At 37.8% G+C, this 288,358-nt stretch overlaps 2 protein-coding genes across 3 annotated transcripts in view; one reads left to right on the top strand and one right to left on the bottom strand.

The window, feature by feature from the left end:
- TUSC3 (tumor suppressor candidate 3) overlaps nucleotides 1-18,776 on the top strand; it is a 598,639-nt gene extending 579,863 nt beyond the window's left edge. The window contains exon 10 of the mRNA XM_053703931.1: nucleotides 18,456-18,776. Coding sequence (XP_053559906.1) covers nucleotides 18,456-18,471 — 16 coding nt within the window. The 3' untranslated portion in view covers nucleotides 18,472-18,776. The remainder of the gene's footprint in view (nucleotides 1-18,455) is intronic.
- A 105,970-nt stretch (nucleotides 18,777-124,746) lies between these two features.
- Nucleotides 124,747-251,542, bottom strand: MSR1 (macrophage scavenger receptor 1). 2 transcript variants are annotated; one of them, XM_053700855.1, is made up of 10 exons: nucleotides 251,361-251,542; nucleotides 250,040-250,138; nucleotides 239,398-239,505; nucleotides 226,569-226,915; nucleotides 222,323-222,509; nucleotides 216,250-216,330; nucleotides 194,476-194,547; nucleotides 186,554-186,616; nucleotides 128,760-128,942; nucleotides 124,747-125,795 (listed from the first exon to the last, which is right to left on the bottom strand). In XM_053700855.1, the coding sequence occupies exons 1-10, from the start codon at nucleotides 251,368-251,370 to the stop codon at nucleotides 125,662-125,664; spliced, it is 1,284 nt and encodes a 427-aa protein (XP_053556830.1). In that variant the 5' UTR covers nucleotides 251,371-251,542; the 3' UTR covers nucleotides 124,747-125,661. The 2 variants fall into 2 exon arrangements, with proteins under 2 accessions (XP_053556830.1, XP_053556831.1); XM_053700856.1 differs by lacking the exon at nucleotides 239,398-239,505.
- Nucleotides 251,543-288,358: the final 36,816 nt, after the last annotated feature.

Genomic DNA, 288,358 nt, shown 5'->3' with positions numbered 1-288,358 from the left:
CAACTATACCTATTGAAGACAGTTGTTCTTTCAAAGATCCTATGGATAAAAAATTAGAGGGTCTCCTAAAGAAAATTTTTGTTCATCAAGGTTTTCTTCTCCAACCTATTGCATGCATTGTTCCTGTAACTACTGCAGCTGCTTTCTGGTTTGAGGCTCTAGAAGAGGCTCTCCAGGTGGAGACTTCATTAGAGGATATTATGGATAGAATTAAGGCTCTTAAGTTGGCTAATTCTTTCATTACAGATGCCGCTTTCCAAATGGCTAAATTAGGGACAACGAATTCAGGTTTTGCCATTTTAGCACACAGGGCATTATGGCTTAAGTCCTGGTCTGCTGATATGTCATCAAAATCTAAATTGTTTAACATCCCTTTCAAAGGAAAGACCCTATTCGGGCCTACACTGAAATAAATTACTTCAGACATCACTGGAGGGAAAGGCCATGCCCTCCCTCAGGATAAAACAAATAAGATGAGGACCAAACAAAATAATTTTCGTTCCTTTCGGAACTTCAAGGGTGGTCCCACTTCAGCTTCCCCTGCAGCATAGCAAGAGGGGAATTCTGTCCAATCCAAGTCAGTCTGGAGACCTAACCAGGCTTGGAACAAAGGTAAACAGGCCAAGAAGCCTGCTGCTGCCTCTAAGACAGCATGAAGGGGTAGCCCCCGATCCAGGACCGGATCTAGTAGGGGGCAGACTCTCTCTCTTCACTCAGGCTTGGGCAAGAGTTGTTCACAATTCCTGGGCTTTAGAAATTGTGTCCCAAGGATATCTTCTGGACTTCAAAGACTCCCTCCCAAGGGGGAGATTTCACATTTCTCAATTGTCTGCAAAACAGACAAAGGGAGAAGCGTTCTTACGCCTACATACCATGGGAGTGATCCGCCCAGTTCCAAGAGTGGAACAAGGGCTAGGTTTTTACTCTAACCTGTTTGTGGTTCCCAAAAAAGAGGGAACTTTCAGACCGATCTTGGATCTCAAAATTCTAAACAAATTCCTCAGAGTACCATCTTTCAAGATGGAGACTATTCGGACTATTCTTCCTCTGATCCAGGAGGGTCAATATATGACTACCGTGGATTTAAAGGATGCATATCTACACATCCCTATTCACAGAGATCATCATCAATTCCTCAGATTCTCCTTTCTGGACAGGCATTACCAGTTTGTGGCCCTTCCTTTCGGGTTGGCCACGGCTCCCAGAATTTTCACAAAGGTGCTAGGGTCCCTTTTGGCGGTTTTAAGACCACGGGGTATAGCAGTGTTGCCTTATCTAGACGCCATCTTAATTCAGGCGTCGACTTTCCAGGTAGCCAAGTCTCACACAGACATCGTGTTGGCTTTCCTGAGATCTCACAGGTGGAAGGTGAACATAAAAAAGAGTTCTCTCGTCCCTCTCACAAGAGTTTCCTTCCTAGGGACTCTGATAGACTCTGTAGAAATGAAAATATTTCTGACGGAGGTCAGAAAATCAAAACTTTTAATCACTTGCCGAGCTCTTCATTCCATTCCTCGGCCATCAGTGGCTTAGTGTATGGAGGTAATCGGACTCATGGTAGCGGCAATGGACATAGTTCCTTATGCCCGCCTACACCTCAGACCACTGCAACTATGCATGCTCAGACAGTGGAATGGGGATTATGCAGATTTATCTCCTCAACTGCATCTGGACCAAGAGACCAGAGATTCTCTTCTCTGGTGGTTGTCTCAGGACCACCTGTCTCAGGGAATGTGTTTCCGCAGGCCAGAGTGGCTCATAGTAACGACAGATGCCAGCCTGCTAGGCTGGGGTGCAGTCTGGAAATCCCTGAAAGCACAGGGCTTATGGTCTCTCCTCCCACTAAACATTCTAGAACTGAGAGCGATATTCATTGCGCTTCAGGCGTGGCCTCAGCTAGCTGCGGCCAAATTCATCGGATTTCAGTCGGACAACATCACGACTGTAGCCTATATCAATCATCAAGGAGGAACACGGAGTTCTCTAGCGATGATGGAGGTAACCAAAATAATCCGATGGGTGGAGGATCACTCTTGCCATCTCTCAGCAATCCATATCCCAGGGGTAGAGAACTGGGAGGTGGATTTCCTAAATCGTCAGACTTTTCATCCGGGGGAGTGGAAGCTCCATCCGGAGGTATTTGCCCAGCTGACTCAGCTATGGGGCACACCAGAATTGGATCTGATGGCGTCCCGACAGAACGCCAAACTTCCTTGTTACGAGTCCAGGTCCCGGGATCCCCAGGCGGTACTGATAGATGCTCTAGCAGTGCCCTGGTCCTTCAATCTGGCTTATGCATTTCCACCGTTTCCTCTCCTCCCACGTCTGATGGCCAGAATCAAGCAGAAGAGAGCTTCAGTGATTCTGATAGCGCCTGCGTGGCCACGCAGGACTTGGTATGCAGACCTGGTGGACATGTCATCTGTTCCACCGTGGACTCTGCCAATGAGGCAGGACCTTCTAATCCAAGGTCCGTTCAAGCATCCAAATCTAATTTCTCTGCGCCTGACTGCTTGGAGATTGAGCGCCTGATTCTATCAAAGCGTGGTTTCTCTGAGTCGGTCATTGATACCCTGATTCAGGCTAGAAAGCCTGTCACCAGGAAAATCTATCATAAGATTTGGCGCAAATATCTTTGTTGGTGTGAATCCAAGGGTTGCTCATGGAGTAAGATTAGGATTCCTAGAATTTTGTCCTTTCTCCAAGAAGGATTGGAGAAGGGATTATCAGCTAGTTCCTTAAAGGGACAAATATCTGCTTTGTCTATTCTTTTACACAAACGTCTGGCAGATGTTCCAGACGTTCAAGCATTTAGTCAGGCCTTGGTCAGGATCAAGCCTGTATTTAAACCTGTTGCTCCGCCATGGAGCCTAAACTTGGTTCTTAAAGTTCTTCAAGGGGTTCCGTTTGAACCTATGCATTCCATAGATATTAAGCTTCTATCTTGGAAAGTTTTGTTTTTAGTAGCTATCTCTTCTTCTCGAAGAGTTTCTGAGTTATCTGCTTTACAGTGTGACTCCCCTTATCTTGTTTTCCATGCAGATAAGGTGGTTTTACATACCAAACCTGGATTCCTTCCTAAGGTTGTTTCTAATAGGAATATCAATCAGGAAATTGTTGTTCCTTTGCTGTGTCCTAATCCTTCTTCAAAGAAGGAACGTCTGTTGCTCAATCTTGATGTGGTTCGTGCTTTAAAGTTCTACTTACAAGCAACCAAAGATTTCCGTCAAACATCTTCATTGTTTGTTGTCTATTCTGATAAGCGGAGAGGTCAAAAGGCTACGGCTACCTCTCTTTCTTTTTGGCTGAAAAGCATCATCCATATGGCTTATGAGACTGCTGGCCAGCAGCCTCCTGAAAGAATTACTGCTCATTCTACTAGAGCAGTGGCTTCCACATGGGCTTTTAAAAATGAGGCTTCTGTGGAACAGATTTGTAAGGCGGCGACTTGGTCTTCGCTTCATACTTTTTCCAAATATTACAAATTCGATACTTTTGCTTCTTCGGAGGCTATTTTTGGGAGAAAGGTTCTACAAGCAGTGGTGCCTTCCGTTTAAGGTACCTGTCTTGTCCCTCCCTTCATCCGTGTCGTAAAGCTTTGGTATTGGTATCCCACAAGTATGGATGAATCCGTGGACTCGATACATCTTACAAGAGAAAACAGAATTTATGCTTACCTGATAAATTTCTTTCTCTTGTGATGTATCGAGTCCACGGCCCACCCTGTCTGTTTAAGACAGGTAGTATATTTTTATTTTAAAAACTTCAGTCACCACTGCACCCTATAGTTTCTCCTTTTTCTTCCTAGCCTTCGGTCGAATGACTGGGGGGTGGAGCTAAGGGAGGAGCTATATAGACAGCTCTGCTGTGGGTGCTCTCTCTGCCACTTCCTGTTGGGAAGGAGAATATCCCACAAGTATGGATGAATCCGTGGACTCAATACATCACAAGAGAAAGAAATTTATCAGGTAAGCATAAATTCTGTTTTTTATCTCTGTGATTACCATGTATCTAAGCCTCTGCAAACTGCCCCCTTATTTCAGTTCTTTTGACAGACTTGCATTGTAGCCAATCAGTGCTCACTCCAGGGTAACTTCACGTGCATGAGCTCAATGTTATCTATATAAAACACATTAACTAATGCCCTCTAGTGGTGAAAATGCATTCAGATTAGAGGCAGTCGTCAAGGTCTAAGAAATTAGCAAATGAACCTTGTAGGTTTAGCTTTCAACTAAGAATATAAAGAGAACAAAGCATAATTGGTGATAAAAGTAAATTGGAAAGTTGTTTAAAATTACATTCCCTGTTTAAATCATTAAAGGGTTTTTTACCTGACTGTCCCTTTAATTCAAATAGAGAGATAAGATGAGGGGGAGGGGTTAGGAAAATCCTATTTCACAGAAAAATAGATAATAGTATTAACCAAGCCTCCCTGGGAGAAAGTGGAACAAGCACAATTTTCAAATGCATTTTACAGCAAAATGCAGCAATATAAATAATACTTTCAATAATTAAACATTTTGTGCATTGGTACATTTTGAGTTTAATGGCCCTTTAATAACTATTGACAATGTAAGACTTCTACACCCTTGTTCATAGGGTTTAGCAATCTCCAATGAGGCATTTAGGCAGTTCCTCATTCTCACAGAGCACTGTCAGCATTTGAGAAGCAGAGTTCAGCCAGATTGGTCAATCATCTAAACTAGTTACAGTTCTATTTTACTTCTATTATCAAATGTGTTTAGTTTCCATAGTATTCTCTGTTAAAGCGATACATAGGTAGATGTCTGGAGCAGTACATGGCAGGAAATAGTGCTGCTATCTACTGCACTTGCAAATGGATATTATTCTTGCAAAACTGCTGCCATATAGTGCCCCGGACACATGCACGATCCTAAGCTTACATCCCTGCATTTCAACAAAGATACCAAGAGAATAAAACAATTGATAATAGAAGTAAATAAGAAAACTGTTTGCATGCTCAATTTGAAAAGACAGTTTGGGGTTTTATGTCCTTTTTATTGCACATGGAAATCCTTGTGCAACCCCTTCCCCTCCAGTAGACCCTCATGCAACCAATTGCACAAGAGCATGGCTTTTTAATCATACCAGACAAATCAGGTTGAGGTTAGAAAGCAGCTGTCCTAATGCATGATTGAGGCTTACTGCAAGCAACCACAGCTTCATATGCAGCTTACTAGGTGTAGCCCATAACATCAGCTCATCAGTGCTACATATACTAAATCATCTAATGCAGACATCCTCAAACTTGTCCCTCCAGAGGTTTTGGAACTACATTTCCCATGATGCTGAGCCAGCTGATTTGCTGGCTGAGCATCATGGGAAATGTAGTTCCAAAACCTCTGGAGGGCCAAGTTTTAGAATGTATGATCTAATAATTGCAAAGAACAGGTTATCAATACTATTCCTCGTCTCTACTGCATTTGACACTATTGACCATATGATTTTAACTGATCTTCAGAAGGAATGTTGTGGATTTTATGGTACTTTCCCTACCTGATTTATATAACTCCTATTTGACAGATATTGGAAAGTAAACCTATTAAATCACTTGTTTGTACCTGATCCACAGGTTTCTTTCTTCTCTCCTATACTATTTGCAGTTTACATGCTTTCGGTATGAGATTCTATAAAGCAACAACGTCTAAGCTATTGGGGTATACTTATGACAATCAAACTTGTTAGGCTTATCATTCACACCACAAGCCTTAAAGGGATACTAAACCCAAATATTTTTTTTCTTGATTCAGACAGAGTGTGCAATTTTAAGCAACATTCTTATTTACTCCTATTATTTTTTCTTCATTATCTTGCTATCTTTATTTAAAAAGCAGGAATGTAAAGCTCAGCAGCCAGCCCACTTTAGGTTCAGCACCCTGGATAGCACTTGCTTATTGGTGGTTATATTTAGCAAACCAATAAGCAAGAATAACCCTGGTTCTGAACCAAAAATGGTCCAGCTCCTAAACTTTATATTCCTGCTTTTTTAAATAAAGATAGCATAAGAGGGGCGGAGTCTAGCCACGCTGGAAGATGGCTGATACTTAGAAGGGCTCCCATCTCCTATGCCAGTTTTTTACTAATTTCAGGGACGTGAATTTCTCCCCTTACCCCCTTTCCTTCCCACAACATTTCAACAAGCACTCCGGATACCACTTAGCCCTGCTGAGGGTGAAGACCGCTCTCTTTGACTAGATCCTCTGTTGAGGCCTGCGGTTACAATAGAGACTGCGCCTGGCTCCCTTGTTACGGAGACAACTAAAGAACACCCTAACAAAAGCTCTACTGCATCGCCGATTACTCCTAAAAGTATTTTCTTACCCACCGGCTGGACACAGAAGAACTTTTATCACCGCCGCGGCAAAGGGGAGAAAGACCGCGAGAGGCGGGAAGACGGACGGACCGCTCATCACAGAGTGCGACACTGCCTTTCCTGCACGCAGCGCTCCGGGTACACTATCTGCTGCTTACAACTCCCTCGTTCCCGACTTAGCTTGCAGCTATACTGAAAGTAACGAAGGGAGGTAAATGTGCACTTGAACATTATACTATCACATATCTGTGGATTCAGATACATGGCATCTCATTAAATTATTTGCCTTTCCGTTAGCCTTTTACAGAGTCAATATATTCTTCTTACGCCACCTTGCAGTTTAGTTGCTTGCAGCGAAAAATAATATTAAAATAAGGAAATACAAAACATAACAATCATCTCACGAAATAAAAAATAAAAAAAAAAGAAGTCATTACAGGAATATATAGCTGTATTTATATCCCTTGGTTCCCAACACTTTGATCCCCTATACCAATATATATGTATTGTTGCCTTGTCTTACCACAGCCATTAGGGGATGCCTTGTAAGAAATCACATAAGGGAGATAAAGCCACATCCTCATCCTCTAAGGCCTTAACGCACTATCTAAAACCCAGGGAACAACTTTCCCCCATAAGTGCACCGAACCCTCCAGAAGAACAACTTATAATGGCTGCCCCAGGGGGAACAGGGAATTCTGAACCTGCATCCTATGTCACTAAGGGGGATATCACACACTTGTCATCTAAAGATGATATCAAAGTAGTTCTGCACGAAATGCGAACCCTCTTTGGAGACCTCAGGAAAGATCTCAGTGCAATTGACAGAAGAGTAGTTTCCCTGGAAGAAACTCAAAATGATCTACAGAAAGAGATTCAGACTAATTCCTCAAACATTACAGCTCAGGACGGTAAGATTCAGGACCTCTCTGATAAGCTGGAGGACCTGGAGAATCGCTGTCGGAGGAACAACCTCCGTATAAGGGGAGTTTCTGAGTCTGTTCTACCTCCAGCAATAGAGGGCTATCTCCAAGCCCTTTTCAGAATTATAAAAGACAGCCCAGAGGCAGGGGATCTACAAATTGAGAGGGCTCATAGGGCTATCCGACCAAAGCCCCCCCCGAAAGCTCCCCCGAGAGATATAATCGTTAAATTCCTCCGATACAAAGATAAGGAAGAACTTATCCGCTGCGCCAGGGAAAAAAGCCCCATTTTACACGTGGGGGAAGAGATTCAACTTTTTTCGGACCTATCCCCCATAACGCTACAAAAGAGGAGAGATTTGTCACACATCACCTCCATTTAAAAAAATAACAAGATACACTATAGGTGGGGCTTTCCGGTATCCATAATAGCTACGTTCAAAAATAAAACGGCAATCTTTAGGCCGGGGTCGAATCCTAGTGCCTTTTACAAAGAACTCTCCCTCCCTTGGACACCTGGGGACAGTTCCCGCCGTCGGGACCCTGCACCTGCCTCAAGCAGTAGAGAAACATCTGGAGACATGCACCCTTCTGGTTCTAACCAAACTGATTGAAGAAAAATCAATCCTCCACATTAAGGTTGGACTGACTCCAGACGTTTATTCCCTACCGGGAAGGAGGATCAAGGGATGACTGATCGGTATTTTTCCACACCTAAACATCCGCATCAAGGCCCCTTGTGACTGTTCCTGGGGCCTGTGCTTTGCTGGGACTTACTATGGGGCCTCCACCTCCTGGGGGCTCCAGCGAACTCAGAACTTGACGGTCCTGTATCCTTTACGATTTGTTTTCAATACTGTTAGGATTTGTTTGCTTCTTTTTTTTTTTACAGGGTAATTGACTCTAATATATATTATACTCTAACCCTCTCCTGGGAATTTTCACAAGTGAAGAAATTGAGAGTTGTCATTTGTTCCAAAATAATTTAGTTCTCATTAATGGAGCCCAGCAAGCTCTTATCCAATTAATGTATGTTACAACTACTGTTTTGATGTTGATATTATGGTTTTAAACTACTGTTTGACTGTTGATTACTGTTGATTACGAAAAATAGTTCTATCCGATAGACCCATATAGCCCGTTAGCAAGTTTTCCCCCATGAGTTAGGACTGTTACTATATCCCCCATCCACCTTCCCTGTGGGGTCACCTCCTCCCCTTTGGGGGGTGAACCCTACCCTTCCTTCCCGAGCCCCCCCTTCCCCCCTCCCTCCTTCTCCCCCATTTCCTCATTCGCGTCCTTGAAAAACTAAATTTACTATAAATCTTTCTCACTAAACTGGTTTTAGAGATACTTCCCCCCACTTTTGTTTTGTGATAAGTTTATACTTTGCAATATCTATACTTGTATAAACTTTTTACTTAAGTTTGTTGTTCTCAAGCAATAAACTTTTTTCTCTTTTCTCTCTCTTCCTTTTCATACTCTTCTAAAACGTCTCTCTTTGTTATCTTCCTCTCTTTGGATTAATCCCCTTGGCTTCTTCTCCCTTTCTCTCTTCCTTTGCTCTTCCCCCCCCCCCCCCTTTTTTTTTTTTTTTTCGCTCCACAGATATCTGATACAATGTCTAGCAAACCCAGTAGGTTCCAAGACCACTCTTTCCAAGTGACTTCAATAAATGTGAAGGGATTGAATAGCCCTGGTAAAAGATCTATTGTCCTAAGGGAGCTAAATAAACTTGACAGTCAGGTCCTGATGTTACAAGAAACACACTTTCAAAGAGGTAAAGAGCCTAAGTGGTCCCCTATGCTGTATCCCGTAACTTGTTTTGCCTCAGGACCTGGCAAAAGAGGAGGAGTGGGGATCCTAATTCACAAATCCCTACCTCTCCAGATATCACAGAGTATAAAAGACCCAGAGGGTCGCTATGTCCTTTTGGTTGGCTCTCTCTTCGGCCAACAAATCACGTTGCTAAATATATATGCCCCCAATCAAAATCAGAGTTGCTTTTTCAAAAAAATTGCTAACTTACTTTTAGATTATGCCAAAGGAGTGATCCTTTTAGCTGGGGATTTTAATGTTTCATTTGACCCCACCATAGACGCCTCTAGAGGCTCCTCTAGCATTCCCAGATCTGTACTCAGGTCTGTGAAGAACTCCCTTCAGAGCCTCTCACTCCATGATGTTTGGAGGACACTGCATCCTTCAGCAAAAGACTACACCTTCTTCTCCTCTCCCCACAATTGCTACACGCGTATAGATCACATTTTTACAGACACTAACGGCCTCACCCTTATCACTCAGTGTAAAATTGGGAACATAACATGGTCAGATCACGCCCCAATTACTTGCTCAGTTGTTTGGCCAGATCTTCCAATCACGAACCGAACTTGGAAACTGGATGACACTCTGTTGTCGAATCCTTTGATCCTCGAGGATGTGGGAAAACACTTATCGGAATACTTTCTGATGAATGTAAATACTGCTTCGTCTGCATCAGTGGAGTGGGAGGCTCACAAGTCTGTAGTTAGAGGCTTATTTATCAAACACAAATCTAGGGCCTCCAAGCAGTCAAGAGAAAAACATTCTCATCTCTTGGCTAGAATTGACTCCCTAGAAAAAGAACATAAAAAGAACCCTGGTAATGACACACTGAAACAGGCACTCCTACACTCTAGAGAGGAACTCAAACACTTTTTAACAGAGGTACACCAACGTAATGCGCTTCATCTCAAACAATTCTACTATGAAGGGGGTAATAAACCAGGGAAAGTACTGGCCCGAACCCTTCGCCGGAAACAACTGTCAGCATATACTCACTCTTTAACCACAAGAGAGGGATTAGTCATTCATGATAGCAAAACTATAGCCTCTACTTTTAGAGCCTATTATGGCTCCTTATATGGCATTGACAGACCTGATGAACCTACACACTCACACAATGGTCTAATAGACCGCTTGACTAACATAGAGCTGTATTTCCAAAACCTAAAACTTCCATCCCTAACTGATGACGCAAGGGCACACCTAAAATCCCCTATTTCAATAGAAGAGTTACATCAGGCCATCAAAGACACTCCCTCTGGTAAGAGCCCTGGACCAGATGGTTTCTCTGCTAAATACTTTAAATCATTTAAAGATGTTCTGTCCCCTCACCTCCTTCAACTATTTAATAATCTAAGGGACAACCCCAGTCTATCTAGATCACTCCTAGAAGCACATATCACGGTAATCCCCAAACCCGGCAAAGCCGCCTCATGCCCTGAGAACTTCAGACCAATTTCACTCATTAACACCGACATGAAGTTGCTGGCCAAGATTCTTGCCAACCGCCTGAATAAATATTTACCCACATTAATTCATAACGATCAGGTGGGCTTTATCCCTGGACGTGAGGCCCGAGATAACACTCTCAAAGTAATTCAACTAATTAATCATGCTAAAATCACAAACACCCCCTTTGCCTTATTCGCTACTGACGCGGAAAAGGCGTTTGATAGGGGGGGTTGGCCTTTTTTGCGAAGAGCTATGGAAGAAATGGGAATCCCGGTTCCCTTCTTGAACATGGCCATGGCCCTATATTCTTCCCCAAATGCTCGAATCAGAATTAACGGCACTTTGTCGGAGCCATTTAACATCTATAATGGCACCAGACAAGGATGCCCGTTGTCTCCTTTGGTTTTTGCTATAGCGATGGAGATACTAGCACAAAAAATTAGAAACAATCCGGAAATCAAGGGACTGGTGGTGGGGGAGTCCGAACACAAACAGGCCCTTTACGCCGACGATGCTCTTTACACACTTACGCAGACTGAGACCTCAGTTCCCGAACTACTAGCTGAGCTTGACCGTTATGGTAGAGTCTCTAATTTCCAACTGAATATCGCCAAATCTGAGATAATGAATGTTAACACCAACTCAAATATTATAAAAGGTATAAAAGACAAATTTGGGATCCCTATTGCCCAGAAAAAACTTAAATACCTTGGTACCTTTCTAACCCCCTCTATACAGGATTTATTTAAATTCAATTACGTTAACTTAAAGAATGAAATTATAAGAGACCTTTCCTCTTGGAAAAATAAACACATATCATGGTTGGGGAGAATTGGAGTCTTAAAAATGAACATCCTCCCGAGACTCCTATATCTCCTTCAAACACTCCCGATTAGATTACCTGAAAATTATATATTGCAACTACAGAAAGCTTTCGAGCAATTCATATGGCTCGGATCCAAGCCCAGAATCCCCAAAAGAACCATGTTCCTTCCTAGGGACAATGGGGGCCTGGGGGTCCCGAATCTTCAAGCCTATAAACAGGCGATCACATTACAACATATAGTGGAATGGGCCCATAATACAGACACCAAAGCCTGGGTACAAATTGATAGGCACATTTTTAAACTTAATAATGTAGCAACATTAGCATGGACCATACCTACACGAAGACCCAAAATTCTAAACTCTTATTCCCTCATAGTAGATATCCTCTCAGAATGGGATAAGATTTTGGCCTCAACATTGCATATTTCCTCTAGATTAGCCCCAACCACCTCACTAATAGAACATGTGGACCTGCCATACCACCAGCTAGGCTATTCTATAAAGCAACCCTACAACCTTAATGTAGGCTCTATACACTTCGTTACTGAGAACGGAAAATTTAAATCCCAAGCGGCACTGATAGAAACACATGAAGGAATCTTTTCCTCATGGCTTCGATACCACCAACTAATACACTTTATTACTCACAATAAGTGCAAGGCCGAATTAGGTAGAGAACCCACAACTTTTGAAAAACTTTGTTTAATGTCATCAGCCCCGGCCCACCTCATCTCCAAACTCTACAAACTGTTAAATAACCCTAATATCACAAACCTCCCTACATATGCACACTCTTGGGGTAGAGATCTCGGATGCGATCTCGATGAAGAGATGTGGCTGACAGCATTCAAGCACACTAAGAGATCTTCTGTTTCAGCACAGATACAGGAGGTACATCTGAAACTTTCATGTAGATGGTACTTAACTCCATCTAGGTTACACAGAATATTTCCTTCTCTAAGTGATTCATGCTGGAGAGGATGCGGGGCTGAGGGCACCCTATTACACCTTTGGTGGTCCTGCCCACTTCTAGATAACTATTGGCCAGACATTTTCAAAACTATGTCAGAGGTAATCTCAGTACAGATCAATCCTGATCCCATGGTCATTCTGTTCCTCTCCCTTCCTAAATTGATTGGCCTTGGTAAAAAACCTCTATTGTTGTTGATGATCACAGCTGCAAAAAAACTAATACCTAAGTTTTGGAAAACTAGAACTATCCCTTCTTTGGAGAATTGGAAACTGATGGTGTCGGATCTCCTTTCGTTGGAGAGATACCATTATCTTAAAACAAACAAACTGGAAACATATGAAATGATGAAGTCACTTTGGTCTCACACAATTTGAATACCACTACAGAGTTGCGTCCTACAGTCCACCCTTTTTATTAAATGAGCGGTTGTTCCCTCCTTTTTTTTTTTTTTTTCCCCCCGCCCCTCTTCTCTCTTTCATCTTCCCTCAGCTTTCGACCTTCTCACCCACCTGATTACCCTCTCCCCCTTTTCCCTATATATACTTCTGATATTTCCTTTTCTTCTTCTTTAACCTAAATATGTGTCTTTTATAACCATTATGCATATTTATCTTGAAAAATTTAAAATGTTTTACTCTCTAGGGGCTTATCTTGATTGACTCTAAAATCTAGAACCATCACCCCATTACCCCTATTTTCACGCTTAGTATGGTGGCAACTTTGATTTAACTATGTCCTATATTCTTCTCACATTACGTGTAAACCTTGGTTTGAATGTAAAGAATGCTCTTACTCGATTCCTTTTGTAATGTATAACGTTGCTGTCAAATTCAATGTTCTTAATAAAAATTTATAAAAAAAAAAAAAAAAGATAGCATAAGAAAAACAAAAATGATAACAGGAGTAAATTAGAAACTTGCTTAAAATTGCATGGTCTATGTGAATTATCAAAGACAAAATGTGGGTTTAGTATCCCTTTAAAGGTACATGAATGCTAGCTGGCAGGAAGTTGGATACTAACTGATGAAAACAAGATGGCAGCATGGTAAGCACATTGAACTGGCATATGGATGGATGTGGAAAATCTCAATGTGATGCTTCATTGTTAACGTATCCTCAGATGTCAGACGTCTTACATAGCTCAAACCTCATTCTGTCATCTGGGAAATATAAATAGAATTAAGTACTTCATTATATCGGAGGATTTTCCCATGTCCATACTTTTGTGACAGCTTGACTACATTATTGCATAGCACTCTATTAGTATACTTTATAAAAATAAGCATTTCAATTTCAAGTGGTGATATATTTTTTTATCTGCAGTGGCTTTCCTTAAAGAGACACTAAACACTAAATATATTGTATGCACCTTCCTCTAATTCTGGGTGCCACCATAATGGAACCTAGGTTAGACTGCAGGTATCTGAAGGAGTTGCTGCACATGTGCAAACAGGTCAGTGCTGGAATGTAGTGAAAGATAGATTTCAACATAGCGGCACCCATGATTAGAGGGAGGCAGGGAATTACCTCAATACTATGTTTATAAAATGTATTTAGTGTTTAATGTACCTTTAAAGTAGCCTAGTCTTTTGTTAAAGGGACATGAAACCCACAATTTTCTTTCATGATTCAGATAACCCATACCATTTAAACAACTTTCTAATTTACTTCTATTATCACATTTTCTTTGTTCTCTTGGTAACTTTTATTGGAAAGCAGCGACATAAACCCTGGAAAAAGGACTTTATTTTACTTTTTGCACTTGCAACTTTAAGTGTGTTAAAGTAAAAGGCTTGCTTGGTGGTTTTAAAGGTACAGCACTTTAGATGGTTTTTGTTTGCTGATGACAAGCTGTGTTTCTGTTCCAGTTCTGCCATGCAATAAAGCCTGTGACTCTTTAAAAATAAAACCTCTGTTTATGCCCTGCTATAGTTACCCATGGGATAACAAACAATACCATAGGAACGAAGCAAATTTGATAATAGAAGTAAATTTGGAAACTTATTTTTTTTTCAAATTGTATGCTCTTTCTAAATCACAAAAGAACATTGTTGGGTTTCAGACCCCTTTAAGCAGTATATATTCTGCCAGCTACCTAAACAAACGTTTCAAGCTTTTTTCTGACTAAACTAGCTGTACAAGTTGCTATAGAATCTTTTTGTGTACAAATTAAAAAACATTAAAATGAGCATTGCTCAAGCTTTCAGTCATGTTACTCTGTCACTCTCTTCCTGAGCCTTTTGTTTCCTCTAAATAAATTTAAAAATACTCATGACCGGGGCGGTTAAAAAATCTAAATTGGTTTTAATGACAATTAATCTCCATTTAAAATTGTAAAGCACAATTAATAGGAAGGAATAATAACAATATATGGGAGGGGACTATCTATTTTTTTATTATAAATTACATAATATACAAATGAGTTGCTGTTTTTTTTTAGGGGGGGTTTCTTACAAAATGTCATAAATCTATCAGTGACACACAGGAGACATTGCTCAATTAAAAAAAATATCTGAGTTTCCCTAGCAAGCTGAATTACAAAAGGTATTGAATATGTTGTTTGCTTACATTGGATGCAGTTACACCAGATTAGTGAAAACGACTTTAATATGAGTGATCCATAGCTCCATAAAACCTCTGACAGAATAAAACCCTTTTATCCTTAAGAAAACATTTCAGATGCTGGGTGCAGCGTACAGAACTTTGTATTGTCAGTTTTGTAAGCATCTAAGTTCAGAAAAAAATAAAAAAAAATAACACACAGACCAACTGCACTAAACACAAAGGTAGTTATCTATATTTTTACATTCCAATGTTCTTCACATAGAAGACAATTTTCTTTTTAAATTTAAATAAATATATATATATGTGTGTGTGTGTACAAAAAGAGAACATGTAACTAAGGAGCTTTAATTACCAATGTCACCTCCAGAATGCTGCCCAAATACACGTGCTGAGATATTGATACTCCCTAATGTATCATAACACAGTATAAAACAAATGGAAAGGAAAGTAGGTAGTGTATAGGTGCAAACTGAAAAAAGGATGAATCAAATAGTAATGAGCATCCTGTCTTATTGCTGAACAAATACTAACCCTTCTACTGACCCAGGTACTGGTCTCTGGTCAAGAGTAATGAAATATCACATCAAATAAAATAGACAGTAATAGACCAGGGAATACAATAATACAAAATCCCTATTTTAGAAATTAAATATGAGAGAATTATTTCATACATAAATACAAGTTATAAAAAAAAAGATAAAAATCTTATACTAAAAAATCCTGTAAATCCACTTCCCTATTCATTCCTGGAGGTTCTAGGGTTTTGAGAGTGTGGATCCAATATGTTTCTCTCTTTCTGAGGGCCAACATACGGTTCCCCCGCTTTCATCTAGAGTTATTTAAACAATTGCGTTTACACTTAAACCACTATAGTCTTTATTAAGGCATTTTTTTTAAATGGTCTGACACACCATGATCTGATAATCCTAACTCAATATTTTTTATGTTTTCCATCACCCGTCATTTTAGGGTTCTTTTTGTTCTGCCTATATACTTTTTATAAAGAATATACAACAAATTTTGATTGACATGTCAGATGAGAATTAAAGGGACATAAAACAAGTTGGGATAGAGACAAAATAATATAATATGTACTTAAATTACTTTATCTGCAAATTTATACTGCCTTGACATTAACCCTTTCTTTTTAGTTTCTGAATTGTAAAGCTCTAACTCCCCCCACACAATTCCTTTTATGGTTGTATCTATTTTTGTTGTTTTTCTGTCAGAATGCAAAAGTGAATAGGGATTATCTGCTGGAGCATGTCTAGAAGCTGTGAACTCAGTTGAAATACAATGCCTGTGTCTAAACACTGATAAGAGGGGTGGAGTTAGCTGCTCCAGACAGCTGCGCTATGTAATTTATTTTGCTAATTTTTTTTAATCATTTTAAAATACTTGCCAGCAATTTTTAAACAATTATTTTTTATGCAAACTATTTAAAAATAATTAGCCCTTTTAGGATATGCATAGATCTCAACCTGTTTTATGGCACTTTAGTAAAAAACATGTCTTTAGTATATCTTGAAGATATTACCCTGTTGTCTTTATCATAGATACCATACAATTCTTTCTATTGCATTTAAAGAATCCATTTAGTCTTTTTTTGGAACTACAAATTATAATTTTTAGTTCCCACCTTTCTTAATCTACTTGTTGCTAAGTGGTTATTTATTGTAGTACTTCACCTAAACACTACTTTGAGTCTCTCATCTAATATTCTGCTAAGAACTTGATCCTGTGATAGAACATACCAATGTTTTTAATTATATTTTCTATTTTACGTGCTCTATATATTGTGTTACAAATAGGGCTTATTTTTTTTGCTCTGATTTTTTTTTCAAAAGGTCAGTTCTATTTAAGGCCTGTGCCCTTTCAAAACCCCTTTTCACTATTCTTTTAGGATATTTCTTAGCTTTAACACTTTTCTTTAATATCAATGATTCATTATTATAATCCTTAAGTTCTGTGGAAATATTTGGAACTGTCCATAGGGTATATTATGAATCCAGCTATTAGTAAGTAAATAACTATTAGAATATGTCTCCTTTCTATATAAAGTGCTGGTTATTCTATTATGATTCATTCTGTGGAAATATTTGGAACTGTCCATAGGGTATATTATGAATCCAGCTATTAGTAAGTAAATAACTATTAGAATATGTCTCCTTTCTATATAAAGTGCTGGTTATTCTATTATCTTTATGTGATAAAATAACATCTAAAAACTCTTATCAGAATGAGTTTTGCTTGTAAATTTAAGATTAAAATTGTTATTATTTACATACTTTACAAATAAATACATTGAAATGATGTCACCATCCTAAATGATTACAATATAATTTATGAACCTGCACCAAAGTATGATAATGTCCCTAAATGAATTATTATTCTAAGCAAACTATTCTCCCAAAAGCCCATTTACAGATTGGCATAATTAGAGGCAAATTGTGTCCCCATTGCTGTCCCAGAACGGTTAATTTCACATATTTAAATTGCTACTTCCATTTACATAGTACAGCGGTATCGATGTAAACACCTGTATTGCAAAAGATAGACCTGCTGAATGGCTATTCTATTATGTATTATGAATAGAATTGTGATATTCTTCTGCATTCTATAGCAAAATCAAATGACAGCACCATGTCAATATGCTCACTTAAAGGGATACTGAACCCAATGTTTTTTCTTTTGTGATTCAGATAGAGCATGCAATTTTAAGCAACTTTCTAATTTACTCCTATTATCAATTTTTATTCGTTCTCTTGCTATCTTTATTTGAAAAAGAAGGCATCTAAGCTAAGGAGCCAAACAATTTTTGGTTCAGAACCATGGACAGTACTTTTTTATTGGTGCTGTCCAATCAGCAAGGACAACCCAGTTTGTTCACCAAAAATGGGCCGGCATCTAAACTTACATTCTTGCTTTTCAAATAAACATACTAAGAGAATGAAGAAAATTTGATAATAGGAGTAAATTAGAAAGTTGCTTAAAATTGCATGCTCTATCTAAATCACAAAAGAAAAAAATTGGGTTCATTGTCCCTTTAAAGGGACATGAACCCCAATTTTTTTTCTCTCTTGATTCAAAGAGAACATGCAATTTTAAACTACTTTCCAATTTACTTCTATTGTCTAATTAGTTTTGTTCTCTCGGTATCCTTTGTTGAAAAGAATACATAGGAAGGCTCAGGAGCTGTTGATTGGTGGCTGCACATAAAGGCCTCATGTTTTTGGCTTACCCATGTGCATTGCTGTTTCTTCAACAAAGGATACCAAGAAAATTAAGCAAATTAGATAATAGAAGTTAATTGGAAAGTTGCCTAAATTTGTATTCTCTATCTGAATCATGAAATAAAAAATGTAGGTTTTAGGTCCCTGTTAAGTGTGAAATTTGATTATAGAAAGGTTGTAAAATCTTGCACCATTATTTGTATACTGTATGTTATATTAATATAACCAAAACCATTGTTAATTTATAAAAATCCATCAAATAAGTTTTACATGTATAACAAAAAATCATTTTAATACATTTAATGGTTTTTGTTTTTTTCTTTCAGTTTTCTAATTAAATAAAATATACAATGGCACCAATGATGTAAACAGTTGCTACTGAAGATGAAGTATTACAACCACAAAACACAATGGACTCCTTATTAAACTTATTATCGTTATTGTTTTGTGAATTGAGTTAGATTTTAAAATTAGAAACTGTTAGCTTGGTGTAAGTTGTGTTATGTAAAACATTTAAATGACGTATCAGTGTTATTTATTAAATGTACATTGCTGAAATAGTGCATCTTGTGATTAAACATTTTCATAAAACCATAATATGTGTTTGAATTATGTTCTTGTGATTAAACATTTTCATAAAACCATAATATGTGTTTGAATTATGTTCTTGTGATTAAACATTTGCATAAAATACAATTATTTGTTTGAATTATTTAAGTAAATGTACTGTTAAAAATTTGTGGAGCTATAGACTTTCAAGCAAAATAATGTGTATAGTACATATAAGTATAAATATATGTAGAAACCATCAATTTCATCAAGATATTAAAAACCCGAAAAGACTACAGCACATTTTCTGCAAAATACAAATAAGTAGTCTTGTTTTGAATTGCAGTAACATCATAAGCTTTACTACTTGTGCAGAATAATTGCTTTTATGTTAATACTAGTGGTTTAGAATATTGGTTTAGTTTAGTATTATAGTGCATTATAATCTTTAGGCTGTGAAAATCAACTGAATCTGCAACATTGTCTAGGAATTTCACCCCAATTTAACATCAAGCAAATGCAATTATGCTAATTTGTCTGAAATATACCAAACCACTTACTTTCTTCCTTGTCATTCTTTCCTTTCACAAAATGACAATTATTCCATGGCTTAGCCTAAATGAACATGAATAAAAGCTTTACTGTTATAATGAATTTCTGTATATTTAAAGTTTATTTTCCATTGAATATAAATAACATATTTTTTTTCCTGTGAGCATGTCATGATTCTTAAAGCCTACTTACTAGCTGCTAATTTCAAGAAATAAAGCCAGCAGGTTTCTGACAGTAAGGGAAAAAGTAATGTCTAATGCAAGTGTGTGTGTGTGAGAAGCCACTGTTGACCCCTGTCCATGTCTAAATGTTAGTAAAGACTTTGCATATGGTTTGGTACAACAATTTGTCTCCTCAGAATGGCGTCTTCAATACAATACACAACTATTGAAGACTTATAAATGAAGATATTTGAATCCCCATGGATTGCTGTGTTTGTGACTTGGGCCACTTATGTTTGTGTTTTATTTATATTAATTTATTAGAAAATTGTATTCACTAATCAATATTATCTTAATCTTTGTTGACACTTAGGGCCCGGTGATCTAAAGCTCTTCGTTCCCGCAAGATGATTTAAGAAGTCTCCTCAGTACGGCGAGGTCCCTCAAATTTTTAAATGTAAATTTTTAGCTTGAGAACTGTTTAGCTCACTAGAAAGAGTTCTGGATGTTAAGTAGTGGTCCTTACATTACAATATAAGGTCTAAAGAAATCCTGTGATTTCTCTCCATGCCGGCCCTTAGTGTTACACCATTAGTTTTTTATGCTTTGTTTGTTGAGATGGAGCGCATTCTAATGCCCAACAGGGTAACTGGGCATTATCTTAAAGAATAGAAACAACAAAGTTTTTTTCTTAAAGTGTAATTAAGTGTCAAGAGACAGTCCTAGTCTCAAAAAAATTTGAGTTCCTCATGTCTTTCCAAACTCTGAAGAAGTCTGTTGATGTTGGAATGTATGTAGGTGCTAATTGGTGGGATGCTTACCTTAAACCTCAATTAAGTATATAGGTTACTGTAAGTGTAGCTTGTAACAAGTTGTAATTGTGGCTTGGCTTGTTAGCACATTAGAGGTGTAAATATGCTCACTGTATGGTGATAGTTAGTGGCCATGCATAACTAAAATTATGTGCCTGGTTGATTTTTTTCCAGCGTTTCTTACAGTATCATCTTCAAGCTGCAACAGCTTTTCAGTCAGAAAAGATTATGAGATATGGTGTTCCTTCAGCAGTGAAATGTACTCGGTGTACATTTCCATTATCTCCATAACATTTTGTTATCTGTTCATAGTTTATGGTCAATAGGTCAATGCAGAGCAGAGGAAACGCCGCCCCCTGCAGACTTACGGCTGCTAGCAGGGGGTGTCAATCAACTCTATCGTATGCGATTAGGCGGATTGTAGTCCACCGTCTCAGAGGCGGCAGTCGAGTTAAGGAGCAGTCGAGTTAAGTATATGGCCCCATTCAGGCCGTGATAAATCGTCCCCCAAATCTTTTCTGTGAAAGAAAAGAAAAAGACCAATTCAGGATTTTTATATTGATTTAAGTGTGCACTTTTAGAAAACATAATTTTATGATGTTAAGTAATGTCTATAAAGTATTGTTGCCTCTAAGTTATGGAGATTTTTTTGTTTAACAGAAAATGAAAATATTTGTGCTATTTATAATTTTGTATCAGTATTAGCCCTAGACTTATGTATATCCCTATATAATTGATGCAGGATTATTCAGCAGATCTAGGGCTTTTTGATAAAAATGTACACTGTGAGTGGATTCAGTTTCTTTGAACATATATTGAATATTATTATGATATGTTAATCCAAAAAACAAACTTGCAGTTAATAAAGTATCCTCTAAAGCAGGGTTCTTCAAACTTTAATTCCCAAGACCCATTGCTGTGATATTACATACCTTTGTGACCCTATTTTTATGCTTGGTCTGAACATTTCTGAAGTAATATACAACAGGATAGCTGCAATTTTTGGCTAAGTGACTAAAATGTGTGTGTACTTTATTCCTTATTGAAGTCCAACTTGAAACTGCTATAAAAGGTAATAAATAACGCACACACTCATACAACACACGCTCATACAACACACTTCCCTACAACACACACTCGTTTACAACACACACACCACACACAATCATCTACAACACACACACACTCGTCTACTACACACACTCGTCTACAACACACACACACCACACACACTCGCCTACAACACACCCTCGTCTACAACACACACACACTCATCTACAACACACAAATACACTCATCATACAACACACACACACACCACACACACTACTCTACAACACACACCACACACACCTGTCTACAACACAAACACAAGTTGTGACCCAGTAAAAATGGTTTTACGACCCAGTAATGGGTCCCGACCCGTGGCTTGGAGAATCCTCCTCTAAAGGAAGGGTGTAGCTGACCACACAAGGGTTAAAGCATCTCTTCCACAGCCATTGATCTCCTGTAAAGCAAATAATTTAATTAGGCTTGAAAAGGCATCTACATGAAGTAGAATACACACACATATATACAGTAAAGATATATATAGCCGTACCGCAAGCCTTTTAGGCTGTAACACAACGTCAGTACCGCACTGGCCTAGATTACGAGTTGTGCGTTAGCCTTAAAAAGCAGCGTTAAGAGGTCCTAACGCTGCTTTTTAACGCCCGCTGGTATTACGAGTCTTGCAGGTACAGGTGTACCACTCACTTTTTTGGCCAGACTCGGAAATACCGCAAATCCACTTACGTCAATTGCGTATCCTATATTTTCAATGGGACTTGCATAGCGCCGGTATTACGAATCTGACCAAAAGTGAGCGGTAAACCCTCTCCTGTCAAGCCTGGTACCGCATTTAAAAGTCAGTAGTTAAGAGTTTTACACTACAACGCAGTAGCATAAAACTCTTAACTAAAGTGCTAAAAAGTACACTAACACCCATAAACTACCTATTAACCCCTAAACCGAGGCCCCCCCACATCGCAAACACTAAAATAAATATTTTAACCCCTAATCTGCCGAACCGGACATCGCCGCCACTATAATAAATATATTAACCCCCTAAACCACCGCACTCCCGCATCCCAAACACTATTTAAATATTATTAACCCCTAATCTGCCGGCCCTAACATCGCCGCCACCTACCTACATTTATTAACCCCTAATCTGCCACCCCCAACATTGCCGTCACTATAATAAAGTTATTAACCCCTAAACCTAAGTCTAATCCTAACACCCCCTAACTTAAATATAATTTAAATAAATCTAAATAAAATTACTAAAATTAACTAAATTATTCCTATTTAAAACTAAATACTTACCGATATAATAAACCCTAAGCTAGCTACAATATAACTAATAGTTACATTGTAGCTAGCTTAGGGTTTATTTTTATTTTACAGGCAACTTTGTATTTATTTTAACTAGGTACAATAGTTATTAAATAGTTATTAACTATTTAATAACTACCTAGTTAAAATAAAGACAAATTTACCTGTAAAATAAAACCTAACCTAAGTTACAATTACACCTAACACTTGACTACAATTTAATTAATGACCTAAATGAAATACAATTAAATAAAAGTACAAAAAAAACACTAAATTACAGAAAATAATAAAGAAATTACAAGATTTTTAAACTAATTACACCTAATCTAATACCCCTAACAAAATAAAAAAGCCCCCCCCCCAAAAAAAGCCCTACCCTACACTAAATTACAAATAGCCCTTAAAAGGGCCTTTTGCAGGGCATTGCCCCAAAGTAATCAGTTCTTTTACCTGAAAAAAAATTACAATTCCCCCCCCCCCCCAACATTAAAATCCACCACCCACACAACGAACCCTACTCTGAAACTCACCCAATCCCCCCTTAAAAAAAAACCTAACACTAACCCCCTGAAGATCACCTTACCGGGAGACGTCATCACCCAACCGGGCCGAAGTCCTCAACGAAGCCGCGAGAAGTCTTCATCCAAGCCGGGCGAAGTGGTCCTCCACTGGGGGGGGAATTGTAATTTTTTTTTCAGGTAAAAGAGCTGATTACTTTGAGGCAATGTCCCGCAAAAGGCCCTTTTAAGGGCTATTTGTAATTTAGTGTAGGGTAGGGCTTTTTTTTATTTGGGGGGCTTTTTTAATTTTGTTAGGGGGATTAAATTAGGTGTAATTAGTTTAAAAATCTTGTACTTTCTTTATTTTTTTCTGTAATTTAGTGTTTGTTTGTTTTTGTACTTTAAATAATTTTATTTAATTGTATTTAATTTAGGTAATTAATTTAATTGTAGTGTAGTGTTAGGTGTAATTGTAACTTAGGTTAGGTTCTATTTTACAGGTAAATTTGTCTTTATTTTAACTAGGTAGTTATTAAATAGTTAATAACTATTTAACAACTATTGTACCTAGTTAAAATAAATACAAAGTTGCCTTAAAATAAAAATAAACCCTAAGCTAGCTACAATGTAACTATTAGTTATATTGTAGCTAGCTTAGGGTTCATTTTATAGGTAAGTATTTAGCTTTAAATAGGAATTATTTAGTTAATTGTTGTAATTTTATTTAGATTTATTTAAATTATATCTAAGTTGGGGGGGTTAGGGTTAGACTTAGGTTTAGGCGTTAATAACTTTATTATAGTGGTGGCGACGTGGGCGGCAGATTAGGGGTTAATACATGTAGTTAGGTTGCGGCGACATTGGGAGCAAAAGATTAGGGGTTAATAAATATAATGTAGGTGTCGGCGCTGTTGGGGGCAGCAGATTAGGGGTTCATAAGTATAATGTAGGTGGTGTCTGGAGTGGCAGATTAGGGGTTAATAATTATAATGTAGGTGTCAGCGATGCCGGGGGCGGCAGATTAGGGGTTAATAAGTGTAAGATTAGGGGTGTTTAGACTCGTGGGTTCATGTTAGGTGTAGACATAACTTTTATTTCCCCATAGGAATCAATGGGGCTGCATTAGGAGCTTTACACTGCTTTTTTGCAGGTGTTAGGTTTTTTTTCATCCGGCTCTCCCCCATTGATTCCTATGGGGAAATTGTGCACGAGCACGTTCAGCCAGCTCACCGCTAACGTAAGCAGCACTGGTATTGAGGTGAGATGTGAAGCAAAATTTTGCTCTTCACTCACTTATTTGTGGTTAACGAAGGGTTTGTAAAAACCCATAATACCAGCGCTGTCTGTAAGTGAGCGGTGAGCATAAACTGCTCATTAGCACCGCACAACTTCTAACGCAAAACTCGTAATCTAGGCGTATGTTTTTATGCAGGCGTTACACTCTAAAACGACAAGATCCGTAAAGCCATCTGAAGTCAGAAGTTATGAGTTTTATGATACAAAGCTGTAACATAAAACTCATAACTAATGTTTTAAAAAGTACACTAACACCCATAAACTACCTATTAACCCCTAAACCGAGGCCCTCCCGCATCGCAAATACTATAATACATTTATTAACCCCTAATCTGTTGCTCCCCAACATCGTCACCACTATAATAAAGTTTTTAACCTCTAAACCGCCGCCCTCCTGCATAACAAACACTATTTAAATATTATTAACCCCTAATCTGCCGTCCCGCCCACATTGCCCCCATTATACTAAAGTTATTAAGCCCTACACCGCCGCCACTATAATAAACCTATTAACCCCTAAACTGCAAGCCCCCACAACAAAATATAATAAATTAAACTATTAACCCCTAAACCGAAAGCCCCCCACATCACAATAAACTAAGTTAAACTAGTAACTACTAAACCTAACGCCCCCCTAATGTTATATTAAAATTACAATTTCCCTAGCTTAAATTAAATTTATACTTACCTGTCAAATTAAAAAAACTAAGTTTAAACTAACAATTAAACTAATATAATTATTAAACTAAAATTAAACAAACTGCCAATTAAATAAACTAAACTACACATTAAAAAAATCCTAACACTACTCTAAAAATTACAAAGTATCTAATTTCAATAAAAAAGACTAAATTACAAAAAATAACAAACACTAAATTACGGAAAATAACAAAAAAAAATTATCAAAAATAAAAAAAGAATTACACCTAATCTAATAACACTATCAAAATAAAAAGCCCACCCAAAATTAAAAAAAAAACCAGCCTACAATAAACTACCAATGGCCCTTAAAAGGGCATTTTGTGGGGCATTGCCCCAAAGATATTAGCTTTTTTAGCCGTAAAAACAAAGACCCCCCAACAGAAAAACCCACCACCCAACCATCCCCCCAAAATAAAGAACCTAAATCTAAAAAAACCTAAGCTACCCATTGTATAGGCATTTAGCTCTTTTTCTGCCCAAACCCTAATCTAAAAATAAAACCCACCAAAAAAAACTTAAAAAAACCTAACACCAACCCCCCGACGATCCACTTACAGTTTTTGAAGTCCCGCTTGAACGATCTTCATCCCGGCGGAGAAGTCCTCATCCAGGCAGCGAGAAGTCTTCATCCAGGTGTCCTCTTCAATCTTCATCCAGACGGCATCTTCTATCTTGATCCCGACGGCGCGGAGTGGGTCCATCCTGAAGACATCCAGCGCGGAGCATCCTCTTCATACAGTCGCCGCCGTGCACTGAATCTTCAATGCAAGGTACACGATTCAAGAAGGTGTCCCTTGCATTCCTATTGGCTGAAAAATTTGAATCAGCCAACAGAATGAGAGCTTCTAAAATCCTATTGGCTGTTCAAATCAGCCAATAGGATTTACTGTACCCACACATATTATATACCGTTTTTCTCGCCATTAAATGGACTTTCTAAAGATACCATTATTTTCATCATATCTTATAATTTACTATAAAAAATTATAAAATATGATGAAAAAATGGAGAAAAAAAACATACTTTTTCTAACTTTGACCCCCAAAATCTGTTACACATCTACAACCACCAAAAAACACCCATGCTAAATAGTTTAGTGTCCTGAGTTTAGAAATACCCAATGTTTACATGTTCTTTGATTTTTTGCAAGTTATAGGGCAATAAATACAAGTAGCACTTTGCTATTTCCATTTTTTTTTTTTTTTCAAAATTAGCAATAGTTACTTTGGAACACTGGTTTCTGTCAGGAATCCCTGAATAACCCTTCACATGTATATATTTTGTTTTAGTAGACAACCCAAAGTATTGATCTAGGCCCTGCAGGGGGCGGCAATGCACCAGCAGTTCACAATAACTGCTGGTGCAATGATAAATGCCAACAGTGGCATTTATCGATGTGCGGTGGACATGATACGCTACATCGTATCATGTCCACTCGCACATTAATAAATATACCCCTTTGAGCACAGTTTTGAGAAAAAAAATTATTATTGCGACACTTGTTATCTGGACCAGATAACTGGACCAAAGTATATAAATCAGAAATACTATAAAATGAAGATATGCAAGGTAAAATATAATCAAGGACATTTAAAAAGGTAAAACCTTGGTAATTAATTCCATTTATCAGATTTTAGACATATATTAACTAGATGTAAATAAATAGCTAATATTTTTTTTAAAAAAAACTATTGTGAATTATATAATAAGGGTAGAATGCTAGACGATGTACCAGAATTCAAACAGTTTGTAAATCAACTGAAAAAAAAAATGTAAGTATGGAAATAATTCAAATAGCTAGAAACCAACTTCCAATTGGAGAAGTACTGGGTCCAATGGATTTTTTAATAGCTGCTATAGTAAATTTCATGACATTCTAGTCCATCTATATAAAGAATTATTTACAGAAAATGTGGTAGATTTAGACATAGATGGAAATCCTAAAGAAGACAACAAATTAGACAAACCAGATAATTATAAAATAATTTATTTTTTACCCACATAAAAGACACAACAGGGTACACATTAACTAATGACCCCAAATCCCTACTTTATATTTCCTTACCCAAAATGAGGAACAAAACCTCCAAGGCTCTGCTGATGATCATGCTGAATAGCGCCAAGATGTTAGTTCCCAGGTACTGGAAATCCCAAAAAGTCCCGACTTTAGAAGAGTGGAAGCAACAGGTTTCTACGCTTCTCCACCTGGAAAGATACCACCACTTCACTCAGGGCACACTAGATACACACAAGCACATGCTGGCCATGTGGTCTGGCAGCGAGATTGCCCGGACCGGATAGACGGGAACAATGATCCCGACTTTCCACTGACTCACCTAGGACCTGAACTGACAGAACAGAGTAGACAACACAGGGAACCTGGGGCGGGGATTTCCCTACCCTCCGGGGGACCCCCACTACCCTCTCCCCCTTTATCCCTTCCTGCCCCCTCGGGGCTCAACATCATCTATATAATCTATACTGTTTGCACTATTTGTGTTGTCACCAAGTGACCTACTGTTATAACCTAATGGGGTATACCCCATGTGTGTGAATATATCTCTGTCACATCTTAATCTGCTGGGCTGCCGAGGTGGCAAAACCAAAGACATTCCATATCACTCTCCCCCACTCACCCGACATGGGTCGATCCAGCTACAGCCACCCCCAGGACAACGGGGTGTATTGCCACTATGAGACTGTGTAACATAAATACTCCGGGACTGGTGGACCAGCCACCCGTTGGGGACTTTTTCCATCTCTCTTCTCCCTTTTGATGCGGCCACTGGGAGCCGAGAAAGTGTACCTTTGCCATTTATTGTTCATCCTGTGATGCTTTAAGATGTTGTATTTTCTTTATTTCTTAATAAAGTTTTTGAAAACCAAAAAAAAAAAAAAAAATTTCTTTTTTAAATAATGTTAACATTTTGCTAGATTTAATACACAGATATCAAGTAGGCTTTTTTCGAGGAAGAGAAGGTAAAGACAACATGGTCAAGGCTCTTTAACTTATTAAATAATGCAATCGCTTTGTTGTTAATATCAGTTGACATAACAAAGGGCTTTGTAATGATTGGTCATTTTGATTTCTGGTTAAATATGATTACATAGATTGAAGCACTTTATTCCAAACCAACCGCATAAGTGAACATAAACTGAGTATCATCAGATAATTAAAAGATAACAAATGGAACTAGAGAGATTGGTCCTCCTTATTTTTTGTTCTTACAATAGAGATTCTAGCAACAATAAAATAATAGTTAACATATCCAGTTGCAAATTGAAAGGCTAAAAACAGTTATTCTTATTTAAATAGCAGAAATCCTCTATAAAGTTTTTAGGAATAAATAGCATCAAATATAGAAATACATTTTGGTCTTGGTTATGATGGATGTATTGGGGGAAAAAGATGTCATGGTTGGGTGAAATGAGTATACTAAAAAAAGAAAACATCTCTTAATATGCTTCAAGCATTATTATATACATATATAGGGGCAGATTTAACAATCAGCTGATGCTGAAATCTACCCCCGAAGTTTCCGGCTCGCCAGGAACCTTAAGTTAAGATCCAGCGGTCATAACTAAATGCTTCTGCAATGTTAAATGCTGACAGTGAATCATGTCCGCCCGCCATTTTATAATTCGGCCCCATAGAATCGTTACAATATACATACTTATAATTGGGATAATTTAACACTCACAAGTCAATAGGAAAACTTTATACATTGTCAGATTAACAGGTGAAAAGGAATGCCAATACTATTATACTGTAAATATGCAGTAGTATTACAAAGGATCTATGACTGGAATATTAGTTTTGAAAAAACATTGTGGCTTTAGATCGATACATCTTTGACTGGAGTTAACTCATAGAACAGTCAATGTTGTTTACAAACAAACAACAAGGGTTTCTTTGATCTCAATATATCGATTTATTAACAGTTATTTTACTGTATGGTATAAAATATTAAGGATATATCCAGATGGGCATCCGCTGCCCGAGTGTATAATGCCTCCCCCTTGTCTCTCATGATCAGTCATGTGCTAGAAGGGCCTGTCAATCACCCCGAGCAAGCGTGTTCAGGGTTATTTCCACCAACTCAGAGGTGGCAGAGAGTGTAAGAAGCTGCAGTCTGATGCCATGTGTGAGCCTATGCTGCTTAATATATTGAACCCTTAGGGGCCAAATTATCAAGAAGTTATGAATTAGCGGTCTAAAGACCGCTGCTCCATAACTTGTCCGCCTGTTCTGAGTTGGCGAACAGAAATCAACCTGATTGAATACGATCGGGTTGATTGACACCCCCTGCTAGCGTCTGATTGGCCGCAAATCTGCAGGGGCGGTATTGCACAAGCAGTTCTGGTGAACTGCTGGTGCAATGATAAATATCGACATTGTATTATGTCCGCTCGCACTTTGATAAATATGCCCCTTAGTGTTAAATTTGTTTACATATGCTCAATTATTATATTAGCACTCATAATTACTAGAAATGGTTATTGAGACTCACCCCTATATAGATTGCTTGCAGAATGTTGCTACAAACACTTAAGCATACCCTAACGAGAAGGGGACATGTTTCAAACAAGGAGGAGACCAAGAGAAAGAGGTCAGTTTAACAAGATGTAGATACAATTTTTGAATCATGGAAATGTATTTTTGACCTGCATGTTCTTTTAAACAATTAATTTCACTTATGTCTTTTGTTTGTCAAGTTGACCTGTATTCAGAGTCCTATGAATTGTTGAAAGCTGTGGAATACAAAGCCTTGATTTTTTTATTATATTAGTCCATTAATATACTAAAAAGAGCATTCTCTTTGGCACCTATACAGCAAAATAACATTTTCCTGGCAATCTAAACAAACAACGATTTGTGCTTTTGAATACATTCATTATAAAATATGTTTCGTCTGTGTAAATAGTTGTCTCATTTAATCTGATCTAAAACCATTTACATTTGTCTTTGCCAATGTTTTAATTTCTACATTTAATTTAATTCTAAATACCAGTCATTCTGTTCTTTGATAGAATCAGCTGAATATATATCACACCACTGTTATTACTACATGCTATTTTCACTCTGTAGTTTGGCTGGTGAATTTGACAGTTGATGAAATTGACTTGAAAATAAAGATCTTCACATATTATGTTCTGTGTGATTGACATGACAGGTGAGAAATAGATTGTGATGATTGTAGATGAATCAATATATTTTCACTTCCAAGACACCAGAAATACAAACATCAGGTATATTGTTTCAGCATAAAATATATTGTGTGTGTGTATATATATGTATATATATATATATATATATATACATACATACGTTTATATAATTATCATATCATTATCTATCGGAAATATAAAACTGTGTCAGCTACTGCATAAAAAAAACAAATACATGGGTATAATATGCTTATTTTTTAAATCCTTTGATTTTATTGTTTCGGTTGCTTAAGATTTTTCAAATATATATTATTTTCTTAGGTAAGGAGAGTCGATATTTATTCCTGTGATTTCTAGAGTCTAAAATATTATAGAGTTACAATAAGACAGGCTAAAGATGAGTGTAAGGCCTAGATACTAGATAGTGGTTTAAGGAACAATTAATACAATTCCTCAAGAAGAACCAAGATTTCTTTAAGAAATTATATAGATTTTCACTTCTATTGTAGCTGTCATTGCCAAATTAACTTTATAAATACTGTGCAAAATGTACTAATGGCTCAGACCCACCTCTCAGCCTCACTAATCTCACCAGACTTTGCATCTGAACCAGTTTCCACTATATCAAATATGTGGACTGTCCAGCTTTCTAAAAGGGTTAACTAAAATGGGTCAGATTACAAGTGGAGAGCTAAATATCGCTTGCATGCAATCGATATTACTGCTCCACTCTGTAATACCAGCGAATGATAATGTGCACTGGTATAACAAGTTAACCGCAATGCTAACGCAAGCTCGCATTTCGCATTGCTAGGATGCATTGCGCTCCTGAGAGCGCACTTTCATTTGCTCCTATGAGAGCCTCACTCTAATGCCGTCACAGACCGTGTTAACTTATTCTCCCCATCTATCTATCTATCCATCTGCGCTCCACTCGTAACACCAGTGCACACAATTGTACGCTGGTATTTTAAGTGACATGCAATGCAAACACAACTTTGTGTTTGCATTGCATGGAAGCTTTGAGCTCAATAGAGAGCGATTCCATAGGCTCCAATGGGAGCCTCGATCTCATGCTGTGAGAGACAGCATGAGAACTAGCACAATGAAGGGGGTAAGTCATGCAGCAATGGGCAGCACATATATATGTATATGTATTTACACATATTAAGAGAAAGTTTAAAGAGTGGAGCTACACCCAATAGACCTTGTAAAATTTATTTCCAGTGTCCCAGGTCTACGATATCTTTAATATCAAAAAATTATTATATAGTGAACAAACTAATGAATAGTAATGAGTATAGGGCAGGCCTTGAAAACAAGTAGAAAACACACTGTACAAAATGGCTTTGTCAAACTTGAGTATAACAATCCTCCCAGAGATATGGTTGCGTCTGAACCAGGCAGACGATACACTCAGCTCAATCAAACAAGCATGCTTCAGTAACCCAAGATACGGCCAATAGAATAGTCCATATGAGGAAATAAGGTCTTGTGCAAACCATCCGAATCCAAACAAACAGTTGATGTATGGAAGCAATACAAGAAGATACAGAAAAATTCTCACCCTTCTTTAGCAGCTCCACCCGTGTATTGGCGCGGTATCTTCAAGGGGGACCAGCCGGTATAAGGAATCCTCACCGCTGCATCAGCGCTGCCTTCCAGCTGGTACACTCACCTTCCGTTACACGCCAATTCACCACGCCACGAGGAGCAAGAGGGTGGTGATGTCATCCAATCAAGACGAGCCGTTCTGGGATCCAACATGCAGTTTAGGCCAATAGTATAGGAGGTGTGTCCATAGCCAATAGTTCCGTGTTCAGCACTAGCCCTGTAACTCGCTGTTCACTGTATTGGTGCAATAAATGAGCTGTCCTTCCGGCAAAGTCAGAATAGTGAATCAAGAGTATACGGACAGTTCATTAAAACAAAAATAGTATTTATTAGAATAGATTTAAAAAACATGGAAGAAACGTATCATAGGCAGAGTAGGCTGACACCTAAACTGGCTTACGCGTTTCGGCTGTAGTCATAGCCATCATTTTTTAAATCTATTCTAATAAATACTATTTTTGTTTTAATGAACTGTCCGTATACTCTTGATTCACTATTTACACATATTAACACATAAATATATATTTACAGTGTATATATTCAGATACATATATATTTACAGGGAACACAAAGCTCCCATAGACCGCTATGTAAAGGCACTTTTCAGTGCCATTTTTTTTCCTAACACCCCTCACCTGCCACTTTTAACCCAATATAACTGCTTTTAAAGGGACACTGAACCCACATGTTTTCTTTCATGATTCAGATAGAGAATGCAATTTTAAGCAACTTTCTCATTGACTGCTATTATCAATTTTTATTTGTTCTCTTGCTATGTTTATTTGAAAAAGAAGGCATCTAAGCTATTTGTTTGGTTTAGAACCCTGGAAAGCACTTGTTCATTGGTGGATGAATTTATCCACCAATCGGCAAGAACAACCTAGGTTGTTCACCAAAAATGGGCCGGCATCTAAACTTGCATTCTTGCATTTCAAATAAAGATACCAAGAGAATGAAGAAAATTTAATAATTGGAGTAAATTAGAAAGTTGCTTAAAATTGCATGCTCTATCTGAATCACGAAAGAAAAAATTTGGGATCAGTGTCCCTTTAAGAGTTATTTTTTTTTAAAAAAAATAAAGATGCTTATTTTGTTACCAAACCAAAAACACCACTTTATTTTGGGGGCAATGGGGGACATTTAGAAAATTAACCAGAGATCTGATCTCTGGTTAATTTTCTGAGCGGTAATTGCTACTGCGAGCTTGCGGTAGCAATAACCAGCCACTTGTAATGGCTGGTTATTTATCATGCTCCCGCAAACGTGCAAATTTGTCTATTTGAGGGCGTGCGATAAATTGGCGCTCCACTTGTACTCTAGCCCTTATTGTTTTCTATTAAGGAGGTGAAACAGGCATATACACTATGCGGCCACTTTATTAGGTATAGCCCTGCTGTGCACACAAATGGTTCATTCCACTTTGTTGCACGTCAGATGGCCACAGTTTTGGTATAAATACAGCAGCACAACCTTTCTACTATCATTTAAGCATACAAACAGCAACGAGAATGGGAAAAGTAGTGATCTTATGGATTTTGAACGTGGAATGATAGTAGATGCTAGACGTGCTGGACGAAGTATATCTGAAATGGTGAAAAACATCCATTCAGCGGAAATCCTGTGGAAGAAATATACTTGGCTAGAGTTGTGCAAGCAAACAGACAGGCCACAATTTCATGAATCACATCAGAATTCAACTTTGGTATGGAGAAAAACATATTGCAACGCACCACTAGGTGCACCTTTTGGCGGATGGGCTACAACAGCTGACGTCCATGTCGGTATCTGTTGTTATCAGAGAAGAACAAGAGAGCACACCTTCTGTGGGCATAAAAACACCAGCACTGGACCATCAAAGACTGGAAAAAGGTTGCTTGGTCTGACGAGTTGAAGTTCCTAGTGTGTGATGTTGATGGCAGGCTCAGAATTTGGCAAAAACATCATGAATCCATGGACCCATCATGTCTGATGAAAACTTTGCCAGGTGGTGGGGTCAGTGTTATGGTGTGGGGAATGTTTTCCTTGCACATGTTGGGTACATTGAAACCCCTAGATTCACATCTGAATGCCACAGCATATGTAAACATTGTTGCTGACCAATTGCATCTGTTCATTTTGACAGTTTATCCTCAGGCAGATGGATACTTCTAGCGGGATAATGCCCTGGTGCACAAAGTTTATATAAGTGTATCTGTTTATTTTAATGTATATACTGTATGTTGTTTTACTCTTTACGCGAGATCTTCAGTCATGCTATCCTGACATGCATTAAATTTGATTGAGCTTGAGATAATTCGTTTACGTTCAACATGTCATACACGCCTAAGTCAACGCTGTTGCAATATTGTGCCTGCACTAACTATAGTGCGCAACTTGTTATCTAGCCCACAGTGAAGCAGACATCCCACTAAGCTGTTTAAGTGAGCAGCCCAACAAAATATCCTCCCAAAATAGTAAACATAGAGACAAAAAGCAAAGCTAACGCATAGTATACCTATGGCATATGAGACTGAGAGCGGTGTGTAACGTTAATATAAAGCATAGCCAAGTATATTCATAAATTCCACCTCAAGACAGTATAGTCCTAAGTTCCTTCACATGTATGACATTGGCAAATGGAATAGTTGCATTCTTTTGAGCAAACAATCAGAAAAACAGTCTTAAACACCGCTAAAAGCTGAGCCGTCACTCAGCGTCTCACCTGACCGGTTCACAGTTAGCTGCTCCTCCAGGCAGTCCCACTGGAAATCCTGTGCTGTTTATTCACCTACTCGACGTTGTATGCCCTGTGGGTTTCCTTGTGAACTGAGTATTGAAGAAAACAAACTTCACCCAGACCGGCTTTACCTGAAACGCGTCAGTGACGTCAGCAGGGCCGAGGTTGTAGCATTTTTGAATTTTAAATGGTGGGTTTTCCTTGCCAGTGGTCTGTGGGTTGTTTTATGGATATCTGAAATAAAGTTCTGTTTTTTACCTACCATTTTTGGAGCCGGTCTGGGTGAAGTTTGTTTTCTTCAATCCTCCCAAAATACCATACCTGTCTATAGTCCATAGCATGTTGCACTATTGGTTGCCCTGTCTTATAACAATCCACTACCCCTCCTTTATGGCCCTGAACCAGGAGTACCACCAGTCTTTCTGGCAAGGCAAGATTCAGACTTAGACAAATGCAAATATTAAAATATATCCTTATTGCATTGTCCTTTAAATATGTATTACTTAGAGAGTATCATTATTTTTTTTTTATTTTTTTTATTAAATTTGCTTTAAGTTTGCATTACTCAAAAAATACTACATAAATCTGTCTTAAAGCTGAATTTTAATTTGTAGCAGCAAATATGCATTTATTCAATTAAAGTTGACACTCATGCTGATACCTAAGTACTAACAATCACTAGTGGAGACATTAATAATTACCTTTAATAATTGTATTACTGAAATATTTTCAGTCACCCATAATGACCTTAATAATTGCACTACTGAATTAGATATAACTTTTTTACACAAAAATTATTAATACCAGTAGAAAATGTAAAAAAATGTAAATATTGAGGGAGGAGCTAACTGCCGTAAGAGACAGACGTGATCTAGAAGAGCTCTGCACTTTGAGACTAATAAAGTGCATTTTTCTGTTAATACTTAGCCCTTTTATTCTGCAAAAGTGTTATTAGGGCTCACAGAAGCAGGGGTAACACTCTGGAGACCGGGTAACATTAAAACCCTCTTGTTCAAAACCTGAGGCCTAAGAATCAAGCAGCAGTGACCGGAGGGTCGGGGCTCCGCTCCGGTGGCTGTCAGGATTATTGCCGCATATCTTTCTAACACTGCGGTTACCCAAGAACTGCTAGCAATAACCGGGTTCAGAATAGGACTTTGGCTGCAATCCCAAACAGTACCGGAGAGAGAGGCGAGCTGAACCACATGGTAAGAGCTTGCGGAAGGTCGGAGGCAAGCAGCACGTAAGAATATTTTATCATTCTTGGCCAGAATATAGTGAGAGAAATTGGGGGACATTCAAATAAATTTATTTTAAATCGGATGGGTTTTGGCGGCACCCCTACGAGTAACACAGTGACAGCATAGTAGTGAACCGCTATAAGCAGCTTCCCAGACGGCGGGAAAAGACGCCATCTTACACTCACTCTCTCTATTCACAACAAAGGGACCCTCAAAGATCTAGAACCCTGTAGCTGGGTATGCTCCTAAACTTAAGAATTTAACAAGCAATACAGTACACAAGCCCTCTCTTTAGACTCATCAGAACTGAACTCTCTACCTGGGTTGTTACGCCTATCAGTGACGGCCTAGGAAAATTAGGAGAGACTCAATTGGGGTCTACTAGTCAATTGACGAGAGGGACATCATACCACATTCTTCAGCTTCAGACCCCTGTCATTTGTTGCTTTGATGTAAGAGCAGAGGAGTGGAGCAGGGCAATAAACCTTTTATATATGTAACTCCAAATATATTTTGGACAAAAGCAGGCATGTGCATAATAAGTTAATTCCCAATCCAGATCCTGAGAAATAAAAGGGAACCACCATCTACCCAATACACTAACGTGTTACCTACTCTCTCTCAAACAGCTTTATTTAGCCCTATGAAACAGGCCAGTATGAAAAATAAGTCCCAAAAGGTTAAGGAGTGCCTATCGAGGTCGCAATTTAAACAGAAAAGTGCAGATAAAAATAGCCCAACTACAGCCAATAGCCCGTCAGCGGGCAACTTAGGGGGCCCTGAAGCCATTAACCCAGAAGACCCCAACAGAGAACTACTATCTCAGATCAAATCCTTGTTCCAGGAAGAACTTAAAACAGCTATACAAGAGATTAGACAAGACATCAAAGAAATAGGTGGGAGGACGGCAGAAATCGAGGAAAGGCTAGACAATATGGCTGAATAAATCCCCATTATTAAAAGCTCCATTCAAGACAACGCTTCCTATATAACTAAACTGGAGGACTAGCTTGAAGATCTTGAAAATAGAACATGTAGATCTAACTTGCGAATTCGAGATCTCCCAGAATCCTATAAAGATCTAGAAACAACGATTACAGATCTGTTTCAGCAGCTGGTGCCTGACCTTGACCTGAACTTATTACTGATGGATAGGGTACATAGAGCCCTTACAAGACCTCAGCAAAATGCAAATAGGGATGTAGTTCTTAAGATGCATTATTATCATGTGAAAGAGCTCATCATGAAAGCTGCTAGAGAAAAAAAATGCATTGAATTTGAAGGCAACAACATACAGATTTTCGCAGACCTTGCCCCTATTACATTAAGGAAGAGAAGAAATTTGAAACCTATAACCACTGCCCTCACTAAAGAGCACATCAAATACAGGTGGAATTTCCCCTTTAAGCTAACCTTTTCTTATCAAAACAGCAACTACATATGCTCCACTCTGGAAGATGGAAAAGCCTTACTGGACCGACTAAAAATCCAGACAGACCTCCTCGTCTCACCTACCATTCCAGAACCCCAGAAGAAATCTATCCAGAGAGAATGGACCCCAGTGGGGAAAAATGGTAAAGCAAAGAGACAGAGAACGAAGCTAAGCAACACTACACAGGCAGCCCGCCTAACTGAAGATGAGGACTCCTCAACTTGATTAAGAGGTTTGGTATATAGACTTTAAAGTTTCAGGATTGGTCCATGGACTGATTGGACTAAATTGAGCCTGGAAAATCTGCTCATACTCACCATCTCCCAGTTGCCAGTTTGAACTTTGTTCTTCTTATTTAAAGTTATAGAGTCTTAAAGTTTCCTAGTTATAACAGGGAGAGATTATCTCTTCCGATTTCGGATTGATAGCACCATTTTAGAACTTAGTTCTAGTTGCATTTTATATTATTGTAACCACTTTTAATGCAGGACTAAATGTAGCATATTAAAACCATGCTTAAATTCTCAGGATCTAACCCCATCCCTAGTCCCCTTGTCCTCCCTCCCTACCTTTCCCCAACCCTCACCCTCCTTAATCTTCCCTACCCTCGTCTGGTTACAAGGAACTGCACATATTCATACTAATAAATACAGGTTTATATGTCAAATAATGTTTCCTCCTGTTCACCAGTTTGATATAATTTCCAACATTGCTCTGCTTTGTGGTTTATATATTGTACTCTCTATTGAAATTTATGAAATCTGCTCTCTCATTACTAGGTATATCTCATTGTCGTATATTGAACTTTGCTATCTTTCTGCTCGTAGTACAGATTTGGTATGTTCTCCAAATGAGGAGACAACGAATGGGACAGTCCGCACTTCTCTCCCCCAGGCTGTCAGGACTTGGGTTCCTCCTATGTATGACCACAGGTACCGGGTGAGCTACATCCCCTACACAGACACATCATGTCGATAAACATAATTTCACATAATGTAAGAGGCTTAAACTCTGATATCAAGAGGAAGAAAGCAATCCTAGAATATAAAGCTCTAAATGCACACATAGTAATGTTGCAGGAAACACATTTCACACCCCAATATACTCCCAAATACAGGGATAAATCATTTCCTACACAATACCACGCCATAGGACCAAAAAAAAAATGTGGGGTCTCTGTGCTAATCCACTCCACATTCGGTCGGTTGTGAGGGATAGGGAGGGAAGATTTTTAATAATAAAGGCAACATTACAAAACACCCCTGTCTTAATAGTCAACATATACGCCCCAAATGATCAACAGGCAAAATTCATTTCCAAGTTGAGCAAACATCTCACACTGTGGAAAAGATATAAAACAATTGTGGGAGGTTACTTTAATAGCACTATGAATGATAAAGTAGACAGGACGTATCAAGCTTTTTCACTAACTGACATGCCTAAAAAGAGGAGTAGAGTCCTTTTGGACTTTACCACAGATCACAATCTGATAGATAGCTGGCGATCATTGAACCAAAATGTCCGGGATTACACATACTACTCTCCAGCACATACAACACATTCTAGAATAGACTACATCATCATAAGTCAAATTCTAATGCCCCTGCTAACCAGAGCCTCGATTAAAAATTGCTTGTGGTCTTACCACTCCATTGTGGCAGTTACCTTAGCAGGAATGATTAACCCACTTAGAACTAAAACATGGACCCTAGAGCCCATTTTGCTCCAGGATAGTGTGATTTTGGACAGATTACAACAGCAAGTTAAAGAATTTATTGAACTTAACAATGGCTCTACTGATAACCCAATCCTTGAGTGGGGTGCTTTGAAGGCATACATTAGAGGGCTTCTGATTGCAGAATCCGCCAAGCAACGCACACTTACGGAAGCTACAAAAACAAAGCTAAAATTAGAAGCAAATAAATTGAGATTACAATTCAGTACATGCCATACACGTGCTATAACTAAATTAAAATCAATAAATGAGGAATTAGATAAACTCCTAAACAAAGAGGCGCTTAGATCAATAAGAGTAACTGACACCCAATACTACATCTACGGAAACAAACCAGATAAAATGCTTGCTAATAAACTGAAGGAAATTACTAGAACCACTACAATCCCCAGTTGCAAACTTCAGACAACAGAATCACTAATGAACCCCAAGATATAGCGAACATATTTGCAGACTATTACAGTAGATTATATAATTTAAAGACTAGCAATAAAGGCCAAGACCGCAGAATTACTAAATTTCCTAGGAGTTAGTCCCTTCCCAGCCATCACAGCAGATGAATGTGACTCCCTAAACAGACCCATAACCCATGAGGAAATAAAATTAAGTATTAAGAACCTTAAAGGCTCAAAAGCCCCGGGCCCTGACGGTTACTCTGGTCTTTTCTATAAAACACTGCAACCCTTATTAGTACCACAACTAGCCCAGGTATTTAATTCAATGCTACAGGGTAAGGAAATACCCAAGGAAATGCAAATGGCGAGAATCACAGTAATACCAAAACCAGGGAAAAATAAACACCATTGTCAAAATTATAGGCCCATCTCACTAATTAATCAAGACGTCAAACTATTCACCAAAATCCTAGCAAATCGTCTCAACCCCCTCCTTATAAAACTAATCCACCCCGACCAAGTTGGGTTTATTATGCAAAGGGAAGCACCAGACAACACGAGGAAAATAATAGACTTAATCAATGTAGCCACAGTAAGAGGAACGCCTTCTCTGTTCCTTTCTCTGGACGCAGAGAAGGCGTTCGATAGGATTGATTGGGACTTTATGTTTGCGGTGCTTGGTAGGGTGGGTATTAAAGGTTCTTTTGCTGATGCAATTAAATCATTGTATTCTAATCCTACTGCTCATGTTAAACTTTCTGGGTACCAATCTCATACCATACACATTAACAATGGGACACGTCAGGGATGCCCGCTCTCCCCACTTCTATTTGCGTTAAGTATAGAACCCCTAGCAATTAAAATTCGAGACAATCAAGATATTTCAGGAATTAAAGTAGGACAGACTGACCATAAAATTTCATTATTTGCCGACTACGTAATACTAACACTAACTAGACCACTGCTCTCTCTCCCCCCAGTTTATGACCTAATACAACACTTTGGACGTATATCGGGCTACAAAATAAACGAGAGTAAATGCGAAGCATTCGGTATTAAATTGCCACATCACACCAAAAAATTAATGGAATTAAACTTTTCATTCAGCTGGCCAAAAAAATCCATCAAATACCTGGGAATTAATCTATCCAACAACATACATTCCCTTTATCATTTAAACTATTTACCCATGTTCAAACATGCCAAAGAGCTGTTGGCGAAGTGGATGAAACTGAAACTATCCCTATATGGGAGAATTGTATCCACAAAGATGTCATTACTCCCTAAACTGCTATACTTGTTCCGATCTTTGCCAATAACGCTACCAATTACGGAACTGCATAAACTCCAAAAAGACATTCTTAACTTTGTATGGCAGGGCAAAAGAGCGTGGATTAATAAAAAAATCATGTGCACTGATAGGAAGGGGGGTGGGGTGGGTGTACCAAACCTGATCCCATACTACTACTCGGCCCGTATAGCACAAACCTTAAAGTGGTTCCAAACAAGTAACATATCACAATGGGTTCAAATAGAATCTAAGGTTTTAAACATTTTTTCAGTATCTAATTTATTATGGACCCCAGATAACACTACGCTACACAAAAAATATGACTATATCACTGTACAACATACTTTACACATTTGGAAAAAGCTAAATTTAAGATTTCCCCTACTTAATAAGAAATCGAAAATAACCCTTTTGATAACTCAAAATTCTCTCATTGACACAACTATACAACAGAAATGGATCAATAAGGGGCTTTATAGGATAGCAGATGTATATAAAGAAGGTTCACTGATGACTTACAGCCAATACCAAGCCCTAGACTTTGAAGATAAACACATTTGGTATCATTACCTACAATTAAAATCTAAGGTTCAACAGATAATGGGTAATGAAAGAGCTCCACCCTGCACCACACTAGAAACACTTGGTTTGTCGACTCATCATATAGGGGAGGAATCTCAGTCCTATACAAAATCTTCAACTGACCACTGAGAGCTGACAAATCTCATCTCATGCTAAAGTGGGAACAAGACACGGGGAAAACGGGGTCTGTCGAAATGTGGACAGAAAACCTTGTGGGTGGGTTATCTTTCTCACAAAACGCAACACTCAAGGAAAATTTTATAAAGGTGGCCTTTAGGTGGTACCTTTACCCGGCTAGACCGGAGGGGGAAATGATCCACTTACCATATTATGTTATAGAGGGTGTGGAGAAACGGGGACATACACACACGTGGTGGGGTTGTAGATACATTAAGGAAATTTGGGACCATACCTCTAACCTAATTAGCGAGATATTTCAGAAGAGGGTGACTTTAACTATGGAACAGGCTTTACTCCACTTCCCGATTGGGGAATTCACCAAACATAATAACAAACTAGTTATGTGGATCTGTACTATAGTTAGACTGAGTATTGCCCAATTTTGAAAGAGTACCCCCCCAGTTTTGAAAGGGTAAAACAAAAAATGACTTATCACTTTGAGAAAGCGAGTGCAGTAGCCGAAGCCCTAAACAATAAGGAAGCATTCTTGTTGCAATGGGAACCTTACATTCACTACTACGAGGAATCTAGGAGGGGGGGGGGGAGAGCAAGAAATGCGGAAATGCGGATCATATCATAGATAGATAGTAATAGCAGGTATAAATACGACTTTAATTTAATTATTTCATAAAAGAGAATTATGTACGAGTAATGTTGGATTCATTGGATTATTGTTTTTTTCTTTTTGTGTATGTACAAAAACCTAAATAAAAATATTTCAAAATAAAAAATGTAAATATTATTTTTCATTCATATCATAAAATAAAAACACATTTCTCATAAGTAATGTTTTTTGCCATTCCTGTGTAGTATTCAGAATTTTAGCCATGTTGTCTTTTTGTAAAAAATGCAAATAATTTTCCATTTTAAGAGATCAATTACAGTTTTTACTGTTTATTTATTGTGCAGTTCTAGTTGAAAAATGCTGCCCTTTTCTTTCACTTTATTGTTGTTCTTCTGATATTTTTACATGCTCAGTAAACATTTCAATAGAAAGCAAACCTGTCTAAAATTATAAAGCACACATACAAATACACTTAAACATACCAAACATGCTTGTACATTATCTGTCTAAGAAAATACATTAGATGAAATATGAAAAATGATGTATAAATGTTAAAAAAAGAAATCAACTACTTCATCAAAATGATACTGAACGAGATAATTGCTCATTAGTTATTAAAAAAGTTAGTTATGGGGGAACTTCCGGGTGGCAGCCATGATAGGCTGCATAATTCCATACTGCTCCTGCATTTTATCCATTTCTCACTGAAATAACTTTCTAAACAGCTCAATCATTAGGTATACTAATAGATATTTATCTCACTTAACAACCTGCATTTGATGAGCCCAATATCGACGAGATATCTGCAGTTTTGAGCTCCCGGAGCACAGTGGAAGGTTGAGGCCTTTTTTTTCTACACCCCTCGGCGAGGCACATTTGGGCCTTGTCGTTAGGAGGCACGAAGTGCTGATTACAAGATATTGCTGGATTTATTGTGTATCAATCGTCTGCCAAAGGAGCACCACCACATATACATTATGGAGATACCCTATTATTTATTAGGGGAGTTACGCAATCTGATTGATGGTCACTACGCTGCTCTAGCAGACAAGCTAAACAGCCTAACATTTGTTTGTGGCAGTGGCCCGGCCCCACAATTATTGCATCCTAAGCCTGCCGATATGGAAGGGGGGGGGAGGTGGCGCTTCGGGGCCCCGGCGCCTACCTCTTGCCCCCGGTACCACTAAGGAAGAAGTGATCGCAGGGTCTACAGAGCTGGCAAAGCGCTTTGGGAACTACACGGAGACCCCCCCTGCTCTATCCCCGACAAAGGAGGCTACAACCGTAAAGCATGATTCAACTCTATCACAGCCTTGGAACACTTTTAAAGGGGATTTACATGCAATCCCCACTGATAGAACGGGACAAACAATTTCACCCTGGCAGATTCATGGCATACTCCCTGCGGTAAGAATGGAGGACGGTATAATAGACTTAAACCTTGCTGCACAGCAGTTATCTGTAAGATATGATACCAGGGGGCCATTAGCAGGGAACTGTACTCAGACCAACAACCCCGCACAATTAAAAGCAGCGCACACCTTACAAACCTCCTGCCTCTCTGGTGCCTGCTTTTACACAGCTCTGCTGAGCCTAAATTGGGATCCCGGAGGGCAACACTTAATTGATCCCCAAGATGTTTGTGGCACAGGACTGCTCCTGGAGACTATTGCAGTGTGAGTAGGGGAGACCCGATATCACTATCAGTACAGATTTACTAAATCCATGCTGAGACTTTGGTATTCTCTTTCCCCTTGCATACCGGACTGGTTATTGCAGCATAAGCTCAGATGATCTAGCGTTAGTATCAGCATGTGTCTGCTGGAGCCCAGCTGGAACAATTTGTCTGTCTCTCTATTTCCACACGATCCGCTCACAGATTGCTGATCCCCCACAATGTTTATGATCCATCTGATGTTTATCAATGTACTGTGTATTATCGCATTAACCTTTACTGTGTACATATAGATGCTAATTCTAACAACATAGTCATAGTCGCAGCCCCATTTTAGCAATGCACATTTGTAACATACATATAGCCAATTAACGATCATTTGCTGAGGGTTTGCAGGTCCACTGTAATGGCTATTTGGGTATCATTTACTGCTCCACAATATGCACTTGGGTTCACCCTTATCTTAAGAGTGTTTACACTAACCCTTTTCCCTAGATGTCCATAGATAGCATACTCAGCCATCTCTGAACCTATTCCCTCAAATGTCCCATAGCCTTTATGCCTACCTTTACCTCCAATGGTGTAATATATTATTCTAAAGGGGGATCTTGTTGCCAGCGGCCGTGGCGGCGGGTATCCCACCTTCTTATTTGTTTACTTACTTTTCATTTTTTTTAACTTCTATCAGCTTTTTGTAAGGGTTTTGGTTGGCATGTTGTTGTAAAATATATATTTGGTAATTGGGGACAGATCATCTTTTTCTCAATATGCTTTAATGGGATCTTCATTTATTATATGTGCATGCTATTTATTTGTGGATTGGTTCTAGGGAATTATCATATGGAGCAGCTCTTTCTGTTTTATATATAGCCTCCTTTTACCTACCTATCCTTGCAATATATCATTACATAGTTGTAATCCCCAAGTTCCAGAGTTGTTTTATATTCCCATTAGTATCTAAACAGCATATTTTGAGTTCGGGTAAGGTAGAGTCCTATCTACGAATTTTCTCACTGCTATACCGTCCTATTAACCTGTTAAATGTTAACAAGTATTTACCTACTATCTCCCAACCCTTATAATATGTTAACGCATAGTGGTAATCTCCAAGTTTCAGTGTAGCCTAACATTTTACTCAATATTTAGATGGTCTGTCTTGGCTACATGTAAGGCAGAGTCCTATTTGTAATTCTTTTGAAGTTATACCACCTTGTTAAACTGTTATATGACAAAAAGCAAGACAAAACTAAAAAATGAGGTTTAGATTATGAGATCCATAAGTGGTCTCTTCCAGCTAAAGTAACCTTCTGTAAGCACCATTTACTGCATCTGAGGTAGGGTCCAAGAGTGGCCTTTCCATAAAAATAAGAAGGTTTAGAAACTACATTGGCGTGCTGTTGAATAGTTTTTAGTAAATGTAAATATTTTTGACTCCTCACTATGGAAATAATAGATACTGCTTATTGCATATGCAGTTATATTATGCAATTTTCATGATAAACCTTGGTAACTTTAGATTTGTCTATATGGTATAATACCCAACTATTTGATGGACATACTCATGAGCCTAGCTTCAACACATATGTTCCTTTTCAAAGCAATTGTAACGATTATTAGTTGCATGTCATGATATCAGTGGATAATGTTTATTGTATATGCAACTTTTATGTTAAATCCTGTTTCATTGGAATGTACTTTCATAATTTTGTAATGCTATGTTTGGCCGCCAGAACTATACCTCAATAAAAAATAAATATTAAAAAAAAAAAAAAAAAAAAAGTCCACATATTGTTAAAAACTCTAAAAAAAAAAAAAAGTTAGTTATTAGAAATTAGGACAAACATCAATAACATGGACACCAGAGTCAATTTCAAGATGGACGACTATACTTAAACCTTTTGTAATGTTGTAAAGAATAAAGTAAATACTTTCCACAAAGGCACTTTAACTAATAGGCACTTCCTAGTAATTCTCAATGGTTGATAGGTATTTACTGTTAATTGATAGAGAATAGTGCCAATATGGCTGCTATATACATACAATATGGAGTACTTAGTTCACTTCACTTTCTAGTAATTTCTAGAATCACAACTTCGCTTACGTTGTCTGGGAAGTTCCTGTAACATTAATAATCTTTGGTCGATAGTTACTACTAACTATTGGTCACTGAACATTAGTAGAAAATTCACAGCTGATACATAAGGAAATTCCTCTCTGAATAAGGAAAACGGTAACACCAGCCGATTGTTTCGGCCTTCATTGAGCCTCGCCAGTGAGGTATATTCATATATTCAGGCAAAAATGTATACATTTTAAATATAGCTTTTCATATAAGTAAAAAAATCATCAATACCACATTAGTAAGCTGCCATGATGTATTTTTCATAGGCTGTTTCAATGTTGCTTTTGAGTAGCTTTGTGAAAACCCTTACGAAATCTATGTACTCAGTTTTTTTTTGTTATTTATTGTGTTTACCCAATCTAAATGTAAGAAAACAAGATCAGATATATTTTTTAAAATGTTTATCTTGAGTTTATTAACTAATTCAACCAGCAATGCTTCTAAGAGATTTAAATGCCATAGCAATGGACTCCAATAAACACTTGAGCTAGGTTTAAAGTTTCTGTACAACAATATCTAATAGTTTTTTAATGAAAGGAGGGAGTGGGGAGTTATAAGTGTTAAATTATTTTGGTTGTTTTTTTGCAGTTTTCCTGCCTGTAGACAGATAAAATGGCAAAGCATAATGCAGATGATTTCCTAGTTCACAAAACTGTTTTAACTTTAGCAACATAATTTCTCCCCAGATCATTAGTTCCAAAATAAACAATCACATTTAACTCAACTTTCTTTCCTGCTGTTTTAATGATTTTTAAAATGTGATTTTTATTCCAACGAGCAATAGCTCTTCAAAGACACCTCCATCTGATCTCCATTACTTTTCACCTAAATGCACATTTCTTACATTGGAGTAACCTATTACCAGCTTCTTTCTAAACCTGTATGTTTGCAGTGGAATGTAATTGTTTTCTTTTTTTGCCAATTAAACAGATCATTTGACTGTAAAGATCTGACAAATGAAAGTATCCTTCAATTTATCTGTTACATTAAATATTTATGCAAATAGTATAAATCTTCTTTCAAGTTTTTGATGTATCATAGGATACAATAATTAATTTTAGCAGCATATTCTGTTTGTTGCTATCCATATGAGTACAATTAAAAGGACATTAAATTAATTCTTATGTATAAAAGCAATATTGGAAGCGGTCTTGCAAAACATAGGTCTAGATTCTATTATAGCAACAATGTCACTATTATTTTTGGTAGCCTGCTGCTGTCCCTTCTCAATGTTAGCACTGAAAAACTACAATTGTGTAAAAGCAAAAAAAATATATGTTACTCTAGACACAAACACATACACAAATACAAGAAAAAATAAATTGTGTGCTGTGGTACTAGATCTTCTATAGTACTTCTATACACTTAATGGAAATGATATCCTTGATCCATTTGGATATAGCTGAGTATAATTACATTTAAGGAAACCTCTTTTTAATGTTCTTACTTGATAGGATCCTCTTCCAAAAATAAATCTATAAATAAATATCACAGCATACTGATGTATCATGTGTGAGAACTGTTTCATCTTTAGGTACTCACAGATAACTGAGTTGTTATACATCTGTTTTTTGGTTCATGAAACTAAATGCAGAGTACCAAAATATTGATCCTCTAGATTGCGTTAACCCCTGTCTAGTATCTGTCAACAAAAATAAACGTAACCCTGACCTCGTACAACAAAACATACCTGAATCCCTCTATCATAAATTAACACCACAAAAAGCTAACTTTGACCTTTTTCATGGCTATACCCTAACAACTCTTTCCAGAACCCACTCTGCTAAATAATCTATCCATGACAATATCATAACCATAGTCTTCAAAGCCCTCAACACGAAAACAACATAGCTATGCAGTGCTAATCCACCCACCACAATTTAACCCTTACCACACTGACCTGATCCCTCTGTTTTAAATACCCCAAACCACAATACTCCCCAGCTATAGATATAATGAGTGACCTAAACCCACTAACACAATGATAATTAACCCTAATAGTGACTTCCACAGACTTCTCATAATCCCTACCCCCACAAAAATGTCTCCATATAACCCCATCATCACAAAACCCCTGTAAACAAATTTAACCACCTTTTGCAACTCTTGAGTTAACTACTATCCGACATGAACTCCCACATACATATATGCCCCAAGTAAGTCTACTTAATTTACTTAACATTAAAAGTCATTGCTTTAAAAAAAAATGCCCATCAAGGTCACCAAAAGGATTTTTCTTTATCTAATTCCTCTATGAAGTTCACTTGTGCTAAGAGTTCCTCTTCAACTTTTCACATTTTAAGCAACTCTAACTGTTTAATCCTAATAACCAATCATGAATGTGCAGGCTGTCAAAACTAAGCCCTTTGGTTGTGTTAATGTTTCTGAAATATAAAAACTGTTGCCACTATGCCATAGTGGTTGGATCTATATAATGGGAACATAGGTTTACAATTAGAGAACATGTGATTCTGATTATTTATTCAATAAAAGAGAAATCTTATAGATATTTACTCTGGGGTCTATAGGGCAGTTGAATCTAAATGAATGTAGAGGCCCACATCAAAAGCTAGGGAACCTGACCTCCTGGTATTACAGAGAGTGTCATTGTCATTTCACAAGTAAACGCTTGTCAAACATCTCGGTCAGATCTGACAGGGATGATTCAACCAATCCACTTTTGAGGTTACAGAGTGGTTAAGAGGCAGCAGTTTTAAGATTTTGTTGCAGTCATACCCATGAGAGCCTGTATCAATAGGGCCCCAAAACTGCAGCTTGGTAAATGGACCCCATAGAGTAAAAAAAAATTCTGAATAAGTAACCAGAGGTGAAATTATATTAGCAATGTGTGCTATTTGTTGCTATCCATGTAAGCACTTTCTAATTTTTATTTGAATGCATATAGATTCTGTATACAGCAGTGGATTGTGATTTAACAAATTCTGATTATGTTTTCACAGTTTCTGCGTTACTTTAACATATTAGGATAATACTTTGTATATGTATGTGTATATTTTACAAATTACAAAATTACATTGCACTTTGTATTTCTTCTATTTAAAATAAAACTGAAAAACTGACAGCTTTAGTTTCCCAGAGAGCCTCATTACTTTCTTTGGGCACGATAAGCAAAGATTCTCTTATAAGGCAGACTTCACAGAGGGTGAATTTACTGAATTCTATAAGAAAAATGGTGGAAACTGGAAGTCCCAGAGAGAATGGAGATGCCTTACACAGAAAGAATGAAACACTCTGGGATACAGAATTTCACAGGGATTTAGAAAATAATTGGAAAACACCTGGGGCTGATATAAAGGCTCAGTTTGCATACATTAAGTGTATTGTGAATTTTGAGCAAACTTCACCTCCATACATCTGGTGAGAAAAATCAGTGAGACCAGCTTGTTTAAAATGGTTACAACATTTCACAACACAACAGTGTTAATTTTGTCAACTAAAACTAGACTAAAATGAGCATAAATCTAAAGGAATTCTGATGACTGAAATACAACTAAAACTAAAATGGGATTTTAGTCAAAAGACTATGACTAAAACGAAATCAAAATTTGCTGTCAAAATTAACAGTTTATGCAATTTGTTATAATCAATTCATCTAATTACTGCTCTTTTGTAAAAAAAAAAAAACGCAAACCTTTACTCCAGGAGTATATAATGAGTTTGGAAGTTCTAGAGCAGTGTTAATTTCATAGCCAAAATATTTTCAAATCTGTGAACAATCAATTGATTCTTCCTATAGAAATAAGAATAACCCACAAGTATAGGTTTAAGTTATGCTGTGCCTGTGCTAGCTGGAGAAACAGTTTGCTGTGTTGAGTTACTTGATACTTGTTTTAATTAACAGAGAACTGTTAAAGTTTTTATATTGGGTAATATGTGCAATGGCATTACAGCCAATAAAGTTTACAGTTTGTTTTTTTATATTTTAAAGATGCACTTCTGTTTGTTTATGAAACTTTTTATAAGGGATTAAATGCTTACCGGATCCTTCTTCACAGAGGAGAGAATTTACCATAACTTAATTTAAATAACTATGTACATGTGCATGTAGTGCGAAATAACGACAGACAAGCTTTTTATGGGAAAATTTATGACCGTCACAGGTCATAAAATTTTATTAACCTAACAAAATAGATAGAACTGGTAGAACTGAAAAATATGGCGGCATAGAGACCAGCTAAACCAGAACAGCAAGGAGATCACTAGCCCAACGGGAACAGCAGTAGAGGGGTCTCTGCCCTAAGGGGATGACGCTGAGGGGTTGCAGAGATCACGTGACCATCCCTCAAAAGGGAGGAAGGAGGGTTACCGTCACGGGCACGTGAGGGCCTACCGCTCCTCCCCGGAAGTCTGGTCATCACTCACCCCTAGCAACCTTCTCCTACGCAACAGGACCGAGGATCTCCCGACGCCAGGGTGAAAGAAGATCTTCCACCTAGCTAAGGATTCCCTGTTACCAAGCCGTGTAAACCGCATAACAGGGAGAGGAGATCGATATCCTACAGCAATGGCTTATTGGGCCTAGGGTGAGTAGCCATAGCCCTACCATTGAGGTGCCGTCAATTTGCAACAACATTAACAAAGGGAAGGGAGGGAGGGCAAAACTGCTTCAGCCAGGATCCGGAGAAGAAGAGGAAGTTGCAAGGGGGGGGACTCAGCTTTTCTACAGGTAAGGAGGGGCCTACCCTGAATTGCAACAATGTTGCACCCCAGCACCATCCCTCTCTCTTCTAACCCACTCTCCTACAGCCTTAACCCTTAGACTGCTCCAGGCTTATGCTAAGCCCTACACTGCATTAAGGGATTAAATGCTTACCGGATCCTTCTTCACAGAGGAGAGAATTTACCATAACTTAATTTAAATAACTATGTACATGTGCATGTAGTTAGAAATAACGACAGACAAGCTTTTTATGGGAAAATTTTGTGACCGTCACAGGTCATAAAATTTTATTAACCTAACAAACTAGATAGAACTGGTAGAACTGAAAAATATGGCGGCATAGAGACCAGCTAACCCAGAACAGCAAGGAGATCACCGGCCCAACGGGAACAGCAGCAGAGGGGTCTCTGCCCTAAGGGGATGACGCTGAGGGGTTGCAGAGATCACGTGACCATCCCTCAAAAGGGAGGAAGGAGGGTTACCGTCACGTGCACGCGAGGGCCTACCGCTCCTCCCCGGAAGTCTGGTCATCACTCACCCCTAGCGACCTTCTCCTACGCAACAGGACCGAGGATCTCCCGCCACAAGGAAGAATTTTAATGGTACCCTTGCCGCCAACCCACAGCCCGATTTACAGGAGGGGTGACAGTGCTCTCTGAATGTCCCCTATGAATAAATCCAGCCCCACATCAGAAAGGTGAACTTTATCCCTTCTATAAAGTTCAGTTCTATCAGCCGAAATGGCTTTGCGCCGTACCAGGAAGCCACCTGACCCTGTGACGGTTTTTGCCAATGACGCATTGATCTTCTTCCTAACCTGGTATTCCGCCGTATGGGCAGACATATGCCTCCAATGGAGACGGGGAATTATATGGGACCACCCTATCATGACTCCCGGGATGCGTACTCTTGGCCACCCAATGTCTGCCTGCATAACTTTGATCAAATGTAGAACTGGTATGGCCCCCACATCATTACCCCCTAGGTGAAGGATAAGAATATGAGGCTTACCCCAGCGTACCAGGGCCTCAGATATGGTTCCCGCTAATTGAGGCCAGCACATCCCCCTATCACCCAACCACCTAATGGATGCTTTTTTGGAAGGGAAGCCTAGGGATTGGCCAATTGGGAGGGACGCACAGCGGAGGGAGGCCCAGTGGACAAACGAGTGGCCCACAATCCAGATTCTCTTCACTCCGGGGGTAGTGCCTGTGGAGACAAACATTTTACTATTCGGAATTAACATCTAAAACATTAAACAATTGGACGGACATAGGTTCTGAAACAATTGGAGCGCCAACGCCCAATACGTTTGATGTCCTCGCTCGAGGAGCCCGCTTGCGCCGCGTTTGTCGCTGCCCCATGTGAAAGGAGTGCAGGGCCAGTCTGCTAGCATCCAGCCCCACCTGGACTGCCGCCAACTTCAGAACCCTAACAAACTGAAATTTGGAAAGGGCCCTGACGCCTGCTTGAAGGGTGCTACTATCTCGCTAACTCTAAGAGCGGCGGCAAAGGCCAGATTAAATGCAGTTTTGAAGAGTAGAGCTTCAAAATCTGATATACAGACCTCGTCGAGCGCCCAAAGCAATCGCTCCAGGCGATCGCGGGTGATGGGTTCGCGTGTGTCTATTTTCCGCTGCTGCAATCTGCCCCAACCCTTGACCACCTGTCTGATAAAAAAAGGAATTGGTTGGGTCTGGAATGGATAAAGCCCTATAAAAAAATGATAGGGCGGCCAATTTGGACTGTATCACCCCCTGACGAACCCCAGAAGCATGCAAACTCACCAGCCAATCATGTAATGTGTCCGGAGGCCCCCAAGCAGCATCGGCTCCCCTGGACACACAGAAATTGTCCCATTCGGACCACATGCGGGCATAGGCGTGCCAAGTGGATGGTGCTAAGGAGGAGCGAACCAACGGAAGCAAGGCTATCCAGGAAGGACGAGCTGCCAAAGGAAATCAGGACAGCGTAAACCTACGGCTGCAGCTCCGGGGACTAACTGGCGAAATGTCACCCATTCAAATCGTGACAGGGCGTCGGCTACTATATTGTTAACGCCCGGGACATGACGGGCCTGGAACTGGATGTTAAGGTCCAGACAGCGCAACACCAGGTGGCACAGTAAAGTAATAACCTTTGCGGAGGTGGCTGACAAGTTATTGATCACAAAAACCACACTGATGTTGTCCGTCCAGAACACAACAGTCCCGTTCGCTAATTTTTCACCCCACAGCTCAACCGCCAAGACCACGGGGAATAGCTCCAGGAGAGTTAGGTTGCGAGTAAGGCCCGCTGGGGCCCAGGACTTTGGCCAAGGCTCTGCGCTCCACTCTCCCTGGAAGTAGGCCCCGTAGCCGTGCGATCCAGCTGCGTCAGTGAAAAGGTGCAGTAACTGGCTCGACATGGGAAGGGTACGCCAGACCCGTATCCCGTTAAACAGCGTGAGAAATTGTTCCCAGACTACTAGGTCAGCTAGCAAATCACTCCCTAGTGTTATTTTTGACTTCGGGTTTGACCTACCACTGAGCTGTCTTTCCAGTCTACGGTTAAAAACCCGACCCATGGGGATAACTCTGCATGCGAAATTAAGCAAACCTAACAGAGATTGTAACTGTTTCAGGGAAATAACTGAGTTAGAGACTGCCGCTCTGACCGCCTCAAGCATGCCCTGAACTTTATCAGGTGGCAACCTACAGAGCCTAGCCTGGGTATCGATTTCAATTCCCAGGAAAACTAAACAAGACGTGGGGCCTTGCGTTTTGTCCTCTGCCAGGGGCACCCGAAATGTCTCATGACGCTGCGCATTCTGTTCATTGTGGATATACATTCATCTGAGCTTGCTCTCCCCACAATGAGAAAATCATCCAGGTAGTGTGCTATGGAATCGCTGCCCACTTCTGAAGCTACAACCCAATGAAGGAAACTGCTAAATGCTTCAAACAAAGCGCATGACAAAGAGCAGCCCATGGGCAGGCAGCGATCGACATAGTACACACCTGCAAACTTGCAACCCATGAGATGGAAAACTGAAGGGTGAAGTGGGAGAAGCCTAAATGCTGACTCAATGTCTAGTTTCGCCAATAAAGCACCTGGACCCGCCCTCCTGACCAGGTCTAGCGCGCTATCAAAAGATTGATAACGCACTGAGCTGAGTTGTGTGTCAATGGCATCGTTGACTGAGATACCTTTTGGGTATGACAGGTGCTGAATGAGGCGAAACTTCCCTGGATCTTTCTTAGGAACCACCCCCAGCAGGGAAATGACCAAATCGGTTAAAGGTGGGGCAGGAAGGGGCCAGCCATGCTGCCTAAAGCCACTTCTTTATTAATTTTATCCCTCACTACGTCAGGGTGTTGGTATGCCGAAATAAGGTTCCTATTAAATTTCTTAACCCTAATTTGCCTGACTGTGGGGATATGAAAACCAAATGAAAAACCCTCCCATAACATGCGAGCCGCAGCCTGGTCTGGGTAGGCCCACAACCAGGGTGCCATCGCATGGACCTTAACTGGCGTTTCCGCCTTTCTGGCCCATGCTTGGCGAAGGGGGCTTATTGTTAGTGGCATTGTCCCTACGTTTGATACAGTCACTGCCAGGGTGTGGACCGGAGCAGTACCTGCAGACATGTCTGAAGGCGCATGTGCTACCCTTGACACATTTTTTATCCTGGAAAGGCCAGCAAGTTCCCCCCCTTTTCCTGCTTCTATTGTTGTGAAAGGACTGCTGGGCTGACTGCTGAGTTGAGGTTACAGCTGCGGGTGCGCCCCCCTTGGGGTCCATCCGCTGCCATAACTGGTTGTCAGTTGAGTCAAAAGTTAAGGCGGGATTTCCTGCCATTTTCCTTCTGAACTCAGCATCATATTCCCTCCAGACAGCTTCACTGTGATTACGCTGAATCCAGTGAATAGTGTCGGTGTATTTTAGGATAGCCAAACTCTGGGAGGGGTACTTCTCTATATAACAGGAGGAGAAATCTCTGAAGCACTGGAGCCACTCGTCAAAAGTGTCGGGTCATTTAAATTTTTTAGGCCCTGTTCCCTCAGCGCTCCTCTCCCTCTGCCTATATGCCTCCACCGAAAGGTCAAATATATTAACATATTTTCCACGGTGAATCCTACTGACCACTTTTTTGCGTAGGTGTCTGTGCAATGAGTAGATTTTGCCTGGGCTTGCATCCCCATAAAGGGCTGCTCGCCTTTCTGAGATGGCCCTGGTGGGAAGGGGTTCAGCTGACACCCCTGTAGAGGTAGCTGGGAGTTGCGGGGCGGTATTACTTGCGCTATCCTGTTTATTATCTGGCACGACCCCCCTCTTTAAAATTTTCTTAATCATTCTGAACATTTTCTTCTGACCTAACCCTTGTAAACCCAAGGAAGAGTCAGTCTCAGACCCTGAGTCAGAGGAGGATGAGTCAGAAGAAGAATGGTCATCGTGTGTAAATAAAGCATTCTCACCGTGACTATTGGCAGGAGGTCCCTGATCCATGGTGGTAACGGGCTGGCCTGCTTGCTGGTTTTGGAGAGCGATGCCGGATGACCCTTGCTGTGCAGTGGAAGTGGTGGCTGCTGCTCCAGCTGGAATGCTGCCTGCTACTCCTGCATCAGCCCCGTTCATGACTGCGGCAGTGGTGCTTCGTGCTTTTGCTGCACTTTGCGATCCAATTGCTCCCTGCAAAAGAGATAACATTTGGCGAGCACTTTGCCCAATGGATGTGTCTGGATTATCAGTAGCAAGAGGCGGATGAGCTGTGTGAAGCGTGTTTGCAACCTGAGTATTATTCGCAGCAATCACCATAGGGGTATGAAATCCCTGACTCGCTGACTGAACATTCGCAGATGCCTGTACATTCACACCCTGCTGGCCTACAATAGAGGTATGAATTCCCTGACTTATTGATTGTGCATGGCTTAATGATTGTGCATGAGCGCCCTGCGTGACTGCAATGGGGGAGTGGAGTCCCTGACCTAGTGCTTGTACACCATGCATGCCTGTCATAATGGGATGCTGTCCCTGGCCTAAAGCTTGAACATTCGCACTATGCATGCCAACAAGGGGTGTATTGTGTCCCTGAGCTGCTGCTTGTACGTTCACACCATGCAAAACTGCATTCACACCAATGGAGGATGGTAAATGATATTCAATGCCCTGATTCACATGCAGACTGTGATCGGTGCCCTGATTCACATGCAGACTGTGATCGGTGCCCTGATTCACATGCAGACTATGATCAGACATTTGTGTATTAATGACAATATCCTGCGGCTGTGCGGCCGCTTGAATTAAACCACTATCAGCCCTGTGTGGGTTAACGTTATCGGGAGTAGCCTGCTGAATGGCCGATTGACCCGTTATAGCATTTGTGTTATCTCCCCCTTGCGCAAACTGTAATGGCCTCATTACCCTGGAATGGTTAACACTGCGTGCCCCCCTACCCCTATTACTGACTATCTGCCTGGTACTACCTCTTATGATGGAGCGACCCCTTTGAGGCCCCTGAGGATTAACGTTCAGATGTGCTGGCCGCTTGCGCTGAGTGCTTGCGCCGCTAACGCCCCTCCGACCCCCCACTGGTAATCCGCCAACGGCCAAGGACGACTCTCGGTGCTCACCTGCATGTAGCGTAGCACCGGGAGCCGATGTCCTTGCGACCGCGCGGGAGTCTGCCAAGCCGGAAGTGCTGCTGGCCGCTTCCGGTGATGTCACTGACATGGCGTTTTCACCGGAAGTCGGCCCCGGACCACGCGGCTGGCGTAGGAGACCGCTAGGCCCTGGAGACTCAAGCGTAGGCCCTGGAGTAGTACGGGCCTCAGGAATAGTTTGCAGCCTTGGAGCAGGTTGATCGGGTGTGGCAGGTTGAGCGGCGGCTACATAGGCCCTGTCCCGGCCGGGCAAGGGACTGCGTGTTACCACGTGTGGGCCCGCATTTAGAGGTGTCAAAGGGCGAGGCCTGCTGGGGGTAGCTAAAGGCTGTTCTTGGTCCTGATCAGAAGGATTAGGAGGGGGAACAACCGGTGGCATGATGGGCCCTGGGGAGGATGCAGCCATAGCAGAGATAATGTTTTTTAACAGGTCTGAAACTGCTGACATAGCAGCAGGGGGGACAGAACTAATGAATGAGGCCTGAACACTATCAAGGGGTAAATTAACTTGCTGGGACTGCAATGCTTGAGATCTGGGGGTTTCCTGAGCTAGCTCAATATTAATGGGCCCCTGCTCTTCCACATTATGAACCTGAGCTGAAACAACAGTAGTATATTGAGTTGGGGGAATGATATCTAAATCATCCTCAGTTACAGATGGGACATTAGTAACAGATGGAACACTTATCTTTATTTTTTCATTTGCAGGTCCAGGAGTTTCCTGCTCCGACTGGTAACGTCTAGAAGGCAAAGTAGAGCGTCTGGAATGATGCATAGCTGCACTGATGGTAACAGAACTGCTAACAAAACTGCTTCAGACAGGATCCGGAGAAGAAGAGGAAGTTGCAAGGGGGGGACTCAGCTTTTCTACAGGTAAGGAGGGGCCTACCCTGAATTGCAACAATGTTGCATCCCAGCACCATCCCTCTCTCTTCTAACCCACTCTCCTACAGCCTTAACCCTTAGACTGCTCCAGGCTTATGCTAAGCCCTACACTGCATTTCAATTTTAAGTTTAATATAGACGTTATATATCACAAGGGCTAAATCTGTGTCTGTACTTCATGTTTAAACCTTAATACCATAAATGATAGCAGGTGTTATGTTTACTCCTGGAGTATATAATGAGTTTGGAAATGATAGAGAAATGCTTAAATAATACATTACACTTTAACTAAACCCCTTAGATTTTAGTCAACTAAAATCTACTGAAGATTTAGTCAACTAAAATCTACTGGAGATTTATTTGACTAAAACTACACTAAAACTAAAACAATTCAGATGACTAAAATACGACTAAAACTAAAATGGCATTTTAGTCAAAAGATTAAAACTAAGACTAAATTAAAATTTGCAGTCAAAATTAACACTGCAACACAAGACTGTTAAGCCCAGGGAACACCCCTGTCCCTCCCACTTTCTGAAGCTGCATTTTATTTTAAAAAGAGAAAATACCAAGTGCAATGTAAATTGCAAAAGCTACACAGAAATATACAAAGTATAATACTTATTTGTTAAAGTAACACAAAAACTTTCAAAACATGATTAGAATTTGTAAATTCACTGCTGTATGTTGATCTAAATCTAAATATATAAAGAAATAAAATAGTAAGCTTGTAATAATACTGAAAGGATCAAATCTAAATTTTAAAGTAATTTAAAATACAATGCACAAATTGTAAGTGTAACAAAACTCTCATATCATGCAGTGCTTTATTGCATTGGGCTTCTCTCACCTTCAGATCCAGAAATGAGAGCAATCTCACAGTGCTCGAGAGTTCCACACTTTTTCTTTGATCATTCATTGAGTTCAGCCCTTGTTTAGTCCTCACAATATTTTCTCTCCAACCAGGAGAATCTTTGATCATGAGGTCCCTATTAACAAAGATTTAAATGGACCCAAAATGTTCTGTCATTGTTTAGACAGAGCGTGCAATTCTAAACAACTTTCCAATTTACTTATTTTATCTAATTTGCTTTGTTATCCTGATATGATTTGTTGAAAAGCATAACTGGGTAGGCTTAAGAGCAGCTATGCATCACTGGGGGCTAGCTGCTCAATGGGGACTTTCTATATATGTCTGTTGTCATTGGCCAAAGTTTTTTTTTAAATAGTATACTCAGAATCATAAAAAAAATGATGTGTGTCATTTCCCTTTAATGTGTTGTTATTTGGTAAAATAAATTCAAAGTAAAATCCCTCATTACATTTCTAAGTAAGGAGAATATAAAATATACACTCATAAATAATATATATTTGCAGACTTTTTTTTACTATAATTTACTCCTGAAACATAAGTACATATCCCATACTGAAGTATGCTAAAATTAACTGACCCTGTTACATGCTACACAGTAATTAAAACAAATTTTCATCTAAAATTAAATTTGCCAAAGCAGGAAAGATGAGATAAATGTACTGCAAAACACCTTCAAATTCTGCTATCACAATAATAGTTTCAAATGCTTCTAAAACATAGTTTTTGTGTATTTATGTGCAACTCTTATATATGTCTTTAATTATATATGTAATGTAGTAATTTATTATTCATTATTTTTTGTATTTATTATTTAAACTATCTGTACTTTCACTGCTTTTTACTGAATAACCTGCTGGTACTTTATAAATAAAATATAATAACTGATGGGATTTCTTTGATAATATGATGTAATAATATATAATGTGACCAGTCTTCATTTCCACTGTATACATATGTTATCAGCACTTATAATAATAATAATAATAGTAATAATATCTTCAGAATTTAAATATATAACACTGATCTTTTACATTTGGTAAGTGTAATGGTAATACATTCTGCACATATTGTAAAGCATCTGGAAACAGAACAAAATTAATTTCTAGACAGGTGTAAATGGATATAAAAAATCATTTAAATAAATTTGTACATTATGTTTTAAGCACCAACAGATGAAAGTTGTCACTGGCTACCAGCATACTTATACATCAATACAAAATTTGCTATGTAAGCAATTTAGAAATATTTCAGAGATATTCTGGTAGATCCATACGGCCAGTAGAGCTTAGGGTATTTTTATACAAGTTGTTTCCCATTAAAAGTGTTGTTTGATATCATTCATCTTCAATTTTCACTATTTCCTTTGGGCTTCTATTACTGAACCTACTTTGCCACTCTCATTGTCATACTGACAGTGATTTATCAAATACATTAAATCTTCTATATCTCTTGCTGGCGTAGCTTATTTTTCAAACATTAAATCTTTTTAGTGTCCCCTTTAGCCTAGCCTGACCTTCATAGTGGACGTACATACTTCTTTAAAAATGAAATGTGACTTTATTTTAAAGCTCCTTTCCTTGAACAAAGTAATAACTCTAGTGTCAGTTATGAAAATAAACAAGGTAATTATAGTTCTATGAAAGCATTAAAAAGCACTGTGCCTTGCCCAGTATGTAATATACAATACATTGCTTTCATTACAGATGACTTGTTTTTTTGCACTGTATGTTCAAAAGATGCATTAAGGATATCAGGCAAACTACTATGAGTTCCCAGGTGCAGGTTTTAGTCTGTTGGCCTTGGCCAGAGAGATACAGTTGGATCCCTCTAAGCTAACTGAGGAAGCAGCTATAACTCTTAGGAAGACAGATACGTTGTTGTCATGAAGAAAAATGAAAATGCCAGTTGCACACATGAAAAATAGCATCAATAAACTTGTTGCTCAATAGACTGGTGCAAATACATGGTGCAATTTCATTAAATTACTCTAAATTTAGGCCTCTTCTCAAATTTTTTAGATTAGGGGCAACCAAACTTTTCAATTAAGGGTTCATATTGTCGTTATTTTCTGAAGGGTCATGGGTCCATTGTTTTAAATGCTATTACATGAATTACATATATATATATATATATATATATATATATATATATATATATAAAACTGTTAATTTTGATGGCAAATTTTAATTTTTAATCTTTTGAATAAAACACCATTTTAGTTTTAGTAGTATTTTAGTCATCTGAATTGTTTTAGTTTTAGTCGAATAAATCTCCAGTAGATTTTAGTTGACTAAATCTTCAGTAGATTTTAGTTGACTAAATATTCAGTAGATTTTAGTTGACTAAATCTTCAGTAGATTTTAGTTGACTAAAATCTAAGGGGTTTAGTTAAAGTGTAATTTATTATTTAAGCATTTCTCTATCATTTCCAAACTCATTATATACTCCAGGAGTAAACATAACACCTGTTATCATTTATGGTATTAAGGTTTAAACATGACGTACAGACACAGATTTAGTCCTTGTGATATATAACATCTATATTAAACTTAAAATTAAATAAAAAGTTTCATAAACAAACAGAAGCGCATCTTTAAAATATAAAAAAAACCTGTAAACTGTATTGGCTGTAATGCCATTGCACATATTACCCAATATAAAAACTTTAACAGTTCTCTGTTAATTAAAACAAGTCTCAAGTAACTCAACACAGCAAACTGTTTCTCCAGCTAGCACAGGCACAGCATAACTTAAACCTATACTTGTGGGTTATTCTTATTTCTTTAGGAAGAATCAATTGATTGTTCACAGATTTGAAAATATTTTGGCTATGAATTTAACACTGCTCTAGAATTTCCAAACTCATTATATACTCCTGGAGTAAAGGTTTGCGTTTTTTGTTTTTTTTTTGTTTTTACAAAAGAGCAGTAATTAGATGAATTGATTATAACATATTGCATAAACTGTTAATTTTGACAGCAAATTTTGATTTCGTTTTAGTCATAGTCTTTTGACTAAAATGCCATTTTGATTTAGTTTTAGTCATAGTCTTTTGACTAAAATCCGATTTTAATTTTAGTCGTATTTTAGTCATCAGAATTCCTTTAGTTTTATGCTCATTTTAGTCTAGTTTTAGTCGACGAAATTAACACTGATATATATATACATATATATATATATATATATATATATATATATATATATATATATACACATGTGTTATTACTGGTCCAGCTTTAGAATATAATTACGTGTCTAGAAAATATTAAAAACCAAAAAATGAAATTTTACATCCAGTTTCTATTCAAGATGCAAACAGAAAACACTGTTGGGTGCTATAGTTAAAGTTAACAAGGATAGATATCTTACAGCGCTAAACCTGTAGTCCTATAGCTCCTAAAGGAAAATGGGTCCCTAGCCACCCAAAAATGTGTGGAAATGTAAGTAAGGTCTGAAGAAGCGCCTATGGTAGGCAAGGACTTATATTAAGATTATAAAGTTATGATCTAATAATAAACATTAGGAGATTCTTACTAGAGATAAGTTAGAAACGGATATTACAGCATATATGTGCACAGAAAAATATATAATAAATGATAATTTAATATATAATCTTAAGGAATCTCAGTTGAAAATTTTTTAACATTTAATATCACAAACAGATGCATGGATCGATGACTAAAAATCTAAAAGGCACTTTAAGATCAGTTAAGAACAAAGGTTAAGCTAATAAACACTAAAAACAGTTAAGAACAATGGTAATGTTAATAGCAATCATATATATCCAATGTATATCAGCATGTGGTTTAAGTCGCACAATATTAGAATGAGGTGAATAATGGATAATAATCCGTTAAGTGCAATAGTTCATCAAATGAAATGTGTGATAGTTCTCCAAATCAAGTGAACTGTATAATAATTTTCCAAATGGTGATGTATCCAAAACAATAATCTAAAAAATGGCCCAAAAAAATGTGTGTGTGATGATCAAAATATAAAAAAGTGAGAAAAATGTGAAAAAAGAATATGGAAAATATGAAAAATATAATAAAATAAAAGGTTCCAAAATATATACAGTATAAAATGAGGCTGAAAATCAAACCAAAAATAAAAATAAAAATGCCAGTGTCAAAAAATGTAAAAGGTGTAGCAGTGTAAAAGAAAAAGTGACCATATAAATTCAAATGGTACAGCAATAAGTTCATTAGTGGAGATAATGATCCAAAAGTTCTTTGTGAATATCTTCAAATCCTATAAATAAAAAACAAATAGCGACATAGCACTATATTGTTTAAAACAAGTTTAGAATAATTGAAAAAGAGCTCACCATATAGTGTCAACGCGTTTCGGCCCCGTATTGGGCCTTTTTCAAGACTAAAGTATGTTCTGGTGAGTCTGCTCTATATATACCTGTAAGTGGCCAATCACACTATTTGTGTTTTGGCGCAAAAAATGCCAGTTTTTTCAAACCGGAAATGGTGTACCGGATGTTATGGTATATCGTGTAAGCGTATCTGTTATACTTCCATTGTGCCGTTTTTTATCCTATCATATTCTATTCCTTACATTTATGTATATTAATCAATGTGTATAAGATCTCTTTTGTAAAATTCGCGATGAGAATATCTCTCAAAGATTTCCTTTCGGCCCCCCGGAAGTCATTGTGGAGTTACTTCCGTTTAACAGAAAAAAAACGGAAGTAACTCCACAATGACTTCCGGGGGGCCGAAAGGAAATCTTTGATGTCTATGGGGAAATCGTGCACAAGCACATAAAACCAGCTCACCGCAGCTTTCAGCAGCACTGGTATTGGAGTGCGGTATGGAGCTCAATTTTGCTCTATGCTCACTTTTTGCCTGATAACGCCGGGTTTTTTATAAACCTGTAATACCAGCGCTGTAGGGAAGTGAGCAGTGACAATAACGTGCAAGTTAGCACTGCACCCCTCATAATCAAAACTCGTAATCTAGCTGATTGTTTTTTTATAATCTAAGGTTGAGTTACCATAACAATGAACGCATTATGGCGCATTTTTGATAAATCAGAAGCAAGTGTTAACACAACGTTAACTTATACATGAAAAGACCAACTGCATGCACTGCGCAAAATATTTCAATGGAAAACTTCTACTAAAATGGAGTCATAAACTACTTTTAGCTGTCGGCAACTTGGGTGGCATATGGCTCCATTTTTTTACCACTCAATGGAAACAAACCCCAAGTGTGCTAAAACAGGCCTAGTTTCCATTGAGGTGGTAAATTGTAGAAACTGGTGATCAAAACATTTATATCCATTATAGCCTATGTAGAATTTTTATGTTACCATGTGTTTTTAAACTTTACCATCTCAATGGAAACTAGGCCACTGATGGTGTCTTAAGAAATAGTTGAAATAGCATTGCTCTTCATTTAGAAGAAAATGTTATTTTTATTTTTAAATATATCTATATACTTATGTATATTTCAGCTATAGTTTGAATTTGAAATAAGTCTCTGTTTACATTTTCAGTTATATAACTTTGAAACAAAAAAAATAATTTTGTTGAAATTTTGAAGTTTTGTAACTTTTTCTAGTGGCTACAAAACTACCACATTTCAATTAAATTAGTCAAGCCATTAAAAAAAAAAATAATGTAGAAAAAAACAGCTAACATGGCTGAATGCAATTTCATGAAACTTTTTTTGTTTGGGTGTTAAACACTAATTATAGTAAAAAGGATGTTAATTTGTTTTAAAAGCTTTAATAGACTTGGGTGAAATAATATTCTACAGCAACACAAAAGCAATGTCTTGTGATTACACTGTGTTTACTGTTTCTTTAAATCAGTGACACCTGTAAATATAAAATGCTTACAGAATATAATGAGTTGTGAGAGAGCTTCAGACACACCAAGAAATCTACACTGTGTCTCCCACTTTTGTTGGTTCCTATCTGCATTGTTGCACAGTAATGAAGCAGTTTAGGTCTGCCTTTTGCTTAAAATGGCAGTTGTATTACATTTGTTTGGTTCTTTTTTCTTAGGCAGTATTATAAAACTTATATCCAGATATTATAGTTGTTTTAATTTCTTGGGGAAAATGAAAATTAAATGGCAAAAAGACAATTTAAAACCAGAGTTTAAAGGGACAGTATAACATACTGCATATAACTGCATGTAAACGACTCTACAATAAAGAAGAATATGCACAAATACTGATCTAAAAATCCAGTATAAAACCTTTTTAAAAACTTAATAATAAGCTCCCAGTTTAGCACTGTTGATGAGTTTAGGCTGGGACACCCATTGAAAGAGGTTGAGAAAACAGAAAGAGCAGATACTCCCCCCTCCCCTGCATACGAAAAAAAAGTTACACAAACAGTAGAAAGCAGAAATCTGAAGACTTCAATCTACATCTAATACTTTAGGGCTTGGTTGGGAGTCTGAAAATCAGCACAATGTTATAAAAAAAATAAGCAAAACTAAACATTGAAACAAAAACACTTCCAGATGCGCTATATAAATGGATAATCTACAAAACATTTATGCAAAGAAAAATCTAGTGTACAATGTCCCTTTAAGAATTCTATTAAACGTTTAAAAGCAAGGAAATTCCTAACTTAAACTTCCCCTGAGGACATCTCACATGACATTGTTAATGACATCATCATTAACATTACTAGTGAAAATTATATATATATATACACACACACTGTATATATATATATATATATATATATATATATATATATATATATAAAAAATATATATATATATATATATATAGTCTCTATGTAAAGACAGCACTCACTGGGTTTCATATAAAACTTAGCTTTTATTGTGAAAAGTCCATAAAAAGACCTATGATGTTTCAGTGCCTAACTGGCACCTTTTTCAAATGGATTCAGTCTGTATGCAGAAAGATGTTGCAACCTGGAATCCGGGAGTCTGTTTTAAAAGCATATGTAGCAATCTTATAAACCATTACCACTGTGTTGGTTTTAGTTGTGCAGACACCGATTTTGACACCCAGCATGCATGTGCAAAGGCCACGCCCCTTCCAGTCAACTCGCTCAATCTCACTGGTATGCATCATAGCGTCATCCGCCAACAGTAAAGGCTGTGACACACTGCAAGCGATGCGGCGCAAGGCGAAGCAGCTGCTTTGCTCCGCATCGCATCGCTTCTGAAGATCAAATATTTCATCTCTGAGCGCTCAGCTACGCGACCTGATGCAGCAGAGTGCTCAGAGATGAAAAGGCAGGACACACTGAGCGCGCATAGCTGCACCTACATGCTGCACGTCGCTCCGCTTGCAGTGTGTCACAAGAGGCCAGTATCAGCACATGGCTAATTAGCATAGGACTGCACACGTCACTGCGCTTGTCATTCACATGCTGGAGCGGCCAAATTTCAGTGAGGGAATAGACTGCAGGTTAAAAAATATATGTTGTTGAAATTAAAAACAGTACATATGTTGATCTATACGCTATATTCCTATAGCAGCACAGTAGGTAGTAGAAAAAGACTGTGTGGAGTGTATTAGGTACATTATGAGTAGGTGTAAACTATTTTTATGCTGTAAGCAACGGATCGATCATTGAATTGTTCAAAGGGGGATTAAAAAGTGTTAGGCCACACAGATATCTTGCTTGTTGGTCTTCCATTCAGACTGCAACTTCTGCCAAAACGCTTACGGCTAGATTTAGAGTTTTGCCGGTAACGACCCGCGTAGCTAACGCTGGCTTTTTTTTCCCCACACCTTTTAAATACCGCTGGTATTTAGAGTTCACAGAAGGGCTGTGTTAGGCTCCAAAAAGGGAGCGTAGAGCATAATTTACCGCCACTGCAACTCTCAATACTAGCGGTGCTTACGGACGTGGCCAGCTGCAAAAAAGCAGCGTTCAGCTCCTAACGCAGCCCCATTGTTTCCTATGGGGAAACACTTCCTATGTCTGCACCTAACACCCTAACATGTACCCCGAGTCTAAACACCCCTAACCTTACACTTTTTAACCGCTAATCTGCAGCCCCCACTATCGCTGACACCTGCATTATACAATTAACCCCTAATCTGCCGCTCCGTACACCGCCACAACCTACGTTATCCCTAGGAACCCCTAATCTGCTGCCCCTAACACCGCCGACCCTATATTATATTTATTAACCCCTAATCTGCCGCCCCCAACGTCGCCTCCACCTACCTACAATTATTAACCCCTAATCTGCCGTCCGGACCTCGCCGCTACTCTAATAAATGTATTAACCCCTAAAGCTAAGTCTAACCCTAACCCTAACACCCCCTAAGTTAAATATAATTTAAATCTAACAAAATAAATTAACTCTTATTAAATAAATTATTCCTATTTAAAGCTAAATACTTACCTGTAAAATAAATCCTAATATAGATACAATATAAATTATAAATATATTGTAGCTATTTTAGGATTAATATTTAATTTACAGGCAACTTTGTATTTATTTTAACCAGGTACAATAGCTATTAAATAGTTAATAACTATTTAATAGTTACCTAGTTAAAATAATTACAAAATGACCTGTAAAATAAATCCTAACCTAAGTTACAATTAAACCTAACACTACACTATCAATAAATTAATTAAATAAAATACCTACAATTATCTACAATTAAACCTAACACTACACTATCAATAAATTAATTAAATACAATACCTACAAATAAATACAATTAAATAAACTAACTAAAGTACAAAAAATAAAAAAGAACTAAGTTACAAAAAATAAAAAAATATTTACAAACATTAGAAAAATATTACAACAATTTTAAGCTAATTACACCTAATCTAAGCCCCCTAATAAAATAACAAAGCCCCCCAAAATAAAAAATGCCCTACCCTATTCTAAAATAAAAATAGAAAAGCTCTTTTAACTTACCAGCCCTTAAAAGGGCGTTTTGCGGGGCATGCCCCAAAGAATTTAGCTCTTTTGCCTGGAAAAAAACATACAATACCCCCCCAACATTACAACCCACCACCCACATACCCCTAATCTAACCCAAACCCCCCTTAAATAAACCTAACACTAAGCCCCTGAAGATCTTCCTACCTTATCTTCACCACGCCGGGTATCACCGATCGGTCCAGGCTCCGATGTCTTGATCCAAGCCCAAGCGGGGGCTGAAGACGTCCATCCTCCGGCTGAAGTCTTGATCCAAGCCCAAGCGGGGGCTGAAGACGTCCATCCTCCGGCTGAAGTCTTGATCCAAGCGGCGGCTGAAGAAGTCCATCATCGGGCAGAAGTCTTCATCCTATCCGGGCAGAAGAGGAGATCCGGACCGGTAGACATCTTCATCCAAGCGGCATCTTCTATCTTCTTCCATCTGATGACGAGCGGCTCCATCTTCAAGACCTCCGGTGCGGATCCATCCTCTTCTTCCGACGACTAGACGATGAATGAAGGTTCCTTTAAGGGACGTCATCCAAGATGCTGTCCCTCGAATTCCGATTGGCTGATAGGATTCTATTTTACAGGTAATTTTGTAATTATTTTAACTAGGTAACTATTAAATAGTTATTAACTATTTAATAGCTATTGTACCTGGTTAAAATAAATACAAAGTTGCCTGTAAAATAAATATTAATCCTAAAATAGCTACAATATAATTATAATTTATATTGTAGCTATATTAGGATTTATTTTACAGGTAAGTATTTAGCTTTAAATAGGAATAATTTATTTAATAAGAGTTAATTTATTTCGTTAGATTTAAATTATATTTAACTTAGGGGGGTGATAGGGTTAGGGTTAGACTTAGCTTTAGGGGTTAATACATTTATTAGAGTAGCGGTGAGGTCCGGTCGGCAGGTTAGGGGTTAATAATTGTAGGTAGGTGGAGGCGACGTTGGGAGCGGCAGATTAGGGGTTAATAAATATAATATAGGGGTCAGCGGTGTTAGGGGCAGCAGATTAGGGGTACATAGGGATAACATAGGTGGCGGCGGTGTGCGGTCGGCAGATTAGGGGTTAAAAAAAATTAATAGAGTGGCGGTGATGTGGGGGGACCTCAGTTTAGGGGTACATAGGTAGTTTATGGGTGTTAGTGTACTTTAGAGCACAGTAGTTAAGAGCTTTATGAACCGGCATTAGCCCAGAAAGCTCTTAAATCCTGGCTTTTTGCTGCGGCTGGAGTTTTGTCGTTAGATTTCTAACGCTCACTTCAGCCACGACTCTAAATACCGGCGTTAGAAAGATCCCATTGAAAAGATAGGATACGCAAATGGCGTAGGGGGATCTGCGGTATGGAAAAGTCGCGGCTGCAAAGTGAGCGTTTGACCCTTTCCTGACTGACTCTAAATACCAGCGGTATCCCAAAACCAGCGTTAGGAGCCTCTAACGCTGGTTTTGACGGCTAACGCCAAACTCTAAATCTAGGCGTTAGATTGCTGATTCAGCCTATTAAGGGGCCAAAATCCAACTGACCATTTAAACCCCTAGGTTCCACTGTATCCAAAGTGTAGATCCACTTGGTTTCACGTTGAAGTAGAAGCCTTCCTCGATCACCACCCCATCTCAAGGGGGGAATATGATCAATGATCATTGTCCTTAGACTGGAGACACTGTGTCTGTTCATCACAAAGTCACATGCCACCGGTTGATCAGAGGAACCATTTTTAATGGCCTCCCTGATGGCATATCTATGATTAGCTATCCTCTTCTTGAAGGTAGTGGTCCTAAGGCCATTCTGTCTTAATAGGATGGATATAGTGCATGCTGCATGTGAAGCACACACACAGTTTAAAAAGGACAGATCACAGCACTCACACAATGTGCATAAACTTAAAGGACAGCTCTTAACATGCACATAAATCACTATAATAGATGACTCATGGCATACACAGACTTAAAGAAAAAGCTCATCATTGTGTGTGTGAATGCCATGTCATCTCTTTACGGCTGTGCAGGAATGCCTTGAGAAAATGTCTTTAAGGGTGTGTGTATAATGAGCTAACCCTTTAAAAAAAATGTAAAGCTGTGTGTGAATGCCATGAGCAAGTCCTTTAAGGCTGTGTGAATACCGTGAACCAGGCCTTTAAGGTTGTGCATGAAGGTTGTGACCTGTCCCTTTAAGACTGTGTGTGTGGCATGAGTCCCCTTAAGGTTGTTCTGTGCATGTAACATTAGTTGCCCTTGTCTTTGTAAGGCTGTGGGCATTGTGTGTGTTTATGTTGTGATTTGTCCCTTTAAGCCGGTGTTTGGCTATATATGTGGAGGTATCTTTCTGTTTACATGCTGTTTGTGTTTTCTGAGTATATCTACATTAAAAGGGACATTGTACACTAGATTTTTCTTTGCATAAATGTTTTGCAGATGATCAATTTATATAACCCATCTGTGAGTGTTTTTATTTTTTTTTAACAATGTATAGTTTGTGCTTATTTTCAGACTCCTAACTAAGCCCCAAAGTATCAGATGTAGACACAGTTCTACAGATTCCTGCTGCTATTGTTTATGTAACATGTGCATTGGCTGTATGCTTATCCCTTTAAGGCTGTGTGTGTTATGTGTCTTCTGTGCATGTGGTGTAAGCTGTTCTTGTCCCTTTAAGGCTGTGTACATTGTCTGTGTTTGTTTGTACTGTGATCTGGGTGGGTGTGTGGAGTTAAATTTCACTAAAACTTGCTGCAGCATTGTAGCTTGAAAATTGAGAAGAAAAAAAGATGTGTACCTGCCTCTTGTTACATCTGCAAGCTGCAAGTCACTCTCCATTTTAATTAATGGAGCAGCAGCTATCTCACGATTGTTCACCTCTCAGCGAGCAGAACAAATTCTACTGGAGAGGATTGATACCAGCATCTCAAAAATGACTTTAAAACATAACAGAACAAAGAAATTAAATTGAAAAAAAAAAAGACAGTCTACACACTAACATATACACAAAATAAAAACTTGCAAACAGTTGAAGAAAAATAAATGATAAACAAGACGTTAGTCAGCGTTAAAATAAAGAGACACAACCTCAAGACAAGATGCTTCACAAGGACAATAGAGTTTTTATGTACTCTGCATGCTCGGACTAATACCTCTAGAACATTCTAGAACATAGAAATTCTAGAACGTACAACTTGTTCTCATCTGCGATATTGCAGAGATGCATTTCAGTCTACACAGTGAAACTACTTTACTGTGTAACAAAAATTGGATATTCGTTTCATTTTAGCAAAACCAATAAACAAATGAATGCACCAACTATATGTTATCATCTTAATGACCAAGCTGGCGTTTATATGGGGTTTGTTTTCTGCAGCTAGCACAGGCACAGCATAACTTAAACCCATATTCGTGGGTTATGCTTATTTCTATAGGAAGAATCAATTGATTGTTCACAGATTTGAAAAATTTTCGGCAACGATATTAGCACTGCTCTAGAACTTCCAAACTCATTATATACTCCTAGAGTAAAGGTTTATTAACCTTTTTTTTATTTATGGTATTAAGGTTTGAATATGCAATACAAATTTAACAGATTTAACTGTTGTGGTATATAACATGTCTTTATATATCTTAAAATGTAATAAAATTAAGTTTCGTAAATTTTACAAAAGAGCAGTAATTGGATATGGATTGATTATAACACCTTGCATAAAATGTTTTTGTCAGCAAATTTTGATTTAGTTTTAGTCAAAGTCTTTTGACTAAAATGTCATTGTGATTTAGTTTTAGTCATAGTCTTTTTTAGTCATCAGAATTTCTTTACTTTTATAGTCATTTTAGTCTAGTTTTAGTCGACAAACACTACATAACAAGAGGTCCCCATTACTCGAAGCCTAAAAGCATACATAGGACCCGACACATGAGGGAATTGTCTGCTGGCAGCTCTTCTCGCCATGTAAAGTAAGCTACAAGATCCTGGAGCACCGCCATCTTGGAAAGCGATGCGATATCACTTGCATCTGCTCTGCATTGCATGCTGGCCTTTAGATAGGGGTACCGGAACGCTTGGACATACGTTCCCTGAAGGGAAACACTTAAACTACCCTTGAATTGAGCCTTACACCACCTATCGCTAACGGCATAGTGGGCACCCACGTGGAGCTACAGGAGCTGTATCCAGAGGTGTTAACGTGAGTACCTTAAAATGATAAGAACATCTCAATCTCACTGAAAACATCTAATCATGCAGTATAACTTAACTTTACCATCCTAAAGCCACATTAAAAGTAAAGTTAAAAAGTAAGCTCGGCCATCTTCTATAGGTCCAGGCCTGGAAGGCTAGACAAAATTTGTCACAAATAAAGGAAGGGGTTGCAACTTCTACTCATAGCCACTAAAAAAAAAAAAAAGTAAAAGCAGACACAAACGGTTAATGACAGAAAGCATTCAAAATGACTCCTAAAAAAGGCCAGAAGACAGATAAACATACAAAACCACCAACTTTAGCACCATTTGTCTCCTCCTTTTTCCAAGCAATGGACCAAGCTGCTAATGCAAGTCCTTTTCCTAATGACCCTTACACAGCATCTCAAGCTTCAGGGGACACATCAAGCCAACAAGACCCTTTACAAGCCACCCAAGTAAAGCTTGCGAACATGCCCTCCAAGTCAAATTTGGAGTCATTAAAGAAATTTATTAAGGAAGAGCTGAGAGACCTCAAAAAAGACCTAAATGAAATGGGTTCGAAGATTGACTATCTAGAAGAGGGGCAAGACGTTCTGAATAACACAGTCAGTTCAAATATGCAACAGATCTCCATACAGGACTCAATGATACAGTCATTACAAGATAAAGTTGAGGACCTGGATAACCACGGGCGCAGGAATAAACAGCACATACACGGAATCACAGAGGAAGTCACGCAAGACCAACTTAAAGCTTACCTAAAAGGCCTCTTCATACACCTTATACTCCAATCTCAGCTTATCCCTAATGAAGATATTGAAAGGGCGCATAGGGTGCTACATCCCCCTCCTAAGCCACCACTTCCTCCAAGAGATGTCATTCATTATTTGCTTCCTGAGGTTCACCGCAAAGAAGGAAATCTGGCAAGCGGCTTGAACTAGTTAAACCATTTCTTACCAAGGACACTCTCCCAAATCTACCAAGACCTCAGCCCATACAATATTCAGAGGCGTAAAGAGATCAAATTCATAATGGCAATGCTGCAGGAACACCCCATAAAGTATAGCTGGGGCTCCCCTTTGAGCCTTATTGTTTCAGATAATTTCTCACAAATAGTGGTGTCGCGAATAGTTCGCTGGCGAATATAGCTTGTTCGCGTTCGCCGCGGCGGACGAACATATGCAATGTTTGATCCACCCCCTATTCGTCATCATTGAGTAAACTTTGACCATGTACCTCACAGTCAGCAGACACATTCCAGCCAATCAGCAGCAGACCCTCCCTCCCAGACCCTCCCACCTCTTGGACAGCATCCATTTTAGATTCATTCGGAAGCTGCATTCTTAGTGAGAGGAGGGACAGTGTAGCTGCTGCTGATTTAATAGGGAAATCGATAGCTAGGCTAGTGTATTCAGTGTCCACTACAGTCCTGAAGGACTCATCTGATCTCTGCTGTACGGACAGCCCCCCAAAAAGCCCTTTTTAGGGCTAGAACATCAGTCTGCTTTCTTTTTTTCCCCTGTGTAATCTAATTGCAGTTGCCTGCCTGCCAGTGTGTGTGTCAGGCTCACAGCGTATACTGTGCCCACTTGCCCAGTGCCACCACTCATATCTGTTGTAACAGCAGTGTACATTTAAAAAAAAAAAACACTTTTTTGACTGTGAAATAATAGCAGTCAGTTTCCTTCACACGTGTGCGTTTCAGTGCCTGCCTGCCAGGGCACAGTGTCACACCAGTGCCACCACTCATATCTGTTGTAACAGTAATGTACATTTAAAAAAAACAACACTTTTTTGACTGTGAAATAATAGCAGTCAGTTTCCTTCACACGTGTGCATTTCAGTGCCTGCCTGCCAGGGCACAGTGTCACACCAGTGCCATCACTCATATCTGTTGTAACAGTAGTGTACATTTAAAGAAAAACAACACTTTTTTGACTGTGAAATAATAGCAGTCAGTTTCCTTCAAACGTGTGCGTTTCAGTGCCTGCCTGCCAGGGCACAGTGTCACACCAGTGCCACCACTCATATCTGTTGTAACAGTAGTGTACATTTAAAAAAAACAACACTTTTTTGACTGTGAAATAATAGCAGTCAGTTTCCTTCACACGTGTGCATTTCATATCTGGTGTAACAGTAGTGTACATTTATAAAAAAACAACACTGATAGGTGACGTAAGAGGGATTAAACTGATAAGAATAGTACTACTTAACACACCACTCCTATCTGGTGGCACATTAGATTGCACGAGCAGTGCCCCAAATTTGAAGTAGGAGGACCGACCAAGCATCTTTTTCCATCTTCCGGTTCCTAAAATCGATGCCATATACACGTCCCTGATAGGGGACATAACAGGGATTAAACTGATAAGAACAGAACTACTTAACACACCACTCCTATCTGGTGGCACATTAGATTGCACGCCCAGTGCCCCAAATTTGAAGTAGGAGGACCGACCAAGCATCTTTTTCCATCTCCCGGTTCCTAAAATCGATGCCATATACACGTCCCCTGATAGGGACGTAACAGGGATTAAACTGCTAAGAATAGTACTACTTAACACACCACTCCTATCTGGTGGCACATTAGATTGCACGCGCAGTGCCCTAAATTTGAAGTAGGAGGACCGACCAAGCATCTTTTTCCATCTCCCGGTTCCTAAAATCAATGCCATATACACATTTTCTGATAGGGGACGTAACAGGGATTAAACTGATAAGAATAGTACTACTTAACACACCACTCCTATCTGGTGGCACATTAGATTGCACCCGCAGTGCCCCAAATTTGAAGTAGGAGGACCGACCAAGCATCTTTTTCCATCTCCCGGTTCCTAAAATCGATGCCATATACACGTCCCCTGATAGGGGACGTAACAGGGATTAAACTGATAGGAATAGTACTACTTAACACACCTTATAATAGCGCAGAGAGAGGCAACGCAGAGAGAGGAGTCTGAAGAAGAGGAGTCAGAAGAGGAAGGTAGCTTTGAGGAGGTGGAAGACCAAACACAGCAGGCGTCCCAGGGGGCTTGTTGTCACCTTTCAGGGACCCTTGTTGTTGTACGTGGCTGGGTGGAGGAAGAGACCTTCAATGACATCAGTGAGGACAAGGAACGGGACATGGCTAGCTTGGCATCCAACCTTGTGCAAATGGACTGTTTGCGGTTATTTGCGGTGCGTTAAACGGGGAGTTTGGTCTGTCACTGTGAAGCGGGCGTAACCCTTACACTACCTGATCGATACAACATCATACCTGATGTTTTAAAGCACGTTATTCCAAACAATTTAGGAATGTTAGGTGATGTATGCCCTTTATGGATTAAAACCAGACTCTGCATCAACTATGTAATTTTCCATGGGAGTTTTGCCATGGATCCCCCTCCGGCATGCCACAGTCCAGGTGTTAGTCCCCTTGAAACAACTTTTCCATCACTATTGTGGCCAGAAAGAGTCCCTGTGGGTTTTAAAATTCGCCTTTTGTGGAAGTTCGCATTTGCCGTTCGCGATATCACTGCTTACAAACCATCTACAGAGACTACAATGACCTAGATCAGCTATCAAGAGCACTCAACATTAAGTTCTCCCCAGCAATGGACTCTACACTGAATTTACCACCTTTACCTGCCTATGCAGGCTCATATAATCCAAGAGAAAAAAGGCCACAATGGAGTAGAGTGCAATCGAAAAGAAGAAAAACAGGCCCCCCCTCCATCTGAAGAAGAAAGGCCAACCTAATGGCTACCAGGATCTATTAAATACAAACCACCAGCTTTTCTTATTCCCACTCAAACTTTGGTCAAAAAGGACACCCAGACTTTGAAGTACTGAGGTCTTGAATGTTCCAGTGGGCAATATGCCACCAATTAGGGTGCTGTCTACTTTTTGAAAAATGTTGTACCCTGTTTACTTTGCTATACCCCTAGTTAGTTGGCCTCTTAATAACTCTGTATGGAGGAATTCCGTCAAATTTTTAGTTTAAGACTAGCAACAACCCATATCTACCTATTACTTTGACACCCTCAAATACGTGTTAATAAATGCCCTTATCAGCGAAGACCCCTCTTACAACCCCCCCCCCCAGTTATTGCTTATATAGCCCTAATTGAGAGTTAGTTAGGGAAACTTCTACCCCCATTATGCTGTATGTCATAAGAAATACACTTACTACAAATGTTATTCACAGTTTAAGTTTGTGACATTATTCACTGGTTCTTTTGATTGTTGTATTACATGCGTATTGTTTGTCTCAAATTTCACATTCGGGTTTACTTATTGACGTACTCCATACATGTTTATTTTGTCCTAATCTGCTGATTGCTTCTCTGCCAATCCCCAAACACACTTATGGATAACACACTATCAAATGTTAAAATAATATCCCACAGCATCAAATGTCTCAATATCCCCCAGAAGAGGTCAATGGCATTGAGGGACTACAAAAAGAATTAAAGGGATATCATGTTGCTCCAAGAGACCCACTTCAAGAGGGGACATGAACCTAAAATAGTAGAAAAGAGAAAGTACTGTGTTTAACCCTTGTGAGCCGAATGTGTTTTATGGCAGTCCACAGTCCCGTATTGACTATAAAAGGCGATATGGCGCAGTGGCACTCATCAAACATATACACTATATACAAAAAGAATCCCACTCTATGTATAGTATGTATGTATAAGCGAGACTCACCCACAGCGACCATATGAATTTTCGTCTGGCGAGTATAGAGCTGTCCAGGTGCTCTAACTGCTCCTCGACCACTCTCAAAAGACGGCTTAATGCTTTTCGCCGCCGCTCATCGGGTACTGCTCCTGCAGTTACCACAGCTGTGCGGTTCCTCGTTTAGCCGGTTCCGGTTTGCCTCTAGGTGCAATCGGCCAATGAGAGTCCAAATGCTTGGTCACGTGGTGGGTGGTCAGCCAATCCAGTGTATTGTATGTGCCAAAGAATTCCAATCTATATCGCCAGTAAAACTGTGTTGCTCCTTAGTTTAGAAGCACTTGATCCACCCTCAGATCTGGTTAAAATAAATACAAAGTTACCTGTAAAATAAATATTAATCCTAAAATAGCTATAATATAAATATAATTTATATTGTAGCTATATTAGGATTTATTTTACAGGTAAGGATTTAGCTTTAAATAGGAATAATTTATTTAATAAGAGTTAATTAATTTAGTTAGAGTAAAATTATATTTAACTTAGGGGGGTGTTAGTGTTAGGGTTAGACTTAGCTTTAGGGGTTAATACATTTATTAGAATAGCGGTGAGCTCCAGTCGGCAGATTAGGGGTTAATAATTGAAGTTAGGTGTCGGTGATTTTAGGGAGGGCAGATTAGGGGTTAATACTATTTATTATAGGGTTAGTGAGGCGGATTAGAGGTTAATAACTTTATTATAGTAGCGGTGCGGTCCGCTCGGCAGATTAGGGGTTAATAAGTGTAGGCAGGTGGAGGCGACGTTGAGGGGGGCAGATTAGGGGTTAATAAATATAATATAGGGGTCGGCGGTGTTAGGGGCAGCAGATTAGGGGTACATAGCTATAATGTAGGTGGCGGCTCTTTGCGGTCGGCAGATTAGGGGTTAATTATTGTAGGTAGCTGGCTGCGACGTTGTGGGGGACAGGTTAATAATTGAAGTTAGGTGTCGGTGATTTTAGGGAGGGCAGATTAGGGGTTAATACTATTTATTATAGGGTTAGTGAGGCGGATTAGAGGTTAATAACTTTATTATAGTAGCGGTGCGGTCCGCTCGGCAGATTAGGGGTTAATAAGTGTAGGCAGGTGGAGGCGACGTTGAGGGGGGCAGATTAGGGGTTAATAAATATAATATAGGGGTCGGCGGTGTTAGGGGCAGCAGATTAGGGGTACATAAGTATAACGTAGGTGGCGGTCGGCAGATTAGGGGTTAAAAAAATGTCATTGAGTGTCGGCGCTGTGGGGGGGCCTCTTTTTAGGGGTACATAGGTAGTTTATGGGTGTTAGTGTACTTTAGAGCACAGTAGTTAAGAGCTTTATAAACCGGCTCTTAACTACTGACTTTTTTCTGCGGCTGGAGTTTTGTTGTTAGATTTCTAACGCTCACTTCAGACACGACTCTAAATACCGGAGTTAGAAAGATCCCATTGAAAAGATAGGATACGCAATTGACGTAAGGGGATCTGCGCTATGGAAAAGTCGCGGCTGAAAAGTGAGCGTTACACCCTTTTTTGAATGACTCCAAATACCGGCGGTAGCCTAAAACCAGCGTTAGGAGCCTCTAACGCTGGTTTTCACGGCTACCGCCAAACTCCAAATCTAGGCCTAATTGTTATATGGATAGACCATATATTACTTATGGCACAGATGACCAGTCGTTAAGTGACATGAGTTTAGACAAGTTGAAATAATTAGACTACATGAATCTTCAGTTTTGCATGCTGCAAAACCCTATCTTCGCTGTTTATATGTAGCAATTTTTCTCTACCCTCCAATTATACCACAACCAGCTCCTCTACCCCTTTATTTTTAATCTATATGGTAACTCTTAGCACTACCTTCTTTTACTCTATTATTAGGTCTATGCCCAATGGTTTACTTTGTTTAAGAAACTGGGAGATGCTTACCCTTTATCTGAGCAGACCTAGATTACTAATTATATATATTAAGCAATTTGCGGTTTGTGATCATAGTATAGTCTCCTTTATAGTGCATCCCCATAACGCTATATACAATCTTAGGCCAGTGATTACTATGAGAGTCTCTTAGACATCATTTTCAATATAGCTTCATTAGGAAATAGTGGGTATTATGCCACAGTGTCCTTGGCCACTCCAATTCATTTAAGTTCCCCTCCTCCCGTCATGTACAATGTGACCCTCCCTTTCTACATACCTACTTAGGCTTTGAGATGCCCATAGGTCCCAACTGACATCTCGGATCTGGTGGGTCTCACCCCTGTTCCCAATTACTGAGGAATTATACCCAATACGTAGCAATTTATAACAAGATACCCCCTCTCCCCCCTCTTACCCCATCATGCATAGTTTGGTATTCCACATAGCTTCCACCATACGCCTTGTATCATAAGGGTCTCGCTCCTGTCCCCCTCAAAAACTTATTTCTATCCCCTTATGGGCTCCCTTACCTCCACATAGCAAACTCTACTTACGTATAAGTCTCCGTTAATACCCCACAGATGCTCCTCTACCCTTAATAACATACTCTAAGAAGGTCGGTTTACATTATTAGAACACCCCCCTTCCCTTCTCGAGCGGCTCTCGCCCGCTGCACCCCCCTTTTTTTTTTTTTTTTATTATTACTCAGCTCGCTAACTAGGCTCTCCATATATAAGCTTTAAACTTCATATAGAACCTTATACCACTATCTTAACCCTAAAGGGACATTTTAAGCTACCACTAATCTTCGCATGTGTAGCTTTCTAGCTATCAACCTGTAATATACTTGGGCCTAGTTACCATAATATTATCATAATATAACCTATATTAAAAACTGAGGTCACCCTTCTCTGAACTCAACATTGCGCAGCTCTTATTACATAGCCTCTTTATTAAAATGTACTCATGGAACTCTGTGTTCATAAGCTAGGTTTACCATATTTTACTGTATGTCAACAGAGTTACAGTTCTTTGTATAGTTGTCAAAAGCCACTGATTCCTGTAATGTTGAGTTTTATTGATTCTGTATGTTTTTGGAACCTCAATAAAAAATATAATACAATTAAAATAAAAAAAATAAAAAAAAATACTACATTGTTGGAACATGACCCCTAGAAAATTACACTGACTGTTTCCCACTACTACCAATAGATGCTGGAGGTGTGGACATGCAGGAAGTGGAATGGGGCATATGTTGTGGTGGTGCTCACAAATTAACCATTACTAGTATAATATAATTAATGAAATTAAGCAGATTCTACAGATTCTTCTCCCTCCTGACCCTCAGATATGACTTTTAAACAAATCAGTGCATGTTCCCAGCAAATATATTATCCCACTCTTTCGAATTTTTACAAATAGTGCAAAAATCCAAATTGCTAAGAATTGGAAGTCACATGAAGTTCCTAACCTAGAAAAGTTTCAGAATTGATTGAATTATAGGAGTATAGCTCATTCAAAAATGGTAATAGGGACGGTTTCATCGAAATACTGGTGCTGTGGCATGAGTACATTAAAAATTTCACCAAACTTCAGCCCCTTTTAGAGGGGGATGCAGAGACCAATTAAATAAAATATTTTTTATTATCATTAATTGACCTAGAATTAGTGTAATAACAGTAGGCAAAAAACAACGGTTTTATAAATGGAGAATTTATAACTTTTTTTTTATATAAATATTTTTTATTGAGAATCAATTTGAAGCACAAATACAATGTATAACAGTGAAACCAACTCAAATACATATTTTACCAATATACAATCTCAAATAAAGAACAAATGAAGAGTTGTACAAAGTAACTGAAACATATTTGAGTAGTAATGCATATGAATACAATTGAACAGTTATTGTGCCATGCTAACTGTCTACCCTCCGAATGATCTATGAGGCCACTCTTGGGTCTCTCAGTACAAGATTATGGCGTTACAGAGGGTATTCACGGACAGAAGGAGGCCACTCTTGGACCTCAACTAATGAATCTCGGTTTTTCATTTTTCAACGAAGAACGGTATATATGTCACATGAAATTTGAATAGAAACTATAGCCACTTTTGGGCTTGGTAAGGTATAGAACATTAACTATATATATCAAAAACAGATTGTGAAATATGTTTCAACCGGCACGAGTAACATTTTATACTTCTATGAACATGCAAATTACACTCATCAATAAACCATTACCATCCAAAGATGACTTAGATTTGACGTGGTCATTGAAATTAAGTATCTCTGGTAGATAAATTATGTGGTTGTCATGCAAAAAGAAAATTAGTTTTTTCTACTGGATTCATTTTCCTTTGCTTAAGAAATAAGCTCAATGGTGTCAGGAAGGGGGGGGGGGACTAAGGCGTAATGGAGGGGAACAAAGGAGGGGATGGGGGGATAGGGCAATGAGGGAAATGGGGGAGGAAGGGGGGAATTAAGGGATAATGGGGGGATAGGGAAATGGGGGATAGGGGTTGTAAGGAGGGAGAATGTGAGAACATATAGGGGAAGGGAGGGATGCTCAGTAAAAATGTTGATGATGTCAGGTAAAGGGGAAATGGGGGGTAGGGGGATGAGGGATGGGGGGGCAGAGCCAAGATAAACAATTTTTAGGGTGGGATTAGCATAAAATAAATATAGTGTGGTACCAAGGACCATGTATGAAATTATAAAGCTACATCCCTATAAGTTGCGCAGTTAGACATATCGCCCCTCTAGGAGTTTGGCACCACTAACCCAATATGGGTACAGGATATATGTTGTATCTCCACTCGGGGTTACTGTCACCACTGGACGAAGACGAAGAAGGGATATTGGATATGACCCACTCTAGTTCACAGAGTGGGAAAGGGTGAGGGGAGATACTTTACCCATCTGTCCTGTGTTATTGAGGTTTCTAGTTATACTTAGTATAGAAAAAGGACAATGTATGCACAAGCTCCAAATTAAATGGCATAAATTTGGTCAGGTTTATGAAAATGCACAATTTAAAACAGTCTGAGTCTTGACATGGAAATTTGCATGGAATCTCAGATTTTTCCCTCTTTTTTTTTTTGTCATGTAAAAGATGGGCATGTGTGCAAATATAATTACCTAACCAATTCACAAGACTTTTTGTTGGATTTTTAATAATTTGGGTATCGCAAAGCCCTCATCCCTATTATGTCTATAGTAGATACACATTAAAAGCCACTTATAATAGAAATGGTGTTTGTAGTTAGTAAAATAGAGTAGGATGACTAATCTTCTGCTAATGCTAAGCTTGAATATCCACTTCAACTGTGGCATTTAACATCAGTTCAATATTTTAATAGCCTATACTCCCTACATAGGTACCATGTCGCAAGACAAGTAACATATACAGTCTATAGAGGATTACTGCAGTATAGCCTGTGTCAAGTACATGTATATGGGGATATGCATATCCCAGTATGATCTTGTATGACCACCTTGGCCGCAGGTAGTCTAATATGAGTTTCTATACGCTCCCATGACCCTTTGCAAAGGCTATTCTAGTATGCACTTGTATTTCGCTGATATAATGAACCAGTTCGATATTATAATTAAACTGAGCAGTATAGGTGAGCCAAAATGTATTATTAGGGATATAGCTCAAAACTAGGTATTAACCTTGGTCAATAAAACATTCAGATTATCTAGAGAATTAAAAACTGTTAGGAAAAATATAGACTCTTTTGTAAAGCAAAACACTGCACAACATGTAATATCAAGTACACCACCTGACCATCTCATAGAGAAAACAATAAAGATAGTACTTATCTGTATTAGGGTGTAGGTCACCACATTGGGTTAACAGACTTGGGCATGTCAGAGGGCTCAGAAGAAACCTACATAATCAAAACTATGCTAAAACCTGTATTATAGCAGATAAGGTGGACATATAAATTGCAATGCCTACATTCCCACCTGAATGCAAACAAAAGGGCTAGTTTAACATATAAAGAAACTATTACAAATCTTTCAGCACCCATATTAGCCTTATCATAAACAATGTGAACCTATGTAACATTCATAACAACTGATCAGCTACTCTAAACTGCACAATAAGTAGGCATAGATATGTATATACTTGAACAATAAGTCCATAGGGGTATATTGTGGATCCAGTGTGTGACCAATATATTGTTAAAATTGGATTCAATATCTTGTAATTAGGTTGGAATATACAGGGAGTGCAGAATTATTAGGCAAGTTGTATTTTTGAGGATTAATTTTATTATTGAACAACAACCATGTTCTCAATGAACCCAAAAAACTCATTAATATCAAAGCTGAATATTTTTGGAAGTAGTTTTTAGTTTGTTTTTAGTTTTAGCTATTTTAGGGGGATATCTGTGTGTGCAGGTGACTATTACTGTGCATAATTATTAGGCAACTTAACAAAAAACAAATATATACCCATTTCAATTATTTATTTTTACCAGTGAAACCAATATAACATCTCAACATTCACAAATATACATTTCTGACATTCAAAAACAAAACAAAAACAAATCAGTTACCAATATAGCCACCTTTCTTTGCAAGGACACTCAAAAGCCTGCCATCCATGGATTCTGTCAGTGTTTTGATCTGTTCACCATCAACATTGCGTGCAGCAGCAACCACAGCCTCCCAGACACTCTTCAGAGAGGTGTACTGTTTTCCCTCCTTGTAAATCTCACATTTGATGATGGACCACAGGTTCTCAATGGGGTTCAGATCAGGTGAACAAGGAGGCCATGTCATTAGATTTTCTTCTTTTATACCCTTTCTTGCTAGCCACGCTGTGGAGTACTTGGACGCATGTGATGGAGCATTGTCCAGCATGAAAATCATGTTTTTCTTGAAGGATGCAGACTTCTTCCTGTACCACTGCTTGAAGAAGGTGTCTTCCAGAAACTGGCAGTAGGACTGGCAGTTGAGCTTGACTCCATCCTCAACCCGAAAAGGCCCCACAAGCTCATCTTTGATGATACCAGCCCAAACCAGTACTCCACCTCCACCTTGCTGGCGTCTGAGTCGGACTGGAGCTCTCTGCCCTTTACCAATCCAGCCACGGGCCCATCCATCTGGCCCATCAAGACTCACTCTCATTTCATCAGTCCATAAAACCTTAGAAAAATCAGTCTTGAGATATTTCTTGGCCCAGTCTTGACGTTTCAGCTTGTGTGTCTTGTTCAGTGGTGGTCGTCTTTCAGCCTTTCTTACCTTGGCCATGTCTCTGAGTATTGCACACCTTGTGCTTTTGGGCACTCCAGTGATGTTGCAGCTCTGAAATATAGCCAAACTGGTGGCAAGTGGCATCTTGGCAGCTGCATGCTTGACTTTTCTCAGTTCATGGGCAGTTATTTTGCGCCTTGGTTTTTCCACACGCTTCTTGCGACCCTGTTGACTATTTTGAATGAAACGCTTGATTGTTCGATGATCACGCTTCAGAAGCTTTGCAATTTTAAGAGTGCTGCATCCCTCTGCAAGATATCTCACTATTTTTGACTTTTCTGAGCCTGTCAAGTCCTTCTTTTGACCCATTTTGCCAAAGGATAGGAAGTTGCCTAATAATTATGCACACCTGATATAGGGTGTTGATGTCATTAGACCACACCCCTTCTCATTACAGAGATGCACATCACCTAATATGCTTAATTGGTAGTAGGCTTTCGAGCCTATACAGCTTGGAGTAAGACAACATGCATAAAGAGGATGATGTGGTCAAAATACTCATTTGCCAAATAATTCTGCACTCCCTGTAGTTCTCATAACAGATATACAGGAATAATCTGTAACTAAATAGCTGGCAATTTACATATTGTCCCAAGGAAAAAAAAAAGCATGCGTTAAGAATATCTAAAGCAGGTCATATCAGAAGCACAATTGGGGCTTGCCGAAAGATCGTCTGGTTGAGCCCTTGGGTCCGTCCTGTAGCGTTAGAGACCTCAGCTGATGCCTTCTCTCGTACAAGGCTTATTAATAGGAGGGCAGTCAAACGAGTCTGAATTCCTTCTTAGCTGGGATATAAAGCGCTGGGCAGCCAAATAAATCAAGTCCCACCTGTGAGAAGTTAGTTTCCCTTTAGTGGTCTGCCAGACTGAGGCTTTTGCTGGGTTGATCTTCTGTGTCTGTGAATAGAGCCGGACTTGCTCCCGGAACGCATCTGCTTTCCTTTTAGCTTGGGCATTGTTTGAAGGAGGTAAATGCATGCCTGGGACACATCTTGGGTCCAAGATGATAATCAAGTCTTTTTTTAAGTCCCTGAAATGGTCATCAAAGAGTTGTGTCATTTCACGTCCCCATCTATTTAGACTCTCCATTATGCTGTGCGGGTGATTAGGATCACGCATTACATAAACTTTAAGTCTAGTAGGTATGAGCAGTAACAGTCTGAAAGCAGCTCTAGCGCTACAGCCGCATTATATGTGCCTCCAGGTGGGCAGTCGACAACATGGTCACAAGAAAGTAAGCCATATACATAGCCTAGTCAGTAGGAAAGAGCCTCCGTGAGCCAAGATGGCGACTCACGCCTCTGCCTCAAGCTATGCAATGTAGACTTCAGGGTCTCTTTCTTCCGTGTCAACGCTCCATATGTGTACAGTTACTGAATAGGTATCAGTATTATCTGGGCTATCTGCTAGGTTTGTAAAACAACGTGATTTTCAGGCTTGTAATGCCCTTTTCATGATAACTAATCAGGAGCTCTTGTTATGTGCGAACTGATCCCTTCAACAGTTGGCTCCACCCCCAGAATTTATAACTTTTAAATTCCATTGTTTAATTGAGACTAAAAGGTTTATGTGATATATCACAACAATTAGTTTTTCTTTTGAAATGTTTATAATAGTACTCTGTTAAAAGGAAAATTTAGAATCTGTACCTCAGACTAACATACAGTACCTATGTTTACATATGTCAATGTTTTTTATTGTTTGATCAAAATATTGTATCCAGAAAACAGATTCTTAGTAAAAAGAATTTAATATATATATCTATATCTATCTTTCTATCTATCTATCTATCTATCTATCTATCTATCTATCTATCTATATATATATATATATATCTATCTATATATATATATATATATATATATATACAGGGAGTGCAGAATTATTAGGCAAGTTGTATTTTTGAGGATTAATTTTATTATTGAACAACAACCATGTTCTCAATGAACCCAAAAAATTCATTAATATCAAAGCTGAATAGTTTTGGAAGTAGTTTTTAGTTTGTTTTTAGTTATAGCTATTTTAGGGGGATATCTGTGGGTGCAGGTGACTATTACTGTGCATAATTATTAGGCAACTTAACAAAAAACAAATATATACCCATTTCAATTATTTATTTTTACCAGTGAAACCAATATAGCATCTCAAAATTCACAAATATACATTTCTGACCAATATAGCCACCTTTCTTTGCAAGGAAACTCAAAAGCCTGCCATCCATGGATTCTGTCAGTGTTTTGATCTGTTCACCATCAACATTGCATGCAGCAGCAACCACAGCCTCCCAGACACTGTTCAGAGAGGTGTACTGTTTTCCCTCCTTGTAAATCTCACATTTTATGATGGACCACAGGTTCTCAATGGGGTTCAGATCAGGTGAACAAGGAGGCCATGTCATTAGATTTTCTTCTTTTATACCCTTTCTTGCCAGCCACGCTGTGGAGTACTTGGACGCGTGTGATGGAGCATTGTCCTGCATGAAAATCATGTTTTTCTTGAAGGATGCAGACTTCTTCCTGTACTACTGCTTGAAGAAGGTGTCTTCCAGAAACTGGCAGTAGGACTGGGAGTTGAGCTTGACTCCATCCTCAACCCGAAAAGGCCCCACAAGCTCATCTTTGATGATACCAGCCCAAACCAGTACTCCACCTCCACCTTGCTGGCGTCTGAGTCAGATTGGAGCTCTCTGCCCTTTACCAATCCAGCCACGGGCCCATCCATCTGGCCCATCAAGACTCACTCTCATTTCATCAGTCCATAAAACCTTAGAAAAATCAGTCTTGAGATATTTCTTGGGCCAGTCTTGACGTTTCAGCTTGTGTGTCTTGTTCAGTGGTGGTCGTCTTTCTGCCTTTCTTACCTTGGCCATGTCTCTGAGTATTGCACACCTTGTGCTTTTGGGCACTCCAGTGATGTTGCAGCTCTGAAATATGGCCAAACTGGTGGCAAGTGGCATCTTGGCAGCTGCACGCTTGACTTTTCTCAGTTCATGGGCAGTTATTTTGCTCCTTGGTTTTTCCACACGCTTCTTGCGACCCTGTTGACTATTTTGAATGAAACGCTTGATTGTTCGATGATTACGCTTCAGAAGCTTTGCAATTTTAAGAGTGCTGCATCCCTCTGCAAGATATCTCACTATTTTTGACTTTTCTGAGCCTGTCAAGTCCTTCATTTGACCCATTTTGCCAAAGGAAAGGAAGTTGCCTAATAATTATGCACACCTGATATAGGGTGTTGATGTCATTAGACCACACCCCTTCTCATTACAGAGATGCACATCACCTAATATGCTTAATTGGTAGTAGGCTTTCGAGCCTATACAGCTTGGAGAAAGACAACATGCATAAAGAGGATGATGTGGTCAAAATACTCATTTGCCTAATAATTCTGCACTCCCTGTATATATATATACATTTTCATCATATGGTTCTCTGAATTGGTAACACTCATATACATTCACACAGATGCATGCATGCACCCACATACATTCCCATGTGCACAGACACATGGATGCACCCATATACATTCCCATGCACGCAGACACCCATATACATTCCCATGCACACAGAAGCATGCAGGCACCCATATACATTCCCATGCACACAGACTCATGCATGCACTTGTATACATCACCATGTGCACAGACACATGCAAGCACCCATATACATTCCCATGCACACAGACACATGCAGGCACCCATATAATTTCCCATGCACACAGATTCATGCATGCACTCATATATATTACCATGTGCACAGACACATGCAGGCACCTATATATATTCTCATGCACACAGACGCATGCAGGCACGCATATAATTTAAAAAGAATTTAAAATCTTTCAAATAAACTTGTTGCAATGTATTTTTTAGTAACTGTATTGAAACACTTTTTACGATAAATATTCACTTATTGGCAGCTGAAGGCAAATACAATAATATAGATAAAAAGGGTAAATCCAAATTATCTGCACTAGCAAAGAATTAAAAACTGTTCCTTCCTCGCCTAGGACCCAAAAGCAAAGGAAATCTACTACAAATGCAGAGCTGCTGCTACAGAGGACTAAACACAATAAGTTGCTTCAGAGCCCTCACTTCCTGACCAGCAGCAAAGGCCCAGGGTTTAGGATGAGAAGACTTTATTTACTGTAGAAGGCAGAGGTGGAAATATACACTGTGCTTCTCCCTCCCTCTTCATTGTTTAGCAAAATTACTTTTAGTTTAAGAAAAAGTAAAACAGTTCTACTTGACCTTTGTTTCATAAGCTGCTTCAGAAGGTAGACGGTCAGAATAAAACTGTGCAAGGGGTGGGAGCGATATTTAGTGCGCCAAGAAACTATATTTAGTGCTCCACTTGTAATCTGGCCATTAATGTCATAAATGTTTTAAAACATTCTGGAGAAAAAGTGTCTGTTTTCTTTTATATCATGAATATTTGAGAATAAGATAAGGTTCTGTAAGCTTGATCAGTTATGATAGATATGATCCACATGAGAGAAAAGAATGACTAATGTTGATCTTCAAACTGAACAATCAGATAAAACCAATTCCATTACAGAGAAACTGATGAATAACATAAGAAAGCCGATTTTTCTTTAGAGAAATTATAAACAAACGTGAAAAAGAGATAACTTAGACTAACACTTGATAATGATTTGATTGATGGCAAAATACACAATGATCGTTTGGGCTGAAGTCAAAACCACAAAGAATTTTACTCTAAACAAACATTATTATTATTTTTTTTCAAAATATCCCTCTTTTACCTACCTTTAGTTTCAATTTTGGTACAGTAAATATAATATAGTCAGCATCTGTTTCCTAAATCATTGATCTATGTTTTGTCATATACACTTGTACTTGCAGAATTAGTTAAAAGGACAGTACACTGTAAAATTGTTTTTCCATTAATGTATTTTAAATGACTTGTTATACCAACTGCAGGGTATAAAATATTTGAGAAATTGCATTTTCAGGTTTATTTGTGTACATGAAGTAGCTGGTTTTGTGCTTTTAAACCACAGCCTATTACAATGGGTTGAGCTTCAGGTAATATCAGATCTCATTATGTTATCACTTTCATGTACACAGACTTGCTTCCTTATCTTATATTTGTCTGCAACACCAAAGCTCAATACATAGAGAGAACAATGGAAAATTATCATTTTATTACTTAACTATCCTGCACCCCACTGAGGGTGTAATCTCTTCTGCTGGCTGTGTTTACTTAGGATTGTCAATAGCATATACGCCAGTATCAAAACTTTCAGTATAGGTTGGGAAACCACAAGCTAAATCAGCTATTTCAAATGCTGAAATATGAGTAAAGGAGCTACTTGCAACCAATTTAATACACTCTAGCAGGTAAAAAGGATCATTGGGAATAATTTAAAGGGGAGAAAGTTTTTGGGTGAACTGTCCCTTTAAAGCTGAAAATTGCTTTTTCCAAAAGCAAATCTAAATAGACTGAAACAGTATATAGCTACAATATTGTAGCTGTGAGATTACAGAACACAATGTTATGGTGGGAAAGCCATGGGTGGAGATCTTACTGCCTGTAACAATGTGAACAATGATATTGATCTAAAATTTGTTTGGGGATTGCATTCAATTTAAATTAATTGGATTAAGGTTGAATTTGACTACTTAGATGACAGAAAAAAAGTTCATATAGCAGCACAAACTAGATGGCACTTAAAAACACAATGGGCCAGATTAAAGAAGTAGTTAAAAAAATGCTACATTTTTTAAAATAAAATACTACAATGCTAATTGCTACCGCGAGCTCGCAATAGCAATAACCAGCCACAATGCAATAATTTAGTGCTCTACTTGTAATCTAGCCCAAATGCGAAAATACAAAAAAAATTTGCGCATTTGGGGATGCGCAAGTATTACAGCATAGCCCAAAAAGCCATATCTCGTGCGTATTCCCCCATAGAAGTCAATGGAGAAGACAAATAGAAAATAAAAACAAATAAAACCCATGTTCTATGTATTTGTAAATATATATTTCTCTATATATGTGATGATTTGTGGCCAAAAATATCTAATTATAGCGAGATATGTGTATGATCATATATATGTCTAGCTATCTCTAGATCTATATGTGAATATCTATTTCAATGTGCATGAGATTGTAATGTGAAATATTTTCCTTATCTCCAGGGATAGGCACAGACAAAGGCTGTGGTGGACATTTTCCAAAGTACAGACCTTAATGAAGGACACCAAGGTACATTTGAAATTAAAAACATTATTGTTATTATACTGATGCAGATACCACTGATTCTATAACCAGCCCTCCTCTGGCTATACCCATGTGCCAGTATCACTACTGTGTCATTATAGAGTGCTGGGTGTTATTATACTGATGCAGATACCACTGATTCTATAACCAGCCCTCCTCTGGCTATACCCATGTGCCAGTATCACTACTGTGTCATTATAGAGTGCTGGGTGTTATTATACTGATGCAGATACCACTGATTCTATAACCAGCCCTCCTCTGGCTATACCCATGTGCCAGTATCACTACTGTGTCATTATATAGTGCTGGGTGTTATTATACTGATGCAGATACCATTGATCCTTTAACCAGCCCTCCTCTGGCTATACCCATGTGCCAGTGTCACTACTGTGTCATTATATAGCACTGGGTGTTATTATACTGATGCAGATACCACTGACCCTATAACCAACCCTTGTCTGGCTATACCCATGTGCCAGTGTCACTACTGTATCATTATATAGCGCTGGGTGTTATTATACTGATGCAGATACCACTGATCCTATAACCAGCCCTCCTCTGGCTATACCCATGTGCCAGTGTCACTACTGTGTCACTATATAGTGCTGGGTGTTATTATACTGATGCAGATAGCACTAAATCTATAACCAGCCCTCCTCTGGCTATACCCATGTGCCAGTGTCACTACTGTGTCATTATATAGTGCTGTGTGTTATTATACTGATGCAGATACCACTGATCCTATAACCAGTCCTCCTCTGGCTATACCCATGTGCCAGTGTCACTACTGTGTCATTATATAGTGCTGGGTGTTATTATACTGATGCAGATACCACTGACCCTATAACCAGCCCTCTTCTGGCTATACCCATGTGCCAGTGTCACTACTGTGTCATTATAGAGTGCTGGGTGTTATTATACTGATGCAGATACCACTGATCCTATAACCAGTCCTCCTCTGGCTATACCCATGTGCCAGTGTCACTACTGTGTCATTATATAGCGCTGATTGTTATTATACTGATGCAGATACCACTGATCCTATAACCAGCCCTCTTCTGGCTATACCCATGTGCCAGTGTCACTACTGTGTCATTATAGAGTGCTGGGTGTTATTATACTGATGCAGATACCACTGACCCTATAACCAACCCTTGTCTGGCTATACGCATGTGCCAGTGTCACTACTGTATCATTATATAGTGCTGGGTGTTATTATACTGATGCAGATAGCACTGAATCTATAACCAGCCCTCCTCTGGCTATACCCATGTGCCAGTGTCACTACTGTGTCATTATATAGTGCTGTGTGTTATTATACTGATGCAGATACCACTGATCCTATAACCAGTCCTCCTCTGGCTATACCCATGTGCCAGTGTCACTACTTTGTCATTATATAGTGCTGATTGTTATTATACTGATGCAGATACCACTGATCCTATAACCAGCCCTCTTCTGGCTATACCCATGTGCCAGTGTCACTACTGTGTCATTATAGAGTGCTGGGTGTTATTATACTGATGCAGATACCACTGACCCTATAACCAACCCTTGTCTGGCTATACGCATGTGCCAGTGTCACTACTGTATCATTGTATAGTGCTGGGTGTTATTATACTGATGCAGATACCACTGGCCCTATAACCAGCCCTCCTCTGGCTATACCCATGTGCCAGTGTCACTACTGTATCATTATATAGCGCTGGGTGTTATTATACAGATGCAGATACCACTGACCCTATAACCAACCCTTGTCTGGCTATACACATGTGCCAGTGTCACTACTGTGTCATTATATAGTGCTGGGTGTTATTATACAGATGCAGATACCACTGACCCTATAACCAACCCTTGTCTGGCTATACGCATGTGCCAGTGTCACTACTGTGTCATTATATAGTGCTGGGTGTTATTATACAGATGCAGATACCACTGAATCTATAACCAGCCCTCCTCTGGCTATACCCATGAGCCAGTGTCACTACTGTGTTATTATATAGTGCTGGGTGTTATTATACTGATGCAGATAGCACTGAATCTATAACCAGCCCTCCTCTGGCTATACCCATGTGCCAGTGTCACTACTGTGTCATTATATAGTGTTGGGTGTTATTATACTGATGCAGATAGCACTGAATCTATAATCAGCCCTCCTCTGGCTATACCTATGTGCCAGTGTCACTACTGTGTCATTATATAGCGCTGGGTGTTATTATACTGATGCAGATACCACTGACCCTATAACCAACCCTTGTCTGGCTATACCCATGTGCCAGTGTCACTACTGTGTCTTTATATAGTGCTGGGTGTTATGATACTGATGCAGATACCACTGACCCTATAACCAGCCCTCTTCTGGCTATACCCATGTGCCAGCGTCACTACTGTGTCTTTATATAGTAATGGGTGTGATTATACTGATGCAGATACCACTGACCCTATAACCAGTCCTCCTCTGGCTATACCCATGTGCCAGTGTCACTACTGTGTATTTATATAGTGCTGGGTGTTATGATACTGATGCAGATACCACTGACCCTATAACCAGCCCTCTTCTGGCTATACCCATGTGCCAGTGTCACTACTGTGTCTTTATATAGTGCTGGGTGTTATTATACTGATGCAGATACCACTGATCCTATAACCAGCCCTCCTCTGGCTATACCCATGTGCCAGTGTCACTACTGTGTCATTATATAGTGCTGGGTGTTATACTGATGCAGATACCACTGATCCTATAACCAGCCCTCCTCTAGCTATACCCATGTGCCAGTGTCACTACTGTGTCATTATATAGTGCTGGGTGTTATTATACTGATGCAGATAGCACTGAATCTATAACCAGCCCTCTTCTGGCTATACCCATGTGCCAGTGTCACTACTGTGTATTTATATAGTGCTGGGTGTTATGATACTGATGCAGATACCACTGACCCTATAACCAGCCCTCTTCTGGCTATACCCATGTGCCAGTGTCACTACTGTGTCTTTATATAGTGCTGGGTGTTATTATACTGATGCAGATACCACTGACCCTATAACCAACCCTTGTCAGGCTATATGCATGAGCCAGTGTCACTACTGTGTCATTATATAGCGCTGGGTGTTATTATACAGATGCAGATACACATCCAGTATTTCACTCAGGCTCTAGTTATTCCATAACTTATAACCCAATATTGCTAGCAGCCTCTTGACAAACCTCCTAACTTTATTCACACTACATTTTTTTTTTATTCCTATTATTCAATCAAAACATATACTAAGGTTGTGTACGGACACCTTGCCTATCCCTGCTTATTTCCCTAGTTAAAGGTATGTCTATACATATAAATCCATGTTTCTCTATGTATGTGTATGTATGTCAATGTAAAATCCCTGCGTCTGCTTTTTTTTCTATCACCCGAGATCTCGTATCTTTGATCCCTTATAACTTTTGTGTGCAATATTTATTATAAAATAATTTTTATTAGACAGTGTAAATATGAGTGTAAGTGTACTTAGTAATGTATTTCTGAAGTGTTTCTTGAAACTTTTATGTGGCAGAAAACTGATAACTACAGCTCTTTGAGCGCGTAAAGGATTGTTTTGTGTAAAAAGGCTATTGTGCGTGAAATCGCGATTTTTCAAGACTTGTAATATCTGTGCAAAGTAAATTGATTGCGATAAGACAATATCGCACACGGAAAACCCATACTGCACGACTTGTAATCTTGCCCTGTGTTTTTTAGTGCCTTTCAGTTTGTGATGCTACATGAGCGTTTTTTTTGTTATGTAGTAGCGTGCACCATCTGTTATCCTGCTGAACTGTATTATTTGGATTTATTGTTTAACTACTTACACAACAGAAAGAGGCGCACGACTTGGCAAAGCAGTGAATTGCAGCCCCCTTAGACATCCAATGGGTTAATCCAATAGCTGCATTACAAGATGTATGTTTAAGATGCTTATGGAATTTAAAAATAAGTTTTGAAGAAAATGGAATACTTGATTAATATAAGGGGATCTTTCTTTCTTTCTTTCTTTCTTTCTTTATTTGTCAGAAAAATTATGGTTACACAACAATAATGGTAAGATTAGAATCAACCCCATATTGTTTTTAATGTTCTGATCAGACATTGGGTTAAAATAGAACATACACCATTTTGCAGAACTGTTTTAATATTTAAATGCTATCACTGCAGAGAAGATTTCATAAAGAGATATATCAGAAACATGCTGTGCAATGACTTCTTGCAGTAAACGGTTTGATTGTTCTTTTTATTTTATATATAGTTTTTAGTACTTGATACATATTTATTAAATACAAACTGAACGTTCTGTATTATAATTCTTAACATACAAACAAGCACAATTGAAGTTAATGCACATCAGGTTAGCGTGACCTCAGAGCTCTGGTTAACTAATTCACAAAATAAAAAAGTCTCACAAAACATCAAAAATACATTACAAAGAACAGTTACACTCATAATCACAGCATCTAATAAAAATTATTTAAAAAAATATTACACAAAAATTTATAAGCTCAAAGATATGAGTTCTCAGAAAAAGAGAAGGCAGGCACAGTGATTTAACATAGGGAGACATACCTTCACATTTCTAAAGATGGATATGTATACAGTATATATATATATATATATATATATATATATATATATAATATATATATATATATATATATATATATATATTTACAGACATACATACACATAAAAACATAACTTCATATGTATACATATATATATATATATATATATATATATATATATATATATATATACTGTATATGTGTGTGTGTGCTTTGGAGCTCTTTGCAGTTAAGTTAATGAAAACATGTAAAAACATATTTATGCAATATTCATATTTAATAAAGGTTTTAACTATGTATTTATTGTAAATATTTTACATTTCAGAATATGTTCTAAGCTTACGTGCAATTAATTGAGTACTCACCTCCCATATGTCGTGATTTGATTGGGACGACATATGGGAAGTGTGAATTTCACATAAGCCTTTACCAAGGGAGATTAGTCATCTCCAGGACTCTTGAGAAAGTTCGCTAAGGGGGTGGACGAAACGCGTAGAGGAAGAGGAGAAGATTGAGGTCAGGAGTTGCACCCATTAGATTAGAAGCCCTGACAGGACCCTGACATCAGTATTACAAAGTCGTAGGGAGGGACTGTGAAACGGAGGAATTCTGATACTTTGTTTTATGCTCATATGCTTTGACTTCTAGTAAGTGCAAGCCCAATTTTTTATATTTGAATAAATTGTATCCAGTTTTAACTTGAATCGAGGTACGCTGTCTTGTTTTTGCCTATTTCCTCTGTAGTAATTTTTTAATGTGACGATGCCAGCAACACGTCTGGGCTATCACAGCAGCACCTTGATTAAAGCTATTGTGGTTTGTACTGCATATTCCAGCTTTTTACACAGGAACATACTCCACTTTATTCACCATAGCTGCCATTGCAGCATTGAGACAAGTAAAATACTTTATATAAACAGTAACTGGTTTTCACTTTGGTGATATATTTATGTTACCGCATTGCGGAATGTGTCTATCCACTTATTTGTGATTTTTGTGGTTTTATTTTCTCAGTACATTTTGTGCTGTTTCTTTTTGTGTTCTATATATATCTGTATATCCTAGGCTTGGCTTTTTAAACGCATCAGGTAAGCGTGTGAGGGAAAACGTTTACTTTCAATTCATAATACGTGACACGTGAAAAATCTTTATTCTAGAGCAGTTAAAGCTCGAGCGGGAGAGTTAAATAGCGCTCCACTTGTAATCTGGCCCAATGTCCACACAATATCATGATATGCTAAAAATGAGTGTGATATACTTTCTACAGACATTGTCAAGTACTCGTGCTTCTGCAGGTCACTTTCTGCATAGCAGTTTTTATTAAACATTGTAATGCTCTTTACACCATACTTTTAGAAGAATGGGTGATTATCAATAAATGACAGTAAATCATCCTCCACAATTAATTATCATCCATTATTAATATATGTGTCTCTCTGTTCTTCCTAACACTAAAAAGGCATAAAATGAAAAATATTTATATATAAATATATTTTCTTGAAGTGTCTTGTCTGCTGGAAAAAACGTGTTATCTACAGTATGTGGGTTGATCAAAGAAAAAAAAAATCTAAATATATGTGTAAATGCAATTAGGGAAAATGAGAAAGAAACAGCTTTAGCAATATCTGAACATATCTGAATAAATAGCAACATCTAAACATATTTTTTTCACTAATAAATATGAAACAGAAATGTTTTTTCTTTTATGATTCAGTTATAACTTTTAATTTTACTTCTACTATCAAATTAGCTTCATTTTCTTGATATCTTTTATTGAAGGATCAAGAATGCACATCAGGTAGCTAAGCTCAACACATTGGCTGTACCAATGACAAGAGGCATATATGTGCAGCAATCAATCAAAAGCTAGCTCACACAAGTGCCTTGTAACTTTAGAGCCTACCTAGATATGACTTTCAACAAAGATACCAAAAGACCAAAGGAAATTAGATGATGGAAGTAAATTGGAACTTTGTTTAAAATGTTGTGCTTTGTCTAAATCATGTTTAATTTTGATTTTACTGTCCCTTTAAATTGAAACATACAGCTATAGTAGTTGTGTATTTTTTATTAATGTGCATTTGCTAATGATTATTGGTTGATCGGTACCTACTGCAAATGTTGGCTAATAAGTACTTCCTGTCAGTGCTTATAAGTCAATAATCATTAATAGGAAACGATACTGCCATGGCCAATTCAATTTAAAACATTTTTACGTATTTAATAATTATTTAAGTAATAAAAATGTTGATATGTTTAAAGGACCAGTAAACAGTAGATTTGAATAATCAACAAATGCAATATAACAAGACAATGCAATAACACTAAGAGGCCAAATTATTAAGCACCTCTGTTTCTGTGCCAGCACAGCAATCAACCAGATCAGATATGATCAGGTTGATTGACACCCCCTGCTAGCGGCCGATTGGGGGCAGCATTGCACAAGCAGTTCACTAGAACTGCTTGTGCAATGTTAAATGCCGACAGTGGCATTCAGCGATGTCTGTCGGACATGATTCGCTGAGCAGGTCATGTCGGACAGACATATGACAAATCTGCCCCTTAGTCTGAACTTCAAATGAGTAGTAGATTTTTTTCTGACAATTTTTAAAGTTATGTCTATTTCCATTCCCCCTATACCATGTGAAAGCCATCAGCCAATAACAAATGCATACATGTACCATGTGACAGCCATCAGTCATTCACAAATGCATATACGTTTATTCTGTGAATTCTTGCACATGCTCAGTAGGAGCTGGTGACTCAAAAAGTTTAAATATAAAAAGACTGTGCACATTTTGTTAATGAAAGTAAATTGGAAAGTTGTTTCAAATTGCATGCTCTATTTGAATAATGAAAGTTTAATTTTGACTTGAGTGTTCCTTTAAATGCTTATCTTTCATATGAATGACAAAACTTTCTTAAGTCCAATATCCATTTCCCACACAGGACTAGTACGCATGCCTGAGGTGCTCAGAGCTGTAATTACAGAAAATTCCACAGCTACCAGGACCTTCCTTATATGAACGAAACCGGTGCTCTTCTGCTCAAGCAGAATCAGATAATGATTTCATAGCAGCTTGTTTACCAGCCTGCAGTTTTTCTAATCACCACTAGAGGCCGCAAAACTTGGGGTGACTGAAAAACACCTAGGAAAAAGAAAGAAAGCTAGGAAAGCAAGCAGTTTGCTGTGATGTTTTTATTGGTGCTGTAGCGTTTTGTAGGGTTGTTTGCTAGGCTGCGCATTGACTCCCTCTTGTGTATGTGTGTCTGAATGAGTTTGTGAATGTATGTGTGTGTTTGTGCATGTCTTTGTGTGTATGCATCTGTTTGTGTGTATATGTGTGTGTGCATGTGTATTTGTGTGTACATATGTTTTTGTGTGTATGTGTAAATGCATATGTGTGTGTGTGTGTGTGTGTGTGTGTTTGTGTGTGTATGTATGTGTGCATCTGTATATGTATATATGTATGTGTGTGTATGTATGTGTGTATGTACTGTATGTGTGCATGTGTTTGTGTGTGTGTATTTATGTGTGTATTTATTTGTGTATATGCATATATGTGTGTATGTGTTTGTGTGTGTGTATTTATGTGTATATATGCATATATGTGTGTATGTGTATATGTTTATGTACTGTATGTGTGCATGTGTTTGTGTGTGTGTATATTTATGTATATATATGCATATGTGTGTATGTGTATATATGTATGTATGTGTGCATGTGTTTGTGTGTGTGTATTTATGTGTATATATGCATATATGTGTGTATGTGTATATGTTTATGTACTGTATGTGTGCATGTGTTTGTGTGTGTGTATATTTATGTGTATATATGCATATATGTGTGTATGTGTATATGTGTATGTACTGCATGTGTTTGTGTGTGTGTATATGCGTGTGTATGTATTTGAGTATGTGTATAAATGTATTTGCTATGCTTTGGAAGGGGTGCTGTTCAAATGGAGGGGCCCTGCCACAGACTTTGCCCTGGGGCCCAGTAAGCTCTAGTTACGCTTCTACACATGCTTAATACTTCAATTTCTTGGTACTGTACAAACCTAGGCAACTCCTTTGAACAAAAAAAAAATATTATGTAATAGAAAATGTCCTGCAGTGTGATATTATACATCTGATAATAGGCGTAACAGCATTTTTTTTTAACAAAACCACTGCTTTCAAATTACTTTAGTTTCATTTAGTGCCGGGTTTTCTAATCCCTGGATGAAATGAAACATCATTTTGCTTCCCTAATGATTTGAAATAGCTTAATGATTTTAAATTGCTATTAAACTATTAGTTTATTACACAATGTGAACAATTGGAACAATTGGAAATTACAACATATTGGTGAAGCTTGAATAACTAACAATCTCTACAACAAGTTATTGACAAAGAAAATGTGTTCTGTTATCCATGCAAGGAATTTACCACAAGATGCCACGTTGACTGTTTGTGTAACATTCAACTGCTTCTACCAACTGTTTAGAAAAATATTTAATAAATTGTGCTGCGTTCACCAGTTTATTATAAACAGCACGAATTTATGATTTTAGAAATTAAACTCTACGCATCAGAACCTGGAATAAATGATGAACCAGAAGGCAATGAAACATGTAATTCCTCATAATATAAGAAATAGAGAAGACAACACCTACTCAGTTTGTATTATGCATATTTAATTAATACTAATAACCCTGTATGTATGATTCAGATTAAAAAACATACTTTTTCTTTGCCAAATTTCTTGATTTGCTTTAGTTTTTTTCTATTACCTCCTCTACTAATTTGCATCTAATTCTTAGGAAGCTGCGTAATATTATGTGTGTGGCAAATATAATATATTTATCATGTTCAATGTGTACGGGTATAAAATTAGGTTTGGTTGAATCTTTCAGCAGAATATTCCAAAAATGTTAAACTAAACTAATACTGAATATTCATGGCAAAGTTCACCTGTGGTATTATATAATTACCTATAGCGTACTGGAGAGCTGTGCTAATCCCGACACTTAGCATGTGCCAAATCTCCTATTAGCGCGGCCGAGAGCTCTGTAAAGAATAGGGGATAAGTGCTGCTCCTCAGCGTGTTACACTTACCTATAGCAGGCTGTGGAGTTGAGCTAATCCCTACCCTTCTTTACAGAGCCCAGGGCTACACCATTAGGTGGTTTAGCATGCCCCAAGCCTCCTATTAACTCAGCCCAGGGCTCTGTAAAGAAGTGTGAGATTTAATGCGGCTCTCCAGCATGTTACACTTATCTATAGCAGGCTGTGGAGCTGAGCTAATCCCTACCCTTCTTTACAGAGCCCAGGGCTGCACCGCACCATTAGGTGGTTTAGCATGCCCCAAGCCTCCTATTAACTCAGCCCAGGGCTCTGTGAAGATGTGTGGGGATTAGAGTGGCTCTTCAGCGTGTTGCACTTATCTATAGCAGGCTGTGGAGCTGAGTTAATCCCTACCCTTCTTTACAGAGCCCAGGGCTACACCATTAGGTGGTTTAGCATGCCCCAAGCCTCTTATTAGCTCAGCCCAAGGCTCTGTGAAGAAGTGTGGGGATTAGAGTGGCTCTCCAGCGTGTTACACTTATCTATAGCAGGCTGTAGAGCTGAGCTAATCCATACCCTTCTCCACAGAGCCCAGGGCTGCACCATTAGGTGGTTTAGCATGCCCCAAGCCTCCTATTAGCTCAGCCCAGGGCTGTGTGAAGAATAAGGGATAAGTGCGGATCCTCAGCGTGTTACACTTATCTATAACAGGCTGTGGAGCTGAGCTAATCCCTACCCTGGCCTTCTCCACATAGCCCAGGGCTGCACTATTAGGTGGTTTAGCATGCCCCAAGCCTCCTATTAGCTCAGCCCAGGGCTCTGTAAAGAAGTGTGGGATTTGATGCGGCTCTCTAGCATGCTGTAGGTAATTATTTTTAACCCTTAAGATAATTTAAAGGAAAGAACACTGATGAATTTCATCAGTATTTATTAGTTTTCTTTAAATTTTGTGAGACATTTGTTCAAATATTGGTTTTGGAAAAATGAACAATATCCATTTTTCTTTAACGAATTTACAATTGTAATAAAACTAATGCACATACCTATGTAGTAACCAGTTTCAAATATTTTTTTTTTTTTTATTTATTTATTTTACTCTTTTTCATTAAAAGGGGTACACCAAAGTCAGATATTAGAAATATGAAATAACCGTTTAATATTCTGGGAAAGGTCACATTACCGATGCTAAAAGAATTGGTATTTAGAATGCAGTATTTCCAGTTTTATTATAGGGATTCTGTTACACGGAGAAGTAGCTAACCAGGAAGGATCCAGTCGCCAAGGTAAGAGTGTAGTAACTGACCAAAAGCAGCCGAGGCAGTCCTGGATAGACAATCTTAAGAAGAACAAGTGTACTAAAATAAATTGAACAGAAAACAGAACCTTAGAGAACAGGAGGAAGATGAGGTTCTGGATTACTTACGTACTGATATTACTGTAAGGAGTAGAAAGTCTCTTTAACAAGAACAACCCAAAGGTCATTGCCACGAAAACAGATGTCAGGTAATGAAGCCAGGGATAGACAAACTCTTAAACAGGCGCAAGCCAAAGATTAAGCTAGGTAAGACAGGTGCCAGGTAACAAAGTCAGGGATAAGACAGTCACTAAGGCCTAGATTTAGAGTTGGGCGGTAGCCGTGAAAACCAGCGTTAGAGGCTCCTAACGCTGGTTTTGGGCTACCGCCGGTATTTGGAGTCAGTCAGGAAAGAGTCTAATGCTCACTTTCCAGCCGCAACTTTTTCATACCGCAGATCCCCTTACGTCAATTGCGTATCCTATCTTTTCAATGGGATCTTTCTAACGCCGGTATTTAGAGTCGTGGCTGAAGTGAGCGTTAGAAATCTAACGACAAAACTCCAGCCGCAGAAAAAAGTCAGTAGTTAAGAGCTTTCTGGGCTAACGCCGGTTTATAAAGCTCTTAACTACTGTGCTCTAAAGTACACTAACACCCATAAACTACCTATGTACCCCTAAACCGAGGTCCCCCCACATCGCCGCCACTATATTTAAATTTTTTAACCCCTAATCTGCTGCTCCGTACACTGCCGCCAACTACGTTATCCCTATGTACCCCTAATCTGCCGCTCCGTACACCACCGCCACCTACATTATAGCTATGTACCCCTAATCTGCTGCCCCTAACACCGCTGACCCCTATATTATATTTATTAACCCCTAATCTGCCCCCCTCAACGTCTCCTCCACCTGCCTACACTTATTAACCCCTAATCTGCGGAGCGGACCGCACCGCTACTATAATAAAGTTATTAACCCCTAATCCGCCTCACTCCCGCCTCAATAACCCTATAATAAATAGTATTAACCCCTAATCTGCCCTCCCTAACATCGCCGACACCACTAACTTCAATTATTAACCCCTAATCTGCCGACCTAATCTCGCCGCTACTGTAATAAATGTATTAACCCCTAAAGCTAAGTCTAACCCTAACACTAACACCCCCCTAAATTAAATATAATTTAAATCTAACGAAATAAATTAACTCTTATTAAATAAATTATTCCTATTTAAAGCTAAATTCTTACCTGTAAAATAAACCCTAATATAGCTACAATATAAATTATAATTATATTATAGCTATTTTAGGATTAATATTTATTTTACAGTTATTCTACAGTTGTGCTGGATTTACCTAGACTTTTGGGAATTTCTTATTGTGGAAGTCCCACTTTCTTTTCTATGTTGTTTCATATGTACTCTTCTAGGAAGCACCTGTTCTTAAGTGATTCAATTTATTAACCCAGTAGTGTGCAACTCGTTTTCTGTTTCTTTTTGAATACTATTTATTATAGGGTTATTGAGGCGGGAGTGAGGCGGATTAGGGGTTAATACATTTATTATAGTAGCGCTCAGGTCCGGTCGGCAGATTAGGTGTTAATAAGTGTAGTTAGGTGGAGGCGACGTTGGGGGCGGCAGATTAGGGGTTAATAAATATAATATAGGGGTCGGCGGTGTTAGGGGCAGCAGATTAGGGGTACATAGGGATAATGTTGGTGGCGGGGGTGTACGAAGCAGCAGATTAGGGGTTAAAAATAATATGCAGGGGTCAGCGATAGCGGGGGCGGCAGATTAGGGGTTAATAAGTGTAAGGTTAGGGGTGTTTAGACTCGGGGTACATGTTAGAGTGTTAGGTGCAGACGTAGGAAGTGTTTCCCCATAGAAAACAATGGGGCTGCGTTAGGAGCTGAACGCGGCTTTTTTGCAGGGTTTTTTTTCAGCTCAAACAGCCCCATTGTTTTCTATGGGGGAATCATGCACAAGCACGTTTTTTAAGCTGGCCGCGTCCGTAAGCACCGCTGGTATCGAGAGTTGAAGTTGCGGTAAATATGCTCTACGCTCCTTTTTTGGAGCCTAACGCAGCCATTCTGTGAACTCTAAATACCAGCGGTATTTAAAAGGTGCGGCCAGAAAAAAGCACGCGTAGCTAACGCACCCCTTTGGCCGCAAAACTCTAAATCTAGGCGTAAGTCTGTAGTACAAGCCAAGGTCAGTTCCAGGAAATCTAAGTAAAGATATTCAAAGGTAGTAAGCAAAAGCAAGTCAATGTACCAAGCCAGGAAGACTGAGAATAATAGGACTCCCAAATCGTAGTAAAGACAAACGATACACGGGAGAGGAAGCTGAGCCCCCTTAAAAATATATAGGAGAAAGAGCGCTAAACTAAGCATAGCACGCTAATGCTGAGGGCTGACATCAGTAAAGCGTGGCTTTACTGCACCTTAAACACAAAATGTGATTTAGATCAGCGTTAATGCCCTGATATCTCGGTCACAGCACACTAAAAAGAAAAATGGCTCGACAGCATGGTACAAAGCTGTCAGATTCCCTTTAATGTAACATTTTGTACTTAAACTAACTAGTTGTCCTCATGATAAAGATACTGAAGGGTAACTGCATACATAATAAAATAACCAATATGTCATATACTTTTTTAACCTTTTTCTCCCCATTTCTAAGGTACCATCTGGTCTTAAATACTTTTCAAATGCCTTAAAGGGACACACTGAATTTATGATAACATTTTAATTACATATAGTAGAAATACTTGGAAATGTACTTTCATTATTTCTTTTAAACTCTTTTCCACATTGTTTTTTTCTTCTACATCTTGTGAAAGGGTTGCCGTGCATACTTCAGACTTTAGAAGCATAACCCTGTTACATTCCACACAGTGATTGCATAACCCTGTGACATTCCACACTTACGCCTAGATTTAGAGTTCTGCGGCCAAAGGGGTGTGTTAGCTACGCATGATTTTTTTCCCCCGCACCTTTTAAATACCGCTGGTATTTAGAGTTCACAGAATGGCTGGGTTTTCAGTGCGTTAGGCTCCAAAAAGGGAGCGTAGAGTATAATTTTACGCCACTGCAACTCTAGATACCAGCGGTGCTTACGGACGCGGCCAGCTTCAAAAACGTGCTCGTGCACGATTCCCCCATAGAAAACAATGGGGCCATTTGAGCTGAAAAAAACCTAACACCTGCAAAAAAGCCGCGTTCAGCTCCTAACGCAGCCCCATTGTTTTCTATGGGGAAACACTTCCTACGTCTGCACCTAACACTCTAACATGTACCCCGAGTCTAAACACCCCTAACCTTACACTTATTAACCCCTATTCTGCCACCCCCGCTATGGCTGACCCCTGCATATTATTATTAACCCCTAATCTGCCGCTCCGTACACCACCACCACCTACATTATAGCTATGTACCCCTAATCTGCTGCCCCTAACACCGCCGACCCCTATATTATATTTATTAACCCCTAATCTGCCCCCCCTCAACGTCGCCTCCACCTGCCTACACTTATTAACCCCTAATCTGCCGAGCGGACCACACCACTACTATAATAAAGTTATTAACCCCTAATCCGCCTCACTCCCGCCTCAATAACCCTATAATAAATAGTATTATCCCCTAATCTGCCCTCCCTAACATCGCCGACACCTAACTTCAATTATTAACCCCTAATCTGCCGACCGAATCTCGCCGCTACTGTAATAAATGGATTAACCCCTAAAGCTAAGTCTAACCCTAACACTAACACCCCCCTAAGTTAAATATAATTTAAATCTAACGAAATAAATTAACTCTTATTAAATAAATTATTATCGGTGTGATACCCGGCGAGGTGAAGATAAGGTAGGAAGATCTTCAGGGGCTTAGTGTTAGGTTTATTTAAGGGGGGTTTGGGTTAGATTAGGGGTATGTGGGTGGTGGGTTGTAATGTAAAAATGCCCTACCCTATTCTAAATTACTAAAGTTCAAAGCTCTTTTACCTTACCAGCCCTGAACAGGGCCCTTTGCGGGGCATGCCCCAAAGAATTCAGCTCTTTTGCCTATAAAAAAAACACATACAATACCCCCCCCCAACATTACAACCCACCACCCACATACCCCTAATCTAACCCAAACCCCCCTTAAATAAACCTAACACTAAGCCCCTGAAGATCTTCCTACCTTATCTTCACCATACCAGGTTCACCGATCCGTCCTCGGAAGTCTTGAACCAAGCCTCGGAAGTGTTGATCCAAGCCCAAGCGGGGGGCTGAAGAGTGACGTCCATCCTCGGGCTGAAGTCTGGATCCAAGCGGCGGCTGAAGAAATCCATCATCGGGCTGAAGTCGGAAGTCCATCATCGGGATGAAGTCTTCTATCAAGCAGCATCTTCAATCTTCTTTCTTCCGGAGCGGAGCCATCTTGTTCCCAGCCGACGCGGATCCATCCTCTTCTAACGACGCCTACTTGCCGAATGACGGTTCCTTTAAATGACGTCATCCAAGATGGCGTCTGTCGAATTCCGATTGGCTGATAGAACAGCCAATAGAATGCGAGCTCAATCTGATTGGCTGATCGGATCAGCCAATCGGATTGAACTTAAATCTGATTGGCTGATTCATCAGCCAATCAGAATTTTCCTACCTTAATTCCGATTGGCTGATAGAATCCTATCAGCCAATCGGAATTCGACGGACGCCATCTTGGATGACGTCATTTAAAGGAACCGTCATTCGGCTAGTAGGCGTCGTTAGAAGAGGATGGATCCGCGTCGGCTGGGAACAAGATGGCTCCGCTCCGGAAGAAAGAAGATTGAAGATGCAGCAGATTCGGGGTACATAGCTATAATGTAGGTGGCGGTGGTGTACGGAGTGGCAGATTAGGGGTTAATAATAATATGCAGGGGTCAGCGATAGCGGGGGCAGCAGATTAGGGGTTAATAAATATAATATAGGGGTCGGCGGTGTTAGGGGCAGCAGATTAGGGGTTCATAGGGATAATGTAGGTGGCAGCGGTGTGCGGTCGGCAGATTAGGGGTTAAAAATTTTTAATAGAGTGGGGGCGATGTGGGGGGACCTCGGTTTAGGGGTACATAGGTAGTTTATGGGTGTTAGTGTACTTTAGAGCACAGTAGTTAAGAGCTTTATAAACCGGCGTTAGCCCAGAAAGCTCTTAACTACTAACTTTTTTCTGCGGCTGGAGTTTTGTCGTTAGATTTCTAACGCTCACTTCAGCCACGACTCTAAATACCAGCATTAGAAAGATCCCATTGAAAAGATAGGATACGCAATTGACGTAAGGGGATCTGCGGTATGGAAAAGTCGCGGCTGGAAAGTGAGCGTTAGACCCTTTAATGACTGGCTCCAAATACCAGAGGGCGGTAAAAACCAGCGTTAGGAGCCTCTAACGCTGGTTTTCACGGCTACCGCCCAACTCTAAATCTAGGCCAGAGATTGCCTGAAAAGTGTAGTAGCTCATGTATGTCTGTAGATTCTGATTAAACTTAATATATGTTTTCTGTAAGTCCCAGAGACAATAATTACAGTCACTAATAATTGCCTGCTTCTAATAAAGAGTTTGTATGATTGGGTAGTTGTAGATAAATTTGGTAGTTTGTGAGTTGGTAATTATTACTGATCTTGATTTCTGAGTTTCAGTAATTCATTCTGTTCCAATTTTAATTAAATTTACTCTGAGTTTAATTATTTTTTTGCTGTAAAAGTTTTCACTCAAACACACAAAAAGTAATCTTTCTGCCCCATTCACACTTGAACCAATTTTTCCAGCTTCTGTAGATTAAGGAATAGATTATGAATAAAGAGGTATAACAGAAGTAATACTGTATATTGTTGTTAGTTTATTTGTAAAGCAGTGGTGTATTCCATTGTACCGATTATAGGCCAAATTACGAGTGGCGTGCTAACAGTTACGCGCAAGAGAAAAGGTGTTTATTGCAGTTGTTTTTACTCGTCGGGTTTATCGCTCTTATTACAAAACGCAATTGAAGTTAACGTGCGTCTGGATAGCGCATCTTCAAAGCTTTAGTTAACTGTTTCACTAAACAAAAAAATGTCTCAAAACACATCAAAAAATCATTTAAAAGTACAGTTATACTCATAATAACACCATCTGATAAAAATTATTTAATAAAAAATTGCACTAAAAAGTTATAAGGGTTTAAAGATATGAGGTCTCAGGTGTTAGAACAAAAGGCAGAAAAAGTGATTTAACATAGAGATACATACATATATACATGGCTAAATATATATATGTATCTATCTATCTATCTATCTATCTATCTATCTATCTCTCTCTATATATATATATCCTATAATATAAAAGGCCAAGTGTGTTTGTCCAAAGCTGTCATGCGCAGTAGAGACTGCGCGAGGATAAACACACCTGGCCTTCAACAGACTGACCTGGCATCTGGGGGCCGGGGCCGACTGGGCGTGACGCGGACGGGGCGGTACAGGGATGTGCGTGACGTGGGCGGTTCAGGTGTAGCGTGGGCGAGGCTGGACGGGGCCATGCGGACGGGAGAGAGAGTTGAGAGCTCAAAAGTGGGGGGATAGAGAGAGAAAGCAAAAGAGGGGGGTAGAGAGAGAGAAAAAGAGGGGGGATAGAGAGAGCAAAAGAGGGGGGTAGAGAGAGCAAAAGAGAGGGGGGGAGGGAGAGCAAAAGAAAGGGAAGAGAGAGAGAGAGCAAAAGAGGGGAGATAGAGAGAGCAAAAGAGAGGGAGAGAGACAGCAAAAGAGAGGGGGAGAAAGAGGAGAGAGAGCGCAAAAGAGAGAGGGAGAGAGAGACAGAGCAAAAGAGAGTGGAGAGAGAGCAAAAGAGAGGGGGAGAGAGAGCATAAGAGAGAGAGCAAAAGAGATGGGGAGAGAAAGAGCAAAAGAGAGGGGGGGGGAGAGAGCAAAAGAGAGGGGGAGAGAAAGAGCAAAAGAGAGGGGGGAAAGAGAGCAAAAGAAAGGGGAGAGAGAGAGAGCAAAAGAGGGGGATAGAGAGAGCAAAAGAGGGACAATATAGAGAGCAAAAGAGAGGGGGGAGAGAGCAAAAGAGAGGGGGGAGAGAAAGCAAAAGAGAGGGGAGATAGAGAGAGAAAAAGAGGGGGCTAGAGAGAGCAAAAGAGAGTGGGGAGAGAGAGAGCAAAATAGAGAGAGGGGGAGAGAGAGAGCAGAAGAGAGGGGGAAAGAGAGAGCAAAAGAGAGGGGGCAGAGAGAGCTAAAAGAGAGGGGGGTAGAGAGAGAGCAAGTAGTGGAACCGCTGTACTGCAAAAAATGGCCAGTGTACACGGGCTTTAGGACTAGTATATATATATATATATATATATATATATATATATATATATATAAGTGCATTGGAGCTCTTTGCAGTCACGTAAATGAAAACATGCAATATTAATTTTTAATAAAGTGTTATACTGTGTATTTACTGTAAATATTTCACATTCCAATGTTCTGCACATAGCAGAATTTGTTCTATTTATTTTAAATAGATAATCCTATATATATATATATATATATATATATATATATATATATATATATATATATATATATACACACACATATACTGTATATATATATATGTATATATCTATACCTAATCACGTATATATATGTATATACAGGCAGTCCTCGGGTTACAGACATCCGACTTAAGTACAACTCGTACTTACATACAGAGAAAATAGAGCTTTATCGACAATCCTTCTTTCCAGGATAATCCAAAATACTGAAAATCCAATTGTCACAAGGACAGAAAGTGATGTGACATTTTCTGAACAGGGGCACAGATAGCAAAACAAACTTTATCCTATGCTATCCAAAACAAAAAAAAAATGTTTGGCTAGAGTTTCACCTAAAAAAAGTGCCTGTTCCAACTTACATACAAATTCAACTTAAGAACAAACTTAAAGTCCCTATCTTGTATGTAACCCGGGGACTGCCTGTATATATATATGCAGGTATAGATATATATTGTACCAAAATACCATCATATATATGTAGAAATATGTATTTATGAATAAATAAAACATATTCTGCTAAGTGAAGAACATTGGTATGTGAATAATTCATATTTTATGTTGGGTTAGTGCACTTGAGAATATGCGATCGGGTTTGCGCGCGAGTAGGGTGTTAGGTTTTTTCCACTTTTCTTGCTTCATTGACTTCTATGAGGGAATACGTTAATGTGTTTGCGATATTTTAACTTCGGCTATTTGCTAGCATTGGGTTAGCATGCAAGCAAAAACTTTTACTCACAACTTGGGCTACCAACGCGTGCAAAAAGCTTACTGCTAGCAGAGTTAGCACACAAACGGGAGAGATAAATAACGCTCCACTTGAGGGATAAATAACGCTCCACTTGTAATCTGGCCCTATATGAGGATAAATATGTTAATGTGAGACAGCCCTCATTTAGTTGGACTGATCTTGTGATCTCATCTTGTGTTTCAGCATTTTTTGGAGGAGGAGGCGTACGAGTTAAAGCGCAGTGGTCTTAAGACCGCTGCTTCTTAATTCCTGTTTCTGGCTAGCCTGAAGGCTCGTGGGGAAACAGGTACATTCAGGGCCATTCGGCCCTTAATAAATCGTCCCCCATGTGTGTTTTTCTAATGTTTGTACACTTAATGTTAGCCTTATAAACAGTCTCCTGCCACACTACTTTATTCTGCCTCTAAAATGGACCCTAGCACCAAAATATAATCACTAAAATTGGACAAGCGGCAACTATTTGTTTACTAGATAAACACCATGACATCAGTGATCGCTTGTCAGTTGTATTGCACAGTCCCTTTTTTCTAAGGTGTCGACATTTCCTGGTGACTCTCAAAGGGACATAAAACCCAATTTTTTTTCTTTCATGACACAGATAGAATATACAATCTTAAACCACTTTACAATTTACTTCTATTATCAAATAGATAGGAAGGTAAGTTCAGGAGTGTGCACGTGTCTGCTGCACTATATGGCTGCAGTTTTATAACAATGTTATACATTAGCAAGAGCACTAGATGGCAGCACTGCTTCCTGTCTTGTAGTGCTGCAGCTATGTGCACATCCTATCTAGATATCTCTTCAACAAAGAATAACATAAGAGCAAAGCAAATTAGATTTTTTTTTTAAAATTGAATTTTCTTTCTGAAAAATTAAAGAAAAATAAATTGTATTTCATGTCCCTTTAAAGTGATGGTAAACTTCAGACTATAAGAATGTTGCAATAAAAAATATATTGGTTTGCAAGTATTTTTTTAAAAGGGTATTTATATTTTATAATAAAAGATTTATAATCCTTATTAGTATTGTCTGTTCCTCCGCCCCTTCATTTCCTCTTTTCACTGGGCTGTGATGTATAGAGCAGTCCCACCCACTCTCTACATAGGCTTTCTAAGGTATTAATGGGGCTTCAAGATTGTCAAATAACATACGTGTTAATTGGCTGTTCACTGGAGTTCATCCATGTGGGCCGGCATAACATTGCAATAGAAGCATTATTATATGAACTAATTTAACCCTTTCACAGATGGATTAAAAACAAAAAAAGGTACACATATACTGTTTAATGGCAAAGATTACTTTTATGGCATTGGATTATTTAAAGTTTAGCATCACTTTAAGGCATGCTGACAGAGAATCATTTTTTTTACTCAACCTGAGGGTAGTGTGAAGAGTGGCTATCATGCACTTAGTGGAATGCCTAATGTTCTAGGTTTCATAGATTATTGATACCACTATACCATTATAACACTCAGGGCACCACACAAGCTGTCTTTTAGTAATTACAAACTGTTCCATTTACGAAATGTGCATATAGTTTATGGTCACTCAATGTCCATTTGTACTCTGGAAGTGCTGAAGACTCATATAACCTTCATTATTATTTTCTCTTTAACAGGTCTAAGCAAAGTACATTTGCTAAATTTTATGATTTAAAAATATTTTTAGTTTGTATATTTGCTCATGTATTACATTTATATTTTGAATCTGAATTCACCTTTATGATATCTATCTATCTATCTATCTATCTATCTATCTATCTATCTATCTGTCTGTCTGTCTGTCTGTCTGTCTATCTATACCTATCATCTATCTATCATCTATCAATCAATCAATCAATCAATCAATCAATCTATCTATCTATCTATCTATCTATCTATCTATCCATCTATCTATAAACATCCACCTGAAAAGCTACCTCAAACCTTATGTCTCTGTGTCCTCAACCTGTAGACTGTAAGCAAAGCTCTCCTCCTTTACTTGTTTTGTTTAGTGTTATTGTATCCTACCAAAAACCTTTGTCATTGTATACTACTAGTTTTGTAACCAGCCCTACAGAATTTAGCAGTACTATACAAATAAATGATAATAATAATAATAATAATAATAATAATAATAATAATAATAATGATAGTAACTGCAGGGATTTAGATATTAACATTTTATTTTCAATATTCAATTTGATTAGCTGTCAGGAATCATGTGATAAAATATTTCTGTACCTATTGGGTATGCTGATCTATTATTGGCCAAGGAGAATCGTGGTCAGTGATAATGATCTATTACTGGCCAAAAGGAATCATGTGATCATGTGTTTTTCCTTTCCATTGGTCAATGCCAGCCATACTGTTTTTTGTTTTTAGAAGATGCTTCTGTATTTCAGATTGGGAAAAAATGTGCAATATGAAACTGTTTATGCTGTTATTTGCCAGCAATAGTGATTTTCTATTGGACAAGGAGGAGCCTGAGCTTCTCTAATTCATTTTGATTGGTCCATGACATCCATTTTGTTTTTAGACTTTAAATGATGTAATGGATTATAAATTGAAAACACCTGAGCAATGTAATTTTTTTAGATGTTTTTAAAAGATATTTTTTCAGCAGGTTTTTCTATTTATGTCTAAAAGCCTGATAAAACAGGTTGCAATAGCCAAGAAACGTTTTGCTGAATCTGTCATAAATATTTACCATCCATGGTGGAGTGGTGTTATATATTGCTTTTAGTTCAAGTTTCAAAATGGAGCGGCAAGTATGTGGAAATTAACCCCTTAAGGACCAGCGACGTACCCTGTATGTCGCTGGCCTTTTTTTGGGACTGGATTATTTTATAGCGCGGTCTTGCCACCAGCGTTGAGACTGCTCTATTCCACAAAGCCTGCTGGAGGGAGGGAATTAATAGCGTGTTCTTGCTAGACTTGTGCTATTATGTCCTGAAAAAACCCTTAACAACCAGTGACATACAGGGTACATTGTGGTCATTAAGGGGTTAAAGAAGCCAGTCTCAGCTAACTGCACAGATTGACTTGTTAGCCCATTCTTGTTGTGCTATAATTGTCAGTGTGCTGTTTTCATAATATAATTTGCAATTTGAGCGTTTGGCATTAGACCATTGGAGCACAGTCTTCTTCCTTATATCTTCTAGTGATTCTATACTGAGAAGAGACAGTATTGAAAAGGAGAAGCAATATGATGTTTATGGCTTTTGCCTTGTTCCAAACGTTAAAAACAGCTGTATATAGCACAAAATATATAATTTAAAAAAAAACAGTCAATATCCCTATTAAAAGTTTTTAAAACAAATGTTGTGTAGACTAACCATGTGTTTCACTGATAAATTTCATAGAGGAATACCTTGATCAGATAATAAGAGCTGCACTCTAACCAATACAATTAAAATCTACCAATAGGCATTTTATGCATATTTTGAGTTAAGAACATAAAGGATCAGTTAGGGTATGGAGATGGGAAATGTAAAAAAAGATAGTAAGATGAAGCAGATATGTTATGATAGAAGACTCAAAGGTGGTTATTACAAATAAATATTAATGTTTTCATCCACAGTTTAATATTTATCATTTAGGGGGCGTGGCTAGCAGCCAGAGAAGCTAGACGTGTTTTCAGGGAGCTCCAGAGAAAACATAAATTAAACTGCAAAATAAAGTTCTAATTCCAGCCTGACTCTACAAATCTATAATCGAGGAGTACCCTACAGCTGTCAGGAGGACTGGAGCTGAGTTACCGATATCGAGAGAACACCGGTTCCTGCAAGCAGCGTGACAAATTGGCCTGAGACAGCTGACTACAATCAAGGCCGCCGGAGGGTCGGGGCTCCGCTCCGGCGTCTGATCAGGCCGGCAACTCTTAAACGGCAGATTCAGAGAGCGGACTTTAGGTGAGAAGCGACTCATCTGATGTCACTACAGACCGGCCTAATCACATCAGGAGGGACATGCGATCGCAACAAGGCCACTAGCTGCGCGACAAGCTGAAGAGACTTCAAGCAGCAAGGAGGTAAATAGGAGCTTCGTGGGGGCACACATTTATAAGATTTCTCAGCTAGCTAGCTAGTAAACGAGCAACTAATAACTTACAGCCTTGTGAAGCCTAACAAGATAGCTATCTTCAACTACAGCTTGGCGGGAAAAGACGCCATCTTTTATTATATAAGGCACTTACTAATAAAGCTGATCTGACTGCACTTTGACCACCCGTGCTGATAGCTTTTATATGCGCAGATTGCGGCGAATCACACAAACATTAAGCAAATTATAAATGCCTACTTGAGAATATAAACACACACAGTTCCTTTTCAACTAGGCCCCTACAAGTAACATCACTTATTCTTCCTGGGCCTAAAGCGGCAGCACGAGTGGTTGCAATTTGGGAGACACCTTAGGAGTGTCATTAGAGGGCCCAAGGTCTTAAGACAAAGGAACTGCACAACCTCCCTAAAAAGAAATCAGAATTTCTCCCAACTTCCACATCCCCCTCACAGCTATTATAATGGATGAACACTAAATGCAGTGTGGTAGGAAATGGTGGGCTAAAAATCTTTCTCCTAATCACATATAAGATTCAATGCTATAAAACCAGATAATGACAGATACATAGAAGCTCTACATTTGCATCCCAGCCCCTGAGCTCATTATTTAACTAAAGCTATTTGTTGCACTAAGATACCAATACTCTCCAGAATCTCCAGAAATAGGGATACATGATGAAGAATAAAACTCAAACAGTCAAGGAGTGTTTTTCTATATCCCAACTCAAACAAAAACAGCTGAACAAAGGATCACTCACACAGGCTGGAAGTTTAGATGCCAGTATGACAGACGTAAGTGCATCTATCCCCACAGACACCCAAAACAAAGAACTACTTTCCCAAATAAAATCTATTCCAAGAAGAGTTAAAATCTGCGTTGTCAGACCTCCGACAAGACATCAAAGAAATTGGCACCCACACAGCAGAACTAGAGGAAAGAACTGACGCAATAGCGGAAGAAATCTTTCGTATGCAGAAAGCCATGTCAAAACATGAAGAATATATATATAAACTTGAAGAACAAATTGAAGATCTCGAGAACAGATCCCGCAGATCCAATCTTCACATCAGAAACCTGCCTGAATCCTACAAAAACCTGAAGGAGGCCATGTTATCACTTTTTCACCAGCTGGTTCCGGATATAGAACCAGAGAAGCTTCTGATGGACAGAGTGCACAGAGCCCTAACTAAACCTCAGCAATCCTCTACAAGGGATAATGTTCTTAAACTCCATTATTTCCATATATAGGAGCTCATTCTTAAAGTGTCTAGACACCAGCAAACAATTGACTTTGAGGCCCACACGATTCAAATTTATGCAGATATTGCCCCAATCACACTGAGGAAGAGGAGAGGTCTCAGACCCATCACGATGGCCCTCACAAAAGCCCAGATAAAATATAGATGGAATTTCCCTTTCAAATTGGCTTTCACACACACCAATGTGACATACACCTGCTCCACCGTGAGTGAAGGATCATCCATCTTGCGATGGCTGGAGATCCCTTTTGAGCCTCTACATACCCCTTCTACCACAATTTCTCAGAGAAAGCCCATCCAAAAAGAGTGGACGCCGGTGGGCCGCGCTAAAAAAAAAATAAAAAAAAATCAAAGAACATCCCAAACAATCCATCGGACTCTGAATCCCCACCGGAGGAAGAGATCCCACCAACTTGACAAACAAAGAGGACTAGATGAGTATTCTGGTTAAAATGCTTTAGCTTAAAACATAAGAAGACTTGTTGAAATCAAGCTCTACTTTTTCATAAATGCCTACCTGAGATATCAGACATTTGTTTAAAGGACCAGTCAACACATTAGATTTGCATAATCAACAAATGCAAGATAACACGACAATGCAATAGCACTTAGTCTGAACTTCAAATGAGTAGTAGATTTTTTTATAACAAATTTTAAAGTTATGTATATTTCCACTCCCCTTGTACCATGTGATAGCAATCAGCCAATCACAAAAGCATATACGTATAGTCTGTGAATTCTTGCACATGCTCAGTAGGATCTGGTGACTCAAAAATTGTAACTATAAAAGACTTGCACATTTTTTTTTAATGGAAGTAAATTGGAAAGTTGTTTAAAATTACATGCTATATCTGAATCATGAACATTTAATTTAACCTGAGTGTCCCTTTAAGGTTACAGATTGCTGTTGGTCATGTTCTAACCTTTATATGTTTATAAGATAGGCTACAATTTTGCCTCACTCAGGGGCTGTTGTTGTTGTGGTTGCTGTTGTTATTACTGTCACCATAGTTATTATTGCTACCACTCCCCTTCCCCCCCTCTTCCCATCCCCTCCTCCCCCTCCCCTTCCCCGTATACATCCTTCTCTGCTCATTTTGTGACTGCATGTTCGAGAGCCTCCCAGCTCATGCCATTAAGCAAACATCAAAATGTTTTCCCAATGCTCACCCAACCCCCTTCCCCCCTTTTTTTACTCCCTATTAGCTTCTGATTAGGAGAAGCTGCTATTAATGATCTCACAAAGCCAACCATCCTCCATACCGTGGTATATTTCCCTGGCTAGGGACATTAATAAAAAATTGAAAGTTATTTTGTTCATTATCGTTCATGTACACTTAATCCAGGCATGCCATCAGTCAACTATGGTCTACCCAATGAATGTCTATAATGTAATACTGTCTATTTCTCATTGTATAGATGTATCTGATAGCCTCGCAATACTAAGGTTCAGGCCCTCTGTTCCCTGCAGACTAATTTTGGTTTCCCCCCTGTTCAAGGTAAGTCCCGGCTCTCTTATACAAAATCACAACTTGAATATTGGCACACACACGGTCCCTAATGGTACACACCACCACTGGTACCTCAGGCTCATTACCTACAGCATAACACCTAGAAGCTCAGTAGATAAAGACCTCATCAAACCCCTTAAATGTCTATAAAAATTCTCTCCCATAATGTCAGGGGGCTTAACTCAGACATAAAAAGGAAAAAGGCAATCAACACTTATAAATCGTTACAGGCCCATATAGTCATGCTACAAGAGACCAATTTCACTAGAAATTTTACACCGAAATACTGGGATAAACTGTATCCAACACAATACCATGCTGTTAGTGGTAAAAAGAAATGCGGGGTCACGGTTCTGTTACACTCATCTTTAAACTTCAAAGAAGAGGAAATAATTACAGATAGAAAAGGAAGATTCTTACTAATAAGGGGTTTAATTCAAAATACACCAATACTAATAGTTAACGTTTATGCCCCCAATGAACATCAAACACCATTCTTGACAAAACGAAGTAAATTATTAACAAAATGGAAAAGATACAAAATCATTATGGGGGGCGACTTTAACTTATCGCTGGACCAGATTCTAGACAGGACAACAAATAAAACCCCACAATTGAGATCTCCCGGCTCTCCCATAGGTATTTTAAAAGGCTTCTCCTTAGATCACAACCTGATTGATAGCTGGAGATCCTTGAACGAGAGGGTAAGGGATTATACTTATTTCTCTCCAATGCATCACACTCAATCTAGACTGGATTATATTTTCCTAAATCAGATTTTTCTCCCCCTTCTAACTTCAGCTAAAATCTTGAATTGCCCCTGGTCAGATCACTCTATGGTGGAAGTAACCATCGCTGGAGTCTTAAATCCAAACAGAACTAAATCAGGGTCCCTTAATGCTAAAATGCTACAAGACACTTTAATATCACAAAAGATCAGGGAACAGATAGAAGAATTTATAAGATTTAACTCGGGTAGTACATCCAACCCAATTTTTGTTTGGGGAGCACTAAAAGCATACATAAGAGGTTGTCTGATAGCAGAATCTAGTAAACGAAACAAACAATATAAAGCTAAACTATCACAATTACAGTTCGAAGCTAATGTATTACGCTCCAAAGCCACTGCTAACACCAGTAGAAAACAGAGAATAAAACTGAGGGCCATAAATGATGAGATAGATAAACTTTTAAATAAAGAGGGAGCTAGATCTATAAAACAGATAGACTCTTATTACTACATATACAGGAATACGCCCGACAAAATGTTAGCCAACAGACTCAAGGAAATCACAAGAAACACTATGATCCCACAACTTCAATTACCGGATAACAAGAGTACTAACGACCCCCTTCACATTGCCAACACCTTTGCCGACTTTTACCACGACCTCTACAACATTTCCTCACACAAGAAAGATAGCAACAGCTCAGAGGAGTTAAACAAATTTTTGGATTCAAGCACACTTCCTACCATCACTGAGGAGGAACGCTGCAGTTTAAACGCACCCATATCTGAGATAAAGATTAAACAAGCAATAAAAACCATAAACAGTTCCAAAACATCGGGGCCGGATGGATACTCTGGCACTTTCTATAAAGTATTCCAAGATTCAACAGTACCCCTGCTCTCCCAGATATTTAATTCTATAATGCAAGATAAGGAAATCCCCAAAGAAATGCTCATGGCTAGAATAGCAGTCATTCCAAAACCGGGAAAGAATAAGCAGCACTGCCAATATTACAGACCCATATCACTGATAAATCAAGATGTAAAAATTTTCACAAAAATTCTGGCCAATAGACTTAACCCCATTCTCAAAAACCTAATCCACCCAGACCAGGTAGGGTTTATAAGAAATAGAGAAGCCCCAGACAATACACGTAAAATTATTGATTTGATAAATGTGGCCACGACTGAAAAAACGCCTTCTCTGTTCCTCTCTTTGGATGCAGAGAAGGCGTTCGACAGAATTAATTGGAACTATATGTTTGCCGTACTGAAAAAAACAGGTATTACGGGGGCTTTTCATGATGCCCTCACCAAGCTCTACTCTCACCCTTCAGCCTTTGTCAGACTTTCTGGGTACCAATCTAAGCCCATACAAATTAGGAATGGGACAAGGCAGGGATGCCCCTTGTCCCCACTGCTATTTGCACTAAGTATTGAACCATTAGCTATCCAAATTAGAAACAACCCTAACATTTCTGGCCTACGAATAGGGGCTAATGAATACAAAGTCTCGCTATTCGCAGACGATATAATATTATCATTAACGAAAGCACTCCTCTCCCTCCAACCACTATATGCAATGCTTCACAACTATGGAACTTTATCTGGATATAAAATAAATGAGGATAAATGTGAAGCGCTCAGTATTAACTTACCCCAACACACCAAAAATCTATTAGAAATTATTTTTTCTTTTACCTGGGCACACAAAAAGCTTAAATATCTTGGAATATTCCTTCCAGCCAACATTTATTCTCTATACCAAGCAAATTACCTTCCAATGTTTGCACATATTAGAAACTTAATTACGAAATGGCTAAAGCTTAAGATTTCCTTCTATGGTAGGATTGTTTCTACAAAAATGACCTTGCTACCGAAGCTGCTATACTTATTTCGGTCCTTACCGATCTCTATCCCTATAGCAGAGCTTAATGCTCTACAGAGAGATGTCTTACACTTTATTTGGCAGGAAAAGCGAACCAGAATAAATAAAAAGATTATGAGCATGCACAGGAGAGATGGGGGGGGGGGTGGGCATTCCACACTTGACATCTTACTATTATTCGGCCCGTATGGCCCAAACGATATATTGGTTTAATAATACACAACAACCTCTATGGGCACAGATTGAATCAAAGATAGCTAACACAGACCAGATTTCCAGACTACTGTGGACTCCAAAAAAATACAGTCAACCCCTACTATGTAAATATGTAGCGATTTCTCATACGGTTTTCCTATGAAAAAAACTGATTGCCAAATACCCTTTGATTCAAGACAAATCTAAATTAACACCCTTAGTGTTACCACAGATCACGATAGACTCAAATATAAAAAAAAATGGGCCAACAAAGGGCTTTATAGAATAGCGGACGTCTACGTAAATTTCCTCTCATATGAGCAATACAGAGACAGGGACCCCAACGATAAAAATATCTGGTACCACTACCTACAATTAAAAACCTACAATTAAAAACCAGGACTAGGGAGGTAACGGATCTTTCCAAGTTGCCATTGAACACTGCCTTCGAGTCATTGTGTTTGAACAAAGAGTTGATACACGGTACAATCTCATTATTATACCCTACATTTAACACTAATTTTAAGGAGACTAAATCACCAATTATATTGAAATGGGAACATTTGGTCTCTGGAGACATGGAATTCTAATTTAGAGAAGGGCCTCTCCTTTTCACATAATGCTATATTGAAAGAGAATTATCTCAAGGTAGCGTTCAAATGGTATATTCATCCAACCAGATTTGGAGGATCAGAAGGCTCTTCTATAAACCTTTGCTACAGAGGTTGTAGTGACAGGGGAACATATATACACATGTGGTGGGAATGTGGTAGAGCTAGAGAGATCTGGGAAAAAAACTCAGAACTTCTCAGTTTAATATTCCAGAAACACATCATATTATCCCCTGAACAAGCACTGCTACACTTCCCGATCCCCAATATTCTAAAACAACACCAAAAACTAGTAATGACTATATGTACAGTTGTTAGGATCAGCATTGCACAATATTGGAAATCCACACCCCCTAGTTTCGCGCTTATCGAGAAAAAGATAATTCACCACTATGAAATGGCTAGCCTAGCAGCAGAAACTTTAAACACAAAAGACGAATTCACTACACAGTGGGAACCATTCATTATGTATCATGAAGCCAATAGACAGAGAGGTACAGAAACATCATAGCAAAAACCCAACATGTTTTTGGGAACTTAACAGAGAGCCGGGACCGATTGCATACCACCTTTTATATGTTAACTGTTCCTCTTTAACTATCACTTATAATTATTGTTTTGTTTTTTTTCCCATGTCATAATTGAGGAATGCTTCTATAAGCCTCGACTAGCATCAAGATGATAATGTGAGAACTGTGGACTTAAGAGTAAGAATAATTAGACCACAGAACTGTCAAGGTTCATATAAAGTGGACATTACTGGAAATATCCTAATGATGTTACTATGTTGATTGTACATGCATATGTATGATGTTTAAACTATGAAAATTTAATAAAAATCTTTTCAAAATAATATTTACCATTTAAATAATTTTATAATGGAATTCCCGCTTAATCTTACTTTCAGCCGCGGTGTACAAATATATGATGACACAAGGGGCCAGAATACATATACGGCACAGGCTTCAGCGTAACTGCTGAAACCGCGTCGCCCGTAATTTCCCCTCGCACATCGGGGAATCACATATACGGCGCCAGCAGTTCATAAAGTGCAGTAAGTCGGATAAACTAGTGATTTAAACAGCCAATAGGAATTCAGTAGCTCTCATCCTATTGGCTGATAAGAATTTGAAGAATCAAATCAGCCAATAGCAAAGCAAGGGGCGCCATATTTAAACGCGTACCTTGAATTCACTATTCAGTGTACGGCAGCGATTGTACGAAGAGGATCTTCCACGCTCCATGGCTCCGTGGTTGCCGGTCCTGCTCCGCGTTTATCTTCGCTCCGTGCTGGCTTGGTCTTGGATGAAGAAGGAAGAGGACCCCGCTTGGAAGAAGATGTTGGAAGCTTGGAAGTAGACTTCGCCGCCTGGAACAGGACCTTCTCCACCGGACTTCAGGAACGGTGAGTACCTATTTGGGGGGTTAGACGTAGGCTTTTTTTTTATTTATTTTTTTAGATTAGGGATTTATTGGGCACTCTTAAAATAGCTGAATGCCATTTTAAGGGCAGTAAAAGAGCTGAATTCCCTTTTAAGGGCAATGCCCATACAAATGCCCCTTTAGGGGCAATGGGTAGGTTAGGATTTGTTAGTGTTAGGTTTTTTATTTTGGGGGGGTTTGTGGGTGGGGTTTTTACTGTTAGAGGGGGGACTTAGTATTTTTTAAGGTAAAAGAGCTGTTTAACTTAGGGTAATTCCCTACAAAAGGCCCTCTTAAGGGCTATTGGTAGTTTAGTATTAGATTAGGGGGTGTTTTCATTTTGGGGGGCCTTTTTATTTTCATAGGGATTAGGTTTAAATTTTGATAATTTTGTTTATTATTTTATGTAATGTTAGACCTTTATTTTTTGTAATATTAGAATATTTTAATCTTAGTTTTTTTCTTTTTAAAGGGACACTGAACACATTTTTTTCTTTCATGATTCAGATAGAGCATGTAATTGTAAGAAACTTTCTAATTTACTTCTATTATCAATTTTTCTTAATTCTCTTGCAATCTTTATTTGAAAAGAAGGCATATCAGCTAAGGAGCCAGCAAATTGTGGGTTCAGAACCATGGACAGCACTTGTTTAAAGGTGCTGTCCAATCAGCAAGGACAACCCAGGTTGTTCACCTAAAATGGGCCGGCATCTAAACTTACATTCTTGCTTTTCAAATAAACATACCAAGAAAATAAAGATACTAAGATAATAAAGAACATTTGATAATAGGAGTAAATTATAAAGTTGCTTAAAATTGCATGCTCTATCTGAATCACAAAAGAAATGTTTTGGCTACAGTGTCCCTTTAAGTAATGTTAGCTTTTTTATTTTAATTGTAACTTAGTATTTTTTAATTCAGGTAATTGGGGTAAATTTAGGGGGTGTTAGGTTAGGGGGTTTAGTAATTTAATTGGTTATTTGCATTGTGGGGGGTTGGCAGATAAGGGGTTAATAGATTTATTAGGATTATTGTGTTGTGTGGGTTTGGTGGATTAGGGGTTAATAGCTTTATTAGGTTTATAGCGTTGTGGGTTAATGGCAGATTAGGGGTTAATAGTTCTATTAGGTTTATTGCGATGTGGGTTGATGGCGGATTAGGGGTTAATACATTTATTAGGTTTATTGCAATGTGGGATAATTGCGGATTAGGGGTTAATACATTTATTACGTTTATTGCGATGTGGGTTAATGGCAGATTAGGGGTTAAAGGGACAGTCAAGTCCAAAAAATAGGGCATGTAATTTTAAACAACTTTCCAATTTACTTTTATCACCAATTTTGCTTTGTTCTCTTGGTATTCTTAGTTGAAAGCTAAACCTAGGAGGTTCATATGCTAATTTCTTAGACCTTGAAGGCCGCCTCTAATCTAAATGCATTTTGATAGTTTTTCACCACTAGAGGACATTAGTTCACGTGTTTCATATAGATAACATTGAGCTCATGCACGTGAATTTACCATGGAGACAACTCTGATTGGCTAAACTGCAAGTCTGTCAAAAGAACTGAAATAAGGGGGCAGTCTGCTGAGGCTTAGATACAAGGTAATTACAGAGGTAAAACGTGTATAATTATAACTGTGTTGGTTATGCAAAACTGGGGAATTGATAATTAAGGGATTATCTATCTTTTAAACAACAACAATTCTGGTGTTGACTGTCCCTTTAATATATTTTATTAGTTATTGCAGTGGGGGTTGACAGGTAGATAGAGATTGCGCATGCATTAGGTGTTAATTAATATTTTCAGGCAGTTACGGGAGTTACGGTTCTCACATTTTCAGCGTAAAGCCTGTCTATGTGTGGCGAGGTGAAAATGGAGTAAAATGTCTAAATTTTCACCGCTTAAGTCCTTGCGCTGAATATGTGATACCGATTTGCGACACGGTTCTATGTTAGTTTATAAGAGTAAAAATTGCGGACGACGGGTGAAATATACACGCCGCATTTATATGTAGCGCCATATATGTTATATGAAAACTGCGAAAAAAAACGTCTTTTGCGGGCGATGCTGCATATGTAATCTTGCCCAAGATGTTTGATTTTTCCATAGGTGATTTTTATAGACCATGCTTTCCACATCCAATTTGATTCATCCAAAAGAGAAAATAGCAATAACAGAGAGAATGCCAAATAAGCTGACTATGCCCAGAGGATATTGCATTGTGTTGTATGCTACTTGGGCAGCCACAGGATAACATTTTGAAATCCAACACTGTGAATGTTTTGAAGGCATTTATTTAATTTTTCTTATCCATCTGATTTGCTTTAGAGGAAATATATTCATTTTCTTGTTTAACATTATGTTGTAAAGTGTATAAAATGATCTATTACAACAGTATAGGTGTTATTTAGTGGTTTGAACCTCAAGCAATGATGCTAACCCTTTGGCTGCTATCTTTTCTAATCTGTTGAGTTTATTTACTGTTCTATAGCTGAATTGTCACAAGATTAGTCATACAACATGAGTTAATGTTATATATATTCACAAATGATTAACTGCAACACTAAATGAAACTCTCCATTTAAAAAAATAGTATAACTGTTGGTTCTGGTGAAAAAGCACCTTTAATTTGAAAGTTTGATACCTATATTCAGTGTAATGTAATAGTAATAATGCAGCAGAAAACATGCATTTAATTCAACTTTCCAATCTCCCATATGTTTAACCATTTTAACTAATGTTTTGCACCTTCAACAATTTCAAAAGTTTTCTTTTATGGTATTTTTGTTTTATTTTTCTCAAAAGCAATACAATCAAAACTGATACAATGGCAAATGTAAAACTGTAGTCAGTTATAATTAAACATAATTATTTTAAAATAATGGAATTATTTAAAACAAATATGAATGCAGTACATTAGCCGTAATAATCTAAATTTACTGAGCCATGTTTAATTTATTCAGTTACACAGAATAAGATAAAGTCAAAGGAAAACTGAAAGCTTTGGACTCATTTGGTTTCACCATTGCATCCCACAGCACTTAAATCAAATTTGTTAAGCATGCTTTTTTGTCTTTTTTTTTAGGCAACTAATTAATATGTTCCTCTCCTCTTGACATCTGTTTTACCTCAAATTCACCTTTAAATCCCTCTAAAATCATCTATCAGCACACATCAATTTCATTATTAATATATGTGCTGCCTAGTTGGCACCATTTATGACTAATAAAGTTTATCAGCAACCTCCTCACTTTCTGGCACAACTCTGTACTCGTTGCTTCTTCTCTTTACTCCTATGTACTCATTAAGTTTAGTATTCCATCTGGAAGAAAGGCTTTCTCCATATTATAGCAAAGTGAATCTTCTCTTCTGCAATTTATCTCAGCTCACTCATTAATTTTATTCCCAGAGAGCTCTCCTCTTGGACATGTTTGTGAAATGTGTGTATATTTATCTGATTTTTACTTTAGCAGGTAAATGATGTGAGTTCAGAGATTAGAAAAGGAATTATGTTTACATCTGTGATATGATCCCTGTATTGTAAAGTATGCTACACTCTCCTTCCAGTTTTCTTCTATCTTAAAGGGACATTAAACCCACATTTTTTCTTTCATGATTTAGAAAGAGCAAGCAATTTTAAACAACTTTCTAATCTATTTCTATTATCTAATTTGCTTCATTCTCTTGATATTCTTTGCTTAAAAGCATATCTAGATAGGCTAGGAAGCTGCTGATTGGTTGCTGCACACAGGTGCCTTGTGTTATTGGCTCACCCATGTGCATTGCTATTTCTTAAACAAAGGATATCTAAAGAATAAAGCAATTTAGATAATAGAAGTAAATTGGAATGTTGTTTAAAATCATAATCTAATTAGATTCTATGAGGAAGTGAGTAAAAATATAGCTAAAGGGGAATCAGTTGATGTGATATAATTTGATTTAGCAAAGGCGTTTGATACAGTGCCACATGAGAGATTAATGCACAAAATTAGGAGATTGGGAATAGCTGAAAATGTTAGTTTGTGGATAAATAACTGGATAAAAGATAGGGAGCAACGACTAATAGTAAATGGATCATACTCAGGTTGGACAAAGGTATTCAGTGGAGTACCCCAGGGATCAGTGCTAGGCCCTATTCTTTTTAATATTTTTATAAATGACTTGGAGCTAGGATTAAATAGCAAAACCTCTATTTTTGCAGATGATACTAAGTTAAGTAAGGTTATTAGGTCAGAGCAGGATGAACTTTTGTTACAAAGGGACCTGCAAAAATTAGAAGTATGGGCAGGTAAATGGAAAATGAGATTTAATGTGGGAAAATGCAAGGTTCTAAATTTTGGAAGTAAAAATAAGCAGGCAACGTATTATTTAAATGGGACAAGACTTAGCCAAACACAGGAGGAAAGGGATTTGGGGGTAGTAATAGATAACAAGCTAAAGATGGGTGCAGCTTCAAAGGCTAATAAGATACTAGCATGTATTAAAAGAGGCATTGACTCAAGGGAGGAAAGCATAATTCTGTCACTATATAAAGCCCTGGTAAGACCTCACCTTGAGTATGGAGTGCAGTTCTGGGGACCAATCACAAAAAAAGATATTGCACAACTAGAAAAAGTACAGAGAAGGGCCACAAAGCTAATAAGGGGATTGGAGAATTTAACTTATGAGGAGAGGCTAGCCAAACTGGGTCTGTTTTCTTTAGAAAAAAGGCGCTTAAAGGGACACTGTACCCAATTTTTTTCTTTTCGGGATTCAGATTGAGCATGAAATTTTAAGCAACTTTCTAATTTACTCCTATTATCAAATTTTCTTAATTCTCTTGGCATCTTTATTTGAAATGCAAGAATGTAAGTTTAGATGCCGGCCCATTTTTGGTGAACAACCTGGGTTGTCCTTGCTGATTGGTGGATAAATTCATCCACCAATAAAAAAGGGCTGTCCAGAGTACTGAAACCAAAAAAAAAGCTTAGATGCCTTCTTTTTCAAATAATGATAGCAAGAGAACGAAGAAAAATTGATAATAGGAGTAAATTAGAAAGTTGCTTAAAATTGCATGCTCTTTCTGAATTACAAAAGAAAAAAAAATTGGGTTCAGTGTCCCTTTAAGAGGTGACATGATTACTTTATATAAATATATTCAAGGCCCATATACAGAGATGGCAGAAGCTCTGTTTATTCCAAGAAAATTGTTTGTGACCAGAGGTCACAATTTAAGGTTGGAGGAAAGGAGATTTAATCTCCTGCAACTGAAACGTTTTTTCACTGTAAGAGCAATAAAAGTGTGGAACTCATTACCAAAGGAGGTAATGAATGCCAATACCCTAGATACATTTAAAAAATATTTGGATACATTTCTGTCTATAAACAAAATTCATGGATATGATTGCTAGTTTTAAATGGGTCACCTTTTAGTGGGATTATTTAAGCTTATCTGGAGCTTTTTGTATATATTTTAGATTTGTATAGGTTGAACTCGATGGACTTCGGTCTTTATTCAACCTCATCTACTATGTTACTATGAATAATGAAAAACATTTTTTGGGTTTAATGCCCCTTTAATTTCTTTCCATACATTCCTCTAGTGCATCAAGTCAAGACATCAGCCCTGTTTTTGAAAAGTTGAGAATAAACATCTTTAATGTAGCATCTGAATATTGTGCTGTAGTGAAAAAAGCATTTTTTTGCTGTATCAGATTATTCAATTGATGTAATTATTATTATATTTATGAACCACATTTAACCCCAGCATCTTCAGCATGTGTGCAGTCTGTGATTCCCCAGCCTTTAAATGTGCACTGAGTGATTGACCTTTCTAGACCAGTGCATGAAACCTCATCCATCCATATTCGATTTGAACCTGTAAGAAAACAATTTAGATGTCACAGCTTCAAAAGAATTACTACTTTATTTGGCAATTTTAGGGTGAAGGAAGAGAGAGATGACAAAGAAAAGTAGGAGAGAGAAGACAGGAAAAGATTAAAAAGAGTTACATTTTCTCAAACACAAGTTAAAAAGTTAATTGGACTTAAAGGGACATAAAACCCAAATTTGATTCACATAAATCATTCAGTCTTAAACAACTTTGAATTTACTTCTATTATCACATTTTCTTCTTTCTCTTGGTATCTTTTGTTGAAAAGCAGGGAGGTTCGTTCAGGAGTGTGTATGCGTCTGGATCAGTATATGGCAGCAGTTTTTAAAGAATGTTATACATTTGCAAGAGCACTAGATGGCAGCAGCAATTACTTTCATGTTTTGTTCCAAACGTGCACGCTACCTACCTAGGTATCTCCTCAACAAAGAATACCATGAGAAAAAAAAGAAAATTTGCTAATAGAAGTAAATTAGATTTTTTTTAAAAAAATTGTATGCACTGTCTAAATCAGAGCTTTCCAAACTTTTAATTTTGGCGACACACTTTTTAGACCTACATCATTTCGCAACACAGTAATTCATATGTACTACCAAACAGGAGGTTAAACTAACTGTTTAAAGAGATACGGACACATATATAAATTATATAATAATGAAATGTATTTACAAGTAACAGTATGTAAGTATGTGCAAGAATTAAAAAAAAAAAAGTTTAATAACACCAAAAGCTACTTACTATTTTAATAGGATGTATGAGGTTGATGGGATGAACACAGTTTCTGAATATTTGGTGGAATATTAGATAAAGACACTCGCATTTCATCATCAAGCATTTTTAAGCTTCCACTTCCTATTCATATATCAAGAGCAGGAGCAGTAATGCACTACTGGGAGCTAGCTGCAAAAAAACAAACACTTTGACTTCTGAGTTAAGCTCAGCATATAAGCTGGCGCACTCAAAGCTCTGGAGTCCGACTGACTACTGCCCGCGCCGCAAACACACTGCTGTCCCACTCACTGACTACACATGCAGTCAGGAGCCAATATGCCACCAATGGGAATAGTTTCAGTTCCCACTCAGCAGAACCAATAGGTTACGATGATCTGTGACCCACTAGGTATTAGTTATGTGTCAACCACGTTATATGCATAGCAGACAGACGGAAAGTCAGAAGCCAAAAAAAAAATTTAAATAAAAAATTTGTGCTGTAGCAGGGACACACCTACACACTGCTGCCGACACACTAATGTGTCACGACACACAGTTTGGAAAGCACTGGTCTAAATCATTAAAGAAAATTTGGGGGTTTCACTCTCCTTTAAGTTTAAATTCCTTTAAGCTCTACAGTACTATTGTTGGTTATTCTATAGAATGTTCATTGACTTACAGGAAAGAGAAATTGACCATTTTTTGCTTTGCACAAATATAGACTATATGGCCAGAAGTATAAGGACACTGCTACTATTTATTGAATTCAGGTTGCTAACAGGTGCATAAAATCCCGCAAATAGCCATGAAATCTCTAAAGACAATCATTTGCAGTAAAATGGTTTGCACTGAAGAGCTCAATGACTTTAACTCTTGCACTGTCATAGGATTCCACTTTTACCATAAGCTAGTTTGTAAAATTTCTGTTCTACTAGATCTGCCCTGGGCAACTGTAAGTGCTATTATTTTGAATTGGAAGCATCTAGGAGAGACAACAGCCCAGCCACAAGGTGGTAAATTACGCAGTCACAGAGCAGGGCTGCTGAGTGCTAAAGCGCATAGTATTTAAAAATCGGCTGTTATCAGTTGAAATAATCACAATCAGCACAATAAGTGTGCATTGGGAGCTTTATAAAATGGGTCTCCATGGCTGAACAGCTGAACAGAAGCCTCGCGTCAACATGCGCAATGCCAAGCATTGGCTGCAGTGGTATAAAGCACGCTGCCACTGGACTCTGGAGCAGCGGAAAAAATTGTTCTCCGAATGAATCACATTTCACTATCTGGCAGTCTGATAAAAGACTTTGGGGCCCATTTATCAAGCTCTGTATGGAGCTTGAAGGGCTGTGTTTCTGGCGAGCCTTCAGACATGCCAGAAACACCAGTTATGAAACAGCGGTCTAAAGACCGCTGCTCCATAACCTGTCCGCCTGCTCTGAAGAGGCGGACAGAGACCACGTGAAATCAACCCGATCGAATACGTTCGAGTTGATCGACACCCCCTGCTATCGGCTGTTTGGCCGCAAATCTGAAGGGGGCGGCGTTGCACCAGCAGTTCAGAAGAGCTGGTGGTGCAATGCTGAATGTGGAGAGTGTGTTGCTCTCCGCATTCAGCGATGTCTATCGGACATGATCCGCTGATCGAATCATGTCGAACAGACATTTGTAAAATAGGCCTCTTTGTGTGTGGAAGATGCCAGGAGAATGCTGCCTACCAGAATGGATAGTGACTACTGTAAAGTTTTATGGAGGTGGTCTGGGTCTGTTATTCAGGGTTTGGGCTAGGCCCCTTAATTCCAGTGAATGGTCATTTTAATGTTACAGGATGCAAAGGCATTTTAGAAAATGAGGCGCTCCCAACTTTGGGGTAGCCTTTGGGGAAGACCCTTTCCTGTTCCAGCATGACTGTGTCCCTGTGCAAAGAGCAAAGTCTATGAATACAGGGTTTGATGAGTCTGGTATGTAAAAACTCAAGTGGCATGCATAGACCTCATACATGTGCTTTTGGCTGAATGGGCACAAATTCCCACAGACATACTCCAAAATCTTGTGAAAAGTCTTTCCATTAAAGTTACAGCTTTTATACCTGCAAAGGAGGGACCAACTTCATATTAATGCCCATTGTTTTGGAAGGGTCTGCCCAACAAGCTCATACAGTAGTTTAGCCAATACATACAAAGACATAATACCCAGAGCTGATATGCTATCAAATTATTTTACTGCATACAAAATATTTACCTTGGCCATAGAACGCATCACTAAATACTTGAACTGCATTGGCATAACCAAGCATCTTGCAAACAACTTTCCCATCTCGAAGATCCCAGCGATCATCACAAATTGTTCCCCATTCTCCATTGTAGAAAATCTCAACTCTTCCTTGAAAAGTAGATTGTCCCCCAACCAAACGTACTACTGGGGCTATGAAATGAAAAATAACAGATGCAGCAAAAAATAACATAAGCAGAGACTATACTTTTAATTTTGATTAAAAAAAAACACATTTTAGGATATATAAAGTACATCCTGTCAAATTGATGAAATAAAACATGCTGAAAGGACAACTGTTTGACAGAGTAGCAGGGTGTGTTGGGTTAGAAAAATTTGGAAATGGAACTGCATGGCCATGTGTACTGTATGTCCTTGCCAATAATTAGGATTCATAGAGTGCGTGGTTTGGTGAGAAAATGCCCTGCAAATGGTTGTGGGAAGGTAGAAACTGTGACACATGAATTGAAGGATTGTGATTTATAAAGTAGATATGTAGGGTCCTAATGAAGAATTTGTTTATAGATAGTATTCATTTAACAGGGCATGGAGGCCAAACATAAGTTTTCATGATTCAGAGAGTGTGCAGTAAAAAAAAAAAAAAATCTTATAAAGTTATTATCAAATATATCTCTTTCTCTTGGAATCCTTAGTTGAAACTTAGGTAATTTCTATGAAAGCATGCTATGGAGGGCTCAAGAGTGTACATATATTTTGAACACTATATGACAGCAGTAACAGTGTTATACTGTAGTGTTCAAGACACTTGCATCCTCCTTAACAGTAGGGTATTTAGTTTCTTTGCTGCCAAGACACTGAGAAATCTGTTGCCACAAAAAAAAACGACCACTAATAAATGTAGGTCATATTTGCTTCTTATATTTCTCAACTTGGTGCAAGGATATATATATATATATATATATATATATATATTTATATTTATATATATTTTTATTTTGTTAAACAACATCTTCTTAGAGGTATCAATGCATTTTGTACATACGACTTTAAAGATGTAGAAAGGGTTAAATTTGCATTTGCGTTCGAGCATTAAAACCACTAGAATAATTTTTTTGTGCTCGGAGATTTGCGCTCATATTACGACGTGAAAGTAAAATGTTTGTGCTCTCACGTTCGCAAAGTCGCGGTAACAAATAGACTTTTAGAAGTCACAAATGCAAAATCGCATTCGCCCATAGACTTCATGGAGCCGAAAAAACAACCAAAAGTCACTTAAACACGATAACGGTTATTTGAGAGGGCAACATAAATAGATAATATTGCATTTTTCATAATCCAATGTTCTGCACATGGCAGAATATGTATTCTTTATTCTTAAAAAGATATTTAAATAAATGTCTGATGGAGTTTTGCACAAATATATATTTTTAACTATATACAGATGATGATATATAGGTACAGATTTATATATATATATATATATATATATATATATATATAAAACATATAGGATTATCTATTTAAAAATACTTAAAACATATTCCCCTATGTGAAGAACATTGGAATGTGAAATATTTACTGTAAATACATAATATAACACTTTATTAAATATGAATATTGCATAAATATGATCTGCTTGACTGCAAAGGGCTCCAATACACACACACACACACACACACACACACACACACACACACACACACACACACACACACACATATATATATATATATATATAATAAATATAGAACAAAGCATTCAGGGTATTTGGACACTTGACAAGACCAGTGAGTGCGTTGTTCTATATTTATTATCAGTATTTTCTTAGCACCCTGGCATCTGACTACCTGTTCGTGAGAGTGCGCTTACCTGACTATATATAGTGAATACGGCTGCTCATGCTGTTATAAGGACTCTAACTTTTAACAAATTCCGTTTGAAAGTTTTATTCATATTTTTAAAGAATTGTTCCAGTGATAGATACTCAGCTGATGTTTGGAACCTGTGTCTGATTATTTTTAGCGTTGACGATACCTCATAGAGATTGAGGTTATGTTTGTAAATACCTCTGTTTTTTACAATAAATTGAGCTTTACGTAAAACAATATTACTCTATGTGCGCTATGTTTCTTTCCTCTGTATAATACTACATGATCGATCAGAGAGGAATCAGACACAGTGATCTAAGAAAAGTAACCGGCGTGGAACTACCAATAAGTTGTGGAAACAAGTCGCTTCCTGGAGAGTGATACAACTATATCCGTGACAAATCGCCTAATCCTTACCTCATCCGATTGAGGGTGATTGATGTAAGTAGAACTTGAGCCCAGTAATAGGATATCTGGATGTAAAGGAATTTGTCTATAAGAAATGCACTCCCTGCTATAAAGGGCTTGTCTTCTATATTAATGGACATTTATTTACTTATTGTCTGTGTTCATATATATTCTACTGCACGTTTTAGTGTACTTTAAATCTGTATAAGAGTTTGATATTTGCAAACTTTTATGACATTCCTTAAAGTGTATGCTGGGTAAGAATAATTGAAAACAACCACACATTTATATATTTGTTTATTTTAAGAAAGGGGGTGTTATGTTTATACATATCACATTTAAACAGGTGTTTCGTTTCTGTATTTACTTGATATTTTATGACAGTAGATCATAGTATACTATTGTAACAATTTATTCATTTGATGTGTATGAGCAAACCTTTTCTAGTTCTACAGGAGGTGTAGCGCTGTGTAGTGTACTACATCTTCTTGGTTTATATATATATATATATATACATATATATATATATATATATATATATACATTCTGTATATATTTTGTTTATATGTATATGTGTGTATATATATATATATATATATATATATATATGTATGTCTTTAAATACATATATACACATATAAATACATAAATACATACAGTAAATACATATGTACACACTGTGACAGAAAGTCTGGTTTGGTGATAGAGGGACAGTTTCTTCATTATATTTTACCTACCAAGTTGTTTTTATTGTATGTGTTTGTATATTTAGTGGTAATTCCTTTTGTTTCATTTTTATTTTAAATGTATATATTACCATGACTTTGTAATTACAGGCTGTGCTAGTCATAATTTGCATACCTCTAGCTCATTGCATATTTTATCAACTTTATGTCTGCCATTATGTTAAGTTAGTTTAAGCAGCTCTGGCCCATATATCTGTCTATTTGTTTAATAGTTTTATTTCACCCCTTGTATACCTCAGTCTCAGTCTTATCTCTGTAATATTTTGATGTTTTGTTTCTGCATGAATGACCCTTAGCTCAAATGTCCATAAATGCACCCTCCCACTCCTTTAAACACTTTTGCTGGCCCATCATTAACCTAATATATCTCTCTCCTTCAGCTTGATTTGAAATATATCCTCTCCCAGAACTCACAGAAAATACAAAGATTTTTACACTCAGCTGCCCTCTGCTTACTTACTTACAACAGGTAGCCTTGAACAATCTATCTTCCACTATAATTCCACCCTTATATCCGTCCTTGACAATCTCGCCCCTCTTACCATTGCTCGGAAATCACACACTCATCCTCAGCCCTGGCATACTCCTCTGACACGGTACCTACGCAGATGTTCCCGTACTGCCGAACGGCACTGGAGAAAATCACAGAGTTCAGCTGATTTTCTTCATTACAAATTCATCTTGAACTCCTACTATTCTGCCCTTAATCTCCACAAGCAACACTACTTCTCTACTCTTATCTCTAATCTCTCTTCAAACCCAAAACGTCTGTTCTCCACTTTCAATACTCTCCTCCGCCCTCCCCCACTTCCTAATACAACTTCTCTATCAGCTCAAGACTTTGCCAGTCACTTCATTAACAAAATTGACTCCATCAGAAATGAAATCAGCTCTCAACATAATTCCAATGCTCTCACTTAACCACAACTCTCATAACCTGAAACTTAGTTCATTCTCCCCTGTTACTGAGGAAGAAGTTTCGGCACTTATACTGCGCTCTCACCTCACTACCTGTCCCCTTGACCCTATCCCCTCACAGCTACTCCCCTCCCTCTCTGCTACCCTTACCCCTATACTAACACACATTTTCAACCTCTCCCTCAGCACTGGTACATTTCCCTCATCTATGAAACATGCACTGGTCACACCTATCCTCAAAAAACCTTCCATTGATCCTACCTCCCCATCCAACTATCTCCCTATTTCCCTACTCCCTCTTGCCTCAAAGCTTCTCAAAAAACTAGTATATGCACGCCTATCCCATTTCCTTACGTTAAACTCCCTTCTTGACCCGCTGCAATCTGGATTTCGTCCCTATCACTCCACAGAGACAGCTATTGTTAAGGTCACCAACGACCTACTTACAGCAAAATCAAAAGGCCACTTCTCTCTGCTTATCCTCCTTGATCTGTCCACAGCCTTTGACACTGTCGACCACCCTCTTTTGCTCCAAACCCTTCAATTTGGCATCTGTGACACAGCCCTTTCGTGGCTCTCTTCCTACCTGTCAAACCATACCTTTAGTTTAGCCTTCTCTGGGGCCTCCTCTGCCCCGTCACCACTTTCTGTTGGAGTACCACAAGGCTCTGTCCTCGGTCCCCTTCTCTTCTCAATCTATACGTCATCACTAGGTTCCCTAATTAAGTCCCACGGTTTACAATATCATTTTTATGCCGATGACACCCAAATCTACTTCTCTGCACCAGACCTATCTCCTTCCTTGCTAACCTGTGTCACTGTCTGTCTTTCTCACATCTCTTCCTGGATGTCCTCTCACTACCTCAAGCTAAATCTCTCCAAAACTGAGCTCCTCATTTTCCCCCCTTCTTCCAAAATCTCCACCCCCAATATCTATAACTGTCGACAACTCCATCATTACCCCTACCCCGCATGCCCAATGTCTCGGGGTCACATTTGACTCAGATCTTTCCTTCACTCCTCACATTCAGTCCTTGGCTAATCTCCAAAATTAGACACTTCCTTACACAAGACACAGCTAAGATTTTAATTTACTAGCTCATTCTTTCCCGCCTTGATAACTGCAAATCTGTCCTCTCTGGTCTTCCCACCTGCTGCCTAGCTCCTTTACAATCCTTAATGAATGCCTCTGCCAGACTCATCTTCCTTACACGTCGCTCTTCATCTGCTGCTCCTCTCTGCCAATCCCTTCACTGGCTTCCTCTTGCCTCTAGGATCAAACACAAAATTCTCACTCTGACATACAAAGCCCTCAACTGCACTGCTCCCCCCTATATCTCAGACCTTGTTTCCAGATACTCTGCCTCCCGTCCCCTTCGCTCTACTCATGACCTCCTACTTTCCTCCTCTCTGGTTACCTCATCGCACTCCCATTTACAGGACTTCTCCAGACTGGCTGCCATCTTGTGGAACTCTCTGCCTCGCCCCACAAGACTCTCCCCTAGCTTTGAAAGCTTCAAGCGCTCCCTAAAGACTCTACTGTTCAGGGATGCATACAACCTATGCTAACCTTACTTTATACCAGTTCCACTCCTCCATTGCTATCCCCTGAACCCCCTTAAGTCCAGCTGTTTGTAGATCACCTTCTTAAGAGCTTATTACAACAGTGCAACTCTTGGCAGGGCCCTCTACCCATTTGATCCCTTTAATTGTTTTGTTGTACTACCCTCTGTTTACAGCGCTGCAGAATCTGTTGGCACTCTACAAATAACTGATAATAATAATAATAATAATAGAGGGAGTATATATTAGACCAAGTTTAATACATTTCACTTTACCATTTTGCTAAGAAACCCCAGGGAAGTGATTAGTGTTTTTTAGTTGTGAATACCTTACAGCTGTTAAAGACAATTAAACTCAGGTGTGGCTCATGATTACTGATCCTAGGATTTAAAAGGGAAGCATTTCTCTAGCTAAGTAGATTACAGCCAGGCAGGAGGCCTGATATGATGTGTTGTGAAAAATATGATGTACTAAACGTTTTGCTGGATTTCTGTTTGCTGTTACATTCTGTAAAGGACATTTGTATTGATGCAGACAATGCAGACAGAGATTTGCTGTTTTGGAAGCTTGTGCAAAGACTGAATCTGTTCCTTTTGCCTTACCTGTAAACAAACTGTATGCTGCTGTTAAAGTCACCTTACTATTTTTGGAAGAAAATAAAGTTTTGAAAACTTTAAACTTTAAACTAGATTGTCCTAGATTGCGTTTAAACCCTAGACAGTGGTTGCCAAAGTTTCTTGTTACATATGGTGGAGAATGCGGGCAACCACATTTTATGTCTGTGGGTTTTATAATTTGCAAACAACCTGGAGGAAGCTATTAAAGCACTGATTCAGTCTACCACTGTGCAACAGGAGGCCAATAGAAAATCTGCTGAAAACAGTGCAGCTCTGCAGCAGTTGGTGTTGGCACAGACGGAGAACGCTATGTTTATGGCAAAAACACAGAAAGAGAGTACTGAAGTGCTGGTGCAACAGATGGTCACATTTCAAGCAGAAACATTCAGGAAGGTTTGTGAGGAACAGCAGAACGCCACATGCACGTTGCGGCAAGAGATTCAAGCTATATCTGAGAGACTGAGCTCTGATCCTGCTGGTGGCTGTCAAGGCTCTAAAGTTATACGAGCTAGTCACTATATTCAAAAGATGTCTGCAGCGGACGATGTTGAGGCATACCTTCTTGCCTTTGAGAAAACAGCGGAAAGAGAAGGATGGCCAACAGATGAGTGGGCAAGCATACTTGCACCTTTTTTGAGTGGAGAACCTCAAAAAGTCTAGAGCCGGAGCAAGCCAGTGACTATGACAAGCTGAAGGCTGAGATCCTGGCACGCCTAGGAATGACTTCTGCAGTACGTGCTCAAAGATCCCACTCTTGGAGATATGCATCTGATAAAGCTGCAAGATCACAGATGTTTGACCTCATTCACCTTGCCAGAAAATGGCTGCAACCAGAGGTTAACTCCACTAATAAGATTGTGGAGTTATTGGTGATGGATCAACGAGGATTACCTGCTTCCCTGCGTCGATGGGTCAGTCAGGGTGACCCTCATACTGCAGACCAACTGATTGCTCTAGTGGAAAGGTATATTGCGGCAGGATAAGTTTTGCATCTACCGCCAGCAGATTTACCCTCCTCTCCTATTTGCCAGAACTCTACAAGAACTGGTAAGACTGTTCAAGTGGGAAGGGGGGTGAGAGACCAGCAGTTATATTTACAAGATACAAGGGACACTCCTCTGGGAGATAGAGGAACATTTAAATATAACCAACCTGGAAGGAAATCTAATTATAGTATTACATTTTTTAAGTGTAATGAGGTTGGTCATGTTGTCAGAGACTGTGCCCTTAAAGATGAACTGATGGACTATAGTACAAGTGATAATACAGGGCCGCACTCATTTTTGTCTAACTGTATTTATCCTGATAATAATGATGTCTCTCACATGTGTTTGGTGACTGTAAATGATAGAATGTGTAAAGCATTACTTGTTTCAGGTAGTATGGTTACATTAGTGGCAAAATGTATAGTACATGATGTGAATATAGATCATATGCATAAAATGGGTATTCTTTGTGTTCATGGTGATAAACGTGAATATGCTACAGCTGATGTAAATTTCGAAACACAATGTGGTTCTTTAAAACATCGGGTAGGTGTAGTACCCAAATTAGCTCATGAGGTGGTGATAGGAAGAGATTTTCCTAAGTTTTTTGAATTATGGGCTTTAATAGTAAATTCAGCTAAGGAGTCCAAAGGGAATTAAACAATTGAGGATTTTGTGTTTGATTTTTCTGAAATTGATTTGGACGAAAACAGTAAAGGTAAAACTTATTGTCCTAAGCCTGTATTGATAGGAGATCAGCCTCTCCAGAATAATGAGCCAGGTGTTAGTACAGAAAGCAATGATGATTTATTAGATTTGGAGGTTAATTGTGGTAATTTTAAAAGTGCCCAATGGGAGGATCCCACTTTGGCTGAAGCAAGAAATTATATCCGGGTTGTAAATGGTGTTATTTCACAGCCAGAAATTCCATTACCTTATCCTCACTTTGAAGTAAATAATAACCTGCTATACAGAATAGACAAAAAGGGCACAGATATTGTTAAAACAGTTGTTGGTAGCTCAAGTTTTTCGTAATACAGTGTTAAATCTTGCACATAGTCACATACTAGTGGGGCACCTGGGAATGGATAAGACTAAAGAAAGGGTCCTTAGAAGGTTTTACTGGCCAGGTGTGTTTAAGACCGTTAATAATTATTGCTCTTCATGTCCCAAGTGCCAGCTAACTGCTCCCACTAAGGATTTTCATAGTCCATTAGTGCATTTACCAATCATTGATGTGCCATTCGAAAGAATTGCCATGGAATTGATAGGTCCACTGGTGAAGTCAGCCAGAGGACACCAGTATATACTGGCTGTCCTGGATTATGCAACCCGCTATCCTGAGGCAGTACCACTACGTAATCGTTCTGCAAAATTTATAGCAAAGGAACTTATGCTTATGTTTAGTAGAGTTGGTATACCCAAGGAAATGTTGACAGATCAAGGGACTCCTTTTATGTCTAAGGTTACAAAAGAAATGTGTAAACTGCTCCATATTAAGCGTCTGAAAATTTCAGTATATCACCCTCAAACGGATGGGCTGGTAGAGAGGTTCAATAAGACCCTAAAGAGTATGTTACGGAAGGCAATTGATGTGGATGGAAAAATTGGGACCTTTTATTGCCTTATTTAATGTTTTCTATCAGAGAAGTTCCTCAGGCATCAACAGGGTTTTCACCTTTTGAACTTTTGTATGGTCGACATCCACGTGGGTTACTTGATATTGTTAAAGAGACATAGGAACAGGAAACTACACCCTATAGAAGGGTTATTGAGCATATATCTCAAATGCAGGATCGAATGGAGGCTGTCATGCCCACAGTTAGGGAACATATGGGAAAAGCCCAAGAAGCACAAAAACACAGTTGTAATCGAAATTCTAGGGTTAGAGTGTTTCAACCTGGCGACAGGGTACTAGTTTTAGTCCCTACAGTAGAAAATACATTTTTGGCTACTTGGCATGGCCAATATGAGGCCATTGAAAAGGTGGGTGATGTAAACTATAAGGTGAGTCAGTCAGGGAGAAGAAAACCTGAGCAGATATATCACATTAATTTACTAAAGCCCTGGAAGGATAGGGAGGTTTTGTGTGCGGTAAATACAACAGAGATACCTGTTACTGAGCCAGAGGTAAATGTTTCTGAAACCCTATCTGTGCATCAAAAGCTAGAGGTCAAGGACTTTATTAGAAGGAACAGAGAGGTTTTTTCCATGATGCCAGGGAGAACTAACATAATTAAACATGACATAGTTACAGAACCAGGGAAAAAAGTTTCCCTTAAACCCTATAGAGTTCCTGAAGCCAGTAGGGAGGCTATTAAATTGGAGGTGGAAAAAATGTTAAAACTTGGGGTGATTGAAGAATCATACAGTGATTGGAGCAGTCTAATTGCGTTAGTTCCTAAATCGGATGGTACTTTACGATTTTGTAACAATTATCGTAAATTAAATTGTATTTCAAAATTTGATACCTACCCAGTGCCTAGGGTTGATGAGTTAATAGAAAAACTAGGAAAAGCACGTTATTTAACAACAATTGATTTAATGAAAGGCTATTGGCAGGTACCCCTCACTGATCAGGCAAAGGAGAAAACTGCTTTTTCAACTCCAGATGGGTTGTTTCAGTATACAGTTTTCCCATTTGGGTTACATGGTGCTCCTGCACAGAGAATGATGGATAGAATTCTAAAGCCCCATGTTCGTTATGCTGCAGCATATCTTGATTATGTAGTCATTTATAGTACAGATTGGGAATCACATCTCTCAAAAGTTCAGGCAGTTCTGGACTCCATTTTCTCTGCTGGCTTAACTGTGAATCCTTCAAAATGTACCATAGGTTTAGAGGAAGCGAAGTACTTGGGATATACAATTGGGAGAGGATTAGTTAAGCCACAGGCAACTAAATTATAAGCCATACAAAACTAGCCCCACCCCATAACTAAGAAACAAGTTAGAGCTTTTTTGGGTTTGACTGGATATTATAGAAGGTTTAATCCAGATTTTGCTACAATAGCTGCTCCTTTAACTGATCTTACAAAGGCAAAATCACCAGTGATGGTTAAATGGTCTACAGAAGCAGACAAGGCTTTTAAGCATTTGAAAGATGCCCTGTGTGCCTATCCAGTTTTGGTAACTCCAGATTTTTGTAAAGATTTTATGGTGCAGACTGATGCTTCTGATGTTGGTGTGGGGGCTGTTCTTTCCAAAGTGTACCAAGGGGAGGAGCATCCTGTATTATTTCTTAGTAGAAAATTAAACCAACAAGAGAAAAATTACTCTATTGTTGAAAAAGAATGTTTAGCTATTAAGTGGGCTTTGGAGTCTCTTCGGTACTATTTGTTGGGGAGGAAATTCATGCTCCTCTCAAATTGATGAGTCAGAATAAAGAGAGGAATGCAAGAGTGACTAGATGGTTTCTTAGTCTGCAGCCTTTTCATTTCTTTGTTGAGCACAGAGCAGGTCTTTTGCAGGGCAATGCTGATGGTCTTTCAAGGGTACACTCTTTAATGTTTATGGTCGCTCACTCCACCAAGTGTGAGCTGGGGGGGACGGAAGTGTGACAGAAAGTCTGGTTTGGTGATAGAGGGAATATATATTAGACCAAGTTTAATACATTTCACTTTACCATTTTGCTAAGAAACCCCAGGGAAGTGATTAGTGTTTTTTAGTTATGAATACCTTACAGCTGTTAAAGACAATTAAACTCAGGTGTGGCTCATGATTACTGCTCCTAGGGTTTAAAAGGGAAGCATTTATCTAGCTAAGTAGATTACAGCCAGGCAAGATTCCTGATATGATGTGTTGTGAAAAATATGATGTACTAAACGTTTTGCTGGATTTCTGTTTGCTGTTACATTCTGTAAAGGACATTTGTATTGCTGCAGACAATGCAGACAGAGATTTGCTGTTTTGGAAGCTTGTGCAAAGACTGAATCTGTTCCTTTTGCCTTACCTGTGAACAAACTGTGTGCTGCTGTTAAAGTCACCTTGCTAATTTTGGAAGAAAATAAAGTTTTGAAAATTTTAAACTGGATTGTCCTCTATTGCATTTAAACCCTAGAAGACAGTGGTTGCCAAAGGTTCTTGTTACAACACATATAAGCATATATACATACATGTACATATTTAGACGTGTGTGTATATATATATATATATATATATATATATATATATATATATATGTCTCTATGTTAAAGTGCTTTACAGTTCTTTTTTTTTCTAACACCTCACATTAACAGTTAACCAGAACTCTGAAGCCACAGTTATTATTTAAGCATAAATCACACTTGTGCGTGTGCGTTCACATTTACTTTCAGCTTGTAATACGGGCAGAATTTAACTTGTGGGCAAACAGGCTCGAAAATCCTATATTGCTTGTGTGCAAACTCTACTCATAATCTAACGCTGTATGTACTGTTTGGTTGAATAGTATTATATATAGTTTAAATCTTGAACCTTCTAGTTATCAGTGACCAAGTGCCCTAGAGGCATGAAATGCATTTTATGTGAAGTGTTTAATGTCCCCTTTGACCATACTTTGTGTGTTTTTACAGTAAATTTGTGTGCCTTATTTGTTTTTAATTATCAACAATAAAGCTTTGGATTCCAAACTTATGCCGCTTTACGTCTCCTGTGGATATTGAGTGCTTAGATTTGTGTACATTTGGTCTAGTTTGCCTATACAGGGGCGTTCTTTCCAGCAGCTGACCCAGGCCGAGACCTCAGGCCTCACTATAGGTGTGTTAGCACAGAAGTACTCCACGGAAAGGATATCGGCTGGAGCATCCTACCCATTCTCTGCTTTCTTCATAAAAAAGGGATTTAGTGAAAGTCAACTTGATGAAGAACTCAAATAGTTTCGGCTGGATTATGAGTTGTGCGTTAGGGTAAAAAAGCAGTGTTAAGAGGCCCTAACGCTGCTTTTTTACGCCCGCTGGTATTACGAGTCTTGCAGGTTTAGGGTGACCACACACTTCTTTGGCCTTACCCCAAAACGACTTATGTAAACTTTGTAAAGTCTTTTTTCTATGGGACTTCCATAGCCCCGGTTTTACGAGTCTGTCCTAGGAGGCCACAAAGTGAGCGCTACACCCTACCCTGTCAAGATCCATAATGCATTTAAAAGTCAGTAGTTATGAGTTTTACACTACAACACTGTAGCATAAAACTCATAACTAAAGTGCTAAAAACTACACTAACACCCATAAACTACCTATTAACCCCTAAACCGAGGCCCTCCCGCATAGCAAGTACTAAAATAAAAATTTTAACCCCTGATCTGCCGCTCCGGACACCGCCGCAACCTACATTATATTTATGAACCCCTTAGCTGCTGCCCCCAACATCGCCGCCACCTACATTATATTTATTAAACCCCTAATATGCCGCCCCCATTGTAACTGCCACCTTCCTACACTTATTAACCCCTAATCTGCTGCCCCAACATTGCCGCCACCACTATAATAAACATATTAACCCCTAAACCGCCGCACTCCCGCCTCGCTAACATTAACATGTAATAGACACTACTATATAGAATAAGATGCAGATACTGATATAAAAATCCAGTATAAAACTATTTAAAAACTTACTTAGAAGCTCTGAGTTTAGCTCTGTTGAAAAGGTAGCTGGAAAGCCTACTGCAAGTGGGAAATAAGACACCCCCCCTTCTTTTGCATATGAAAATGCCATTTACACAAACAGGAGCAAGCTGGAGAAGGTAGCTGACGGTATTCTCATAAAACTTTGGGGCTTGGTTAGGAGTCTGAAAATCAGAGCAATGTTATTTAAAAATAAGCAAAACTGTCATCTACAAAACATTTATGCAAAGAAAAAAAATGAGTGTATGTCCCTTTAAACAGTACAATTAAGTAAAAATGAGTCACCTAAGAGGTTTAAAAAATCAACACTAGTGATTCCCAGAAATGGAGCAGTAGAGGACATGACCACCATGTATTTGTCATGGTACCTATATAACCACATCCCTTCCAGCATCTAGAAGAGGATCTGTGGGGAATACAAATCTTAGATGAGCAGGTGTTAGGTACCAGTCTGAAAGAACTTTATGATTAATTTCTAAAACATGCAGTGATTTTAAAGGTTTGTTGGTATTTTGAAATAGCCTCATACACTTTTGAGGGGATATTTCTAATTCCAGGTATTTCTGCCATTTCTGGGAATAATTTGGAAGCAACTTATACAGGCAAGCATCTAGGACCTGTCCGGACAGAGATAACATGCATCTGGGGATGGCATTTTGCCAACAATGGTGCTTAAAAAGTGTTAAAACTCTCAGAAAATCTAGCATGTATGGGGAAGTTTGCAATAGATGAAACAACTGGGTGTATTTAAACCAGGAAGTAAAATATCCAACTGCTAAACTTTGCAGGTACAGTCTAGATTTGAGTTTACCTTGATTTAATATAATTAGTGATGAGGGTAGGGAACCCTTATTCTATGAAGTTCTTTTGACCTACAGTTGGATCAAGCCCTTTAAAAATTCAGTCTTGTGGGACATTGGGGACACAGAAAATCAGGGAGAGGCTCTGTGGCCCATTTATCAAGCTCCTGCAGGCTCGCCAGAAACACCAGTTATGAAGCAGCGGTCTTTATAACCTGTCCACCTGCTCTTAGGAGGTGGACTGAGATCGCCGCAATTCAACACGATCGAGTAGGGGCAACTGCTGGTGCAATGCTGAATACTGTGATGATCTTTATAATGTATTAGCAAACAGCAAGGAGAGAGAACAGGAATACAGACTTTATTCAGCAGCATCCATCTTAACAATAACTGCCCGCCCCCTCCAATCACATGACTAAAATGTTAACTGTTTGTAGTGCACAGAGTGAACTAAGCATAACTATTGAACTTAAACTATAACATAAAGCATACACATCATTACATCTTCCCCTTCAAATATGAAACACTTAATATGAGACAAAGTCTTCCCATATTTTTGGTTTGCTAGCTCGACCATAACGAGAGAAAGTAACTGCTGGCTCACTAGCAGTACAATCAGTGTCAGGTTGAGAGTCATTCCCAGCATTATCGCAAGCTGATACACTTATGTTGTCCTCAAAGTCCTCAGTAGACTTTACATCCATGTTAGGGAATTCTGTGCATTCATTGCTTTGCTCTTTATTGTCATTGCTGCTTGGTTCCTCGAGTAGGGTATCAGCTGCAGTATCTGGTCGAAGATGACGCCTGTTGCGTCTCAGTTTCTGTCCACACTTGGTTTTGATTATATATGACCTTGGTGAATTAGCTTCACTGACAATTCGAGCAGGTTCCCATGTATCCCCAGTGACTCTGTGTCTCACAGCTTGCCCAACCCTGAGTGGACCAAGTAACTTGGTAGATTTGTCAAAATACAGCTTTTGCTTTTTCATGTTTATGTTCCTCTGACCTGTTACCTGATCCTGTGGGATAGTCTGAGGCTGCAATTTCTGTGGTGCAATAGGCACTGTGGTCCTCAGTGCTCTACCCATGAGCAGCTGTGCAGGTGAACATAAACCCTCCATGGGTGTTGCACGATAGTTTAACAGGCCTAGGTACACATCCTGCCCTGATGATTGTGCTTTTCGGATAATGGATTTGGCTATGCCAACATACTTCTCAGCTAAACCATTGGCCTGTGAGTGATACGGACTTACTGGTTTGTGCCTGACTCCCCATTCACGCAGAAAGCACTGGAATTCAGCACTTGAGAATTGCGGGCCATTATCAGACACAAGTTCTTCACACACTCCATGTCTCGAGAGTATTGTTTTGAAAGCCCATATGATTGCTGATGCTTTTAGATTTCTCAGCTGTACTAACTCAAAGAATTTGCTGTAGTAATCTACTACTATCAGGTAGTGGTTGTCCTCAAAATGAAAAATATCTGTGGCCAGTCTCTGCCATGCCCGTGAAGGAGTGTTCCATGGTGTGAGAGGTTCTTTTGCATTGTTTTTTTGAAATGTCTGGCAGGTTTCACATGTCTTCACAAGTGTCTCAATATCAAGGTCCAAATTAGGCCAGTAAACCACATCCCGTGCTCTGCGCTTACAAAGAGTAATGCCCAAATGTCCCTGGTGAATTTGCTCCAATATTTCTGCCTGCTGTGATTTAGGAATAACAATACGGTCACCCATGAATATGATATCCGTATGAAAGGATAGTTAATTTCTCACAGGCCAGAATCCCTGCAACTCAGGAGAAAGCTTCTTTCGTTTTTCTGGCCAGCCATTGCACATGACACGAATTAGTTTTTCTAGTACTTTATCTTGTTTGGTATCTTGTCTAATTTTTTCCAGCCGTACATCAGCTATTGGAATATTTACTAGTACTGTATGTACCTGTTCTTCCAATTCAGGTTCATCCCGTGCTTCATGTCCTTCTGGAAACACCCTAGACAGCGTATCTGCCATCGGAATTTCCTTTCCTGGTTTATATTTCACTGTGAGATCATACTGTTGTAGTTTCATAACCATCCTCTGCAGGCGTGGAGGTATAGCAGATAGTGGTTTTTGCATGATGTACTCCAATGGTTTGTGATCAGTTTCCACAACCACTGGGCGACCATAGATATACTGGTGAAATTTCTCACATCCATTTACAATGGCCAACATCTCCTTCTCAATTTGAGCATAATTGGCTTGTGTTGTTGTCAGAGCTCGTGAAGCATATGCAACAGGATGTCCTTGTTGCATTAGCACAGCACCTAACCCAAACTGGGATGCATCCACTTGAAGCACAGTGTTGCAGTTTACGTCAAAATATTTCAGTATTGGCCCCGGATGTTTAGTGATCAGTTTTTTTACTTTCTCAAATGTCTTTTCCATGTTTGCGTCCCAAGACCAAATAGCATCCCTTTGTAGCAATGCACGTAGTGGGGCTGTCAGCTGAGCGAGGCCCTGAGAAAACTTGGATAGATAATTAAAAATGCCTAATGATGTCTCTAGTTCCTTCCTGGAGGATGGGGCCTTCATGCTAATAACTGCTGTTATCTTCTTTGGATCAGGCTTTAAACCCTCTTTGGTTAGAAGGTGTCCAAAATATGTAACCTCTTCTACCCCAATTTGCATTTTGTTTGGATTGAGTTTAAGATTTTTCTCCCGACACCGCTTGAGTAAGGCAATAAGGTTTTCGTCATGTTCTGTACGATCCTTTCCATAAACCAGCAAATCATCAATTATTACTTCAACACCATGTAGACCAGCAATCAACTCATGTGATTTCTTTTGAAATATCTCCTGAGCAGAAGCAATGCCGAAAGGTACCCTTGTGAAACGCCATCGTCCAAAGGGGGAGTTGAAAGTGGTCAGGTGACTGCTGGGTTCATCAAGACGCAATTGCCAGTAACCAGATTGTGCATCTAGTACACTAAACACTGTTGCTCCTACTAGCTTGTGAGCTATATCATCTATGGTGGGGAGTTTGTAGTGTTCTCTCATTATTACTTTGTTCAAATCACGTGGGTCAATGCAAATACGAATTGCGCCTGTGTTTTTCTTCTCTACCACAACCATAGAACTGACCCATTCTGATGGTTCTGTGACCTTTTTTACTACCCCCAACTTCTCCATCCTTGTTAGTTCTTGTTTGACTTTAGCCTCAAGGGATAGAGGTATTTTCCTTGGGGCATGAATGACAGGCTGTGCACCCTCTTTTATACGTATGCGGCTAATCCCCGGGAGGCACCCTAGGCCTTTGAATAGATCACTGTACTCATGCTTAATGTTGTCCTTTGACAGTTCGCTGCACCCACCATCCACAGCCATAATGATCTTTACAAGTCCAATATCTTTACTTGTTTTAAGACCTAATACTGCTGGGGCTTTTGTTTCTATCACAAACAATTGTAAGACCTTTTCAGATCCCTTGTAAAAACATTTTGCATGGCAGCGACCCATCACTTTCAGCTTTTCACCACCATATCCCAACAGTTTTGGTAGGTCTTGAGTCTCTAAGGGGAATTCATTTCTAAGGAGTTCCAGGTATGTGTGGCTTGGCACACAGTTTACTTGTGCCCCTGTATCTATTTTGAATGTGACTGGAGTTTTGTGAGCCCCTATCTGTAGGGTTACATTTGCTTCATCTGCAGACTTGTGTGATTTCTGTACTGCTGCAAGATATATTGGGGTGCAATCTGAGTCTAACCCTGCATTGTCATCATTGTCCTCTATGGCGTGTACAGCCTGTGTTTGTGTCCTTGCAATATGTGAAAACAGTTTACACACCCTGGCAAAATGTCCTCTTTTCTTGCATTTATTACATATCTGCCACCTTGCAGGACAGGCAGCATTTTTGTTGTGCATGTTTCCACAGTAGCCACAGGTTGCTTGTGTGTTACTTGTCCCAGTGTCCCACTTGCCTTTCATCCCCTTGTGTCCTCTTTCTTGCCAGTATCTGCTGCTTTGATTTTCTATAGCACTGATCTGGTATTGTGTTCCTTCCAGTACCTGCATGTCCTTTCTTGACATTTCATATGCTCTAGCAATCCTGATGGCTTTCTCAAGATTTAAATCTTCTTCCTGCAGCAGCTTTTCCTGAACTTCTTTAAACTTACTGCCCATCAGAATACGGTCTTTTATCATATCACCTGCATCATAAAAAGCACAGTCTTTGGCAAGCAAGCGCAGCTGTGTCACCCATTCATCCACAGATTCACCTCCACACTGATTCCTCTCATAAAACATTTTCCTCTGCACTGTGGTGTTTTTCCTTGGATTGCAGTATGCTTCAAACTTTGCAAACAATACCTCTGGTTTTTTTTTGTCATCTGCAGTGATATCCCCACTTGCCTGCCAGGCTCTGCATACATCACGTCCCTTTTGTCCCACACATATCAAAAAGTGTGCTGCCTTCTGTTGATCAGTCCATCTGTCTGCATCTGGGCCTGCAAACACAAGTTCAATCAGCTCCCTCCATTTTGACCAATTGTCAGAAATGTTCCCTGACTCTAAATCCAGAGAAGGAATGTTCTTTGTGTTGCTGTTTGCTGCCATGTCACTTTTCACCCCACTTCTGGTACCATGTGATGATCTTTATAATGTATTAGCAAACAGCAAGGAGAGAGAACAGGAATACAGACTTTATTCAGCAGCATCCATCTTAACAATAACTGCCCGCCCCCTCCAATCACATGACTAAAATGTTAACTGTTTGTAGTGCACAGAGTGAACTAAGCATAACTATTGAACTTAAACTATAACATAAAGCATACACATCATTACAAATACGGAGAGTGTATTGCTCTCCGCATTCAGCGAGGTCTGTCGGACATGATCCGCACTGTCAGATCAGGTCCGACAGACCTTTGTTAAAAAGGCCCCTATGTCTTCAACTTTTTTGACAAGATTATCACATGTGAAAAAGCTATGATGGTATAACATAGAGGACTTTACCGCTCTTGGGTGCTGTGATGCTGATAGCCATCAAAAAGGTCCTACTACTAAGGGGTCCCCTACAAGGTTTTTTTTAGAGTATGTTAGTCTATAGAGGCCCAGGCCTTATCTTTTATTTTGAAAAGGAGGAATCACTCTTGCGCTTGTCTAAACTCACCTACAGCTCCCTAGAGATAAAAAGGTCACCCCATGACTAAAAACATTAGAACTGTGTAGGTTAATCTCAGAGGAGCGCAATGCTGCAGAGGGAAATTACTAGTATCACTCTATGTGGATATAGTATAATGTGTCTGGCCTGATATTAAACCATAGGGGTTAATATACTAAAAATATATATCCCAATCCTTCACTATATAGTAAATAGACAATAATCAGTTTATGCTAACTATATAAATTATATAAATTAAATCTTTACAATATGCTGTGTACCTCATATATAAAGGGACAACAGAGAAAGGAAAATTCTCAATATATCAATCAAATGTATTTATATAAAAAAAGATACAATTAGTAAAAATAAATAAATGGGTTACAGAATAAACAGTAAGTGACCGGTAACTAGCATAAAAAATTTACATGTTAAAACATAAATACATCATATAGGAATGACGCCATTTCAGGCCAAAAAAAAGTTTAAAAAAATTGGCAACTCTAGAGTCTGATTGTAAAATCACAAATAAACCTTTTATAAGGTAATCCACCATATACACTAGATATACTAGTTCAATAAAGTCAGGGTATAGTGATGTAGTGATTCACCTCTTAGGATTGCTGATCGGTTTCAAAGACTCTCCTCAACTTGATGCGTATAGTAATATGAACTTCATAGAATTAGGCTTCCCTACCCTCGTATAGTAATTTATTATGCTAGTGACCGGTCACTTACTGTTTATTCTGTAACCCATTTATTTATTTATTTTTACTAATTGTATTTTTTTGTATAAATACATTTGATTAATATATCAAGAATGTTCCTTTCTCTGTTGTCCTTTTATATATGAGGTACACATCATATTGTAAAGATTTAATTTATATAATTTATATACAGCTAGATTATGAGTTTGTAGGTATAGCTGTACCGCACACCTTTTTGGCCGTCACTCAACGTCAGTACCGCACTTTCTCAATAGGACTACATAGCGCCGGTATTACGAGTTTGCCTGGGAGGCCAAAGAGTGAGCGGTACACCCTATAACCACTAAATCCGTACCGCCATCTAAAGTCAGTAGTTATGAGTTTTACGTTACAAAGCTGCACCATAAAACTCATAACTAAAGTGTCACAAAGTACACTAACACCCATAAACTACCTATTAATCCCTAAACCTAGGCCCTCCCGCATCGCAAACACTAAAATAAAATTATAAACCCCTAATCTGCCGCTCCGGACATCACCACCACTAAAAAAATTATTAACCCCTATTCTGCCGCTCCCCGACTTCGTCGCCACTATAATAAACCTATTAACCCCTTAACCACTGCCCTCCCACATCGCAAAGACTATTTAAAGATTATTAACCCCTAATCTGCTGTCCGCCCACAACGCCACTATAATAAACCTATTAACCACTAAACCGCAAGCCCCCACAATGAAATATACTTAAATAAATGATTAATCCCTGGATCTCTGACCTCCCACATCACTAACTCTACATAAATATATTAACCCCTACACCTAACCCTAACATAACCCTAAGCCTAAATCTAACCCTAACTTAAATATAATTAAAATAAATCTAAATAAACCTTACAATTATTACCTAAATAATTCCTAATTAAAACTAAATACATACTTACCTGTAAAATAAAACCTAACGGCTATATTACGAGTTTTTCGTTATGAGCTGAGCGGTGCTAAAGAGCAGTTTTCTCTCACCACTCACTTACCTGCAACGCTTGTATTACAGCTGGTCGTATGTGCTTGTGCACGATTTGCCCATAGGAATCAACGGGGAGAGCCTGCTGAAAAAAAGTCTAACACCTGCAAAAAAGCAGCGTAAAACTCCTTAACGCAGCCCCATTGATTCCTATGGGGAAACAGATTTTATGTTTACAACTAACACACTAACATGAACCCCGAGTCTAAACACCCCTATTCTTACACTTATTAACCCCTAATCTGCCGCCCCGACACCTACATTATTCTTATTAACCCCTAATCTGCCGCTACGGACACCGCCGCCACCTACATTATACTTATGAACCCCTAATATGCTGCCCCCAACATCGCCGACACCTACATTATATTTATTAACCCCTAATCTCCCTCCCCCAATGTTGCCGCAACCTAGCTACACTTATTAACCCCTAATCTGCCGCCCCCAACGTCGCCGCCACTATAATAAACATATTAACTCCTAAACCTCTGCACTCCCGCCTCGCAAACATTAGTTAAATATTATTAACCCCTAATCTGCCACCCCTAACATCGCTGCCACCTATCTACATTTATTAACCCCTAATCTGCTGCCCCCAATGTCGCCGCCACTATATTATATTTAATAACCCCTACATCTAAGTCTAACCCTAACCCTAACCCTAACACCCCCTAACTTAAATATAATTTAAACAAATCTAAAGAAAAATTAATATTATTACCTAAATAATTCCTATTTAAAACTAAATACTTACCTAATAAAATACTATCTAAAAAAACCTAAGATCCCCATTGCCCTGAAAAGGGCATTTGTATGGGCATTGCCGTTAAAAGGGCAGTTAGCTCTATTGCAGGCCCAAACCCTAACCTAAAAATAAAACCCACCCAATACACCCTTAAAAAAAACCTAACAGTGGCAGAAGTCTTCATCCAAGCCGGGCCGAAGTCCTCAACGAAGCCAGGAGAATTTTTCATCCAAGCCGGGCGAAGTGGTTATCCAGACGGGCAGAAGTCTTCATCCAGACGGCATCTTCTATCTTCATCCATCCGATGCGGAGCGGGTCCATCTTCAAGACATCCGAAGCGGAGCATCCTCTTCATCCGGAGTCTTCTTACTGAATGAAGGTACCTTATAAGGGACGTCATCCAAGATGGTGTCCCTTAGATTCCTATTGGCTGATTTCTATTGGCTGATTGGAACAGCCAAAAGAATGCGAGCTCAATCCTATTGGCTGATTGGATCAGTCAATAGGATTGATTGCATCAGCCAATAGGATTTTTTCTACCTTAATTCCGATTGACTGATAGAATTCTATCAGCCAATTGGAATCTAAGGGACGCCATCTTGGATGACGTCACTTAAAGGTTCCTTCATTCAGTAAGAAAACTCCAGATGAAGAGGATGCTCTGCGTCGGATGTCTTGAAGATGGACCCGCTCCGCATCGGATGGATGAAGATAGAAGATGCCGTCTGGATGAAGACTTCTGCCCGTCTGGAGGACCACTTCGCCCGGCTTGGATGAAGACTTCTCCCGGCTTCGTTGAGGACTTCGGCCTGGCTTGGATGAAGAATTCTGCCGATTCCTTGAGGATGGATGTCCTGTCTTCAGAACTGTAAGTCGATCTTCAGGGGGTTAGTGTTAGGTTTTTTTAAGGGTGTATTGGGTGGGTTTTATTTTTAGGTTAGGGTTTGGGCCTGCAATAGAGCTAACTGCCCTTTTAAGGGCAATGCCCATCCAAATGCCCTTTTCAGGGCAATGGGGAGCATAGGTTTTTTTTTAGATAGTATTTTATTTGGGGGTTGGTTGTGTGGATGGTGGGTTTTACTGTTGGGGGGGTTGTTTGTATTATTTTTTACAGGTAAAAGAGCTGATTTCTTTGGGGTAATGCCCTGCAAAAGGCCCTTTTAAGGGCTATTGATAGTTTAGTTTAGGCTAGGGTTTATTTTTATTTTGGAGGGGGTTATTTTGATAGGGCTATTAGATTAGGTGTAATTAGTTTAAATATCTTATAATTTGTTTATTATTTTCTGTAATTTAGTGTTTTGTTTTTTTATATATTAGCTAATTTAATTTAATTTATTTAATTGTTTTTAATTTAGTTAATTTATTTAATTGTAGGGTTAGGTTAGGTGTTATTGTAACTTAGGTTAGGTTTTATTTTACAGGTACTTTTGAATTTATTTTAGCTAGGTAGTTATTAAATAGTTAATAACTATTTAATAACTATTGTACCTAGTTACAATAAATACAAACTTACCTGTAAAATAAAAATAAACCCTAAGATAGCTACAATGTAACTATTAGTTATATTGTAGCTAGCTTAGGGTTTATTTTATAGGTAAGTATTTAGTTTTAAATAGGAATTATTTAGGTAATAATATTAATTTTTCTTTAGATTTATTTAAATTATATTTAAGTTAGGGGATGTTAGGGTTAGGGTTAGATTTAGAGGTTAATAAATATAATATAGTGGGGGCGACGTTGGGGGCAGCAGATTAGGGGTTATTAAATATAGATAGCAGCGGCAGATTAGGGGTTAATAAGTGTAGTTAGGTTGCGGTGACATTGGGGGAGGGAGATTAGTGGTTAATAAATATAATGTAGAGGTTGTCGATGTTGTGGGCAGCAGATTAGGGGTTCATAAGTATAATGTATGTGGCGGCGGTGTCCGGAGCGGCAGATTAGGGGTTAATAGGAATAATGTAGGTGTCAGCGATGTTGGGGGCGGCAGATTAGAGGTTAATAAATGTAGATAGGTGGCGGCGATGTTAGGGACGGCAGATTAGGGGTTAATAATATTTAACTAATGTTTGCGAGGCGGGAGTGCGGCGGTTTAGGGGTTAATATGTTTATTATAGTTGCGGCGATGTCCAGAGCGGCAGATTAGGGGTTAATAAATTTTTTATAGTGTTTGCAATGCGGGAGGGCCTCGGTTTAGGGGTTAATAGGTAGTTTATGGGTGTTAGTGTACTTTTTAGCACTTTAGTTATGAGTTTTATGTTATGGCGTTGTACCATAAAACTCTTAACTACTGACTTTTAAATGCTTTAGGACTCTTGACGGGGTAGGGTGTACCACTCATTTTTTGGCCTCCAAGGACATACTCCAATCAGCCAATCAGATTGAGCTCGCATTCTATTGGCTATTCCGATCAGCCAATAGAATGCGAGCTCAATCTGATTGGCTGATCGGATCAGCCAATCGGATTGAACTTGATTCTGATTGGCTGATTCCATCAGCCAATCAGAATTTTCCTACCTTAATTCCGATTGGCTGATAGAATCCTATCAGCCAATCGGAATTCGAGGGACGCCATCTTGGATGACGTCCCTTAAAGGAACCGTCATTCTTCAGTTGGACGTCGGAGGATGAAGATGGGTCCGCGGTGGAGGTCTTCAAGATGGAGCCGGTCCTCATCGGATGAAGATAGAAGATGCCGCTTGGAAGATGATGGTTGCCGGTCCGGATCTACTCTTCTTCCCGGATAGGATGAAGACTTTGGAGCCTCTTCTGGACTTCTTCAGCCGTCGGATGATGGATGTCTAGCCCCCGCTTGGGCTTAGATGAAGATATCGGAGCCTGGAACGGACGGTCATACCTGGCATGGTGAAGACAAGGTAGGAAGATCTTCAGGGGCTTAGTGTTAGGTTTATTTAAGGGGGGTTTGGGTTAGATTAGGGGTATGTGGGTGGTGGGTTGTAATGTTGGAGGGGGTATTGTATGTTTTTTTTTACAGGCAAAAGAGCTGAATTCTTTGGGGCATGCCCCACAAAGGGCCCTGTTCAGGGCTGGTAAGGTAAAAGAGCTTTGAACTTTAGTAATTTAGAATAGGGTAGGGCATTTTTTATTTTGGGGGGCTTTGCTATTTTATTAGGGGGCTTAGAGTAGGTGTAATTAGTTTAAAATTGTTGTAATATTTTTCTTATGTTTGTAAATATTTTTTTATTTTTTGTAACTTAGTTCTTTTTTTATTTTTTGTACTTTAGTTAGTTTATTTAATTGTATTTATTTGTAGATATTGTATTTAATTAATGTATTGATAGTGTAGTGTTAGGTTTAATTGTAGGTAATTGTAGGTATTTTATTTAATTAATTTATTGATAGTGTAGTGTTAGGTTTAATTGTAACTTAGGTTAGGATTTATTTTACAGGTAATTTTGTAATTATTTTAACTATTTTAGCTATTAAATAGTTCTTAACTATTTAATAGCTATTGTACCTGGTTAAAATAAATACAAAGTTACCTGTAAAATAAATATTAATCCTAAAATAGCTACAATATAATTATAATTTATATTGTAGCTATATTAGGATTTATTTTACAGGTAAGTATTTAGCTTTAAATAGGAATAATTTATTTAATAAGAGTTAATTAATTTCGTTAGATTTAAATTATATTTAACTTAGGGGGTGTTAGTGTTAGGGTTAGACTTAGCTTTAGGGGTTAATACATTTATTAGAATAGCGGCGAGATTCGGTCGGCAGATTAGGGGTTAATAATTGAAGTTAGGTGTCGGCGATGTTAGGGAGGGCAGATTAGGGGTTAATAAATATAATATAGGGGTCGGCGGTGTTAGGGGCAGCAGATTAGGGGTACATAGCTATAATGTAGGTGGCGGCTCTTTGCGGTCGGCAGATTAGGGGTTAATAATTGAAGTTAGGTGTCGGCGATGTTAGGGAGGGCAGATTAGGGGTTAATAAATATAATATAGGGGTCGGCGGTGTTAGGGGCAGCAGATTAGGGGTACATAGCTATAATGTAGCTGGCGGCGGCTTGCGGACGGCAGATTAGGGGTTAATAAGTGTAGGTAGCTGGCGGCGACGTTGTGGGGGGCAGATTAGGGGTTAATAAATATAATATAGGGGTCGGCGATATTAGGGCAGCAGATTAGGGGTACATAAGGATAACGTAGGTGGCGGTCGGCAGATTAGGGGTTAAAAAAAATTAATCGAGTGTCGGCGATGTGGGGGGACCTCGGTTTAGGGGTACATAGGTAGTTTATGGGTGTTAGTGTACTTTAGAGCACAGTAGTTAAGAGCTTTATGAACCGGCGTTAGCCCAGAAAGCTCTTAACTACTGACTTTTGTCTGCGGCTGGAGTTTGGTCGTTAGATTTCTAACGCTCACTTCAGACACGACTCTAAATACCGGAGTTAGAAAGATCCCATTGAAAAGATAGGATACGCAATTGACGTAAGGGGATCTGCAGTATGGAAAAGTCGCGGCTGAAAAGTGAGCGTTAGACCCTTTTTTGACTGACTCCAAATACCGGCGGTAGCCTAAAACCAGTGTTAGGAGCCTCTAACGCTGGTTTTCACGGCTACCGCCAAACTCCAAATCTAGGCCTGAGGGTTTATTTTTATTTTACAGGCAAGTTTGTATTTACTGTAACTAGGTACAATAGTTATTAAATAGTTATTAACTATTTACTAACCACCTAGTTAAAATAAATACAAAGTTACCTGTAAAATAAAACCTAACCTGCCTTACATTCCAATGAGAGCTTAAAGGGGCACTGAACCCAATTTTTTTCTTTCGTGATTCAGATAGAACATGCAATTTTAAGCAACTTTCTAATTTACTCCTATTATCAATTTTTCTTCGTTCACTTGCTACCTTTATTTGAAAAAGAAGGCATCTAAGCTTTTTTTGGTTCAGTACTCTGGAAAGCACTTTTTTATTGGTGGATTAATTTATCCATCAATCAGCAAGAATAACCCAGGTTATTCACCAAAAATGGGCCGGCATCTAAACTTACATTCTTGCATTTCAAATAAAGATACCAAGAGAATGAAGAAAAATTGATAATAGGAGTAAATTAGAACGTTGCTTAAAATTGCATGCTCTGTCTGAATCACAAAAGAAAAAATGTGGGTTTAGTGTCCCTTTAATCCTATTGGCTGATTGGATCAGCCAATAAGATGAAAGCTCAATCCTATTGGCTGATTGCAACAGCCAAAAGGATTTTTTCCCCTTTAATTCCTATTGGCTGATAGACAACTTTCAGCCAATAGAAATATGAAGTCACTTAAAGGGAACCTTCAGTTGACACCGACGACTGTAAGAAAAGGATGGACCCGCTCTGTGCCGGATGGATGAAGATAGAAGATGCCGTCTGGATGAAGACTTCTTCTCGCTTGGATGAGGACTTCGCCGGATGGATGAAGATCGAAGAGGCCTCCTGGATGAAGACTTCTTGCTGCTTGGATGAGGACTTCGCCGGCTGGATGAGGATTGATGTCAGGACTTCAATAACTGTAAATGGATCATCGGGGGTTAGTGTTAGGTTTTTTTTAAGGTTTTTTTGGGTGTTTTTTTTTTAACCTTAGGGTTTGAGCAATGTAGAAGAGCTAAATGCCCTTTTAAGGGCAATGCCCACCCAAATGCCTTTTTCAGGGCAATGGTTAGCTTAGGTTTATTTAGACAGGTTTTTATTTGGGGGGGTTGGTTGGTTGGGTGGTGGGTTTTACTGTTTGGGGGTGTTTGTATTTTTTTTACAGGTAAAAGAGCTGATTTCTTAAGGGCAATGCCCCACAAAAGGCCCTTTTAAGGGACATTGGCAGTTTAGTGTAGGCTAGGGTTTTTTTTTATTTTGGGGGGGGGCTTTTTTATTTTGATAGGGCTATTAGATTAGTAGTAATTCATTTTTATTTTTTATCATTTCATTTTTTATTTTTTGTAATTTAGTGTTTATTTTTTTGTAATTTAGAAAATTGTATTTTAATAATTTAATTTATTTTATTTTATTGTAATGTTAGTTTTTAGTGTAAGGCAGGTTAGGTTTTATTTTACAGGTAACTTTGTATTTATTTTAACTAGGTAGTTAGTAAATAGTTAATAACTATATACTAACTAGTCTACCTATTTAAAATAAATACAAATTTACCTGTGAAATAAAAATAAAACCTAATATAGCTACAATATAACTATTAGTTATACTGTAGCAAGCTTAGGTTTTATTTTACAGGTAAGTATGTATTTAGTTTTAAATAGGAATTATTTAGGTAATAATTGTAAGGTTTATTTAGATTTATTTTAATTATATTTAAGTTAGGGGGTGTTAGGGTTAGACTTAGGCTTAGGGTTACGTTAGGGTTATGCTTAGGGTTGTGTTAGGTTTAGGTTTAGGGGTTAATATATTTATTTAGTGTTAGTAATGTTGAAGGCCAGAGGTTTAGGGGTTAATAACTTTAGTATAGTGGCGGTGACATTGGGGGCGGCAGATTAGGGGTTAATAACTGTATGTAGGTGGTGGCGATATTGGGAGCGGCAGATTAGGGGTTAATAACATTATGTAGGTGGCGGCGATGTAGGGGGCGGCAGATTAGGGGTGTTTAGACGTGGTTTTTATGTTAGGGTGTTAGGTTTAAACATAACTTTTTCTTTCCCCATAGACATCAATGGGGCTGCGTTATGGAGCTTTTGTTTCTGCGATCGCAGGTGTTAGGCTTTTTTTTTGCCGGATCTCCCCATTGATGTCTATGGAGAAATTGTGCACGAGCACGTCAAAGCAGTGCTTGTATTTGGGTGCGGTATGGAGCTCAACGCAACCATATTGGCCACACAAGCCTGCTTTTTGTAAACTTGTAATAGCAGCGCTATAGGGAGGTGAAATAACACCGCTTTAAACTCGTAATCTTTAGGGAGGGTTATGGAGAGTGTTTGTAAGATGTAAAGGATTCTCGGCAAAACTGTCAATTTGACGGCTTATGCCTGTCCCAATCATGAGAGTGGTTTGTGTAGCCAATTAAGACAGTCAGATATATTCAACAGAATCGGTTTGTAGTTTAGGTGGAACAATTTGGTGAGGATAAGTGTATTCACTGTCCCTAAATACCTAACAAGGTCTGACTGTAGTTTATAAGGATATACCACAGCTTTGAATGGGGCAGGTTTCATGTTGATGTTTAAAATAACTGATTTCTGATTGTGAATAAGGAAATGGAAGAGCTTACCAAATTGATGGAATTTCTGTACTAGAGATTTTAAAGATGTGGGGGGTGATGTGAGGAAAAGTATAACATTGTCTGCATGAAGGCTTATATTGTTCTCATTAGTACCAATGGGTGCACCCTTAACACTGGCATTCTGTCTAATGTGTGCATCAAGTGGTTCCATAGCCAAAATGAAAAGGATCTGAGAAATGGGGCACCCCTGTCTTGTTCCATTTCTATTATGGAATGTATCTGATAAAATGTAATTTACCCTTTTCAGGGCTGAAGGAGCGCTATAGAGACGGAATATCCTATGAACCATTCAAGGGCCTATGCCATACCATCACAGAGCTGACTGCAAGAAATGCCAATTAAGTCTATTGAAACCTTTTTCTGCATCAGTGGAGACCAGGACTGTTTCCAGATTTGCTGATATAACATATTCCATCAGGTGAAACACCCTAATGGGCGATAGTTGCCCAGTTCTAGAGGGGATTTACCCAGTTTAGGCAACACTGTGATGTGAGCATGTCAGTGGAAAAGCTCCCAATGATTATCTGTTAATTGAAATAGCTTAGACAGATGAGAAGCCAAACACTATTTATACTGTTTGTAATAAGCATTGGAGAACCTTCTGGTCCAAGACTTATTATGAGAAGACTTCTCTTGTACAGTGATTGGATTTTCTTGCATTTATATATCATCATTTGATAGCACTGACCAATTTTACTAAGACTCTATGTTTCTCAATGCTTCAAGAGTACTTATAGAGGTCAAATTATATAGATCCTCATAATATGATTGAAAGATCTCAGCAATGCCTACACTATCATTGAAATTGGAATCATTTGGGGTTGACAACTTATGAACAAATAGATTGTATGTGTTCTGCTTCACAGCTTTGGCTAATAATGACCCTGCTTTATTTCCTTTAGAAAAAATATTCAGCTAAGTTACGAGTTATGCGCGCTATAGGGAAATTAACGAACGCAACAAAAGTTGCTTTATTTAACCCCCTATAGCGCAGCCATTACAAGTTTTCAAACAGCCAGCTTGTGCGTGCGATATGGCTGCGTTGAGCTCCATACAAGCGGTATTTTGACGTGCTCGAGCGGGTTAGAAAAAAGTCTAACACCTGCGATCGCGGAATGAAAAGCTCCGTTACGCAGCCCCAATGATGTCTATGGGGAAAAAAAACTAACATTTAAACCTAACACCCTAACATAAACCCAGAATCTAAACAATCTGCCACCCCTGACATTGCCGGCACCTAAATAATGTTATTAACCCCTAATCTGCCACCTAAATAAAACTATTACCCCCTAATCTGCCACTCCTGATATCATTGCCGCTATACTAAAATTATTAACCCCTAGTCCGACGCATCCCAACATCGCCCACACTATAAAGTTATTAACTCCTATTCTGCCGCTCCCCGACATTGCCGCCACTAAATAAAAGGTATTAACCCCTAAACCTCTGGCTTCCCACATCACTACCACTAAATAAACCTCTTAACCCCTAAACCGAAATTAAACTATATAAACCCCTAAACCTAACCCTAATGTAATCATAAACCTAACACCGCCTATCTTTAACATAATTAAAATAGAGCTAAATTAAAGTTACAATTATTAACTAAATAATACCTATTTAAAACTAAATACATACTTACCTATGAAATAAAATCTAAGCTAGCTACAATGTAACTAATAGTTATATTGTAGCTAGCTTAGACTTTATTTTTATTTCACAGGTAAGTTTGCATTTATTTAAACTAGGTAGACTAGTTAGTAAATATTATTAACTATTTACTAACTACCTAGTTAAAATAAATACAAACTTACCTGTGAATAATAAAAACCTAAGCTGCCTTACACTAAAAACATTCTAAAAAATAAAAAACACTAAAATTACAAAATATAAAAAAACCTACCATTACAAATAATAACAACCGAAATGATCCAAAACAATAAAAAATATTCCTATTCTAATACACTTTAAAAAAAAACACCCCAAAATAAAAAACCCTAATCTATAATAAACTACCAATGGCCCTTAAAAGGGCTTTTTGGGGGCCCTTAAAAGGGCCTTTTGTAGGGCATTGCCCTAAAGTTAACAGCTCTTATGCTACAAAACAAAACAAACACCACATTATACAAACCTCTACCCCCCAAACCTACAAAATAAAAATAACGTAAAACTAATCTACCCATTGCCCTGAAAAGGGCATTTGTATGGGCATTGCCCTAATCTAAAAATAAAAATCCACCCCAAAACAAAAACATACATTACAAAAAATAAACAAATTATCAAAAATAATAAAAATGATTCCTATTCTAATACCCATTTAATAAAAAAACACCCCAAAATAAAAAACCTAATCTAGAATAAACTACCAATAGCCCTTAAAGGGGCCTTTTGTAGGGCATTGCTCTAAGTTAAACAGCTCTTTTACCTGAATTTTTTTTTACAAAGACCCACTAACATTACAAACCCCCACCCCCCAAACCCACAAAATAAAAAAAACGATCTAAAAAACCTAATCTACCATTACCATGAAAAGGGCATTTGTATAGGCATTGCCCTTAAAAGGGCATTTAGCTCTTTTGCTGCCCAAACCCTAATCTGAAAAAAAAAGCACACCCAAAAAACCTTAAAAAAACCCTAACTCTAACCCCCGACGATCCACTTACAGTTTTTGAAGTCCTGCTTGAATGATCTTCATCCAGGCAGCAAGAAGTCTTTATCCAGGCGGTGAGAAGTCTTCATCCAGGCGGCCTCTTCTATCTTCATCCAGGCGGCATCTTCTATCTTGATCCCTGCGACACAGAGCAGGTCCATCCTGAAGACATCCGGCACAGAACATACTCTTCTTACGGTCGCTGCCGTACACTGAATGAATCATCCAATAGAATGAGAGCTGCTTAAATCCTATTGGCTGATTTGAAAAGCTAATAGGATTTTAGCAGCTCTAATTCCTATTGGCTGATTCAAAATTTTCAGCCAATAGGAATGCAAGGGACACCATCTTGAATCACGTACCTTGCATTAAAGATTCAGTGTATGGCGGCGACCGTATGAAGAGGATGCTCCATGCCTGTTGTCTTCAGGATGGATCCACTCCACGCCGCCAGGATCAAGATAGAAGATGCTGCCTGGATGAAGACTTTTCGCCGCCTGGATGAGGACTTCAAGCCGCCTGGGTAAAGATCGTTCAAGCAGGACTTCAAAAACTGTAAGTGGATCGTTGGGGGTTAGTGTTAGTTTTTTTTAAGGGTTTTTGGAGTGTTTTTTTTTTTTTAGATTAGGGTTTGGGCAGCAAAAGAGATTAATGCCCCTTTAAGGGCAATGCACATACAAATGCCCTTTTCAGGGCAATGGGTAGATTAGGTTTTTTTAGAATTAGGTTTTTTATTTTGGGGGGTTGGTTGGGTGGTGGGTTTTACTGTTGGGGAGGTCTTTGTATTTTTTTTTCAGGGAAAAGAGCTAATATCTTTGGGGCAATGCCCCACAAAAGGCCCTTTTTAAGGCTATTGGTAGTTTATTGTAGGCTAGGGTTTTTTTTTTTTGGGTGGGCATTTTTATTTTGATAGGGCTATTAGATTAGGTGTAATTCTTTTTTATTTTGGATAATTTTGTTTGTTATTTTTCGTAATTTACTGTTTGTTATTTTTTGTAATTAGATACTTTGTAATTTTTAGAGTAGTATTAGGATTTTTTTAAGGTGTAGTTTAGTTTTATTTAATTGGAAGTTAGTTTAATTGTTAGTTTAAACTTAGTATTTTTAATTTGACTGGTAAGTTTTAATTTAATTTAAGATAGGGAAATTGTAATTTTAATATAAAGTTAGGAGGGCGTTAGGTTTAGGGGTTAGTAGTTTAATTTAGTTTATTACTATGTTGGGGGCTTGTGGGTTTAGGGGTTAATAGTTTTATTATAGTGGCAGCGGTTTAATAACTTAAATATAGTGTGGGCGGACGGCAGATTGGGGTCAATAATATTTAAATAGTGTTTGCGATGCGGGAGGGCAGCGGTTTAGGGGTTAATAACTTTATTATAGTGGTGACGATGTCGCGGAGCGGCGGAATAGGGGTTAATAATTTTTTTAGTGGCGACGATATCGGGAGCGGCAGATTAGGGGTTAATAGCTTCAATATAGTATTTGTGATGCGGGAGGGCCTCGGTTTAGGGGTTAATAGGTAGTTTATGGGTGTTTAGTGTACTTTGTAGCAGTTTAGTTATGAGTTTTATGTAACAGATTTGTAGCGTAAAACTCATAACTACTGCTTTTAGATTGCAGAACGGATCTTGTCAGTATAGGCTGGAACGCAGGTTTTTTAAGCCTCACCACAAAACTCATAAAGGCAGCGCTATGGAAGTCCCATGAAAAAATGTAATTTTTACGTGTGCCGGACTGACGTTGCGGTACAGGCTAAAAGTCTTGCGGTACAGCTATACCGTCAAGACTTGTAATGACTGCGGTGCTGTTTTAACGCTGAAATGGCCATTTTTTCAGTGTTAAAACACAAATGCCCGTAATCTAGGTGATAGTTTCTTAAGGGAAAGTGTTCTTTTTACAAAAAGGTGTTAAGATTTTGCCTAGCTTTTAGTGAAGGTCGGAAACGTGCATCATCCTTTGTGTTTAGTTTCAGCATCTTTATAATCCGTGGAGCAGAGTTTTGTACACCACTTGAGTGGATGTTTTCATTATGGGTTTTTCCCACATGGCTTACTCCTTTATGCACATTCCAAATCAAAGTTGGGTGAGTCAGAGGAGCCGATTTATCAAAATCCGTATGGCTCACCGGAAACAGGAGTTAAGAAGCAGCGGTCTTAAGACTGTTGCTCCTTAACTCATCTGCTACCTCTGAGGCAGAGGACACCCCCTGCTAGCGGCCAATTAGGTGCGAATGTGCAGGGGGCGGCATTGTAGTGAAATGCTTGTGCAATAATAAATGCAGACAGCGTATGATGTTGACATTTATCAATATGCGGCGAACATGATCCTGTGCTGAAATTAGTACCATTTGCATGTGCACTGTGTAGTTCTATGCACTAGCCACACTGCTGCTAATTGCTGCGTGTGCTGTGTGAAGATATAGTGTCCTGTGCTTGTCTATTGAAACGTACGCAGACACTAATAAGTAAGTATACAGTGGTATCAAAAACAATGTTAAAAAAGGTTCCTAAAAGTTCTTTCATTTTTTTAAAAATACATTTAAAGGGACAGTAAAGTCAAAATTAAAGGTCAGTGTGTTGTTAAATTGATTTTTTTCTTTATGTGTTTCCAATGACTTATACCAACTGCAGAGTATAAAATGTATGAGACAATACTCATTTAGGTTCATTTTTGCATTTTTAAAAGTTGTTTTTGTTCTTTGAAACCACAGCCCATCAAAATGATATCCTTAGTTTATCCCTTTCTGTACACACACATGCTTCTTTATATTTACTCTGTAAACAAAAACCCAATACTTAGAAAAATTTAAAATTAACAAAAAAAAATTCTACCTCTTACTGGGATTGTAATTTGTTCTGTGGGCTATGTTTACACTGGTTTTCTTTAATATTTACTTAAAGGGACACTGAACCCAAAAAAATTATTTCGTGATTCAGCTAGAGCATGCAATTTTAAGCAACTTTCTAATTTATGCCTATTATCAATGTTTCTTCTTTCTCTTGCTATCTTTATATGAAAAAGAAGGCATCTAAGCTTTTTTCTTGGTTCAGAACTCTGGACAGCAGTTTTTGATTGGTGGATGAATTTATCCACCAATCAGCAAGGACAACCTAGGTTGTTCACCAAAAATTGTCTGGCATCTAAACTTACATTCTTGCATTTCAAATAAAGATACCAAGAGAATAAAGAACATTTGATAATAGGAGTAAATTAGAAAGTTGCTTAAAATGTTATGCTCTATCTGAATCACAAAAGAAAAACTTTGGGTACAGTGTCCCTTTAAGTATAGACTCTTTTTAGTAGGGATACCACAGGAAAACTCAGCTATTTCAAATTCTGAAATAAAGCAATAAAGAATCTATTTGTAAACAATTCAATACTCTCCAGCAGGTAAAATGGATCATCGGAAACTCATTCAAGTGGAGAAAAGTGTAAGGTAAACTACCCCTTTAAAATTAAATTGATTGGGGGGGGGGGTGGAGCCAGACCGAGCTCCAACATGGAAGCTTGATCTTAGTCTAACAGAAAAAAAGGTGGAAAGCTGACGGATTGGATAACACCAGAAGTCCAAAACTGACTAACGTTAATCTGGTCACGGATGGAGCAAAAGGTAGCTGACCTCCAGACCAGAATACAGCTCTTCACAGCAAAGGAGTACACAAAAAAGCTGAGGCCTATGACGGGAACATCACACGCTGCAAACCACGAGCTGTGATAGACAAACGATTTAAGTTCCCTGCACATTAACAAACAGCACCCGAAACTGCACCTGAAAGCTGTAACAGGTCCCCACCAAGAAAATAAAAAGAGACAAGGCCAGGAATGTTACCAGAACCGAAAAGAGCAACATGTGAGTAAAGCTGAGAAGGGGAAAAAACATATAGAAGGTAACGAATGCTGATTACAATACACGGTCATCTGTGACACCTAACTAAGGCCTAGATTTGGAGTTCGGCGGTAAAAGGGCTGTTAACGCTCCGCGGGTTTTTTTCTGGCCGCACCATAAATTTAACTCTGGTATCGAGAGTTCAAACAAATGCTGCGTTAGGCTCCAAAAAAGGAGCGTAGAGCATATTTACCGCAAATGCAACTCTCGATACCAGAGTTGCTTACGGACGCGGCCGGCATCAAAAACGTGCTCGTGCACGATTCTCCCATAGGAAACAATGGGGCAGTTTGAGCTGAAAAAAAACCTAACACCTGCAAAAAAGCAGCGTTCAGCTCTTAACGCAGCCCCATTGTTTCCTATGGGGAAACACTTCCTACGTCTGCACCTAACACTCTAACATGTACCCCGAGTCTAAACACCCCTAACCTTACACTTATTAACCCCTAATCTGCCGCCCCCGCTATCGCTGAACCCTGCATTACACTTTTAACCCCTAATCTGCCGCTCCGTAAACCGCTGCCACCTACGTTATCCCTATGTACCCCTAATCTGCTGCCCTAACATCGCCGACCCCTATGTTATATTTATTAACCCCTAATCTGCCCCCCACAACGTCGCCGACACCTGCCTACACTTATTAACCCCTAATCTGCCGAGCGGACCTGAGCGCTACTATAATAAAGTTATTAACCCCTAATCCGCCTCACTAACCCTATCATAAATAGTATTAACCCCTAATCTGCCCTCCCTAACATCGCCGACACCTACCTTCAATTATTAACCCCTAATCTGCCGACCGGAGCTCACCGCTATTCTAATAAATGTATTAACCCCTAAAGCTAAGTCTAACCCTAACACTAACACCCCCCCTAAGTTAAATATAATTTTTATCTAACGAAATAAATTAACTCTTATTAAATAAATGATTCCTATTTAAAGCTAAATACTTACCTGTAAAATAAATCCTAATATAGCTACAATATAAATTATAATTATATTATAGCTATTTTAGGATTAATATTTATTTTACAGGCAACTTTGTAATTATTTTAACCAGGTACAATAGCTATTAAATAGTTAAGAACTATTTAATAGTTACCTAGTTAAAATAATAACAAATTTACCTGTAAAATAAATCCTAACCTAAGATATAATTAAACCTAACACTACCCTATCAATAAAATAATTAAATAAACTACCTACAATTACCTACAATTAACCTAACACTACACTATCAATAAATTAATTAAACACAATTGCTACAAATAAATACAATTAAATAAACTATCTAAAGTACAAAAAATAAAAAAGAACTAAGTTACAGAAAATAATAAAATATTTACAAACATAAGAAAAATATTACAACAATTTTAAACTAATTACACCTACTCTAAGCCCCCTAATAAAATAACAAAGCCCCCCCAAAATAAAAAATTCCCTACCCTATTCTAAAATACAAATATTACAAGCTCTTTTACCTTACCAGCCCTGAACAGGGCCCTTTGCGGGGCATGCCCCAAGAATTTCAGCTCTTTTGCCTGTAAAAAAAAACATACAATACCCCCCCCCCAACATTACAACCCACCACCCACATACCCCTAATCTAACCCAAACCCCCCTTAAATAAACCTAACACTACCCCCCTGATGATCTTCCTACCTTGTCTTCACCATGCCAGGTTCACCGATCCGTCCTGGCTCCAAGATCTTCATCCAACCCAAGCGGGGGCTAGACATCCACTGAAGAAGTCCAGAAGAGGGTCCAAAGTCTTCCTCCTATCCGGCAAGAAGAGGACATCCGGACCGGCAAACATCTTCTCCAAGCGGCATCTTCTATCTTCTTCCATCCGATGACGACCGGCTCCATCTTGAAGACCTCCAGCGCGGATCCATCCTCTTCTTCCGACGACTAGACGACGAATGACGGTTCCTTTAAGGGACGTCATCCAAGATGGCGTCCCTCGAATTCCGATTGGCTGATAGGATTCTATCAGCCAATCGGAATTAAGGTAGGAATTTTCTGATTGGCTGATGGAATCAGCCAATCAGAATATAGTTCAATCCGATTGGCTGATCCAATCAGCCAATCAGATTGAGCTCGCATTCTATTGGCTGATCGGAACAGCCAATAGAATGCGAGCTCAATCTGATTGGCTGATTGGATCAGCCAATCGGATTGAACTATATTCTGATTGGCTGATTCCATCAGCCAATCAGAAAATTCCTACCTTAATTCCGATTGGCTGATAGAATCCTATCAGCCAATCGGAATTCGAGGGACGCCATCTTGGATGACGTCCCTTAAAGGAACCGTCATTCGTCGTCTAGTCGTCGGAAGAAGAGGATGGATCCGCGCTGGAGGTCTTCAAGATGGAGCAGGTCGTCATCGGATGGAAGAAGATAGAAGATGCCGCTTGGAGAAGATGTTTGCCGGTCCGGATGTCCTCTTCTTGCCGGATAGGAGGAAGACTTTGGACCCTCTTCTGGACTTCTTCAGTGGATGTCTAGCCCCCGCTTGGGTTGGATGAAGATCTTGGAGCCAGGACGGATCGGTGAACCTGGCATGGTGAAGACAAGGTAGGAAGATCATCAGGGGGGTAGTGTTAGGTTTATTTAAGGGGGGTTTGGGTTAGATTAGGGGTATGTGGGTGGTGGGTTGTAATGTTGGGGGGGGGGTATTGTATGTTTTTTTTTACAGGCAAAAGAGCTGAAATTCTTGGGGCATGCCCCGCAAAGGGCCCTGTTCAGGGCTGGTAAGGTAAAAGAGCTTGTAATATTTGTATTTTAGAATAGGGTAGGGAATTTTTTATTTTGGGGGGCTTTGTTATTTTATTAGGGGGCTTAGAGTAGGTGTAATTAGTTTAAAATTGTTGTAATATTTTTCTTATGTTTGTAAATATTTTATTATTTTCTGTAACTTAGTTCTTTTTTATTTTTTGTACTTTAGATAGTTTATTTAATTGTATTTATTTGTAGCAATTGTGTTTAATTAATTTATTGATAGTGTAGTGTTAGGTTAATTGTAGGTAATTGTAGGTAGTTTATTTAATTATTTTATTGATAGGGTAGTGTTAGGTTTAATTATATCTTAGGTTAGGATTTATTTTACAGGTAAATTTGTTATTATTTTAACTAGGTAACTATTAAATAGTTCTTAACTATTTAATAGCTATTGTACCTGGTTAAAATAATTACAAAGTTGCCTGTAAAATAAATATTAATCCTAAAATAGCTATAATATAATTATAATTTATATTGTAGCTATATTAGGATGTATTTTACAGGTAAGTATTTAGCTTTAAATAGGAATTATTTATTTAATAAGAGTTAATTTATTTCGTTAGATAAAAATTATATTTAACTTAGGGGGGTGTTAGTGTTAGGGTTAGACTTAGCTTTAGGGGTTAATACATTTATTAGAATAGCGGTGAGCTCCGGTCGGCAGATTAGGGGTTAATAATTGAAGGTAGGTGTCGGCGATGTTAGGGAGGGCAGATTAGGGGTTAATACTATTTATGATAGGGTTAGTGAGGCGGATTAGGGGTTAATAACTTTATTATAGTAGCGCTCAGGTCCGCTCGGCAGATTAGGGGTTAATAAGTGTAGGTAGGTGTCGGCGACGTTGAGGGGGGCAGATTAGGGGTTAATAAATATAACATAGGGGTCGGCGATGTTAGGGGTAGCAGATTAGGGGTACATAGGGATAACGTAGGTGGCGGCGATTTGCGGTCGGAAGATTAGGGGTTAATTATTTTAAGTAGCTTGCGGCGACGTTGTGGGGGGCAAGTTAGGGGTTAATAAATATAATATAGGGGTCGGCGGGGTTAGGGGCAGCAGATTAGGGGTACATAAGTATAACGTAGGTGGCGGTCGGCAGATTAGGGGTTAAAAATTTTAATCGAGTGGCGGCGATGTGGGGGGACCTCGGTTTAGGGGTACATAGGTAGTTTATGGGTGTTAGTGTACTTTAGGGTACAGTAGTTAAGAGCTTTATAAACCGGCGTTAGCCAGAAAGCTCTTAACTCCTGCTATTTTCAGGCGGCTGGAATCTTGTCGTTAGAGCTCTAACGCTCACTGCAGAAACGACTCTAAATACCGGCGTTAGGAAGATCCCATTGAAAAGATAGGCTACGCAAATGGCGTAGGGGGATCTGCGGTATGGAAAAGTCGCGGCTGTAAAGTGAGCGTTAGACCCTTTAATCACTGACTCCAAATACCAGCGGGCGCCCAAAACCAGCGTTAGGAGCCTCTAACGCTGGTTTTGACGGCTACCGCCGAACTCTAAATCTAGGCCTAAATATGCACGTTCAGCTTAACGATAGCTATAAAGAGATGTACCGTAAATTATACACAGTGGGGTCACTATCCAAATCGCTACATAAATAAGCTGCAAAATTAAAATGTAATAAAAGATACTAGAAAGCTGCAAACTGAAAAGCAAAAAAGAGTGTATAGCTGTATTCATCCTTATTTTGAATAAAAAGAAGCACAAGACAGCTATAAAAAAAAAAAAAAACTTTAATTTGCGCTACACTATACAGCAAAAAGAAAAAAGTGAGCTGCATTATTTTCATTATAAATCAAGGTATATCTGACCAGAATCTAATAACCACACCGACCTTGGATATTGAAGCAGATTGTGAACTGCTGAAATAAACACTAACGGCTAGATTTAGAGTTTGGCGTTAGCCGTCAAAACCAGCGTTAGAGGCTCCTAACGCTGGTTTTGGGCTACCGCTGGTATTTAGAGTCAGTCAGGAAAGGGTCTAACGCTCACTTTGCAGCCGCGACTTTTCCATACCGCAGATCCCCTTACGTCAATTGCGTATCCTATCTTTTCAATGGGATCTTTCTAACGCCGGTATTTAGAGTCGTGGCTGAAGTGAGCGTTAGAAATCTAACGACAAAACTCCAGCCGCAGAAAAAAGTCAGTAGTTAAGAGCTTTATGGGCTAACGCCGGTTTATAAAGCTCTTAACTACTGTGCTCTAAAGTACACTAACACCCATAAACTACCTATGTACCCCTAAACCGAGGCCCCCCACATCGCCGCCACTCTATTAAAAAATTTTAACCCCTAATCTGCCGACCGCACACCGCCGCAACCTACATTATCCCTATGTACCCCTAATCTGCTGCCCCTAATACCGCCGACACCTACATAATATTTATTAACCCCTAATCTGACACCCCCAACGTTGCCTCCACCTACCTACACTTATTAACCCCTAATCTGCCGAACGGACCTCACTGCTACTATAATAAATGTATTAACCCCTAATCCGCCTCACTCCCGCCTCAATAACCCTATAAGAAATAGTATTAACCCCTTATCTGCCCTCCCTAACATCGCTGACACCTAACTTCAAGTATTAACCCCTAATCTGCCGACCGGATCTCACTGCTACTCTAATAAATGGATTAACCCCTAAAGCTAAGTCTAACCCTAACACTAACACCCCCTAAATTAAATATAATTTAAATCTAACTAAATAAATTAACTCTTATTAAATAAATTAATCCTATTTAAAGCTAAATACTTACCTGTAAAATAAACCCTAATATAGCTACAATATAACGAATAATTATATTGTAGCTAATTTAGGATTAATATTTATTTTACAGGCAACTTTGTATTTATTTTAACCAGGTACAATAGCTATTAAATAGTTAAGAACTATTTAATAGCTAAAATAGTTAAAATAATTACAAAATTACCTGTAAAATAAATCCTAACCTAAGTTACAATTAAACCTAACACTACACTATCAATAAATTAATTAAATACAATACCTACAAATAACTACAATTAAATAAACTAACTAAAGTACAAAAAATAAAAAAGAACTAAGTTACAAAAAATAAAAAAATATTTACAAACATTAGAAAAATATTACAGCAATTTTAAATTTAGAGTAGGTGTAATTAGTTTAAAATTGTTGTAATATTTTTCTAATGTTTGTAAATATTTTTTTATTTTTTGTAACTTAGTTCTTTTTTATTTTTTGTACTTTAGTTAGTTTATTTAATTGTAGTTATTTGTAGGTATTGTATTTAATTAATTTATTGATAGTGTAGTGTTAGGTTTAATTGTAACTTAGGTTAGGATTTATTTTACAGGTAATTTTGTAATTATTTTAACTATTTTAGCTATTAAATAGTTCTTAACTATTTAATAGCTATTGTACCTGGTTAAAATAAATACAAAGTTGCCTGTAAAATAAATATTAATCCTAAAATAGCTACAATATAATTATTCGTTATATTGTAGCTATATTAGGGTTTATTTTACAGGTAAGTATTTAGCTTTAAATAGGAATAATTTATTTAATAAGAGTTAATTTTTTTCGTTAGATTTAAATTATATTTAACTTAGGGGGGTGTTAGTGTTAGGGTTAGACTTAGCTTTAGGGGTTAATCCATTTATTAGAGTAGCGGCGAGATCCGGTTGGCAGATTAGGGGTTAATAATTGAAGTTAGGTGTCGGCGATGTTAGGGAGGGCAGATTAGGGGTTAATACTTTTTCTTATAGGGTTATTGAGGTGGGAGTGAGGCGGATTAGGGGTTAATAACTTTATTATAGTAGCGGTGAGGTCCGTTCGGCAGATTAGGGGTTAATTATTGTAGGTAGCTGGCGGCGACGTTGTGGGGGGCAGATTAGGGGTTAATAAATATAATATAGGGGTCGGCGGTGTTAGGGGCAGCAGATTAGGGGTACATAGGGATAACGTAGGTTGCGGCGGTGTACGGAGCGGCAGATTAGGGGTTAATAATAATATGCAGGGGTCAGCGATAGCGGGGGCGTCAGATTAGGGGTTAATAAGTGTAAGGTTAGGGGTGTTTAGACTCGGGGTACATGTTAGGGTGTTAGGTGCAGACTTAGGAAGTGTTTCCCCATAGGAAACAATGGGGCTGAGTTAGGAGCTGAACGCTGCTTTTTTGCAGGTGTTAGGTTTTTTTTCAGCTCAAACTGTCCCATTGTTTCCTATGGGGGAATCGTGCACGAACACGTTTTTGAAGCTGGCCGCGTCCGTAAGCACCGCTAGTATCGAGAGTTGCAGTGGCGGTAAATATGCTATACGCTCCTTTTTTGGAGCCTAACGCAGCCCTTCTGTGAACACTAAATACCAGTGGTATTTAAAAGGTGCTGGGGGAAAAAAGCATGCGTAGCTAACGCACCCCTTTGGCCGCAGAACTCTAAATCTAGCCGTAACTTTCTTCAACGTAGAAGTCACAATATTCAGCTCAAATTCTAGCAGAATTATCTGCACAATATTAAATATATAAAAACTATCGACAGGGACGCCTGAAAACCACTATGCCAACCGGAAAATCTACTGAAGCTGATAAAATGGCTAAATCCACATCCATGGACACATTCTTTAGAGCTTCCAAAATAAATTAACTCCAAGATATGACAGCAATAGAGATGGAGGAAGAAAATGACCTTGAAAATGAAACCCAGACAAGCTCAGAAGATTTAACCCCTGTGACTAAAGCTGACCTTTAGGCCCTGCTATCTAAGAAGAAGTCACTACAGTCTCAGAATCTCTCTCTAATCAACAACAAACCATATCAGAGTTAGAGGAAAAACTGGAAGATATGGAGAACAGGAGTAGGAAATCTAATATTAGACTCAAAGGAATCCCGGAGACGATCACCAATGAAGATCTCCCTTCCTATCTCCAACAATTGTTTTACACTATCTTGGGAGAACCCAATGAGTCAGAATACCAATTGGAAAGAGCTCATAGAGTCCTTAGAGCAAAACCCAAACTCAGATTTCCAGATAGAGGAAAAATCCTATCAGCAGCCAGACAAAATCCTACATTTAAATTCCAAGGAAGACCAAGATGGACAAAAGTCAAAGAAGAAAAATAAAACCTGACAAAATGCGGATCAATGCACAGAATCCTCAAGAGAGCCATCACTCTTGGATGCTGAATTTGGGACTTACTTGATTACAAAGTCCCCAGGACTGTAGGGACTGTATACAGGTACCCATTTTCTAGGACATGTTAAAGTCCACCAAATAATGATTGTTTAAAAGCACTACAACTTTTGTTATGACTAAACTTGTATTTACTATTACAAATGTATTTATCCATGTTACCTTACTATGTTATAATGTTATATTGTTTACCATACTGTTTGTTATTTATGTTTGTATTTTTATGATATACTGTACACAAAAATTATACTCACCAAAAACACCTAGTCAACCTAGGAAAAACCATATTTAATGAAAACCTGAGAGAAAAGAAGATATATATTAATATAACTGCTGAGACACAGAAGATCAGGGACACATAAGGCCTTTATGACTCTCATACACAGAATCAGCCATGGGATTGCATCTGCTATACACTATTGAATCATCCACACATTAACCACAATGACAATACCAAAGATTAGTTTATTGAGAGGACTCAATACTGATATTAAAAGACAAACTGCTATAACTAACTACAGATGGCTAAAAGCCAACATTATTTTCCTTCAGGAAACCCACTTTCTTAAATTCCAAATACCCAAATACTGGGCAAAAGACTATCCATTACAATATCATTCACAATTGATTCCAAGAAAAGAGGAGTTTCTATTTTAATACATTCTTCTTTACCATTTACACACAAAGAACCTATCTCTGATAAAGATGGCAGATACATTTTTAGTGCATGGCCAACTGCAAGGTATAGATATACTCCTATGTAATATATACATGCCTAATGAGCAACAAGACAAGTTTTTTGGCTCTCTCTCTAACTTACTAACAGGCTGGTCCAAAATCATAATAGTTTTAGCCGGAGACTTCAACATAGATCTTCAAGCATTAACACAAAAAGCCTCTACAATACAAACTAAAAAATAACAAAGGCACCTAAAAATATAATAGAATCCCTGAAACAACATACCCTGCAAGACACATGGAACACACTATATGGGAACACTACAGACACTAAATTTTACTGAGCAGCGCACAACTGCTACACGAAAATCAATTATCTATATACTAGCCAGATCCTTCAGCCAATTCTACAATTGGTAGATATACTTACTTGCATATGGTCTGACCATTCCATAACTCAATTAAACTTGGGCAATCTAACAGATCCAAAAAGGATAAAAACTTGGACATATGACCCCTCATGCACTAAAAACCCAATCACAAGAGATAACATTAAAAAACTTAAAAGAATATTGGCAGATTAATGTAGATACTACCATAAATCCTATCTCACCATGGGCTGCACACAAATCAGTAATCAGAGGTATATTACTTAAAGAGAAGGCTTTATATAGGGGGAAAAAAACAACACACTTGTGACGCAATTGCACGCAGAAATAGATTCCATAGAAAAAAACTAAAACTAACGAAATCTAAGAAACAACTGAACATAATACTAAATGAACAATCAATAAAAACTGTCCATAGACTAAAAACATATAAATTACTTTATATTTGCAAATAAGCCAGATAAATGTTTAACAAAAAAATAAATTGATAGCTACAAAGCTATATCTATACCGATGATACAAATCTCTGAAGGTCGGTTAACCTCTTACCCTCAAGAAATTGTTGATGTATTCATGCAATATTATAGTATATTATACGATGGCAAAAAAAAGTCCACTACACCAAATCTACTCAGTTATTTAAATATTTTATAGAAAAAGCAAACTTGAAACCCATAACAACGGAGGATCGAGAAAACGTAAATGCTAAAATTACACACGCGGAAGTATTAGCGGCTATAAAAGACCTTAAACCAGGGAAAGCCCCAGAACCAGATGGGTTCTTGGCTGAATATTATAAAGCATTTAGAGAAATACTGATCCCTCACTTAGTGACATTCACCAATCATATTATGGAAGGTAGATAACTCCTTCTAGATATCCTCCAAGCTAAGATCGTAGTAATTCCAAAATCAGGGAAGAATCCTAAATGTTGCACTAGTTATAGGCCAATTTCCCTCATTAACCAAAATATCAAAATAGTTACAAAAATTTTGGCTAACCTATTAAAACACATTCTACCCACCATTATGCACCCTGATCAAGTGGGATTTATTAAAGGGACATTCAACACTGCCCACAACATTAATCTATGTTTCAAAACTAAATAAAAAGATCAAGCCTTCACTGTTGAATCGTCATTGTTATCTTCCAAATTGGTGTCCTAACATGTCTTCCTAACTCCCCCCACCGTGACGTCTTCGCCTTCTTTCTCAAACTAGCAGCCAATGAGAGCCCATTCCCCGGACTGAAATCCAAGCGCGTTCACAGCCGTTAGCGCATGCGCAATATACTAGGAACACTAAAAGCGGAACCAAAATAATCCAAGTTGTTTCCGTTCCGCTTATATTTCGTAATGGAGTGCTATAAGTAAGATAATCGAAACGGAAACAACTTGGGTTATTATGGTTCCGCTTTTAATGTTCCTATTGTATCGCGCATGCGCTAACGCCTGTGAACGCGCTGGGATTGAAGTAGGAGAAATGTGATATAACTGCTGGCTAGTTTGAAGAAGACGAGCTATACGTCACAGTGGGGGGAGTTAAGCAGCCATATTAGGAGACAAATTTTGAAGTTATCGATGAGGATTGAACAGTGAAGGCAGTAAGTAAGAGAAAGGGGGAACGTTGAAGCTTGCTCTTTATACTTAGTTTAGAAACATAGATTATTGTTGTGGGCAGTGTTGAATGTCCCTTTAAGGATAGGGAAGCCCCTGATAATGTGCGCAGAATGATATCGGTAATAGACTACCTACATGATCATAGAGTGCCTTCTCTGATCCTATCTTTGGATGCAGAGAAGGCATTCGACAGAGTTGACTGGAAGTACATGATCACATTAATGAATAAACTAGGTTTTGAAGGTCCATTTTTAGAAGCAATAAAAAACGTATTCTCCCCACCTACAGCCCTGGTTAGAGTCATTGGACACCAATCCAAGACAATCCCCATCCTTAATGGTACTAGACAAGGGTGCCCATTGTCGCCCTTAATTTTTGCAATATGCATGGAACCGTTGGCAGCACACATACGTAACTCACCAGACATACAGTATACGGGGTAAAGTTAAGAAAGATACATCATAAAATCACCCTATTTGCAGACGTTTTACTAACTATTTCAAAACCACTACTTTTCCAATAGCCGTATCTAAACATACTGTTAAATGTATTATTATTATTATTATCATCAGGTATTTGTAGAGCGCCAATAGATTCTGCATCGCTATGAACATAGGTGGTATGCAAAATAACATTTACAGGGGTCAAGTGGGTACAGGGCCCTGCCAAGAGTTGCACTGTTGTAGTCGGCTATTATGAATGTGAACTACAAACAGCTGGGCTCATAGGTTTACATGCTATGGGGTTTAAGGGGATAGCAGTGGGGATAGGAAGGTTAGTGTAGGTTGTATGCATCCCTGAATAGTAGAGTCTTCAGGGAGCACTTGAAGCTTTCAAAAGTAGGGGCGAGTCTTGTGGAGCGAGGCAGAGAGCTCCATAGGATGGGAGTCAGTCTGGAAAAATCTTGTAAATGGGTATGTGAGGAGGTAACAAGAGAGGATGAGAGTAGGAGATCATGAGCGGAGCGAAGGGGACAGGAGGAAGAGTATCTGGAGACAAGTTTTGAGATGTAGGGGGGAGCAGTGCAGTTGAGGGCTTTGTGTGTCAATTTTGAGTGAGAATTTTGTGTTTAATCCTGGAAGCAAGAGGAAGCCAGTAAAGGGACTGGCAGAGAGGGGCAGCAGATGAAAAGAGACATGTATGGAAAATGAGCCTGGCAGAGGCATTCATTATGGATTGTAAAGGAGCTAGGCGGCAGCTAGGGAGACCAGAGAGGATGGAGTTGCAGTAGTCGAGGCTGCAAAGGATGAGAGAGTGGATTAAAATCTTAGTTGTGTCTTGTGTAAGGAAATGTCTAATTTTAGAGATTTTTTAAGGTTGAAGCAGCAGGCTTTAGCCAAGGAGGCCTATTTATCAAGCCGTCAACCGCAAATACGTTGGAATTCCGCAGCGTAATTGTGGCAAACCTGATTCGCCTTATTTATCAAAGCCTACAGGCCGGCAAAAGTTGAAATTTGTGACGTAACCTATGATCTGCCGGTCTCAGTCCGACACAGATCGATGCTTACGTCATTACAGATGTTCCGAATACAAATTTGGCACTATCTGACTACTTTTGCTAGTTATTAATCTGCTAACAGGTACGCTCGCCACTATTCCGGCCCAGCGTACCAGCTTTTCAATCCGCCGCCCTGGAGGCCGTGGGTGCCATAGGAATCAATGGGAGTCTGAAAGCAGAGAAAGCTTATGTTCGCTGCTGCCCTATACCCCATTGATTTCTATGGTAACGTTTACACCTAACACCCTAACATAAGCCCCGAGTCTAAACACCCCTAATCTGCCGCCCCGACATCGCCGCCACTAAATAAAATATATTAACCCCTATCCCGCGCTCCCAGACCCCAATGCAACCTACATAATGTTATTAACCCCTATCCCGCCGCTCCCTGACCCCGCGGCAACCTACATAAAGTTATTAACCCCTATTCCGCCGCTCCCAGACCCGCCACAACTAAATAAAGTTATTAACCCCTAAACCGCCGCTCCCGGAGCCCACCGCAACTAACTAAATGTATTAACCCCTAAACCCCTGGCCTCCCACATCACTACCACTTACTAAACCTATTAACCCCTAAACCGCCAGCCCCCCACATCGCCATAAACTAAATTCAGCTATTAACCCCTAAACCTAACAACCCTCTAACTTTACATTAAATATTAACTCATCCCTATCTTATAATAAATTTAAACATACCTTTAGATTTACATTAAACTATATTAAACTACTAATTAATCTACCCTAACTATTATACTAAAATGACATTAAACTACAAATTAAATTAACTATATTATATATTTAAAAACCTAACCCTGCTCAAGTTATTTAAATCTACTATAAAGAATTACTAAGTTACAAAAAACTAACAACTAAGTTACACGAAATAAAAAACACTAAGTTACAAAAAATAATAAACACTAAATTACACAAAATAAAAAATAAATTATCAAATATTTAAACTAATTACACCTAATCTAATGGCCCTATCAAAATAAAAAGCCCCCCCCCCAAAATAAAAAAAAAACCTAGCCTACAATAAACTACCAATGGCCCTTAAAAGGGTCTTTTGCTGGGCATTGCCCCAAAGAAATCAGCTCTTTTACCTGTAAAAAAAAATACAAACGCCCCCCAAAGTAAAAACCCCCCACCCACACAATCAGACACCCCAAATAAAATTCTATCTAAAAAACCTAAGCTCCCCATTGCCCTGAAAAGGGCATTTGGATGGGCATTGCCCTTAAAAGGGCATTTAGCTCTTTTTCCGCACAAAGTCCCTAATCTAAAATTAAAACCCACCTAATAAACCCTTAAAAAAAAAAATAACACTAAAACCCGAAGATCCACTTACAGTTTTTGAAGACCCAACATCCATCCTCAGCGAAGCGGCAGAAGTCCTCAGCGAAGCCGGCAGAAGTCTTCATCCAAGCGGGCCGAAGTCTTCATCCAACCGGGCAGAAGTCTTCATTTAAATGGCATCTTCTATCTTCATCCATCCGGCGTAGAGCGACTCCATCTTCAAGACATCCTGCGCGGAGCATCCTCTTCTTCCGACGTCTTCTTTACAATGAAGTTTCCCTTTAAATGACGTCATCCAAGATGGTGTCCCTTACATTCCGATTGGCTGATAGAATTCTATCAGCCAATAGGAATTAAGGTGGAAAAAATCCTATTGGCTGTTGCAATCAGCCAATAGGATTGAGCTTTCATCCTATTGGCTGATCCAGTCAGCCAATAGGATTGAGCTTGCATTCTATTGGCTATTCCAATCAGCCAATAGAATGCAAGCTCAATCCTATTGGCTGATTGCAACAGCCAATAGGATGAAAGCTCAATCCAATTGGCTGATTGCAAAAGCCAATAGGATTTTTTCCATCTTAATTCCTATTGGCTGATAGAATTTTATCAGCCAATCGGTAAGGGACGCCATCTTAGATGACGTCATTTAAAGGGAAACCTCATTGTAAAGAAGACGTCGGAAGAAGAGGATGCTCCGCGCCAGATGGATGAAGATAGAAGATGCCGTCTGGATGAAGACTTCTGCCCGGTTGGATGAAGACTTCGTCTGGCTTCGGCTGAGGACTTCTGTCGCTTCGTTGAGGATGGATGTTGGGTCTTCAAAAACTGTAAGTGGATCTTCCAGCGTTAGTGTTTTTTAAGGGTTTATTGGGTGGGTTTTATTTTAGATTAGGAACTTTGTACGATAAAAGAGCTAAATGCCCTTTTAAGGGCAATGCCCATCCAAATGCCCTTTTCAGAATTTTATTTGGGGGGGTTTGGTTGTGTGGGTGGTGGGTATTACTGTTGGGGGGTTGTTTGTATTTTTTTTTACAGGTAAAAGAGCTGATTTATTTGGGGCAATGCCCCACAAAAGGCCCTTTTAAGGGCCATTTGTAGCTTATTGTAGGCTAGGGTTTTTTTTATTTTGGGGGGGCTTTTTTTATTTTCATAGGGCTATTAAATTAGATGTAATTAGTTTAAATATTTGATAATTTATTTTTTATTTTGTGTAATTTGGTGTTTATTATTTTTTGTAAATTAGTGCTTTTTATTTTGTGTAACTTAGTTGTTAGTTTTTTGTAACTTAGTGTTTTTATTTTGTGTAACCTAGTTGTTAGTTTTTTTGTAACTTAGTAATTATTTATAGTAGATTTAAATAACTTGAGTAGGGTTAGGTTTTTAAATATATAATATAGTTAATTTAATTTGTAGTTTAATGTAATTTTAGTATAATAGTTAGGGTAGATTAATTAGTAGTTTAATATAGGTTAATGTAATTTTAGTATAATAGTTAGGGTAGGTTAATTAGTAGTTTAATATAGTTTATTTTAATTCTAAAGGTAAGTTTAAATTTATTATAAGATAGGGATGTTGTAATTTTAATGTAAGTTAGCGGGTTGTTAGGTTTAGGGGTTAATAGCTTAATTTAGTTTATGGTGATGTGGGGGGCTGGTGGTTTAGGGGTTAATAGGTTTAGTAAGTGGTAGTGATGTGGGAGACCAGGGGTTTATGGTTAATACATTTATTTAGTTGCGGAGGGCTCCGGGAGCGGTGGGATAGGGGTTAATAACTTTATTAGAGTTGCGGTGGGCTCCGGGAATGGCGGGATATGGGTTAATAACTTTATTAGAGTTGCGGTGGGCTCCGGGAGCGGCGGGATAGGGGTTAATAACTTTATTTAGTTGTGGTGGGGTCCGGGAGCAGCGGGATAGGGGTTAATAACTTTATTTAGCTGCGGTGGGCTCCGGGAGCGGCGGCATAGGGGTTAAACATTTTAGTATAGTGGCGGTGTTTAGTGACAGGGTATAAATAAAGTTGTGAAAAAGCCGAATAGCAGTGAGATCGATGACTGTTAGTTAACAACAGTCCACTGCTCATCGCCCCGTACTTGGTGCGCGGCTTTTTGACAACTTTTTTAATAAATAAGGAGAGCGTATTCAGGTCCGCGGCCGCGATGTTAGGCGAGCGTATTGGTACCGTCGAATGCAGCATAGTTGACGGCTTGATAAATAGGCCTCAAGGACTTAATGTGAGGAGTGAAAGATAGATCTGAGTCAAGTGTGACCCCAAGACATTGGGCATGTGGGGTTGGGGTAATGATGGAGTTATCAACAATTATAGAGAAATGGGGGGTGGAGATTTTGGAAGAAAGGGGGAAAATAAGGAGCTCAGTTTTGGAGAGATTTAGCATGAGGTAACTTTGATTTTCAATGGGTGAAAGGAATAAAATATCTGGGGATTAAATTAACAACCCACTCAACGAAACTATATACAGTCAATTACACTCTCTTATTTAAAGCAATCCGATCTAGCAAAATGGAGAGATTCAACTTTTCCTGGTATGGGAGGCTGTCTTCTATTAAGATGAATATTCTCCCCAGACTTTTATATCCGTTTAGAGTCCTTCCAATTAAAATTAACCTCCAAGATTTAAATTCCCTTTAGTCAGACATACATCGATTTTTGAGAGACAATTAACACGTGAAAATCCTACATCAAATATTAACACGACATAGACAGTTAGGAGGAGTGGGGCATCCAATTTGTTTGACTATTACACAGCTGCAAGACAGGCCCAGAATTCAATATTAAGCAGAAGACAGGGAGATGTGTTATGGCCCACATTAGAAGCAGAAATTGGGGGATACAAAACTCCAGAAGATATAATCTGGAGAAAAGACAAACTTGACCACAAAACTAACCACACAGCAATGGACACAAACATTGAGAGAAGAAACAATATTACCTAAGCAGACTCCAATAATACCCTTAAAATATATAATTCACAAAGATTTTAGATAACTCATTGACAAGTGGAAAAATAAAGGGTTATACAGACTGGCAGATTTGATGATTAATGGTAAACCATTAACCTTTATACAAATCCAACAGAGGTTAGATCCCATTCCAGTACAGTAGTTTCTTTACTTACAGACTATGTCAGCCATACGTAAATATATAGTGAAAACTGAAAAACCTGAACCTAAAACAACTTTGGAACGCCTGTGTACTGCATCCCACAGACCAAAGAAAACGATATCACAACTGTATGTATCCATTCAGACGGCAAAAATTAAATCTAAACCCCCTATGATACTAAAATGGGAAACGGATATTGAAAGAGAGCTAGATATAGCAAAATGGGACAAGATATTCCTTAACTCTAGTAAAGGACTTCTCAGTGCAGATTTTCGAGAAAACATAATAAAAACGTCCTTCAGGTGGTATCTGACTCCTACCACAACAGCACACCTAGTGAAAGGTAGCTCTAGAAACTGCTATAGAGGATGCACGACAATAGGGTCTTACATTCATATGTGGTGGGAATGTCCCAGGGTTAGGTCAGTATGGCAAGATCTCTCAAGGTTTTTAAGCACAACACTAAATTAACAAATATAACTCACTCCAGAACAAGCACTACTAAACGAACGACTACCCAGATTTAACTCACATATAAACACTTTTATCAGAATCCTGCTGTGCTCTTCCACTAGAATAAGTATAGCTAAATACTGGAAGACAGGGCTACTGAACTGGACAGAAGTACTTACTAGGATCAAATCTGTATACACAATGTATGAATCAGCAGAGTTTATACAAGATACAGTAGACTCATTTCACAAGGTATGGTTTTATTGGATTCTCCAAAACAACAAAAGACGAGAACAAAGTAGAGAACAGGGAGAGGTAAGAAGGAATATAAATGAGGAGAGGACAAACAACTCTATATAAAGGAGAGACATAAATTACTAGAACTTAGCCCTAGAGACTGAATTTACAAAAGCAACTATTAGACTCCGTAAAAATAAAGTACAGTGAACAAGATTATTATAGATGTTTCACTTTTCATGTTGGTTTAATTTAATTTTTTATTTTTATTCTAGCCCCTACACAGTTGTGGGCTTTTTTCTGTTTTCATTTAAAAGGAAACTCTATATTAAAAGCTTAAGGGAAAAAACAATAACTTTATATCACACTTCATAAGGACAAGGGAAATGGACTTAAACAACGACCCATAGCAGAAGGGTAATTCTCAAACTCTTGAATAGGATATAAATCCTTTGGATAACTATGACCACAAGGGAGATTGACTCCCCTATCAAACTCTACAATGACTCAAGATGGACTCGTTACTATTATGAATACCCTTGATATGACAAAAATCAAAAATGTACAACCTCATGAAACAATATGACATATCATAGCAACCTTCGTTAGATTCCCATTGAACCTGATGTAACGATTCGCTTTTATTATGTGATGTGAAGTGTTGTTAATAAAAAACTATTTCAACTAAAATTAAATTGATAGTATGGAAGTTTAAAATCCAATTTACTTTTATCAATGTGTCTTACTACTGTTGATATCCTTTATTAAAGGAACATTTTAGTTAACATTGAATTTTCCTGATTCATGCAATTTTAAAAAACTTTCCGATTTACTTTTATCATCAAATTTGCTTTGTTCTTTTGGCATTCTTTGTTGAAAGCTAAAGCTAGGTAGGTTCTAGTTTCTAAGCCTGTGAAGGCCGCCTCTTATCATTTTGACAGCTTTTCACAGCTAGACAGCGCTAGTTCATGTGTTTCATATAGATAACATTGTGGTCACTCCTGTGGAGTTATTTATGAGTCAGCACTGATTGGCTAAAATGAAAGTCTGTCAAAAACACTGAAATAAGGGAGTAGTCTGCAGACGGTTAGATACAAGGTAAGAGGTAAGAAGTATATTAATATAACCGTGTTGGTTATGCAAAACTGGGGAATGGGAAATAAAGTGATTGTTTATCTTTTTAAACAATAAACATTTTCAAGTAGACTGTCCTTTTAAAGAGTAATCCTAGGAAAGCTCAGGAGTGTGCATGTATCTTTAGCCATCTGGCAGCAGTGTTTGCAAATTTGTTTAAAGCAATGTAATACATAGTTACAAACACTGCTTCCATAGACTGTTATAGACACATGCACGCTCCTAAGCTCCTTTAAGCATACATAAAGTTTAGACTTTAACATAGGATACCAAGAGAACAAATACAATTTGATAATAAAAGTAAATTGGAAAGTTGTTTAAAATTGCATGCTCTATCTGAATCATAAAAGTATAATTTAATTGAAGGGAAATAGTCTGACATGATTACATATTATAGTAAAGATGTAATGGGCTAGATTACAAGTGAGGCGCACAAGGTTTTGCGAGCCATTTTCATTTAGCTGATATTACAAGTTGAGCGAAATCGTTATCGTGCTGGCCCAATCGCCCTTTGCGCTTCAATCCTTACTGTGATCTCAGAGCTGTGGTTAACTGTTTCCCGGAACAGAAAAGTTTACTTCAAAAATACATTACAAAGTACAGTTACACTCATAATAACACTAATAAGAATTATTAAAAAAAAAAAAAAAATTGCACAAAAAAGTTATAAGAACTCAAAGACAGGCAACTGGCTTTAGCATTGAGACGCATACATATACATGTCTAAAGATGTATTTGTATGTGTATATAATATAAAAACATTAATATATATGTACACATATATATATATATATATATATAACCAAAATTCATTAAAATTATGGGGGGGGAGATAAAAAACTGAAATTAAAATCCTCCATGTCTCAAAATTAAATCAATGTAAATATTTGCATAGGAAATTAGTACATCTAAGCAAGTATCCCCGCTTGCCCCCAGAAATTCTTAATATGCAATGTTTCCAATGCACACGAGAATTGTGGGTAAGATATGCAAATTCTCAGTTTTTTTGCTTCAAAATACTGTTTTAACACAGCGATCCTTTTAAACAGGAATATGACAGCAAACCAGAAATCACTCACTATACAAGCCTGTTTCGTTCTTTTTAGAACTCATCAGTAGGAGATAGATTTCTGATTGCTGCATTGGAAAAGCTATTTTCATGGTTAAACCAAAATTCATTAAAATTATGGGGGGGGAGATAAAAAACTGAAATTAAAATCCTCCATGTCTCAAAATTAAATCAATGTAAATATTTGCATAGGAAATTAGTACATCTAAGCAAGTATCCCCGCTTGCCCCCAGAAATTCTTAATATGCAATGTTTCCAATGCACACGAGAATTGTGGGTAAGATATGCAAATTAGGTATGCAAATTCTCAGTTTTTTTGCTTCAAAATACTGTTTTAACACAGCGATCCTTTTAAACAGGAATATGACAGCAAACCAGAAATCACTCACTATACAAGCCTGTTTCGTTCTTTTTAGAACTCATCAGTAGGAGATAGATTTCTGATTGCTGCATTGGAAAAGCTATTTTCATGGTTAAACCAAAATTCATTAAAATTATGGGGGGGGAGATAAAAAACTGAAATTAAAATCCTCCATGTCTCAAAATTAAATCAATGTAAATATTTGCATAGGAAATTAGTACATCTAAGCAAGTATCCCCGCTTGCCCCCAGAAATTCTTAATATGCAATGTTTCCAATGCACACGAGAATTGTGGGTAAGATATGCAAATTAGGTATGCAAATTCTCAGTTTTTTTGCTTCAAAATACTGTTTTAACACAGCGATCCTGTGTTAATCCTGTGTTAACAGGCTTGTATAGTGAGTGATTTCTGGTTTGCTGTCATATTCCTGTTTAAAAGGATCGCTGTGTTAAAACAGTATTTTGAAGCAAAAAAACTGAGAATTTGCATACCTAATTTGCATATCTTACCCACAATTCTCGTGTGCATTGGAAACATTGCATATTAAGAATTTCTGGGGGCAAGCGGGGATACTTGCTTAGATGTACTAATTTCCTATGCAAATATTTACATTGATTTAATTTTGAGACATGGAGGATTTTAATTTCAGTTTTTTATCTCCCCCCCCATAATTTTAATGAATTTTGGTTTAACCATGAAAATAGCTTTTCCAATGCAGCAATCAGAAATCTATCTCCTACTGATGAGTTCTAAAAAGAACGAAACAGGCTTGTATAGTGAGTGATTTCTGGTTTGCTGTCATATTCCTGTTTAAAAGGATCGCTGTGTTAAAACAGTATTTTGAAGCAAAAAAACTGAGAATTTGCATACCTAATTTGCATATCTTACCCACAATTCTTGTGTGCATTGGAAACATTGCATATTAAGAATTTCTGGGGGCAAGCGGGGATACTTGCTTAGATGTACTAATTTCCTATGCAAATATTTACATTGATTTAATTTTGAGACATGGAGGATTTTAATTTCAGTTTTTTATCTCCCCCCCCATAATTTTAATGAATTTTGGTTTAACCATGAAAATAGCTTTTCCAATGCAGCAATCAGAAATCTATCTCCTACTGATGAGTTCTAAAAAGAACGAAACAGGCTTGTATAGTGAGTGATTTCTGGTTTGCTGTCATATTCCTGTTTAAAAGGATCGCTGTGTTAAAACAGTATTTTGAAGCAAAAAAACTGAGAATTTGCATACCTAATTTGCATATCTTACCCACAATTCTCGTGTGCATTGGAAACATTGCATATTAAGAATTTCTGGGGGCAAGCGGGGATACTTGCTTAGATGTACTAATTTCCTATGCAAATATTTACATTGATTTAATTTTGAGACATGGAGGATTTTAATTTCAGTTTTTTATCTCCCCCCCCATAATTTTAATGAATTTTGGTTTAACCATGAAAATAGCTTTTCCAATGCAGCAATCAGAAATCTATCTCCTACTGATGAGTTCTAAAAAGAACGAAACAGGCTTGTAAAGTGAGTGATTTCTGGTTTGCTGTCATATTCCTGTTTAAAAGGATCGCTGTGTTAAAACAGTATTTTGAAGCAAAAAAACTGAGAATTTGCATACCTAATTTGCATATCTTACCCACAATTCTCGTGTGCATTGGAAACATTGCATATTAAGAATTTCTGGGGGCAAGCGGGGATACTTGCTTAGATGTACTAATTTCCTATGCAAATATTTACATTGATTTAATTTTGAGACATGGAGGATTTTAATTTCAGTTTTTTATCTCCCCCCTCATAATTTTAATGAATTTTGGTTTAACCATGAAAATAGCTTTTCCAATGCAGCAATCAGAAATCTATCTCCTACTGATGAGTTCTAAAAAGAACGAAACAGGCTTGTATAGTGAGTGATTTCTGGTTTGCTGTCATATTCCTGTTTAAAAGGATCGCTGTGTTAAAACAGTATTTTGAAGCAAAAAAACTGAGAATTTGCATACCTAATTTGCATATCTTACCCACAATTCTCGTGTGCATTGGAAACATTGCATATTAAGAATTTCTGGGGGCAAGCGGGGATACTTGCTTAGATGTACTAATTTCCTATGCAAATATTTACATTGATTTAATTTTGAGACATGGAGGATTTTAATTTCAGTTTTTTATCTCCCCCCCCATAATTTTAATGAATTTTGGTTTAACCATGAAAATAGCTTTTCCAATGCAGCAATCAGAAATCTATCTCCTACTGATGAGTTCTAAAAAGAACGAAACAGGCTTGTAATAGTGAGTGATTTCTGGTTTGCTGTCATATTCCTGTTTAAAAGGATCGCTGTGTTAAAACAGTATTTTGAAGCAAAAAAACTGAGAATTTGCATACCTAATTTGCATATCTTACCCACAATTCTCGTGTGCATTGGAAACATTGCATATTAAGAATTTCTGGGGGCAAGCGGGGATACTTGCTTAGATGTACTAATTTCCTATGCAAATATTTACATTGATTTATATATATATATATATGTGCATTATATCCCTTTACTATTAAGTAGATAAAACCATGATAAAACATATTTATGCAATATTCATATTTAATAAAGATTTTAACTATGTATTTCCTGTAAATATTTCACATTTTGTAATGCGAATATTCTATGTTGTTTGCGCGATTTTCAACAATTTTTGTTTCTCCTTTGACTTCTATGGGGAATGCGAAAATGGGATGGACTTTGCGTGATTTATAGTGTTTTTTCTTCCACTTTTTTCTACTTTTTTTCTCCATTGATCTCTATCGGGTAATACATGCACACACACATGAAAACTTAAGTTTGGATTTTCTGCGCTATTCGGGTTAACTCTTGCACAAAATAATGTTTTGGGAAATACAAAAGCAACCCAACAAACGCAAAAATTCTAGCAGAGTTTTTGCTTACGCAAAAAAACCTAATTCCGCGCCACTTGTATTCTAGCCCAATATGTGAGAATGTTACTTTGTATAATTAAATTACCAGGATTTGTTTGTTTACAATTGTGTTTTATAGAAATGTTGATTCATATTTCTGCTACTTTTATAAAAAGCAAATCTTAGTGTTGCAGTTCATTCACATTTAATTTACCTGTTGTAGTAGGCACAGATGATGCTCCCCTTTCTCCTTTGTCACCCTTTGGCCCTTGGGGACCTATATTAAAAATCAATTTACAATTTAATTCAGCAAATGTACAATATTTCAAAATAATTAAAAAATGATTAAATATCATAACTTTTGATGTTAATCATTGAATTTATGTTAGAAAGATCAATTGTTAAAACAAATGGTAATTAAAATCTAATCTTATAAAATCTAAAGAAACATTATTAATCTCTTATTAATAGGGCTGACAGGTTGAATAGTGCTGATCAATAAAAAAATCACATGTGTTACAATATAAATAATTGCACAGAAAAAAAAAGGATACAAGGTTAGGAGTTGTAAAGGTATAAGGTTAATAAGGGCTCTGCACTCAAGAGCTTTCAATCTAAGAAAATATCTACCATATAAGAAAGCATGAAATAAAATTGGTAATGGTTAACAGTAGCTGGAGGGAATTCAGTTATTCTAATACATTTGAAAATCCCATGATAATTTATCACAAGGGTCTCATATACATTTTTGGCACACGAACACCCCCTATACCCTGCTGGGGGGATTGGGCATTTTGAAAAAGAAATTCCAACCCAGAGGAAAGCACATTCACTGCAGCTTTTTTGGACTTTTATATCTAGATAGGACGCATGTTCTTACTAAATTGGGAGGAGTCAAGTGGGGAGATCATTTCAGTTGGCTTAATATAGATGTTTGCCTTTACTTTTCTATTCCTCACACCTATCGCTTCATAGATATAGAAAATATTAGGTATTTTCTTGATTAAAGTACCAATATGTTTGATGCCTTCAAAGAATTTCTTATTATAGCCATTCGGTTCCTATTGGAACACAACTTCTTTATGTTTATGGATCAGAACTATCTCCAGAGGTAAGGAACAGTTATGGGGATACATTTGCCCCCTCTTATGCTAACCTCTTTATGGGGTGGTTTGAGCATTTTTTCATCTATGGAGATAGCAACAGGTTTTCTACATCTATCCATAAATATGCACGCTTTATAGATGATCTTATGATGATTTGGATCTCAGATTTTGATGCGGCAAGGAGATTTGTGGAATACTTGAATCATAATGAAGTTGGACTCCAATTTATCTTTAAGTGGCATAGGTTTAAATGATTTTTTAGACATTTCCTTAACTGCTGACTGTACATTTGGAAACGTGATGTCTTCTCTGTATAGCAATCCGATTTCAGGAAATTCTCTCCTGCATGCAAAAAGTAGCCACCCCAAAAATGTGGAGGCATTGACAAAGGGAAATTTATGCAGATTAAACACAATTGCTTTCTTGAGAGTACTTTTATGCAGGAGAGTAGGGACTTGAAATTACGTTTCAGAGCCTTTGGATATCCCAAATCAATAACAGAGAAGTCCTATAGAGGTACAAGCAATGGATAGGATAGTTCTTATGAATAGAATGGAGAGTTCATGGTTGTACTTCAATGGAACTTTAAGATGCAGGAAAAAGACATGCAGATCGTGTGATCATATTCATGTGACTAATTATTAGGTCAGCTGATACAGGAGAGTCTTTTGAGACTAGGGGTAGCATTAATTGTGGGGGTACATTTGTTATTTATGCTATTGAATGCACCTTATGTTTTCGTGAGTACGTTGGCAGAACTATACATCTTAGTGGATAATTCTTGCTCAGCTTTGACAAGACATTTCATTGAGGTTCTCAATAAAAATGTTCATTTTTTTAAATGACAAGCTATTGAGCAGGCAAGAAATCCCCTAAGAGGTGATGACAAAATTTAAGTCTTATGTCGACAAGAATTATACTGGAAACATAGGGATTGATTTATCAAGTGTTGGACGGACATGATCCGCTGTAGCTGATCATGTCCGCTAGGCATTGGCATTTATTTTTACACAAGCATTTTGTGTGAAATTCTTGTGCAATGCCGCGCCCTGCACATTCGCCAATTGGCAGCTAGCAGGGGGTGTCAGTCATCCAGATCATATCTGATCGGGATGATTGCTATCCGCCACCTCAGAGGTGGTGGATTAGTTAAGGAGCAGCGGTCTTACGACCGTTGTTTCTTAACTTTTGTTTCCGGTGAGCCTGAAGGCTCGCGCAGAATCAGCTACATTCATAGCTACTTAAATTGGCCCCATAGACTTAATACTCATCCCAAAGGTTTCATTATGGGGACTATTTAGTTTTTTTTTTGTTTTTTTTTTATATATCTATCATGCATCACCTGATATTGCATTTTATATTGTATATATTTATATACATCTGTTAATATACATCTAGTGGTTTACCTTAGTATATACTTATTATGTCTGATTGGACATTGTATTTATTTATATACATCTATATTGTTAATATATATCTTAATATTTACTGATCCAAAATTGTAATAGGTTTCTTAGAGATTTCTCATGCTGTTCGTATTTATACATATTGATCCTTACTATATTCTCTTTAGCTTTAATTGAGATGTTAAGGATTACAAATGTGTTCTTTGTTTTTAACCAGTCAACTAACACCTATAGCTTTTTAAGTCAATGAGACACTTGTGTTCTCTAGGTCTATGAGTACGGTCGGAAGACCGAAACTGGTCAGACTTTTTTGCTCTCTTTTAACCCTTTGTTATCAGCTTTTAATGGATTACAACTACACAAACTGTGTTTTTTTCTTTATACACTTTTTTCGTGCCCTTTTTCTTTTTTGAATTCTAGATAGTGGTTTCTAACACAGAAAGGCAAGAAATGCTACTAAAATGTTAAAACTATAGTTCAAATCCTGCTTTTATACTTTAACCTTCTAAATGTGCATTTACAATTTCAATGAGGTTTTAGGAAGTTTAAACAGTAAGTATGTAAAACGATAGGAAATGTACATTCCATTCCCTGGAAATTACTTCAGAAATAGCACTAGGGAAAGGAAAAACTTCTGGAATAACTACAGGAGATTTAAAAACCTTATCTAAACGTTTAGATTTAGTATCAAGAGGACCAGAATCCTCAATTTCTAATGCAATTAGGACTTCTTTAAGTAAAGAACGAATAAATTCCATTTTAAATAAATATGAAGATTTATCAGCATCAACCTCTGAGACAGAATCCTCTGAACCATAAGAACCATTATCAGAATCAGAATGATGATGTTCATTTAAAAATTCATCTGAAAAATGAGAAGTTTTAAAAGACTTTTTACGTTTACTAGAAGGAGGAATAACAGACATAGCCTTCTTAATGGATTTAGAAACAAAATCTCTTATGTTATCAGGAACACTCTGAGTATTAGATGTTGACGGAACAGCAACAGGTAATGTAACAGTACTAAAGGAAATATTATCTGCATTAACAAGTTTGTCATGACAAACAGTACAAACAACAGCTGGAGGAACAGATACCATACGTTTACAGCAGATACACTTAGCTTTGGTAGCTCCAGCACCAGGCAGCGATTTTCCAGAAGTATCTTCTGACTCAGTTTCAACGTGGGACATCTTGCAATATGTAATAGAAAAAACAACATATAAAGCAAAATTGATCAAATTCCTTAAATGACAGTTTCAGGAATGGGAAAAAATGCCAGTGAACAAGCTTCTAGCAACCAGAAGCAATAAATAATGAGACTTAAATAATGTGGAGACAATAGTGAAAAATGACGCAACTTCCGGCGACACGTATGACGCTGGAAACAGAAAAAAAAAATTTGCGCCAAAAAAGTCTGCGCCAAGAATGACGCAATAAAATTAAGCATTTTCAGCCCCCGCGAGCCTAACAGCCCACAGGGAAAAAGTCAAATTTTAAGGTAAGAAAAAAATTGATTTATTCATATGCATTATCCCAAATATGAAACTGACTGTCTGAAATAAGGCATGTTGAACATCCTGAGTCAAGGCAAATAAATGTTTGAATACATATATTTAGAACTTTATAAAAAAGTGCCCAACCATAGCTTAGATTGTCACAGAAAATAAGACTTACTTACCCCAGGACACTCATCTACATGTTGTAGAAAGCCAAACCAGTACTGAAAAGAAAATCAGCAGAGGTAATGGTATATAAATAAGAGTATATCGTCGATCTGAAAAGGGAGGTAAGAGATGAATCTCTACGACCGATAACAGAGAACCTATGAAATAGACCCCGTAGAAGGAGATCATTGAATTCAAATAGGCAATACTCTCCTCACATCCCTCTGACATTCACTGCACGCTGAGAGGAAAACCGGGCTCCAACCTGCTGCGGAGCACATATCAACGTTGAATCTAGCACAAACTTACTTCACCACCTCCATAGGAGGCAAAGTTTGTAAAACTGATTTGTGGGTGTGGTGAGGGGTGTATTTATAGGCATTTTGAGGTTTGGGAAACTTTGCCCCTCCTGGTAGGAATGTATATCCCATACGTCACTAGCTCATGGACTCTTGCTAATTACATGAAAGAAAAAAATCTTCCTCACTTTTTCCACAATCCTTGTTAATTCCTTGCAGAGTAATTGTCACATTTTAGCTATTCACTTGTATAAGTAGCATTATATCAATTATTTAAGTACTGGAATTGGCAAGAGCTATGAATAAAGTTGGACACGCCATACAATTGAAGGTATTTCAACTGGAACCAGGATAAGGAAGGCCAAAGTATTACATACTAAGTGAAGCAAAAATTAGATATAAAGTTTAAGTGACTTTTACTGACATCTGACCATAAAGGCCTTCCTTGCAAGTGGACCATAAAAATGCAAGCAATAATATGAACTAACATTCCTAGAGCACAATTCTTAATGCTTACATTTTTGCACTTAAATTACAAGTTCACTTAAATAACAAGTCCACTATTTCTTGGGAATGTGCAGTAAAATTCATGTTAGATAAAGCTTGAGCACCAAACCAAAGGAACCCAAAAAATCCACTCAGTAGTGGAGTTCTTCATTTAGTTCTGTGCTATACCTCTTCAATGAAACTAAAGCATAAAATACTTCACATATACAGTACATAACATACACATATACAGATTTCCCAGTCCCGTCCTTGTCTTATATCATATCCCTTTAATTCTGCCACCAAACCGTCTTTTCATTAATAACCTTTGTTTCCTAAGTATTAAGTCTAATTATAACTTAACTCTTATTTCCATATATTTTTATGTGTGTTGTTATGCAAACGAGAAAGCAATAATCATTTACTTAAGGTCTCAAAAAGTGCTAAGTTTTAAAGCAATATTTTGGATTGTACACTTAACTAGACACATGTAATACACACACAGTGAACTTTCATTTTATTTACTGATTTGAATCTTAAAATGAAAATCAGCCAATAGGAATGCCAGGGTACCCCTATATAAAGGGGGTACCTCACATTCAAAATTCAGTGTGTGGCAGGTGACAGCATGAAGAGGATGTCGGCGACGGAAGATCTGAAGATCAGAAGAAAAGAAGATGGATGAAGATAGACCACCGTCGCCTGAAGGAAGCTGGACCTCTGCCTCCGGGATGAAGATGGAACAACACTGGGATGAAGATGGAACACCACCACTGGGATAGAAGAGGAGCACCACAGTTGGCAATCACATAGGAGCTGGATTAAAGTTTGGTGAGTACCATCTTTGGGGTTTAGTGATAGGCTTTTTTTGGTGTTGTTTCTTAGAATAGGGTTTTTGGGGTTTTTTTGGTCAGCAAAATAACTAAATGCCCTTCTTAGTGTAATGCCCAGCCAAAAGCCCTTTTCAGGGCAATTCTTAGAGTAGTATTTTTTTGGATAGTCTTTTTTGGGGGAGTTGGGGGGTTACATCTATTTGGCTTGTATTTTTTTGTGAAAAATAGATAAATCAATTTAGACAATGCCTTACAAGAAGCCCTTCTAAGGGCTATTACAATAGTTTATCTTAATGTTAGTATAGGTTTTTTATTTTGGGTTGTTGTTTTTTTTAAGTAGGGCTTTAGTTTTAGAATAGTCATAACTGTTTTTTTTTATTTTTGGTATTTTTTTTCCCTGTAATAGTAGTTTTTTTATTTTCTGTAATGTAGCCTATTCATGTAATGTTAGTGTTAGATTTTCCTTTTTTCAGGTATTTTTTTTTTGGTAACTTAGGGGGTAATAGGTTAGGGGGGGATAGCTGGTTAGGGGGTTTAGATGTTAGTGGGTATTATGTGATGGGGTTGTGGCTGTTTAGGGGTTAATAGTGTAAAGGGGTATTTTGCGATGGGGTTGTGGCAGTTTAGGGGTTCATAGTGTAGAGGGGTATTTTGCAGTGGGGGTTGTGGCAGTTTATGTGTTAATAATGTATAAGGGTATTTTGCAATGGGGTTTTGATGGTTTAGTGGTTAATAGTGTAGTGAGGTGGTTTGCAATGTGGGGGTATAGTGGTTTAGGGGTTAATAGTGTAGTTTAGCGCAACTGTTTCTTCTAGCCAAACTCTTTAGGCAAACTTTCAAGTTTACTTTCAACTTGTAATATGAGTGGACATTGCGGCTTAATGCCGACCCATAGAAAATATTGGGAGCATTTGTGTTAACGAATTTGCGGTAATTTAAACAGTGTTCCACTTATTATTTTTGAGTTTGTAATTCTTCTATGTGCATTTTAATTTTGACCGAAATGTCCCTTTAAATACAGTTGTTGAGATAATACTGTATGGTCTCTCATGATCTAATAGGAGTAATAGAAGGGGAAAGTGCCAGTGTTCTCAAAAAACTATGAAGCATGACTAAGGTTTCAAAATACTCTCACTTCTGAGTTCCTTAAAGTATGGTTTCTGGGTCAACAATGCAACTAGTTATCTACTTTAAAAATAAACATTAAAATGATATTAAAGTCAAGCCTTTGGTAACACACATTAAATAGCTATATTAACAAAGTGATGTCAAGATTGGTTATTGTAATTCACACATTTAGAAGTTTTAATGAACTTTTTTCTCTTATATTGTGTAGTTTGCATATGATAGTCCTCTGCTATTGTTTTTTTTCATTATTAAATAATGTTGGAACGTATATGAAAGTGGAAATATTCCTATAGGTTCTGAAGCCTCTGTTAACACAATATGTTCCTAGCTTTATCCTCTACTGCACATTGTTGTTTACTTGACCTGGGCAGATCTCAGAGGGGCATGGGAAGCAGTGCTGTCAATCAACAGCAAGCTTTTCTGATGCAAGCCCTCTAGAACAGACCTCATGTGACCCCACAATCATGCTTCACTACCCTTCTCAGAACAATTATCATCATTTTAGGAGTTGTGAACCATATGGAAGGCAAACACAGTACATGGCTGTAAACATGATTTTGTATCTCAAACAGCTTTGCATTCTGGCAGACAGGCTGCTGTACACTAATGTTTATCAGTTTTAGAAGCATGGCAAACAAATCACAGAAGCATCTAAATAACTCAACTCAAAATATAAACCAGAAAAATATAAATTGGCTATATTAGAGAACCTCTATAAAAAGTGTATACACTTACATTAAGTAATGCACTCCAATTCATTTAGGGCTAGATTACAAGTTGAGTGCAAAATATCGCTTCCATTAAAGCGATATTTGCGTTGAACGTATTAATACCAGAGCACACAAATGTGCGCTGGTATTACAAAGGCGGTGTTACATATATATGTGTTAATTTGTGTAAATACTGGTTATTTATCGCACGCCCATAAACAGGCAAATTTGCCTTTTTGAGGGCGTGCTATAAATTAGCACTCCACTTGTAATCTAGTCCTTACTGTATAATTAAACCTTTTTTTTTTATTATTATTATTATTATTATTATTTTTTCATAAAGTAAAGGAGATTACTATTAATAAGTAATGCTGATCTTAAAGCTTGAATTATTTGAATAACAATAATCAAAAATTAGAAAATAACATGTTGAAGTATTTTATTTTTTGTAGCTTGTTATATTTGTGAACATCTTGATGAAATATTTTATATTTTACTGACCTAAAATTCCAGACGGTCCCCTTACTCCAGGTGGGCCAATACTTCCTCTGTCCCCTTTATGGCCAGTATATCCTAAAGAATAAATATATGAAAAATATTTTCAAAGAATCCACAATATATTTATTTTGTTATATCAAATATAAGCCAGAATCCACCACCCTAATCACCCTCCACCCAAATTACCTCACTCAGATCAAGAGCCCCTAGAAGTAATTGCACTCTATAATAATGCCCCACACAGCTCAGAACCTCCACCCTAAGGTCTCCCAACTCAATAGTCATTCACCTCTATATAGATCCCCACCAAAAACGATTCAGTCCATCTATCCCTTACCCAAAGGGGGGGGGGGGAGCTCTCACCCATAAGGGACTTACCACGTGTAATTAACCCCACCCAATTAACCAACTCAACTAATGTTACCTAATCATAAGAACTCCCGACCTTTATTAATCCCCACCCCAAGGGATCACCAACCAAAAAGGACTCTTACAGATAAAGGATCCTGTAGCAGAAAGGAGTGAATATTTCAGTACCTTGGCCACTGAGATGCTAGGGGGTTTAACTACTTGTAAAGCTTATTGTTATAGAGCAAAACAGTATTTAGCAACCTCTAAAAACTGCATCCTATTACTAATAAACACATATTTTAATGCCTATCCTGTTATAAAGGTTTATGATTCTGATTGCTTTCATGAGAGGGCCTGTGTTGCAACCAGTATCTGGGGTATTTGTGATTCAAAGCCATTTTTGGTGGTACCTGACGAGGTAAATATCTATTTTTGTATAAACTGCCAATTACATCAACAAAGCAAAATAATAGTTACTTTATTTAATTGTTCAATAGTCTAATTATGCTTCACGTAAAGACCAATCATTTTATTTTAATATCATAAAAAACTGTTTATTATATATAAGAAATATATATGATATTCTAATGACTTTTTCTACCTCTCATGCAGTCATACAAATGCACATGTAGAGCATACAATCTTAAAAAACAATTCTAATTCACTCCTATTATCAATTTTTCTCTTTGTATCTTTATTTGAAAAAGCCGTAATGTAAGCTTAGGAGCTGGCACATTTTTGGTTCAGCACATGGGTAGCGCTTGCTGATTGGTGGCTACATTTAGACAGCAAGCAGCAAGCGCTACCCAGGTGCTGAACCAAGCTTGCATTCCTGCCTTTTCAAATAAAAATACAAAGAGAATGAAGAAAAACTGATAATAGGAGTAAATTAGAAAGTGGCTTAAAATTGCTCTACCTGAATCATGAAAGAAAGAAGAAGAAAATGGGTTTCATATCACATTAAGGACACCTACTCACTACGACTCCCCAATTACAAAAAAACTCTTATCCATAATAAGTTTCTTAATGTACTAATTTTTCCAGTTTTCTCATCCTGTCTCCTCATTATTGAAGCTACCCTGTCAAAAAAAAGTTTTGGCCTCTTCTATCCTAATGAACATTTTTGTTCCTCCACTCCTTCTAATGGAAGGAGTAGTTCTGAATAGAACTTTGATGGAATAATGTGCTTTTTATGTGTATACATTTAAAATAAAGAAACAAGAGATAACTAAACATTGCTGAAACTAGCCATTAAAAGCCTCACTATGTTCACTATTATCACATTGTATAGTGGTGAACACAGCAAGACTTTTAAGCAGGAGCATAACTGCACCTCACTGGGCCCCACAGCAAAGGCTTTGGCATGGCCTCCCTATATCACAAGTGTCCTTTCTGGGTGTTTGCAATCAACAGGAGTTGAGCCCACAGTCACATAGAAGAAAGAGCTGTTTCTCTGTGAATGTGAGTCACCTCTCCTCCCTGGTTAGTCTGTGTCAGGAGATAGCAGGCTTCCTGTACAAATATGGTGTCAGGTTTTTCTGTTCAGCCATCTTGCCACCATATTATAAAGGTGAATCCATACACTTTCCTTTTCATTAGGATAGGGGTGGTAGTTAGCTTCTGGTGGTGTTCAAGCTGTTAAACTGTATAATAGTATAGGCTGCTGGCCATAAATAAAAAAAAAAAGAAAAGAAAAAAAAAACAAAAAAAAACAACAAAAAAAAAAAGCTTCTGGTGGTGTTCATTAAGGTTAGAGAACATTGGAGCATTATAAGTGTAAACAAATGATCTTTTTCACTATGTATTGAACTGCTATAATTGGTTAAACTCATAGTTAAAGGGATAGGATACCCAACATTTTCTTTTTTTAATATAGGTAGAACATAAGAAATATCAAACTTACTTATTTGATCAAATATGCTTTGTTACCATGGCATTCTTTATTGAAGAGATACCTAGGTAGGCCTCTGGACCAATACATGGCAGGAAAGAATGCTGCCATCTAGTGCTCTTTATTATTGGTTATTTGTAGAGCGCCAACAGATTCCGCAGCGCTATAAACAAAGGGGGAGTACAACAACATTTGCTCTTGCAAATAGATAACATTCTTGCAAAACTGCTGCCATATAGGGCTCCAGACATGTGAACGCTCCTGAGGTTACATCCTTACTTTTCAACAAAAGATACCAAGAAAATGAAGAAAATAATAAAAGTAAATTAGAAAGTGTTTAAAATTGCATGTTTGATCTGTATCATGTCTCTTTAAAATAAGTTCATTTCATCAATGAAATATGACCAGCAAGCCAATCTTACAAATGTCCTCATGAAGACTCCTGTCTAATAAAGATATGGAACACAGAAGGCTTTACGTATAAATCACAGGGGATAACAGAATAGAGAAAGAAATATAAAACTTGCAAACTAAATGTATTTCATGGCGCTATAGCGACTTTGTTCAGTTCAGTTGCTGCTGCTGGGGCCAAACAGTCAGCAAGTTGGAAATAACTCCCGAGAGGATAGGAAACAGAAAAAAATGTTTACAAGCAAAAGTGGCACAAAAGCATAAAATCAATGTCTTACAAACTAATCTGGTTCTTTCATTAGGCTTTTTGTGAGTTTTAGTTTTATTTATTTTCTCCTGAAATTCCCATGATTCATGCACTATTAGGTGCCCTCTGTATCCTGGTCCTCATAATACACCTACAGAAGAGAAGCCAGTCGTGGAACAAGATCATTTTTTTCATATGGTACATTTTTTGCAATAATTGTTTTCTTTGTTTTTTTCCCATATATTTAATTTTATTATTAGTATTTCCTTATTACAATTACCCCCAACCATGGAAAACAACTTTGTGTGGCTTTTCTCTTTAAGTTTCTGTTCTTTTATTCACTTTGACTACTATTTATTCCTAGATCAATACAGGGAGTGCAGAATTATTAGGCAAATGAGTATTTTGACCACATCATCCTCTTTATGCATGTTGTCTTACTCCAAGCTGTATAGGCTCGAAAGCCTACTACCAATTAAGCATATTAGGTGATGTGCATCTCTGTAATGAGAAGGGGTGTGGTCTAATGACATCAACACCCTATATCAGGTGTGCATAATTATTAGGCAACTTCCTTTCCTTTGGTAAAATGGGTCAAAAGAAGGACTTGACAGGCTCAGAAAAGTCAAAAATAGTGAGATATCTTGCAGAGGGATGCTGCACTCTTAAAATTGCAAAGCTTCTGAAGCGTGATCATCGAACAATCAAGCGTTTCATTCAAAATAGTCAACAGGGTCGCAAGAAGCGTGTGGAAAAACCAAGGCGCAAAATAACTGCCCATGAACTGAGAAAAGTCAAGCGTGCAGCTGCCAAGATGCCACTTGCCACCAGTTTGGCCATATTTCAGAGCTGCAACATCACTGGAGTGCCCAAAAGCACAAGGTGTGCAATACTCAGAGACATGGCCATGGTAAGAAAGGCTGAAAGACGACCACCACTGAACAAGACACACAAGCTGAAACGTCAAGACTGGGCCAAGAAATATCTCAAGACTGATTTTTCTAAGGTTTTATGGACTGATGAAATGAGAGTGAGTCTTGATGGGCCAGATGGATGGGCCCGTGGCTGGATTGGTAAAGGGCAGAGAGCTCCAGTCCGACTCAGACGCCAGCAAGGTGGAGGTGGAGTACTGGTTTGGGCTGGTATCATCAAAGATGAGCTTGTGGGTCCTTTTCGGGTTGAGGATGGAGTCAAGCTCAACTCCCAGTCCTACTGCCAGTTTCTGGAAGACACCTTCTTCAAGCAGTGGTACAGGAAGAAGTCTGCATCCTTCTAGAAAAACATGATTTTCATGCAGGACAATGCTCCATCACACGCGTCCAAGTACTCCACAGCGTGGCTGGCAAGAAAGGGTATAAAAGAAGAAAATCTAATGACATGGCCTCCTTGTTCACCTGATCTGAACCCCATTGAGAACCTGTGGTCCATCATCAAATGTGAGATTTACAAGGAGGGAAAACAGTACACCTCTCTGAACAGTGTCTGGGAGGCTGTGGTTGCTGCTGCACGCAATGTTGATGGTGAACAGATCAAAACACTGACAGAATCCATGGATGGCAGGCTTTTGAGTGTCCTTGCAAAGAAAGGTGGCTATATTGGTCACTGATTTGTTTTTGTTTTGTTTTTGAATGTCAGAAATGTATATTTGTGAATGTTGAGATGTTATATTGGTTTCACTGGTAAAAATAAATAATTGAAATGGGTATATATTTGTTTTTTGTTAAGTTGCCTAATAATTATGTACAGTAATAGTCACCTGCACACACAGATATCCCCCTAAAATAGCTAAAACTAAAAACAAACTAAAAACTACTTCCAAAAATATTCAGCTTTGATATTAATGAGTTTTTTGGGTTCATTGAGAACATGGTTGTTGTTCAATAATAAAATTAATCCTCAAAAATACAACTTGCCTAATAATTCGGCACTCCCTGTACGTTTGGTTTATGAACAATGCTAATGTATTTTCTTACAAGCAAATGCTGTGCCAAGACATTCCTCCCTGCAGTAGGGCACATATCTAGTTAACAGAAGAGTTCACCAAGCAATTTACAACAGGTTGTAATCTGGTACAGCTCATCAGGGTAACACTCACTACTGATGCCAGCTCTCATGCCTCGCTAAATCACTCAGCCCATTTACATGGATCTCACCAAAAATAAATAAAGATGTTTTAAACTGTGATACCTTTTTTCCTTCATATGGAGAAATGTTGTTCATATTAAACAATAAAGCTGTAAGAGTTGTCCTTATTAGCAAATAGATAATTTAACCCTATGGATCAAATAAGCACAAATGTGCATTTGTCTTTAATTTTAATATTGATTTGAATAGCTTAATATTTTCATGCCAGCCTTTAAAAATCTTTCATATTATGATTTATTAAATTTGTAGTATATGTACCTATGTTATGTTGCCTAGAAGGGTCCATTATTATCCCAAATATAGACCTTTATTTTGGTATTTTGAATGATATTTTTATACTGTAGTTCTCATATACAGAGGGACAGCTATACATAACTGACAGCAGAGGGAGCATGATTTATATTCTACTAAAGTCTCAAAGTCCTCATTCACTGGCTTGTAACAAATCTATTTCAAAGTAATAAAATATCAGGGAACACAAGCTACTAAGTTTTTTTATTTTTCTTAGGGAATTATTGCTAGTTTCCAAACTTTGTGTGTTGGTTTCAGATATGATTCCTTTACTTTGCTTGTTTTAATAAAATATTGAAACAAACAACCTTTAATAAATATACGTTTTGTTCAAAATATCACATACTGTTCCCTATTACTGATAAATCTTGTGAAAAACTCACTATCACAGCATTTTTTAGAATAAGTAGAATTTTTTCATTTATTTTAATAATGCAACGTGTGTATTAAATTTAGATTTTTCTAGGTGCCTACTCTTTAAGACAGATTGTATGTGAAAATTTGTCAACTGTGTAAAAGCAGATGTTTTCCTCTCAGTAGTTTTAAAATAAACAGAATACATATTGCAGTAGTATTATATAATTTTAGATGGCAGTTTTCATAAATATTCTCAGTAGCTCTGAATAGTTATTATATTTTCACAATCTCTATGGAATAGTTCTAGCCCCCACTAGCGTTACTAAATAAAAGAAAGCAAATTTGTTTTTAAGCTAATATATATATAATATATATAGTATCCCACAAAAGTGAGGTACACCCCTCACATTTTTGTAAATATTTTATTATATTGTTTCATGTGATAACACTGAAAAAAATGACACTTTGCTACAATGTAAAGTAGTGAGTGTACAGCCTGTATAACAGTGTAAATTTGCTGTCCCCTCAAAATAACTAAACACACAACCATTAATGTCTAAACCGTTGGCAACAAAAGTGAGTACACCCCTAAGTGGAAATGTCCAAATTGGGCCCAATTAGCCATTTTCCCTCCCCAGTGTCATGTGACTCGTTAGTGTTACAAGGTCTCAGGTGTGAATGGGGAGCAGGTGTGTTAAATTCGGTGTTATCGCTCTCACACTCTCTCATAATGGTCACTGGAAGTTTAACATGGCACCTCATGGCAAAGAACTCTCTGAGGATCTGAAAAAAAGAATTGCTGCTCTACATAAAGGTGGCCTAGGCTATAAGAAGATTGCCAAGACCCTGAAACTGAGCTACAGCACTGTGGGCAAGACCATACAGTGGTTTCACCGCACAGGTTCCACTCAGAACAGACCTCGCTATGGTCGACCAAAGAAGTTGAGTGCACGTGCTCAGCATCATATCCAGAGGTTGTCTTTGGTAAATAGACGTATGAGGCTTCTAGCATTGCTGCAGAAGTTGAAGGGGAGGGGGGTCAGCCTGTCAGTGTTCAGACCACATGTGTCTCTCCTTTACATACAGAACACCACTTAGCAAGAAAGATTTAGGGAATTGGTCCCATTGTAATCTTTACAGTATAGTTTTGCAACAGGGGTCAGAAACTCCTCAGCAAGCTAATTACCTTTAGAAACCATTGTTATCTAGTGCCTTGCACTAAGCCAGTATACAAAAAAAATAGCTGACTGGTTTGCGCACATAAACCCGACAAGAGTACACTAATTCTTCATGTGCGCTGATGCGACATGAGTTATCTTAAGATGTGTTATGTATTTATTAAATATAAAATCTTAAAAAATATTAATAATAAATGTAATTAATTAATATATATGATTATTTTATAACTATATAGCTATATTTCTAGTTGAATATTTACAGGCATACCCAGGGGCGGACTGAGACCAATCAGGGCCCGGGCAAAAATTAGGGAAGGGCCTCCACTGTCTCACACTGGCCCACATTTATTCAAATATATGCAAATGCAAATGAACATGGTAGCCCCCTGCCCCCACCAGCCCCTCCAACCTCCAGGGCCAGGACCCCCAATTTCAAGGGCCGGAGACAGGGCCCCCAACCTCCAGCACCCACCCCACAATCTAGGGCCCCCAAGCAACAAATCCCACAATCCAGGTACAAGGGGCCCCCAAACAACAAACCCCACATCCAGGCCTAAAACCCCACTAAACCCAAACTTAACTGCTTAGTTGCTGATAGGACAGCTGTCAACTCCAGGTTAATTAGCACACCAGACACATGGAGATGGCATTTGTGGGCCCCCCTACATGCTGGGCCCTCAGTCCAGGTCCTATTTGCCCGGCTGATCAGTCCGCCCCTGGGCATACCTCCCAAATGTCCAAATGTTTGTGTGGGACAGTCCCAAATTTAGAGGTCTGCCCTGCTGTTCTGCCAAGACAGCCATCAGTCCCGCATTGCACCCTGGGGCCACTGTACCTTCTAAGGTATATTTTTAATGCCAGAGCTTTAGTCACAGGCACAGCATGGGAATAGTAGGAGGTGTTGAGTGCTACTTGAGACCACACAAGTGCTTACAGCTCCAAATGAGGGACAGGTGCTCTTTTTCTTCCCAATCACTCTTCCTCAGAGGGGAATCACCCTTATTCATCCCCTCTGAGGAAGTGTGATTGCGAAACACATGTCAGGGGACCGGTGTCAGGGTTTTTTCCCTGTTTTGTTTGCCATGTGCTACTGGCAGCCATTTTACTGACCTCTCTCGCTGACTCTGGTGCATACTGTGTGATGCTGCTCATTTCCTGCACTTCCTTTTATGGCCAGACTAGTATACATCATCCGTGTGAGACAGGATGCAGTCTCAGAATTGTAATGTCATCACTTATTATTTAAAGGGCCTCTGTTCAGTATGCTTTGCCCTTGCGTTGTCTCAGATCTGTTTGTGAGAGCTCCTGTGTATTACCTGGCTGTCTGACATCCCTCCTGGTTCCTGATCCCTGGCTTGTTCCTGACTCTGCTGTTCTCCTTGTTCCTGATTCTGGCTCGTCTGACTACTCGCTTTGGCTCCTGACTCAGCTCGTCTGACTATTCGCTTTGGCTCCTGACTCGGCTCATCTGACTACCAGCTCTAGTTTTGATTCCTGGCTTGTTATTTGACTTGTGGACTTTTTATTATTTTTTGCTATTAATAAAGGTGTGATTATTTTTGCACTTCTCGTCTCAGTCTGATTCCTGGCATCCTGACAACCGAGAGAGCTTGTCTCTTACCCTTTTTTTGAACTGCTTACTCTAGCAGATACTTAATACCTATGTGTGTATCAATGAAAACATGTTAAAACTCTGATTTAGGCAGTATGAATGATGTTTGAAATTATGTGCGGTAATATGTGACAAGTGCAGGGAAAGATAACTATAAATATAGCTCCTGCTATACAAGGAGCTTAGCTGAGAAGAAACTGTAGATTGATTTTATGTGGCTCCATTGCTGTATGATTGATTGATGTGCTATGTGAATTATGAATGTGCGATACTAACTATTGATATATGGGCATTATACCACAACTTTATTTAATACAATAGTTGCATCTGGTCCTTCACCTAGAATATTAATTTATAGGAGCTCCAACTAGGTTTTCTTGCCTACCAGCAGAGAATTAAAGGGACAGTCCAAACAAAACTCTCATGTTTTAAAGAGGGCACGTCATTTTAACCCCTTAGTGACCAGGCCACTTTTCAATTTGTTGACCATCTGGGACCAAGGCTATTTTTGCATTTCTGCGATGTTTGTGTTTAACTGTTATTTTCCTCTTACTCATTTACTGTACCCACACATATTATATACCGTTTTTCTCGCCATTAAATGGACTTTCTAAGGATACCATTATTTTCATCATATCTTATAATTTACTATAAAAAAATTATAAAATATTAGGAAAAAATGAAAAAAAACACACTTTTTCTAACTTTGAGCCCCAAAATCTCTAACACATCTACAACCACCATAAAATACCAATGCTAAACAGTTTCTAAATTTTGTCTTGAGTTTAGAAATACCCAATGTTTACATGTTCTTTGCTTTTTTTGCAAGTTATAGGGCAATAAGTACAAGTAGCACTTTGCTATTTCAAAACCATGTTTTTTCAAAATTGGCGATAGTTACATTGTAACACCAATATCTGTCAGGAATCCCTGAATGACCCTTCACATATATATATTTTTTAAAAGAAGACAACCTAAGGTATTAAACTTGGGGTATTTTGACTTTTTTCATGCAACCATTTTACCACCAATCTATGCCAAAGTTTGGGGGGGAAAAAAATAATTTGATTTTTTGACAAATAGCAATTTAAGAATACATTTACTGATAAAATGGTAAGGGTTACTGCCGAATAACACCCTAATATGTCTTCAGTAGCATCTCCTGGGTACAGTGATACCACCCATGTATAGGTGTGTCGGGTTCTCTGTGGGCTAAAAGCCCTTATTTTTAGAGAGCGCATTCCAGTTTTTCAACTTGGAATTTTCACATCGGTCATCATGCACCCATGTCCTATTTGGGACATTTCTGAAGCTGGCCAATGGAATTTACCCCCATCAAACCATATATTTTTGAAAAGTAGACACCCTAGGGTATTTCAAATGCTGGTATTTTAACACTTTACATGCACTAATTCAACCACTAGTCTTTGTCAAACTTTTGGGTAGTCATTTTTTTGTGTTATTTTTCACACACATTGTACTTTAGGCATGTATTTTCAGTTCCTGTTATGTGTTACTGCCAAAAACCACCTCAATATGTGTTCAACAATATCTCCTGAGTACAGTGATACCACCTATGTATAGGTGTGTTGGGTTCTCTGGGGGCTAAATGGCCTTATCTTTAGGTAGCGCATTCCAGTTTTTCAACTTGGAATTTTCACATCGTTCATCATGCACCCATGTCCTATTTGGGACATTTCTGAAGCTGGCCAATGGAATTTACCCCCATCAAACCTTATATTTTTGAAAAGTAGACACCCTAGGGTATTTCAAATGCTGGTATTTTAACACTTTACATGCACTAATTCAACCACTAGTCTTTGTCAAACTTTTGGGTAGTCATTTTTTTGTGTTATTTTTCACACACATTGTACTTTAGGCATGACATGTATTTTCAGTTCCTGTTATGTGTTACTGCCAAAAACCACCTCAATATGTGTTCAACAATATCTCCTGAGTACAGTGATACCACCTATGTATAGGTGTGTCGGGTTCTCTGGGGGCTAAATGGCCTTATTTTTAGGTAGCGCATTCCAGTTTTTCAACTTGGAATTTTCACATCGGTCATCATGCACCCATGTCCTATTTGGGACATTTCTGAAGCTGGCCAATGGAATTTACCCCCATCAAACCATATATTTTTGAAAAGTAGACACCCTAGGGTATTTCAAATGCTGGTATTTTAACACTTTACATGCACTAATTCAACCACTAGTCTTTGTCAAACTTTTGGGTAGTCATTTATTTGTGTTATTTTTCACACACATTGTACTTTAGGCATGTATTTTCAGTTCCTGTTATGTGTTACTGCCAAAAACCACCTCAATATGTGTTCAACAATATCTCCTGAGTACAGTGATACCACCTATGTATAGGTGTGTCGGGTTCTCTGGGGGCTAAATGGCCTTATCTTTAGGTAGCGCATTCCAGTTTTTCAACTTGGAATTTTCACATCGGTCATCATGCACCCATGTCCTATTTGGGACATTTCTGAAGCTGGCCAATGGAATTTACCCCCATCAAACCATATATTTTTGAAAATTAGACACCCTAGGGTATTTCAAATGCTGGTATTTTAACACTTTCCATGCACTAATTCAACCACTAGTCTTTGTCAAACTTTTGTGTAGTCATTTTTTTGTGTTATTTTTCACACACATTGTACTTTAGGCATGTATTTTCAGTTCCTGTTATGTGTTACTGCCAAAAACCACCTCAATATGTGTTCAACAATATCTCCTGAGTACAGTGATACCACCTATGTATAGGTGTGTCGGGTTCTCTGGGGGCTAAATGGCCTTATTTTTAGGTAGCACATTCCAGTTTTTCAACTTGGAATTTTCACATTGGTCATCATGCACCCATGTCCTATTTGGGACATTTCTGAAGCTGGCCAATGGAATTTACCCCCATCAAACCTTATATTTTTGAAAAGTAGACACCCTAGGGTATTTCAAATGCTGGTATTTTAACACTTTACATGCACTAATTCAACCACTAGTCTTTGTCAAACTTTTGGGTAGTCATTTTTTTGTGTTATTTTTCACACACATTGTACTTTAGGCATGTATTTTCAGTTCCTGTTATGTGTTACTGCCAAAAACCACCTCAATATGTGTTCAACAATATCTCCTGAGTACAGTGATACCACCTATGTATAGGTGTGTCGGGTTCTCTGGGGGCTAAATGGCCTTATTTTTAGGTAGCGCATTCCAGTTTTTCAACTTGGAATTTTCACATCGGTCATCATGCACCCATGTCCTATTTGGGACATTTCTGAAGCTGGCCAATGGAATTTACCCCCATCAAACCATATATTTTTGAAAATTAGACACCCTAGGGTATTTCAAATGCTGGTATTTTAACACTTTCCATGCACTAATTCAACCACTAGTCTTTGTCAAACTTTTGTGTAGTCATTTTTTTGTGTTATTTTTCACACACATTGTACTTTAGGCATGTATTTTCAGTTCCTGTTATGTGTTACTGCCAAAAACCACCTCAATATGTGTTCAACAATATCTCCTGAGTACAGTGATACCACCTATGTATAGGTGTGTCGGGTTCTCTGGGGGTTAAATGGCCTTATTTTTAGGTAGCACATTCCAGTTTTTCAACTTGGAATTTTCACATCGGTCATCATGCACCCATGTCCTATTTGGGACATTTCTGAAGCTGGCCAATGGAATTTACCCCCATCAAACCACATATTTTTGAAAAGTAGACACCCTAGGGTATTTCAAATGCTGGTATTTTAACACTTTACATGCACTAATTCAACCACTAGTCTTTGTCAAACTTTTGGGTAGTCATTTTTTTGTGTTATTTTTCACACACATTGTACTTTAGGCATGTATTTTCAGTTCCTGTTATGTGTTACTGCCAAAAACCACCTCAATATGTGTTCAACAATATCTCCTGAGTACAGTGATACCACCTATGTATAGGTGTGTCGGGTTCTCTGGGGGCTAAATGGCCTTATTTTTAGGTAGCACATTCCAGTTTTTCAACTTGGAATTTTCACATTGGTCATCATGCACCCATGTCCTATTTGGGACATTTCTGAAGCTGGCCAATGGAGTTTACCCCCATCAAACCATATATTTTTGAAAAGTAGACACCCTAGGGTATTTCAAATGCTGGTATTTTAACACTTTACATGCACTAATTCAACCACTAGTCTTTGTCAAACCTTTGGGTAGTCATTTTTTTGTGTTATTTTTCACACACATTGTACTTTAGGCATGTATTTTCAGTTCCTGTTATGTGTTACTGCCAAAAACCACCTCAATATGTGTTCAACAACATCTCCCAAGTACAGTGATACCACCTATGTATAGGTGTGTCGGGTTCTCTGGGGGCTAAATGGCCTTATTTTTAGGTAGCGCATTCCAGTTTTTCAACTTGGAATTTTCACATCGGTCATCATGCACCCATGTCCTATTTGGGACATTTCTGAAGCTGGCCAATGGAATTTACTCCCATCAAGTCATATATTTTTGAAAAGTAGATACCCTAGGGTATTTCAAATGCTGGTATTTTAACACTTTCCATGCACTAATTCAACCACTAGTCTTTGTCAAACTTTTGTGTAGTCATTTTTTTGTGTTATTTTTCACACACATTGTACTTTAGGCATGGATTTTCAGTTCCTGTTATGTGTTACTGCCAAAAACCACCTCAATATGTGTTTAACAACATCTCCTGAGTACAGTGATACCATCTATGTATAGGTGTGTTGGGTTCTCTGGGGGCTAAATGGCCTTATTTTTAGGTAGCGCATTCCAGTTTTTCAACTTGGAATTTTCACATCGGTCATCATGCACCCATGTCCTATTTGGGACATTTCTGAAGCTGGCCAGTGGAATTTACCTCCATTAAACCATATATTTTTGAAAAGTAGACACCCTAGGGTTTTTCAAATGCTGATATTTTAACACTTTCCATGCACTAATTCAACCACCAGTCTTTGTCAAACTTTTGGGTAGTCATTTTTTTGTGTTATTTTTCACACACATTGTACTTTAGGCATGGATTTTCAGTTCCTGTTATGTGTTACTGCCAAAAACCACCTCAATATGTGTTCAACAACATCTCCTGAGTACAGTGATACCACCTATGTATAGGTGTGTCGGGTTCTCTGGGGGTTAAATGGCCTTATTTTTAGGTAGCACATTCCAGTTTTTCAACTTGGAATTTTCACCTTGGTCATCATGCACCCATGTCCTATTTGGGACATTTCTGAAGCTGGCCAATGGAGTTTACCCCCATCAAACCATATATTTTTGAAAAGTAGACACCCTAGGGTATTTCAAATGCTGGTATTTTAACACTTTCCATGCACTAATTCAACCACTAGTCTTTGTCAAACCTTTGGGTAGTCATTTTTTTGTGTTATTTTTCACACACATTGTACTTTAGGCATGTATTTTCAGTTCCTGTTATGTGTTACTGCCAAAAACCACCTCAATATGTGTTCAACAACATCTCCCAAGTACAGTGATACCACCTATGTATAGGTGTGTCGGGTTCTCTGGGGGCTAAATGGCCTTATTTTTAGGTAGCGCATTCCAGTTTTTCAACTTGGAATTTTCACATCGGTCATCATGCACCCATGTCCTATTTGGGACATTTCTGAAGCTGGCCAATGGAATTTACCCCATCAAACCATATATTTTTGAAAAGTAGACACCCTAGGGTATTTCAAATGCTGGTATTTTAACACTTTCCATGCACTAATTCAACCACTAGTCTTTGTCAAACTTTTGTGTAGTCATTTTTTTGTGTTATTTTTCACACACATTGTACTTTAGGCATGGATTTTCAGTTCCTGTTATGTGTTACTGCCAAAAACCACCTCAATATGTGTTCAACAACATCTCCTGAGTACAGTGATACCATCTATGTATAGGTGTGTTGGGTTCTCTGGGGGCTAAATGGCCTTATTTTTAGGTAGCGCATTCAAGTTTTTCAACTTTGAATTTTCACATCGGTCATCATGCACCCATGTCCTATTTGGGACATTTCTGAAGCTGGCCAATGGAATTTACCCCCATCAAACCATATATTTTTGAAAAGTAGAAAAGTAGACACCCTAGGGATTTTCAAATGCTGATATTTTAACACTTTCCATGCACTAATTCAACCACCAGTCTTTGTCAAACTTTTGTGTAGTCATTTTTTTGTGTTATTTTTCACACACATTGTACTTTAGGCATGGATTTTCAGTTCCTGTTATGTGTTACTGCCAAAAAAACACCTCAATATGTGTTTAACAACCTCTCCTGAGTACAGTGATACCACCCATGTATAGGTGTGTTGGGTTCTCTGGGGGCTAAAAGGCCTTATTTTTAGGAAGCCCATTCCATTTTTTCCACTTTGAATTTTCACATCCCATGCACCCATGTCCTATTTAAGACATTTCTGAAGCCGGCCAATGTAATTTACCTCAATCAAACCATATATTTTTGAAAAGTAGACTTCCTAGGGTATTTCAAATGCAGGTATTTTAACACTTTCCATGCACTAATTTAACCACTAGTCTTTGTCAAACTATTGGGCATTCATATTTTTGTGTTATTGTTCACATACATTGTACTTTAGACATGGATTCACAGCTCCTGTTATGTGTTACTACCAAAGAAGACACCAATATGTGGTCACCAACATCTCCTGAGTTCAGTGATACCACCTATGCATAGGTTTGGGGGGTGCAATGCCAAATGTCTGACATGTGTTTGTGATTTTTTTTCACATTTAACATATTTTCTTTGCCTACCGTCTTTTTGGGGGGTCTTTTAACATACCCCAATTTATTTGTTTTCCATGAATGTGCATATATTTGAAAATTTGACACCCCAAGGTATTGTATATGGTGTGCTTTGATGCCTTTGAAGCAACCGTTTTAGCCCAAAAAATTGGAGAAAGTGTATGGTGGTTATTTTTCAATTTTCATTTTTACAGACACATTGCTTTTTGACTATGATTTAGGAGAGACTGTTGTAAGTTATTGCAAAAGAATACTTCAGGTTGTTTTCTGCAAGGCACCCTGAGTACACCTATGCCCCCCATGCATAGGTTTGCCAGGATTTTGGGAAGGTTATGTTACAATTTTATGACTTGTGATTTTAGTTATTAACAATGAGAGTATTTCTTCTGATAGGCCTATCTTTAGTTTGTGGCCTATTGCATACCCCACTTTTATTTATTGCCATGAAAGTGTATATTTTTTAAATGTTGACACCCCAAGGTATTGTATATGGTGTGCTTTGATGCCTTTGAAGCAACCGTTTTAGCCCAAAAATTGGAGAAAGTGTATGGTGGTTATTTTTCAATTTTCATTTTTACAGACACATTGCATTTTGACTATGATTTAGGAGAGACTGTTGTAAGTTATTGCAAAAGAATACTTCAGGTTGTTTTCTGCAAGGCACCCTGAGTACACCTATGCTCCCCATGCATAGGTTTGCCAGGATTTTGGGAAGGTTATGTTACAATTTTATGACTTGTGATTTTAGTTATTAAGTGAGAGTATTTCTTCTGATAGGCCTATCTTTAGTTTGTGGCCTATTGCATACCCCACTTTTATTTATTGCCATGAAAGTGTATATTTTTTAAATGTTGACACCCCAAGGTATTGTATATGGTGTGCTTTGATGCCTTTGAAGCAACCGTTTTAGCCCAAAAAATTGGAGAAAGTGTATGGTGGTTATTTTTCAATTTTCATTTTTACAGACACATTGTTTTTTAACTATGATTTAGGAGAGACTGTTGTAAGTTATTGCAAAAGAATACTTCAGGTTGTTTTCTGCAAGGCACCCTGAGTACACCTATGCCCCCCATGCATAGGTTTGCCAGGATTTTGGGAAGGTTATGTTACACATTTATGACTTGTGATTTTAGTTATTAACAATGAGAGTATTTCTTCTGATAGGCCTATCTTTAGTTTGTGGCCTATCGCATACCCCACTTTTATTTATTGCCATGAAAGTGTATATTTTTTAAATTTTGACACCCCAAGGTATTGTATATGGTGTGCTTTGATGCCTTTGAAGCAACCGTTTTAGCCCAAAAAATTGGAGAAAGTGTATGGTGGTAATTTTTCAATTTTCATTTTTACAGACATATTGCTTTTTGACTATGATTTAGGAGAGACTGTTGTAAGTTATTACAAAAACATACTTCAGGTTGTTTTTTGCAAGGCACCCTGAGAACACCTATGTCCCCCATGCATAGGTTTGACAGGGGTTTTGGTTAAAAAAAAAATAACAGGCCCAATTTTAGAAAAAAATAGAGTAGTGAAATGTAAAAATCTGGCACAGTAAAAGTAAAAAAAACAAAAACCCATCTAACAGTAAACATAACCAAAAAAAAAATATATATATATATATATATAATACCAAATGTATTTATTTTTTTAAAATTGACCATTGTATGGTACCGCTTGAAGCAGTCCCCAATGCAGAGTGCAGGCTGTCCAGGGCAATCAGGACAGTGATATATGGTGTCCCTTCTCTTCCCCCTCTTGGTACAGACTCTGCATTTTTTTTGTGGTTTCTGCTTTGCGGCAGTAGGGGGGATTTTAAAAATAAAATGAGTAGCCCCAACTCTGCTCTCTCCCATCACCGCCCGGGGAGCAGGTGCATCATGGTACAAAATCCCAGTAATAATCTGGAGCTGAAACTGTAAAAAAGTTTTTTTAACTCTGGGGTTTGCTTTTTTGAACAACAAAAAAGTGTTGTGGGTTGCAATCTGCATTAGATAAATTGCAACCTTTTTGTACCAGGCCCTTGTCTTCCGCATAATTAGGTAGGGCTGCAGCAGCTGATCAGCCAAATCAACCCCACCCATATGCCGGTTATAAGACTTGATGCACACTGGCTTCCTTATGATCTCAGCTCTGCCACGTACAGAAACCGCCACCGTCCTCTCTGTGTGGATGGTGGTAAGAAGGTATACATCCTTCTTGTCTCTGTACTTAAGTGCCAACAGCTCCTCTTGGCGCAGAGCTGAGGTCTCCCCCCTTCGTAGCTGGGTGCGTACAAGTTGTCCTGGGAAACCTGCGCGGTTCTTTTTAATTGTACCGCAAGCTACTGTATCAAAGCAATACAGTAGCTTGAACAAAAGGACACTTGTATAAAAATTGTCTAAGTACAAGTGATACCCTTTGTTCATTAGGGGTAATATCAGGTCCCAGACAATCTTGCCAGTGGTTCCCATATGTTCTGGGCAACCTGGAGGGTCAAGGTGGCTATCCTTTCCCTCATACACCCGGAAGGCCTGAGTATACCCAGTCTCGCTGTCACAGAGCTTATACACCTTTACCCCATATCTGGAGCGTTTGGAAGGAATGTACTGCTTGAATCCCAGCCTTCCCTTATACTTCATTAGGGATTCATCAACGCATATATTCCTTCCAGGTGTATAAGCCTCTGCAAACCTGGCAGAAAAGTGGGTTATCAGGGGGTGGATTTTATACAGCCTGTCAAATTGGGGATGCTCCCTAGGGGGGCACAGGCTGTTGTCGCTGAAGTGCATGAAATGCAGAATCATTTCATACCTCTTCCTCGACATAGTCTGGGAGAAAATGGGGGTAGAGCAGATGGGGCTACTACTCCAGTAGGAGCGAATGGAGGGTTTCTTTATGATGCCCATCAGCATAGTCAATGCCCAGAATTTTTGGAATTCTGGCACATTGATGGGGGCCCATTGCTGCTTTGCCAAATATGTTCCAGGCTTTGCAGCACGGAACTGATGGGCATATAAATTAGTTTGGGCGACAATGTTCCCCAATATATCATCGCCCAGAAACACTTCCAGAAACTGCTGGGGGCTAAAACCTGCCACATCTATATTTATGCCAGCATTTGCTGTGAAGGGTGGGATATCTGGCCTATGGAGATGAGGCGTTACCCACTCTTCAGCAGCAATGGCAGCAACACGCCTCCTTCTGGCAGGGGGGCTAGCAGGGGGGCTGGCAGGGGGGTAGCAGGGGGGCTGGCAGGGGGGCTAGCAGCCACAGATACATCACTATCAGTTGAGACTGCATCTAGTGATGTATCTGAGCACATGGCAGGGTCAAAATTGGGGTCTGAGTCAGAAATAGAGGCATCTGACTCTGACGCAAGGATGGCATACGCCTCCTCAGCACTATATCTTTTCTGTGACATTATTGTATCTGTCACAGAAAACAATTACTAAAAAAAATAAATTAACAAAATTAATTGACTAAATTAACTAGCAAAAAAGTACAGCTATGCTACTGCCAGTGATTTATAGCGATCACTGGCAAGCTAGTGGTTAATGGCTCTGAAAATTAAATTAAATTAACTAAATGTTTCTGAAAAGAGCCTTTGGGTTTTTAAAAAATTACAACAACAAAATTAACCCCTAAAAAAATGCACAGACAGCAAAAAAGTACAGCTATGCAATTGCCAGTGATTTATAGCGATCACTGGCAAGCTAGGGGTTAATGGCTCTGAAAATTAAATTAAATTAACTAAATTAATTAACTAAATTAACTAGCAAAAAAGTACAGCTATGCTACTGCCAGTGATTTATAGCGATCACTGGCAAGCTAGGGGTTAATGGCTCTGAAAATTAAATTAAATTAACTAAATGTTTCTGAAAAGAGCCTTTGGGTTTTTAAAAAATTACAACAACAAAATTAACCCCTAAAAAATGCACAGACAGCAAAAAAGTACAGCTATGCAACTGCCAGTGATTTATAGCGATCACTGGCAAGCTAGGGGTTAATGGCTCTGAAAATTAAATTAAATTAACTAAATTAATTAACTAAATTAACTAGCAAAAAAGTACAGCTATGCTACTGCCAGTGATTTATAGCGATCACTGGCAAGCTAGGGGTTAATGGCTCTGAAAATTAAATTAAATTAACTAAATGTTTCTGAAAAGAGCCTTTGGGTTTTTAAAAAATTACAACAACAAAATTAACCCCTAAAAAAATGCACAGACAGCAAAAAAGTACAGCTATGCAACTGCCAGTGATTTATAGCAATCACTGACAAGCTAGGGGTTAATGGCTCTGAAAATTAAATTAAATTAACTAAATGTTTCTGAAAAGAGCCTTTGGGTTTTTAAAAAATTACAACAACAAAATTAACCCCTAAAAAAATGAACAGACAGCAAAATGCAGCAAAAAAAAGTGCACCTATGCTACTGCCAGTGATATATAGTGATCACTGGCAAGCTAGGGGTTAATGGCTCTGAAAATTTAATTAAATTAACAAATGTTTCTGAAAAGAGCCTTTGGGTTTTTAAAAAATTACAACAACAAAATTAACCCCTAAAAAAATGCACAGACAGCAAAATGCAGCAAAAAAAAAGTGCACCTATGCTACTGCCAGTGATATATAGTGATCACTGGCAAGCTAGGGGTTAATGGCTCTGAAAAGAGCCTTTGGTTCTATATTTTTTAACAAATAAAATAAATAAATCTCTCTCTCTGCTAAATACAGGTCTCTCTCTCTCTCCAACAAAATGGCAAGTGAGGAGAGGGAGGGAGATCCACACTGATCATAGTCAATATTTACAAATATTGACATGATCAGACAAATGGGGTATTTTATTATTATTATTTTTTTAGGGTGGGAGGCTCAGATTGGGTGACCCTAGCTTGCCCCTATGATGATGCAGGCTAGGGACACCCCCAGAGGCCCCATGATGCACTGGGCATCGCCATCTTGGATGCCTAGGGAAGGGGGAGGGGGGGGCTATTTAGGGCTTTTTTTTATTTTAATCGTTTTTTTTTTTCCTTTTTTCCTTTTATTTTACAACTAACTAAGTGCCTCGACCCACCGAGGCACTTAGCACACAAGCAGAGCATCGGAAGCGTGTCCGATCGCTTCCGATGCTCTGAAACACTGCCGGGCTCCACGTGGAGCGAAACCGGAAGTGATCACTCGTGGGGGAGTGATCAATCCGGTCCCGGCACTCGGGAACAGTATTGCAGGATGCCTAGACCTCAAGGCAAGCCTGCAATACTGTTAGAGCAGCTGGAAGCGATTTCGATCACTTCCAGTGCTCTGTTAAACCGACGACGTATGCCATACGTCCTCGGTCGTTAAGTGCTTTTTTTCTGAGGACATATGGCATACGTCGTCGGTCGTTAAGGGGTTAAACAACTTTCCAATTTACTTTTATCACCAATTTTGCTTTGTTCTCTTGGTATTCTTAGTTGAAAGCTAAACCTAGGAGGTTCATATGCTAATTTCTGAGACCTTGAAGGCCGCCTCTAATCTAAATGCATTTTGATAGTTTTTCACCACTAGAGGACATTAGTTCATGTTTTTCATATAGAACGCATTGAGCTCATGCATGTGAATTTACCATGGAGACAGGTCTGATTGGCTTAAATGCAAGTCTGTCAAAAGAACTGAAATAAGGGGGCAGTCTGCTTAGGCTTAGATACAAGGTAATTACAGAGGTAAAACGTGTATAATTATAACTGTGTTGGTTATTCAAAACTGGGGAATTGGTAATTAAGGGATTATCTATCTTTTAAAACAACAAAAATTCTGGTGTTGACTGTCCCTTTAAACTTCACCTTTTTTTTCTACCAGTGTACTATCACATTTTACATAACTTACTGTCACACAAAATTATCAACCATTTAACCTTATGTGAAGAGTGATATTCACACATAGGGGCCTATCTATCAAGCTCCGTACGGAGCTTGAGGGCCCGTGTTTCTGGCGAGCCTGCAGGCTCGCCAGAAACACCAGTTATGAAGCATAAGACCGCTGCTCCATAATCCTATCTGCCTGCTCTGATGAGGCAGACAGGAATCGCCGGAATTCAACCAGATCGAGTACGATCGGGTTGATTGACACCCCCTGCTGGTGGCCGATTGGCCGCGAGTCTGCAGGGGGAGGTATTGCACCAGCAGCTCACAAGAGCTGCTGGTGCAATGCTGAATACGGAGAGCGTATTGCTCTCCACATTCAGCGATGTCTGACGGACCTGAGCCGCAGGTCCGACAGACATTTCATAAATAGGCCTCATATTCTCCAATATGCCTCTAACTCTGCAGAGTTTAGGTGTTTTTAAAGGTATGAATGAGAATCAATTCTGTTAATAAAATAATGTTATGAATTTCTATTTTTGTACCTATTTTTCAATTATATCACGTTAAATAGTATTTAGTGTCCCTTTAAAGAATATCCATGAATAGCAATGTGATTGATGTTTTATAAAGACCTGGAATGTGTTGGTAGGCAATGCTAAAGATATTTTTTTATAAATTACATAATATTAAACGTTTTACTTGTTTTACCTCTTAATCCTTGAAGTCCTTGTAAACCAGGTTCTCCCCTCATACCTATCTCTCCTTTATCACCCTTTGGTCCAGGAGGTCCTGTATATGTTGATAAAAAATAAATGTTATTTATTTCTAAGAGGGAAACCCCCTATTTACAGTGTGGGGTCTCATACCGCTGTCATTAGTAGGTGAATGAAATACATTTGTCAATCACCTACCTAATGCATTGACTGTATGGGGAGGTAGTGTCCCCAAAGGAGCCTCTATCCCCTTATGACAGCACACAACACACATACACACAATACCCCTCAATTGAAAGAGGGGATTACACATTATCAAATAAGGGGTCTCATGCTCCTTTAAATAACAGGTGATTGCCATATAAATATACTAGGTGACTTTTACAGTCCTCTGGTTTATAAAAGGGATACTAGCTACCCAAAATATCCACTAGAAAAGATAAAAGTTACTTTTTAGAGAGGAGAGAACTCTCTTACAAAGGAGAAACCACATGCCCAGGTGGCTATCTGCTGACCACATCGCTATGGAATTTTGTCCAGTTCTACGGGAATTTTATAGCGCTATACAAATAAATGATAATAATAATAATTAATAGTGATTGCCTGACAGGACCATAAGATTATGGAACAACATCAGGGGTGTGGGTTATCCCTTATGACCCCCTCCAAAACTCCAAACTTGAGACCCCTTATGTTTTTAAATGAGCAGTACTGTGTCCTCCCACTGTCAGGTAATTAACATAACAATGACAAATACCTCTAAGGATTCTATTTTGGGTTTACAGGGCTTTTGTTATTGAGGTGTTTATTACCCCCTCAGCATAGGTTTATATAATTATACCACACAATTCAAATAAGATGTTTGATGTACTTATAGCTATGACCACAATAGTAAGAATGATAACCTGGCCGGAACTTCTAGCCAAATATTTTTTGTGTTGTTGATGTTATGGCTCATAGATTCATGCTTCTCTGAACAAATAAAACTTTTCAGGAATCAATATAAATGAGAGAAGCGGGTAAATGTAAAAATGTGTGATCATTTTTTAAAATAAATATTAGATTGCTTTTGGTAGAACCATAAAACCATGTATTTTTTTAATACTTTTTCTATGCTGAGTGAGCTTGGGCAGGAGTAGGAACAGACATAAAGGGCTCCATGTACGAAGCCACGAGAGCTGCTCCGGAGCCAATGCAGTGCAGGTTTGCATATGTGAGCCTGCTTCCCTCAATGTATGAAGCAGCGGTCCTGCGTCTTACACCCCTCGCCACCTCTGAGATGTTGAGGGAAAGTCACTGAGAGCTTGCTCGCTCTCAGTGATTGACAGCCCCTTCAGTTGCGCGGGGCGGGCATTACACACTGCAATGAGTGTGTAATGATACATACGGGCCAGCTGACAAACAGATCCGCTGCCAGTATGTAGCGAAGGCGGGCGGACAACTTTGCAAGTTGAGAAGCTGTCCGCCCGTCTCTTAGTACATGGAGCCCATATTGTTAAAATAGGTTAAATAAGCCACCTCTCTGGGAAATCAGAATTTCTTGCAATTTTAAATGTATGTAATATTTGTATGGTTAGATATTTTATACCTATTCATTTTCTGTATAAATTGCGCAATACTGCATAGTGATTAAAATAAATGTTTTCTTCTGATTTTTAATTGTTCAATTTAATTGAACAATATAGGTATTAAATCCTAAATATTGCTGTTGCATTGACGTGGCTTTGTGATATTTATAAAAAAAAAAAATACTCTCGTGCTGCTATTTACTATGTACATCCTAGACACAAAAATAAAACAAAAAACAAACAAACAATTTCATATGGTGGCAATTTCCCGTATTATGATATCTCTTGAAAATAAAGTTATTTTTTTTTTTTTTTTTTTTAAATGTTGAAAAATTGAGGTATAATTTGTGTGGATACCTCACAGAAAAAAGTATCCTTTTTTTTTGTAAATGCAATGAGGTATAAAAAAAAACTAAATTACATTACTGTAGTAAATGTTATAAAATATTCATAGGCGTCACTACAGGGGGGCTAGGGGGGGCAAACGCCCCTCCAAAATTTTTCTTTGCCCCCCCTGTGGCCCCCCCACCAGCGCCGGCACTTGCATAATCCTAGCTATGTGCCCCAGCAGGGAGGCGCAATCATGCAGCATAAACTGATATTTATGTTATGTAAATATTAGTTTTACTGTTTGAGGTGCTGCAGCACCACTCCAATACCCATGCTGGCTGCTGCTATATTCTAGCCTCCTCTACTTCAGTTCCAGCCAGGTCATGTTCCTACACAGTACAAGGAACATGACCGGAGACTGGAGAGGAAGAGGGAGGAGTCAGACTCAGCACCAGTGTGCAGAACAGATGAGCTACAGAGCGCGGGAAGGAAGAGCACCAGCAGGCAGTGACACTAGCAGCAAAGATGAAGATTTGTGGTAAATGTAAGTCACAGGGTTAATTTATACTGTTTATGGTCACACACAGCCTGCAATGAGGTCAGCCAGCACGGCTGCCCCATTAGCACAACAGCCGTTATTAGAACTTCCTGCACGGGTTGGTTTGCCTCAGTAATAAATTAGGAGCTGCAGAGACACTGGCAGCTGACATTTACACACTGCTCTGAGAACTTAACCCTATACATTTATTAATTTGTGTGCACAGCAAATAGTGTTAAGTTCAGTGGCGACTCTAGGAACAATATATAGGGGGGGCACATAAGATACCACAGTCAAAACTGGGGGGGCACTGATAATTTTCACCACTTAATCATACCACTGAAAAAACACACACACCCAAATACATACATAGACAGACACACACATATACATACGCTCACACAGACAGACACATACACACACACACAAATACACACACGCGCATACATACACACATACGTACATACACACATACGTATATACACACAAAGATGACAACAAAACAATTACAACAGTCTATATTTTTTTCATAAGAAGATAAAACACAGATATAAATGGAAAAGGAACGCAAGTATTAAAAATACAGCAGTAATGCATCTTATGTCTTCCTTTATAACATAAAATGCATGGACATATATAGAAGATAGACATACATACACACACAGACAACACACACACAGACACATATACATACCTACACACACACAAACATACATACACACACAAACACACACACAGACACATATACATACCTACACACACACAAACATACATACACACAAATACATACACAGACACATACACACACAGACACATACATACACATATACATAACTACACACACAAACATACATAAATACACACATACATACACACAGACACACACAAATACATACACACAGACGCACACACACACACAAACATACATACACACAAATATATACATAAATACACACATACATACATACACACACACACACACACAAAGATGATAAAACAATTACAACAGTACACACACATATACATACACAGTTACAGACGCAGACATACATAAGCTTTAGTTATCTAACCTTTTCTGCTGAAGACAATTAAGAATAAAGTGTGCATAGAAAACTATAATGAAGACATCTAATAATCAATTGTCCACTTATCTCCCCATTTGTTTGATTTTTCTCAATTTCTTTTACTGCACATTTGATGCACTATATCATTTTGGAAAGCTGAGTAACTGGAAAAAAACAGATATACACATACAAGAACTGAGAAGCAACTTTACTATTCCACCTTAAGGAGAACAAAAGGGTGAAGGCTGTGATTTAGGATAAGGGGAGGAGGTTGAAGGTGAATTCTGGTGCTAGAGAAAGGAACATCTGCTAGAGAAACAAATTTCCAAGATTTTAAAATAAATGTTGTTTGCCCTGCATTTGCCTGTACATACAGATCACATAAACAAAGCAAAAAAAGTACTACACTTTAAACCCTCACTTCTCTGAGAACTTAACACTATTTGCTGTGCACACAAATTAATAAATGTATAGGGTTAAGTTCTCAGAGCAGTGTGTAAATGTCAGCTGCCAGTGTCTCTGCAGCTCCTAATTTATTACTGAGGCAAACCAACCCGTGCAGGAAGTTCTAATAACGGCTGTTGTGCTAATGGGGCAGCCGTGCTGGCTGACCTCATTGCAGGCTGTGTGTGACCATAAACAGTATAAATTAACCCTGTGACTTACATTTACCACAAATCTTCATCTTTGCTGCTAGTGTCACTGCCTGCTGGTGCTCTTCCTTCCCGCGCTCTGTAGCTCATCTGTTCTGCACACTGGTGCTGAGTCTGACTCCTCCCTCTTCCTCTCCAGTCTCCGGTCATGTTCCTTGTACTGTGTAGGAACATGACCTGGCTGGAACTGAAGTAGAGGAGGCTAGAATATAGCAGCAGCCAGCATGGGTATTGGAGTGGTGCTGCAGCACCTCAAACAGTAAAACTAATATTTACATAACATAAATATCAGTTTATGCTGCATGATTGCGCCTCCCTGCTGGGGCACATAGCTAGGATTATGCAAGTGCCGGCGCTGGTGGGGGGGCCACAGGGGGGGCAAAGAAAAATTTTGGAGGGGCGTTTGCCCCCCCTAGCCCCCCTGTAGTGACGCCTATGGTTAAGTTCTCAGAGAAGTGAGGGTTTAAAGTGTAGTACTTTTTTTGCTTTGTTTATGTGATCTGTATGTACAGGCAAATGCAGGGCAAACAACATTTATTTTAAAATCTTGGAAATTTGTTTCTCTAGCAGATGTTCCTTTCTCTAGCACCAGAATTCACCTTCAACCTCCTCCCCTTATCCTAAATCACAGCCTTCACCCTTTTGTTCTCCTTAAGGTGGAATAGTAAAGTTGCTTCTCAGTTCTTGTATGTGTATATCTGTTTTTTTCCAGTTACTCAGCTTTCCAAAAGGATATAGTGCATCAAATGTGCAGTAAAAGAAATTGAGAAAAATCAAACAAATGGGGAGATAAGTGGACAATTGATTATTAGATGTCTTCATTATAGTTTTCTATGCACACTTTATTCTTAATTGTCTTCAGCAGAAAATGTTAGATAACTAAAGCTTATGTATGTCTGCGTCTGTAACTGTGTATGTATATGTGTGTGTACTGTTGTAATTGTTTTATCATCTTTGTGTGTGTGTGTGTGTGTGTGTGTATGTATGTATGTGTGTATTTATGTATATATTTGTGTGTATGTATGTTTGTGTGTGTGTGTGCGTCTGTGTGTATGTATTTGTGTGTGTCTGTGTGTATGTATGTGTGTATTTATGTATGTTTGTGTGTGTAGTTATGTATATGTGTATGTATGTGTCTGTGTGTGTATGTGTCTGTGTATGTATTTGTGTGTATGTATGTTTGTGTGTGTGTAGGTATGTATATGTGTCTGTGTATGTGTTGTCTGTGTGTGTGTCTATGTATGTTTGTGTGTGTGTAGGTATGTATATGTGTCTGTGTGTGTGTTTGTGTGTGTATGTATGTTTGTGTGTGTGTAGGTATGTATATGTGTCTGTGTGTGTGTTGTCTGTGTGTGTATGTATGTCTATCTTCTATATATGTCCATGCATTTTATGTTATAAAGGAAGACATAAGATGCATTACTGTTGTATTTTTAATACTTGCGTTCCTTTTCCATTTATATCTGTGTTTTATCTTCTTATGAAAAAAATATAGACTGTTGTAATTGTTTTGTTGTCATCTTTGTGTGTATATACGTATGTGTGTATGTACGTATGTGTGTATGTATGCGCGTGTGTGTATTTGTGTGTGTGTGTATGTGTCTGTCTGTTTGAGCGTATGTATATGTGTGTGTCTGTCTATGTATGTATTTGGGTGTGTGTGTTTTTTCAGTGGTATGATTAAGTGGTGAAAATTATCAGTGCCCCCCCAGTTTTGACTGTGGTATCTTATGTGCCCCCCCTATATATTGTTCCTAGAGTCGCCACTGAAAATATTCCTTATCATATCTAAATAGTTTCATATTTTGCACCAGTGGAAAATACAGAATTTATACTACAAATATTGGTTTGAGTGTCCATTTTTTATTATATATCAACTAACAAGATTGCCTTACAATACTTTTATATACATTACCTTGAAAAAAAGTTATATTTTGCAAGGTTAATGAATGTTCCCAATCTTTTAACTTAAGGTCATTTGTGATTCTGTTCAGTGTGTCCACTTCTTCTTTCATTTCCTTTTCCAGAGTAGTACATTGTTCTCTGACGATAGCAATTTCTGTTGATGTATTGTAGAAGCCTGTCTTCAATTGTGTAAGTTCCTATAAAAAAAAAAAAAAAGGGTAGAAAACATAATGATATTTAAAAAAAATGTAAGAACCACAAAAAAGTTCTATTCCTAGTATGTTTCCAGCACACATAAATATATATAATGCTTGAATAATGCTGAAAGTTATGTATGACAACAAAAGCATGCAATATCATATTTTAAATTAATTTCATAATGACATTGATTATATTTAGCACAGATAATTTAAAGGGACACTCAAGTCCCAAAAAAACCTTTTATGATTAAAATAGGGCATGCAATTTTAAACAACTTTCCAATTTACTTTATCACCAATTTTTAGTTGTTCTCTTGGTTTTCTTAGCTGAAAGCTAAACCTAGGAGGTTCATATGCTAATTTCTTAGACTTTGAAGGCCACCTCTGCATTTGACAGTTTTTCACCACTAGAGGGAGTTAGCTCATGTGTGTCATATAGATAACATTGTGCTCATGCACGTGAATTTACAGAGGAGTGAGCATTGATTGGCTAAATTGTAAGTCTATCAAAAGAAGTGAAATAAGGGGGCAGTCTGCAGAGGCTTAGATACAAGGTAATCACAGAGGAAAGACATGTATTATTATAACTGTGTTGGTTATGCAAAACTAAGGAATGGGTAATTAAAGGTACAGTCAACACCAGAATTTGTGTTGTTTTATAAGATAGATAATCCTTTAATTACCAATTCCCCAGTTTTGCATAACCAACACAGTTATAATTATACACGTTTTACCTCTGTAATTACCTTGTATCTAAGCCTGAGCAGACTGCATCCTTATTTCAGTTCTTTTGACAGACTTGCATTTTAGCCAATCAGAGCTGTCTCCATGGTAAATTCATGTGCATGAGCTCAATGTTATCTATATGAAAAACGTGAACTAATGCCCTCTAGTGGTGAAAAACTATCAAAATGCATTTTGATTAGAGGCGGCCTTCAAGGTCTCAGAAATTACCATATGAACCTCCTAGGTTTAGCTTTCAACTAAGAATACCAAGAGAACAAAGCAAAATTGGTGAAAAAAGTAAATTGGAAAGTTGTTTAAAATTGCATGCCCTATTTGAAACATGAAAGTTATTTTTGGACTTGACTGTCCCTTTAATTTATCTATCTTTTAAAACAACAAAAATTCTGGTTTTGACTGTCCCTTTAATGTCAGGTTCTAATGGAGATGAACTTTTCACTAAGAATTCAGAGGGGATTTCCCCTTTATTTCATTACTTACATGTTTTAAAGAAAAAAATGTGTTTGTTTCAACAATTTTGCAAATCTCTTTGTTTTCACAAAGCAGAAGAGAGGGCAATATTTTAAACAGCATTTCAAATAATAAAAACGTACCCTACAAGTGGAAATATTAAAAACATAATTTAAAAATCTAGTTTAAAATTGTGTTAGCAAAGATGGTTATTAAATAGGTTAATGTTAAAGTTAAATGCCACAACTCAAAACTCAATTTATTTAAAGAGTTGTTTGTTTCAGTCACTGATATTAAATGTTATGTTTGGAATATCACAATTTACTGATGATATGTACTTGCATTGCTTTTCATTGTATTTCATTAGGGTGGTTAAATGAATGGTGCTGACATATAAAAATATGTAAAGGGACAATACAGCCAAAATTAAAATCTACATGGATGCATTTCAGTTCTGAATAGAAGCAATTTACAGTTACATACAATTTAATATACATGTATTAGCAAAAATGCTTCTAATAAAAGCTATAGCTGTTTCAAAAGTGTATTTAAGTATGCACCGTGCACCAGCATTTTAAACACAGCACTTGCTTTGTAGAGCCTAAGGTGCTTGTACCATCTAGTAATGACTCGATTAGTTAATTGCTGACATGACACAAGCCCCACTGATGCTCTGATCAGCTGCAGTATTTAAAATGCTGGTGCACTGAGAATATCTAGCTATGTTTCACATGCAAGTGCACAGGTAAATGTTAACACTAAAACAGTGACTACTTTTACTAGAAGCATTGTTGCCAATACTTGTATATTGCAAATAAGTTTCTATTCAAAGATGTTATTCATCCATGTGCATTTATATTTTTACCCGAATGTCCCTTTAAGTCCCTTATTTTGATATTTTTGGATCATGTTCAATAGAAGCAGTTTTAAACGAAGTACTCAGTAGCTGTTTGACAGCCCGGAGAGCAATGAGAACCTACTTTTTTTGTAGTATATAAGGGCAAGTAAAAAAAACCATAGCCTATACAACCATAATACACACAAAAACACAGTATACAAACCACTGCTAAAAATCCAATAAAATCTGCCTAACAACTTTAATAAAGATTGTCAAGCAGTTTTTTTTAGGTTTGGTTAACTGTTAGTGCTAAAAGGTAGGAAGATGTACAATTTTTTAATACTTAAAGGACTAGTCAACACATTAGATTTGCTTAATCAACAAATGCAAGATAACAAGACAATGCAATAGCACTTAGTCTGAACTTTAAATGAGCAGTAGATTTTTATATAACAAATTTCAAAGTTATGTATATTTCCACTCCCCCTGTACCATGTGATAGCAATCAGCCAATCACAAATGCATATACGTATAGTCTGTGAATTCTTGCACATGCTCAGTAGGATCTGGTGACTCAAAAATTGTCAATATAAAAGACTGTGCACATTTTTTTAATGGAAGTTAATTGGAAAGTTGTTTAAAATTACATGCTGTATCTGAATCATGAAAATTTAATTTAACCTGAGTGTCCCTTTAAGTCAGAAAATAATCAATTTAATTTAATTGTAAACATATCTGAAAGTCCCTTTTACCAAACAAGTGTGGCGATAATTCAAATAAGTATACTTCAGTTTCAAGCTGTTGTCTTGTATTCAAATTATTACCATACACAGGATATCATAATATAGCTTCAAGAGCAAAATGCATTGCTGAGCAACCCACAATATGACATGCAGTTTATCAGGTATGTAAAACGGCATGAAATGACATTTTCATGATTCCATCAGAGCTTGCAATTTTAAGCAATTTTCCAATTTACTTCTATTGTCAAATTTGCTTTGTTGTCTTGGTATGCTTTGTTAAAGTGTAAACCTAGGAGCAGCAATGCACTACTGGGAGCTAGATGCTAATTGCCTCTTGTCATTGCCTCACCAGATGTGCTCGGCTAACTTCCAGTAGTGCATTGCTGCTTCTAGATTTATACTTCAACAAAGAATACCAAGAGGAAGGAGCAAATTTCATAATGAAAATAAATTGAAAAGTTGTTTAAAATTGGATGCTTTGTTGGAAATATGAAGATACTGTCCCTTTAAAACACTCCTAACGTGCCCTACCAGAGATTTTCCCTCAGTCTCTTGAATCCACTCACAAGATTTTGCTGTAACAGATGGATTATGCTAGATCCTCCCATAACAGTTAATTAAGCCATTTGGCTTAATATAACATTATTATTATTATTATCATTTATTTCTAGACTTGTGCGCGGCGAAAACATTTGTTTCGGTTCGTTTTGGATCGATTCTGATGTTTTCGAATGTCGTTTTCGGATCGATTCGAATTCGGATACATTCGAATGCATTCGTTTTGGATTTGTTTGGATTCATTCGGATTCGAATAAATTCGGATGTATTCGGTTCGGATTCGATTTGTAAATTCGGAAGTTTGGTATGTGTTAGGTGGGATGAACTGTGTATTAGTATTATGTACTGTAATATTAGGTGTAACCCATAGCAGAGTGATATAACCTAATATACTGTACAATACTAGTGTAATTGTGATTAGTCCATGGCCATCCGAATGTTACGAATAAATCCGAACTTATTCGGATTTATTCGTTAGATTTGGTGCTACGGTAATTCGGAAATTCAAATCGATCCGAATCTCTGAATTTGACAAATTTGTCCGAATTTAAATTCGGAACGAAACGAAACGCACATGTCTATTTATTTCTAGAGCACTAACAGATGCTACATGAGACTAATCATACCCTATATTGTAATGAATGCACAACCGGTTATTAATAGTTGACACTAGTCTCAAAAATAATCTGCAAACAAAACTTAAAGTAAATGAGTGACATTTACCTCCTGAGGCATATCAGACTTCTCCATATATATTAAATTTATATTTTCAACTTTAGACTGAACGTCGTCCAACCTTGTATTTATGTATTTTATACTTTTTTCTGTTTCTTGTAGCTCCAGTTCATGATCTTCCTTATCTTTCAGTATTGCCTTTATTTTTCCACTTAACTGCTGCAAATTCTCAGAGTTTACATAAACTTCATATTTTAAATCAGATAGATTTTGTGCAAATTGATTCAAAATATTTGAATAGTCATGGAACATGGCTAGTTCCTCATTATTTCCTTCTTCTTGGCTCTTGTCACAGTTTGTCTTCTGTGTGTCAATATCACATGTACGAGTCCTAACTGCAAAAATAAAATTTTATCTTTATTAACAAAAAAAGTATTCAGCATATGCAATGGTCAAAAATACAATGACATGTTTAGTCTAAAATTACAATGTTACACATGTAATGTGGTCAATCATATTTCTCTAGAAAAAAATGTATCTATTGATTTTCGCTTAAAATTGTCGAGTAAAATATGGGTATTTGTGTAGAAAAATAATTTAATTAGTGTTTCCAAATTATTGTGACCCCAGTATTAGTTATGATTTATTATGATTGTAAATCTGAGAACACTTTCAAAATACTAATCATTTTCTAATTTTTCTTGTGAGCCTCTTATGTTGTACACAACAGCAGTAATTACCATTTGTCATTTTATGAGAAATGTTTAACCTGCAAAGCAAATTTGGTGTATTCAAAAGTGGTCTGTCTCCCATTGTCATTCCGCAAATTTTTGAAAATGGACTTGGGTGGGGGCGATATGCAAAGTTTTATATAGGGTAGTAACCTGGTTTTGTTTAAAGGGACATTGAACCCATTTTTTTTCTTTCCTGATTCAGATAGATCATGCAATTTTAAGCAACTTTCTAATTTACTCCTATTATCAATTTTTCTTCGTTCTCTTGCTATCTTTATTTGAAAAGCAGGAATGTGATGCATAGGAGCCGGCCCATTTTTTTTTGAGAACCTGGGTTATGCTTCCTTATTGGTGGGTAAATGTAAGCCTCCAATAAGCAAGCGCTATCCATGGTGCTGAACCTAAAATGGACTGGCTGCTAAGATTTACAGTCCTGCTTTTAAAATAAAGATAGCAAGAGAACCAAGAAAACCAAGGAGTAAATTAGAAAGTTGCTTAAAATTTCATGCTCTATCTGAATCATGTAAGAAAAAAATTGGGTTCAGTGTCCCTTTAATATTTTGGACTTTTATATGCACTTTCTTTATACATTTTTAAACATGTTTAGTAAGGAATATTCATATCCCGGGTATCCTGTGAGTGTATAGTTTTAGTCACAGCATTTTATAGTATTAAGATATTCCACAGGTTTTATTTTAGGTTTCCTATTACATGGTTAAAGGGAACTCCATAAGCAACTGTTTTTTTTCTAAATACCATACAAACACCTAGATTACGAGTTTTGCGTTAGAGGCTATGCGGTGCTAACGAGCAGTTTTGTCTCACTGCTCACTTACCAGCAGCGCTGGTATTATGAGTTTTCAGAAACCCGTCGTTAAAAGACAAGAAGTAAGCGTAGAGCAAAATTTTGCTCATTACCACACTCCAATACCAGCGCTGCTTAAGTCAGCGGTGAGCTGGTCGTACGTGCTCGTGCATGATTTCCTCATAGGAATCAACGGTGAGAGCCAGCTGAGAAAAAGTCTAACACCTGCAAAAAAGCAGCGTAAAACTCAGTAACGCAGCCCCATTGATTCCTATTACACCTAACACCCTAACATAAACCCCGAGTCTAAACACCCCTAATCTTACACTTATTAACCCCTAATCTGCCGCCCCGACATCGCCGACACCTACATTATATTATTAAACCCTAATCTGCCGCTCCAGACACCGCCGCCACCTACATTAGAGTTATGAACCCCTAATCTGCTGCCCCTAACACCGCCACCACCTACTTTATATTTATTAACCCCTAATCTGCCGCCCCCAATGTCGCCGCCACCTACCTACACTTTTTTACCCCTAATCTGCCGCCCCCAATGTCGCCGCCACTATAATAAACATATTAACCCCTAAACCGCCGCACTCCCGCCTCGCAAACATTAGTTAAATATTAATAATCCCTAATCTGCCGGTCCTAACATCGCCACCACCTACCTACATTTATTAACCCCTAATCTGCCGCCCCCAACGTTGCCGCCACTATATTAAAGTTATTAACCCCTAAACCTAAGTCTAACCCTAAACCTAACACCCACTAACTTAAATATAATTTAAATAAATCTAAATAAATATTCCTATCATTAACTAACGGCTAGATTACGAGTTCTGCGTTAGGGTTAAAAAGCAGCGTTAAGGGGTCCTAACGCTGCTTTTTAACGCCCGCTGGTATTACGAGTCAGGCAGGAAAGGGTCTATCGCTCACTTTCTTTCCGCGACTCGAGGCTACCGCAAATCCCTTTACGTCAATTGCGTATCCTATCTTTTCTATGGGATTTGCCTAACGCTGGTATTATGAGTCTTGGAAGAAGTGAGCGGTAGAGCCTCTACCGACAAGACTCCAATCGCAAAAAAATGTCAGTAGTTAAGAGTTTTATGGGCTAACGCCGGAACATAAAGCTCTTAACTACTGTGCTATAAAGTACACTAACACCCATAAACTACCTATGAACCCCTAAACCGAGGCCCCCCCACATCGCAAAACCTATAATAAATTTTTTTAACCCCTAATCTGCCGACCAGACATCGCCGCCACCTACATTATATCTATGAACCCCTAATCTGCTGCCCCTAATATCGCCGACACCTATATTATATTTATTACCCCCTAATCTGCCCCCTCAACGTCGCCGCCACCTACCTACAATTATTAACCCCTAATCTGCCGCCCCCAATGTCGCTGCTACTATAATAAAGTTATTAACCCCTAAACCTAACCCTAACACCCCCCTAACTTAAATATAATTTAAATTAAACAAACTAAATTTAATAACATTAAATAAATTATTCCTATTTAAAACTAAATACTTACCTATAAAATAAACCCTAATATAGCTACAATATAACTAATAGTTACATTGTAGCTATTTTAGGATTTATATTTATTTTACAGGCAACTTTGTATTTATTTTAACTAGGTACAATAGCTATTAAATAGTTAACTATTTAATAGCTAGCTAGTTAAAATAATTACAAAATTACCTGTAAAATAAATCCTAACCTAAGTTACAAATACACCTAACACTACACTATCATTAAACTAATTAAATAAATTACCTACAATTATCTAAACTAAAATACAATTAAATAAACTAAACTATAATACAAAAAAAACAAACACTAAATTACAGAAAATAAAAAAAAATTACAAGAAGTTTAAACTAATTACACCTAATCTAAACCCCCTAATAAAATAAAAAAGCCCCCCAAAATAATAAAATGCCCTACCCTATCCTACATTACAAAGTAATCGGCTCTTTTACCAGCCCTTAAAAAGGGCTTTTTGCGGGGCATTGCCCCAAAGTAATCAGCTCTTTTACCTGTAAATAAAAATACAATACCCCACCCCAACATTACAATCCACCACCCACATACCCCTACTCTAAAACCCACCCAAACCCCCCTTAAAAAAACCTAACACTAACCCCCTGAAGATCTCCCTACCTTGAGTCGTCTTCACTTAGCCGAGCCAAATTCTTCATCCAAGCGGGGCAGAAGAGGTCCTCCATCTGATTGAAGTCTTCATCCAAACGGGGCAGAAGAGGTCCTCCATCCGATTGAAGTCTTCATCCAAGCGGGGCAGAAGAGGTCTTCCATCTGATTGAAGTCTTCATCCAAGCGGAATCTTCTATTTTCATCCATCCGGAGTGGAGCGGCTGCATCCTGAAGACCTCCGACGTGGAACATCCATCCTGGCCAACGACTTCCCGACGAATGACGGTTCCTTTAAATTATGTCAACCAAGATGGCGTCCCTTGAATTCCGATTGGCTGATAGGATTCTATCAGCCAATCGGAGTTAAGGTAGGAAAAATCTGATTGGCTGATTCAATCAGCCAATCAGATTGAAGTTCAATCCAATTGGCTGATCCAATCAGCCAATCGATTTGACCTCACATTCTATTGGCTGTTCCGATCAGCCAATAGAATGCGAGGTGAATCTGATTGGCTGATTGAATCAGCCAATCAGATTTTTCCTACCTTAATTCCGATTGGCTGATAGAATTCTATCAACCAATCGGAATTTGAGGGACGCCATCTTGGATGACGTCATTTAAAGGAACCGTCATTCGAGGGGAAGTCATCAGCCAGGATGGATGTTCCGCGTCAGAGGATGCTGCCGCTCCACTTCGGATGGATGAAGATAGAAGATTCCGCTTGGATGAAGACTTCAATCGGATGGAAGACCTCTTCTGCCCCGCTTGGATGAAGACTTCAATCGGATGGAGGACCTCTTCTGCCCCGTTTGGATGAAGAATTCGGCTCAGCTGAGTGAAGACGACTCAAGGTAGGGAGATCTTCAGGGGGTTAGTGTTAGGTTTTTTAAGGGGGGTTTGGGTGGGTTTTAGAGTAGGGATATGTGGGTGGTAATGTTGGAGGGGGTATTGTATTTTTATTTACAGGTAAAAGAGCTGATTACTTTGGGGCAATGCCCCGCATAAAGAGCTGATTACTTTGTAATTTAGGATAAGGTAGGGCATTTTATTATTATTTTTTATTATTATTATTTTATTAGGGGGCTTAGATCTTAGATTAGGTGTAATTAGTTTAAACTTCTTGTAATTTTTTTTATTTTCTGTAATTTAGTGTTTTTTTTGTATTATAGTTTAGTTTATTTAATTGTATTTTAGTTTAGATAATTGTAGGTCATTTATTTAATTAGTTTAATGATAGTGTAGTGTTAGGTGTGTTTGTAACTTAGGTTAGGATTTATTTTACAGGTAATTTTGTAATTATTTTAACTAGGTAGCTATTAAATAGTTATTAACTATTTAATAGCTATTGTACCTAGTTAAAATAAATACAAAGTTGCCTGTAAAATAAATATAAATCCTAAAATAGCTACAATGTAATTATTAGTTATATTGTAGCTATATTATGGTTTATTTTATAGGTAGGTATTTAGTTTTAAATAGGAATAATTTATTTAATGTTATTAAAATTAGTTTGTTTAATTTCAATTATATTTAAATTAGGGGGGTGTTAGTGTTAGACTTAGATTTAGGGGTTGATAACTTTATTATAGTAGCGGCGACGTTGGGGGCAGCAGATTAGGAGTTAATAATTGTAGGTAGGTGGCGGCGATGTTAGGGGGGCAGATTAGGGGATAATAAAATGTATTATAGTGTTTGCGAGGCGGGAGTGTAGTGGTTTAGGGGTTAAAACATTTATTATAGTGGCGGCGATGTCCGGTCGACAGATTAGGGGTTAATAAGTGTAGGTAGGTGGCGACAATGTTGGGGGGGGGCAGATTAGGGGTTAATAAATATAATATAGGTGTCGGCGATGTTAGGGACAGCAGATTAGGGGTTCATAGCTATAATGTAGGTTGCGGCGGTATCCGGAGCGGCAGATTAGGGGTTAATAGTATAATGCTGGTGTCAGCGATAGCGGGGGCGGCAGATTAGGGGTTAATAAGTTTAAGATTAGGGGTGTTTAGACTCGGGGTTCATGTTAGGGTGTTAGGTGTAGACTTAGAGAGTGTTTTCCCATAGGAAACAATGGGGCTGCGTTAGGAGCTGAACGCTGCTTTTTTGCAGGTGTTAGGTTTTTTTCAGCCTGCTCAGCCCCATTGTTTCCTATGGAGATATTGTGCACGAGCATGTTTTTCCAGCTTACCGCTACCGTAAGCAACGCTGGTATTGAGGGTTGAAGTGGAGCTAAATTATGCTCAACGCTCCCTTTTCTGAGGCTAACGCAGCCATTCAGACAACTCGTAATACCAGCGTTGTCTTAAGGGTGCGCTGGAAGAAAAGGGCTCGTTAGCACCGCGGGTCTTTACCGACAAAACTCGGTAATCTAGGCGTAAATTATTCCTATTTAAAACTAAATACTTACCTATAAAATAAACCCTAAGCTAGCTACAATATAATTAATAGTTACATTGTAGCTATTTTAGGATTTATTTTTATTTTACAGGCAAGTTTGTATTTATTTTAACTAGGTAGAATAGTTATTAAATAGTTATTAACTATTTAATAACTACCTAGCTAAAATAAAGACAAATTTACCTGTAAAATAAAACCTAACCTAAGTTACACTAACACCTAACACTACACTATAATTAAATAAATTAACTAAATTAAATACAATTACCTAAATTAAATTAAATTAGCTAAAGTACAAAAAAACAAACACTAAATTACAGAAAATAATAAACAAATTACAAGATATTTAAACTAATTACACCTTATCTAATAGCCCTATCAAAATAAAAAAGCCCCCCCAAAATTAAAAAAAAAACCCCTAATCTAAACTAAACTACCAATAGCCCTTAAAAGGGCCTTTTGCGGGGCATTGCCAGAAAGTAATCAGCTCTTTTACCTGTAAAAAAAAAATACTAACAACCCCCCCAACAGTAAAACCCACCACCCACACAACCAATCCCCCAAATAAAATACTATCTAAAAAAAACCTAAGCTCCCCATTGCCCTGAAAAGGGCATTTGGATGGGCATTGCCCTTAAAAGGGCAGTTATCTCTTTTGCCGCCCAAAGTCCCTAGCCTAAAAATAAAACCCACCCAATACACCCTTAAAAACACTAACCCCCTGAAGATCGACTTACCGGGAGACATCTTCATCCAAGCTGGGCCGAAGTCCTCAATAAAGCCGGGAGAAGTCTTCATCCAAGCCGGGCGAAGTGGTCCTCCAGGCGGCAGAAGTCTTCATCCAGACCGCATCTTCTATCTTCATCCATCAGGCGCAGAGTGGGTCCATCTTCAAGACATCCGACACGGAGCATCCTCTTCATCCGGAGTCTTCTTACTGAATGCAAGCTCAATCCTATTGGCTGATTGCATTAGCCAGTAGGATTTTTCTACCTTAATTCTGATTGGCTGATAGAATTCTATCAGCCAATCGGAATCTAAGGGACGCCATCTTGGATGACCTCACTTAAAGGTACCTTCATTCAGTAAGAAGACTCCGGATGAAGAGGATGCTCCGCGTCGGATGTCTTAAAGATGGACCCTCTCCACGCCAGATGGAAAAAGATAGAAGATGCCATCTGGATGAAGACTTCTGCCCGTCTGGAGGACCACTTCGCCCGGCTTGGATGAAGACGTCTCCCGGTAAGTCGATCTTCATGGGGTTAGTGTTAGGTTTTTTTAAGGGTGTATTGGGTGGGTTTTATTTTTAGGTTAGGGACTAACTGCCCTTTTAAGAGCAATGCCCATCCAAATGCCCTTTTCAGGGCAATGGGGAGCTTAGTTTTTTTTAGATATTACTTTATTTGGGAGGTTGGTTGTGTGGGTGGTGGGTTTTACTGTTGGGGGGGTTGTTTGTATTTTTTTTTACAGGTAAAAGAGCTGATTACTTTGGGGCAATGCCCCAAAAAGGCCCTTTTAAGGGCTATTGGTAGTTTAGTTTAGGCTAGGGTTTGTTTTATTTTGGCGGGGCTTTTTTATTTTGATAGGGCTATTAGATTAGGTGTAATTAGTTTAAATATCTGTAATTTGTTTATTATTTTCTGTAATTTAGTGGGGTTTTTTGTACTTTAGCTAATTTAATTTAAGTTAGGTAATTATTTAATTTAGTTAATGTATTTAATTATATTGTAGTGTTAGGTGTTAGTGTAACTTAGGTTAAGTTTTATTTTACAGGTAAATTTGTCTTTATTTTAACTAAGTAGTTATTAAATAGTTAATAACTATTTAATAACTATTGTACCTAGTTAAAATAAATACAAACTTGCCTGTAAAATAAAAATAAACCCTAAACTAGATACAATGTAACTATTAGTTATATTGTAGCTAGTTTAGGGTTTATTTTATAGGTAATTATTTAGGTTTAAATAGGAATAATTTAGTTAATGATAGGAATATTTATTTATATTTAAGTTAGTGGGTGTTAGGTTTAGGGTTAGACTTAGGTTTAGGGGTTAATAACTTTAATATAGTGGTGGCGACGTTGGGGGGGGCAGATTAGGGGTTAAAAAGTGTAGGTAGGTTGCGGCGACATTGGAGGCGGCAGATTAGGGGTTAATAAATATAATGTAGGTGACGGCGGTGTTGGGGGCAGCAGATTAGTGGTTCCTAACTATAATGTAGGTGGCGGGGTGTCCAGAGCAACAGATTAGGGGTTAAAAAATTTATTTTAGTGTTTGTGATGCGGGAGGGCCTCGGTTTAGGGGTTAATAAGTAGTTTATGGGTGTTAGTGTACTTTTTAGCACTTAAGTTATGAGTTTTATTTTACAGCGTTGTACCATAAAACTCTTAACTACTGACTTTTAAATGTGTTAGGACTCTTGACAGGGTAGGGTGTACCGCTCACTTTTTGGCCTCCCAGGACAGACTCGTAATACCGGCGCTATGGAAGTTCCATAGAAAAAAGACTTTATGAAGTTTACGTGTCGTTTTGCGGTAAGGCCAAAGAAGTGTGCGGTACACCTACACCTGCAAGACTCGTAATAGCAGCGGGCGTAAAAAAGCAGCGTTAGGACCTCTTAACGCTGATTTTTTACCCTAACGCACAACTCGTAATCTAGCCAAAAGTTTCTTCAGGACTTTCTATTCTGATTGACAGACGTCTTCCTATTTCATGGATTTTTAACACACAGTTTTTTTATTCGCTGACTTTGTATATCAATTGTATTTGTTGATTTTATGTTTTTATTTTGTTCTATATTATTTGTTTCATATTAAATATGATCATATTAAATAAGCTTAAATAACTTTAACAATTATTTGTGCAGTAACCTTTTTTTCATTTTTGTTCCATTATCAATCAGAAAATCCTTCTGCAGTTGGTTTGTGAAAGCTGTGCAATAAGTTCCATGCAGTAAACTGCTTTGTAAAACACATATTACAGTCTTCAAATTAAAAGAATATGCACCAACATTTTCACGTAAGAAATGTAACACCACCTTATAATTTAGTGATGTTATATAAATATGCTTAGTCATTTGCTTCTTTTATATAGTGACAAAACTCAAGTGGCCCATGATATGTATGTTGTTTCAACCCCCTGCATTATCCGGTGGAGCCACACTGATAAGAAGGCATCTAAGTACTTAAATTTGATTAAAGGCACTTAAATAGCTCAATTAGCATTTTTTTTTACAATTAACTTTTTGTTTAACAGGTGAACTAACAATCTTTGCAGATTTTATGGTTATAGATGAGCACATTGTATTGTATTTAAAGGCACATTCTACACCAGAATTTCTATTGTTTAAAAAGATAGATAATCCCTTTATTACCCATTCCCAAGTTTTGCATAACCAACACTATCATATTAATATACTTTTTACCTCTGTGATTACCTTGTATGTAAGCCTCTGCAGACTGCCCCCTTATTTCAGTTCTTTTGACAGACTTGCATTTTAGACAATCAGTGCTGAATTCTAGGTAATTCCACGTGCATGAGCACAATATTATCTATATATATTTTTTTTAAAATGCATTCAGTTAGCAAGCAGCTAAGAAATTTGCATATGAGCCTCCTAGGTTTAGCTTTCAACTAAGAATACCAAGCGAACAAAGCAAAATTGATGATAAAAGTAAATTGTAAAGTTGTTTAAAATTACATGCGCTATCTGAATCATGAAAGTTTATTTTTGACTAGACTGTCCCTTTAAAAGTTTTTAAGTATACAGTATCTATACTGATATTAACAATTATATTTGTACACAATATTAAGATATAATTGTTAGCATAACATATGGCATGAGCAATCATGATTTTGTAGTATACAAGAAGGTCCAGTGGAGCCATTGTGCTGCACTAGCTAAAGCTGTCTTTCTCAAAAGCAATCTTCAGGGCACACTAACAGGACACATTTTCAAGGTATAATAACTTGAGCACAGGTGAAATAATCAGCTGATTGGTAATCATGGCTATTAGCCTGCTGTCATCCAAGGTAATACTGAAAATCTGGTTTGTTAGTGTGACCTGAAGACTGTAATTGAGAAACACTGAGGCCTGTCAGACACTGTAAGTGGTGTTGGGGTACACCAAAGGTGCACATAATGATCATCTGATCCTCCTGTGGGCTTCATCACTGCACCTGGATTATAAGTATGCTGCATTGGTAAACTGTACAACTCCTTCTCCTCTATACGTCTATGAGGCACACTGAATCCTTATTAACGCAGAAGGTACATTAGGAATACTTTACATTTCTATGTTTTTAGTTTAGAAGAAACTCTTATTTTTATTTTTAAACAGATATTTCTTTATAAAATCTGATTATATTTTTGTAAAATATATATCTACACCTATCTATCTATCTATCTATCTATCTATCTATCTATCTATCTATCTATCTATCTATCTATCTATCTATCTATCTATCTATCTATCTATCTATCTATCTATCTATCATCTATCTATATCTATCTATCTATCTATCTATCTATCTATCTATCTTTATATATGTTTATATTGTGTATACAGTGAACACTTTGACATATACCATATCCATTTTTATTCATTTTAAAATATTTTTATCAATATAAAAATGATAATTTTTTCAAAAAACAAATAAGTGTATGAGTGTATTAGCTTATTTTAATGTTATTAATGTGTTTTTGAAAAATGTTTTTAACCTTTACACTTTACTGGAGGTCTCAAGTTGTGCTAAATATTCTAGCCAGTTTCGTCTTTCGCTCAAGAGCAACCTTTAACTTTCAGCTTGCAATATGAGCACCATTCAGCGGGGTCACGATACCCATTAAAAGTTTAGGTTGTGCGATTTCGATAACCATTCTCTGGTAAATCAGTTTTACCATGACTTGTTATATCAAGGCAAGATCTAATGTTAGGGTAGTCCAGTGATATTTCGTATCACGTTACACACTATCATTAGCGTGCCACTTGTAATCTTGCCCAGAATGTGAATAGTCAAGCACTTCTCAAAAATAATTATAGTTGTTATCTATATATTTTTTTATTTAGTAATTTCCATAAAAAACAAATAAATTTTTTATAAACCCTTTTCTCTATAAAAAGATTTCTCAGTGCTATAAGGTTTTCCATTGCATTCACTTAAAAGGACATTAAACAGCTGAATATTTTCTTCCTGTACCTTTAGCTGTCTTTAACCCTTTAATGAATACAGCTTACCCTGTATGTTGTTGGCCGTTAAGGTTTTTTTTTCCCGTAATAGCGTGGGTCTCGCCACCAGTGCCAAGACCACGCTATTACAACCTCCCTCCCTCCTGCAGGCCTCCTAATATAGTGCAGTCTCACCGCTGACAGCAAGAGCGATGCTATCAGAAAAGCAAGCCCCATTGAAAGATCAGCCAAGTACAGGGTATGTCACTGGTCGTTAAGGGGATAAGCAGAGCAAATCTCACCATTTTATCTTGCAAAATAAAAGTTGGTGCAATGCACTGAATGTTTGCATAGAAAAATATATGTATGCAAAACTAAAAGCAATGTGAAGTACACAGGAAACAAAATAATTTGCTTTGTATGTGCTTCAAATGTTGCTATCAGTGGTGAGTGCTCCCTATTGCATATGCCCTCTCCATTGCAGAGAGCTGCATTACATTCTATGGTAACCAGCTAGCACTTGCTGGGATTTCAACTTCCCTGATTCACCCTTTTTTTTTTAGAGAATTGACTTGCTCATGTGAGGCTTGGCTTACTCTCCAATGCTGGGAAATTACTGAGAAACATGCCCATAGTGCTGTGTGGTAATTGACAAAATACACAAAGTTAACACTTTAAAACTTAATTTACCATTCTAAATATTATTATTATTCTATAAAAATGTGTTAACTAGGAGAGTACTTGAATTCTTGAAAGGAATAGGAAACCCACATTTTTTCTTTCATGATTTGGATAGAGTTAAACAACTTTAAAATTAATTTCTATTGCCTACTTTGCTTCATTTTCTTGGTATCCTTTGTTTAAAAGCATACCTCTGTAGTCTCGGGTGCAGCAATGTACTACCAGGAGTTAGCTGCTGATCGATGACTACACATATATGCCTTTTGTCATTGTATCACCTAATGTGTTCAGCTAGTGCTCAGTAGTGCATTGCTGCTCCTTCAACAAAGGATATCAAGAAAATGAAGTAAATTAGATAAAAGAAATACACTGGAAAAGTTTTTTTTTTAAATTGTATGCTCTAACTTAATTGTGAAAGAAAAATATGGGTTTCATGTTCCTTTAATAAATTTTCTAAAAAAAAATTTGTGATTCAGATAGAGCAGGAAATTGTAAGCAACTTTCTAATTTACTCCTATTATCAAATTTTCTTCATTCTCTTGGTATCTTTATTTGAAATGCAAGAATGTAAGTTTAGATGCCGGCCCATTGTTGGTGAACTGATTGGTGGATTGGTGGATAAAAAAATGCTTAGTTGCCTTCTTTTTCAAATAAAGATAGCAAGAGAGCGAAGAAAAATTGATAATAGGAGTAAATTAGAAAGTTGCTGAAAATTGCATGCTCTATCTGAATCACAAAATAAAAAATGTGGGTTCAGTGTCTCTTTAAGCTATAATAAAGCCTTTTATCTTTATAAATATATATACTGTACAAGTATAGATTATTCAATGAGTAATAATTTTCTCTTTCAAATGATTTTCTACAAAATGTTTCTAATATCCAGCTTCAATACAACAACCTAATACAATACTAGCGTGAATATTTTACCATTTAGTTGAATAACAAACGTAAGAAGGCCCAGGACAATAATATACAATACGGCAAGTGCAATGGTTAAAAACTTCAGCTTCCGTTGGGCACCTGTAGAATGTTGACCTAAAGAAGTATTTAAGAAATGGTTATTACCTATACTAAAACATTTTACAACTCTTAAAGACTTATAATATTGCTACATACAAATTTGCTAATTTATTTTGCTTTTGTTTTGCTTTTACAGCAATAACCATTTTACGAGACTTAAAGGGATAATAAACCCAACATTTGTATGTCATGATTCAGATAGAGCATGCAATTTTAAGCAACTTTCTAATTTACTCCTATTTTAATTTTTTCTTCGTTCTCTTGCTATCTTTATTTAAAAAGCAGGAATGTAAAGCTTAGGAGCCAGCCAATTTTAGGTTCAGCAACCTGGATAGAGCTCGCTTATTGGTGGCTACATTTGGCTAACCAATAAACAAGAGTAAGCTAGGTTCTGTACCAAAAATGGTCCGGCTCCTAAGCTTTACATTCATGCTTTTAAAATAAAGATAACAAGAGAACGTGGACAAATTGATAATAGAAATAAATTAGAAAGCTGCTTAAAATTGCATGCTCTATCTGAATCATTAACCCCTTGAGTGCGAACGACGGCTCTGAGCCGTTGCAGAGTTTCTCACTCAGGTGCTAACGATGGCTCAGAGCCGTCACTAGCACTCTCCCACCTTGAGGGAGATCTGGGGGCTCCCACCCACTCCTACCCCGGCGATTGTGCCTGTAGAGTGACAGGCATCGCCGGAGCTTTCCGTTTTGCGTAGTGACGTCACGCGTAATGACGTGATGACGTCACCGCGCAACTTTATTTCAAAATGACAATTGACAATATAGGGAAAGGGGCATGCTGCTTAGAAGCCTGTATCTCAGGCATCTAAGCAGCTACAGACCCCCAAGACCCACCGTTGGAAAGGTAATCGCCTAACCTTTCCAATGGTATAAGAAAAGAAAAAGTTTTAAAAAAAAAATATTTAAAAAAATGTAAAATTAAAAACCCTTAAAATGTGCTTAGCACCCAGGTGGGAAAGTGGGTTTAGTGTCCTTTTAAGCAACTTTTCCATTCTTTTCATTTGTCTAATTGGCTTCATTCTCTTGGTATAATTTGCTGAAAAGTATGTATATATATATATATATATATATATATATATATATATATATATATATATATATATATATATATATATATATATATTAGCTCACCTGATGTTCTTAGCTAGTTTCCAGTAGTGCATTTCTGCTTCTTCAACAAAGAATACCAAGAGAATGAAGCAAATTTGATAATAGAAATAGATTGGAAAGTTGTTGTTTTTTAAAGCTGTATGCTCTATATGAATCATAAAAGAACATTTTTAGGTTCTGTGTCACTTTAATAATTCCCTAATTACACAGCACTAGATAGTGCCATGTGGAAAATTATTTGGCTTTATTTTCTCTGTTTTTTTTCAAATTATTAGACATGCATTTGTTTGAATTAGTTATGCTACGTAAATGCCAAATACAACATAGATAACATAATATAGTAGGAAAATGTGTTTTCTGTATACTGTATACTGATATTGGTAAACAAACAAGGAATATTTTTCATGGCTTTTCACAACAGATAATATCAATTCTTGAAGTGTACAAATATCAATATGATAGCATGGTCTGATTATCACAAGTTGAAAGTAAAAAGTTAGCGCGAGAGTGAAAAAAGTAGGGGTGCTAACTTCAGGATTTTGGAAAACGTGGCACGCTACAAAATGTATGTTTAGTTATAGCTCACATGCTAACCCGACACTGTGCTATATCAACTGCTCTAATCCTGAAGGTGCATTGGGAATACTTTAAATTCCTATGTTCTTCACATAGATTGTTATTTTATTTTTGTTGAACAATAGTTTTTTTATTTTCTTAAATACAGTTTACAGGTAGTGCAAAACAGCGAACAGTTGCGATAACATGTGGAAGGCAGGCATAAACCTGTTTAAGATTGTAGTAGTCCTTTATGCCCAACCTGGGCTCATAGCTTCTTTAAATGTCCATTCAGCTATAGCGCTGCCAACACAACCTCATACAGTGATCATTAAGGTTATCTAAGTTAAAAAGGAGGGGGTTGAGGAGAGGTAAGGAAGTAATTTAGGGGAAACAAAAGGAAAGGAATAGGGGAAGAAGGGAATTTCACAGATAAGGCTGCTTAAAATAGGGGTTCCGGTATGCCTGCAAAGTCAACAAGTACGGGTTTTAACAATAAGGTCTATTGCCTGCAATCATGGTCTATGTGTCTGAGGCAATAGGAGGTCTAGCCTGTGGGGGACCATTGGCGTTTGTGAGTCTGAGTGGAGAATAAAATGATTCCCAGTAGAATTTGATGTTGTTGAAGAATGCGGACTTATTTCTTTTATAGTAGCCATACTCTTCAAGAGCTATAAGCTCGTCTGTTTTATCAAGTCACATGTTGAGTGTTGGTATTTGTTGTGACTTTAGATTGTTATTATTATTTAAATAAATATATGTATGTATGTATATATATATATATATATATATATACATACAGTATATATATATATATATATATATATATATATATATATATACATATATATTATTTTTTGTAAAATATATATCTATACCTAAATATCTTTATCAATATACACAGAAAGATTTCTATATGAATGTACACAGATATAGATAGATAGCAATATATATATATTGTATTTACAGATATATATATATATATATATATATATATATATATATAAATATATATATAAATAAAATATATATTTTCAAATTAAAAGAATATTTTGATCTAAGTGGAGAACATAAGAATTTCAAGTATTTCTATTCAAAACACATTAAAGCATGTTAAAATTGAATATAAATGATATTGCATGTTTCAAGGTATTTGACTGGGAAGGGCTCAAAAATGTGTATGTATGTCTAAAGATGTGTATATATATATGTCTATATATTTGTATATATGTGTTTATTATTTATGTATGTATGTGTGCACATACATATTTACACATATTAACACATACATATACATATATAGACATGAATACATACACACACATATATAATTATAAACTTGTTAACCTATAAGGCACTCTCCGTTTAGGGTTGCCAGTTGTCCGGTATTAGACTGGACTATCCGGTATTTCCGGACATAGCCTTAGGTAGTTAAAATGTGTGTTTTTATTTTTTAAAATGCTTTTACTATTTAATTCTGTGGCTGCCGGAGTCCAGGCCGCATCCGGCTATACCTAACCAATACCATAAGTAACTCAGCAGTTACGCCCAGCCCTGGCAGCCAGCCAGTGTCCACTAGCACCCCTTCGAGCCCTAGACTCATCGCTCAGCTGTAGCGAAACCGCCCTCTGCCTCAGCCTAACTTTAGAGCACCGGCGCTGCGCGTACTGCCTTGCTGTGTGAGTGTGAGACTGTCGGACATCACGTGATCACGCACGTGACGTCACGACAGCAAGAAGACCCGCAGGCTCTGCGATGTCTACAGAAGTCTACACATGCATTGCTGCCTGTTGCTATCTGCTAAGAGTCCTGTCTCCTCAACTTGTTACCCCTCTTTTCACCTCATAGTGGTCCTCTTCTCCCCTCACACTGTCCCTGTGCCTTGTGTAGAGGTTTTTAAGAGATATAATAATTTTAACTAGCAAACTCAGGTATGTAAGTTGCATTCTCTACAAGATTGCTTTATTTATTGATGCAGTAGTAGTAATTTAATGCTACATCTCCATAACAGAGTTGAAAAAAGACTGGGTAACAGGCATTAATTGTTAGTACTTAGTAAAGGGTTGAATAATTTATAAACTAGAGATGAGCCAGATTCAGTCTGCTTAATGAGTGTGTGTATATATATATATATATATATATATATATGTGCGTGTGTGTGAACAGTGAATCTCTCTCTCTCTCTCTCTCTCTCTCTCTCTCTCTCTCTCTCTCTCTATATATATATATATATATATATATATATATATATGAACAGTGAATCTGTGGGAATGCTTTTCACTAGGCAGCACATGGTGTGTGTATTTGTATTTTTTGAACATAGTATGCATCAGCTGTAACTTACGTTCCCTGTGTGGGATGGAACTCGTTGTGGTTTTATTTCTGATTATTATTTCTCTTGTTAAGTGTAGTCAGTCCACGGGTCATCCATTACTTATGGGATTATATCTCTTCCCCAACAGGAAGTTGCAAGAGGATCACCCAAGCAGAGCTGCTATATAGCTCCTCCCCTCACATGTCATATCCAGTCATTCTCTTGCAACCTAACTAAAGATAGGTCGCTGTGAGAGGTCTGTGGTGTTTTTAAACTTAGTTTATTTCTTCAATCAAAAGTTTGTTATTTTAAATGGCACCGGAGTGTGCTGTTTTTTTCTCAGGCAGCATTAGAAGAAGAATCTGCCTGCGTTTTCTATGATCTTAGCAGACGTAACTAAGATCCACTGGCTGTTCTCGCAGGATTGAGGTAACTTCAGAAAAGGGGAATAGCATGCAGGGCCCCCCTGCAAACGAGGTATGTGCAGTAAATTATTTTTCTAAGCAATGAAATTGACTGAGAAATTACTGCTGATACCAATGTAATGTAAGTTCAGCCTTAAATGCAGTGGTGGCGACTGGTATTAGGCTGAGGAGTGTGTGTACACTGAAGTATTTTTCTAGGGAATGGAATTTGACACAGAAAATACTGTTAATACTGAAGTAATGTGTGAGCCTTAACTGCAGTAAAAGCGACTGGTAGCAGGCTTATTAATAACACTTCATAACTTTTAAAATGTATGTTCAAAACGTTTACTGGCATGTTAATCGTTTTTTGTGAGGTACTTGGTGATAAAACTTATTGGGGCATGATTTTTACCACATGGCTAACTTTTGTTTCTGCATAGAAACAGTTAACTGAGCTTCCCCACTGTTGTAATATGAGTGGGAGGGGCCTATTTTAGCGTTTTTTTGCGCAGTAAAAATTCAGTCACAATCTTCCTACTTCATCTTCGATGATCCAGGACGTCTCTAGAGAGCTCAGGGGTCTTCAAAATTCATTTTGAGGGAGGTAATCAGTCACAGCAGACCTGTGACAGTGTGTTTGACTGTGATAAAAACGTTAATTATTAAATTGTTATCCGTTTTTGGGTATTAAGGGGTTAATCATCCATTTGCTGGTGGGTGCAATCCTTTGCTAACTTAATACATTTACTGTGAAAATTTGGTTGCTATAACTAATTTGGTTCATTGTTATTTCAACTGTGACAGCTTTTTGTGCTTCTTAAAGGCACAGTAGCGTTTTTTATATTGCTTGTAAATTTATTTGAAAAGTATTTTCCAAGCTTGCTAGTCTCATTGCTAGTCTGTTTAAACATGTCTGACACAGATGAATCTGTTTGTTCACTATGTATGAAGGCCAATGTGGAGCCCCATAGAAAAATCTTTGCAAAAGTTCTGGGCTCACTTCTGGCGGTACTAAGACCGCGAGGCATAGCGGTGGCTCCGTACCTAGACGACATTCTGATACAAGCGTCAAGTTTTCAAACTGCCAACTCTCATACAGAGATAGTTCTGGCATTTCTGAGGTTGCATGGGTGGAAGGTGAACGTGGAAAAAGAGTTCTCTATTACCACTCACAAGGGTTCCCTTCCTAGGGACTCTTATAGATTCTGTAGAGATGAAAATTTACCTGACGGAGGCCAGGTTATCAAAACTTCTAAATGCTTGTCGTGCCCTTCATTCCATTCCACACCCGTCAGTAGCTCAGTGCATGGAAGTAATCGGCTTAATGGTAGCGGCAACGGGCATAGTACCATTTGCGCAACTGCATCTCAGACCGCTGCAATTGTGCATGCTAGGTCAGTGGAATGGGGATTATTCAGATTTGTCCCCTCTACTAAATCTGGGCCAAGAGACCAGAGATTCTCTTCTATGGTGGCTTTCTCGGCCCCACCTGTCCAAGGGGATGACCTTTCGCAGGCCAGATTGGATGATTGTAACAAGAGACGCCAGCCTTCTAGGTTGGGGCGCAGTCTGGAATTCCCTGAAGGCTCAGGGATCATGGACTCAGGAGGAGAAACTCCTCCCAATAAATATTCTGGAGTTAAGAGCAATATTCAATGCTCTTCTAGCTTGGCCTCAGTTAGCAACTCTGAGGTTCATCAGATTTCAGTCGGACAACATCACGACTGTGGCTTACATCAATCATCAAGGGGGAACCAGGAGTTCCCTAGCGATGTTGGAAGTCTCAAAGATAATTCGCTGGGCAGAGTCTCACTCTTGCCACCTGTCAGCAATCTACATCCCAGGCGTGGAGAACTGGGAGGCGGATTTTCTAAGTCGCCAGACTTTTCTTCCGGGGGAGTGGGAACTTCATCCGGAGGTCTTCGCTCAACTGATTCATCGTTAGGGCAAACCAGATCTGGATCTCATGGCGTCTCGCCAGAACGCCAAGCTTCCTTGCTACGGATCCAGGTCCAGGGACCCGGGAGTGGTGCTGATAGATGCTCTGACAGCCCCTTGGGTCTTCAACATGGCTTATGTGTTTCCACCATTTCCAATGCTTCCTCGACTGATTGCCAAGATCAAACAGGAGAGAGCATCAGTGATTCTGATAGCGCCTGCGTGGTCACGCAGGACCTGGTATGCAGACCTAGTGGACATGTCATCCTATCCACCATGGTCTCTGCCTCTGAGGCAGGACCTTCTAATTCAGGGTCCTTTCAACCATCCAAATCTAATTTCTCTGAGGCTGACTGCATGGAGATTGAACGCTTGATTCTTGAAACCTGTTACCAGAAGAATTTTCCATAAGATTTGGCGTAAATATTTGTATTGGTGCGAATCCAAGAGTTACTCATGGAGTAAGGTTAGGATTCCTAGGATATTGTCTTTTCTACAAGAGGGTTTAGAAAAGGGCTTATCTGCTAGTTCGTTAAAAGGACAGATTTCTGCTCTGTCTATTCTTCTACACAAGCGTCTGGCAGAAATTCCAGACGTTCAGGCTTTTTGTCAGGCTTTGGCTAGGATTAAGCCTGTGTTTAAGACTGTTGCTCCGCCGTGGAGCTTAAACTTAGTTCTTAACGTCCTGCAAGGCGTTCCATTTGAACCCCTTCATTCCATTGATATTAAGCTGTTATCTTGGAAAGTTCTGTTTTTGATGGCTATTTCCTCGGCTCGAAGAGTCTCTGAGTTATCTGCCTTACATTGTGATTCTCCTTATCTGATTTTTCATTCAGACAAGGTAGTTCTGCGTACTAAACCTGGGTTCTTACCTAAGGTAGTTTCTAACAGGAATATCAATCAAGAGATTGTTGTTCCATCATTGTGTCCTAACCCTTCTTCAAAGAAGGAACGACTTTTGCATAATCTGGACGTAGTCCATGCCCTGAAGTTCTATTTGCAGGCAACTAAAGATTTTCGTCAAACTTCTTCCCTGTTTGTCGTTTACTCTGGACAGAGGAGAGGTCAAAAGGCTTCGGCTACCTCTCTCTCTTTTTGGCTTCGTAGCATAATATGTTTAGCCTATGAGACTGCTGGACAGCAGCCTCCTGAAAGAATTACAGCTCATTCTACTAGAGCTGTGGCTTCCACCTGGGCCTTTAAAAATGAGGCTTCTGTTGAACAGATTTGCAAGGCTGCGACTTGGTCTTCACTTCACACTTTTTCAAAGTTTTACAAATTTGACACTTTTGCTTCTTCGGAGGCTATTTTTGGGAGAAAGGTACTTCAGGCAGTGGTTCCCTCCGTTTAAAGTTCCTGCCATGTCCCTCCCTTCATCCGTGTACTTTAGCTTTGGTATTAGTATCCCATAAGTAATGGATGACCCGTGGACTGACTACACTTAACAAGAGAAAACATAATTTATGCTTACCTGATAAATTTATTTCTCTTGTAGTGTAGTCAGTCCACAGCCCGCCCTGTCTTTTAAGGCAGATCTAAAATTTTAATTAAACTCCAGTCACCACTGCACCCTATGGTTTCTCCTTTCTCGTCTTGTTTCGGTCGAATGACTGGATATGACATGTGAGGGGAGGAGCTATATAGCAGCTCTGCTTGGGTGATCCTCTTGCAACTTCCTGTTGGGGAAGAGATATAATCCCATAAGTAATGGATGACCCGTGGACTGACTACACTACAAGAGAAATAAATTTATTAGGTAAGCATAAATTATGTTTTTTTTATCATTGGAAACTATTTACTAACAATACAAAAAAATAATTATATGTTTATTCCTGGATTGCACACTTACATTTTTTTTGTACCCATTTTCTCTCGCACCTCCCCTTCCCCCACGTTATTTGTCCGGTATTTTTGTTGTGGGCACCTGGCAACACTATCTCCATTACAATATTAAATCTTTCTTTATTGATCATGATTACCCTGAAACATCACAATTAATAAAAGATTGATTTAATATTGTAATGGAGAGTGCCTAATGGATTGACAAGTTTATATTTATAGTTATAGTGCACCCCAGATGTTGTAAGTGTTTTGCTAAGGAGTGCAAAGTCTGTACTAAGTTCTGTGTATATATATATATATATATATATATATAGTATATATACGGTATATATATATATATATATATAATATATATATATATATATATATATATATATATATAAAATCATACAGTTGAGCCCTTTTCCAGTCCAATACTTTGCCATATACCATATCCCTTTTTCACACTTTTAAAAATATTGTTTTTAGTATGCTATTCAAAATAGGGCAAATTAAGATCTAGCCTTTTGAATTAAATACTGTAAATCAAAAAATCCATTTAAAAAATAGATGTCATAAATAACAACATGAATTTTAAAGTATTGAGACCTCAAGTTGCTTTTAAAAAATAATGCTAATGCATATTATCCAACCTTTTTTCCCTAGTAAAATAGCAAAAATATAAATAAATAAATAAATTAATTAATTAAAAAATAAATATCGTAGCCTCAGTACAGAACAAATTTAAACTTTAAAAACTGCAAATAAAAATGGTAATTTTTTTTAGGATATGAAGATGTGTCTAAAATATGCTTGTAACTGGGGAATAAAATCAACTATTTGTATCTATCTAAAATCATGATACATACGGTATGTACAACTTTGGAGATTGGTTTATTGCTTATCAGATCCTACAGATAATTTCATACATATTACAAATTAGCAAATATGGGGCGAGATTACATATACGGCGCAGGCTTCAGCGCAAGCACTGAAACCTGTACCGCCCGTAATTTCACCTCGCACATCGGAGTATCCAATAAACCCTGCCGGCAGTTCATGAAGTGCCGTAAGTCGGATAAACTAGCGATGTCCAGAAATGACCGTAAATACAAATTTCTGGAGTCGCCGGTGCCTAAGAAAATAAAAAAATGATCAAATCTCCCGTAAAAGTCTAACCCGCTCCCAAAAATAAACCCGACAGGTAAAACCCCTATATCCACCATCATACCCACATCACAACTAATAATAAATGTATTAACCCCTAAACCGACAACCCCCCACAACGCAATAAGACTAATTAAACTATTAACCCCTAATCTGCAATTAAAATACATTGCAATCTACCTAATAAATGTATTAACCCCTAAATCCGCCAACCTCAACATTGCAAACTACCTAATAAAACTATTAACCCCTAATCCACCATTCACATACATTGCAATCTACCTAATAAATGTATTTACTCCTAAATCCGCCAACCCCAAATCGCAAACTACCTAATAAAACTATTAACCCCTAATCCGCCAAACCCACACAACAAAATAATGCTAATAAATATATTAGCCCCCTAAATCGCCTAACCCCACAATGCAAATAACTAATCACTAAGCCCCCTAACCTAACACCCCCTAAATTAAACCCATTACATACGTTAAAATACTAAATTACAATTAAAATAAAAATTACTAACATTACTTTAAAAATAAAAAAACTAAGTTTAAATTAAGCTAACATTACAGAAAATAATAAACAAAATTATCAAAAATAAAAAAATTATACCTAATCCCTATTAAAATAAAAAAGCCCCCCAAAATAAAAACACCCCCTAATCTAATACTAAACTACCAGTAGCCCTTAAAAGGGGATTTTGTAGGGCATTGCCCTAAATTAAACAGCTCTTTTCCTTAAAAAAATACTAAGTCCCCCCTCTAACAGTAAAACCTCCCACCCTTCCAAAGCCCCAAAATAAAAAAACTAATACTAAAAAATCCTAAACTACCCATTGCCCCTAAAGGGGCATTTGTATGGGCATTGCCCTTAAAAGGGCATTCAGATCTTTTACTGCCCTAAAAAGGGCATTCAACGTAAGGCTTGCTAGGGAATAATGGAGTAAAATATCTCCATTTTCGCCGCGTAAATCTTTGCGCTGAATATGTGATACCGATTTGTGATGCGGTTTTATGTTAGCTTATGGGAGTAAAAATTGCGGCTGATAGGGGAAATATAAAATCTTTTAAAAGCCGGCGGCGCCTCATATGTAATGGAGTCCATGCTTTTTATTTAACATAAATCTCCTTATTTACCTAAAATGTGTTTGATGACATTATAAATTTTAATATATCACATCCACTTTTAATCTAAATATAATCAAATTAAAACTTACAAGATGGAAGTAGGGATTTTAGAGACTGATTGTCAAGTTGCACAAAATCAGTTTGGTCATCATTGATATTCTCAGATGATTTCATCCACTTTGCGGTAGCTGCAATATAAACACATAATTAAACTGAAATGCCATCAATCAACAGTTGTACACACTAAATTAAATATAAACAAGAGAATATAGTTTAAAAATAATAGCTGCCAAAAGAGTTTCAATAAATATACCAAATGCATTGTATACAAATGTACACATATTAAAAGTTAATGTTTTTCTGCAAGAGTTGCTAAGACATATTTGTATTATGCTATTTATATACCTTTAAAGTGCAAGCATTTCATACGTGACTATATTATTTTAAAAGATGTATATAAGACATTAGCCACTTCCTATCTTTAAAGGGACATAAAACCCAAAATATTTTTTTCATGATTCAGTATTCTATTTAAAAAAAATGCATCCTTTATTGAAAAGCACACCTAGAAAGGCTCAGGATGTAGGAGCTAGCTGCACATATATTTCTCTTTGTTCAGCTAGCTCCCAGTAGTTCATTGCTGCTCCTTCAAGAAAGGATAACAAGATAATGAAGAAAAATGAATAATAGAAGTAAATTGGAAAGTTGTTTACAAATGCATACTCTATCTGAATCATGAAATACATATTTTGTGTCTCATGTCCCTTTAAAGGGACACTGAACCCAAATGTTATCTTTCATGATTCAGACAGAGCATGCAATTATAAGCAACTTTCTAATTTACTCCTATTATTAGAAAGTTGCTTAAAATGTCATGCTCTATCTGAATCACGAAAGAAAAAAATTTGGGTTCAGTGTCCCTTTAATACTCAGTCACATGTGGTAAAATATAGACATCTTCACATTTGTAAAAAATAAAGTTGTGGTAGTGGTGCTCTTTCTTTAATAGTGGTTTACTATGGTGAATAGATCACAGGGTAACTATCGTGTTCTTCTTGTAGCAAAATAATTTGAAAAAAAATACTGTAATCATTAAAAAAAAGGCATTTTGTTTAACAGTTCAGTAACAAGTTGAGTTAGGCTCCATTTCAGTACAGTCTATATTTGATTGCAAAGATAATTTGGAGGTTTCACTCAAATTTAATTTTACATTTTAAAATTAAAACTGACCTGAAAATCCTAATAACCAAAAGTAATCCTGGAGTATGTGACACTGTTATTGAAGAATCATACGTAGAAAATTCAAAAGCCAATCAGCTATTGAAAAATCTTACATAAAAAATGATGTAAGTCAGTCAAAAGAAATCATTACAAATCCCTGCAGTGAATATGAAATTACTGAACACATACCTTCAGCCATCTCATGAAGTTGAAGATATCAATAACTTTGAAAGGAATACTAGGAATTTCTTTCAGAACCAACTCATTCCAATAAATTCAAGAGCACTCTTATATTAACAAAAAGTCCTAGAAGAAAGAATAGTGCAAATAAATATAGTTTATCAAGTAAAATATCCAAAATGGTGAGGTGCTACCAGCTACTGGATTCCAAATGTGTTGAACACTAGTTATGGATAAAGATAACAATGAAGGGTTAAGGTATGTGAATAAGAAGCTGTAGAAAAAGTGATGAGTAAAGAATAAGGAAGCATTCATATGACTGTTGCAATATGTTTATGAATTATTTGTAAAAAGTGTTTTGTCAATCATTTCATATGTTTATGCATAATAGACACTGTCAATCAAAAAACATTGTAAAATTATTAATTTGGTTTAATGTAGACTAAAGTGTGAGAAAAGTACTCGTTACACAAATTATAAAACCTCTTTATAACTTAAAATTTCAAGTGATACCATATTACCTAAACGCTTTTCAGTAAACGGATTATGCATGTATCATGTGCTCACTTTCTGATTCCAAAGATGTGCTCTCCTATAAAATGTTTGTCAGTATTGGCTGAATGCATGACCCTGAAAGAAGGGGAATGAAAGGTAGCAGAGTCTCCTGTAATGGAGTTAAGGGATGTGCTGACAGGCTAGTGAAAATCCCAGTGCAGTGTAGTAGCAACAATGTTGCAAAGTGAGAGGAGGTCTTAGGCTTACCACATATAAGGGAAGTTCTGGAACAATCTGGCCTCTTCCACCTGGGATTTTCAAGAAGAAAGTTTCCCTCCCTCCCAACCCTATTGTTAGTGGTTACTAAGTAGTTGTTAATGCAACGTTCATGGCGTCATTCAGGCAGATGGCTTCCCAGATGGGTTGCTGGTCCTTAGATGTGAAAGGCAGGGATGGGGTTAGTTGACCTAGTCTTGGTAAGACCTTAGCCGTAATTTTAGTTGCTTCCTGGATAAGCATTGCTGCAGGGCTTTGCTATACCAGTGCCTTAGAGTTGAAGCGCATCATAACAAACATGTATCTCCTAGTGGCGGGAGGTCGTAGCCATCAACAATTGAGGGCGGAGTCTGCAGAGGTGACAGTCTAATGGGCGGGGGTGATGTCCTCAGGTCGTGACCTGGGGGGCCCCGCCCCGCGGGTTTGCTGGCTGAAGATCCTTTAGGACGTCCGCGCCTATTAGACGGAACGGGGTGGGGCCACATTTGCAGCCCACCCTTGGCATTTGCAATTCCACAACATCTGGCTGCGACCTCTTGTCATATGGAGCTAATAGTATCATTTTTACTAGGCCTTGAATGCCGCCACAGGTTAAATATTTGAAGTGACTTCCGTTGAAGTCAAGTTAATCTTTGTTAATAAATATGACCATTGTCATGGTCTTTAAACCCAGCTATCTGTGTTGTGTGTTTATTTCTAGAATAAGTAGTTATTTAAGTGGTTTTGTAAGGGGTTGGAACTACCAAATACAGCATCAGCCCTTAAGAGTGATTAACCTCAAAAGTCCACATTTCTTTTTCTTTTTAAACTTTTTTCAGTTATGTTTAAAAAGTTATGTTTTCTTTTTAAACTTTTTTCAGTTATGTTTAAAAAGAAAAAGAAATGTATATATACTGTATATAAATATAAATATATACCTACAACTTTAGAGAGTTAAAGCTCTTTGGCTGCCATTTTTCTAACACTGAGACCTCAAATCTTTAAACCCTTATAACTTTTGTGTGCAATATTTTTTCATATAAATTTTATTAGATAGTGTTATTATTAGTTTAACTGTATTTTGTAATGTATTTTGATGTTTTGTGACACTTTTATGTTTTGTGAAAGTTTTCCAGAACTCTAAAGTCACAGTAATCATTCTAGTGTAAATAATGATTGCGCTCAAGCGAATGCATTTACTCTCAACTCAGCAATACATTTGACAAGTGCCAACAACCGCCATAAACCCCTTATCACTTGCGCCAACTTTAGTGCTCCACTCATAATCTAGCCCTATATGTGTCATGCATTTATCATACTAATGTCAAATAGTGCTGGTCCCCAAGCAGAAAACATCCAACGAGCCAATGGCAATCACACAACCACAACAACCGATGGCTGTTTTTAGCTAGGCAGCTCCAGTACTTGCGGTTCTGAGTGGCAGTTTAAATCAGTCCTGGATGAAAGTAGGGGCTATTGGAGCTGCAGCTTCAGGCCCATGTCCCCAAATAGGCCCATGACACAGTGTTTTTGTTTGTTTGTTTTTTTATGATGGCTATTTATTTTATTTGTTATGTGTGCCTTTGGTGGGTATTTATTTTTGTATGTGTGCCGTGTTGGTAACAACAGGCAGATGCGAAAGGGAGGGGGGATTAGCACACTCAAACTCAGAGGAAGACCGGCAGTAGGTGTTTACCCACGTGCGCTGTAGCACTCACTGTACAGCGCATGAAGGCTTATAGAGTGATGATGGGGCCTATGAATGAGTGAGGAGGAGCTGTATAGCAGCTTGAAGAGAAGAAGTTGGTGAGAGTGAGACAGGAGAGCAGGAGTCGTGAACATTAGGCTGTGTTGTGTGATTGCAAATAATGTTTTATCATTCTGCTCGGAAGTAATGTTCAATGCCCCTAACACTATACAGGCTCCTACAGGAGGGGGGGTAACGCTGATCAATGTTTGGGTTGGACTCAGGGGGAGTCCTGGTTAAACTTTAAAGTTGCTAGTGCACCTGACCGCTCCTTTAATTTATGTTAATCCCTTTTTTGAGTAATTATCCTAATATTTTTCATAAAGCGTATATCTGGAATGCTTATCTATGATGCCAAGAGGTTAATTTCAGTGTCTACATAAAAGGACTGTTAACCTCTTTACCAATGCATAGTTTAGTTTGTCATATACAGATATTTGAATCTCTATGAAGCTGGAGCTTTAATTTTCTCTTGTCTGGGCAATTTGTATGTATGTTTGTGAGCTACTTTGTTTATTTCTCATTTTATGTAGGATGATAATCATTAGAGTCCCTAATAAATAAGAGTCTGCTAGCAATTTTGGCCAATGTTCTGTTACTATTACTTGCTCTAATTCCTTTGAAGGTCACCCTCCTGTGAGCAATAGTGTTAATGCCCCTTAAAAGAGATTTGGCCAGATATTAAATTTTATTCACAACATCAGTGGCTTAAATTGAAGGTAAAGTTAACTCGCTATGAAACTGTAATAATATTCTTTGCCCAAAATGAATATGAGTCTTATTCATATTTTTTTTTAATTATCATTCTATATCATTCTAAAGTAAGTTATTGCTGTTTGTACTCACTGTTTCTTTGCCGGCAAATTCAACCCTTTTTTTTTTTCACGCGTTGGTCACGTTTTTTTAAGAGCCTATTGAAAATCTGTCTGTTAGGCGGCCGTCAATCGACGTCATCCGCCACCCAGATCATGTGCGCATATGCAATAAGATTTATTGCTTCAGCTCTAATTACAAGAGCGCTCCCGTTTCGCTTATGCCTATTTGTGTTATTATGGAATTCCAATAGTAGGTAATAAGAAAGAATAATGCATGCACATTGGAAAAACGAGTAGAAGATTATCGCATGTGCAGTAGGGAGAGAATCGCCGATTCGCTCATGTGCAGTTGATCGGAGGATCGAGAACGCACTTTGGAAACACATATAGAGCGGGTGGGACCGCTCTATAGGTCACTCAATAGAAAATAAGGAAATAGTGGTTGGGTGGAGTAAAGATCACAACGGTAGGGAATTATAAATATGTTTTATTTAATAAGTATAGAAAAATTTGCTAAAAAAACTTAGCGATCAGTTTATTTAGGTCTTGAATGATTAATTTGTGTCTTAAAATTGTTTCAACTTTACCTTTACTTTAAGTGTGGTTATTAAGATAAAAGATAAAAAAAAAAATGCAAAAGTGTTGGGGCTACTATTTTTGCTTGACCAGGTATTACAGGGTTCTATATTTGTGAGCTATTATTTTGAGTGATTCTTTATGTACAATACACATGCTCCTCGCTTACTGCAAACGCATGTTTTTTTCTTTTACCATATTGCCCTCTAATATAGCTTAGTATAATGCTATATATTTGTAAGCTATGCTGTGAAAGGGACACTGAACCTAAAATTTTTATTTCATGATTCAGATGGAGCATGCAATTTTAAGCAACTTTATCATTTACTCCTATTATCAATTTTTCTTTGTTCTCTTTGTATTTTTATTTGAAAAAGCAGGAATTTAAGCTTACGAGCCGGCGCATCATTGGTTCAGCACCTGGGTAGTGCTTGCTGATTGGTGGCTAAATTTAACCACCAATCAGCAAGTGCTACCCAGGGTGCTGAGTCAAAAATGGGCCAGCTCGTTAGCTTACATTTCTGCTTTTTCAAATAAAGATACCAAGAGAATGAAGAAAAATTGATAATAGGAGTAAATTATAAAGTTGCTTAAAATTGCATGCTCTACCTAAATCATGAAAGAAAAAATTTGGGTTCAGTATCCCTTTAAGTGATCTTTCATTTACGCTGCATATGCTCCCCATTTACTACATAAGTATATTTACTTCTGATTTTTTTTTTTTATCATATTGCCTTTTTATATAGCTTAGTATAATGAAGTTGATTTCGAAGAGAAGCCTCTATGGAGCAAATAGAGGGTCTTATTATCATTTGTGGCTATGTCCAGGTACTTGTTTGTATTAGTTACCATGTTGTTTAGTTTATAGAACTATAGATACCCTGTTGTCACATATTTTATTCAAGGGTCCAAGAGTGACTGATATCTCACAAAAAAACTGAGGTTTTCAATGTATCATTAATTTTAGTGTTCACTTATGTTTCACATTTCATCTATACTTCACTGGTCATTTGTTCATACTTTATTGAGATATGTTGAATGTGAACTTATTTATGAACCTCAATAAAAAAAAAATATTGTTTAATTGTTCTAGACAATTATTCAGCTTCCAAGAATGGCTATAAAACCAGTTGGCATAGTAAATTTTATATCCACCTTGTAGGGAGATAACTTTATGAAATTATTTTGTGGGCAATTACTGTGTTGTTGCAGGTGTGTGTGTGTGTTTGTGTGTATGAGTCTGTGTGGGTGTGTTTTTATTTACGTGGGTGTGCATGTATGCATCAGTCTGTGTGTGCATGTATGAATGTGTTTGTGTATTAGAATGTGTATTTATGTATGCACTTGCACGCTAGTCTATAGCTTGTAACTCTGCCAGATTTTTTTTATTAAAAAAATGGTTATAGGTGGTTAATTTTAGGTCTTCTGTACAGTAGGTATTATACCTGATATGTACTGAGACATTCACAAACACAATTAGACATTCATTACATTCAAACAAGTTCTCTGTAGACAGCTTCATGTTTTGGTGGATTTTGTTCAGTCTAAGGCAAACCCAAAATCTCTCACAGTTAAACATAAAGGCTTATTTGTAGCATGTGATACCTCTGGGTTTTAAGGACTGTAACAATAATGTATGCTGAGAAAATAGCAAACAAACAGCTCTTTAAAGGGACATGAAACCCTTTTTGTTTACACTTGGCCAGAACACTCTGAATCTTTGCTGAAGAAGATCATTGTTAGCAGTTAAAGGGACATGAAACCCAATTTTTTCTTTCATGATTTAGAAAGAGCATGCAATTTGAAACAACTTTCCAATTTACTTCTATTATCTAATTTGCTTCATTCTCTTAATATCCTTTATTTGAAAGCATATCTAAATAGGCTCAGTATCTGCTGATTGATGGCTGCACATAGATGCCTTGTGTGATTGGCTCACTCATGTGCATTGCTCTTTCTTCAGCAAAGGATATCTAAAGAATGAAGCAAATTAGATAATAGAAGTAAATTGGAACGTTGTTTAAAATTGTATTCTCTATCTGAATCATGAAAAAGAAAATTGTGTTTCATGTCCCTTTAACTGCTAACAATGATCTTCTTCAGCAAAGATTCAGAGTGTTCTGGCCAAGTTGAAACAAAAAGAAAAGTTCTGGTTTACCGTAAGTCCAATGTCACAAAGTAGAAAACCAGGATGGTTCTGGCCAAGCCAGGCTATTTCTAGGTTGTGGTATTTGATTTTGAATTATTAATGTCTCATTCCTTTACCAGTTTAACCATAAACAAAGTGAGAAGAAAACTGTCCACATGAAAAAATACTGTACATTCTGGCTGTGTACATTCTATGTGTGTGTGAGTTTGTTAAAGGAACATGAAATCCAATTTTTTTACTTATGACTCAGATAGAGCATACAATTTTAAACGACTTTCCAATTTACTTTTATCATACAATTTGCTTAATTAGTTTAGTATATTTTGTTAAAGAAGCATCAATTTACTTCTGGCAACTAGCAAAACACATTGGGGTCGATTTACCATTGTGCGGACGGACATGATCCACTGTAGCGATCATGTCCGCTGCACATCGATAAATGCCGACAGCATACGCTGTCAGCATTTATCATTGCACAAGCAGTTCTGGTGATTTGCTGACAATCGGCCGCTAGCAGGGGGTATCAATCAACCCAATTGTATGTGATCGGGCTGATTGCTGTATGCTGCCTCTTATGACCGCTGCTTCTTAACTCCTGTTTCCGAAACAGTAGGATGACCATATTGCTGCATTAAGAAGGGACACATATGAAAAATACATATGTCAGGATTCTTATGCAAAACATTTCTTTAAACAGCCCTGACATATGTAATTTTTAATGTGTCTCTTTTTAAAGCGGCAATATGGTCACCCTATGATCGGCCCCATAGGGTCAAATCAGATAATAGAAGTAAATTGTTTAATATTGCATTTTCTATCTGATTCTTAAAAGAAAAAAATGGGTTTCATTTCCTTTTAATGTATCTGTTTGTTAATGTTTGTGTATGTGCATTAACATTTTGGTGTGTTAGAGGCTTTGGGTGTGTTAGTTTTTCTGTGGGTGTCGCCATGTGTAAGTCTGTGTGAGTGTGTGTGTGTCTGTGTGTGTGTGTGTATGTGAGTGTGTGTGTGTCTGTGTGTGCATGTGAGTGTCTGTCTGTCTGTGTGTGTGTCTGTGTGTGTATGTGAGTGTGTGTGTGTCTGTGTGTGCATGTGAGTGTCTATGTGTCTGTGTGTGTGTGTCTCTGTGTGTGTGTGTGTATGTTAGTGTGTGTGTGTCTGTGTGTGCATGTGAGTGTATGTGTGTCTGTGTGTGCATGTGAGTGTCTATGTGTCTGTGTGTGTGTCTCTGTGTGTGTGTATGCTAGTGTGTGTGTGTGTCTGTGTGTGCATGTGAGTGTCTGTGTGTGTGTGTGTGTGTGTGCGTGTGTGTGAGTGTCTGTGTATGTATGTGAGTGTCTGTGTATGTATGTAAGTGTCTGCGTGTGTGTGTGTGTGTATGTGAGTGTGTGTGAGTGTGTGCATGAGTGTCTGTGTGTGTGTGAGTGTGTGTGAGTGTCTGTGTGTAAGTGTCTGTGTGTGTATGAAAGTGTGTGTCTGTGTGTGCATGTGAGTGTCTGTGTGTGTGTCTCTGTGTGTGTATGTGAATGTGTGTGTCTGTGTGTGCATGTGAATGTCTGTGTGTGTGTGTGTGTGAGTGTCTGGGTGTGAGTGTCTGTGTATGTATGTGAATGTCTGCGTATGTATGTGAGTATCTGCGTGTGTGCGTATGTGAGTATGTGTGAGTATCTGTGTGTGTGTGTGTGTGCGTGAGTATCTGTGTGTGTGTCTGTGTGATTGTGAGTGTCTGTGTGTGTGTGTCTGTGTGTGAGTGTGAGTGTCTGTGTGTGTGTGTGAGAGAGAGTCTCTAGGTTTGTGTGTGAGTCTCTGGGTTTGTGTTTGAGAGAGTCTGTGTATGTGTGTTTGTGTGAGAGAGAGTATCTGGGTTTGTGTGTGAGAGAGTATCTCTGTGTATGTGTGTGAGAGAGAGAGAGTCTCTGGGTTTGTGTGTGAGAGAGTATCTGTGTGTGTGTGTGTGAGAGAGAGCGTCTCTGGGTTTGTGTGTGAGTCTCTGGGTTTGTGTGTGAGTCTCTGGGTTTGTGTTTGAGAGAGTCTCTGTGTGTGTGTGTGTGTGAGAGAGAGAGTCTCTGTGTTTGTGTGTGAGAGAGTCTCTGTGTGTGTGTGTGTGAGAGAGAGAGAGTCTCTGGGTTTGTGTGTGAGAAAGTATCTGGGTTTGTGTGTCTGCATTAGTGTAATTGTATGTGTCTGTATCTCTGTGTATGTAGGGGCACTAAAGTCAAAGTGAAACTTTCAAGATTCAGAAAGAGCATGCAGTTTTAAGAGACTTTCCAATTTACTTCCAATATAACATTTTGCACATTATTTTTGTATGCACACATTCTGAGATTCTGAGGAACCAGCTCCTGCTAAGCATGTGCACAAGTTCACAGGGTATATGTATAATAGTCTGTGATTGGCTTGTGGTTTTCACATGATACAGGGGGCAGGCAAATGGAGAAAACATCTACTACTTATTTCAAAGTCAGAGTAAGTGTTATTGTTTTTATTATGTACTTATTGATTATGCAATTCTACTGTATTTAATGGTCCTTTAATGTGTCACTGTGCGTGTTTCTCAGAAAATAGGCCCATCAAAATTTTCCATTCTAGGCCCATTAAGCCCTTAATCTGACACTGGTTTAAATATGTGTTCAACCCCTTTGCAGGACCTGCAGAATAAATAGTGCAAGAATTGCATACGCTGATGAATTAAGAGCATGCATTTTTTGCACTATAATGTCCCTTTAATTTAATTATATATGCCCTAGAGCTAGAGCTACAACAGAAGGAAAGGACAGTATTGAACAAATATATTATATTAAAATGAACAACTTGGATCACAAACTTCACAAAATTCTAGATCACAATTAATTCATTAATTAACACCTGGACAGTGGTGAATGACAAATTATTCTTATGAAAGTTAAGAAAAAGATTTTTTTTATTATGAGACATATTTTACCCTGTATATTACTGTGACTTAATAATAGACAGTGCATCTGTTCATTTGAAACCCTTAACAGCCTTTTTGGACATCCAAATTTTAAAGAGGTATAAAATGTTTAATGTGCCCTACCCTGTTGTTTGCATTTAACTGTGTGCTCTATTTATCACTGTGCTGGCTAACAGGGCTCCCAAACCTGCCCATGATCACTGCTAGTGGGCAAGCAGCCAGTTGTGCAACAGTTACAACCTCTCTCCCTCAACCAATCACGCAAAAGCAGGGGCTGTCAATCACCTTAGACAGATTAGTCCAGGGTGATTTTAAACTGCTAGTTAAGAGCTGGTAGAGAGGTTAAGAATCAGTGGTCTTAAAAGGACATGAAGCCCATTTTTTTTCTCTCCTGATTCAGATGGAGCATGCATTTTTAAACAACTTTCCATTTTACTTCTATTATCAATTTTGCTTTATTCTCTTAGTACCCTTTATTGAAATGCCTCTCCTTCACATACCTTAATGCATGGAGTTCCCTTTTGCGAGATGCTCAAGGTAAAAAACTCCTTTGTTACTTAATAGTACTGGCAAGACTTCTTGCAGGCTCAAAATCATTTAGATAATCAGGTTTTATGGGCTCCATGTATTAAAAGGACAGTCTACTCCAGAATTGTTATTAAGATAAAATCTGTATTACCCATTCCCCAGTTTTGCATAACCAACACCCTTATATTAATATACATTTTACCTCTGTAATTACCTTGCATCTAAACCTCGACAGACTGCTCTCTTATTTCAGTTCTTTTGTCAGACTTTCACCTTTTAGTCAATGAGTGCTGACTCAAAGGTAACTCCACATGCATGAGCACTATGTTATCTATATGGCACACATGAACTTACGCCCTCTAGCTGTGAAAAACTGTAAAAATGCACTGAGATTAGAGGTGGCTTTCAATGGCTTAGAAATTAGCATATGAGCCTACCTAGGTTTAGCTTTTAACTAAGAATACCAAGAGAACAAATCAAATTTGATGATAAAAGTAAATTGGAAAGTTGTTTAAAATTACATGCCCTATCTGAATCATGAAAGTTTAATTTTGCCTAGACTGTCCCTTTAGGTGGCAGATTCTGTTTTAAAGCCCTTGCAGTGTAGGCTCGCTTATGTAAACCTGCTTACTACAAGTTGCAATGTAGTGGTCATACAACAGGCCCTGCTATTGTGTGATTGGTTGCCCAGCAGCAGGGGGCAGCACTTCACAAGAAAAACATTTCTGCCAGTTTGCTGCAACAATGGGTGGACACTGGACAGGTTCCAAATTCAGGAACTTTGTCCACCTGCACAATAATGCATAGGGCTTTAGCTGTTTAACCCATTTGCAGGCATTAAACATGTATCAAAAGAAGGATGTAATATTAAAATACAATGATCTACTCAAAATAGATCATAAATCATAAATGCAACTATACCAGTACAATAAAAATATAGTGAAAACATAATTAGTTGTCACTGATTGCTGTTGTTTAGAACCCTCAGCATAAGTACACTTAAAAGCAAGCTAAAAAAAATACTCCCATAACAGCTAAATATACAAAGAGCCAGATTACAAGTGGAGCGCAAAATATGACTTTATCTAAAGCGATATTTGCGCTAAATACATACAGTATATATTTATGTGTTAATATGTGTATATACACATATTAACACATACATATATATGTATATCAGCATATACATATATATTTACATTGCAGTCTATAAGAACACACAGTTCCATAGACCTATTTATGTATGTACATTGTTCAGCAAAATCAAAATAATTTTTATTTTGTCAAATGTTTAATAAAAATAGAATATGAATTTAAATGGACCTTTTCCTGTAGTGTGCAGAATCAGTAAAATATTTAGGGATTACTTTATTCCTTATTTACACTTAGAAAAATAGGGAAATGATACCCATTTTTCTCTGACACTGCATCTAAAACCCAGAGCTCATCCTCTAACAATATATCTTGTTTCATTTCAGCTTACTCATTTCATTTTATTACAATGCTGATGAATGTATTTTTGAATTGTATAACAATTTAGAAGTAAAGATTTTGTTTAAGTTAACTCATGGATGTGAATTTAAATATTTTTTAAATTCTGCAATTTTTTAACCGCAATTTAGCAGTGCATTACAGCTAAATAACCAACTTTGTTAAATCTAGGCCAACGTGTAGCTTGCATTATGCTTTTAGTCTGAGGACGGGGGAAACCCTGAAAACGTAAACTGCAAATAACGCAATTTGCTAAAACAGAGAGTGCTTTTCTGATGTGACTAACTGGATTATGAGTTTTGAATTGCACCCCGGCGGCTGTGAATTTTGCGTAAAGTAAGTGCTGGAACCCACACTGGACTATATGCATGTATATATATATATATATATATATATATATATTGTAGTGTCAATGTGTATTACTATTTATAAAACATATTTTTGTAAAGTGCACTCAGTCACTTTTCAGACCAATTGGTGTAAGCAGTCATAAATTAACCCCTTAACGACCAGTAACGTACCCTGTAAATCCCTGGTCTTTCTATGGGAGTTGCTTTTTCAATAGTATGGTCTCACCGCCAGCAACAAATCTGCACTATTTAGGAAGCTTGAAGGAGGGAGGGTCTAATAGTGCGGTCTTTTAAAATAAAAAGCGGCAATTTAAAATTAATCAAGCAGAAATCCCTTAAAGGGACAGTCTACCCTTAGTCATCTTAAAGGGACATTATACACTCATTTTTTCTTTGCATATAGGTTTGGTAGATGATCTATTTATATAGCCCATAAATTTTTATTTAAAAAAAAAAAAAGTATAGTTTTGCTTATTTTTAAATAACATTGCTCTGATATTCAGACTCCTAACCAAGCCCCAAAGTTTTATGCGAATACCGTCAGCTACCTTCTCCAGCTTGCTCCTGTTTGTGTAAAGGGTATTTTCATATGCAAAAGAAGGGGGGGGGGGGGGGGCTTATTTCCCACTTGCAATGGGCTTTCCAGCTACCTTTTCAACAGAGCTAAACTGAGAGCTTCTAAGTAAGTCTTTAAACCGTTTTATACTGGATTTTTATATTAGTATCTGGGCATCTTGTTCTTTATAGTAGTGTCTATTACATGCAGTTATATGAAAATGAGTGTATACTGTCCCTTTAAAGTCTTACTATAGATTAAACTGCATATATCATTCTGCACCCCTTTCTATATCATGCAGCAGTAACAGTAAAAAAGGTTTTTTTAAATTAATATTGTATCTGGTCACTTTGAAATGACTACATTAAAAGCTTCACCAGACTGTCATTGTTATTCAGCAGAGAGCCTAGATGCAGCCCAGATCATGATGTCATCAGTGGGCAGAGTTTGGAAGCCATTTCAAAGTGACCTGAAACAATATTCATTTTAAAATAACTTTTTTACTGTTAATGCTGCATGATATAGAAAGGGTTGCAGGAGGATATTTGTAGCTTAATCTAAAGTAAGACTTTAAGATGACCAAGGTGTAGACTGTCCCTTTAAGCTGGCACAATTATGTTGCAAGCTAAAACATGACAAGGCTGCTATCTGACCAAGATTATTTTTTTAATGGCAACAGTTGCTTTCTAATACACCTACTATGCACTTGAATACCAAAACACCACAGTTAAAAGTGGGTAAAATAAAACAAAAGCATCTCACTAGCCAATTGTGTGTTATCCTCCAAACCAAAAACAGAGTAGTAGGCACTTATTGTGGCAAATTCCAGTGGCACACATATCCATAGGAAGATAGAAAAAGTTTAACACATTTCTTCCATCCGGGTACTTAGTATTCGAAATGTGCTCCAGTTCCATATAAAAGGATAACAGCACAATCCCACAGTTTGTAAATATAAAGAGACACCATATCAAAAGTGTTGCATAGCGCTCACGTATACTGCAAAAAGAGCAGGCTGACACTATGTTCCCCTCAGAGCTGGAGCTGATTATGGGAATAATACATATGATGTAATTAACAACTAGGCAAATTGTCTCCCTTCTAATGGCTACAGACGTTCTGATACTTAAAAAAATCCAGCTGGTTACAGAGTTTATAAACCCCTATACATCTCACTTTGATAATCCACAGTAAAACAACCAGAGCAGTGAAAAGTCCAAGCGAATCGTTCAATGGACTCTTACTGTGTGTCACTCTCATACACTCTGTCCGGGTTCCCGCAGTATTAGGAACTGCAAAACTGCTATCTGTCATCCGGTTCACTGATCACCGATAAGACGCCTAATGCTGTTATCATTGTATGGATATTATCTGTTTTTAATTCTCCATAATAAACCTTTATTAAAGTGTGCTTGGAGGTTCACCAGTTCTTTGCCAATTTGCTGATATTATGTAATTACCCTAAGGGCGTTTTTTCTTCATTAACAATACCTTCATGTTTGATAGACAATAATATAGCCAGACAGGGTCCAGCCATTGCTGCCACATGTGCCTCCACTTATGCCTGTTTACATCTTCGCTGCAGTGTTAAACGACATGTTTACAGTGACAAAAACAATAAAAAAAGTAAATAAAAACTAAGTGAACATGACAAAAACTATAGTGAAAATCTATTGACATTTTCGTCAACGAATTAAAACAAAATGAAAATGTTAGGGAGGAACGATTGAACTAACGTTTTTGGACTTCCAGTTCCATCATGATAATTAATATTAGAGCTCTGCCAAAACCCCAGTCCCCCAACTCAATCGGCCTCAATGGGCAGTTGCACAGGCTCATACTGAGGCTCCCTCTATCTGCCTGCCACTTGGGGTAATGCCCATTCCAGCAGGCAGACAGAGACTCCCTCTGTGTGCCTGCTGCCTGGAATAACACCTGTTACAGCCCTGCATAACTCCCCCTGTCTGCCTGCCGTCTGTAATAACACCTGTTCCAACCTGGGGCTATTCATCACAGAGCCAAGAAATTCTGGCACCACATTGTGGCACGGAGGAAGGATACTCTTCCATCAGATTCACTCATAACAAGTACTGTCATGAAAGCGTTTCACACAATTCATTCTCATCACACTCACTACACAATAAAAGGGGGAACACAATAAAAGCAGGAAATGTTGGTGCCCTTTTTACTGTGGCCATCTTCTTTTCCTAGCAAGTTGCAACTATCCCTTGTCAATGTGCAACAGCCTTCTCAGCCCTTTTTCCCACCCCCTGCCATTTACTCTTTGATATAACCCTATAATACGTCACCCAGTATCTCTACACTTCCCCCATACTCACTTCTACATCATCTCCCCAAAGGATATTGCACCTATTTTCTTGCCCACTTTTCACACATTTTCCTCAAGGCACACACACACACAACCACTACACTCTTATCTTATCCCTTTACTCCCACTCATCAAACTATATATACAGACCTCAGACTGGCAATGGCATTACAGGCAGTACAGTCTTTCTTTTTAATATTTTAGAGTTCTGATCTTTTGTAAAAAAAAAGCAAGGCCATATTTTTGTTTCTTTTTGAGACTTTTGAGACTTTTTGAGACTTGGTTTTAATTAATTTTAAGATAAAGACGACATATATCACAACAGTTAAATCTGTTTCTGTCCCTGTATTGCATTGGAAATTCTAGAGAAATGCTTAAATAATGCATTACACTTTAACTAAACCCATTATAATATAGTCTATTAAATATCATAAAACAAATCAAATGATTTAATTGTGACTAAAACTAAATAGCATTTTATTCAAAAGACTATAACTAAAACCAATTTAAAATTTGCTACCAAGCATAACATTGCTTGGCTGAGACCTTAGAGGTGTTTTTCTGGTTGGATTTGTGGGTGGAGGCATATGATTTGTGGATGACATCTTTGTCCTTTTGGAGGGACACAGAGAACAACTAGCTGAATTTATGGAGATCTTAAACAGTAATGATAATAATCTGTTTTTATCAAATCAAGCTGGTGATGGTGAAGCAACATTTTTAGACCTTAACATTATGAAAACTAATGATATTTTCAGGATAAAGGTGTTTATAAAGGAAATTGCAACAAATAGTCTGCTACATGCAGACAGACATAACCCCAATAGTTTAAAAGGAGGTTTTTTCAGATTAAAATGTAATTGTTCCACTGAATTTGATTTTGAGACGCAATGCACCACAATAGGAGTTATATATTTACTGCACATGCTCAGTGTTTAATTTGGGAAAAATGAAAAGAGAGCTGAAAGACAGAATAAGTGAACATAGGGATGACATAAAAAATAAAAAGAAAGACAGTTCAGTGACAAGACAGTTTCATCAATGCCACAACTCTGATCAATCTGGCATAAAAATCATTGGAATTAAGCATATCAAGCAGTGCAATGTAGATAAGATTTTATTACAACATGGATCCAGATGGATTTATATATTGAACACACTTGCTCTTAATCAGGGCTGCCATCAGGGGGTGACAGGGGTGACTCCTGTCAGGGGCCCAATGGCAGCCACCAATGGGTACTACAGCAGAGTGCTAATTGAGCATGGGAAATGTTATTACAAGGAGTAAAGTATTAGCATTTGAGAGGATTTCTGAGTGTGCACTAAACCACAATGCACAGTGTGAGACAGACTTGGAACTTTGTTTGTGCAGTGTGTGCCTGAGTCACATGGCAGATCACTTTCATTTGCAGAGGAGGTAAGACTTATTTAGCAAATGTTTTTTTATTTCTTTGTGCAATTTCGGATTGTAACTTCAGTGTGATAGAAGTTGTATGGTGGGACCAGGGGTCCATAAAAACACATTTTTTTAGTAGCAGTGTATTTATGATTATTTGACAATGTTGTAGAAATTCTATATTTAAAACCATGCAGAAATGTTTCCTCCTCAATACACAAATTGTAGGTGTCCTTTTGGCAGACATGCATTTTTTTTATAAATATATATTAATTACATTGCAGTTTACTGCCCCTTTATGCAAGGCCTTTCCAGATGCAATGAGGCATTTTATCAAAGATTTTTACATCTGCATAACATGTTATTCTCTCAGACTAAAATTGCTCAGTGTTTGAAATGAGACAGGTTAACTTAAAACTGTTCAGTTTACACTACAGCTGACTTAATTTTGAAATACATACCAAAAAAGCCTAAATCCTGCATTTAACCAGATCTAATGGTATGAGTACAACAGCTTATGGTTTCACCAAGACCATATAGAGTACAGCATTTTCAAAATCCATAAGTACAGCTGATAGATGGGAACATTTGTACACTATATTTGAAGTGGTGCTCTTGGTTGGAGAAAATGGGGAAAAATCAAACAAACATATGTCAACCTTTTAAAAGTACATTTCTTCATCTAGCCATCTACCCAGATCATTAATGTACAATTTTTAATTCACAGAATTATTTTTGTTTGCACATTTACAAATATGATTCTTTAAAAAGTGATCTCTTAATTTCTGCAATTTCTTTATCATCAATGTCACACACTGTTGATTTAGGGGATGCAAGGTGCATAAATGTTTCCTCCTGTGAGTGTTTCTGTGGGTGTCTGTGTTTATGTCTTTGTGCTTTGGTTTGTGTCTCTATGAGTGTGTATGTATTTTTTATGTGGGTCTCTGTGAGGGTGGGTGTGTATGTCTTTGTGCATTTTCTGTGGATGTCTGTGAGGGTGTGTGCATATGTCTTTGAGCATTTCTATGGGTGTCTCTGTGATGGTGTGTGTATGTTTGTCTTTGTGCATTTTCTCTGGATGCCTCTGTGAGGGTGGGTGTGTATGTCTTTGTTTTCTGTGGATGTCTCTGTGAGGGTGTGTGTGTGTGTATGTATGTATGTGTTTTCTGTGGCTGTCTCTGTGAGGGTGTGTGTTTTCTGTGGGTGTCTCTGTGAGGGTGTATGTCTTTGTGTGTTTTCTGTGGATGTCTCAGTAAGGGTGTGTATGTATTTCTTTCTGTGTTTTTATGTGGTTGTCTCTCTGTGTGTGTATATCTTTGTGTGTTTTCTGTGGGTGTCTCTGTGTGTGTATGTCTTTGTGTGTTTTCTGAGGCTGTTTCTGTCGGTTTTTCCTTGGGTGTATGTGCAAGTTTGAGTTTGTGTGTGTGTCCATTGTCTGTTCCTTTTTAGGACATTTTGACCTTACTACTGATTATTCACATCTTTCTACAGACTTTGAGACTAATGAGACCTTTCCAGAAGTAAAGTATAGTCCAGAAAAGGTCGTTATCCAGGACTATCCTCAGATAAATCTTTAAAAAGAGAAAGAAAATGATTTTATAGTGTTAAATCATAAATGTGGAAAAATAAGGTACTTATATATTCCAGAGCTATAATCCAGCTGTTGAATTAAACACTAGTGAATAAACCCAATGGCAAATGCAGCTTCTAAAATCTTCAATTTATTCAAATCTTCAATTCATAAAAAATTAAAACAATATGTGAAAGGCAATATCATCACTTAAAGGGACACTGTACCCAAAAATTTTCTTTTGTAATTCAGAAAGTGCATGCAATTTTAAGCAACTTTCTAACTTACTCATATTATAAATTTTTCCTCGTTCTCTTGCTATCTTTATTTGAAAAAGAAGGCATCTAAGCTTGTTTTGGGTTCAGTACTCTGGACAGCAACCCTTTTTATTGGTGAATTAATTTATCCACAAATCAGCAAGGACAACCCAGGTTGTTCAACAAAAATGGGCCGGCATCTAAACTTACATTCTTGCAATTTTTTAACTGCAATTTAGCAGTGCATTACAGCTAAATAACCAACGTTGTTAAATCTAGGCCAACGTGTAGCTTGCATTATGCTTTTAGTCTGAGGACGGGGGAAACCCTGAAAACGTTAACTGCAAATAACGCAATTTGCTAAAACAGAGAGTGCTTTTCTGATGTGACTAACTGGATTATGAGTTTTGAATTGCACCCCGGCGGCTGTGAATTTTGCGTAAAGTAAGTGCTGGAACCCACACTGGACTATATGCATGTATATATATATATTGTAGTGTCAATGTGTATTACTATTTATAAAACATATTTTTGTAAAGTGCACTCAGTCACTTTTCAGACCAATTATTGGTGTAAGCAGTCATAAATTAACCCCTTAACGACCAGTAACGTACCCTGTAAATCCCTGGTCTTTCTATGGGAGTTGCTTTTTCAATAGTATGGTCTCACCGCCAGCAACAAATCTGCACTATTTAGGAAGCTTGAAGGAGGGAGGGTCTAATAGTGCGGTCTTTTAAAATAAAAAGCGGCAATTTAAAATTAATCAAGCAGAAATCCCTTAAAGGGACAGTCTACCCTTAGTCATCTTAAAGGGACATTATACACTCATTTTTTCTTTGCATATAGGTTTTGTAGATGATCTATTTATATAGCCCATAAAGTTTTATTTAAAAAAAAAAAAAGTATAGTTTTGCTTATTTTTAAATAACATTGCTCTGATATTCAGACTCCTAACCAAGCCCCAAAGTTTTATGCGAATACCGTCAGCTACCTTCTCCAGCTTGCTCCTGTTTGTGTAAAGGGTATTTTCATATGCAAAAGAAGGGGGGGGGGGGGCTTATTTCCCACTTGCAATGGGCTTTCCAGCTACCTTTTCAACAGAGCTAAACTGAGAGCTTCTAAGTAAGTCTTTAAACCGTTTTATACTGGATTTTTATATTAGTATCTGGGCATCTTGTTCTTTATAGTAGTGTCTATTACATGCAGTTATATGAAAATGAGTGTATACTGTCCCTTTAAAGTCTTACTATAGATTAAACTGCATATATCATTCTGCACCCCTTTCTATATCATGCAGCAGTAACAGTAAAAAAGGTTTTTTTAAATTAATATTGTATCTGGTCACTTTGAAATGACTACATTAAAAGCTTCACCAGACTGTCATTGTTATTCAGCAGAGAGCCTAGATGCAGCCCAGATCATGATGTCATCAGTGGGCAGAGTTTGGAAGCCATTTCAAAGTGACCTGAAACAATATTCATTTTAAAATAACTTTTTTACTGTTAATGCTGCATGATATAGAAAGGGTTGCAGGAGGATATTTGTAGCTTAATCTAAAGTAAGACTTTAAGATGACCAAGGTGTAGACTGTCCCTTTAAGCTGGCACAATTATGTTGCAAGCTAAAACATGACAAGGCTGCTATCTGACCAAGATTATTTTTTTAATGGCAACAGTTGCTTTCTAATACACCTACTATGCACTTGAATACCAAAACACCACAGTTAAAAGTGGGTAAAATAAAACAAAAGCATCTCACTAGCCAATTGTGTGTTATCCTCCAAACCAAAAACAGAGTAGTAGGCACTTATTGTGGCAAATTCCAGTGGCACACATATCCATAGGAAGATAGAAAAAGTTTAACACATTTCTTCCATCCGGGTACTTAGTATTCGAAATGTGCTCCAGTTCCATATAAAAGGATAACAGCACAATCCCACAGTTTGTAAATATAAAGAGACACCATATCAAAAGTGTTGCATAGCGCTCACGTATACTGCAAAAAGAGCAGGCTGACACTATGTTCCCCTCAGAGCTGGAGCTGATTATGGGAATAATACATATGATGTAATTAACAACTAGGCAAATTGTCTCCCTTCTAATGGCTACAGACGTTCTGATACTTAAAAAAATCCAGCTGGTTACAGAGTTTATAAACCCCTATACATCTCACTTTGATAATCCACAGTAAAACAACCAGAGCAGTGAAAAGTCCAAGCGAATCGTTCAATGGACTCTTACTGTGTGTCACTCTCATACACTCTGTCCGGGTTCCCGCAGTATTAGGAACTGCAAAACTGCTATCTGTCATCCGGTTCACTGATCACCGATAAGACGCCTAATGCTGTTATCATTGTATGGATATTATCTGTTTTTAATTCTCCATAATAAACCTTTATAAAAGTGTGCTTGGAGGTTCACCAGTTCTTTGCCAATTTGCTGATATTATGTAATTACCCTAAGGGCGTTTTTTCTTCATTAACAATACCTTCATGTTTGATAGACAATAATATAGCCAGACAGGGTCCAGCCATTGCTGCCACATGTGCCTCCACTTATGCCTGTTTACATCTTCGCTGCAGTGTTAAACGACATGTTTACAGTGACAAAAACAATAAAAAAAGTAAATAAAAACTAAGTGAACATGACAAAAACTATAGTGAAAATCTATTGACATTTTCGTCAACGAATTAAAACAAAATGAAAATGTTAGGGAGGAACGATTGAACTAACGTTTTTGGACTTCCAGTTCCATCATGATAATGAATATTAGAGCTCTGCCAAAACCCCAGTCCCCCAACTCAATCGGCCTCAATGGGCAGTTGCACAGGCTCATACTGAGGCTCCCTCTATCTGCCTGCCACTTGGGGTAATGCCCATTCCAGCAGGCAGACAGAGACTCCCTCTGTGTGCCTGCTGCCTGGAATAACACCTGTTACAGCCCTGCATAACTCCCCCTGTCTGCCTGCCGTCTGTAATAACACCTGTTCCAACCTGGGGCTATTCATCACAGAGCCAAGAAATTCTGGCACCACATTGTGGCACGGAGGAAGGATACTCTTCCATCAGATTCACTCATAACAAGTACTGTCATGAAAGCGTTTCACACAATTCATTCTCATCACACTCACTACACAATAAAAGGGGGAACACAATAAAAGCAGGAAATGTTGGTGCCCTTTTTACTGTGGCCATCTTCTTTTCCTAGCAAGTTGCAACTATCCCTTGTCAATGTGCAACAGCCTTCTCAGCCCTTTTTCCCACCCCCTCCCATTTACTCTTTGATATAACCCTATAATACGTCACCCAGTATCTCTACACTTCCCCCATACTCACTTCTACATCATCTCCCCAAAGGATATTGCACCTATTTTCTTGCCCACTTTTCACACATTTTCCTCAAGGCACACACACACACAACCACTACACTCTTATCTTATCCCTTTACTCCCACTCATCAAACTATATATACAGACCTCAGACTGGCAATGGCATTACAGGCAGTACAGTCTTTCTTTTTAATATTTTAGAGTTCTGATCTTTTGTAAAAAAAAAAGCAAGGCCATATTTTTGTTTCTTTTTGAGACTTTTGAGACTTTTTGAGACTTGGTTTTAATTAATTTTAAGATAAAGACGACATATATCACAACAGTTAAATCTGTTTCTGTCCCTGTATTGCATTGGAAATTCTAGAGAAATGCTTAAATAATGCATTACACTTTAACTAAACCCATTATAATATAGTCTATTAAATATCATAAAACAAATCAAATGATTTAATTGTGACTAAAACTAAATAGCATTTTATTCAAAAGACTATAACTAAAACCAATTTAAAATTTGCTACCAAGCGTAACATTGCTTGGCTGAGACCTTAGAGGTGTTTTTCTGGTTGGATTTGTGGGTGGAGGCATATGATTTGTGGATGACATCTTTGTCCTTTTGGAGGGACACAGAGAACAACTAGCTGAATTTATGGAGATCTTAAACAGTAATGATAATAATCTGTTTTTATCAAATCAAGCTGGTGACGGTGAAGCAACATTTTTAGACCTTAACATTATGAAAACTAATGATATTTTCAGGATAAAGGTGTTTATAAAGGAAATTGCAATAAATAGTCTGCTACATGCAGACAGACATAACCCCAATAGTTTAAAAGATGGTATTCCATTGAGGAGGTTTTTTCAGATTAAAATGTAATTGTTCCACTGAATTTGATTTTGAGACGCAATGCACCACAATAGGAGTTATCTATTTACTGCACATGCTCAGTGTTTAATTTGGGAAAAATGAAAAGAGAGCTGAAAGACAGAATAAGTGAACATAGGGATGACATAAAAAATAAAAAGAAAGACAGTTCAGTGACAAGACAGTTTCATGAATGCCACAACTCTGATCAATCTGGCATAAAAATCATTGGAATTAAGCATATCAAGCAGTGCAATGTAGATAAGATTTTATTACAACATGGATCCAGATGGATTTATATATTGAACACACTTGCTCTTAATCAGGGCTGCCATCAGGGGGTGACAGGGGTGACTCCTGTCAGGGGCCCAATGGCAGCCACCAATGGGTACTACAGCAGAGTGCTAATTGAGCATGGGAAATGTTATTACAAGGAGTAAAGTATTAGCATTTGAGAGGATTTCTGAGTGTGCACTAAACCACAATGCACAGTGTGAGACAGACTTGGAACTTTGTTTGTGCAGTGTGTGCCTGAGTCACATGGCAGATCACTTTCATTTGCAGAGGAGGTAAGACTTATTTAGCAAATGTTTTTTTATTTCTTTGTGCAATTTCGGATTGTAACTTCAGTGTGATAGAAGTTGTATGGTGGGACCAGGGGTCCATAAAAACACATTTTTTTAGTAGCAGTGTATTTATGATTATTTGACAATGCTATAGAAATTCTATATTTAAAACCATGCAGAAATGTTTCCTCCTCAATACACAAATTGTAGGTGTCCTTTTGGCAGACATGCATTTTTTTTATAAATATATATTAATTACATTGCAGTTTACTGCCCCTTTATGCAAGGCCTTTCCAGATGCAAGGAGGCATTTTATCAAATATTTTTACATCTGCATAACATGTTATTCTCTCAGACTAAAATTGCTCAGTGTTTGAAATGAGACAGGTTAACTTAAAACTGTTCAGTTTACACTACAGCTGACTTAATTTTGAAATACATACCAAAAAAGCCTAAATCCTGCATTTAACCAGATCTAATGGTATGAGTACAACAGCTTATGGTTTCACCAAGACCATATAGAGTACAGCATTTTCAAAATCCATAAGTACAGCTGATAGATGGGAACATTTGTACACTATATTTGAAGTGGTGCTCTTGGTTGGAGAAAATGGGGAAAAATCAAACAAACATATGTCAACCTTTTAAAAGTACATTTCTTCATCTAGCCATCTACCCAGATCATTAATGTACAATTTTTAATTCACAGAATTATTTTTGTTTGCACATTTACAAATATGATTCTTTAAAAAGTGATCTCTTAATTTCTGCAATTTCTTTATCATCAATGTCACACACTGTTGATTTAGGGGATGCAAGGTGCATAAATGTTTCCTCCTGTGAGTGTTTCTGTGGGTGTCTGTGTTTATGTCTTTGTGCTTTGGTTTGTGTCTCTATGAGTGTGTATGTATTTTTTATGTGGGTCTCTGTGAGGGTGGGTGTGTATGTCTTTGTGCATTTTCTGTGGATGTCTGTGAGGGTGTGTGCATATGTCTTTGAGCATTTCTATGGGTGTCTCTGTGAGGGTGTGTGTATGTTTGTCTTTGTGCATTTTCTCTGGATGCCTCTGTGAGGGTGGGTGTGTATGTCTTTGTTTTCTGTGGATGTCTCTGTGAGGGTGTGTGTGTGTGTATGTATGTATGTGTTTTCTGTGGCTGTTTCTGTGAGGGTGTGTGTTTTCTGTGGGTGTCTCTGTGAGGGTGTATGTCTTTGTGTGTTTTCTGTGGATGTCTCAGTAAGGGTGTGTATGTATTTCTTTCTGTGTTTTTATGTGGTTGTCTCTCTGTGTGTGTATATCTTTGTGTGTTTTCTGTGGGTGTCTCTGTGTGTGTGTGTGTGTGTGTGTATGTCTTTGTGTGTTTTCTGAGGCTGTTTCTGTCGGTTTTTCCTTGGGTGTATGTGCAAGTTTGAGTTTGTGTGTGTGTCCATTGTCTGTTCCTTTTTAGGACATTTTGACCTTACTACTGATTATTCACATCTTTCTACAGACTTTGAGACTAATGAGACCTTTCCAGAAGTAAAGTATAGTCCAGAAAAGGTCGTTATCCAGGACTATCCTCAGATAAATCTTTAAAAAGAGAAAGAAAATGATTTTATAGTGTTAAATCATAAATGTGGAAAAATAAGGTACTTATATATTCCAGAGCTATAATCCAGCTGTTGAATTAAACACTAGTGAATAAACCCAATGGCAAATGCAGCTTCTAAAATCTTCAATTTATTCAAATCTTCAATTCATAAAAAATTAAAACAATATGTGAAAGGCAATATCATCACTTAAAGGGACACTGTACCCAAAATTTTTCTTTTGTAATTCAGAAAGTGCATGCAATTTTAAGCAACTTTCTAACTTACTCATATTATAAATTTTTCCTCGTTCTCTTGCTATCTTTATTTGAAAAAGAAGGCATCTAAGCTTGTTTTGGGTTCAGTACTCTGGACAGCAACCCTTTTTATTGGTGAATTAATTTATCCACAAATCAGCAAGGACAACCCAGGTTGTTCAACAAAAATGGGCCGGCATCTAAACTTACATTCTTGCATTTCAAATAAAGATACCAAGAGAATGAAGAAAAATTGATAAAAGGAGTAAATTAGAAAGATGCTTGAAATGTCATGCTCAATCTGAATCACGAAAGAAAAAATTTGGGTACAGTGTCCCTTTAAGGTACAACATATACAGAGGGGGTCAGATAATAGTGTCCGGACACTCTAGGTCATATACAGTCTTAACAAACATTCTGCCTAACTCCACCTCTCCAGTTCTAGTCATACGTCTCACTCCTCTCAGTGACTTGCCAGAGTTTCTCAGACGTACATTTCACCACTAAACCTGCACGTGTACATTCCTTTCATTACAAAAAGAAAAGAAGTATTACATAATAATACATATTTGAGACAACATGCATGTATCACATAAAATTAAAAATATGAGATTAATAGAGTATCAAACTCACGATAAAATAGAATAAAATTTAAATTATCTATAAAAAATTGACTAACAATTCTTATTATTACATAAAATGGGACACTTCTTTTATATATATATATATATATATATATATATATATATATATATATATATATGTATATATATATATATATATATATATATATATATATATATATATATATATCGCCAAATTTGCACATTATTTCACTGAAGAATTAATTTAAAAACTTAGTATACTTAAAGGGACATAAAACCCCCAATTTTTCTCTCATGATTCAGAGAGAGCATACAACTTTAAACAACTTTTCAGGTTACTTTTATTTTATAATTATCCTTGTTCTCGTATTATCTTTTGTTGAAAAATATACCTAGGTAGGCTCAGCAGCTGGGAGCTAGCTGCTGATTGGTGGCTGCTAGTGATGTCCCGAACTGTTCGCCCGCAAACGGTTCACAGCGAACATAGCTTGTTCGCGTTTGTGGGCGAACACATGGCGATGTTCGATCCGCCCCTATGTGTCATCATTGTGGAAACTTTGACCCTTTATGTCACAGCCGCCTGACACATTAGAGCCAATCAATATCAGACACTCCCTCACAGACACTCCCAGCTACTCGGAATCCGCCATTTTAGACTCATAACGACCTTGCTTTTTTAATGAGAGGACGTGTTGTGTTTTTGCTCCTGACATTAATAGGAAAAACATAGCTAGGCTAGTGTATTTACAGTCCAGAAGGACTCCACTCATCTCTGCTGCAAGCACAGCACCCCAAAAAGCCCTTTTTAGGGCTATATTTCGTGCCGTTTTTTTTTTTTTTTTCGTTTTTTTTTTATTAGCAGTTGCCTGGCTTTCAGCTGTGTGTTTAAGGCTCACAGCATATGCTATGACTACTGCCACCACTGATATCTCCCTAACAACATTAGTTTAAATTTAACTAACCCAAAAATATAATTATTTTTCTAGTGTAATTTTTTTTCATTTTCTATCAGGCCAGTGTCACACAGCATATACTCTGGTTCATTGCTCTGTGCCAGCCAGCAGCCACCAGTGTTAATATCCGTTTATAACATTATTTCAAATTAAAAAAAATAAAAAAATAAAAAATATTTTGCTAGTGTAATCTAATTACATTTACTATCATGCCTGTGTCTGTCAGGCTCACTCAGCATTAATATACCTCTTTTTTTTTCAGTCTTTTGGTTAATTGGTCTGTGCCAGGCAGCCACCCAGCACTCATATCTTTTCTCCTTCACCTTAATTTTAATATATATATAAAAAAAAAGTTTAATTTTGTTTGCTAGTGTAATCTAATATAATTTTCTATCCGGCCTGTGTGTTTTGCTGACATAGAGAGCCTACTGTGTTTACTTGCTGCCCTCCCTAGTCTATGAGCCACGACTCATATGTGTTTAACCTTTTCCCCCCCAAAAAAATAATTTCAATCATTTTTCTAGTGTAATCTAATAGTATTTTCTATCAGGCGTGTGTGTATATCCGACTTACAGAGCCTACTGTTTTTAATAGCTGCCCTTCCAAGACTATCAGCCACGACTCATATGTATGTGCTTAACCTTTTTCTTAAAATTTCCAAAAAAAAGTCTTTAAATCATTATGCTAGTGTAATCTAATTGTATTTTCTATCAGGCCTGTGTCTAACTGTCTATCTGACTTACACAGCATACTGTTGTTATAATTGCTGCCCTACGTAGCAGCCAGCCAGTGCGACCACTCATAGAGTCATATGTGCATTGCACTTCTTAACATAATTTTAATATTAAAATCTAAAATTTTAAAATATTTTGCTAGTGTAATGTAACTTAATTTTCTATCAGTCCTGTGTTTTTGTCACTTGCACAGCATACTGTGTTAAATTACTGCCCTACCTACCATCCACGACTCATATCTGCCAGCCTGTCTGCCAGCGCCAAGTAGCCAATTAGTGGCACCAATCACAATTCTTGTAACAGTAATTAAAAAAAAAAAAAACATAATTTTTTGGACTGCAAATATTCAGTCTCCTAGTGCCATTGAATTTCATTTACCTCCTGCCTGCCACTGCCAGCCTTTTGTGCCAGGCCGTCTAGCCAACTATTTACACCAATCATAATTGTTGTCACAGACAGTATAGTTATTAATTTAAATAAAAAAATTTTTTAGTTTTGATCTTAATCCTCAGTTTGCTCGTGCCTTTGAATTGCACTTTTCTACAGCCTTCCAAGCCTGTGTGCCAGGCCTACTTAAAAAATATTTACACCAATCATATTTGTTGTGACAGTATTCTAATAATTAAAAATTAAAATTTTTGGTAATAGTTGCTGTGATTTGAATCTTCAGTTTGCTGGTGCCATTGAATAGCACTGTTGTAACAGGTATGAAAATGCAAAGAACAGTACTACTTAACACAACCTACTTACCAGAGCATATGTTTGGTTGTTATATTTTGTAAGGGTAATCATGCAGGCCATATAGACCTCCACCAATAGGGTGAGTATGAGTAACAGCTATTAAAATGCGAAGGACATTACTAATTAACACAACATAGTTACCATGGGTCGCAGACCAAGAGCAGATGTCTTATTATTATATTTTGTATGGGTAATCATCCAGGCCGTATAGACCTCACCAAATAGGGGGAGTTACAGACATTAAAGTGCTAAGAATGGTAGTACTTAAAACACAACCTAGTTAAAATAGGTAGCAGACCACATGTCTTATTATTATAATTTTTCAGGGTAATCTGGCAGGCCATATAGAACTCCCCCGATAGGGGGGGGCGACAGGGATTAAAGTGCTAAGAAAAGTACTAATTAACACAAGCTAGTTGGGTCCAAGAACGCATGTTTGATTATTAGAATTTAGTAGGGTAATTATATATCTAACAAATCTATCTATTTCTCTTCTATCGATTCTATCTAACTATCAATCTATGTATATCTATCTATCCTATCTATCAATCTATCTTCTGTCCGGGATGTTTTGAGACAGCCACTTTGGGAATGTTAGTTGATTTAGACCCATTATGGCTTAAAAGCAGACTCTGCATAAACTATGTAATTTTCCATGGGAGTTTTGCCAGGGATCCCCCTCCAGCATGCGACAGTCCAGGTGTTAGTACCCTTGAAACAACTTTTCCATCACTATTGTGGCCAGAAAGAGTCCTTGTAGGTTTTAAAGTTCGCCTGCCTATTGAATTCAATGGCGGTTCGCGCGTTCACGAACAATACCGGAAGTTCGAGTCCTCCGTTCGCGACCCGAAAATTTTAGGTTTGCGACATCACTAGTGGCTGCACATAAATGAATCTTTTCATTGGATTACTGATGTGTGCAGTTACCTCCCAATAGTGCATTGCTGCTCCTTCAGTTAAATGTTCAGATAAATGAAGCAAAATTGTTAATATAAGTAGATTATAAAGTTGTTTTGTATGCTCTATATGAGTCATAAAAGAAAAAAGTTGGATTTCATGTTAATTTAAAAATACTTTTCCAAAAAATTGTGTAGTTGAAAATATCTATTGTGTCTCCTTGGTATTAATGTTCCTAATACATGAATCAACTTCATTTCAATTTTCCCTGATTCATTATTAGTATTTCCTCCTCTCAAATTAATTTTAACTTTTTTGATCCCCATATTTTTTTAAATATATTAGGGATTAAAATTATCTACACTTTTTAATAAAGAAAGTAATTGAAAAGGAATGCGGGAGTGATGTGATCACTTAGCTATGGAGGGTAAGGTTGTGATGATTTAAAGGAACCCTGCGTAACAAACAGCAAACTGATTTCCTGCCCAAGCCCTCTTCTCAGTGTCAGATGGAGTACTGTTATTTCAGAATGAAACGAGCTGGAATCAATGGCTGAGAGGCCCAGCTCACCACAGGCCCTTACTAAAGCACTGGATGTAAACAAAGTGTTTAATAAAAGGCCAGGGATAAGAAAGAAATGAGGCTAAACTTAGTAGCTGAACTTTCTCTAGTACTGTTATCAGCTCCTACAAAACAAGCAACAATTAAGTACTAGAAAGTAACAGTTTATAAATTAAAATATCAAAGAAAGACATACCTTTGTAGCAGGAACAGAAATCACTCTACTAAACACTTTGTTGACAGCATTTGGTAGGTAAGTTTTGGACTGGTGATTACCACTCCCGGTGTTGATTGGCTGATTTTGGTTTAAATAGCCCATAGAAATGGGTGCGACTTACCTTTGATAAAGCAGCATGCAAAATGTTCATCAGGCATTTAGACCCCTGCTCCTCTGATAGTTTAGTAATTCAACACTTGTGCTATAGTTTATTTATGGATAGGTATTCATGCCTTTTTTCTAGGAGGTGCAGCATGGGAGCATACAGCTTCTTTAAGTAAATAACTTGCGGCTAGATTACGAGTTTTACAGTACGGCTTTTAACGCTGAAAAATTGGCCATTGCACTGGAATGGCCAGTAACGCATATTTTTAAGGGCTATTGGTAGTTTATTATAGTGTTATATTAGTATATCTCATGGCGCTAAACCAGAATAGTAATCCTAAAAGCTCCTTGGAATAAGGGTCCTAGCTTACCCTTAAGGGTTGAAAAAACGAAAACGTACTAAAGACCAATGGAGCGCCTAGTATATAAGGCTAAGGAAAAAGTCTTAATGTGAACTAATATAGACTTAAGTTAAATATTTATTTACCAACAAATATATAAGAAATAAAAAACAAAAAAACTTAATAGGAAATATTAAAACAACAATTTAAAGATAACAAGTTAAAAGCATGGATCCATGTGAAAATAATTAATGCATAAAGACTAATATGATATTAATTAATTACTAGCATATAAAACATAAAATAAAAGCAATAACCAGACAGTATCCTGAATAGGCAGTATAGGATTCTGTTTCCCTTGGAAATCTATGTCCAATAGTGATAATTGGTCCACTGAAATAAAGTCTATGTATGTACTGAGAAATAGATCCTTTCCGTACTGTATGTTCCCTTATCCGATTCTTTTGAATGGTAACCCCTAATTTCTTAGAGGGTGATGTGATCCTTCCCAAAATTGGTGAAAAATTTGAAAAACACTTGATAAAAAATTACTGTGAAAAATGTGAAAAAATATGCAAAATTTCTAGAATATTAAAAGAGTAAAAATAAAAAAAATAAGTTGAAAATTGGTGTAAAAATGTGCTAGAAAATATTAAAAATATTGAAAATTTTATAAAAAATATCTATTAAAAAATAAATTATGTAAAATAAAATTATCTTAGAGTAAGTGTCAATATTATCTCCAGTGGAGAGACCTAGAATTGTATATTGTTCCTATAAGTTCATATACCCTTTGAAGATAATTAGATTTGCTAAAAATGATGAAAAAAGGAAAACTCTGAATGTCTCCAAAGTGCAAACCCTCAATATGCCTGGTTTGATTTTCCTGTGAAAAAAAAACACAATATAGTGAAAAACCCTAAGATATTGTAATAAAAATTGGATTATAGCTTACCATAAATGTCAACGCGTTTTGGCCCTTGCTTAGGCCTTTATCAAGACTATACTTATGGTGTGCTATGGTAGCTCCTTATATAAGGAGGGGTAACCAGTCCCAAAATCTGGCACCAAACCATGTTAACCCCAAAACCGGAAGTAATATCTCCCTTCTATTTGTATCCGACTTAGTCCGTTATTTGATTGTGTGGTTATTCAATTGTACTATAATCTCTTTGATTTGTGTGTAGCCCTTCGTTTCTAGTTGAAGATTAATCATTTCTCTATGTTCTAATCTGTTATTGGATTCTTATAACCCCATATCGTAAAAAGCGGAAAACCGGAAGTGATGTCATTGCTCACTTTGTCACTTCTGGTATCGTCGGATGTAAACAAAACATTCCGGTTTCGTCAGAACATGTAGCAAGTTCCGGTTAAGAAACATTGTGGTCCAGAACATTCGTTAGGACTATGTTGTTATTATTGTGTTGGTATACCCTCAAATAGTTTTGGATTTGTCATGTCTAATACAATATCATGCTCTTAAATAAATGCCCATAATCTTTACTGCAGAGGAGCGTTGTTTAAAAATAATATGCACATATATTTTCCAATGTTCATTATTATTACCAAGTTGAACTCTTAACAATCTGAACATGTTAATGTTATCTCATTGTTGGTCAACCTAGTTGATAATAAAGATTGTGACAAGCTCTGTGCCGAGGCTCCACTACAGAACCATCTGTTACCAAAATGGGGTCTATAAACATCATCTAAATGTGTTCAAAAACAATAAGTCCTCCGAAGCTACAGCTCTGCTATACCAAGATACATGAATACTTAAATTTTATGATTACTCAAAAATAATGCAAAACCTAAAAATCTAATTCAATTATTTTCAATATTGATAGTAGTAAATAATAGGCTGCTAAAAGCAATAATTTCTTTAAAACAATAAACCCCAGTAAACAAAATTAAAAAATATAATAAAACATATAATACAAAATATATAACAAACCGTGACCTGAGTACTACCTTGTATTAGTAGTGGATATTTGGAATAGGGTCAACCCATAGAGGGGAATTGATATTCAATATTATGAAAAAGTGGGCTGGAATATTTTAGAGGATTGTGTAAAAATCTTTGTTCCAATATCTCTACTATTATCCGGTTTAAACCTATAAAACCACAAAATAACTCACATTTTGATTAGTATGACATAAATCAGGGACAAATATTAGTAACCTGGACAGGAATCACGGTATATCCTATAAAGCAATCCCTTTGCTGAAACTTATGCTGATAATCCAAATCCCTGAACTTAGTCCTGTTTGGGACTGGTAGATCAATACCAATTGTTCTCAGACATTAACATAAACTGTTCGGATAGGGTAACTTATGTAGTAAGCATGCTCTGTGTATCCACAATATGATCAATATTATAGACTGACACTACAGCCTCAATGTATTGACCTGGCCTCATAAATGTTAGAGGTTAACTTAATTTTGAGGTTTGTGGCTTAGTCGTGCAACATTTGGATGTATACAGAAATTCCCTCCTACACTATGAGGTCTTAACCCCTAAGGTCTCTCAGACAGAAGACTCTTAACTATACATAGCTCTAGAACCCAAAGTCTTCCAGTTATGGCACCTTAACTGACTCCCTACTACCTACTCATTACATTTCTTATTATATTTCAGGAAGAACCAATTCTCTTATGGCTATATAGAGCTAGCATGATCATACATGCAAAAATAGACAGATATGTCATTTTTAGTGTGTCAATCCGTCCCTTGGTTATTTTAGATTAAGTAGATGTGAGAGATCTTCTCTGTTATTCAGACCCCTGGGATATAAACAGTCTAAATCAAATATCCATTTAGACTCTGCAGTCATCAATTTCTTTCCATAGTCTCCTCCTCTCCAATTGGGTGTTACTAGTTGTACCCCTATGTAGCTGAAATCTTTTTGATTTCCCTGATGGTGATTCGTAAAATGTCTGTATAATGGGGTTTCAGTGCTTTTATGTTTGACCTGCAGTAGATGCTCCCTGATCCTATCTCGCAGGAGTCTGGTTGTCTGTCCTATATACTGCAGCCCCCAACTACATTGTATCATATATATTACCCCTTTACTGCTACATCTTATCAAATCTCTGATTTCATATTGGACCTTTGAGTTGTATGAGACAAATTTTTTTGTCTTCCTTCCCCTTTCACATGCCTTACAACTTAGGCATGGAAAAAACCTCTAATATCTCTGCCATAAACATCCCTAGTTATTTTTTTGTTTCTTTAGGGATACTAGGTGATAGTATGTTCTTTAAGTTGTCTGTTTTCAGATAAATACATTTCGGTTGTGGTGGCAGCTTTTCCCCTATAACTTCATCGTCCTTTAAAATTGTCCAATGTTTCTCAATTATTCTCTCAATAATCCGTCTATTCTCACTATATTCTGTGATAAAGGCAACGGTAAGTAGGTCACCATTGGAGTTATAATCTGCACTCTTTCGTTTGTATTTTAAGAGTTCTTTCCCATCTCTGTCTCTGACTTCCTCAATGTTTTTATCTAGACTACCTTCTCCGTAGCCTCTTTCCAAAAATCTATTTTTTAGGGTCAAAACTTGTTCTTCCCATTTCATGGGATTCAAACAATTTTTCTTCAATCTGAGAAATTGCCCTTTGGGTATATTTGACTTCCAATTTTTATGGTGGCAACTATTTTTGTGAATATAATTGTTGCAATCTACTTCTTTAAAGAATGTAGATGTCTCCAGTTGTCTATTTTTTACTTCAATTTTAAGATCTAGGAAAGTAATTCCTCTAAGACTGTAATCGTAAGTACATTTCAAATTATGTATGTTATTATTCATAATTTGTATAGTATACTCTAAATCCTCTATAGAGCATTTACATATGATGAGAATATCATCTATATATCTTTTGTAGAGGACCAGGTCCGCGCTAGCTGGGCATAAGTCCCAAAATATGAGTTCCCAATAGCCCATATATAAATTGGCATAGCTAGGCGCGAACCTGGTCCCCATAGCTGTGCCGCATGTCTGTTTGTAGAAGACTCCATTGTTGTTGAAATAGTTGTGGGTTAATATATAATGAATACTATCGAAAATAAATTCTTTTTGCATTTCGGGTACACTCGGATCTTTTTTAGAAAACAATCTACAGCCTCAAGACCCCCTCGTGAGGTATACTGGTATAAAGGGACGTGACATCACACGTTGCCAGTATAAAATTGTCAGCCCAATCGATGTCTCTTAATATATTCAGAACTTGAATTGAATCCCTCAACTAAGAGGGTAATTGGGTTACATATTTCTGGAAATTCCTATCAACATATTCTGACAAATTACTTGACAATGAACCTATCCCTGAAATGATTGGTCAACCGGGAGGGTTCACTAGAGATTTGTCGATCTTGGGGAGATAGTAGAACACTGGGGTAATAGGAAATTTAATCCTAATGTAATTAAACTCTTTATTGTTTAGTATACCATTGGTTCTTGCTTCTCCCAAACATCCATCAATTTCTCTTTTAAAACCTTCAACTGGATTTTGTCTAAGTGTCTCATATGTCTGGCTATCGGATAGGATTCTATTGCATTCCTGATCATAATCGGCCTTATTTAAGATAACAATGCCTTTGTCAGCTGGTTTAATAACCAGATCATGATTCTTCTCGAGCGACCTAATTGTCTGTAGTTGTTATTTCGAAAGGTTATGTTTATGTCTGCTTAGTTTATTCTGTCTGATATCTCTGATCTCATTACAGATCATTGTTTCAAATGTCTCTATAGCGTTACCTTTACTTGCAGTCGGAAAGAAAGAGGATTTTGGTTTCCGATTTGTGTGTTGGTAGTTGCTAGTAGTTTGGGTGTTGCTATTTGCATTACCTATCTTATAATTGAATACGTGATTCTAGCGGAGATCTCATAAAATGTCTCTTAAGCGTTAGTTTCCTAACAAACTCCTTTGCATTTAAAAATGTAATGAATTTATTCAGGCCCCTCAAAGGATATATGAACTTATAGGAATGATATACAATTCTAGGTCTCTCCACTGGAGATAATATTGACACTTATTCTAAGATAATTTTATTTTACATCATTTATTTTTCAATGGATATTTTTTATTAAATTTTCAATATTTTTAATATTTTCTAGCACATTTTTACACCAGTTTTCAACTTATTTTTTTATATTTTTACTCTTTTAATATTCTAGAAATTTTGCATATTTTTTCACAATTTTTTCACATTTTTTCACATTTTTCACAGTAATTTTTTATCAAGTGTTTTTCACATTTTTCACCAATTTTGGGAAGGATCACATCACCCTCTAACGAATTAGGGGTTACCATGCAAAACGAATTGGATAAGGGAACATACAGTACGGAAAGGATCTATTTCTCAATACATACATAGACTTTATTTCAGTGGACAAATTATCACTATTGGACATAGATTTCCAAGGGAAACAGAATCCTATACTGCCTAATCAGGATACTGTCTGGTTATTGCTTTTATTTTATATGTTTTATATGCTAGAAATTAATTAATATCATGTTAGTCTGTATGCATTAATTATTTTCACATAGATCCATGTTTTTAACTTGTTATCTTTAAATTGTTGTTTTAATATTTCCTATTAAGTTTTTTAGTTTTTTATTTCTTATATATTTGTTGGTAAATAAATATTTAACTTAAGTCTATATTAGTTAACATTAAGACTTTTTCCTTAGCCTTATATACTAGGCGCTCCATTGGTCTTTAGTACTTGGTAGTTTATTATAGGGTAGGGAGTGTTTTTATTTTGGGGGGACTTTTTAATTTTCATAGGACTATTTGATTAGGTGTAATTGTTTTTATTTTTGATAATTTAGTTTATTATTTTCTGTAATCTTAGAGTTTTTTTATTTTTCATAATTTAGTGTTTATTATTTTGATTTTCTTTTCATAGTGTAGGTTTTTAATTGGTAACTTTTTTATTTTATTAGAATAGTTATGTTAGGTTCATTTATAGTTTAAACTTAGTTTTTTTTATTTCACAGGTAATTTTAAGTAAGGAGGGTGTTAGGTTTAGGGGTTAATAGTTTAATTTAGTGTTTTGCTATGTGGGGGCCCGGTGTTTTAGGGGTTAATAGGTTTAGTTTAGTAGTTACAATGTGGGGGGCTGAAGGTTTAGGGGTTAATACTTTATTATAGTGTTGGATGTGGGGGGTCAGCGGTTTAGGGGTTAATAGGTTTATTTAGGTGTCGGCAATGTCAGGGGCGACAGAATAGGGCTTAATAATTTTAATTAGTGTCGGCAATGTCGGAGAGCGGCGGAATAGGGTTTAATAATTTTATTTAGCATCGGCGATATTGGGGGCGGTGGACTAGGGGTGTTTAGACTGGGGGTTTATGTTAGGGTGTTAGGTTTAAACGTAATTTTCTTTTCCCCATAGACATCAATGGGGTTGTGTTACGGCGATCTCCATTCTGCAATCGCAGGTGTTAGTTTTTTTTCTAACACTCTCTCCCCATTGATGTCTATGGAGGAAAATGTGCATGAGCACGTAAACTCAACCCTTGGCTTTTGTGCGGTATGGAGCTTAACGCACCATAACGCACAGCACAAGGAGTAACTCATAATAGCAGCACTATGGAGAGTACAATAACGCAAATTTTTTGGCGTTAGTTTCGCACCCTGTTTAGCGCAAAACTCGTAATCTAGGTGTTGGTGAACTGTGAAATAGTAGATAATGCAAATCCCTTTAGTTGCCCTTTTTGTGTGGTAATTGTCATAAAATTAGTTTATATCTAGGGATTTTTTGTATTCCTCATTTCTTTGTTAGTGGAGATAGTTACCTATACTGTGCTCACCTAATTTCCATAAGATTGTGGATACTTAGCGCTCATTTTATTTGTTAATTTATTGATTTTGACATTGTGTGTCTTGTACAGAGGAAATGTTTTGATTTCTGTTTTTACTAATGTTTTATGAGTTTTTCACATTTGTGATGTTAGCTTTTATTTTATTTTTATTTTTTTTAATAAATTGTTTATTGGATGAAAAAATTCAAGACACATAAATGTGCCAAAAATCACATCAGTTACAGCTTGAAGAAATTTTAACAGAAGCTAAAGTGATTCTACATATCTCAAGAAAACATATCATCCAGCATTTCAGGGATACTATTGCTATATTATTAACAACCTTGTTCAACACTTAACGACAGAACATCTAAAACAACAGTTGGTCACCGTATAGAACGAGTAAGAAAAGTAATATATAGTTCACCTTGCCCATTTGCACCTAAAAGCTGTTTCCCCATTATTTCGCTGTCTACAAGGTTTACACTGAGACCTCTCCCCCTTTGTTTCCTTATTGGCCTAAATGTTGGTTTACGGTCGCTAGTGTGTGTGCATTCTCGTTTCCCAGTAAAATTGTATATTATTAAATGTTTCCATATCTTTTCTTATAAAATAGCCATATTCCTCTAAGTGAATTGTGTGCTCCATGAGGGACTCCCAAGCTTGGAACGTAGGAACTATACATGACTTCCAATTAACTGCTATCAGGGACTTTGCCATATTTAATGCAAATTGTGCTAGTTTCCTATGGATTGTACATTTGCACCTAGGTAGCAAGTTCAATAAAGCTGTAGGTAATTGAAGTTGATATTCACTATTTTGATTGCTGATGGTTTTGATGAATTCCCCTATTTGTAACCAGAAGGGCTGAATTTTATTGCAGGCCCACCATATGTGAGACATGGAGCCTCTACTGCCACACCCTCTCCAACATAAATCAGATGCCGACGGATAAATTGTCTTGATTCTAGCTGGAGTAAGGTACCATCTCGTCAGAACCTTGAAGTTTAGCTCTAGT

The sequence above is a fragment of the Bombina bombina genome, chromosome 2 (genome assembly GCF_027579735.1).
Source record: "Bombina bombina isolate aBomBom1 chromosome 2, aBomBom1.pri, whole genome shotgun sequence".
Classification (NCBI taxonomy): domain Eukaryota; kingdom Metazoa; phylum Chordata; class Amphibia; order Anura; family Bombinatoridae; genus Bombina; species Bombina bombina.
The sequence above is the reverse complement of the archived record's forward strand: the minus strand, read 5'-3'. Positions and strand labels throughout refer to the sequence as shown.

Excerpts from the sequence above, each read along its gene's own strand:
- MSR1 (XM_053700855.1), bottom strand. Across the intron at positions 222,510-226,568 it reads AGTCTGATATGCCTCAGGAG|GAACTTACACAATTGAAGAC; the intron begins GTAAATGTCACT and ends TTTTTTTTATAG. Across the intron at positions 186,617-194,475 it reads GGGACCGTCTGGAATTTTAG|GTCCCCAAGGGCCAAAGGGT; the intron begins GTCAGTAAAATA and ends TTTTTAATATAG.